Genomic DNA, 288,358 nt, shown 5'->3' with positions numbered 1-288,358 from the left:
ATAGCAGCTTCGAAGTACGGCATGTGACTGCCCCAGCTCCGGTCTGGGGGTGGTGAGGGGCTGAGACGGCGTAAGTGCAGACAGTGAGAAGTCTGGAGTGTCCTTAATCCTTAAACAGTTGGTGCCCGAAAGGTTTCAAAGCAGTGGATTGGCAGAATCAGCAGTCTCCTTTCTCTCTGAAAGAGTCTGCAGGTTGGAAGCGACACCCAGGGAGATGGTATGCGGGGAAGATGCACAATCCAGCCACCCAGATCAGTGGACACGGCCACCAGGCGGCCCCCTGGACTCCCGCTAGCACCTGTCATTCAAAAAGGCAACCCTCTGAGCAGAGGGAACAGGGGCAGGAAGCAGTGGGCTGACCAGTTAAGAGGCCTTTTCCGCAATTGGTGGGACTGCTGCTCAGAGCCTGAGGAAGGTAGAGGGCAAGGAAACAGGACCACGAATCCCCTGGCACCTCCTCCTGCATCCGCGGCACCAGGACCCCTGCCGTGCAGGGACTCAGACCCCCTGAGTGGTGCTGCTTGCTCTAACTCCATTCCTTCTGCAGGTTCCAAACAGAAAGTCATTTCTTCAGGAAACAGCAATGGAGACTCCTTCCCTTTCTAAAGATGAACGGCGCTCTCTAGGACTCTTCAATTTCTTATTCCCTAGCAGTTTGAAGACTGCTCCTCCAGGACTTACTCAAGGACATCCTTAGTTACACTACTTTTAATTCTGTACTTTAAAAACCAAAAAAGCAGTAAAATTTTCCAGACACTCATCTCAAAAAAAAAAAAAAAAGAACATTAAGAGAGGTATGACCACCACGCCATGACACAAAGCCTTGATTTAATATTTGTAATTATGGTATTGCAGCTTGGGTCCAACAAATAGATTTGGATATCCGTTTGGGATATAAAATCATTTAACACGATCTGACAACCCGATGCCTCGGCAATTAATTAACTTTGTTACATACAACCCGCCAATCGATAGCACAGAAGTAAAGCTGACTGCCGATGGCACCACGCCCCGGAGGCCGCTCACGGGCCATCGCGCTGGGGCGGCTGCAACAGCGGGTCGCCTGCGCTACCGTCTCGCCGCAGCCCCGGGAGGGCCACGTGCGGGGCGGGGGGACACCCAGCCGGAGTCGTCCGGCCCTGCTTGTAATCCACTCCTCCTACCCAGTTTCCCCACCGCCAGCCCCCTCTGTGTCTCGGCTGGGTAAGACGTCCACTTCCTGCAGCAGCTCTCCGCACTTTCCTGTAGCTCAGCTCGGAGGGGCGTCAAACGCCTGCTACCCGCAGGCCCTGGGGCCAAGGCTTTCTCTTGGCCCCACACCCCCTAATTTAAAATTACCCTGAGTGGTGGCCTTGCAGAGCAAGGGCGGAATGCAGAAGGGCTGCAGCAGGAAGGGAAAGGAGGGTATAGTTTGCAGACGACGGAGATAAAGGAGGGAGCAGGGCAGCACTTCGCTTCCGGTTACAAAGGAAGTGAGGCTTCTTGTAATAACCTGCAGTGGAAAAGGGCAGAAAAAGGGATGCGTGCTTATGTATGTATAGCTGAATCACCGTGCTGTACACCAGACACTAACGCCCTGTAGATCGACTACGCTTCAATAAAAAAAAATAAACAAACGAGCAAATAAATAGAAGAAATGAAGCTGATACGCCCAAAGAACAGTCCCTCCCTGTGGAAAGTCCACCATCCCATTTGTGGAGACTCCAGAGGACGTCTCGATTTACAAAGTAGTCAGAAATTGAGCTTACACTCGGCGTCAAAGTCGGAAATTTCAGGGGCAATTCGAAGTAGAAAAAGCAAGTCATAGTTTCTGTCCAGACTCAAAATGGTCAAAGACAGGCTTTCAAAACCGCCACTGTGGCTTCTGAACTTAGGCTGATGTATTTAACAACACTTTTGCCATTAAAATCATCATGTGGAACAAAGTGAGGGTCTCAGGTCCACTAGGGCCTGAGAAGCAGGCTTTTTCCTGGCTCCTGAGGTCTCTTCTGAGTTCATCTCACTGCTTTCCGTTCCCCACTGGATGAGAAATCCCTTCAAGGCAGGGACAAAATCCTACTCATGGTTACAACCTGACCTCCCTCCAACCACTCCCCATCTCCAGCGCTATAACCCACCAGCTGCCCCAGTACACACAACACGGGTCTTTTAGAAAAGTCTTAATAACTGCATGTTGTTTGAATTGTCTCAAACACTAAAAATTGCAGTCACACGTTTATTTTGTGAGGTGTGGCAGGCTGAGCAGAAGGAAAGAAAGTGCAGTTTTGTATATACCACAAGATAAGATCTTGTGATGGCTCACAGCGAAAAAGAATGTGACAATGAATATATGTATGTTCATGTACAGCTGAAAAGTTGTGCTCTACACTGGAATTTGACACATTGTAAACTGACTATATACCTCAATAAAAAAAGTCAAAAAAATTAAGTACAAAAAAAAAAAAAAGGAAGCGCAGTTTTGTATGAATCAATTATTCTAAACCATTATTAGCTGTCCAGCTGGGTCCATGAACTACTGGGCCTACTATGTGGCTGCAACCGTTTTGTGATGCCTTTCAAATGCCCACGACTAACCAGACCAAAGGACAACTTCATGAAAGAGTTGATTTTAAATGCCAACAGCTGAGTAATAACGATCAAACTAGAAAATGGTTTGGCTGAAGGATGACCTTTGTGAAGATTCTGAATCTTAAAGAGACTCAACAATCTAATACCCTCCGTAAATACCTGACTTTGCTTTCCTTTGTATCCGTATTTCACACCACATACCCTTCCACCTGTTAGCCCAATGACAGGCACATCGTCCTCAAACATGGAATGAAGAGACAGAAGTTTCAGAATAAGCAGACAAGAGTCAGAAGAGAATTTGAAGGAAGCAGCAGAAAAAAGCCATGCAGATGAAAGGGGCTGGGTTAGAGCTGGGAGTTGTGCACTGAGCTCCTCCAAAAGAGGGCAAAACAAGTGGAGAATTTCCCTGTACAACCCCTAGTTAAGGTTTGGACGTGGAGGTGCGTAAGGAGCACACACCAGCCTCCAGCCTCAGGAAGATGGGGGAAGGAAAATGTTCAACTTGCAGGGCGGCAGCGAACACTACTTCTTTTGTATTTGTTTGCGTTTTTGCCCACGAATTTTGTGGGAAGAAGCCTTTCCCCTTCTCATTGCCATATAAGGTGCAGTGTGGCTCACCTCACCCTGCCCCCAAGAGTGAGCACTGGCCAATCAGAACATGCCATACACTAGCCAATCAGGATACACCACTTCCTAGCCAATCAGAACACATCATCTCCTGGGCCCAGCCCTGCCCTGGGGAGGTATCTCCAGATGCTTCTGGAGTTACGTGGCAGAAGCATTCTCTACCTGCTGAGGCCAATTTGGGATGCTGTGAACTCACGCAGCTTAGAACCTTGTAGGGGAAGTGTGCCTTGAAAACCAAGGTAACCACGAGGAAAGAAGAGCTGAGAGAAAGGCCGACCTGATCAGTTTACTCTAGAGAGCCAGGTGTGCCTTGCTTAGCACAGCTGTGCCCCTCACTGCCTCATCATGGATGGCAGGAAGTTCTTTTTGCAGCTTGCCATCGTTTGAATTAGGATTCTTTTGCTTAGGTGAAACTGGCCTACCAATGTAAGGACATTCAGACCGTGGGTGTCCATAATGAAAAGAACATTTGTAAGACAAGTTAAGTCCATGAGTGCAAGACAAAGTCGAAAGAGAGACTAGCTAAGCCACTGCTGGGCGCCCATAAAAAATTCTCAAAAGATGCTTACAGAACCAAGCAAATCTTAGGAGAATGGGTAGAAAGCCATGAGATTTCCAAATAGAGAAAGGAAGCCTGTTCTGGGTTCTAAGAAAGAGAGAAAGAAATCCCTTAGAAATCAACCGCAGTCGATTAAAAGTGTCTCCTCAGGGACAGCACTCTTGGGTATAATAGGGAGGAATGTCAAAGGTGCTCTTCTGAGGAGATGGCGGGTTTCTCAAGGGCTTGGCCTGGGTCCTGTTCATCCGAGGACCCTCACCTCCACCATGTAGCACACAGTTATTATCTGCGTCAGCAGGCCCTTCCTTTCCTTTATCTGAGATAACCTCAGCCATTTTCCAAATTCCTGTGTGTCCCTGAGCTGATTCTCCGCAGCCCTTTCCTAATAGAGGAATCATAACTCTTGCCCGGACCCTAGAGTCCAGATAAGAACCCAATCCCCTCCTTCATGACAGCAAGTGCATTACCAATGCCACCAGATACTTCCAGTTTGAATTTCCAGGGAAACGGAATAACTTCAAAGAAAAGACACTCACTAGTCCTCTCTTGCCCAACCCATTCTCAGTGTATACATACACTTCTTTGCTTTAAACAGCAGGGAAGTTCTGTCAGTTCAAATCAAAATGCTAACACTGGATGACTCTGGTTGAAATGATGGTCAGTCCTTTGTGTAATACACTAACACCACGCATACATTCAGAAGGGTTTTTTACTGCTTTGTTTCTACTAAAGAAGCTGAGGTAAAACATATTCTTGCCCTAGACTGCATGCAAAAAGGTTTCACCTTTAATATTCCAATAAGATTATTTTCACTCCATACCCTAAATCCCACCCCCAGCCCCATAAAGTGATCCCTGAACTTGAATTGTTACATGGTCTAATAGGCAAAAATGTACGACATTTCTGTTTCTGGTGCTAATAACTCGGCAACAATACTCTCTCTGGGAATAATTCTGAGTTGGCATTTGGATACTTACTTTTAGATATCACACCTGATTTCTTAAAGAATGAACTCTGAAAGAAAGATATTCATTCTTAAAGAAATATTTTTAGTTGTTGAGAGAACTGTAAACCACCAGTAAAGCATGGCAGATTAAACACATGTATTAACATGGCTTCCTCCTGAAATCCCACTGATAGGACAGTAAGTACAGATCAGAAATATACAGCAATTCACAGGTACGAGGAGAGGAGAAGAGATGGCGGCAGTGAAACTATGGAAGCTGGAAAGCTGCCAGACCTGGCCAGCAGGCCAGCAGAACTGAACCTGGACCAGAGACACCGGATACTCATCACTGGCTCTGAAGTGGAGTTGAGGGTGTGGCTGAAGTCCAGAGAACTGCCCTAAGTCAGCCCCAGGAGCTGGGACACCCTGTCCGCCTTCACGTCCCAGAAGACTGGAAGACAACCTCGTGCAGCAGGTGCAGCAGCAGCCGTGTCCTGGCATGGGTACCATGCCAGAGGCACAGTGCTGGGGGAAACCTGCACACTGAACCCTGAGAACCCCCTTGCCCTCCCATCACTGGCCTCTGGGCTCAGCCCTCTACAGGATGCGGGAGGATGTCTCCCTCCAGAAACTAGATGCTGAAGAGAAGAGACCCTCAGCTGTGACCAGTAGGAAGACCCAGAGAAGCTGTTCATTATAACCGCCTTGGAGCACCCTTAGGTTATAAAGCCTTGTGACACTCATGAATTTCAGTCAGCTTCTCAGTGACTCACTCCAATATCAGATCACCACTTAACGGGAAAATCTAACACAAGAGACGAAAAAATAGATATCAGAAGAAGCACCCATGGAATCATGAAATCAAAACAGGAGACCTGTTTCTATTACAGCATCACTCACATCTGCTAGGTAGCTGGTTTAAACAATGGTAAAATCAGCATAATTTTTATAAATGCTGCTTAATGACATTGAGAGTAATCAACCTCTTAAGGAGCCAAATGTGAGGAAAAGGAGAACTTATTAAGAGACACTCTTTGCTCCCCCTTCCTCTGACATGCACGTCAGTGCTGAAGCAGCGCAGGAGAGGAACCAGGCAGAGGGTCGCAGCCCAGGGCCCGCAGTGTCACAGAGAAGGGCAAACATGGATGAGAGCTCAGTTATCCCAACAGGCAGGATTTTAGTGCGGAAGATCCTGGAGAAAGTAGGAGACTTGGAGCAAATCTCTCCAACAGTCCTCTAGACTGGGAAGCTAGGCAGAAAGCAGCAACCAAAAGACTTAAAAGCAAACTGGAGTGTCGGCTGCCTTATATGGTGGGAAAACAAAAATCAGAGTCCAAGGAGAGCCAGGGCCATGCCCCAGGAGCCAGAGCAAAGAGGAAGTCAGTCAGATCCCACCAGGACCACAGCATCCTCAACTCACCTCGGCCAACCGGACCAGAGTGAGCTATACCCCTCTGCCTGCCAGCCAGAAGGAAACCACATCTTTTCTGGGGGAAGATAACATCACCCAGAGATCCTTACATTCTTTATACCCAATATCTTGTACTCAGTAAAAACGATTAAAAATCAAGAAAAAGTAAACAAGGGAAACAGACACACAGTTATTAGATATGGATTTTAAAGTAACTGTGATTAATGTGTTCAATGAACTAGAAGGCAAGTTTGGCCAGAGAACAGAAATTTATTTTAAAAAAATCAAATAAAAATTCTCATGCTGAAAAATACAATAGCTGAAATAAAGAATTAAGTAGAAAAGTTTAAGAGCAGAAGAGACCCAGTAGAAGAGTACATTAGTAAAAGATAAGGCAGATTTAAATAAAACACCCTTACTAAATACAGAAAAATTAAAAGGTGGAAAGTACAGATAAGAGGAAAATTTGCAGCGGGCACTAAAAGGTCAAGGGTGCACATTTAATTTCTAAAATAACCACTAGAAAGATAATGAAAGCTTGTAAAAATTAACGAGCTAATTGAGAGAAGGAACGTAGTAAAGGAGAAGCTTATTATCAAGGTAACTAATATTGCTAAACCCCCAAAGCCTTAGGAATTGAAATGCAAGCAGAAAGCACCTATGAAGCAGAGGTGACAGTGTGGCTGAAATCGGGAGGTTTCCAAATTTCAAACAATTATAATAGGAAAACTAACTAAAAAGAGATGGAACAAATAGAACACAAACAATAGTGTGGTAAATTTAAACCCCAAACCCAAATATATCAATAACTACATTTAATGTAAATGAACCAAACCAGTAATGACAATAAATATAAAAGTACTAAATTCTCTAGTTAAATGGAAAAGATTGGTAGGATGTACTTCTCTGAACAAATATACTATGCTTACATACTTAAAAATGGGAAATTTAACTTCTCTGTGTACAGCTCCTTCCCTTGGCAGTTTTTCCTCCACTGGAAACGATCACCTCTGTTTGATTACAGGACATCTCTGCCCACCTTGCTAACACCATTCCATTGCTTTTTAAAGAATTTGAATCGATAGAGCATGAGATCTGGAGTCAGAAGACCTGGGGGACGTCACACAACTTCTCCAAATGTAAGATTCCTCACCACGAAAGGGGAGACGCCGTCTCTGACCTGTGGCCTTACAGGCAATGAAGTGGGGAATTCTTGACTGACCATGAAGCACTATGCAAACACTAATTGTCATTATTTCACCCTGACAAAATATAAATAGAGCAATGAACAGCAAAAGATATGGGTTTCATCCAGGGTGCCATGTCCTTAGTAAAGATCATTTTGATCTATTTTACACATGGAAATTAAAAGTGGTTATGGTCCTAGATTGCAAAGCGGGTGAATACAGGTGTTTGAATGCAAGCAATGAAATGAACCAAGTAATGCAGCCTCAGTCATTTGAGACCCAGAATCACCTCCCCCTCCACAGGGACCCCCTCTCCGGCCCCGCTGCAGGCTCCACTCCGTGACTGTGTTCACCTCCTTTATCTCCCCGTCAGGCAGGCTGGGCGCCAAGAGGCAGCGCTGCACAGCAGCCAGAGGTGAGCCTTCAGAACTAGACAAATCCGGTCTGAACTGCTCCTCGGCGCCGTGTGACCTCAGGGAAGTATCTATTTATAAAAGTGAGGATTTTAAAACTTATCTCACAGAATTTTTGTAAAAATTATTCTAAGTGAGGGCCTAGGATAAGCTTTGCACAATGCCTGGCAAACAGTAGCCACTTTCTAGTTTATCATCATCATCTTAAGTATAATTATTTCATGACAGACCCAGATTTTCAGGAAGTGAAATACGGCAGTTCAGACAAGGGAGTTTTACTGAATTGGAAGAGTCCTAACAAACCTTTGAGGCCGTGGTCATCAAAAGGGTCCAAATGTAGCTTGTGGAGTTACAGGCCCACCCCCACCCCACACAGGGGGCGCCTGATGCAGCTGGTCAGTCAGTGACCTCCTCCTCCCCAGCAGCGATTAGAATCCTGGGATTTGCTATGTGCACTCCGGGGAAAAGAGTGGCTTCCTCTTCTTTTTGGAACAAGTTTGGGACTCCAACTGGCCCACAGTTATCTTTCCCATCACACACACAGATCATGTCTGAGGATGGAACAAACACAGAGAGAAACAGCCAAGGCAGGAAAAGAGAGAGACAGAGGCCCAATGACGTTGTTTGAGCCCCCAAAACAAGTTACCCCTAAAACTGATGGCGTTTACCCCCTACCCCCAGATAGTTTTATAAGCAAACATGTCACCTTTTCCACTTAAGCTATTTCAGCTTCTGTCACCTTGAACCAAAAGACTCCAATGAATGTACTCCTTGGAGCAAACGCTTTCCAGAATTTCCATTGCCTCTCAGAAGAGCTGTATTCCTCCCATCTATACAGTTGTCCCCAATAACATTAGGACCAAAATGTTTGGAAGACAATCAACACAAAGACATGGAGAGAGTCGGACAGAGTCTCCCATTGTTGGTCTGCAGGGGTTTTTTTTCCCTTCAAGTCAGGATCCCCTTTATGGTGCCGTAACTTTGTATCTCCTTCTAGAGAGATGTTTTTATTGTGCATAACAGACAACACTGCAGACGCACATAAATATTGAACAGCAATGGCAAATTTTAAAAGTTCAAATGGATTGTTATTTTAAAAATCACTCAATGCTAGCAAAAGGAGTATCACGTTTTCAGTACATTTTCAAATTCATTTCTGAAAATGTGTAACAAATGCATTCAGAGGCAGAAAGGGCTCTTTCCGGCTCCCTGAAGTTTTATACTCAGAAAAAAGAAATTGCTAGTGGATCCCACAACCATTCTATTACAGAAGAATTAGGACGCCCAGAAAGCAGGTCAAAAAACTGAATTAGACTTTGATTCAATTAAGTTATAGCTCACAGGAGACTGGTGCCTGAGATAAATAACTGTTCTGGATTTATCAATTTAGCCATCTTTGCAACTATCTGTGTCCACTGTGAAAAATCTCCTTTATTTGTTCCTAGAAACGTAACATCTGCCAGTGGTAAAAATAAATGAGCCACACCGAAGCTCATGAAATAGAAAATAAAATGCGACCCCTGCACATTTTATCCTCAGTCCCTGCATATGACCACTGGATTCATGTCAACTTCCTGAAGCCCCATTACTTTAATTCAGTCGCACCGATGCTGGTCAGATACAACGGAAAAATTCTGTTTAAAAGTTACCTCTGACTTAACATAGAGGAGATCTAAAAACCAGAGCAAAACTCAGTGACTGCATCAACACAATGTATAAAACAGCTAAGAACCCTGTGTCAAAAGGAATGACTATAGGGTGGTGCCACAATGAGGCAGCTCTGGAGTGTCCCTGAGGATAGTATGCTGTGACGAGTAAACCTGTGTCCTGTGTAGAAGTAGCAGGTGGATTACCGTCGCGTCAATCCCTAGGGAAAAACCCGCAGTGCCAGCGTGGTGTCTGTAATAAAGTCTCTGGGAGTGTCGGGGAGAGGGGTGATCCCGTGCCTAAGAACTGAGAGGAAAGTAAGAAAAGCAGAGTTTAGGGGATTGTCCCGTACCAGAAAGGTGAACCCAAACTGTGCCTTGAACGACAGCAGCAGAACGCAAAGCAAGTTAGGGGAACACACAAGCCTCGCGGCAATTAAATCGTCCACTGAGTTCGAAAACCCTTGCAACGTGGTGGCAGGAAGACAATCTGCAGAAAACGTCTCCTGGAGGAAGAGCTTCCAGCTCATTGGAACGTCACTCCCGTGTGCTTGAATGAGTCCCAGAAAAACAAAAGTCTGTGCATCATTGCGGATACAAGGAGGAACTACGCACCAAAGACACTCCTGGCTCGAGACCCTGCAATTTAGCCGCACCTCCCTTCACGCAGCCTTGTAAAAACGGAGTGGATGCCACCAGACGGGGGGCTCCATGCTCTATCTAGGACAGATGCACAAGTCTGGACAAGAAATGCCGCCCTGATTCCCCTTCCCCAGCCCCTAGCAGGGTGATACTAACGCAAGCGTCTGTTTCCATAACACAGTGTCTATGAATCCAGGCAAAGTAGCACGCAGACATCAGTGTGTCACCAAACTTCAATGCAACACATTTGTCAAACCTGTCTCAACACCATAAATACCAAGACAGCTTCATCTTCAACCTCGTTGATGAACTGGGCTCCCAAATGAAAAGGCCTCAGTTGATCATATTATCATATTATCACTGAGAAAGAGACTTAAGGGTTTACTATAGATACATGGTCTACACATCATTTATTGCCAAAAGAACTTTAATTTCTTTCCTTCACACATCAGAGACGTTGTCTGGTGAGTGAGTTCCAGAAAACAGAGGTGAAATATGATCTAGCACTCCCATTCCTGGGCATATACCCAGAGTGAACTCTAATTCGAAAAGATACATGCACCCCAATGTACTACGTTAGCAAGGAAGTTTGCGATGCATAATTAGGTACCTATATCTCCCTTACTATCAGATTAGGATGATCCCATTCTGTATTTGTACATCTTTATTAATACATATATATATATGTATTATATACATATACATACATACATATATATGTATATATATACTGTAAAGATGAATTTGTCTCTGTATTGACTGTTGCTTATTATTTTAAGCATCAGCTGTCTCTTCTAGAATCCGTATCGGAGCCCAAGCTACCAAAAACTAAAGAAGGGGCCTCTGTCTGACATGAGCCGGATCCCAGGAGGCCTGTGCGGCTCAGAACACACCCTGGCCTGGTGTAGGGCTTGCACTCTGGCCTCTCGGGCCACGGGCACTCCCAGGACAAAAGCACTGATTTGGAGTCAAAATAACTTGGGTTAAACTTTTATCTGGGACTTGTGTTAGTTGTTTGAGTTTACCATTTTCCTTAGGGTTCCCTTTTGGTTTGTCCATTCTGAGGGTCTGGACAAACGGATACTGACAGGTGTCCACCACTGTGATGTCACACAGAGCAGCCCCACTGCCCTGACTCCCTGTGCTCCGTCCACTCACTCCTTCCCCAGCAACCCCTGGAAACCACTCACCGTGCACTGCGCCCACGGTTCTGCCTCTTCCAGAACGTGCTGTAGCTGGAATCACACAGTGTGCGACCTTTCCAGACTGGCCTCTTTCACCTGGTCATTTGCCATCACGGTTGCTCCGTGTCTTTCTATGGGTTGAATTGTGTTAGCACTGACTTGCCTCATCCTCTTGTGTGTGAAACAGGGCTACATGGTGATGATAATACTCATCTCTGCCCTGCAGTCTTCTTAGAAGAACTAAATGAGTTTAAGTACGCAGCGCACTTAGACTAACGGCTGGACACAGAAGGGACCGGGTCAGTGGTGGCGGCCACAAGCGGGAAGAGCCTGGGTTAGACTCCCAACTCCACCACTTAGGAACTGAGCGAGTCACTTAATCTCTTTAAGCCTTAGTTTCTCCAGCTGTATGATGCGGATAAGAACACTCACCTCGTGAGTCTGTTTTGCATATTAAGTGAACCAGTGACTGCAAACCGCTGAGTACAGTCCCTGGTACACCGGCAACTTCTTCAGCACCGGGAGGCTTGGATTTGATTTTCTTCTCATGGTTTTTGGCTCCATAATGCTGGTTTCTCCTCTAATTCAGATATACCGGGTGCTTTTCTTCACCCCACCCACGGCGATGGGAGATACAGAACAGAAGGCAGAGCTGTAAGGCTGTCAACCAGAGCACGGAGGGGGCGTCAGCTTCAGTCAGTGGTCCGGGACACAGAGCCCGGCGCCCAGCACAGCCGAAGCTGGAGGCGGCCCGGAAGAGGAGGTGAGGGCTGAAGCAGGCGCCGGGCGGCAAGGACCCAGCACGGGAGGAGAGCAGCCCTCTGACAGGCTTAGTGGGCCAGACAGCCCTCTGTCCCCGGAGCGCTCCTACACGAGGTGAGGCCCTCTTACAGCCAGGCGTCTGCTGCCTTAGCAGCCGGCCCTAAAATCCAACCGTGCTTCATAACCAGAAACTCTAAGCTCAAAGCAACCGACCTACAGGCAACCTTTTAGACCCTACCCATCTTAAACTGAAGACTACGCCAATACAAAATCCAGCCCGCTGAGCTAAGAAGCCAAAGGTCACTGCTTTCCGGAGTCACAAAGAAATTAAAAGTCAACGTTTCTGGAGGCATTTTCCATTTGTACAGTAGACAGGTGAAATGATTTTAGACAACTTTGCTATAAGGGCCACCAAAGAAGAACTATGTTCTTCAATATGACATAGTTCTCAGGGTTAAAGAAAATGCAAAGAGCTGAAGAATAATCTCCGATGATTTCTAAGAACACAGCCTGTGTTTCTTAGTTTCCATCAGGACGCTACCCGCTCTCTAATATATACTATCTATTTATATTAAATAATCAGGATGGAATTTCATATTACAAATTAATTTTTAATTCACAGATATTAAACCCCTACTAGTATAATGAGTTTCACTTCTAAACAGTCAGGAAATCAAAATTTTCGTTTGGACTGAGCATGTTAACCACGGCTAGGACGTTTTCTTTTCCTTGACTTCCTTATCCTTGATTTGAAAGGCCCCCCCAGACTACACGTGCAGAGAGAGGCAAATGTGACCCTCTTTCTGCATTTTCTGTAAAATAAAATTGAAACAGAATGCTATTTATGATCCCAGGGTCAAGTGCAGACTCTGGTTCCCTCCCTCAGAGGAAGCTGCCGATTAGCTCCGTGAAACTGTCAATGGGACAACTGTCAAACTTCCTAACTTAACATGTGCGTACTATTTCCTGCGCCATCACTAGCTTCTGAGTGAGAAATGCTCACAAATAGATTATTAGTAGCTGGTGTCACAAGAGAGAAACCTTAGTTACTGGGGTAACCAGTAAGGGGTCCAGGATCAACCTGCCTTATGATGTAGACAAAAACTAATAGTTCACTAAACAGCCGGATATTTTACTTTTAAAATGTCTAATTGTTCAAAAATAAAAGCAGCATTATCGTCTTTTACTAGGGGAGGAATGTCCAAACACACAGAGCAGATATTGTTTCAAATTACAACCAGAAAAGAACTAGAAAAAGCAAAAAAAAAAAAAAAAGTAGGACAAAGAAAGAGAGTCATCTTGAAACCGATTTGTGTGTGTGCCTTAGCTTGAGCTGCTATAACAAAACTGCCTCGGACAGGGCGACTTAAACCACAAACACTTGTTTCTCAGAGTTCTGGAGACTCAAAGTCCAAGATCAAGGCACCAGCAGATTTGGTGTCTGGTCCAAGGACCCACTTCCTGGCTGATGGATATCATCCTTTCACTATGTCCTCATGCTGGGGGAGAGGGGAGGGGGCTCTCTGGGGTTTCTTCTTAAAAGGGCGCTAATCCCTTCCCTGATACCTCCACCCTCATGACCTCATCACTTCCCCAAGACCCCGCCTCTTAATACCTTCACTTTGGGGATTAGGTTCCAACACACAAATCTGGGGGGAAACATAACATTCAGTCCACTGCTGTATGAATTTCAAAATACTATCATTTAGGCATATTTTCTCTACAGATGATCTTTTACTGCTTTTGCAATTAATAGACACTGCCTGTCTAGGCAAATTGCTGCAGGATCAGAATATGAAAATATTAAGGAGAAAAACAGGGCACTCCAAGTGCAAAATAATATATTTTTTAATATTGTGGGGCGAACTAGCCCAACAAGGTCTTCCATCATCTTGACAACAATTAAAATATTCTAATGATGAGTTATCATCACCATTCCCCATTTCGCTCCCGTTTCCCTCCATCTCTACCCCCAGGACTATCATAATTGATTTTTCAGACTCGCCGTTCTGTTTTCTGATTGTTGTAGGCTGTGGGGACTGGAGCATGGAAAACACAGGGAAAGCCCACTCAGGAAGTAGGTCCCCAAATGAGAGATGTTGTCAGTGGCAGAATGCCAAGTCAGGAAGGCTGGACTTTCTGATTCTGGTCACGCCTGGGCCTCACACTCTACCTAGCACAGAACGCCAGCCAGACATACTGTTTCCACATGTCAGCGCCAAGCTTGTCTGGTGTTAGTATTTAATGGTGAGCAGGTTTTATTTTTTCCCTTTCTTAGCTTCTGTTTCTCCTATGCATTCCCCAAGAACGCGATTTCTTATACAGTCAGAAAATTAAATGATTATGAAAGGCATCGGGATACGCCCACCCATATCTTAACAGCCATTTGTTTGCTCCTGCCTTGTGCAAACATGAGCACTTCCAGAAGCTAGGCTCCGCTGAGGTCGAAACGGAGCCACCTCCAGGGGGCTGTGAGGGTAGGAGGGGTGAGGAGCGGGTGTGGGGGAGGGGTACGCAAGTAAAAGGAAAGGAAAGCGCTAAGAGTCAGGTCTGATCCTCCCCCACGCCCCCAACCCTGCGGCGGCCTTCCCCCTGTTGTAAGCGCGAAGCTTGCATCTGCATCCGGGGCAGCCTGAGAGGCACCAGGCGAGGCCAGACTGTCCTCTCTGCTGCAGAGCTGGAGGCTCCCTTTTATAGGAGAAGATGCACAACCTGGAGAGACAAGAGGCTGCGACACCGCAGGACGCGCGCTGCGATACGCAAACGGTGTCAGGGTTCCTCTAGGGCAAGATCTTCATCAAATCCGACCTCCTGGGCTACAGTCTTGCAATCTCCACCTTGGTCACTAAAGCTTTTCGGGTGCCTGCCTCTTTCTTTCCTGAGAATTTACATTGCAAAAGCCCACTCTGCAGACAAAAAGGATTCCAGGGCCAGGGGGAGGGTACAGCTCAATCCCCAGCACCTCCTCTAAACAGAAACCAAACTACCTCTCCCACCCCCCAGAAAAAGGATTCCAGGACCCTTCTCTCAGATTCTCCTCTTCAACAAAGGAGGGGCGGGGGGGTCCATGTGCCCCCACTCCCCCAGCCAGCTTCCAGTTTCATGCAGCCCATCTGGAAAGGGGCTCCACTTGCCCACTGTCACAGAAGTGGGATCCCCTTTCTCCTCCTTCCCCAGACATTTATATTCCCAGTGTAACATACACTGTGTGGATCAGGGAGACGTTCTGGTCAGAAAGCAGCCTCACTTGGCTCTGCCCTCAAAGTCAGATGGCACATAGCCAAGGAGGAAGGGCTCACTCTTTCAAGCATGCATTATCTGGACTGACATGATCATTAATTTTATGTGGTTTGGCTGGGTCACAATGCTCAGATAGTTTGCCAAACAGTATTCTGGGTGTTTCTGTGAAGGTGCTTTTGAATGAGATTACCATTTAAACGGGTGGACTTTGAGTAAATCAGAAGGCATGCCATCATGTAGGTGGGCCTCATCTAATCAGTTGAAGGCCTGAACAGAACAAAAGACCAAGCCTCCCCTGAGTAAGAGAGAATTCTCCAGCAGACAGAGTTTAGACTTGGACTGGGACACAGGCTCTTTCTGGGTCTCCAGCTGCCAGCCCACCCTGCAGATTTGCACGTGTCAGTCAATTCCTTACGATAACCCTCCTTCTCTCTCTCTCTCTCTATAGAGAGAGATACTTATAGATATGCATTGTATGTGTGTGTGTGTATACACACATCCTACCAGTTCCGCATCTCTGGAGAACACTAATACACCCTCCCATACACACTTTCTAGATTCCTTTGCTTTGTGTTCTTGACAACCCCTGAGGACCCCAAACTTAGACTCTTACTTAACCAACATCTTTGCACAGACTGCCTCGTGGATATCTTGTCTCCTGACCTGCGTCAGTCCTTGATCTGCTTTTGTTCTGAAAACTGCCCAAACCTCGGCCATGCCATGTTTTCTGTTCAGATACATTGTCTTGCATGAAACAGGATGCCACCCTAAGAGATGCTGAAATAAAGACTAAGTTCCTAAGAGCCACCTTCTCAGCTGTTGTGTATAATCTCCCTGTTGTGTTCAGACTTTCTATCTACCATCAAATGATATTCTCAAGCCTGTATTTGGCTCCAAATAAGTGGCTAGCTCACTCATCAGAGATTCTGACTGCCCTTTTCATAGTGCCCACGTTGGACAATGCAGAGAAGCAGTGTGTACTGGAAAGGACAGTTTGACAGTCCTTCTGAGGGTGAAGACAGGGGAGAAGGACCTCTGTAATAATGACTATAGATTCTTTGCTGCAGAATTTCAATGCCTCAAGGATTTCCCAATGCTGACTTTTGTTTTGTTTTGTTTGTCTTCACAACAGAGAAAGAATTTTCTGTTTGCTTGTTTTGTTCTGTTTTGTCTTTTGCACTTTGGTAGCTATAGTAACAAGTGGATACATGTTCATTGGTGTGAGCAGTTTAATTGTCCTAAAAATCACGTATTGATTATAACAGTGATGAAACACAGTGTGAATAACTAGAAAAATTTAATCACAAAAGGGATCATTTTTTTTTCCAGGGCTTAACACTTAGAGGGAAAATGCAGAGTTTAAGTGAAGTATTTTATTTTAAAAAATATTTATGATTTTTGTTTATTTAGTTAGCAAATACATATTGAGTATCTTCTGAAGGTAATAAAATAAAAATAAAAGTGCTTTTCCTAGGTCCGAATGTACATCATACATTAAACCCCATCTTAAATAATACAATTAGAAAATCTTCATCATCATCTTAATTAACATGGGGTTACTTAGGCCAAAAATGGTGGGGGGGGCGCAGATAGGAAGAGGACTTATTGAAAGGATCCTTGATTAACATTTTAATCCTGCAGGATCCTTGATTAACATTTTAATCCTGCAGAATCCTTGCTTTTCAAGAAATCAAGTACCTATAGGAATTGTAATATCTTATTCAAGATCAATCAATATCTTGCCCTTAATGGGTAATTTCATCAGAGACTTGGATAATACTAATTTAATACTCCTTGGCTGAATTAAACCTAAAAGAAACACTCTCCAGAATTCCAATACTTATTATGAATTTGAAACTGCAATGGTGCATGCCACGCAAAGACTGTTCCTCAAACTTTACAGTCAATAGATCCTAAAGAGCCCATAGGATTCAGCTAATCAACTGCAGACTCAATGTGATCGCTCAGGGGTAACAGGAAGGATAATAAAAATTCATTCCCTGATATAATCATCTTCCCTGTGGTGCCTGCAGGTCCTAAAGGGCAGGTCTGCACATAATTAAACACCAAGGAGTCCAGGGACCCTGCCTCACCTCTGTGTCTGCTCCAACTTAGCACTGCCCGACTGAGCTTGCATCTCAGAGACAACCAGCTACTCCACTGGCGTTCTTCTCTCTACAGCACAGTGAACAGAGATGAACACAGAAAACCACGGAGAACACAGTCTGAATTACATAGGAAGATTCGGAGTCGGAGGGTGTGGCTGGGTCCCAGGATAATAACCTTTAGTGAGCACTGAGCTGACCTGGCCACAGCTCTCCCACTGGCTGGAACTCTCTCACAGAGCCCCTCCCCTTGTCACTGAGCCAGGGCCTGTTTTCCAGATTGTCCGTCAGCACATCTTAATTACTGCTCACCTCTCCCACCCTTGACACACCTCATCAGGCTTTCCCACGGGGCATCCTTCCTCAAATCTCCATGTCAACACTCTTTGTTTTGTGTTTGGTGGACAGGCCAGTCTCTCCCATTCCAAGGCCCATTCCCATGCTGCAGAGACTCCAAATTGTCTATAAGGAAAAGTGGGCACCCAGAAGCAGGCAAAAAAAAAAAAATGATACATCTACAGAATGCTTTAGATATGAGTTCTAGAGCAATAGTATTAAACTGGGCTCCTATGGAGCCCTAGGGTTAAATTCAGGTGCCTTAGGGCACTGAAACATGTATCTTGATCTCTGCTCACACACTGTATTGGTCAGAGTTCATCAAAGAGACAGAACCAACAGAATATGTATATTTATATACACAGAAAGACATTTGTTATAAGGAATTGGCTCATGTGATTAAGGAGGCTAGCAAATCCAAAGTCTGCAGGGTTGATATGTCTAGAGAACCAGAAGGGCAGGTGGAGCCTGAGGACTGCTGCTGGAGGACTCCCTCTTGCTCAGGGAGGCTAGTCGTTTGTCCTAGTTGGACTTTCAACTGATTGGATGAGGCCCACCCACACACTGGACGGCAATCTACTTAATTAAACTTCACTAATTTAAATGTTAATCTCATCCAAGAACAAATGAACTATCACACATCCTAACACTGCTGACCTAAAAGTAAAAGATGAGACAATAAAGATATTTTAAAAAACACCTGACACTCTCTTCTTACCCTTGAGGTAGGGAACTATATTAAATAAGATACACACACACACAAGTGCTATGTAAAGAAAAAACTGAAAAACTATGTTATATTACTGTACATTAAAATTAAGAATCTCTGTTCTTCAAAAGACACCATTCAGAGAGTGAAAAGCCAAGAACCTGGGTAGGAGAGTATATTTGCAATAAATATATTTAATAAAATATCTGCATCCAGAAGATATTTTTAGATGTCTGTGAATTGATAAGGAAAGGGAAGACAATCCAACAGGAAAAAAATGGACAAATTGCTTGAACATGCATGATATGAAAGTGGTTATCTAACTGGCAAGTCAATAGCACAGTGTGATCCCACGAGCCTGCCACCAAAATGGTTAAAACGAAAAAGGCTGATAGTTCCAAGTCTGGAGAGCATGTGGAGAAAAGGGAGCCCTTCCACTACGGTGGGAATATAAACTGATAAGACTCATTTTAGGAAACTCTTTGATTTGTACAAGGAAAGTAGTACATTTGCATACCCTGTGACTTAGTAATTCAACATCTCTACATAAATCCAACAGCCAGCCAGGCGCATTCGTATCAAAAGATTTGTATAAGAATGTTGATAGCAACACTTTTCATATGAACCAAGAAACTGGAAATAACCCAAAGGCCCAAGAGCAAATACATTGTGGTATATTTCAATGAGAATAAAATGATTCTACAATCACCAGCTACACGTGGGTGAATCGCACAAACATAAATCTGAGCAAAAGAAGCCAAACCAAAGGAGAAAGGACTGTATGATTCTGCTTATAAAACGTTCAAAAGCGGGGAAACCATATCTGGGGTATTGGAAGTCAGGATCAAGGCTACCCATGGGGAGGGTGGCTGTTGACAGCAAGGATTCTGGGATTCTGGAAGTGTCCTTCTTTCTCATCCAGCTGCAGTTTCCATGAGTATATATTCGCTTTCTGAAAACACATGGAGCTGGACATTTACGGTGTGTGCACTTTTCAAACACATGCCATACTTAAATTTTTCACAAAATTATCAATATAAAGCTTATAGAAGAATACGGGGCAATCAACCACACGTCACTAAAGGAGAAAAAACAACAGAAAATCTACATGCAAGATAGATTGCTACCACTGCTTCCTTCAAACCCACCAGGTCTGTCACTCTGTCAGGGAGCAGCAAAACTGCACTCATCTGCATACAAGCAGACAAGGCTGGGGAGGCATCACGGGTTGACTCTGCTGATCACGGAGACAGGCGAGCGGAAGTACTTCTCAGTACCTCTCTTTCACTCTCCCTTACTTATTTTAATAAGGCAACAGAACAGCATTAATAATTTAGGAACACATTTTCCTGGGGATAAAGTCCTTAGTGGACTTAATTTTTAAATGACACTCACAAATCACCTAATCATTTTATCCCAGACGGAAATATCTGTGCTCCCACTGGCTTCAGTGGGTCTAGTTCATCCCATATTTGAAAGATCAGGTGAAGCAGCGAAGGCTCAGAGGGATGTTAAGGAGATACTCACAGCCCTAAAGGAAAACACTGCGGGGAGGGTACAGCCCAGGGGTAGAGCACGCGCCTCGCATGCACAAGGTCCTGGGTTCAATCCCCGGCACCTCCATTTAAAAAATAATAATAAATGAATGAATAAATAAATAAACATAATTGCCTCTTTCCCCTTAAAGAAATTTTTAAAAAGAAAGAAAGAAAACACTATTGAGGACCTTAGCCCTTCGGAAAATGAGACATTAATGGAGATGTGAAAGACCATTCAAATTCAGAGAACTGTCATGTATTTTTTCATATTTCAACAGTAATTGACTTAATTGTATCTCTGTGATAATCTACACAAACCTAAAATTTACAACCATAATCACATGCAAGTGCACAGCTCTGTGGCATTAATTATTCACACTGTTGTGCAGCCATCACTAGCATCCTTCTAGAACTGTTTCATCTTCACAAACTGAAACTAGGTCTCCTTTACATAATCCCTCCCCATTTCCCTCCCTCTCCCAGCCCCTGGCCACCACCACCCAGCTTTCTGTCTCTGTGACTGGGACGACTCCAGGTACCTCATATAAGAGGAATCACACAGTATTTGTCCTTCTGTGTCTGAATTATTTCGCTGAGCATAATGCCCTCAAGGTTCATCCTTGTTGTACAGTGGGTCAGAATTTCCTTTTTCGTGGCTATATAATATTCCATTGAATGAATTGACCACATTTTGTTTATCCACTCATCCATGGATGGGCATTTGGACTGTTTCCTCCTTTTGGCCCACATGACATATTTTTAATTTGAGGTTATTTGTGATCAAATTAAAATGGCCACAAATTCTTGGACACTCCTACCTTGGAAAAGTGGGGGTCGATGTCCTCTCCCTGGGAATCTAGGTGGGCTGTCTTGATATAACAGAAGTAAAAGGGCTGGCTCTGCTAGAAAAGTAAAAGCAAGTCTCAAATAATGCCTTTTTAATTATATCCTCTAGTATTACAGATGTAGGACAGCGCTGTTTTAAAGCTCTGTGACTGTCAAGTATCTTGTACCTGCCTTATGAAATTAGTAGGGGCTGAGCAGTTTTTTTTTAATTTTTTGAGAGTGGAAGTAATTTATTTATTTTATTTGATGGAGTTGCTGGGGATTGAACCCAGGACCTCACACATGCCACGCACGTGCTCTACCGCTTGAGCTATACACCTACCCCCCAGCAGAGCTGTTTCTAATGATGTTATTTCAGAATGTTTTCTTTCCAGATGATGACTGAAAAGCTAATAAAAAAAAAAATAGTGCCAGGTACCACAACAGTAGCAGAACTTTGCTGTCTTCTAGGGTTTTGTTTTTTATCGCTTTTTTTTTTTTTTAAACTGGAGTGTGCTTAAAGTCTCTATAACTGTGCTCAGATGACTGCAGAGCCTGGAAAAGCGGCTGCTGCTACTGGTGCATAACATACTGCCACTGGTCTTTTTACATAAATAAAGTAAATAAATTCTACATATACATATATAGAATTTGAATTTCTGGAAACTAGCTGTGCTGTCAACTTTGGAAAAAGTATCGCAGGTGTACCGTGTTGGGTTGGCACTGTACAGAAATTAACAGTCATATTGGTCTAGAAATGTTAAACAGAATGTTTTCCATTTGTACAGGGGGTACTGCATTGTATTAAATATGTAAGCTTTTATCTACATGAGTTTGATTACAGAAAGTAATAGAGTATTCTTTAAGTAAAAAGAAGAAAGAAAGAAGGAAAAAAGGAAGGAAGGGAGGGAGGAAGGAAACACAGAAAGAAAAAGAAAGCAAGGAAGGAAGGAAGGAAGGAGCTGGTATACATGCCCAGCCTTAAAAAAACTGATGAGTCCCTTTCCTGCTCTCTCTGGGACCGCCACGTTGCAGAGACCACACGTAGGTGTCCTGTTCACAGTGGGAGCTGGGCCCTGCCCAAGCCATCCCAGATCAGGCACCAAATATGGGAGGAAAACCAGCCTGGACCCCCCAGACCAGCCCATCTGCCAGATGTAAAAGAAACCCCAGTCAACACCACAGGCAACACAAGACCCCAAGCTGGGCCGTGCTCGAATTCCTGGCCCATAAAATCCTTAAATATAATGAAACACATTTATATATATTAAACTAAGTCACTAGGTTTGGGGATAGCTTGCTATACAGTAACAGACAAACAGAACAATCTTGACTCCGAAACACCAGAAACCGTGCAGCCTTGCAGAGGAACCCCGATGAAAGGAAGGACATCAAAGCCTTCAACACCCAAAGGAATCAGCGCAGGGCAAGGCCACCCCAGGGCCAGACTGTGAACTGCCTGGCCACTCCCAGACAAGGCAGAAGGACCATCCAGATCACAAGAAGCGTTCTGGAATTTGGACCCTATGTTCCTGAATTCACTCACTCACTGAATAAAGCATCAGTAAGAAAGGCACCACGCTCAGCCCTGGGCCGTGCAGGGGAGTCCATCACATACCTGCTCTCCGTTAACATCCAGTTCTGACCAACACCACATACCTCAGCTATTTTTTCAGCCAGTTCACTCTCCTCCAACCGCTGGCTCCTTGTTCCAGAATCGCAGGCATGCTCCCAGATACGGTATCTCCCAGAGCCCAGGACACCATGAGCCATCCTGATACACTCGAGTGTGGCCCTGAAATCATATATCACTCCCAGGTGAGAACCACCGACCCTACTGAGAAAACAAAGAAAGAAAAAAGAGAGAGACAGAGAATCAGGTGCTACTTAAAAACAGCATTTTCCAGTATTTTCTAATGACTTTGGTCAGGTTCATTTTGATTGCACAGACTGCTGGAAGTTACCCTGCGTTTTAGAATTCAGGAGAGAGACAGAAACGCGCTGTTACTTCCCAGTCGAAGAGAACATGCCAATTCAAAGGGGAAACCGAGCAGAATACAGATACTTCTTGGAACAAAACAAACCCAGCCTTTGTACAAGAAGACACACCAAATCAATTGTTTCTAGCAGGGTTTCGACGCCTCCCCCACGCTTCGCGTGATCAGTTTGCCGCGTTTAGATTTGTTCTATTTCAGAAGGAAGGCCAGTGAAGGCTTCCCAGGTGAGCCAGCTTCCCTGACGGTGCACAACCTGGCTCTGAAGTCCTGAGCCCGCACCTCCTGGCTTCTTCTGGGGGCCGTCCTCCAGCAGGAGGTTACTTCAGTGAAGAGTCTCAGCCCTCCCTGTTCCCAGGCCATCGGACGGACTCTAGCACAGGTGAGGAACCCCATCTCCACCAGGGCAAGTGTCTACACGTGGCCTTGCTGACATCGGCCAGGAACCCGCCAGTCCTGAAGTGCCCCACTCCTTCCCCGTGGGTTTGTTCAGCCCTGATACAGGAGTTTCTCTCTCACCCATCTGATTTACACACAATGAGCTTGGAGAGGAGCCGTGTCATGAACTTGGCTTCATCTTAGGACATTCCACACGTCAATGATGACTGTGTCTATTTACAATACTCGGAGTGCGCCTAGGGACCTCTCCTCCCAAGGACCCCAAATTCAAAAAGTGCGACTGGCGCTCCCCCAAGCCTGGCAGGACTCACACAATCATCACAGCAGACCCTTTCTCTTCCCCGTCATCATTGACCTATGCAACGCTTGCTCATTCACACCTGACCCCTGCTATTCCACCTCCCACCAGATCAGGTCTTCTGAGACATGGACACAAATGCAAATCAAACATAATCGCCCTGGCCTCTGAGTACAGGTTTGCCTGCCACCTTTGGAATCCTGTCTAGAACCAAATTGGTTCCTCCAGCTCCACTGGTACCCTTTCCCGTCAGCCCTGCCACCAGGATCCCAGTATCCTTCCCAACACAATCTTATCAAGTTATGACTGGTAGATCTATCCAAAAACAGGCTTGTGGTTAATATGTATATGAAAGCAGAGGAAAATGGAAATGCAGATGGCCAACGGGCACCTGAAAAGACGCTCAACACCGCTAATCATCAGGGAAATGCAAATCAGAACCAAATGAGACATCGCCTCACACCTGTCAGAATGGCCATCAACAAAAAGTCTGCAAATAACAAATGCTGGCGAGGAGGTGGAGCAAAGGGAGCCCTCGTTCACTGGTGGTGGGAATGTAACTTGGAAGTCCAGTCATTGTGGAAAACAGTATGGAGGTTTCTCAAAAAATTAAGAATAGATCTACCATATGACCCAGCAATTCCACTCCTGGGTATATACCCAAAAAACAAAAAAATACTAATTGGAAAAGACACGTGTACCCCAATGTCCACAGCAGCACTATTTACTATTATCAAGATATAGAAGCAACCTAAGTGTCCATTAACAGATGAATGGATAAAGAAAATGGGGTATATATATATATATATACACAAGCGGATACTACTCAGTCATAAAAAAGAATGACATTTTGCCATTTGCAGCACCATGGATGGAGTTGGAGGGCATTGTGCTAAGTGAAAGAAGACAAATACTGTAATGATATCACTTATATGTGGAATCTAAAAACTACAACAAACTAGTGAATACAACAATAAAGAAGCAGACTCACAGATATAGAGAACAAACTAGTGGTCACCCAGGGGAAGAGGGAAATGGGGAGAGACAAGATAAGAGCAGGGGATTAAGAGGCACAATCTACCACGTAGAAAACAAGCTACAAGGATATATTGTAGAGCATGGGAAGTACAGCCAATATTTATAGTAACTATAAATGGAGCATAAACTTTACAAATTGTGAATCACTCTATTGTACACCTATAACTTATGTAATATTGTACCTGCAATAAAAAATAAATAAAGCAGAGGAAAACTATCACTGACAATCCTTGGCTTGATTCTTACATGATGATGGTAACAAAGATTTTTTTCTTAACTGTTTAGTAAGAGTTTCCAGCCAGGTGCCTAAACTTGAAGGTCTAAAGGTAAGAAATGACAGGTGATGGATGAGTTAAGAGGCTGATTCGGAGTCAGGGGTGCCTGAGTATAAATCCTGGCCCCACGAATCACTGGGTATGGAATCTGGGTGGGATCATCTCCTCACACCTCATCCTTCCCAAGTGAAAAGGAGCAGTCATTCGTTCCTCTTGGAAAATGCTCATCAGGATCACATAGGGAGTCTGGTAAAGCAGATACAGAGATGGAACCACAAAATCTAAGTTCCTTGTTAGGGTTCTGATCATTATCATTGTCAGCCAGGTTTTTCTTAGAGTAGTCCTATTTTATTAACCCCGACAATCTGCAGTGTAAACAGAAGGACCAATGAGTGACTAGGAGTTTCATAGAGGAATGTTAGGTATTATTTGAGCAAATGCTATTTCTCCTGTCCCAGTAAGACGTCCCCTTTGAGATGCAGCAAAATGAAAGCTGTTGACGTGATAAGAACCAAGGTTTTTTTCACCCCAGCCCTCCAGGCTCCCATCTGAGGGAAACCAAGAAGAAAGCAAAGACCATACTGAGTCAGAAATTGAGGTGGTTCTGATCTGGCAGAGAAAAACTGGACTCTGTATTAGGTGGACACAGAGAGCGGCGTCCCGGGTCCTAGAAGATCATCATAAAATTCTCTGTAATAAAGAAAACAGTCTGTAGGCGGAATGACAGACTCTACAAAGAAAGTCCGCAGTAAATGTTTGGTCACTTACGGACAGCCCACCTTCAGAAATCACTCCCAGATGACAGCGGAGAGCAGGGAAGAAGTGTGGGGCAAGAAGCTGAAATTCAAATATTTTCCTGTTTGCCTGTGTATTAACCTCAGTCTGAAGGGCGGGTTTTACCATCATCACTGAACCTCCGCGGTTTCCAGCCAGCGTACGGCCCCGGCGAGGTACCCATTCGGTGACAGGGAGATCTTGTCTCCTGTCCCGTTTGTGAATGGTTTTTTATTTTCATATAAAGTGCCCACTCCCACCCCACCCCACATTTCACAGAAATGTAAGAACATGTACAGCTCCTCCGATGGACTTCTGCTGCACTCAGACCCGGAGAAGTGTTGGCTGACAAGTCCCCTCGTAAGAGGAGGCGGGAGAGACGGGAGGAGGCCGGACGGGGCGGCGGGAACCGAGGGGAGGGACTTACACACGAGGTCGCCACGGGCTCCCAGGGCGGGGAACCTCCACGCCCACCAGCCCGAAGCGGCAGGCTTCCTGTCCAGGTCTTCGGGGTGCAGTAGCGCACCCCGTCCGGAGGGTGGCGTCCAGCACCCCTCACCCCTCGGGGCTGGGCCTCGGGGCGGCGGGCAGGCCTGCGCTTCCGGGGGCGGAAGGGGCGGGGCCGGGGCCGGGGCTGGACACCCGGATCTCGCGGGAGACTCGCTCGGCAGCCACGCCCTCCCGGTGACCGCTGCCACCGAGGGACGCGGGCGTCTGCGCTCTGCAAGCCGTGGAGGGCCTGCGATTCCCTCCTCCAGTGGGAGGGCAGTGAGGCTAAAGAGTGCTGGCCTGTAGCCCTCCTTTTCCACCCTTCTGGAAGGGGGGGCTCTCACAGGTCCTCCATAGCCCCCAGGAAAGGGGGTCGAATAAGAGGTCCCGAGTGTGGAAGAACAGAAAGCACAGGGGAAATAAACTGATTTTAGGGGAAGCCTTTTACGTCCACTGACAACCTCCGTCCCTTTTTCTTTTCAAGAGGGCGTGTTGGGCATCTTCAGTGTTCAGCTGCAAACAGGGCTCCAGAAAACCACGCTGAATGCAGCATGCTCCCGCCCCCGCCCCCGCCCCCGCCCCCCGGGGGGGGGGTCTCTGGTTCTCAGCCCTCGCAGCCCTGTCACCATTCAGCTGCACAAACCTATTTCCAAGGAAAGAGTTGGCTTTTGTGAGTCTACCTGAAAAGATCCCAAAGAGAAACAGCCTCCTTGAAAGCACTGAGCGCACGGGGAAGAGTAGGCTTAATTGGCGTCGCGGTATCACTGTTGCAGTTTTTCACCCCTAAGTGTTCATAAAGATTTTGGTCCTGGTGACAGATATTCTTTAACAAAATACCTCATAATGAATACCTGGGAATGGTTCCTGTCTCTTTTCCCGAGAAAGTATTTACCTTGATTCATGAGCATATTAACACAAAGATTTTCTCGTCACCGTCCTGAACAGCGTGACTTGCCTCCAACAAGAATTCCGGTTTTATCACTTCAAGCCTTTGGGGAGAAAATGTACCCTTTTCTTTAGCTTCTCAGGTGCTAATCAGCTACTAATTACCCTGAACCTTATTGACCTTCTCCCCTGGGTTTCGCCATCAGAGCACAGTGGCACGCACTGAAGGGAATGGATTCCTGCACCATTCACTCCCGTAAATACACGCGCTTTTATTTGAAGCTTTCAAAAACCTCAGAAAGAAGCACCGAGGAGACATACAAGCTGACAAAGGCAAGAATTGGGACAGGAAAATTACAGTCGATGGAAATGGAGGAAAATAGACCAATCTGTGCGCAAAGGAAGCTACCAGGAAGGAAACAAGAACGCTAAGGAAGACGAGACCTCCAAGCACCTCCAAGTCCGCGTTAGACTCAGGGTGCGGGCCAGGACCTTGACCCCTGACCCCTGGGCAGCCCTCCCTGCTGGGTCCCAGTGGGTCCACCCACAGAGAACAATCTGGGCAGTGAGGGGTACAACCCTCCAGCGGGGCCCACGCTCTCTGGCTTCCTACCCTGTGAGCCACATCAGTCCATTTTTAGCAACAAAAACTGCTTCTGTCTGCACCAAAGGAAGGGGCAATGATGAAAAGTGGCTTCCTGTGGGCTCCTTTCCCCTGAATCCCCTTCGGTTTCCTACTTCCCAGCTAAGGAAGGTGAGGGATTAGAACGAGTTCATTGAATGCTTAGTCTTCAGTAGCTGGAGGGAGTTAAACTATAGCTTAAAGCTGATAAAGTAATTAAAGCATAAACATATATGTACCCAGACAGAACTAGGAATAATTTAATAAATATAAATTAAGTGGTTGGAGAGTGAAATTGTGGAGAAAAAGCAAACAAGCTAATTGTATCATTGTTCTCTGAAGGGAACTAATACGTGTTATTTAAGGAAAGAGAGTTCTGAGGTAATTACATGATGGTATAAAAGTAATCTTTGAATAAAAATACCAACATTGCTAATTATCAAAATAATTAGGTAAAGAAACATGTCAAACAGGTCATGTAGTTAATAGGTAGTAATATGTTTTTAATAGACTATTTTAAGAGCAGTTTAGAGTTCACAGCAAATTGGAGCAGGAGGTACAGAGAGTTCCCATGTAACCCCTGCCTCCACATATGCACAGCCTCCCCCACCATCAACACCAGAGTGATACATTTGTTACTGTCAAAGAAGGTGGTCCCCAGGGGCTTGGGGAGGGAAGAATGTTTAATGGATACAGAATTTCAACTGGGGAAGACAGAAAGCTCTGGAGATGGCTGGTGGTGATGGTCCCCACCATCACAACCCCCACAATGTGAATGTTCTTAATGCTGCTGTACTGCACATGTAAACGTGGTTAAAAGGGCAATTTTATCATATGTCTATTTTACCAAGATTTGGAAGAAAAAAAGATCTCAGCATTTACATCATGAATGACTGTGTTTTTGGCTCAAGATCATTTTGGAGCGTCAGGGAAGGACTGGTTTCAGTCATTCAATGACTATTGTTCAAACGCCTACTCCTGCACCCCATACTATGATGGGTACTTGACAGTCAATTTTGAGGACAAGTCAGTAAAAAAGCAATTAGAAACGAAGTAAGCGCTATGGAAGGGTAAGCAGAACTCGCACGCTGAAGATGACAAGAGAACCTGCCCGCCATCCACAGGCAACTGGACAGACAGTGAAACTGGCCAGCAGCCCAGACCTTCCGGAGAGTATGGAACAGTGAGGGGTCCCAACCAAATGATTCTTCCTAGCTTCCGTGTGTAGATGAGACATTTGCTTAAAATCTGGGTCTTTCATATGATATATGAGCTCGGTGCTTGCTGCAAAGGAAATATGCAAAATCTTTACTCCCTGAAGCTACAGGTAAGGAATCTCATTAATGATAATGTTAGTTGACTTATTGCAAAATGCATGTTAGTGACCTGGAAAGGGCATTTCCCTCACAGTGGCGTCTTCTCTTTGTAAAGGCGATGAGGCCCTTCTTTTGTGAGTGCTCCTGTGCGGCTGGGCTGGGGGTTCAGCATGGAGCCTGTTTTCCTTGATATGACCCTTTCTTTTCACAGAGGACAAAACAAAGTTGAAAATGAGTATAGTGTTCTTGTCTCCTTCTTTGACTTAATATTAACATCAGAAATATCACGCATGGTCCAGGAAGAGGAACTTTTTTGTAGATTTCCATTCTGATACCTCCATCACCTCTGGCACATTGTAGAAAGCTTTGCAATATGTTCATCACTGCATGAGCACCAAGAGCTGAGTTCTTGCTATAACAGTATTCATAAATTTCGCCATTCAGAGAGGTCTCTGGAAGTTCCTTCTCAAGTGTCAGGAATCCCCTACACTTTGGGCAACCTTTTTAGCGAATAGGGGCTGTCTTATTATTTAAACCATTTCCCTTGGATATGTCACATCTCCCTTTCTTGGTACTACCTTTCCAGAGCACGTAAGTGTTAGACAGTCAAGTGTTAAGCACCACTTTGTATTTCTACTTCCCCAAGTGCCAGCGCTAATAAACCACAGTGTCACTACGTGCTTTTGTTAGTCTGAGGTACCGAGGAGAAGCCGTGGGGGGGAATGAGTACACTGTACAGTGCTTCATAAAAATCTCCGGAAGTCTGACCCAAAATAATCATGTTTCCAAATAGCAAAAATAACCCAACTATCAACAATCAAGAGATACTAAAAATAATCTGCAAAGAGGATTTTAATTATATTACAATATATTTAATTATACTTAAAGAGCTTTTCCCCCCTAAATTGAATAGCATATATGTTTGGCATTAAAAAACAATAATAAATTCCTCCTCTCAAAATTATTTAAAATCACAGCCATAAAGTCATTAACATCTCAGTGTATGTCCTTTCACTATTTTAAATATGTTTGTGAATGTGTGATTTTATATACGTATATATACACGTATATATCTTGAGGTATATGACCATGTTTTTGCCAATTGCTTTTTTACTCGGCAATATAGTATTAATATTGTTCCATGTCAAGAAACAGTACCCTTCAAAATAATTTTAATAAATGCATAATATTCTCTTCCATATATTTAGAAAAATGGTTCCACAATTTACTTGACTAATCCTGTTGCTAGAAATTTAGATTACTGAAGCACTTCCCTTTTATAAACAAGGCGACGTTAAAAGTACTCACACGTATATCTTTATACAGCGTTATAATGACTTCCTTAGGGTAAATTCATAGAAGTGGAATTACTGAAACGCCTCTCTTTTGCAACGTTTTATTTAGAACAATGACGAAACTAGAGAAAAGTTGTGAGAACAACACAAAAATTCCTATGCCCTTCTCCAGATTCACCAATTGTTAACATCTATGTTTACTTGTCCCCCTCTCTCTGTCTCCCTTGACCTTTCACACATAATATAATTCTTTACTATCTTTTCCTCGGGAACAAAGATATCCCCCATTACCACGATAAACGACAGCGCTCAGGAAACCTCACGTCAACACTGCACTGTTATCTCAGTTGCCCTCCATGTTCAAATTTCCTAGTTTCTGAATAAAGCTGCTATGAACATCTGTGCACAGGTTTTCTTGTGAGGTTTTGACTCCTTTGGGTAAATACGTAGGAGTGTGCATCCTGGGTCCAATGGGAAGAGCATGTTTGGTTTTGTCAGGCCTATTTTTGAGCCTAAGGATGCCCTGAAGAAGTTACTGGGACACTAAGGGATCCACAAATTTAACACGTTTGGGAACCTCTGACCTAGACTGTGACTTAGGCAAGAACCAGATCCTTCTAGAAGCTGCAGGTCCTCTTGGGAACACCCAGCATTCTCCCTCACAATTCCATATTCATAACCAAGGAGAAGAAAGCAGGGTCCTTGTGCCTGGGATGATAATTAGGAACCTCTGGGGGGAACCTGGGAAATAGAAATAACCCGAAGAAAATAAATGATTAGAATAGAAGGGAAAGCGAATCAAACCACGAAGCCAGAGGAGCCATTGTTTCTCTGCTGTTGTGTTTCCTCTTTTCATTTCCATGGACGCCCTGCCTTCTCCACATCGTGCATCACAATCACTTCTCTTCTCCGGCTTGTTTGTTGATTTGCTTAGGCTGTTACAGTGGAATTTGGTTTTACTGAATTCTCAGCATGAAAACAATCCTCTCTGAAAGCAAAATTGTGTGTTAAACTGTCTCTTCCTTCAAGACAAGTGATGCGGGCAGCTTCCGTGAGCGAGCCGGACCCCTTTCCGGTAGGTGGGCCGCTGGAAGCAAGTGATGGAAGGGACGCCCTCACTCCCTGCGGAGCTGTTTCCACAGCAACAGAGCAGAGGAGTGAGGGCAAAGGGGGGCAGAGCCGGAGGAGAACCCACCCCTCATGGACTTACTCAGGATTCCTGTCTCCCTTACCCCTGGAGACCCGGGTCCCTGAGCCACCCGGGGTGTCAGAGAGTCCTGGGAACCCCATGTCCTGCCAGTTTCTTGGGGCACGTCCCACCTGCCACGTCCAATCACCACGCAGCCCAGAGCAGAGCGGAAGTTGGCTCTGCCGAGGGTACCCATTGCTCCTGTCCATCTGATGAAAGCTAGTCTTCTTCCAAGAGCAAGTACAGACGCTGCTTGACCCCCTTAAGCCAAATAAATGGCCCCTTCTCCCCCGCCCCTGCCAGCACTCACCCTGCCCGCCTTCAGGCGGTGCTGGTTGCAGGGAGCTGCAGCCGTCTGCTTACATTTCTGTCTCCTCTCTAACCACTGACCTTCTTGATGACCAGCCTCAGTCTCTTCTCTTTGTCTCACGATTGCCTGGAACAGCTATGGGCACATAAGAGGCGCTCAGTGAGTACCTTCTGATTGAACAAATGAATAACTGAATGCCATCAGCAGCTCTTCAGAACCCCATGCTGTAGAGGGAAGCTTAAGCGGCGGCCGGCTCTCCTTCCACAAGGACGCAGAGCTGTTGACAGCGCTCACTGCAGAGCTGCAGCACCCCCTCACACACGTGCATCCCCTGAGTCTTTGTCACAACGCTGGACGGAGGAAGTACTACTATGGCCATTTTGACATAACTTCCAAAATGAAGTTTAGAAGCCTGAGACCTGCCCAAGGTCACACAGTTACTCCTTGGCAGGTGTGGAACTCCAGCCCAGCCTTAGCGAAGATGGGGCCACAGCTCTTCTTTAATGATAACATTTGCTTCCTGAAACCCTCCTCCTACCGCGTGTGAGTGGCAGAAAGCAGTGATTCAATTAGGGCTCCTCGGTTACAAGCAACAGAAACTGAGAGGGCATTTATTGTAAGCATATTGGGGCTTCATAAAATCCAAGAGCAGCTGAAGAAGTTTTGGGCATTCCACCAAGGAAAGCAGGCTGCAGGAAACCCAGCCAGCATCTCACAGCAAAACCCGAAAAGAACACCCAGCATTGGATGAGACCAGCGCGGGATTCCTTCATCCTCGAGCCACTCTTTCAAGAGTCAAAGTCCTGGGAGACGGTCCAGCTGGCCAACCGACTGCTCCTCTCCAGCTGTCCACGCTGGGGACAGGAAGGACCTGGTCACTTTCAGCTCCGGGAATGGGAAACGGGCACCCAGACTTACCAGCTCCCATGACTGCACAAAATGCAAGATGGTCATTACCCAAAGGGAATTTGAGTGTGGTTGAGAAGGGGGGAAAATGCTAGGAGACAGCAAAGGAACAAATAAATACAGTACTCAAGGTTAATATTAATTAATATTGGGGCATTTTATATAGAAGAGAAAGAGCAATTTGTTTGTGTTATTTTCTCCCTCAATGGAACTATGATAGTCATAATTACCACCATGATCCTGTCTGTGAAAGTCAAATAACATTGCTTGCAGCTCACACAGAGAATGTCACGATGTGGAAGACTTCAGACTGCTGTGCCCTGGAAGCTGAATGAAATACATTTCTTTCTTTGTAAAGTGTGTGTTCTTCACTGTACGGTATGGTCAGTGGAGAGCTTATTTCTCTAAAACACTTTCCTCATTTGATAATATCTTTTTATATAAGTAAAACTTCCTGCATTTTATTTGCTTGACTTTCACAAGTTTGCTTTCTGAACATCCAGACACTTTGGAGATTAAGTTTGTTCCCTTTTTTTCCCCCAGAAATCATCAGGCAAACTTAGCTTTGCAATACCCAGAATTGACTGAAGTCCCAGATTCCACCCTCCTTGAGATCATGATTATGTCTCCATGTCTCATGTACCTGTAACCTGGTTGTGACCTTCAATACTTTCTACTTTGGGATTTTTTTCTTTGCTTGAAGCATCATTGCAGAGTTTGTTTTGTTGAATGCTGTTTGTCGAGACTGGCTACAGCAAATGAGTTGACCTGAGTCTTGCTCAAGTTTCTATTGATCAGTGAAATTTTGGGGAGGTGGGGACGAGTCAATAATTAGCAATTTCTTTTTCTTTACAACATATTGAAAAAAGAAAGGCATGTGATCAGTTATTTACTATTGCAGTTGGCACACAGCAGTTTAAAGTGTGACCCACGGTCACTGTCATGAGGCGCCCACACTGGCTTCAGCACCAGGTCAGTTTGCCGGCTGGCCCTGGGACTTAGCCAAATTCCTTACCCTTCGCTGTTAAGTTGCAGGAACCAGCAATGACTGTGGCAAGTGACTTTAGGAGAAAGACAGTTGTCCTCTGCAGTCTGACCCATCCCCGCCCACAACCCTGCCGTCCTCTATGGGAAACAGGAAATAGGAAATGGGAAATGGGAAATAGGCTGGAAGCAGCAGGGTTTTCATTTTAAAAGTTGCTGCAGCTGCTTCAACGTCCGTCAAACATGCGTCAAGCACCTATTACATACAGGAATCTGGTCACACCGCAAGAGACTGCAACTTTCGTGGGTTAGGACCACTCAGTTATTGGCAATTTCATAGGCTGCAGCCTGTGTAAAGCTGTCCAGGGGACAGAGCACAGGGCAAAGCAGTCGTGGTGGGTGCCCTTGTAGCAGGGACAGCAGGCTTTGGACGTTGTTACAAGGCACACGGAGCAACTAAGTCGGGCAATGCCACAGAGAGCAGGTGGCGGGGAACCTCCCAATGACTGAGCAGAGGCAGGGGGCTGGGGGACCAGCCGAGGTGTGCAAGGACTGGGGAAAGGCCTGGGGGGCCGGCCGAGGTGTGCAAGGACTGGGAAAGGGGCTGGGGGTCCGGCCGAGGTGTGCAAGGACTGGGAAAGGGGCTGGGGGGCTGGCCAAGGTGTGCAAGGACTGGGAAAGGGGCTGGGGGGCCAGCCGAGGTGTGCAAGGACGGGGAAAGATGGTGACATGTCCAGCATCGCCTAAGGTTAATTGTGAGGCAATAGCTCTCCAGTAAAACTCCAAATGAAGCCTGATAGAATTCTGAACATGACATAATGCCATTTATCTCCAGAAACAAGAAAAATGCAATGGTAAAGACCCAAAGAACTGTCAGTAACTTTGCACAGCACTGGAATGTCGTACGGAATCCATTCAGAGTTTACGAAGTGAAGATCTCCATCCATCTGATCCAGGAATTTGACCATTGATAGATTAGATTGCTGTGATTATTCAGGTGTGATGAACAGAACAGGAGGAAGCCAAAATCAATCTTTCTAACAAGATTCACTATGCTGCTTCCAAGCTTTTGTTTTTCGTCGAATAGATGTTTGGGATTATTTTTTCTCCCAGATGAATTAATTCACCATTTTCTGGTTTAAACCATTTCCTCTCCTGCTTAGCTTTCTGATCTCTGAAATTCTGTTTTTCATTCTTGTTTGCTGTTACCAAGCATGAGCCCTGTAACACAAATTCATACACGCTTCTCCCAAAATCCAGCTTCCTTTGGGAAGGCCACATAGCAACGTGATTAAAAATAAAAACTGAGACCAACAACAACATAGCTGGCTTTGGAATCCGTATCCCTAGTTCTGATTCTTGCTACTCCATAGTATGACTTTGTGCAAAACCCTTGATCTCGCTGAGCCATAATTTTTTCATGTACAGATAATTTTTTTCAACCTTAATAATAGTTTTCGTGAGCAGCAATTGTGACAGTGTGAATATTCACGTCACAGAGAGCTTGCATGTACTGGACTTAATAAACAGCGATCATCATTTCCTAAAGTATTATCTGCCACTCTTCGTGATTTTCCTGGATTATTATTCAATAATTTTTCTTTATTTATTTAATAATTTAAATATAATTTATTATTTGGTGATAATGACCTCTATCGAGCATAGACTCTTGGGCTAGACACTCCTCTGGAAAGTTGATACATATCCTGTCGTTATTTTAAACCCCTTCAAGGTTGATCTTGTTTTCACCAGTTTCACGAACGAAGCGGCACAGAGCAGCTCTGAAAGCAGTTTTCAAAGCCGGACAGACGTGGGCTCCCTGCCAGGTTCTAGGCTGCACGAGTAATGAGGCCTCGGGGAGACCGCCTAGTCTCTCTGGCTCTCAGGCTCCTCGTTTGGAAAGTGGGTCCTGGGACCTGCGTGTGACCCTGCGTGTAAATTAAAAGGACAACCCCTAGTGCATAACAAGCACCAGCAAATCTTAGCCAGCTTAAAAACCTTTTTCACAAGGAAACCGAGGAGATTGAGTCTCCGAGAGGAACTTGCCCGAGGTTCGCAGGGCTGGTAAATGCCGACGGCGGGCTCCAAGGGCGGGTCCGAGACGGAGGTCTGGGCTCTTTCCAGCGTGTCACGAGCTGAGCTCCTCGGACCCCTGTCGTTCTGAGCACTGAAAAGCCTCCGTCTTGCCTGTACTGTTGCATACAAGTTGGCTTATAGATGGTGGTCTCTCAGCTCCCACACTCACTCAATCTCTCAGCTGCCTGTTTTTCTCCAAAGGGTGGTGTCAGCCGAGGGGGCCTGGAGGTGAGCTGTCCAGCTGGAGAAATGTGCAAGGAGCCGACGTGGAGCGAAGCAGCGCTTCCCTCCGGCCCGACAGAACGACGCGCGCCCGCGCGGCGCTCCTGCCCCGCTTGTGCGTACTCCGCCCGCGCAGGCGCATCGTTCACGTCTTCGTTCACGCGGCTTACACAACTGGCGCATGCGTACAGTTACTCCTTACCTCGTACACAGGCGAGTTGTTGTGACCTTTGACCCGGGCCCCACGGCCTATTCGCTTAAGGCTGCTGACGAAGTCATGTATCTTAACCAGGCCTTTGCCGGGAGAAGCTGGAAGAGACAACGAAGCCCGGCACCTTCATAGCAGTGACAGGATCCTGCCCTGTGAGCAGTCAGAGCGGCCTGTTTATTACCTTCCAAATAGGGCTCTCTGCCCACTGTTGTTTCTACACATTAAGTGAAATGAAGGCAGTTCTGTGTTGGATACGTTCCTATTACCATCAGTTATCTATTTCGGATAGGTGTATCTGTGGGGCAGGTGATGTGATGAACTGCGAGGTCCTCTCAGATGTGAACTTAAGGTTAAAAGCCATTTTCCCTAATAAAATTAGCGCCTCGGGCTTGTAATAAACAAGCCCAGTTGTGCGTGGAAGGAATCACCTGTCCTAAGGAATCACCTGTCGTCACTGGAAGTCAGCTGGAAGGTGTTGCTTAGCTCACTGCAGCTCAAAGAACAGTGCAGTCTGAGCGGATGAAGACGTAGGATAACTGAGGTAGCAGTCACCATGCTAAAATTTTCACATACCCTGTGTCATTAAATTTTCACAACAATCTGGGAGCACTCTACTTCACAAGTGGGAAAATCGGAGAATTCTACGCGATTTGCCCAAGAGCTCCGAGCTGAAATTTCAATCGAAATCTGACTTAAAATTCAATAGAAATGTCAGATTCAAATGTCTCCAAAACTGCCCACCAGAGGAAAGCACGGTCTCTTTTCTCCATACTTTGGGTACAAACCGATTCTGGTTCCCTTAGAAGGTAATTCTCTCTAGCAAAACTGGAGTTTCCAAGCTGTCATTGCCTGGCAGTCACCAGTCAGCAGGACCGTCAGTTGTTCAGACTGCCTGAGCAGCAAGCAAACGTCTGCTTTAACAAAGATGCCCCACCTGCTTTTCCAGAGGGGAGGACGCCCATCCCCTCAGCACTTCGCTTTCATGCTTAATTCGTAAACGGTCGTTCTGATTTCTCTACCACCTTTGTGCCAGCTTGGTCACCAGGATTCGTTCTCCAGACTCTGTGACTTCCCCCCAAAATGGAGTTTCCATTTGACAGCTTCTCTGGCAGCTTTCTGCTCTGCTCTACAGCCAATTTCAGTGCTGGCAACAGAGCAACCCCCACCCCATCCCAATTTGTCCAGGCACATCTCCAGATGTGTCTACTGACTTAGTGTAAAGTCAGACCCCTAATGCTTAAGCAAAAGTTACGTTTTCAGCAGCTCCATAAAGAATTCAACTAATAATTATCAAGTGCCTATGTGTGCAGACGCCAAACTCAATACAAAGGACTCTTTAGACCCTAATTCAAAGATGAATTTGAGTGAATCTCTGCCCTTACGGAAACCGCGGTCTAGCACATGACAGCTTCTCATCATGAGATCACACAGCATCTGGCCCAGGGAGGCCAGCGGTGCTGAGGGACAGGACAGAGGGGCATCCAGTTGAGTGGCTCTAATATCATCTAAGGCTGCACAGGGGGCGAACACAAACCCCCCTCAGCAGCGGGGGACACTGCTCTGCCGCTGCCCGAGGGGGGAGAAGGCCAGGCTCCCCACGTGGTCTCTGTTGACGCCCCAAGGTGGGAGAAACCCCTCGTTTCTGCTAGGTGTGACTGGGAGGTCCAGCTCCTTCTCTGGGTCTGTGCTGATACCACCCTGGCGCCATGACATCCTCAAGTTCCAGGGCCCCACCCAGCCTGACTTCTCTCCACCTTTCAGAGTCTTCTTATGATATCCAGGGTTTCCAGCTGACTCAGCAGGAAGAGTAGAGGAAGGTTCTGCCACTCCACTTCCCAGACACCATGGGTCAGTCCAGAAGCCAGCCAGCCCTCTGGGGACTGTCTTTACTCAAAGTTGTTGACACAGGGGATACTTTGCAATGTTCCTTCTTTACCTGTGGACCTCTGATATAAGAGCTGGAAAAGAAGCTAATAGCCAGTGGCTGGGCCAAGGCTCAGTCAAGCTAAGCTAGAGATTTTACAAATATTTTACAACATTTACAGTTTTACAAATTTTACATCAGCCCTGTTCTGAAACACCGAAAAACTTTCTGCTTTGTACAATTCTTCCACCAGTGTCTGATTCCCTGGGAAGCCAAGTGACTCTGGGTGACAAAGAAACTAACATTTGTTGAGTGTCTTCCATGGGCCAAACTTTTTCTATATGCATTCTGTAATTCTCAATGAAGATTAAAAAAAAAAATCCTTCCACACTGACCGCATCACTCCCACTCAGAAAAGCTGAGGGACTTGACTGAGACCAACACAATCCCACTAACCGTAAACAACAGAGAAGAATGTGACCCAGAGCAGCTGCAGGCCCATTCACCGTCCCCGCTGTGAACAAAAGCATCACACGTCTGCCCTTCCCCGTGAGGCATGAAGTAAAAAGAAGCTCCTGAGAAGTAGAGTAATCCAGGAATATCATCAAGGCCACTGAGAGGAGCTCAACACTTCACGCATCTCCTAATGTATGTGTTTATGGAAATGGCGATAAACAAGCCTGATTTACATGTATCTTCAATATGAGTTTCCCTTGACTTTGCATAATGAATTTTAACCTTCAGCTTTGGGGACATGAAATGTAGATATAAAAGTCAAAGCAGTGGAATAAACGTGCCTTAAGGAAAGGGGAAAACCAAAAATAGCATCCTTGCCAGGAAGATGTGAAGAAGAAAGAGCAAGAGTTCTTTGGATCCCAGCAAGGTGATAATGAGAAAGCAAGTCAAGGTTATGGGAATGACAAAGCAATAGGAGGTCAAACTAGATGATTTCCAAGGTTTCTTCCCAATCAGCAACCTGAGACTCTGTGATATCAAAAGGGAAACCAGTGAGTCAGGGGCCCTTTGCAGTGAGGCTTCAGTGAGCCCTCAGCTCTCATACCTCCTTCCAAGCTCAAGAAGCCAAGCTGAATCTCTGAATCCTTCACTCAGAAAAACAAGCTATGTTAACTCTGCCCGAGGAGCCCAGTCTTCTAGAACTCAAGGCCACTGCTAGACACCTCATGAAAGAGAAATTCAATTGAGGTGTCTGCTCTCTCCAAAAGGAGAGAAAACATTAGCCCAGTTAAATTCAGAATGAGCCAGATTTATTGAGCATCTGTAAGAGCCAGATTCTTACAGATGTTCTGATCAGAACTCTGAATGATGAGTACTCCCTGTGTTTTTTAAATCCTCTATATTGAGGTATAATTTATAGCCAATAAAATGCACCTGTTTTAAGAGCCCAGTTTGGTGTGTTTTAATAAACATAACCACAAACACAGCAAGATAGAAAATATGAGCATCAGCCCATAAAGTTGCCCCCATCCCAGCCCCGGGTGACCGCTGATATGCTTTCTGTCACTGTAACTTATCTGTGCACTTCTAGACTGCCATATACAAACAAAACCATATAGTATGTACACATTAATACCCAGTGTCTTTCACTCAGCCTAGTGTTTTCAAGGTTCACCTTTCTTGTTACATTTATCAGTAGTTCGTGTCTTTTTATTGCTGAGTATATTCCACTGTATACATTGTGCGGATATGCTATAGTTTAGTTATACGTTCACCTGTTGGTGAATCTTTGAGTTGTTTCCAGTTCGAGACTCTAATGAGTTAACATACGATAAATAATCATGAACAAGTAAGCGGTTTGGTGTATCACGTGGGAACTCAAGGGAAAGGTCCAGCACAGAGACGTAACTTTGAGGGTGTCAGCTACTATTTGAGGCCATGGGCGTGGATGAAGCCACCTAAGATGAGAGGGTTGTGGAGAACCTATCTTCTTCTCATGTGAAGATTTGGAGAAGAAAAACAAGATTTTTGTAAGAGACAACTCTGGGTATGTTACGGCATAGAGTAAATTATGGCAGTAGACTAAACGATGGCTGCCAACAGCCGTTCCTCCTGGTGTCCACGTGCTAAAAAGTCTATCAGGGACTTGCTAGCAGGCATTGGCGTATGCCACATGCCCGAAACAATGAAACATGAATTATATATTATCTCCTAACTCAACGGATACTATCATCCCCCTTGACGTGTAAGGCAATGAAGCACAAGAGAAGATAAACAATACACCCCACGTGGTTGGTGTCACTTTGGAGTCTGAAGGTGGGGAGCTTTAACCACTGCACTGTACTACGGCCAGTAGAGGGAGTTTGTAGTTGCTACCTGTATTCCCCCTAACCGAAAATGTCATTAATCACAGGATACACCACTGTTTATATTCCACTGAGAAAGAAAAGTTCCTATTAAAGTTTGTTACACTCACTACTTGGAATTTTTATATACAGTTCTTGAAAGAACTCATTCAGACTTAATTAGATCCAGATTTGTTTCATAGATTAATTTTATAATACAAAAAGGGAAAGTATAAGCAAGATACACCATTAGGATTTTTCTAGAATGTTTTCATGGTTGAGTCCAACTCTTCTGAAACACCGCTCGTCTCAGAGATGCACGTTTTTTTACCCCAAATTGCCCTTCGTACCATCTGAGGTGTCCATGATGCAGCACTTTTTTAAAGGAATCCGCAACCCAACCGAAAGCTGTTGCTTCTCAGCTTTTAAGCCTACTTTGCGGTTATGGAGTACCGCTCTACCTTTGATCCTGCCTCAGGAATGTTCATAAATGCAACTGCGTCACCCCCTTTCCCACTTTCTCCCCCGGAAGTTACAAACGCAGCCCTTGGCTTCCAGATTTTTCCAGCCGCGCTTGTTGCCTGTTCCGCCCCAGGCTCACCGATAGCCGCAGCAGCACTGCCCCCTGGCGCTCAGAGGTGGTAGCGCAACACCAGCTGTGGACTACATCCCAGTTTCAGGAATGCAAAACAAACCGTGTCTGCATCGCAGAATTGATGAAATCCAGTGTTCGTGGCAGAAGGAAGGGGGAAATTAGGAAGCCTAGCTCTGCCACAGAGCAATGTGAAGGACGAACAGGGTTAAAAACACACAGCGTTGATGTCTCTTTTGCTTTCCCTGACTTCCTGTATCCCCGAAGCAGCCAGCCTTCTTTTGTAAAAGCTGGGCTGAAAGACTACATAGTTTTATTGTTACTTTGATTATCTGCATTTTCCAGTTTTCCTAAATTGAACCTAGATTGTTTGCGTAATATATTAAAAGCAATATTATGTGATTCAATGTTTTCTTGCATGGTTAATTTTACTAGATCTTATACATGTCCTAACATACACACACATATATTTCCATATATATACCATGCATATTTCCACATATAACACATATATTACCATATATGTAACACATATATTACCATATATATGGCAGATTTTTCCGTATGTATTATATACACAGCACATGTGCGTATATATAACACAAGAGCATCTGTGTACAGAATGATGGAGGTTGAAATACGTGCTTATGACACACTTTTCCACAACGATCAGGTTAATTGTAACATGCACAGTGTCGCCAAGCAAAAGAAAGGCAGGTACATGGTTCACAGGTAAAAGGCGCTGGGTGCACGCCTGTTTCCTGATGAAGTCCTGTTTTACGTGCTTTTCTGTTCTGAAATTTTTCAAAGTGGAGCAGCGCCACCTCGTGGTCCAAATCAGAGCTGCTGGCAACGCGCGCAGTCCTGCTTATGTTTCGCTAAGACAGCTACAGTCAAATCTGTGTTCTTGTTGGTCATCCAAGCCTTATAAATTATAACCAGAATATCCAAAACCCAAATGTCTTCAGAAGTAGTGGCTGCAAGTGTCCAGTATTTCCTGTAAGAGTTGACTTTTCAAACCTTTTTACAAGTTACTGGATTATGTTAGCAAAATCAGACATTTTTGCATAAGGTAAACATGTTGTAATGTTGAAAGGATGTTACACCCCATGCCTGTACTCATTCTAATTTACCACACCCACAAAAGAAGAGGGCTTGACCTTAAAATTTGCCTTCTACACCCCTCTCAAGAGAGTCCCCACCGGTCTCTCCATCACTGAGTTAGTGATAGACACCTCTTGTCCTTGTCTTGGCTGACCCTTCGACACCTGGCATTGGTGACTGCTCCCGCTTTATGAATTCACAACCAGTCCCGTGTCCTGCCCGCCTTGGCACTGACACTCCAGTTACTCCCTGACCGCTGCCCCACTGCCTGCGGCAGCTCCTCCTCACTCATAAACATCAGAGCACTTCAGAGCTTTGCTTTAGAATATACTTGATCTTACCTTTCTTTTGACCATCTGTCATTCATTTAATGTGTGCTTATTAAACCTCTATGATGCACAGGCACTTCCTGGACCGGAGGATCAGGTGGTGAGCAAGAGAGGCAGCAGTAAGGTGATGATGCCATGATGAAGTGTCATGACAACTGAAAAGTGTGTTAAAGGAGCAGTGGGGGAGGGGCAGGAGATGCAGCCAAGAAAGTGGACCCAGCCTTGGACGGAGAGGGGGCGGGCTGCTGCTGTAGGGGCATTTCCTGAGGAGGTAACATTGAAGTTGACATCTGACGGTGAGTGGGAGTTTTCTAGCGGCACAGAGAGAACTGCTCTGGCAAGGGGAAAAGCAGATGAGAAGGTGGTGAGCAGGTAAGAGTCCGGCATCTCTGAGAAGCTCAGGAAAGGACAGGAAAGTTGGAGGCAAGAAAACAGGTGAAGGGAAAATCAGGCAGCGCCCTGCCCGGCTACAGGAAGGATTCTGCCGGCTCCCTGAGGATATCAAAGTCCCTGAAGGACTTGAAGCAGGGCAGACAGGATCTTATTTGTGGTTTTGCAAAACCACGCTGGCTGCAGCAGTAAGAATAGACTGGTGATGGCAGTGGGGAAACCACCACCATCCTTTTTGGTCTGGCCTCCTTCCATAGCCTTCAAGACACTTTCTTCACATGCATCATTCCTCTCCTCCAATGCAGCTGCCAGTATCACCTTTTTATCCCCCTCAATATTTTTATTGTCTTCTTTTAAAACACAACAGTAATACACGAATATGCGCTCACTGTAAAAATGATTTTAAGCACATGGGGACAAAGTAAGCATCCGCCTTGACTCAGCGGCAAAGCCACTCCTCTTCCCAGAAAGGAGCGTCAGTTCAGACCCTTCTCTGTGTATTTCCATACGAAGGTGCAAAAAGGAACAGACCATCACTAGGGTGTTTGGACCACCTATTCCCACACTGTGATGTTGTGAGTAAACACCCATCCCTACCAGGGATGGTTGTAGCTGCACTGGTGGACTCTTACTGGAACCATCACAGTAATTTTTTGTTTGGGGTTCCAGAGCATTTAAAGAACCTCCTGCTTCACAGATCCTGCGGATGTTGTGAAAGGAGCCGGGACTGATTAGGTAACCTGCTGTATTTGTTCATCCAGGCTGCCGCAGTGAAACACCACAGAGCAGGGGGCTTAACTGCAGGAAGGTGTTGTCTCAGCTCTTGGGGCTGCAGGTCCAGGCTGAAGTGCCAGCTGAGTCAGTTTCTGGTGAGGCTGTCTTCACACTGTGTCCTCACATGGCCTTTCCTCTGTGCAGGTGCAGAGAGAGACCTCTGATGTCTTCCTGTAAGGACACCAGTCCTATCGGATGACAGCCCCTCTCTCATGACCTCGTTGACTCGTAATTACCTCCTTAACAGCAAAAACAGTCACTTTGGGGGTTAAGACGTCAACATAAGACTTTCGAGGGGTCACAATTCAGTCCGTAACACCTGTCCATGACAGTCTTCTTTTAGTCCAGGACCTCGGAGCACATCTCTCTCCTTCTTCCGTACCCCAAGACTAGGACGTGAAATGTACAACTGCTGCCAGCCTTCAACACACCTTAACACAAAAAAACTGACTCGGGGAGACTGCGCTGGCAGCCATTTGGGTATTAAAAACCGGACTCAGTTCTTCACTAAGCATAGTCCTTAAGCCCCACATCAAACACTGCGCTGAGTCCAGCGGGTCCTAGACCTGTATGTCTCTGCGCACTCGAGCTGTGTGGCTCTGCAGGCTGAAAGGTTCCACCATAACAAGTGGTTCTGGGACCCCCCCCCACCTCAGGGTCTGACTCCACGCTGGAGGACCCCTGACTTTCCCTTCCAGAGAGTATTCAACACCACTGACAGAGGCACCAATCATTCTAATAAATCACTTTGATCAGTGCATTTTCTGTCTGCAATCTAAAGCCCTACCCCAAGGAGGCACAGAGTGCGAAAAGCAGAGTTCCAGGTGCTCCCACGGAGCTGGCCATGCATCTGATATGCCTACAAACTGGTCAGCTTGAATTTTCAAAGTCTGTTTTCATGCTTCCCTTGTTACTTTTATAAACAACTTTTGAAACTGTCTATTAAAACCGCTTTTTTTTTGCTGCCCTTATTCTCCAATCCGAATTTTTTAAAGGGTTAATGTGGAAGTATGAACTCTAAGTAATTTCTCTTCTAGAAGACATAAATGAAAATGCTACCAGATGACACTGAAATTAAAAGAAAAGAGTGAAAAATATATATTGATACAAAACGTAAGCGATCCTGTTCAGTGTCTCTGCCCCAAAAGAGAACATGAAGACAGTCATTGGTCCCCTCGGCGTTTCCAGCAGCGCTTCGGGGAAGAGCGCTAACGTGTTTTGTAAAAGCACTTTTATATAACTTTTTAACCCAGATTTTATGCGAAAAGTCACCTAAAATTTGAAATGGGAACATAGATACCACTTTCCTCTGCAATTTAAAAGTAGTCTTTTCATTTTCTCTCAATTTTTTGGCTTCAAATTTTTCCATTTTCCGCCCACTTTTTTATTTGGTCGTTTTCGGCTCCTCGGGGCGGTGGCAATTGAACACCGCTCTCTGAGGAGCCGTATTTATCCCCCTCCTACGTCCCCTCTTTACTACGGAGCTGCGAAGAAGAGAAGAGGCCAAGTGGTAGCGGCTGGAGACAGAGAAGAATGTCACGGTGTAATCGCGGCATTTCTACTTCCGTGGAGTATCATCCAGCTTTCTTTGTGTTGTCCAGGTGACCCTTTCTTTTCCAGCAATCAAAACTTGGAGAACATACGCATTTAAAAACATTTTTAAAAGATTAGATGGCAAATTGCCACGTGCTCCAGCGAGTCCACCCTGGGTGCGCAGCCAAAAGTGAACGGGAGGTGGGGTCCCCAAGGGATGCTGGCTCATAGCAGCGACAGCCCAGAGGGAGGTGCTCCAGAGGGGGCACCCCAGGGGTCCCCATGCATGACGGACAAACGCAATGTGGTATTTGCAGACAATGGAGTATGACTCAGCCATAAAAAGGAAGGACAATCTAACAGAGGCTATGAGGCCGAACCCTGAGGACATCATGCTGAGTGAAACAAGCCAGCCCCCAAAAGAGAGGTACTGTGCAACCCTGCTTGTCTGAGGTCCCTCGAGGAGTCAAATTCAGAGACAGGAAGTAGCATAGAGGCCAGGAGGATGAGAAGGAAGGAGCGTTAGTGTTCAATGGGTGCAGAGTTTCAGTGTTGCAGGATGAAAACTGAACATACTTAACGCTACATTTTGCACACAAAGTGTGTTGAAGCACAGCATTGTGAATATATTTAACACCAATAACGTGTATACCTGTGACAGTGTGATTTATAAGAAGAAATATAGATTTGGTCTTTGTCCTCATTCCTAGCTTAAAACTCCTAAAACCTCAGGACTTCCTGTGATAGGAGTGACAAAGTTGTCTTTTGTTGTGTTAATGAGATGATGTTTGGCTCTAGGATGGGAGTTACCAGTGAATCAAACAGGTGATTAGAAGTTGGAATTTTCAGTCCCACACCCTCAACTCAGGGTGAAGCAAGAGAAAAAAAAAATATATATATATATATATACACCTGAATCACTATGCTGTATGCCTGAAACTAACACAACTCTGTAAATCAACTGTACTTCAATTAAAAAAAAAAAAAACCCAAACCCCCACAATACTAAGCAACCATTAGTGAAGGAGAAAGTTGTAATACTACATGGACATTTTTGTAAGAGTGTTTTGTGCACATGTTGGAATTTCTTTCACAGAATATATGTCTCGAACTGGATTTGCTGGTTTCTAGTTTAATTGCAAAGGTCAAGACATACAAAAATAATTGGAAACAATCTATATGGCCATAAATGGGAGCTAGGCTAAATCACCCATAGCTGATACAGAAGGGAACACTATACAGCCGCAAAAACCAGCAACATGAACCTCGAAACAGTGTTTTACTATGGAGGGACACCAGGCAGTCATGCACTGCTATGTGTCCATCAAATGATACCCACAGCACCTGTGGGGTCAGGGGAGGGCACAGCGCCAGGACAGTGAAACGGGATCGGGCCAACCCCAGCCGCCGCCACACTTCCTCCAACGGCATCCCGCTCCTGAACACCATCAACGCCTGCCGGGGTCGTGGAAATAGCCTCTACCTCGTCTTCCCAATTCTGCCCTCATGGTCCCCCGTTCTCCACACAGCATCAGGAACGATCTACTGCCCTGAGTTTAATCTGGGCACTGGGGTTGACACCTTCCGCTGGACTCCCACTGCCCTAAGAATGAAGTCCGAACTCCTCATCCTGCCCTCCCAGGGGCCCAGTGGCCTGATCCTGCCCAGATCTTCACCCCGACCTGCACCCCTCTCCCCACTGGCCTTCCTGGGGCTCTGCACCCCCCACCCTCCCACCTCCGGCTCTGCGGCTGCTTGGAGCCTTTGCACACCTGCTGCTCTTCCTGGAGGACTTCTTCTCCAGCAGTTGTGGCATGAGGAATGAGGGGTGAGCCTGTGGGTAACAGCGAGGGAGGGAAGGAAAGAGAGAAGGAGGGAGGGAAGGAGACAGGGAGGGAGACAGAGGGAAGGAGAAAGGACCGGAACAGTGAGGAGATGAGAGAGAGAGAAAGAGTGAGTGAGTGAACACAAGCATTTTTATTCCAAAACAAATTAAACTCTGTCTTAGGAGGCAAGAGTAAGTGCTGTTAGTTTGGGCATCAGAAAAATGTATATTTCTGCACCTAAACAGGCTTAATGTATAAAAATACTTAACAGCCAGGACAACAAAGGCAGCAACCAGTGAGAATGGGCAGCTGGGGTAGGTCCGGAGCAGATTGGAAGCCCCACCCTGACCCTGCCTCCGGGCCTGGTGTTAACCCTGCAGTTGCTGGATCATTGGAAAAGAAGGTGGAAAAGGATAGAGATATTGCAGAGAAAAGGGACAATAAATCCCAGGGTGGTTCAAGACTGAAGATATTTTTCAAACGATCCAGAAGTGTCCAGTATTTCAGGAACCAGCGTTGCTGTACTGACGTGGTTTGGCTTGGTCATGCCCCCTGCATAGACAATTTTTAACAAATTTGGGGTCATGCTATATATAATTCAGTACTCCCCCTTTATTTTAAGTTTAACAGTATATTGTGAGCATTTTCTCATGAAGGGCACTTGTTGACAAAAAAAATCAGCCTTTGCACCCTGAAAAGTGAATTCAAACTCGGAGGCAGAGTTTGGGGAGCAAAGAAAAGAGCAGCTTTATTGCTTTGCTGGGCAAAGGGGGTCCCAGCAGGCCAGTGCCTTAGAGCCTGTGAGCCCATCTTGGGGTTGGGGTCCTGGGGTTTTATAGAAACACTGGATGGAACAGAAAAGGTGATAACAATCAGGGCGCTTTACAGGCTGCTACAGTGCTCTTAACCTCAGTAAATCTTCAGAAGGAACTCAGGAGGGGCTGTCCTGTCTTCTGAGATTACAGCCTGTTACCTCCTTCCTGGAGCAGAGCCTCGGGGTTCCAGTTGTTCTCAGTAGAGAGTGAATCAGCAAACAGTTTCGCGTCAGGGAAGTCAGTTTGTTAGTTTGCGTTATGCTCCTTCACACTTTTGTTACAGAGTCCAAACTCCACTCTGCTCACCACACAACAGGCCAATACATCTTGTTGGGTCAAGGAACACGACTTTATTCGGAAAGCCGGCAGACTGCGAAGATGGCAGACTAATGTGCTAGAGAACCATCTTCCCCAAGTCAGAATTCAGGCTCCTTTTATGCTAAAATGGGGAGGGGGTGTGGTTGGTTGTTGCAAACTTAATGTCAGAATCCTTGGTTCTTGCAGCTGTCACCGTGGGTCAGGTCCTGGCGTCCCTGTAAACCTCCAGCGAGACAAGTGTGATTCTCTGCCCTGCAACGTCTTCTCTCTGTGAATGGGAAGGTGTCCTGCCCTTGCAGGTCAGGGCCCTGAGAGTGGGCTCTCCCGCGTGTTTCAGGCTCTAGGTGACATCCTGTTACAAAAGGTGCAGAACCAGCAGGACTCAGCCCAGGAGACGGAGCCCAGGGCTGGAGCCACAGGAACGGATCCAGCACGGAGTCAGGTGTGCCCTTCCCTGTCACACTTTCTGTGTCCATCTCTTTGCTTCCAGAAAGGATTTGAGGCAATTTACTTTTGAAGAGTGTTGAGGGGCCATTGCTTCAGGCCACAGGCAATTCTTTCGAACAACCTGCTTCCTAATGGTGTATCTACTCCCTTTTCTAAGCCTGTTTGGTCACTGGATCTGGTAAACATCTGTTAGTAAATGAAGGAAGGGGTACATACTAAAGGCAGTCAAAACACCAAAGGGTGGGGAGAGACATTAATTTACATTTTAAAATTACAATTGCTAGGGGCAAATGAGAACAGCAATACTAGGGGGGAAAGCCAGCACTTCGCAGAGCAGCCATTCCCTGGAGACAGGGCTCACCACATTTCATCTGTTCTCCCCACCGAAGTGCAGTATCGTGCAGTTTCCTGATTGAGTTTTAAGTAGATTCTGAAGAAATAAAGCTAATGGGTCATGTATTTCTTGGCACTGAAGCGAAGTGGCTGGTCTAGGTAAAAACACCCCTCGGAAGAATCCCTTATCTTAATGGAACTCACATTGGAGTTCATTGGGATAAGAACATTACTTCTTCAGACAGCTATAAACGTTCCTTTTTTACTGCTGTGAAATATGACTAAGGTACGAAACTAATTCTTTATGGTTCTTGCAAATCATTTCAGTTCTTCAGTTTTTCAAGCTCTTTTTCCGCCTTTTCTCCCCTTTTCAGTCATTCACTTATTTCAATTGTGTATTCATGGTTTTTACAATTTGTTCCTATTTCTGAGGGCAGGCATGTTGGTTATTCTGTGTCATCAAGTAATATTCGCATTTTAAAACACATCAAACCTTCATTTTTAAAAATTTTAAATTTGAGGAAAGGATATTGTGCTATGATTATTTAAGAAAAATGTCAAATTCCCTTCTAACACGAAGAATCAGAGATTTATTTTTTCACCAGGAAGTCATAAAGTTTTCTATTAGATTTAATGTGTGCTAGTCAAGTCTCTCTCCACTATCTTTTTTTTTTTTTTGGTTTTATGGAAACACCACAAAGGAAAATGTAACTGTGAGTGATCTGTGCTTCACCTTTGAAATTCATGAACTCCTAGGAAACACAGCTCCACTTCTGCCCTAAATGTTTATGCGATGCTGTTGAGGATGGAAGATTCCAGAGGGAACCTCAGACTCTGGGGCAGCAAGGTTTCCCTCTGAAGCCCTGGGCCTTTGATCTGACTCATCTGCCGGGACTTCTCAGAGGCGGCACGTCCTGATTCCCGTCTGACAGTTGTCGGATTGTCGGCAGGAAGCTCTGAAAGCCCGCCGCCTGCTGAGCTGGGTGAGCATCTAAGGAACGTCAGTATTTGTGGCTTCTCTCTGTCCTGAGTGTGTATAAAAGGGCTTTCGAGTGTGCGTCCCTTTTACTGCAGGAGAGTATTGGCAGAGGGGTGTGACTTTCATCTTTTCTCCTTTTGCAGAGAGCACAAATGAAGACGCACAGATAACTTATTTTAGATTTCACTAGATCCTTTCTTTAGATTAGATTCTCTTATTAAAACCCCTGAATAGAAATGCAATGACAAAAAATAAAACTAGCGTACATTATTGCAAAGGTCGCATTTCTTTGAACTCATTAGTTTTATTAACCTTGTCCCTACTAATGAGATGTACAGTTCTTAGCTTAGGTGACAGATTCTCCTCCTGGCGTGAAGAGCTAGTCGATTAAATGAGAAGAGGTTCATGACCATATATTTAAAGCCTTCTGCACTTCCTGGTACACAGACGGTGCTAAGTAAATACCTCAGGAAGACATTTAGGATGCAACAGCTAAACCAGCTGGACCTGAGTTCAGAGACCCGAGTTCTGGGACTGATGCTAATTTAAGTGGGTTCATGACTTTGAGCTGTTAGCCTTTTTCCTCTAATCTGTAGCACAAATATGTTGGACTAGATGATAACATCATTCAAATGTAATATTTTCTTGTATCAGGATGGATCTTTTCAATATGCTGTTTCTTGGTTAAGGCTTTTTCCTTCTTTCTTTCTTTTTTAACAAGGCTTTTGTCACAGCTCTGAAGCTGCCCTTCAGACAGCACTAAACCAAAATGTCTTCACACCTGAGACTCCTCTGGGCAGAGTAAATATCTCTCCAGTTTATATGAGGATAGGGTTTTTTTTCCCTTAATATATTTAAAATCAGCATCTTTTTCGACATGAGGATTCTATACTAAAATCACCATACCCTTACCAGAAATTATTTTAAGTTGTATAGCAGGAGCTGCTATATTTAATATTAATTGGTTACCCTGATCCCTTGCTTGCTGTTTTTGGACCCCCTGAGTCACAGGTACCCTGTGCTTGGGCAGGAACAGCCGGGCTGGTTGGAACCTCGCTGCGCATGGCGAGGCCACGACCTACCAGCCGTCAGCATCCTTTCTACCCAGGGTGGTTGAGACCATCAGGACTAATCACTGTCCCATCCGCTCCGCACTTTCTTTCTTTCTTTCTGGAACAAAAAAATATTCCAGACCCATGTGGCAATTTTCTTGCCTCGGCCATGGAATTAGCTATTTCTTCAAGGAACTTCTATTTTGTTAGTGGAAAATGGTATTTAGAAACCAAGCTCTGGGCCTTAGGTCTGCTATTTGTTATATATATTTGAAACATCACAGGCAGTCTCAGCGGACAGAGCTAGAAGACGCGTGCACGCTCGCACAAACCCATATGCACACCCACATCTGCACCTACACCTGGACTATATCGTCTACTTCTATTGCTTTATTTCAATTTATCTATGAAAAACCGTAAACCAATTCCAGTCCAACACCACGGTTCACTCCAGCCTCCTCTTCTCTCCACATTTATTACTCCCTTCTCCAACACTGAGAAGCCTGCTTCTCAGGATCCACAGTACGTGTATTTATTTGCACAATTCTAAAATACACATAAAATACAGCTTCAAAAATACTAACCTTTACCCTCATGAAAGACAAAATAATTAACTGGAGCTTGATATTTACTTAGAGTTATTTTTACCACTGTGTCCAAATTACTTAAATTTTTTTCCCTCTCAGGGTCATTATGTTACTTATTTGACGTACAGTTAAGTATTTTGAGCTCCCCGCCCCCCACCCTTACTGACTTTCTGATTGCTGTTTTGAGTATATGGTACATTATTAACACGGTTCTAACAACCAGACTATAAAAAGGTATGTTCCCAGAAATGTCCTTTCCACCCTGTTCCTGTTGCTCCTCTGCACCCCACTCCCACCACGTCCTGCATGTAGCAAATTGCATAGACCTTTGGTTTATCCTGCCTGTCTGATTCTTTTCTGCACGTACTCACAGATCCTATTTTATTTTTCGCCTTTGTTTCTTACGCAAACGGTCATAACAAAGTGCCACAGACGGAGTGACTCAAACAACAGAAATTTATCATCTCACAGCTCTTGAGGCTGGAAGTCCAAGGTCTTGGTGTGGGAACGGCCCTGCTCCCTTTGAAGGCACCAGGGAGGCGCTGAGCCAGGCCTCTCTTCCAGCTGGTGGTACTTCTTTGCTTGTGAAAGCACCTCTCTGGTCTTCACACGGTGTTCTCCCTTTGTGTGTCTCTGTCTGAATTTCCCCTTTTTCTAAGGACATGTTGGATGAGGGACCAGCTGCAACATTTTGCAGTTGTAAGCAGGGCTACAATGAAAACACTTGTGGTTGTGTATTCGCATATCACTCGGAGAGGATCTTCAGGTTAAACTCCTAGAAGTGGGATTAGTGAGTCAGAATGTAAGTGCACGTATATTTGTGTTGGGTATTACCGAATTTCTCTTCCAAAGGTTGTACAATTTTTATTTCCATCAGCAACGTAGAACACTGACTATTTACCTACAGTATTGCCAACAGAACACATTGTCCAGCTTTTTCATTTTCGGCAATTTGACAGGAAAATGATACCCCGCTAGTTTTAGATTGCATGTCTCTATGTGTGAGAATGAAAATCTTTTCAAAAATTTAAGGATGGTTTTTGCATCTTTTCTTTTGAATATTTTGTTCCTGTCTTTTGTCTTTTTTTTTTCTGTATGACTCCTAGAGTTGGTATAAAGATTATTTTAAAGTGAAAGCATTTGAGCTAATGAAGATGTAGAAATAAATTTTATCTGAACTTCACTTACCTGATGAAAGCAGAACCTCCAGAAAACACAGCTGCCATTAGCTCCCCTCCTAGTGGAATTCAGGTGCCAGGGAGACAGTCGGCCTATCCTCATGACCATCAACAAGTTCAATAGAACCTTCTATAGCTTCCCTTTGAAGCCCTAAACCTCACTCCAACCCCCAAGCTTTGTGAAGTTTTATACATAAACATTTAATGTCTGGCTGTTCAGTGAGTTACTCATCACTGCGTATTCCCACACATACATAGCTTGTCTCTTCTCCTGGTAATCTATCTGTTGTTAATTTGCAGGCCCCCAATCACCAGACCCAAGTTGGAGAAAGACAAGTTTTCCTCCAAACACAAACAACATGATTGCATGTAGAACATCATACAGCATGTACAAAAAAGCTATTAGAACTATTAAGTAAGTTTAGCAAGGCTGCAGGACATAAGACAAATTACAAACAGTATATTTCCGTATATTAACAATAAACAATCAGAAATTGAAATTGTAAAAAATCACTTACAATATTATCAAAAATAAAAATACTTAGGTTGAAATTTGACAAAAATTGTAAAAGACCCAGTCTCTGAAAAGTACAGAACACTGTTGAGGGAAATTAAAGAAGTTAATGAATCAGAAGATTCAATATTGTTAAGATGTCAATTTTCCCTCAAATTGATCTGAGATTCAACACAATCCCAGTCAAAATCCTAGCAAGCTTTTCTTTTAATAGAAAATGACAAACTGATTTTAAAATTCATATGGAAATGCAAAGGATCTAGAAACAACTTTGAAAAAGAATTAAGTTGTAGGAGTAACACTGCCTGATTTCATAACTTATTAATAAGCTACAGTATTCAAAACAGTATGGTACTGGTGAAACAATAGACAAATAGCTCAAAGAAACAGAGTAAGAAGTCCAAAAATAAACCACATATAGTTGTGCATCTTTGATTAAAGTGCAAAGGCAATGAATGCTATAGAGAAAAAAAAGTTTTTGAACAAATGGTGCTAGAACATTTGGATATCTATATGCAAAAAAAGAATGTCAGTGTCTGTCTCATAAAACCTATAAAAATCAACTCAAAATAGATCCTGAACCTAAATAAAAAAACCTAAAACTGTAACATTTCTAGAAGAAATCATACGAGAAAATATTTGTGACCTTGAAGCTGAAGAATCTATCAACTACTGAACATTCTGTATCTCCTTGACCAGAGGTGATTGACTTGATCTACTTGATCACACCATCATTTAATTCAATGTCAGTTAGAACAGTAGCTTTATCTTCAGTGAGGAGCTGAGTTCACACTCCCAAGTAGACTGTGTCACCATTTCCTCGGAGTACAGTTTATTAGGCCAACAACATGTGATAATGATAGAGTTATTGATCAGAGATTTGAGTCCGGGAAGTGGGGTTTGGCAGGTGCATATCCTCAAGGTGATTCTTTAGAACCACAGTGGGCTCATCAGATACTGTTAACAGCTGATATAACAACTGGGGATGGAGGAATGAAAGAAAGGCAAGTAGTGGATATTCTTATAAACACACCCTGCCACTGGATACAGTAAAAAAAAACTTGTATAGTTTCCAGTTCCAACCAACACCATCAGTTACTAGCTGTTTGTTGCCTTGGGTTAGTCAGGTAACCTCTCTGGAATCTGATTACTTACAATATGAATTGTATCATATTGCGTACTTTCTACCTAACAGGGCCGGGGTAAGCAGCAAATGATACAACGTTTAAAATAAAAGAAAACTTTCTTAATTGTGAAGGAACTGGGGGAGAGGGGTAGAGGAGGAGTCCCCTGTTAGTTTCCAGGTTACAATAATAAATACCTTTAAAATCGTAGAATTTTAGTGAGAATCCAGGAGGAAAATATATACAAGTGCTGTATAATAACAGGCATCTCATAGGTAGGATTAACTTTGATACCACATCTAAACTTTTATAATAATCACTTACATGGCAAGTGCTCCATAAACATTAGCTTTTATCTCTACTATTATTAAGGCTTTTTTTTAAATTAAAGTTAAGTTTGGAGACTTTTAGTAACTCATCGATAGCTCATGGCTAGTTAGTGGGTATTACTAGTCTCCAAACTCTGAATCCAGTCTGATTCCAAAATGCAGCCTGTACTTTTATCCATTAGGTTATAAGAGAGTTCCCTTAAGATCAGGTTTTTCATGAAGCTTGGGGACGGAATGCATCCTACATGGTAGAACGCGAAGGTGGATGAAAATCACTGAAAATGCAACTTTTTACACACTCATTGGTTCACTCTTTAATACAGACAGCACGGGCCCTGTAGCTGAGTCGGTGTGCCGGGGAGATTAAACAAGCAGTTTATCAGCAGACGGGCACGACACTCCCGCCCAGGTGTCACGGCGGGAAAGCCTGGAGCGCGGGCCTCCTCCCGCAGCACGCCCTCCCGAGGCACGGCCTCGCAGCACGCATGCGCAGCACGGGGCGGGGCGGGGCTCCGCGGGCGCGGGGTTTGAAAGCCGGGGAGTCTGCGCGGCGCCGGGCTCGTCCGCTCTGCGGGATTTCCGGGCGGCAGCGCTCGAGTGGGCAGCCGGGAAGGCCCACCCACTCCGCGGGAACCGGAGGTGCGGGGTCCCTGGACCTTGCAGGGTAGACAGGGGGAGAGCCCGAGTCTGAAGGTGGAAAACCTATGTGCACTTCCCGCGGGGGAGGGTCTTAGGGGGTTTCGCCCCTGCCATTGGCTGCTTACATAACGTGTAAGCGCCGACTTCCGCCGGGTTGGAGGGGAGCGGCGCGCGCCCGCCCTGCGCATGCGCGCTGCCGCCGCTCCATCAGGCTCGCGCGCAGCTTTGTGGCTGTGAGCGTCCCGCCGCCAGTCATGGCGGCCGCCGGCGCCCCGGGCGCCCCGGTCCTGAAAGGTGAGCGGGTAGGGCTGCGGCGGCGGCGGCGGGCGGGCTGAGGGACGGCACCGGGTCGCGGCGCGCGCGGGGACTGGGCTCGCAGGGCCCTCCCGGAAGTCCGGCCGGCCACCGAGGGGGGGTGGGCCGCGGGGCTGTCCTGGAGTCCAGCTCGGTGACCGCCCCCGACCTCAGTGCCGGGACGGCCCTGTGGGGTGGGGAACGGCTTTGTGGGGCGGGGGGCTGCCCCGAGTCCAGCGCCGGGACCGCCTGGGTGGGCTGGGGGCTGTCCGCGAGCCCGGTGCCGGGCCGGCCCCACCTGGGCTCGGTGAGGGGAACGGTACAGGCACGCGAACGGGTGGAAGAAATGGGCGGGTGTGACTAAACGCTTTTTTTGGTTCTGGCGTCTGCGGCTCGGTAGGTTTGAGGGTGGGGGGCAATAGTGAAATTAGGAAAAGAAGCCGTAGCTCCTCTCCAAGGTCTGGGTCAGTGTTGTTATCATAACCGCTCAGTGCGTCCACGCACACCTGGAAGTTCTTTTAAAGCGTGAGATCCGCAAACTATGCTCCCTGCCCCCAGATCCTGCATGCTGCCTGTTTTTGTAGGGCCTGCAAGGAAAAATGTTCTTTGCTTTTTTAATGGTGGGCCTGGGGGAGGACAGAAGGGACAGATGAAAATAATACCAAATTTAAACGTCATTGTCCATAAAGTTGGAACACCTGTGCTTGCTCCTTAGTGTATTGTCTTTGGCTGCTTTTTTGCTATAATGAGGCTGAGTGGTTGTATGGCCCTGGAAGCCCAAAATAATTACTAACTCGTCCTTTTCAGAAAACAGACTCTTGCGCTAGAAGATTTAGGGTTGATTTAGGAATTTGGGAAGAGCATCCAGTGTTGAGAATGAAACTGTGACATAAGTATGAGTAAAGCTGTTCTTCTCTTGACATTTTAAGAACCGTAATAGTACCAATGCTGCTTTGAATAGGGTTTAACAGAAGAAATTTTAAATGTACTTTTTAATGTACATGGAGCGAGATAAATCTGTTGAAATCTTTGGATGAGGGTTGCTGAAATACCAGATGTATTTCATGCTAGTGTCTTGTTAATTTTCAGGTGTTGTGGCGTATGTCGAGGTGTGGTCGGCCAATGGAACAGAAAATTATTCAAAGACGTTTACAAATCAGCTTGTGGATATGGGGGCAAAGGTAAGAAATTCATGTTGCCATTGCTGCGTATGACGGTCCTTGGAAATGTAGTGAGGTATATTTGCATTTTCTTATTTTGGGAGTTATTACTAAGACCATGAAGGGCAAAGAAGACGGTAATTGGAGGGGTGAAACAAAAGAACTGTGGTATGAGGAATTTAGAACAGCAGCATTTACAGAGCAGGAGGGCTCTGGGCAATGCGAGAGAAGGAAAGCTCTGGGAAGAAAATGCAGGTCCTGCGGTTGGCTGCTGGGAGGCATGGTAATACTGTTGATCAAAGTGCAGAATACAAGAAAAGGAACAGTTTTTTTTTTATGGGAACATTTGTGAATTTGAGCACATTGGAAATACCTGGTAGACATTTGGACATACAGGTCTGGAACTTGAGATCGTCAAGGTTAGGAATGTTCCAGGAGTGAAGATAAGGGTCCGGTGTGGTGACGACCCAGGTGGTTAGAATGAAAGTGCTGAAGGTGCAGCCTATTTAATAGTTCACGGGCCGGTGATGGGAGCCGTGTCCCCAGGGACAAAGATGGAGAAGGATGCCAGGAGAACCTGGAAGGCAGAGGAGGGATGGACAGACGAGAAAGAGAGCATTTTAAACACTGTCGAGTCTTCAGAAGAGTAAAGATTGGGAAGTATACTCTTAAGTGTGAAAACTGCAAGGTCAGTGTTGAGTGTATCACAGTTTCCAGTGAACTGGGTGAAGGGGATGGAAATTTGTCTTGGAGTCACTGAGCCCCGTGGGATGGAGATGGTGGAAGCAGACTGCTCTCAGAGGGAGTTCAGCTGTGAACAAGGTGTTTGTGTGTGTGTGTGTGTGTGTGCTGGGATGTGGGGAGGATGGCTGACAGGCTGGGGAAGGAAGACAGTAACAAGAGTAAGATGTCGTCAAAGGCAGGGCAGGGATTAGGGCGAGCGAGGCGAGGGCGTAAAGTAAAGGAGGGAGGCATGCAGAACCCTCAGGCAGAGAGTGGGTGCTCCTGAGCACTGGGGGCTCACTCTCGTCCCTACTCTCACGGGGAGTCCGAGGCTCAGAGTAGGCTAGGGTGGAGGTCAGTCATAATGTAGGGGCAGGGCTTGCTTTTGAACCTAAGAAGTCACGCTTTCCCTGATGCACTAGAAGGTAGAAACCCTTGAGAGTTTGATGACACCAACCACTTACTTGGGCTGCACATGTCTTTGTGGCTGAGAAAAAAAAACCATGGAACATAGGAGCTGGCAAAATGGCTTTTGAGAGTAATATTAAGTTCATAGATCTCTTGAATCATTTTGTTTTTCATCTTTTATTTAGAAAATATTGTACAGTGAACATGGATGCAACAATTAACATGCTTACTGTGTCTCCATGCCTCTAAACAGTGTACTTATATGTGTAATTTTTTCTGAACTATTTGCAAGTAAGTTGCAGATGTCATAATTTGTCCCTAAATATATTTAGTATCTTTAAAACCAAGGGCATTTTCCTGTATGACAGAGGACGGTTGAACACATCTGAGGACACTGTCAGTGATTTCCTAAGTTCTCTGCAGTGGTTGACTCAGTTTATACTTTTGCTGTGTATGAAAACACCACTGTGCTTGGTTTTTTCTGTCTTTACCTTCAGCCATTCTGGTGCGGTTCTGGTGGTATATCATCCTGGTTTGAATTTGCATTTTCCTGCATGTCTTCAAATATTTATGTTAAAGACCTTCCTTGTTCAAGTCTACAGCTCATGTTTCCATTGGGTTTTTCTTTTTCTTCTTTATTTGTAAGAATTCTCTAGTTTTCAGTTAACTCTTTGTTGGCCATGTGAATTGCAATATTTTCTGTCACTCTGTGACTTGCCTTTTCACCTTCTTAATGATATCTTTTGATGGTAACTGTAATGTAGTTTATTCCTTTGTAGTGAGGTTTTTTGTATGTATCTTATTCAAAAAAAAAAATCTGTTCCTACACCAAGGTTACAAAGATTTTCTCTGTTATTTTCCAGAAGTGTTACTTTGCTTTTCACATTTATATTTATAGTACTTATGAAACTGTGCAAATAGTAATAGTTTGCATTTTGTTTTCTGCATTGTGTCTGCAGGTTTCAAAAACGTTCAACAAACAAGTAACTCACGTGGTGTTCAAAGACGGCTACCGGAGCACCTGGGACAAAGCTCGGAGGAGGGGCCTGAAGCTCGTCTCAGTGCTCTGGGTGGAGAAGTAAGTTGTTCTCTTGTTTTTCCTAGTTGTCTAGTATTGATAGAGTGTGGAGATGTTTTGCACGTTTCATAGAACCAGATGAAGTTTGATTTCCACCTTTTCTCTGCCTCTTACCAGGGCAGGTCATTTAACATGAGCCTCAGATTCCAAAAGATGGGTGTGGTGTAATCCGTACCCTGCCTGGGGGCTCTGAGACTGTTCTGAGCCTGGTGCATTCAGGAAAGCAGACGGAAGCAGGCTGTGTTAGGCACTAGGGTGGCCATAACAAAATACATAGACTGGGGACTTAAATGACAAATTTAATTCTCATAGTTCTGGGGGCTGGAAGTCCAAGGTGAAGGTGCCGGCAGGGTTGGTTTCTTCTGAGGCCCCTCTCCTGGACTTGCAGTTGGCCATCTTATTTCTGTGTCTTCACCTGGTCTCTCTGAGTGGCTCTGTGTCCTAATCTCTTCTTATAAGGGCACCAGTCTTATTGGATTAAGGCCCAGCCTAGTGGCCTCATTTAACCTTAACTAGCTCTTTAAAGGCTCTATTTCCAAACACAGTCACATCCTGTGTACTAGGAGTTAGGACTGCGTGTGAATTTGTGGGGACACAATTGAGCCACTGTTGTGGAACAGCAGTGGTCAGGAGGAGGCTTAGGAGGAGGTCGAGGTCAGAGTGGTGGGAGGTCAGATGGTGGGGTGTGATGCAGAGGTATGTGCGAATAGGACTAGGGGCAAGGGCAGTATAGATGGGGAGGGGTGTCATCAGTGCAGAGGGGTGTGGACGTGATCCCGAGTCCTGTAGGTAGTTGGGGGGAGGGGTGTCATCAGTGCAGAGGGGTGTGGACGTGATCCCGAGTCCTGTAGGTAATTGGGGGGAGGGGTGTCATCAGTGCAGAGGGGTGTGGACGTGATCCCGAGTCCTGTAGGTAGTTGGGGGGAGGGGTGTCATCAGTGTAGAGGGGTGTAGACGTGATCCCGAGTCCTGTAGGTAGTTGGGGGGAGGGGTGTCATCAGTGCAGAGGGGTGTGGACGTGATCCCGAGTCACTGCGGACAGTTGCAGGGGGGAAGGTTGTGATCTCTCTATCAGTGAGTGTGGACAAGGGAAGAGTGAAGGTCCAGGATTGAGCACTTCAGAGTTGGAGCTTGATTGAGAAGGAAGAACAGTGAGGAGGGGGTTCTAGAATTCAGATGAAGGTTTTCAAGGAGGGGATAATGATCAACTCTGGCAAACAGGTTGATAAAGACAGGTATAAGAGATTACCACTGCAGCTAGCGACGTGGGGTCTCGGGGTCTTGACAAGTAGTTTTGGCGGATTAGGGAGTAGAAGTTTAGGGGATTTGAAACGGGGTGTGCAGACGGGTCTGGTGGGGGCACAGAGCCGGGGCCGGACCTGGAGGGGGATGGAAGAGAAGAGGCTGAGGTGGGAGAACTGACAGCATCTCTGTGTGCCGAGGGAGCCCACCCGGCCGAGAGCGGAGTTCTGGTGACGCAGAAGCAAGAGGGCACGTTTGCTCGTGGACGTGGCTGACGGGGCTGTGGGGATGGACTCCAGCAGATAAGTTCACGGGTCATACAGGATGTGTAGGTTATCCTGTGTGTCCTGTGGGTTACGTAGGATCAAGGACAGTCATTCCATGAGGACAGGAGGGAGTGCAGAGTGTGCAGGGACAGTTGCTGCTAAGTGAGCAGATGTGTCATCAGGCCTTGTGGAAATGCTGTTCTCGTTTCTACTGTCTCATCATCTGGGAGTGAGAGTGGGAGAAAGGTTTTAGGAGAACACGTGAAGTAGTTGTCTAGGATCGTGGGAAAGGGGTGGGTCAGGGACTGTCCTGGAGGGAATGCCCTACTGGGCAGGACTAATAGCTCACCTGCGGGCGGTGGTTGTAGGTTGACCGTGAGGCCAGAGGATCAGGCTGGTGGTTCATCCAGCAGCCTGCAAGCCAGAAGGGTTTACCCAGGCACCCACGTACTGTCGGGTTTGGAGGGATGATGAGCCGTGGTGGTGATGGACCACGGACTCCAAGCTCTCTGGGGGCAGAGGGCAGAGCTCACGGCGGGAGTTGGGGGGTGGGGAGGTAGTTTGGTTAACAGACCGTGGATCTCAGTTGGGTTCAGAATTTTGGGGTTGTATATGGGATTGTATTTGGGAAGTTAGGAGGATGTGGCTGGAGCACTCGTGCTGTAGCCTGCGTCAGTGCTTTACTCCTTTGAATGGCTGGATAGTAGTCCGTTGTAAAGATAGATCACGTTTTATCTTCATCAGTTGGTGGACATTTGGGTTTTTTGCACTATTTGGCTATTATGAGTAATGCTGCTATGAACATTTGTGTCCAAGCTTTTGTGTGAATATGTATTTTCAATCCTCTTGGGTATATATACACCTAGGAGTGATATAGCTGAGTCACATGGAAACTGTTTATTTAGCTTTTTGAGGAACTACCAAACTATTCTTCATACTGGATGCTCCATTTTACATTCCCACCAGTAACGTGTGCAGGTTATTGCCCTTCTTTGTGTTTATCCCGTTATCATGAATGTGAAGTGGTGTCTCACGATGGTTTTGATTTGTGTTCCCCAGTGATGTTGAACAGCTTTCCATGGTTTTATTGGCTTTCTTTTGTACCTTTGGAGAAATGTTTATTCAGATACTTTTGTCCATTTTTTAAAACCTGGGTTATTTTATTGAGTTTTAAGAGTTCTTGTTGGTACCCTTTGAATCACAAAGTTTTTAATTTTTTTAAGTTCACTGTATCATTTTTTTCTTCTGTTGCTGTTTGTATGTGTTTTTTTTTTTTCCTAGGGGGAAAAGAGCACCTGATACTTGATAGAGACTGAGTCTCTAATTACGTAGGTGTTGCCATCTTAACAATATTTAATCTTGCAGTCGATGGCCATTGGATGTGTTTTCATTTGGGGGAATTGTCTGATTTCTTTCAGTGATGTGTTGTAGTTTTCAGGGTGCAAATCTTGCCTCTCCTAGGTTAAATTTATTCTAAAAACTTTTTTGATGCTATAGTAAATGGAATTGCTTTAATTACATTCTTAGATTGTTCAGGTGTTAAAATATTGAAATACAATCGATTTTTTATATGTTGACCTTGTAAACGGCAAGTCTTCTGAATTTGTTTGTTAGCTTTAAGTGTTTTGGGGATTTCCTTGGGATTTTCAGTATACAGTGTTGTGCAACACTTCATGGAGGTGGTTTTTTGTAATCTGTACATAGAGATAGTTTAACTTCTCCGGGTTCAGTCTGGATGCTTTTTTCTTTCTTTTTCTTTTCTACTTGCCCTGACTACAACTCTGGCACAATGTTGAGTATAAGTGGTGAGAGTAGACTTCTTTGTCTTGCTCCCAATTTTAGGCAAAAAGTTTTCACTGTTTTACTGTATTTCGCTATTAAGTGTGATGTTAGCTTTGGGTTATATAGATGCCCTTTTTCAAGTTGAGGAAGTTTCTTTCTATTCCAGTTTTTGTTTGTTTTGGGTTTATCATTAAAGGATATTGGATTTTGTTGAATGCTTTTTCTGCAGCTGTTAAGCGATTTATGTGGTTTTTGTCTTTTATTAATGTGCTGTATTCGATTGATTTAATATGGTGAACCAGCCTTACATTCCTGGAGTAAATTCCACTTGGTCATGTTGTACACTTTTCTTAATTGCTGGATCAATTTGTTAGTACTTACATCTTTTATTTTTATTTTTGCATCTGTATTCATAAGGAATATCGGTCAATAGTTTTCTGGTGATGACTTTTTCTGGTTTTGGTCTCAGGCAGTATTGACATCATAGAATGAGTTGGGACGTGTTCTTCTGTCTTTTGAAGTTTGTAAGGTTTGGTGTTAATTCTTCAAGCATTTGTGGAACTCACCAGTGAAGCCGTCTGGGCCTGAGCTTGCTTTTTTGAAAAAGTTCTTGTTCACTAATTCCATCTCTTGTTTTAGGTTTATTCAGATTTTCTGTTTCTTCTTGAGTCTGTTGAGTAGTTTATCTTCCTAGGATTTGTCCACTTGAATCTAGGCTGTTTAATTTGTTGGCATGCACTTATTTGTAGTATTCTGTTAAAACCCTTCTCCTTTTATTGTGGTAAGATCAGTAATTTCTGGTTTTAGTAATCGCTTCTCTTTTTGTCTTGATCAGTCTAGCTAAAGGCTTGTCAATCAGATGAATACAGATTTCCATAGGTTTCTCTATCTGAAAATGTCCTATTTCATCATCATTTGTGAATAATATTTTCAATGGATATGCAATTCCAGGCTGACTATTTTTTTTAATGTTTAAAGGCATTTTCCCAGTCTTCTGTCCTCTGGTGTCTCATGAGAAGCTCTTAGTCAAATAGTTTCTGCATTGTAAGTAACGTGTCCTTTTTCTCTGGCTTCTTTTCAGTTTTTCTCCTTATCTTTGATTTTCAGAAGTTTAACATAAGTGGCTAGGTATGGTGCTTTTTAATTTATTCTGTGTGGATTTTGCTGAGTTTCTTAACATGTAAGGTTATATATATTTTTCTAAAAACATGGTTAGTTAGGGCCGTTATTTCTGCGGATGCCTTTTCTGCCTGTTTTGCTGGTACCATAATCAGCTACACATCGGGCATTGGCTAAGTTTCTGTAGACGGCCAGATAGTAAACCTTTTAGGCTTCGTGGGCCACGTGGTCTTTACTCAACTACTCACTGTCCTGGTGTGGAAGGAGCCCTGGAGAATGAGCAAACAAATGAGTGTGGCCGTGTTGCAGCAAAACCTTATTACAAAACCTCGTCAAGGGCTGGGTGGCCTGCAGGCCATAGTTTGCCAGTCATCCTGTGTAATACAGCTTTTGAAATTTTCACCCTTGTCCCTAATGCCCTGGTTTTTGTTCACTATTTATCAGTCACTTTTTTAGTCTCCAGGTTGATTTTCCTTCAAGTTCATTGGCTCTTTTCTCCATCAACTCCATTCTGTCATTAAGTCCATTTATTAAATGTATTTCATTCAGGTGTTTTTCAGTTCTGACATTTCCACTTGGCTCTTTCTTATGTTTGCAAGTTTTGTTTTTCAGCTGAGATTTCCTGTCTTTACTTTTCCTGTCTTTCACTACAAGCATATTTCCCATTTCTTGGCAGAGGATAATTATAGTCGTTCCTTGTCTGATCATTTTAGCGTCTCGAGGTTGGCATCTGTTGATTGATTTTTTTCTTGAGAATGTGTCACATTTTCCTGGCTCTTCCGTATGACAACTTTGGGTTATATCTTGGATGTCATAGGTGTATGTGAAGTCTAGGTTCTTTTCTGTTGCTCCAAAGGGTATTGATGGTTTTAGCAAGCAGCTGGTTTGTCTAGCTTTAAACTGCAGACTGTTGTTTTAAGATCTGTGCTGGGCGTTTGCTTGGATATGTTCACTTCTTCAAGCTTAGCTGCAGGCTGATTTGTTTGCCCCGTGGACAGGTAGGTCGGGGGCAGCCAGGAACTTGGACTTTTATGCTCAGAACCTGAGATTCCTCTTCTCTGGTGTTTTGTTTCCTGGATCCTTGCGTCATTCCTGGTGGCCTTAGTTTTCTGACTCTTTATCCCAGTTCCTTTGGCCAGAAAGACAGCAGCAACCCGTCACTACCACTCCCATGGAGGTTGTGATGTTTTTCCTCAGGGTGAAGCCCCAGAAACCCTCCCTTCTCCCTCCCCTCCGAATGTGCCCAGTCCATTACAATGGCCCGGCCCATTGCTTGTATGTCAGGTGAACTCTCCTGAGTCCCTGTCTCTGCCCCAACCCCGCGTCCAGACAGCGCTCACCTTGTCTGTCTCCCTTTCCCTGCATGTCTTGTACATCAGCAGACAGCACTTTATCGCCCATGAACTCACAGTGGTTTACACAGTGTTAAAGGTTTGGAGGGAATCAAGACTATTTCATAACCCATGAAAATTACATAAACCCCCAAATCTCAGCGTTCGTTAATAACACAGCGGGCATGTTGATCCCACTGTGAACGGCTGCCTTTGCTCTCCCCTGCAGAACGGAGTAGCATGGCCGAGACTGATGGCCGGCAAAGCCCAGGATACTCGCTGTCTTACAGAAACGGTTTGCTGACCCCTGTTCAGAGCTCTGATGATTCATCTGTTTGATTGACTCTGGCCTGTTCCAGCCTCAGCTGCACCACTTTCCGCCTTGGTAGCTTCATGATGCTCTGTCCTCAGGCAGACCTTTAGTTCTCAGCTCTGCTGCCTCGAACTCCGCCTCCTCCCCCACGGCTTCACTCTGGTTGAACTCAGCTCTTGATACGGGTCCCATTTCAGGGGCATTTTCCCGAAAGTGCTTCTGTCCCCCAAGCTGTAGCAGAGCCCTCTTTGTGACTCCCTGTCTCAGCCCCTTATGTCCTTTTTGTTCTGGTAAAACTTTGTTCATTTGTCTGTCTGTCTACCTGCCTGCCTACCTCATCATGCATTTTGTCTTTCCATTTTAATGTAAACCCTATGAGTACAACCTCCGTGTTTGTCATCTTCCACAGTTGTGTTCCCAGTGAGCACCTAGCACATGGCAGGTGCTCAGGAGGTATTTGTCCCAACAACTGATGAAGAGAGGAGATACCAGAGCTGTAAAATGTTGTACAGGCACATTTGGGGTGGGGTACAGAAAAACCGACCTTTACTGAAAGCTTGAAGCTGATGGAGAAGTTTGGGCAAAAGTGTAAGCTGACAGCTGGCATTCCTGTGCTGAAGTGAGGTCCAGCTGGTCCTGACCTAGGACCTCTCACCAGCAGTCTTTCTCCTACTGTCCTGCTCATTTGCTGGGCTGTGCCCTAATTTCCTTCCTCTTCATCCCTTTTCTCCATTTCTGCCCCCACTTGAGCCAAGAGGCTCATAGACTTTCCAAAATAATTGTAACTTTACCCAAAAGCAGTCTCTTAAGTTCCCTTGAATGTGAACTTAATCACATTTTTAATATAAATTCTTTTCTTTTTTTCTTACTGTTTGTTGTTAACACAGATTTTTAATTATTATGTACAATCAATTATTGATTTTTAGATTTCCTTTTGCTGCCTTGAAAACTTGCTTTTGAATTAAATGTATTTATATTTAACTACGTGCTTGCTTTTAAAGTGAAAAATCCCCACTTAATCCACCTCATGCCTTACCTTCCAGGACTCCCCGCAGCTGGGGGAGGTCTGCCAGTTAGAGTTCAGAGTACATAGTTTCAGCGTTTTGTTTTTTTTTTAACTGAGTGTATAAATCATGCAAACGTATGCATTTATACATTCATATTTATATATACATCCATATTTACATATACATCCACGTAAATAGTCTTTTTTTCATGGAAAGCACATATGACTTTCTAGTTAACAGTGTATTAGAGGACATTTTTCCACATTTTTGCATAGAGATATATCTCATTTTTTAAAACATGTGTGTGGTCTTTTGTAATAAATACCCAGTGATTTATGTAACCTGTCTCCTAGTGAGTATCAGGTTTTCCCCGTCTCCTTTTTCTTTCCATTCAGAAATAGTCCAGTATTGACCCTTGGTATACATTACCTTCTTGCAGAGATCTAAGTCTTTCCATAGGTTTAAGTTCAGAACATGGACTCTTGGGTGCAGACGTGGACTCTACGTGTTTAAACTTAGGATAGATGTTATCGGGACACGTTCTGCAAAGAGTGTGCCGAATTCCATTCTTCTAGCAGTGTGAGTTATCAGACCTTTCAATCTTTCCTACTTTGTAGGTGAAGGGATAAAGTTGATTTCATCTGCGTTTCCTTGATTTTTAATGAACTTGAACTTCCTTTGACAGAACTTAGAGGTAACAGCCAAACTGACCTTCACTTTGTACGCCATGTGTCCATTCTTTCGTTAATAGGCCATCGCTGCTAGTTCCCTCTGAGTGTGAACTTCATGAAATACGCGAGCTCACTAGGTGTCACTAGATTCCCATTCTGTTGGGTTATTTCTGGGTATGTTCTTTCTAAGAGCAGACAGCTGTCTAACTAATTGATAAAATTCTGACATTTCCTTTGGACACACATTTCCATACTGAAGGAAGAAGAAATAAAGGTGGGAGGAATGAAGGTCAGCTGGGCTGTCCGGTCTGAGTTCTGTTGAAGGTTGACGACTGAGGAACACTTTGTACACAGTCACAGGTAACGAGCACAGTTGCGGGTGGTGATGTCCTTGCCTGTTTGAGTGCGTCCCTCACCCCTGCATTTAGTGTTTCCTACCAGCAGGCTCGTTTCCTCGCACAGCCACGATGATCTCACGGGCTGTTCCAGTCACGCACTAGACGGCCCCCTACGCCCCCAGAAGCCCCCTGCGTCTGGTTGGTGTCTCCTGTCTTTCTCCCCGTGCAGCCGCTCCTCAGCCTGTCGTTGGCCTTCGTGCCTCTGATGCTGTCGGAGGTCACGGGTGGTGCTGCGAGGTGCCCTCAGTGGGGACGGTCTTCCTGGTGAGATGACCTGAGGGAAGACCCGGGAGGGCTGGTAGGTAGGCTCCTTTCGGTGCACAGTGATGCCTCCCAGGCCCTCCTCCGGGTGAGTATGCCCCCCTGGCCGTTAATTAGTGTGGCCTTCGAAGGAGGGCCTTTCAGACTGCGTGAGTAACTGTCCCTCATCAGTGTGTGTGTGAGTGTGTGTGCATGTGTGCACACGCGTCTTGCTCCTTTACCCAGTGGGTTACAATCCATTACTGTCATTGCTTCTTTTAAGGTTTGAATTGTCCCCCATTGGCTGCTGGTGGGCCATTCAAGTTGACTCCTGTGCCATTTTCTCCTTTTTCCAACATTCCCGGAACACTTCTTTTCTCTTCCGGAAGAATTTAATCCAGGCTCAGCTTGTACTTTCTCTTTCCCAGTCCAGGATTCAGCCTTTTCTCCAAGGAGCCCTGGTTCCTTTCAGTGGAAGGTAGTGTTTGAACCCAGAATCTGGGTTGTGGTCATGCTCACTGCTGCCCCCACCCATCTTAGTGACCTGTGTGTGTCCCTGCCATGCTTTTATTTCTGTAGCCATCCGTGTGCGGTGACTCATACACGGATACCTGTCCTTCCAGCCCAGACGCCTTTCCTACCAGCTTATGCGCGTCGTAAACAGGCACCGAGGTTGTCAGGTGGTTTTACTGTTTCAAGCATGTTGGGGAAGGGTCACCTCAATGTCAGACACTGGCCTTGCTGTCCGGGGTCCCCTCTGCCCGGCATTTGACAGTAAGTGGGTACGGGGAGGCAGAGTAGTCCTCGCCTCTCTCTACCATGTATCTCGGCTTCAACACTAGCCAGAATCCTCTGCGTTGAAAGCCTTATTTCACTCTGCACAGAAATACTTGACACTGGTGAGGACACGGAGCAATTAAAAAAAAAAAAAAAGAAAAGAGATACTTGTGATGGACCAAGGTGTGTGTACCGGGGTTTCATAAATCCAGTCGGGCATCAGATCAGTGACAGAGATCGTCCCCATTTGTACTGTCCCAGAGGCAGGTGCCCTGCTACAGTTCAGGATGGAGCTGGTCAGCCTTTTCACCCAGAGGCCGTGGGGTAGGCTCGTGGTGGAGGAGCCGCTGGGGGCCAGCGTGGCCGGACAGAGCGCACGGGGGTGGGGGGAGCAGGGCCTGGGGACCCGTGACCTCGGGTCAGTCTTTAGAAGAAAACCAGTGAACGGTGGGGGTCGGGGTGTGTATTACCCTAAACTCTCCCCGTCTGGTTACTGTTTGGAAGGTTTTCCTGTCTCCCTGTCACAACCATCCTGTGGTTTGAAGATAAGTGAATAGAGGTGAGCATGCTAACGTGCTTCTGATGTGTGCAGGAGAACCAGAGGGACTCGGCAGCAGCCGCCGGGTCTCTCCCCGGCGTCCCGGGCACCCCTCTGTTACTTGCTGTTTACTTCCCTCCAGTGCCCCTCCCTCACATTCAGTCAGTAAATTTCTTTCCTTACAGCCTTGTTCAAATGCTCCCTCTTCTCTGAGCACTTCCCAGGGAGCAGCACGGTGATGTGTGCTGGAAGGTTCGGCTCCGGGGCCATGGCGGAGGGTGTGTGCTCAACCCCTGGCTGCACCTCCTCCCCACTCCCCTCTGCTCCCTGTGCTGTCACCTGAGCTTCGGGTCCTCCCTCGGCCCCTGGGAGGGGCGGGTGCAGGACTTGAACTCTTCTACCCAGTGGTGTCCTTCACAAGATGTCATCCGTTTTTCTCTCCCCTGAGTGCCCAGCCCTTCTGTACAGGGATTAAGACACTTGTTGAACAACTCCTGACTGGGCTGGGAACCAGGGATCCAGGTCTGGTCAGGGCTCATCCCCTGAGTGGGTGGGCTGCGCTGAGATTCCGGGCTCCCAGGGGTGAGCCCTTCGGCAGGATCCAGGCCGGGCTTCCCGAGGTGCTGCCCTGCTTCCCCGGCTCTGGGGGCAGTCGTCGGAAAATGAGGTAGAAAGTTGGTTCTGTTTTTAGGGCCGTCTCTTGAAACACTTCTCTTCTGCACCACTAGGTGGGGGGATGACGTTACCATTTTATATTTCTGAAGGAAAACAGACACCCAGCTGGTGAGCCTCTTCTGTTTATTCAGTAGACTTTGACTGAGTGCCTGGTGATAAACGTGGTTTTGATGTAGTGGCTTCAGTGTTTCCCCAGCGCGCCAGCACACGCGATGCCACGGAAGGACCGGCGTCAGCCCAGGCTCGAGGCCTGTGTGCCCCTGCAGCGTGAGTCCTTGGGGCAGGCGCCCCTTTCGCCCCGGGTCAAGCTCTGCCAGAGACTGACTAGTAGAGGAGACTGACAGTTCTGTAAACTTGGGCAGATGATCTTCTGTGAGCCTCAGTTTCCTCAGATGTGAAATGGGAGGAAACCAGTAGCACTTACCCACCAGGGTTGGAGGGAGGCTTCCGAGAGCTGGCTGAGCCTCGCGGTGGTGATGACTGTGGTTTAAGCGTCTTGTATGTGATGGCGGGGTTAGGCGGGTCTTCTCCCCCGGTCCAGCAACCTCTTTTCCGCTATCTTGTTGCTTCTAATAGTGGGAAATAGGGGATGTTTCACTTGAGAGAAGCTGGTAAGCACTGCTCCAGGTGAAAATTGGTAATCAAAGGATCATGAAAGAGAGAGAAGCCTCTCTCCTGGTCCTTCCCATCCTTGCTGCCTGCTTCTCGTCCCTTACAGTAGATCCATTATTCTGCCCACTCCTTAACTGTGGGCTTCCTACAGGCTTCAGTCATTAGTTTGTTTTTTAAAGTTCAACTTTATAAAAATATTATTTACATAAAATGAAATAGTCCTATTTTAAGTGTATAGTTTATTGAACTTTGACAAACATACTTACCCTTGTTACTGCCACCACCATCAAAATAAAGAACATTTTCATCACCTAATAGTTTCCCGCATCCCTTGTAAGTCAGCTTCCCTGCCCTCCCCCCTCACCAGGTTTGTCACAATCAATCAGTTTGCTTTGCCTGTTGTAGCATCCTGTGTAAATGGAGTCATCCGGTGTGTATTGTGTTGTGCCTGCTTTTGTTCAACGTGATGTTTTTGAGATTTATCCTTGTGGATGTATATGTATCAGTAATTTCGTTTCTTTAACAGCTGAGTAGTATTCTGTTGCACACATGTACCAGTTTGTTCATCCATTCACCTGTTAATAGTTGTTTGGGTAGTTTTCAGTTTTTGGTTGTTGGGACTCAGGTTCTGTGATCAGTCATGTTTGTGACCTTGTGTGTCTTCACTTCTCCTGGATCGATACCCAGACTGTTGTCTGGGTTGTGTCATTTTCCATTCCTGCCAGCAGGGCATCAGTCTTCACTTGCCCCACATCTTTACCGCCACTTGGAATTTCTCAATCTTGACTTGTAGCCATTCCAGTGGATATGTAGTGGTACTGATGGTTTTGTTTTTGCTTTGGTGATGGATATAACCCCCTCATTTAAAGTGTGCAATTCAGTGGGTTTTGATGTATTTGCAGAGTTGTGCAAGCACCAGCACAATCAGTTGAAGCATTGTCACCACCTCAGAATGAAACCTTTACATCCCTGGTCCCCACGCCCCCAGCGCAGGGCAGCCACTGGTCTCCTCCCTATCCCTGTGGGTTTGCCTGTTCTGGACATCTTGTGTAACAGAACCACACCGTATGTGGGCTTTGGGCCTGGCTTCTTTCTCATAACGTAGTGTTTTCCCGATCCCTCCACGTTGTAGCATGTGTCAGAATCTCCTCGTTTCTCATGGAGTATTCCATCATATGGGTATGTCACATGTATCCATATCATACACAATCTGCAAATATTTTTCCCATTCTGCAGGTTTTTACATCTCCTTTACCATTTCCTTTGAAGCAAAAAGGTTTTAATTTTGATGAAGTCTAGTATATTTTTGTTTGTTTCTTTGTGCTTTGATGTCATTTAAAAAATTACTGCCAAAACCAGGATCACAAATATTTACTTCTATCTTTTTTCCTAAGAATTTTATAGTTTTAACTCTTACATATAGATCTTTGATGCATTTTGAGTTACCTTTAGCGTGCGGTACGAGGTAGGGGTCTAATTTCATTCTTTTTTGTGTAGGTTGTCCTACATTTGTCCCGGCACCATTTGCTGAAAAGACTTGTTCTTTCCCCAGTGACTTATGTTGGCCTCTTGTCAAAAATCAATTAACCATAAGTCTGAGGGTCTCATCTGGTTTCAGTTTGTATTCCCCCGACGACTGCTGCTGAACATAGGCTAACGAGCTTGGTGACTGTTCGTGTATTGTCTTTGGTTTGAATCTTGTGCTTTATCTTTTTCTTTCTTTATCATGTCTTTCAAAGCATTTCAAGTCTTTTGTTGAAGTCCAGTTTTTCATTTTCTTTTGTGCTTTGTCTTCAATATTCTAAGTGTCTTTGCCTGCTTGACAATCATGAATTTTTAGTGCATTTTCTTTTAGGATCTTTATAGTTTTAGCTTTTGTGTGTAGTTCTATGATCTGTTGTGAGCTATATGTGTATATTTTTTGGTGTGTGCTTACATGTATGCTGTAAGATAAGGAGGTCAGAAGTGTTCATCTTCCTACAGTTTACTCATTGTTCAGAAAATCTTTTCGAGTGCTTACTCTGTCAGGCATTGGGGTTACAGCTCTGACTCAGCAGGCGTGTTCCCTGCTTTCATGGGACACACTTTTAATGAGGAAAATGAGTTTTGTAAGTGCAGGAAAACTTGCGTGAGGTCCTTAAAGGTCCAGGAGGGCCACTGGAGTCGGTTACCGTGCTTGGACCAGCTGCCTGGGGAGGCCTCTTGGAGGCGGTGAGCTTTGAGCTGAGGTGAGAGACACGAAGGAGGACGGAGGAGGAGGAGGATGGGTGCCCGGGGGAGGGAGGGTCACTGCGGGGGGGCGGGGCATGTGCCCCAGGAGGCCCCCAGGCGGGGGGACGACAGTGCTGGCATCTGGTGAGGAGAGGACGCTTTGGGACAGACGTGCTCCCTCAGGCCTGGCCTCAGGAGTGGAGCTTCACTACATCCATCCTCATCCCAGGACATCCCCGGCGTGTGCAGGATGGGGGCGCTGGGCGAGTCCCTGGGTTTAAATACGTCCAGATCTGAGCTTGTTGTCATTTCCAGCTGCTCCTAAACTTGATTTTCTGTCTTGGTTTGTGGGGCCCTGTTGTGCAAGCCAGAACCGAGGGAGGCTTGGTTTCCCTTCCCTGTCCTGTTATGAAGAGAGCCCCCCCCCAGCAACACACACACCCACACACACACACCCCAGCAACGCAACACACACACACAGCAAAGAGGAAAATCAACTAGTCTTACAAGGTTTATAGTGAACACACTTGTCCCTTGTTAACCCCATTCCTATTCCCCGGAGGCAACGCCTCTGCTCGTGCGGCTCCTTCTGGAACTCTGACTTCCCTCCGGACTGCTGATTACTGGGGCTTCTCTGCTGCCTTGATGGTTCTCAGCGTTGTCTAGTGACTTCCTGAAGTGGAAGCGAGGGCTTGGTTTCCACCCAGCTGCCTTCGGGGGACCCCACCCCATGTGCGTGCGTTTGCTGTGTGCACACCCTCCCCCAGGACTCTTACCCTCTCATTATTCCAGTGCATGTGATCAATTAAATCAGTAGTTTCGTTGATGCCATTATGACTGTGGATGTGGTTTTTAGCTGTATCTGAAAACGCACCACAAATACATTTCCTTTCCTGTGAAGGTTGGTCCTGCCTGAGCTGGGCCTGGCGTCTCTGGTCCAGAGACATTGTCTGAGAGCAGAGCCCAGGGCCTCTGCTTTGCTGGAGGGGCGAGTGGGGCGTAGTCAGGAGCGAGGCTGCCGCTGCTCACACCCATCCTCGCCTCCCTCCCAAGCCCCTCTGGCTGTGAGGGGAGGACTCCCACCCTTCCTGTTCTCTCTCCCCTGCCCTCCCCCCCATCCCCAGACTGCAGGGCTGGGGCTTCTGTTTGTTTCAGGTCCCCAGACACCTCTTACCTACTCTTTATTTCTGTTGTTTTGTTTTCCTTTACTGTCATTTGATTGGGGCTTTAGGGAGAGAGAGAAAAACGTAAGTGCTCAGCTGGCCAGATTTAAACAGGGGTCAGGCACACTCTGTTCTTATCCTGAGTGTTGCCCAGTCCAGGATCCCTGGCCCAGCCTCCCAGGCTTTGCTGAAATCTTGGGCATCTCCTACCCCAGTAGCCCTGGTCTCAGTGTCCCTGTCCTGGAGCTTGTCCCTCAGTGACCTGTCCAGGGCCCCTCACACTCCTTATGCCATAGAGCCTTTGCGACACCAGCCTGGCCTGTGTGTCACTGTCTCCTGACTCCTTTTCGTTCATTTCATAACATGAGGGTGCGTGTTGTCCCCGAGTCACAGCCCAGTTCACTTCGCTCGCTGCCTTTTGTCTCTGCTCTTCTAGACAGAAGACCTGAGTCCCCCAGACCTGTTCCCTCATGCTGGCTCCATCGGGTGGTGGCCCTCCTGACCCTGTCCTGTCACCTTGCTGTGTGGCCTTTGCTCTGCCTTCTTGTCCTTTGCTTGTCCCATTGATTGTGCTGCATTCTTTACATTTTTACAGTTTTGGAAATTTTGTTCACATCTGGCTTAACAGAAGACAGTTGCATTCTCACATCTGCTTCTGCGTTTGATGTGCAGGGTGACTTATGTTGTGCCTCTGACTCTGCCGTGTGCTCATGAGGAGTGGGAGGCAGGGATGTGTTCTTACCAAGTAACAGTAGTTCTGAGCTCGCGTCGGGGTCTTCTGTCTGCATGCTGAGATTCACAGCCACGTGTCACTGTTCAACATTTAGCATGCAAATGCTGGTTGGAAATACACTTAAATTACAGTGCAATAAAAAAAAGAACGAGGAAGAATATATCCCTACTGATGTAGAAAGCTCTCTAAGAATGAAAAGGAAATTCTAGGAACGTGTGTGTACGGAATTGTGCGGTAAAGTATGTCTCACTTTAAGAATGGAGATTGCACACCAGCGGGACAACAGCCTGCACCAAGAGGGCTGTGGCACGTGTTTATACCTTTATGAGTGCCACACACTGAGCATCTTGACGTGTTACAAGTCTGAAATTATTGCATAAAATTTGTACTTACTGTATCTGCTGCTCACTTCCCTTACTCTCATAGAGAAGATCTGGAAAGCTGAATTTGTATTGCCTTTTGTGTTTGGTAATAACGGGCCTGTTAACGTGGCCTGCGTGGGCTGTCTTAAGTTGCTGACTGATGCGCGTGCACGTCAAGGCTGTGTGGCGGCAGTGGGGACACGCTCACGACTCTGCTGTAATTCCCCAGATGCAGGACAGCTGGCGCGCACGTGGACGAGGCGCTGTACCCCGCGGCCAGCACTAACGAGCACTTCCCGAGCCTAATTAAGAGAAAAGTAAGTACTCCACTTCAGTGTGGGCCATGGCCATCAGGAATTTATTCTCTTTTTTATTCCTAGAAAATCAAACTTTAGAAAAACATTCAGGAGTTGTCTTAAACATTGCAATTGATGATACTGGTCTTTTCACACTTCTTTTTTAACATGTTATAGAGATTATTTTATCCCACAAATGCTTTAATGTGATTTGTAAGAAATGGAAGAGACTGTTTGGCCAGTGGAAAGCTCAGAGTTGCCAAGAGACCAGCGTCCATTTAGGTGCTCTGGTAACTCCTGCAGAATTCAGGGTGTTACATCTCTAGTAAAATACATTTCATCTGAGGGGCTGGAAAATCTCAAAGTCTGAAGCTGAAACAGCCGAGTATATAAAGTTATTTATTATAGAAAATCTGTGCATTTACAAAGATACTGCTTTCGTTTGAGGTCTGATTCACCTTTGAACTATAACCCTTTAAGGTTTTTATTATTTAAAAGTTTAATTGATTTCTGAATTTGTGGATAAATGAGTCTACTGGCGAATCAGTCACTTTGTTGTCACATGAGAATCCCTGTTGGAGCAAGGATCTGCAGACTCTCCAAACTGCGTCAGGCAGAGCAGGACTGTACATTTCCTGTAGGTTACAGGAGACGTTCCTGTGGCCTCCAGATTCCCTGAAAATAGTAAATCCTGTATCTCCACTACATTTCATCTCAGAGAAGCCGGAACTCGCCAGTGTAGCGATGGGAACCTCACCTCAGTCTCCGTGTTGGTCTCACCGGATGGTCGTGAAAGAGAACGTTTCAAGATTCTGTCATAGATAAGCAGTAGCCGTGTCTACTGTTTTAAGAAGTTTTTATTTTAAACGCATCAACAGTAAGAGCACATTCTCATTGTAATACATTGCGTAAGCACAGATCAGGCAGATTCTTTTAATTTCCCTTCTCTCGGAGTAAGCACTTTGACTTGGGTCCTTGCGGGTCGGATGGCCTTCAGTACGTGTGTGTTGCACAGATGCACGCACAGGCGTTTTATATGAATGGGGCTCCTACGTCACGTATACTGTTTGGTAGGCTGCTTTTTCTTCACTTAACCGTGTTTTCACGTTTTATGTCAGTGTGTACGTGGCTGCACTTTCTCCTCCTGCTCCGTGTTACACAGTGTAGCTGTGTCTTAGGTTCATGCAGCCTTAGGTCATTGACAGTTTCTACTAAGTATGTTGTTTAGGTGACGTATTTGAGTTTATCTCTGCAAGTGGGCTATCCGGAAATGGACTCCACGGCCCCTCCCGTAGTGTACAGGAGCACCTGTTTTTGACACTCTGCCCAAGGCTGGATTTTATTCATCTTTGAAATTATTCCAGTTCTGAAACATCAATAATGTCTGCTCATACCCTTTACCACTTGAGTTGTGTTTATCCGTAAAAGCATTCCCTTTCCTTCTCTTTTCCAAGTGCAGTTGCAAGTTAAACTTGACTCAAGAACCTTCATGGGAACTAAGAATGCTGGGATCCTGAAAATGCCTCAGAAAACCTAACCACTTAACATGTAGCCGTGATTCAGTCTTAAAATTCTGTCCGTATTTTTGTAGTTGCAGACAATTGATATTTCCAATTTGCATACAGTGGAAGACATGCCTCTTTAAGAAGGTTTTATTGTTGCTGTTACAAAAGGTATCAGGAATGTGTGTGAGAGGCCTCTTTTCCTGTCTTACAGAGTTGCGGTACAGTGTTAATTTTTATGTCCTTTCTGTACAGCGCAAGTGTATGCAGCCCAAAGATTTTATTCCTAAAACACCAGAGAATGATAAAAGACTGCAAAAGAAATTTGAGAAAATGGCGAGAGCGCTCCAGCAGCAGAAAACAACTCTGGGTAAGCTGCGCGGTGCAGGCTGGTCCTTGGCACTTGTGTTTGTGCTGGGCTGACTTGCCTGGTGGCCGGTGCGTCCCGGGGGACGGAGCTCGGGGACCGCAGTCGTTTTAACAGGGCAGGTAGGACAGGTGCGAGCCGCCTGCACGACACTTCCCTGCAGCCGTGGTGGGGCCACACGTTGAACCTGCCCATCACAGAGTCTGAGCCATTCATCAGACTGAGAGAACTTAGTGTTTTCACGAATGATTCCAGGAGAAATGTGAGCTTTGACTGGTTATCCCTAATGAAGTAAATCCCTACTTATTTCTGCTTTGTTTTATATATGATTTGTATTTTTACCCAATACTTGGTCTTTTTGTTTTGTTACCCAAAATAGGCAAATGTTAGATGACACATTCTTTTAATGATTTGGAAAAATACTTTCAAACATCATCAAACTTGAAAGTACTTTAATGTGTTTTTAGTATTGCTCTTTTTTGGTCTTTTTCACTATTCTCTAAGTTTAGTGTTTCAGACCAATCCTGACCCGTCACTGATACAGGTGGGCAGTTTTGGTAGCTATACTGCACGGCATAGAAACAGAAAGAAGTAATTCCTCCAGTTTTTCCCTCTGTTTTAGTCTGTATTGCTGTGACAAAGTCTCTGCTCTGTGTTTTGGAATTACTCACACAGAATTAGCAGGCTTTGCTTTAAGTTTTAAGTCTGTCAGTGGTGACGCAGCACGGCTGACTGGGACGTACAGCCTGGGAGCGCTGCCGGACGGTTCCCAGAGCTGCCTGCTCCTTTGTTTTCTGCTTCACCCCTCCCTTGCCCGATGGATCAGGTCTCTTTCTCTCTCTGCCACGCTGGTCCCTCCCTACCAAAGCTGCACTGACCTTGTGGTGCTGCTTCAGACAGAAACACAGATTCTCCTTGGCATCTGTCTTCCCTGACACCCCTCACCCACCAGGACCCCCAGACCCTGCTCTTAAGTGCTCTCCTGACTCCTCCTCTGCTCCTCTTCAGAGCCCACGCCAGCCTCACGGGAGCGTCATGGCAGCTTCTTGACTGGCCTTCCAGCCACTTCTCCCCACCTCCACCTCCCGTGCTTCAGTCTGAAGGCTATAACTCTCAGCTCCCTGGACACCCCACCCAGGTTTAAAATGCCTCAGTGTCATCCTAAGGAAACATAGTCAGAGTAGAATCCACACTCAGGAACCAGATTGCATCCTGGCCTTACCTTCTCTTAACTCTGTGTCTCAGTTCGTCATCTTTGACGGGGCTCCTGTCACCTGGCGCCTCGGGTCAGAGGCCGTGGGAGGAGGTGGTGCAGGGATTGTGCTCCTCGGGACGAAGCAGGCGGGGCCACAGGTCGTGGTCGAGGATCACGGCCGTGGTGGCGGGTGAAGTGGTGCTGGTAGTAGGTGATGGCGTCGAAAGGGAAGAGGAAAGCTGTGGAGTGGGGGGGCAGGGTGTCCTTGAAAGAAATCATGTCGTTGAAGGAGGAAGGCATTTTTTTGAGCTTAAAACTGGATTTTTGTATATTTTCAGATAACGATGTGCCTGTTCTCTTATTTAAATCTAACGGCTCCTTGATGTACAGTCCCAGCATTAAAATCTGCAGCGGCCGCTGCAGTGCAATGCAGGAGAGGCTGCAGGAGATGAAGGAGAAACGGGAAAACCTTTCCCCGACCTGTGAGTGCCTGCGTGTCATACGGTGACGGTTGTGAAGTAGGTGGTTAAATGGTGGTGGAAGGAGGTTTTTCTCTGTCACATAGATGTTTTAGTTAGTTTCCTGATTCTACCAGTTTTTTTACCTGTTTCTGTTTTCTTCCATAAAATCTTGTACTTTATTAAGATTTTTACTTTGCAGTGTTAATTCTGCTACTTAACTGCCTCCAGCACAGTTTGAAATCAACAACTGAAAGTTTTCTCTGTGCTCACCTTCCTTACATCTTGGTTTGTTTTCATTTTATAATCGCTGCTTAAGCATTCTCAAAAAAGTATCCTTTTAAGTCTCCTTAAAAAAAATCTTGAATATGAGACCAAAATGTCTGTTTTATTTCTGGTCTGTTGCATGTGTAGCCTTTGAAGAGAACACCTGTGACCCTAGTTGTTAAACATTGACGTCCTGGATGTTTCCCTGAAACCTGTAAAGTTTCTCCACCTCGACAGCATGGATGTTCTGGGCGGGGTAGCTTTGTTGGTGGGGCGTCCGGCGCACGGCAGAATGTCAGGCAGCGTCCCCAGCCTATGCCTGCTAGCTGGCAGCAGCCCGGCTCACACTCCACCCCACCGCCCACACGTGGCACCGAGCTGTCTGTGGACGTTACTCGCGTCTGCAGGAGCCCAGGCTCCGCTGGTGGAGGCCCTGCTTTGTTACGGACGCGGCTGCCGTGCTCATCCGCGAGGAGAGTCTCAGTTATCGCGCAGTGAGACTAACTGAGGTGTTGGCCTGGCCAGCTTCTGGGAAGGGCTGGGCTGGCTGACTGTCCAAGATCCCTTCCAGCTTTTACTGTCCTAGGATTTCCTGCCTTTTTTATGATACGGTTTGTATAAATTATTCTTTAATGGTTCTCATCATCTGTAATAGATACAAGTAACACAGTTTTGTGCTTGTTTTTAAGTCTAGAGGGCACAGCACAAGGAATAAGTGTGTGTGTGCACGTGTGTGACACATGTGGGAGTGGGTCAGTGGGCTTACAACAGGCCTCATCTATTACAAGGTGTCAGAGTTGTACCTGATGAAGAGTTTCGATTATGTTTGCAGCATCCCAGATGATTGAAAGTTCTCATGATGACACCATGAACTCTCTGTGTGAAGCGCCTTTGAACATTTCACACAATACTTTGTGTTCAGGTAAAATTATCTTCTTTTCTGCAGTTTATTTAAGCTTTGAGAATATTGTTACTCTCTTATTTGGAATTTCTTCTGACGAGAACAGTTAGTTAAAAACCAGAATTGATGAATTTCACCCTGAAATTGTGTTGTACTGAAATTAAGGCATGAGAAATTACATGAGTTAAGCATCCTTTTGGTTCCTCTGGTTTTCCTCCTAGGCGTTTGCTTTCCTGGCACAGAGTCATTTGCTCATTAAAAGAAAAAAAAAATGTTGTGCTCGTACGTGAAGCAGTCTGCACACAGTTTAACCTGTGTGGTCCTGAGAACAGGAGTAGAGGAAAAGTTGTTCTACACAGTGTGTGATGAGCGCATGGACCCAGTCATCGAATGGGGCCAGGAAGTCTGTGCAGATCGTCAGCAGCTATAGGAGACAGAAGATTTCTAATTGGAAGCAGTGTTGGAAAGAGTCGATAAAACTAGTCACTCCTTGTGCGTAGTGTTGTAAAAGCGGGAGCCTTCCCTTCGCTCTGAGCGGTGGTTTTTTGTGGGTGTAGCTGCTTTGGTTGAATCCCATTTCGTGTCGTTTGCTCACCCGCCCCTGTCGGGGCCACGTAAATTTCAGTGACTGTTACAGAGTGTCCCCTGAGAGTCACAGCAGTGACGAACCACAGAGCAGAGCCCCGGTATTGGGAGTTTAAACAAAGCTTCCTGTTTGTGCGTGGCTTATTCTTCAGTCTCTTTGGTGTGTGTTGAAATTATTTGCTGATTTATCTTGAATGATCCCCATGTCATGATTTCATTTTCGGTGCGTCAGTTTCCTTCCATGAGTCCGCTGTTGCCGTGTGGCGGGCACTGCTCTGCGTGTCTGTATCTCATTTAATTTCCCCGTGAGCCCTGTGATGTAGGCGCTGGTGTCCGGGTTCTGCTGATGAGGAAGCCAGGTCAGAGAGAGGTCGGATGGCTCATACAGAGTAACACACATTGTGAGCGGCTGAGCCAGGGTTCGAACCTTGGCAGTCCCACTTCAGAATGTACACTCCAGTGCCGTGTCACGCTGCTTGTCAGCCTTTTGAAAAGAGAGCTAAGCGTATTCAGCTGCTAAAGGTAACTAAAAGTGCCCCATGATTCCAGCTGTTGACTTAGGGACACGTGGCACTGTCCATCTGCTGGCCTTTCCCCGTTCCGCAGGCTACCTCCGCTCTTTAAAAGCAGAGCATTAGTGGTGTCAGCGAGAGAGTTAAGGTGCTTCTGTTGCTCCCAGGGTGGCGTTACTGTAAAGTGGAGGTCCTCCCTCTGTTCAGCAAATGCTAAGCCCCTGCCAGGGGAGCCAGCGCAGAGCAAGCGGCTCCAGGTTCCAGAAAGTAGTGTCCATGCTGGGGCTCCTAGTCGAGAGAGGGACACAGACAGGCGCAGGACCATGGGGCAATGGGATGCGCGCTCTTAGAGATCTGGGTGGAGTCCTGAGTGACAGGAGGATGTGTGCCTAGACCTGGTGAGGTTGGTGCGAGGATTTGCCTAGATGGTGACATCCCGGTGGGTTTTGAAGGAAGGGTGGTGTTTATCTAGATGAGAGCATGGAGCAGGGACAAGGCCAGGGCGTGTAAACACGCAGACAGTTTGCAGGGGAGAGGTGGCAGCTCTGCGTTACCCTCGAGTTGCGTGGAATCAGAACTCAGGTCTGCCAGGTGGAATGTGAGCCTCATGTGAGGGCTTCACTCGGCAGTGGGGGAGCCTGGTAGCTGTGTCCAATGTGGATGCTTTGTGATAGACGCATGCTTGGTGTCAACCCGAAAGCGGTAGTTCTTCTCCCTTCGGGAGTTTTTGGCCTCCTCGAGGATTTAATGACAAGGTGTGGGTGTGCGTCCTGGGGAAAGGTGCAGAGGCATGTGAGCATCCAGAACGTGTCCTCCCTCTCCACCCCGACCCTCCCCACCCTGTCCTGTCTGATACCCACATGGGAGCCCTGGTTACTGGGTTAGAAATGCTGTCTGGGAGGTGTCATGACGTGTTGTGGAGGAGAACCAGGGTGTAGGGGATGCCCTTCTGAACCAGTAGCTACGCTGAAGTATCGCTTCATTGATCGACTGAAAGTACTTTAATAATAATTTAAATAATTTTTAAGAGTTTCTTTACTAATATTTTCCAGAGGACTCCTGTGCTGGTGGTCTGCACTCGTCTTTCGATGATCTTTGTGGAAGCTCTCGACCTGGGAATCAGGAGGGGAAATTGGACAGATTCGTGGATGAAATTAAAAGTGACACGTGTGTTTTGTCACCCATGTTGAAAACCAGTAGTGCTCGTCATTCAGCATCTCCCTGCTCCCTCAGTCAGTTAACTCCTTGGAAACCTGCTGGCGACCTTTGCAGAGGAGGGACGCGCCAGCAGGAAGAGCCTGTGGGAGAGGTGACCACGGCACTTTTGGGGGGACCGTCTGCGGGGGGGTGTGATGAGAAGAGGGGCTCGTCTTCTGCGTTACCAGCAACAGGAGGGCCCCCCGTGGGACGGTCACGACCCAAGAGTTCCTCAGCAAAGAGAAAAAGGATGTCGGAGAACCTACAGCCCCCTCCTGAGGAGACACTGAAGACAAAGCGGCGGCGCAGGGAGCCGGCCGCACCCAGGTTGCAGCCATGTGCATCGGAAAGTGGCCTGCAGTTTGTGACCAGATCTGTGGTCCAGACTCTGGACTTCGGGGAGTCCCCGTACGATGATTACTTTTCTCCTGATAACCTTCAGGAGAGGAATTCAGAGAATCTTCCTCCTGGGCTCCTGGCGGCCTCCAGCCGGGCTCAGCTCCACTGCAGAAGAAACCTTTCTAAGAGAGAGAGAACCAGCATCTTGGAAATGTCCGACTTTTCCTGCATCGGCAGAAACCCCAGGTCAGTCGACAGTGCCCATTTAACAGCAAAAACCGACCCCAGCCTTCAGAAGCCCGCCAGTGACAGAGCAGAGATGACTTTGCGGTGCTTGGTGTCTCGGGGAAACCCTGCTGCTGGAGAGACCCCAGGGTGCCGGTCACAGGCCATGGCTCAGAGCGAAGGGGACGGACACCTGGGTGGGCAAGACTTTCCCACCGTCCATGGGCTTGCTCCTCAGAAGGAGCACCCAGGGCCAGGACAGCAAGGCGATTCACTTCCTTTGAAAGGCAGCAGTGAGGAAGTGCAAGGATCGATTGATGCAGAAAGCGTGCAGAGGGAAGATACTCCTCAGACACTGATGTCCTCTGAAGGTGGAGCACAAAGTGATTGTCAGCTGAGCTCTGTGGGTGACTGTAATGCGGAGACGTCTGCGGAGAGAAGGGAGAACTTGCCCAGAGGACAGAGTGAAAGTATGTGAATCCCCTTTACACGTCTCTCTGTCCTAAGACTACGTAGCAGTGCCTCCATCTTCCAAGTCTGTCCCAGCTTTCTCACTATTAAAATCCGCCCCCCATTTTAACTGAAGGATGTGTGTGTGGTATTTACAGTGATACTTTACCTCCTATGGGAATTGATGGCCTACTGCCCCGTGGAATTTCTAGGTTCCTTGGTCAAAGCTGCTGTTGTGAATACATTTCGCTGAGCCTTTTCCTTATAGGTGAAAAGAAAAAGTGGTGCCTGAAACAAGTGATGGACTAGAGTGAGTGCTTTTCCTTGTGTCAGTATTGCCTCTCACTGTGACTCACTATGCAAAGACCATGCTGGCGGAGAATTCTTAAAAACCACAGCTCGTGATGGTAAGACTGTTTATTTTAGAAGGGAAATTAAGGCAGTGTAAGCCATTCATTCCGTCAAGAAAGGAAAAAAGTGAATGTGGAAGTAAATTATCAATATTTATTTTTAGAGCAGCTTTGGGCAGTTGGGCAGTGTTAACTAAAAAGAATTATTAATATTTTGCTTAAGTAGTTAGTTCATGGTAACTGGCCTTATTTGACTTCTATTTATTTTGCTTTAAGCATATTACTTAAATAGGTTTATTCCTATCTGTAATTTTATTATAACCATAGTAACAAACTATGTAATTATTGTAATTATAGCAAAAGCAGCAACAATAGAAAACTTTTTGCACTTTCTGATTATAAGCACAAACAGGTTTCAGCCATCATAAGTGAAGAAATCTTGAACTTTGTTTACTTTCAATAAGGCCAAGTTTATTCTTCATCGTTTTTCTACTCGTATTGTTTTAACCACCCTTTTCATGATGGAGAAGTTACAGAGGTTGAAATAACCACAGATGTGTATCTTTTCCTTGGATATAAACTCCCCAAAATCATCTCACAAAAATAATTTAATTTGTATAGTACTAGCCTACTTTTTATATCTGAGCTTTCTGAAATACATAAAATTTTATTTATCATACATTTATAAAGTATGTAAAAACATAAAACTCGACAAAATATTATGGTCTAGGATTAGTGTGTGTTCTCAAAATATTTATTTTAAATATATTCTAAAGTTAATATAAAGCAGTAGATGTACAGAATTGTTTTGATAGCCAAGAATATCCTGTTCTTACAGCTTTTATTCTTAGTTTTCATCTTGTGTATTTCAGAGCTTTTGAATAATGTTTAATGACATACGAACAGAAATTAAGGTTAAAAAAAAAAAAGCTGGTTTCAGACGGTGCAGTGCACCTGCAGTCCCAGCATTGTGAAGAGTATGATTGTTCTCAGAATCAGGTGGACAGCCTGTCCCGGCACGTACCTCCGTGTCCAGGGCCCCGGGAGGTCTGTACACGAGGTGTGGGCCGTCGCACGATGGGGGCAGGCAGGCTCCCGGTGTCGCTTAGTCTGACTCAGAGGTGGAAACACATTCTCTGGGCCCTCATGTGAGGACATCTAGAATCGCCTTATTTTATGTCATTCTCAGGGACAGAAAATCATTGAATTTAAGACAGGGAAAGATTCACCTATTGTCTAGCCTAAACCTAACCCTTTGTTTCGTAAAATCAAGACCCACAGCTGTCTTAGGTTGTCCACAGCCCGCCCACCTGCATCGCACCTCTCTGGGAGTCTGTTGCAGGTGAAAGCGTGTGGCTTTTAGACATTCCGTAGAGGCTGAAGCTGTGGAGCAGGAAAACCCGCTCTGCACATCCAGTTGTACCTCTCTGAATCTTTGACGTTACAATAAAGGTCTTCTTCCAGTGTCTGTTTTCCATTCAGTTTTCCTCATTGCCCCTGAAGTATCTAAGGCAGATAGTGTGCAGTGAAGTCCGTGAGAGCAGGTCACAAAGAGATTCGGAAATAAACATTAACAGGACAGGAATGGAGAGAGAAGCCTTTGATTTAAAAACAAAAATCTTTGAAGTCATATTAACCAATAATTTTTGCTTTCTAAACTTGCATTCACTAATTTCATAAAAAGTACACAAATATATGCTCAATGTAAGAGAAAGTGCGAAAAAGGGTAAAATTGTCCTGTCCCTCTTTCCTCCCTTAGCTCCTTTCATTAGTCCATTAAACAGTTGTTTCTCTGCACCTGTTGAGTCTCATGCTCTGGCTAGCTCCCAGGGAGATGGCAGAGGAGGCAGCACACCCCTCACAGAAGTGATGTCCTAGCAAGGGGGACAGACAACTAACGAATGTCAGCATCACATCAGGTCGTGGGCAATGTGAAATAGATCACCGGTTAGGTCAGGGAAGGCTTCTTTGAGCAGGTGACGTTGGCTCACCATCCTGGGCATGGGAGAATAGATAGCCTTGTGACTAGGGAATCATGTTTTAGCCTGAGGAAACAGCAAGTGCAAATGTCCTGTGGTAGAAAATGCTCCCAGGGTCTGCACTGAGGCCATCACAGCTCTGGGCCAAGGGAGGTTGGGAGGAAGTGTGGTCAGAGAGGAAGCTGTGCCCCCAGTGAGCCTGGGAGTGGTTTTGCTTTGTTGTTAAGTGTGATGAGAAGCCACTGTGGGGTTGTAAACAGGGAGCAGCCAGTTCTGATTCATGTTTTAGATGTAACACTGGATGCTTGATGGGGAACAGGCTGTGGTCAGTGTCTGCTAGAGACAATAACTGCCAACAGTTCAGTGAGTTTCCTTCCAGACATTGTGTGTGTGGGGGCGAACGTGCACAGATACACAAGGGCAAGGAGATGTTTTGGGGGATTTTATTGCATACATAGGATTATATTACTCTTTTGCTTTGCGATTTGCTTTTTTGAAAAATGTGTCAGATACTTCCATGTTGTTATCAACAGAGCAACAGATCTACTTCAGTTTTTAATATGTTTCAGGAGATAATGAAATTCTTCTGTAATCAATCAGAAACTAAACATTTTGGACTTTGTAGGCCAGGAGGCAACATTAAGCTATAGAGGTACTTATATAATGAGAAATAGACATTTTTACAAAATTTTTTAAGGACTGAACTCAAAGTTGAGTACAATTTTTTTATAATACAAGTCTAATGAGAATAGAAATTTACTTTGTGGGGAGGAATAACTTGATAGGGTTCAAAGGGGGTGATCTCATTATCAAAATTGATGGCCAGTGTTTATTCAGGCTGATGTAAGATTTTACGTATTCCACCCTTGAAAATTGCCGGTTCCCACAGGCAGGCGCTGCCAAGTACTGATACCAGTCCCTGAGCTGATGGTTTTCATCCAGGACGTGGAGACATCTGTGTAATTCTGTTCGATTTTTCCCTCACCTGTGCGTTTTAGCACGTCCTGACGTCGCAGATGAAGCACTTAGGAAATGAGTGGAAGCGCCTCAGCCGTGCCATCAAGCGCGTTTTGAGTAGATTCCCTTTGATCTGTAGTCAAGGTCTACGGACTGTTGCTGGGACTGTAGCTTGAGTGTAGGAAGTACATCCACGTCAAATCTGTGTGAGGTTGGCGCTCTCCTCACCTGTTTTAGTCTCCGCACCGCAGGACAGCACATGTAGGAAGCCCCTCGGTGTCACTTACTTGTGGGAATGGCTTTCCACCCCACGTGGTGCGTAGACCTCAGCGCGTCAGACCACTGCCTGAAGCTGGTTGTAGCTGCCAGGCAGATAAAGTGGATTCTCTGCCCTATATTCGCACACAGCTTGGCCCTGACTTATTTCTCAGTAACAGGTGGCTGCAGTGCTTCCACTGGTGCCCCACGGCCATCGACAAGAACAGGAGATCCTTCCCACACCCATGCGCTCAGCCGCGTCCGTCAGTCTCACAGAGACGTTGTTTGCTGTGGCCGCTGGGATTACACGTCAGCACAGACACGCGCCTTGTCTGAGCGGCTTGGCCGTGTCCCACTGTCACGGCCTTCTTCGTAAGGACTGGTCCTAGCAGAGGCGGGGAAGGCCAGCTCCGGCGGGAAGCGGGTCTCCGGACTCCCAGGTGTTGATGATGCAATGTGGGCACTCAGGTGGAGGCTGTCCACGGACCGGACGCGTACGCTGAAGGGGCAGGTCTTGTCCTGGGACTGTCTGTACCTTACCCGACAGGTTTACTGGAGGCAGACGGTGCTTTCTGGTAACTGGCCAGCATCAGGCCACCAGGTAGCCTTCAGCCCTGCAGTTTCTCACAGGCCATTTAGGAACCAAGTCTTGGGAACGACCCCCAGGTGCCAGCCACGGCACCTGCCCTATTCATCATGCCTTATTCATACGTGGGGGGTGGGGGTCCTGTAACTTTGTAGCCAATCTGGGAGTTCAGCTGAGACACATTTCTGGCGTCCTTACTCTGACGAGCGAGCTGAGGATGCCACCAGTTACAGCTTGTTTCATTCATCCATTTTGCCAGTTAACAAAGCATCTGCATTGGGTGGAAGAGTTTGTGGGAGCCGTCTCTGGAGTGCGTGGTGTTTTTGATGCAGAACGAGCACTTGTACTCTGCGTCGTGCAGTCTGCTGAAACACCGTAAGCCGCAGTACAGCCTTCAGGAAATGCGCTGTCCTGTCTCTGTGCATTCATCCCTGTGGTGGAGCTGGCACAGGGGGTCTGCTGACTTCGGTTGGTTGGTTGGTTGGTATTCACTGCCTGCAGCTCTGAGTTGGGAAGGATTAAGAAACTTCATCCAGGATTTGAAGGCAAAAGCGACATGAACAGTATTGTCTGCTAAGGGAAATGGTTAACATGGTTCAGTCTGGAATTTGTTTGGATGACAACTTTAATTGATGGAGAATTACAGGCAAACGTGCTGTAGTATAGTAATTGTACAGTACAGTATATTTCTTCATTCATAACCTCAAGGCACAATTGCATTTCTAATACCCGATTTGTTTTGCAGCCTTTTGAAAGTTTGATAATTATTGATGGGTTTGATTCATCTTATAGAAATCATCAGGAGATACATCATTTTTAATTGAATTAGTTGAAAATATTTCGTATGTTTTATAGAAGAACAAAAGCCATTCATTTATAGGCACTTATGTATTCTTATTCAATGTAGAATATTTTGCATATTCTGAGTATTTCTTCCTGCAAGAGTAAATGATTTACGACTGTACCAAATGAGGAGGTATACATGTACATGTATTCCTTAAATATTTTGAGTTGAAGATTGTAGCACTTTTTAACAATTCAAGTAATATGCAGTTGTATTCAGAAGAGCGTTTCTCTCAACCCTCTTCACCAGAACCTGCCAGTCCACTCACAGGAGGTAAGCGGTCAGAACAGCTGGACGTGGGTACTCGGCCTTAACAGGAAGGCTGGCTGGGAGGAAGGTGTTAGAACCTGTTGATTATTTGATTGCTTGGTTTGTTCATTTGTATCTTCATTCATGTATTCATTGCTCATATACACCTACGATGATTACTCTGCATCTGCTACGTCCAACACGTGACCACAGGGGGCAGTAAGGATGGAAGGCTCTGTCCCTTTCCCTTAAGGAGCTTAGATAAGCAGGGAAGATGTAGTCACGTTAATCCATATACAAAATCAGGGAATTCAAAAGATGGACAGATTACTCCCAATGGGAAAGGTTATGTGGTATTAAAACTAATTTACATATTTAAAAGCCATATTTTAATTATCTCTACCATGATGATGAAGGAGAAGATGCCACATCATCTTTTGGAGGTCGTGATTAGACTTTATTTTTTGCTTTCTTCGTGGTTAACAAAGTGAACTTGATATTTTGTCGGATGAACATACGTATATGTATGTGTTCTCTCCTTAGCTGAGTTTTGCTTGTATAGAACCTGTGAGCTTGCACGTACCCCAAACCCCACAAGTGTACATGGAAAGGATTTTTCCTAGGTCTTTTAAGGCTCTTTCCACAGTCTTAAAATTCTGCCTTCTACATTGTTTTTAAATAATTCATTATTCAGATTTTAGGTGCTCAGAAGAAATTTCCCATTGGGCCAGTGCTAAAATGTTGAAGTGTATGATTTTATCGTTAAAATTGCAAATTCTTAAGTCAGTCCTCAAAAGCCCTTTTTGTCTTTGATGTGGTTGATCTTGCAGAGTGTCTTGTGTTAGCAAATGTTAATTGCTTAATTATACTGCTAGTAGTAGTATTAGTCTTAATTCTGTATCTCAGAGATAGAAAGTAGGATGTGCTGGAGAGTAGGTGTCGGAAATCAGAGTTCATTTCGGATGCCTCTGCCCTGGCACAACTTTGACATGGACCAAGTTTCTCTTAAGAAACTCAATGGTTTTCTCAACCGTATGTTCCTAATGCTGCATTAGCCTGGTTCTGTCTCCAGAGAGATCTTCCCTCAGTGTCAAAAGTGGCTCTCAATCCTGCTTGTCTCTGTTGGGTGAGGGAAGGTGGTGATTTAAACTAATTCACTCAGAGGGGCGTGAGTTCACTTTCTCATCTTGATGTGTTGGCATCTGATGATACTGACAACCCAAACACAGTTCTAGTTGGTGAAGTTTCAGGCAGTATCACTTATTGATAAAAATCGTGGAGCTGTGAAGGTCCTTTCTCTCTGAATTTGATCTTTTTTTTTTTTTTTAAATAGAGACAATGAATCACTTGTATAATGAAGACTGAAAACGAGGGGAGAGAGGAGTCCAAGATTTATGACTCTGGTCCTGGGTGGTTGGGAACACTCCCCACCCTGGGCCATGTTGGAGGGTGGGCTGTGGCGCGTCAGCTGAGGTTTCTCGGAGGCACTCACGATGGGTGCCCATTGGTGTTTGGATTTACCACGCTCTGCCTCGGGTGGGACGTCTTGGCAAGAGACAGCACACTAAGACCCATCCATAACGGCTGACTTTACGGGCTGTGATGAAATCACCTCTGAGGTGATGACAGCCCACTTAAGGAGCAAACTGAGCAAGAGTCCTCGAGAGGTGGGAGAGCCAGGAAGTGGGGGTCGGCGTTTGCGTGCTGAGCTGTGGCAGGGCATCAGGTCCCCCTGCTCTCAGAACTGCTGTGCGCTTTCAGCTGCTTTTGGTTTACCGATGACACCCTTAAAGAAAACACAGTAGTCAGTGATGGTAGGTTTTTGTGAAATGCTGTTTTAACGTAACCACATAAGTCACTTGCGTATATCATTTTGTGACTGCATGGCTGTGAAAACATGTTATTAGCAACATTAGTCTGTCTTAAATTTTAAATGGCTATGACGCATTTTCTAGATCTTTGTGTCTACAAAATGATTTACAGCCTATTTCACTGGTCTCAGCTAGAACTGAGGCAAATAGTTGTTGTAGATCCTTTTCAACAGAGATGGTAGCAGGCTGCAGGCACATTCATGGTTCAGTAACAGGAGCAGTTGGATCCCAAATTGTATCGTTTGTCTATTTTTCTGTGCTCTTGCTTTAAGTAAATACTTGTGTTTTAAAATGAATGAATAGTACATACAATTAACTAGTAACTTTTAATGATGTGAGCACTTTCAAGAGGTGATGTGAGTGTGGTGGAAAGTAATGCATAGATAGGCAGGCAGGCAGGCAGGTAATCTTACCTCGGGAATGAGTAAAAGTGGGAGACTTAGCATAGCTAGATCTTAGCCGGACTGTCGTGTGCACAGTGCCCTTTTACACGGCCTACTGACCCGTCCATTCCAAGTGAGATCTCTCTATCTAGCTGAAGCCACCACCGGGGTTGGGCAGTTACCTGGGACTGAAATAGGACTGGGAGAGACGTGAAACACAAGGCAAAAAATAGAGGATGTCTGGGGAGGTGGCGGGCTCAGCACGTGGCTCGTTTGAGCCTCCAGAGGATCGGATCCCGTGTTAGGTTCAGAACCTGACAGTAAACATCTTGGGGGCCCAGGTTGGAAACAACAGCTTTGAGTTTAACAGAATATTAACCATTGTTGTTCTGCATTTTGTTTTCAGTTAGCAGGAACTCTGTTTTTTATTTTTTTTATATTCATTTACTTGGGTTTTTTTTTTTTGAGTTTTTGAAAAAATTTTAAAGAACTTCATTGTGGTATAATTTCTGTACAGTAAACTACACATATTTCAGATTGGGACCCTGTTTTTGAAAGAGGAGTTAAAAGTTTTGAATCAGGCCCTCCTAACTTAATTATATCTGTTTTATCAGATCATCCTATTTTATTGGAAATATCTGCAAAACAGTCATTCCCGTGTTGCGTGATTTTTAATTTCTGGTATCACTTAAATTATTTTTGCCTTGTATTACATTCGTTTCTCTGTGTGTGCATTGTCTGCTGGGTTTGTGTGTCTTTGCATCTCCGGTGGGCAGACCCTGGCTATTAGATACTTGCTGGTAAGTGCGTCAGCGGCTGAGGGGGGCAGTGTGAAGGCTGGGTTGTGTGGGACGGCTGTGGCCAGGATATGAGTGTCCCCTAGGCTGCCATATGCCCTTTGTGTTAGGGTATGTATTGTCCTACTGAGACCACGTAAGTGGCGCCTGCTGTTCTTAGTCCTTCAGAACACCAGCTAAGTCACGTAGTAGGCAGACTGGGGAGGGAAGAACGAGGAGCACCAGATAAAGTTGTGGCTGTAGGCGAATCAGGTCAGAGTAGACGCTTCACACTGCACTGGTGGTTACTTAGGATTCCCACACCTTTTGGCATCTAATGAAGCCACATTTCCCTTGATGAATGTCTTCTTTTTGGTTTGTGTGTCTTCGTGACAAGACGTGGGTCTCAGGCGGGAGTCTGCGGGGAGTAAAAGCACCAGCTGTTGATTGTGGGTTGTGACCTGGAGCTTGATCCTGAGGGCTGCTTTCTGCAGTCACTCTGACCCCAAGGCCGACATTGCTTATTTCCTCTAACGTAGAACTGCCTTCCCTGAGTAGCTGGCTTTTGATCATTATGCAAAATCCCCAGAATTGTTGGAGTGTGAACAGTGCAGAAGGTACAGGCATCTGTTTCCTTGCGTCATCAGCTGGACAGATGGGCTGCTGTAGAGCTGGAACATTGTCACCCGACGTTGTTTCTGACCCTTGAGTTACGTGATTGCTTGGGATATTGTAGTGGAATAAACCAAGCGTTCTAAATAGACCTCAAAGAAGGGGAAAAAAATGCAGTGCGTATTTTATAAGACCATACTTTCTTATTACCAGAATGCGTAAATAACTTAAATATTTTTTATTTGGCTCAAGTCGCATTGGTATTCAGTCCATGTAAAGTTCTAACTAATCTTCAGTCCTCTTGGGTTTCAGGTGTTAAAAGTGGACCAACAAGGCACGATGTCTTGAATGGCTCGTGGGAAGGCCTGACAGACCTCATCAGACCTCACGAGGAATCGAAGGAAAGAGAGACAGGCCAAAAGGTTGGTGTGTGAAAATGCTGTTTAAACTCGCCAGGGCTGCTGCTCCATGATGTTCTGCTCTGGGTTCATGAAACACAAACTCATCTGTCCATTTGAGTTTAAAACTTAATTACGGTGGATGTTGGGAAACTCTGGCAATAACAGCAGGCGTGCCAGTCACATTCGGGACGGAGTTACTGCTGGCGGGACCAGGCTTCCCCTGCCACTTTGCCAGGGCGCTGCTCGTGTGTAACGGTGCTGCCAGCTTCCCTCAAGGAGAGCACGTCGGGCATGCCAGCGAGGTCGTTGCTTCATAATCCGGGCGAACGTTCACTGGGCAGGAGGTGAAGAGCCCGAGCGCCGTCCCTGGCGAGCTGGCCGAGGCCTGGCCCTCGGCCTTCGGGGCGGGCGGTTCCCGTGCTGGGGCTGCAGGGCCAGCTCTTCCTCTCCGTGCGCTCCCCTGGGGAACCCAGGGAGGGCTGGACGCTGGGTGACCTTTCAACATCCGCTCTCCTGCTGAAAGTTCGAGTTAGCCATTGATAGTCATGTGCCTGGTTTTCACGAGGCTGAGAAGGTATAAAACCACGGAGTCCGAGCTCCAGGCTGCAGTGCTAAGCCAGTAACAGACGGGGCGGGGTGGAGAGCCTGCCCCGGGGCACCCGGCTCCGGCCGCCAGGTCCAGCAGCCGCGTCTCACGCCGGGGAAGAGGAACGGGACACCTTCCTTATCCTGGCAGTGGTTGAAAGAAGTTAAAATTACCACGCAGATTCCATGAACGTCTGCTGTAACTTGGTAGAAACTCAGATTTCTTTACCAACGCTTTCTGGTTTGTCTCAAAGAAACGGAGCCAAAAATGGAAAGGAACCACCTTCCGGGCAGGGCCACAGGTTTGCGGGGGAGGAGATTTGTGGGGTCCCCTGACATGTGAGTGGCTGAGCGACACCAGGCTCCCTGTGTCTTGATTGTAGTGACCGTCCCAAGGCTGGTACATGGCCTCCCCGGGACTGAGCCTCTGCAGAGAGCTGGTGCCCTGGGGCTGCATTTATGCCGTTTCCCTGTGTGCCAGCCTCCGTCCTGATTGCAGCATGGCCACCTGCCTTTTTCCTTTGGGAAAAATAAAGCAAAATCCTTATTGGTCTTCATTCCATGGGCATTCACTCAGTGTGTGGTACTGCTTCTGGACAAGAAAACCCAGCTTTTCCTAAGTGGCTCTGTTTGTAAATCGCACTTTGGAGCCGTCTCTGCTGAGCAGGGTTGTCCCTGAGAGGACACAATGGGTCAGAGCCCAGAAACGTGTGCAGCTGGCTTTCCTGAGCTCGGAGGCTGAGAGAGAAATGAAAGGCCAGACACTTCAAACTATACAGTACACTTACTGACAGTGACAGATCAAATGCTTAAATCACTACAGATTTCTTTGTGTGTGGGGGGGGGTAATTAGGTATATTTATTTCATTTATTTTTTAATGGTGATACTGGGGAATGAACCCTCATGCATGCTAAACACGCGCTCCACCCCTGAGCTCTTCCCTCCTCCCCTCTACAAGTTTTTTAAACAGAGTAGCAAACAAGTGATGAATAATAGCTTATATATATTCCCATAATTGCTTGTTCTCACATTTTTACTAGGATGTGAGCCCTTCAGGACATAAGGTTTAATCGTTCTGTGCTCACTGCAGTGCAGTACGACGCACAAAACCGTTTAGTAAATATTTGCTGAATGAGTAAGAGCTGCACGAATTTCCCTTCTGCTTTTTGAGTGAACATCTTGTTCCGTTTCTGGTGCTTTTAACCATCCCACAATAATGCCATAATCATCATCATATACCTCATTTCCTTTTGAATATTCTTGTGAACTTGTGGTCTCAAATCAGTGACTAAGATGGGAGGTTCTGCATTGCAGTGCATCATTTCTACAAGCGTTGACTCCCCTACGCGCTGGTTCTGTCCCGTTGGACAAGTTACTCAGTGCTTCTGTGCCTCTGCTTCCTTGTGTATAAAACAGGCACAGTCACAGTGCCAGTCTCAGAGGGTTTGTGCTAATTAAGGGAGTTGAAACATGCAAGGACTTGAAGATGACAGATGTCTGATACATAGAGACACTCGGTAAATGTTAGCTGTGTTTCCCAGCACAAGTGTGGGTGAAAATGACACCCACATACGAACTGTCCTCTGTTTTGCAGCTGTTCTCAAAGTAGACTGGGTGGATCTCTCTGCCTGCCCGCTTCCCTAGCCTCTAGAGATGTGTCTTTAGTCAAAATGGCCCTCCAAGTTCTGGACTGGTCCAAACTTTGTGTCTTACTGGACCTACTGACCACAGTCATGCTGGGGCCAGAACAGCGCCCAGGGCATGGGAGGGAGGGAGAGCTGGGGTGTATTTGAAAAACTCCGCACATGGTTCTGACACGATGGTCATCCTTCCAGGTGAGAACCTGTCACAGGGGTAGATGGAGCCTCACCTCTTTAGGTCTTTAGCACGAAATCACCCCCTGGCACCCGCCCAGGAGCACAGGTCTCCCGGTGAGTGGTCCCTGCTCTGGGGATTTGCTTCCCTTTTCTCTAAGGTCAGTAGAACCACCTGGAAATAACCAGGATTTCTCAGCAGACCTGTGTGAGGGGTACATAACGGGCTCCGTGTCACCGCTGACAGCAGCCATTCCTCAAGCACTGGGACCTCTTTTTAGAATGAGTTTTCTGTTTGGCCGCCACACGGAGGTGCAGAGGGCTCTGATCGTGCCTTTAGTGTGGAGGTGGTAGATTTGGAATTACAGCCCGTTCGCGTCTGGTGGGGAGAAGGCAGAGGAGCCAGCAGCCACAAAAGAGGAAACCCCGGGCTGCGGGGACGATGTGGGCGCTTGCCCGCCACCTGCGGGGAGGGGGACGGGGGTGGTGGGGGCTAGAAGCCTTTCTGAATAAAGAAGTCGGGTACTGGAGCCACTTTTCATTTAAAACATGATTTTCCTCAGTATCGTTTCTCCTCTAAAAGGTCCCTGAATGAGTCTCGCTACTCTGCTGGAAACTCTCGGGTTTTATGAACGTGCTTTTACAACTTGCGGTAATTCTGGGGCTTGGGCAGTTTGCCATTAGATAGTGTGCCTGGCTGGAAGCGTGCAGTCTTGTGGGTTGTTTTTAAGTTTAGCTTTCAAATTGAAATAGCAGTGACTCATCCAAACGACAGGTGATATTTATTTTGTTTCTTGACATCTCTGCATGAGTGTGTTGTTGTCAGTCACTCGGAGGAATTGCCACACTTCCTGGAGGATGACACCCCCGTAAACGTCCCCGTAAGTCACTCCCCATTGTTCAGACCCTCCACACGCAGTAAGGTAGAGCCTGTCACCCAGGAGGCCTCTGGGTGCGGACGGTTTGAGGGATGGGCTGCAGACTCCACAGGGGCCTTTGACTTGTAATCAGGTATTTGAAGGGTCTGTAATTGCTTTGATGAACCATTTCTGGCCACGCGCACCCGAAGCTGGCAGTGGGGGGCGTGTGCTGGTTGTGCCAGGTGTCCAGTCCGCCAGCAGATGTGACTTGGTGAAGCCATCAGAAAACCCGCTTCCTCTCGGTGGAGCGACAGCTTTGGCTCGGTCAGCGTGTTGTTTTTCTCCTGTTGGGTATGAGCAAAAAATATTTAGATAGAAAACATGAAAAAAGAATCTTCAAAGAGCTCCATTTTTTTTTTACTGTGTTTTCTGTGTTCAGTGACTGACATTGTGTGCACTATAAAATGTGTGCTTCAGAAACTGCCAAGTGTGTCTTGTTCTGGAGGTGGTGGGCCTGAGGGCCTGTCAGGACGGTGCCACGTCCTTTCTCGTGAGCCTCGGTGGTCGTGTTGGGCCACGTAAAGGTAGAGGCCAGGGTAGTCCTTCCCGCCCCCACCCCCGGGAGGGGCCAGAGACAGAGGAAACTCCAAGAAGCCCTTCGACCATCTGCTGCAGGGCATTTGTGCCCAGGGCGGATTCGAGACGCATGTTCCAAATGCAGGTAGTCACGGCTGCTGGTTTCTAAGGTCCAGCTTGCTAAGTATGGCATCTGGGGGATGTTAGCCAAATGACAGTAAACCATGGTAACCTGGCTTACAAATATCCAGTTCATCTCTTTAAGATAAGCAAAAACCCAAACAAACAAGTAACTTGCTGAAGTAGCGAACCTGAATCTTTTAAAAACCCAACAAAACAGGTCCTTTGGGAGGGGAAGACACACAGCCCCATGACCCCCCAACCCATGTAAATGCTCATTCTTCGCTGAGCGGCCACTGCCCAGGGAGGCGCTCGTGCCCGAGTGTCGATTGCACCCCTCAGCCCTGCCCCACCCGCCATCCTGCACCCACTCTGTTCTCAGACCTCTGCTCCAAGCTAGTCGCGGTCACTCTGTTTCTCTTAGCAGTCATTAGTCTGGGAACATGACTCACTTCTGCCCAATGAGATGCGGAGGGAAGTCTTACTGGGAGGTTTCTGGAAAAAGTGTTCCCTCACTTGAGACGGCCCTGGGAAGAAAAGCCGCCCTGCCCCTCAGAGCTTTGTTACGGCTGGACGTGTCCCCGGGAACTAACCGTGCAGCCTGGGGACCAGGCCAAAGAGCGAACCCAAGAGAGGAAGCGGGAAGGGGCCTGCCAATCTCACGGCTTCTTTCCACTGACATCAGAGAGATGTTTGGACAAGGGACACGTTGCAGCGTTTGTTATGTTCCTAAGATCTGACAGGATGTCCACATTCAGAGATGCGTAGCAGTGAGCATCCGTCCAAAGGCTGGACTCCACTTAAACGTGGGTGGTTTTCCCAAGCAGGTTTTTCACATCTTCTCTGGAGGAGCAGTGATGTCCTCTCCAATCACAAGATATTTATTACTTCTCTTTAAGTCTATTCAGCTCGCTCTCCTCGGTTTCAGAGTTATTGCTTTCCAAATAATACTTAGGGATATGAATTATTGGCTATTAGTAGTTTCAAAAAAAGAAATAAAAATAGCATTATTCAGACGGAAAGGAGTTAAATGCGAGAGTGACAGATAAAACCACAACTCAAAATCAATGAGGCATTATTATAGACTGTTAGAAAATAAAATAGGAGGCATTTCAAATAGGTTTTGGCATATGCTTTTGTGGCTTTTGGATACGAGTTGAGATTTCGTTAATATGTCAGTGGTGAGTCAGTGTAACACACAATGGCTGTGAAGCCGGGGCAGCCCGGTCCCGGGCGCTTCTTACTCTGGTCTTCGTTATCAGTGAATTTCAGTTCCAAAAACTTTTTTTTCTGTTGAAGTTATGCTGTGCTATTTTGCTGCAGAAGTGTCTTCTGCTTTTTACTTCTAAATAAATCCACTAGTTGTTACCTAATTCTGTTCATTTAGAAAAAGGCACTGAGGTCTTCCTCAACATTGATCAGATGGCAGCTTTTTTCTTTGTTTCTGGGATTTTTCACTGTCCTCAGGTGAAGTCTTAATACAAAGGCAGGACAAGGGATGGGAGACTGGGAATCAGGCATGTGGAGGAGGCTGCAGGTGTGCTGTGAGCCCCGAGGGCCAAGGCTGGAGGGGACAGTGTGTGTCTTTGTCCTGTCACCTCAGGGGTTAGGATTTCAGTAGGAGTCTGTAAGGGATGAGGGACACAGACGTTCCATCCATAAGTGTGTTCCTTGCATTAGGGCATGATTGCCTTTCGCCCCCCCACCCCCGTTTAGGGCCAGGAGATGGGTGTACGTGTAGACCCGATGGGTGTTTCAATAAAGCATCTCAGTAAGTGAGGTGATACATGTATTTTTGTTTAAGCAAATTGGGTATTAATGAATAACTCAGATGTACATTTTCTCTTTGGTTTTTTTTTTTTTACTATAAACATTTATCTTTATCCAATATGTGAGTATTCAAAACATACTGATGCTTTACTGGTCACACTTACTGCATTATTTGAGGACATTTAGAAAAGTATTCTTTTTTTTTTTTTTTAAACAACCGGAATATTAAGTCTCTAACCCTAATGGAAAACAAATTTCACATAAGGAAAAAAGGTAGAAGGAAGGGCAGTTAAGCTACAAAAAGATTCATGTAAGAAAGTTAAAGATTTTTGCACCAACTTTTTGCAGTGAACCCAGCTTTTGATCATAGAATTTATCATCCAGTTAAAAAGGGCATCAGCAAAACGAAGCACAGTCTTGTGAGCTGCTTGTTTTTAAAAAAACGGGGGTCTCTCGGATCCACAGATTGTCTTTCTAAAGACACCTAAGTGATGTGGCTGCCAGGGGTCTGGGTACTAGAACATCCTCAGGGTGTGATTTGAAGACAGTTCCCAGACTTTATCTTTTGTCATATTTGATTTGCTCATTTTTATTTTCCCAGCAGCCCAAGTTCACACACACACACGATTCTGGCGCTGCCTGTGGGCCAGGTGAGCCTGCATTAGTGGTGAACAAGATCAGTAATACTGGCGAGTGTGTGCGTCACCTCCTCACTTCTTTTCTCAGGAGAAGCATTTCCACTGTTTACTTACGAAATGGTACCTAAACCCGAAACATTTCAAAGAATGTTTTATTTTTAAAGTGTTTCTCTTTTATCACTAATAAAACAGGTACCTTTGTTTAATTTGCCCTCCCTTTGATCTAATTAAAACAAAATCAACTAGACTATTTCCCAAATACTCATATTCACAATGTATTGATATAAAATGTGAACTCCTGATCTTACTCTGTTCACATCTACGTACACAGTTAAGCATTTCAGGGCTTCAGTCGTAGAACGCCCATTACAGAAAGAAGGAAAACAGCCCTTTTATGTTTTGAACATTGTTGTTCATTAAAAAAAGAAAACATAGCACTCTGTTCCTTAAAAAGAAAACACTTGTCCAAATACAGCTATACGACACCGAAAGGTAATCAGAGCAACGCTCTGAGAGGTCATCACGTGAAGGAATCCACTGACCCTGGAGGGACAACTTACGGATGTGAAATGCTGTGCTTGATTGAGGGAAAAGCACTTTCTGGAAGTTCTAAAGTGGTGAGTGAGGGGTGACAGCCAGATATGGAAGGAAACCAGAAGAACTGGAAATTTGCTAAGGATCGGCAGTTTGGGCAAGGTAACAGGATCTGGGCCAACAGGCAGGTGGAGATGGAAACTGGTCTTCCTGTAGAGGTGAAGGAAGTCAGGGAAATCTCTAAAGGACGAAGCAGAATTTTCGCATCTGTCAGTTCCACGCAGTGCGCAAAGAGGCACAGAATATAACTCAGGGAACAGGGCTAGAATCTGAAGTCCTGGAATGGTGTGCTGTAAACAGTGCATAGTTTCCCACAGAAACAGATTTTTTTTTTCCTGTAGTCCCTCCCCCAATAATCAAAGAAAGATTACTTATGATCACAAAGTCAGGCTGGCCTTCTTAGATGTGTTTACATAGGTGCAGCAAGAAAGGTAATTACCACCTGGGCCTTGGGTTTGATTTGTGGACGTTTTCATAAGGAATCTTAGACTGCACTTTTAAAAGCCTCTTGGGGTGAGGAAGCCAAGCCAAGAGCTTGCTGTCACATTTCACCTGTAGCGCTTATGAATGTGGATGAGTTCCTTTCTTCTGAGTCCCCCACCATATCCTGTAGTTCTAGGGCTTGCTGAAAAGGGACCTCCCTTCTCAGCTGTACGTCTGCGAGCCCTGTGAGCCAGGTATCAGCCGCGCAGTAAATGAGCTGCAAGGATATACTGTACTGCACAGGGACTGTAGCCAACGTATTATAATACCTTTAAATGGAATAGAATCTGTAAAAAGTTTGAATCACTGTTATAACTTGAAATGAATACAATATTATAAATCAACTCTACCTCAATTTAAAAAAACACAAGGGAATCACATTTTTTTAAAGAATACTTTTTTTTAAAGCACTGTTTAAAATGCAGGGAATTCAGTTTTGTTAGTATCTGGGAATTTTAGGAATATTGAGCTTATAGGTAATTATTTCTAAGTCAAGAGCTTCTTTAAGAAATTTTATAGTAACAACTGGTAACACCATCTCAGGATGAGAGAGAATGGCCTTTCTGTCTTATAGGAATACACAGAGACACAGACATACACACACACACGCACGCACGCACGCACGCACACACACACACACACCATCCCACACCATCCCACACACACCCACCCCCACACCCACCCAGAGCTTGTAATTTCAATTTTAAATTTCACTCACGGCTCAAAATTTCTCATGGCATAAACACAGAAATACAAAACCCAGTCCAGATATCTACTCCCTGGTGGCGTGAAATTCTTAATAGTTTTGAGCTGAAAGTAGAAAAATAAACAGAGAACTAAGAAGGCAGATTCTCTGTCATCTTTCAGGCAACCAAGTCAAGATCTGTGTGAACTATGAACCAGAGATCACAAGTGGTCAGACCATGAAACCAAGAAAGTTGGCACCAGAAACCAAGGGAATACTTGGAAAGAATAAAAATCAAATTTTTACCGTGGTGTCAACTGACAAGAGTCTGGAGTTCGGGACGGGAGCTGGACTCAGTGCTGGGACCCTGTACCACCGCTCAGGAAAGGCTCACGGGGACTCCTTCAGCCCTGGTTACCTGGGTGGGGAATCAGGGCCAGCCCCATCCAGTCACTGCTCCAGAACCACGTGACAGAATGCACGAGACAAGTAAGAGGCCTTTCTGCTCAGACGGTTGTAGGAGGGGCCCATCCATCAACGAGGAACGTCTCAGAGGAAAGGAGGGGTCTGGGGCTTTGGGGAGGCAGGTAGACAAGGGGCCGCCAGCAAGTTGGAAGCACGCAGAGGGTGGAGGTGGTCTCTTCTGAGTCACCGAGGAGGAGCGTGGTGGGGCCTCTCTTGGGGGCAGGAGAAGGCAGCCCTTTCAGTTGTGTTTTTCTAAGAACAGAAGAGAGTGGGGCGGTTTCCTGACCGCTGTTCTAGGTTCTGGGGCTCAGGGCTCAGGTAAAGTTCAGGCTTGTGGTGGAGAGTCAGCGTTCCATAGAATGGGAATGTGCCTTGCAGGACAGGAAGATCCAGGTCTCAGTCCTCAAGGACCCCTTCACTTTTCAACACTGAATACGTTTGGTTCTAATAAATGTTGGCTTGTCCCTTTTGGTCTTTTCCAGTAATATTAAACAAGATTTACTGGCTGTTATTAGATTTGTGCTCTGTGACTGTCACCTCACCTAAAAATTCTGTGGTGCGGATGGAGGAGGGTCCGGTGACCGTTACTAGCAGGGAGTGAAGGGGCCGAACTTGCTCCCCGTTTTTATTACCTGCAGTGAAACGTGACATCCAGCCAGGGGTACGTAGATAAATGACTCAATTAAAAATGGCTTGCATTCTCACGGAATTACATACCGTGAGGGTCATAATTTACAAAACTGCTAGGATTAATATTTGCTTTCAACAGAATTATTAATCGTATAGCACCCTGGGAGTAATTCATTGTCTTTTTTCTTAGATGAGACACATGAGGTCAGGAAAGGCCAAGTGGCCTGTCAAATACAAAATCACGAACACGTGAGCTGCACAAAGATGTCCCGAATTTCAGTCTTATTCTGGGTAGTCTTATGCTAGCATCTGATTCTATTCATTGTGCTTCTTTTTGTGAAATTGACAGTTATAAAATATTCTCCAGGAGTGATAGCATTCTAAGCGGAGGAAAGGTACGTTGAATTTTGTGTACAGAAATTTTACTCCACTCCATAGAGCACGTGGAGGTACTGTGAGGGATAGCTCCTCGGGCTTTGGTTTGAGTTTCCCAGCTGACTGACTAGTGGTGTGGAGCGTCTTTTCAGCTGCTGCAGGCCACTTCTGATGCTGTGTGAGGGGAACTGGTTTCTCGGCTTCCTTTTCTGATTGTTCATTACTAATGTATAGGAGTACAGCTGATTTTGTGCCTGCAACTTTGCTGAATTCTTTTGTTAGTTCTAACGGTTTTTATGGATTCTTTAGGGTTTTCTGCGTGTAAGGCCTTCTCATCTGTGAATAGATAGTTTCTATGGTGTCTTCTGTTTCTCATTTTCTTGCCTGATTGCCTGCCTAGAACAGCAGCTTAGTTTTGGACACGTCACATTTAAGATCCTTATCAGACCTCTGGATGAGGATGCCAGGCAGGCAGTAGGATTTTTGCGTCTGGGCATCGGGGAGCAGGTGGTGCGCTAGGATGTGGAACTGGGGGTGGTCACGTGTTGCTGGTGCACGCAGCCAGTGTGAGGGTCGCCTGGGGGTAAGTGGAGAGGAGGAAGAAAAACAACCCGAGGGTGAGTCACGGAGAAGCCTAGCATCGCAGAAGTCAAGAGGCTTTCCTCTTCCTGCTCCCTCCTCCCTTCAGTCTAGAAATGGGCACTTCCCACGGAGAAAGTCCTACAGGCTTCTTTGAGATGGTTCCACAGAAGTAGACGCCTTGGAACGGCCTCCTCTTGGGTTCTACCTGGGGCCGCACCACTAGGCCTGTGTCGTGTTCATCCGAGGACGACACGGAAACCCGGGATTAGCTGCAGTCAGGATCTCACTCGATGATGAGAGGCTGGTCTCCAGACTCTGCCCAGGAGCTGTGCTGAGGACGTTCCAGTCGGATCTGAGACAGGGGAGACCCAGCGGAGGACGCTCTGGGGGGAAACCAGAGGGCAGGGTGGCCGCGCCCGGCCACGAGCGCACCTGCGCTTCCCACCATTCTTCCTTTGAGTCTTTTTGATTTGTGTGGCCTCTTCCTCCACCTCCCCTCAGCACACCCGAGGGGCACACCCTTCAGTCCTGCCACTGTGTCCCCTGGGGTCCCTCGGGCGCCTTTGGTTCCTCCTCCTCATTCACTCAGGACACCAGGACGTGTGTGATGGTGAGTTTGTGGTTACACTGAGCAGCTGGTCACATTTGAATACATCACACGAGCTGAAGAGTGTGTGAGTGATGTGTGTTCACATTCGCTTTGGCTTAACATGCACCAAATTATTATTAAACAGTAGTCGTTTCCGGCTGGTGGAGCTCCAGGGGGGTTTGTGTGTCTAACTGTAGATTTCTAAAGCATTTAATTTTTTGCCATCAGTGTGTATTCCTTATACAAGTAAAAAGTATTTTAAAGTTTTTATTTTAAAAAAAATTTAGAATTCCAATTAATAGGAGATGCCAACACATAAGTAAGCAGTCCCATTACCTGTGCTCTGTATGCAAGGGCTTAAGGAATTTGCTTGACTCAGATAACAGAAGCTTAAGCATGACTGTGTACCTGTGTCTGAGACAGAATACGGTTGCCCAGAAGCCTTAGGAAAAATGGTTTTTAAGCCTGCGAAACAAAAAATGCCTTTCTCACCCTCTCCTTCCTTGAAAGGGTCTGCTCTCTAACTGCTAGATGGACTTCCGGAGGGAAGCGTTTCTGTTTTCCTCCTCTACTTCCTGTCCTGGATTATTTTGGATTGGTTTGGGGACAATATCTGGGTTTCTATCTCCTGGGCTGTTTTTTTTTCTAGGAATATAAAGGGGTTTTTTTTCCCTCTGATATATACTTAAATGTTTATTTTTAAGTGATGTAATTTTTCAGAAAAACGTATTAAAGTTTATTTCTGTGGGAAAAATATTTTTTACATTTTTGACTGTTTTTTTGTTCCTTCTCTTTTGAAATCTCTAGCCAACAAGAACATTAGTCATGACGAGCATGCCATCTGAGTAAGTACGCGTTGTTTTGAAAACTTTCTACTCAATGTAAAATTTTAGACTTTTCGTTCGCACACTGTGCGGCCGGGCTCTCTGGGCAGCTCCTCGAGCTGTGGTGTGTCGCTGTTTCTGTGTGTAATTAACATTGGAGTTAGAGGATCACTGGAAATAACAGAGGTGGTTGAGGAGTTTAGCACTGAAGACCTTCTGAGTGGTTCAGAGGCATGACGAGGCATTATGGTATTTGCTGTTCCTCTTGCCTGGTTCACACCTAATGGCTCTGCGTGTCCACCACCCCCACCTGTAAGTGGAGCATCACTGGCTGCAGCATTTCCCTTAAAGGTCTTAAAGAAACATTTTTGGTGATATTAAAGCAGCTCTCTGCACGTTGCAGGAGAGTTCATAGCTTGCTGACGGGCTCTTGACGTCTTCCTTAGACATTTTGCACAATATGGCACATCCAACACAAATATGGTGCCATATTCTTTGCAACAGATTTTTGAATTCTTGTTTAAAGGGGAAAAGTTTTTTTTATACATCAATCCTAAGTTTAAGGGTTTCAAGAAGTTCATTAAAACACAGGGACATTTCAGTGAAAAATAGGCTGCGAAAAGAGTGCACGCTCCCAACACTTTCTGTAGCAAAGTCCCTCTCCCGTCGTGGCTTGGCATTAAAGGGACTGATAATTCAAACACCCAACATTTCCTAGTGAGAAGGGAGACACTCAGTTTTTATAACTGTCTTGTGAAATATATTGGACATCCTGAATAGTCTAATACAGAAACGAATATTGAATACAAGTATTTTTTAAAGTCTATGTTTTAAAATTAAATTTAAAAAAGAACTTAATAGCTAGTTATCTGCTCAATCAAAGGTTTGAGAATTGGACTATTTAGTCCATATTTTCTTTGTTAGTCTTTCTTGCCCCATGTGTACTTCTTGTCTGAAATTGGGAGCGAGACCTCAGTGTTCTGAGACTGCATTCAGTGAGCCTTGTCTTGAAAAGATGCTTGTTACTGATCAGCACATCCAGAAATAGCTGGCTGCTGCCAAACATGGGATGAGAGTCACAGACATGCGGGAAGAGAGCATCTGGGTTAGAGGGTTTCACTTCTTTTTGCCTTATGTTCCCCCAAATTTAATATTTTCCAACAAGCACAGCCCCCCTGGTTGAAGTGGTGATGGGGCCCAATCTTGACTCATCCATCTTCCATGCCCTGGGGATCCCTGAGAACGTCACACAGGATAGAGGTCAAGCCTTCATTGTGCAACTGAAGAAATGGGTCCTGTGATGGACAAACCAGGATCATTGGTGATAAAAATAAGAAATGCCATGAAGTGGACAGGGGTTTGTGAGAGACAGTCTGCGTCAGCATGGGCAAGAACCAGCTCCTTGCCTTTGTAGTACAGTTTTTGGAGAGGACAGTTTATTTCCTGACTGTGTACATTGTAGTGCAGCTCAGGGAGCCTGCCTGTTGTTTGTGTTTACCGGGAATCTCCTAAACTTGCCAGGAGAGAGGAAGGGAAGAGAGAACAGAAGGCATAGAGAGGTGATCGTAAAAGGAAGAGAGGAAAAATGAAGGAAGTTAGGAATAACACTTAAAAAGAAAAAAAAAGGTACTTGAGGCACTGAGGGAATGACAGACCAGAAGCAAAACGATGATGACAATGATGAGGTTTGTGTAATTAAGGCCCCTCTGAGATTCCAGATTTGCCTTGAGATTCCATTTGACAATTTAATCAATAGGGCTTTTTTACCCTCTTAGAAAAATTATGTGGTTGACTCTCGATAAATATTACGTTTCAAAATAAGTGAGAAGCTTTGTTTTCAAAATAGTGAGAGGCTTGGTCCTGACCACGCACACACTGGCTCACGGAGGACTCAGAAGTAAATAATTGCCGTGGTGGGAAGAGCTGGGTGGTGTCAGGAGATCGGGTGTGGGATGCTGGCGGCCCCCTCAACCCCAGGCACTTGGGGGAGCGACTTACAGCCTTGGGGCCATGGTTTTCTCAGCCGTTAGAATAGACCGTTGGAGTCAAGATCTGAAATGTTCTGTTTCCGTGAATTTCAGGTCATGGGTTGCAAAGAAATTGACAGGAGCACCAAAGCCAAAAATCAATGTAGAGTTTTTTTGTAGTTTTTTTTTTTTTTTTTTAAACTGAGTGTGATGACCTTGATGTTGATGGACAGGAAACACGTCCTCCGTGCTGACTTTTCTTCCTGTTTGATAGGAAGCAGAATGTCGTCGTCCAGGTGGTGAATAAACTGAAGGGCTTCTCCTTGGCCCGGGAGGTGTGTGGCAGCACCACGCACGTGCTGGTGGGGAAGCCGCGCCGCACCCTGAACGTGCTGCTGGGCATCGCGCGAGGCTGCTGGGTCCTCTCGTTCGAGTGGGTAAGCAGCCGTGCCGGCAGAATACGCGGGGTTTCGGGGCCTGAAACGGGGCATCCACACAGGGTTGGCCGGCTGGTGGTGGCTCGGGGTCCCTCCTCGGGCTCCCGTCCTTCAGCCACGGCCGGTCCCCGGAGGACGGGTGGGTGCCTTCCGTGCAAAGAGCTCGCAGCCGCAGGCAGAAAGAAGCTTGGCGCAGACTTGGACTGGAAAGGCAGAACGCGTGTTCTCACAGTCAAATGCACTCTCTTCTGCGTTTGACCAAGAAACAATGTGACCTATGCTGGCGGTGGTTTAAAAAGCCAAAAGAATTCAGTGATTGTTTTTACAGATGGATTTACTTAGGGTGAAACATGCTCATTTAATCCTATTTGGATAGGCTTTATCTTACGCATGTCTATCTAGCATCACTTGCCCTTATTTCTGTGAATTGACTGTAGTTTTTTTAGTCATTGTTTTCATTATTCTTGAAATTGCAATTGTTACTTTTTCTGTTTTCACCTGGATCCCCAACCTGTGGTCTCTTCCGTTGCCGTCTGATACGGGTTGCATTGTCTGTTACGTGTGTTGCTGTTTTGATTCTGCTAAGTGTCCACCCTCCCTCCTTCTCCCCCTAAGCTGAATTATAATATGCAAACAAACTACAGGTGTACTTTTAAGAATGACAGTGGTCTTTTTCTCAGGTCGTGATTTAACTCTGCATCGCCCAGTACAACAGGTTTGAGACGTGAGTGCTTAGAGTCGTGAAGTGGAAAAGCTTGAAATTCTCCCCAAAAGCACTATTTGCACAGGCGGCAATTGGGGGTTTCCTCCCCTAATTATGTGTTAGCACTGATCCACATTTACTTGTATGAGGGTCATGAATAACTCCAGGTTCCATGAGTGAACAGCCTGTTTGCTTTCTTCCCGGCTCACAGTGTCTCTGTCTCTTTATCAGCCACCTCTTCCTTCCACCGTGTTTCAGAGGAAGAGATGTTCTCTGTCTGCCATGAGGACGTGCAGCTGTACTTGATTCTGTACCCAACCTGTCCTTCTGGAACTTAGAGCCGGCAGAGAGGACGGACGTGAGGACTGGCGTTTACTGCTGCCCTGTTTCTGCTCAGCATCCTGCCAAGGGTCTCCCACCAATCACACAGAAACAGAACCCAATGCAAATTTAACTTCTGGTAACTGTGTGTGGGGTGAACCGCTCTCCAGGATTAAGCACTGTCTGTGAGTGAGGCAGGAAGTAAAACATGGTACTTAACACACTTTGGTTGCTCAGAGGGGACTCCCCACCTGGACCTCCCTGCCCAAAGGGGAGGAATCTGGAACCCGGTCACAGAAGTGAATGGATTAAGTGTAAGTGCAATAAGGCAAGAAAACAAAATGAAAGGCATTCAGGTTAGAGGGGAAGAAGTGCGGCTGCCTCCGTTCCTGGACAGCGTGATCGTCTGTGTAGACAATTGCCAGAAATCTACCAAAAAGCTCTCAGAAGTAATAAGTGAGTTCAGCAAATCGTTGGGATCCAAGGCTACAGTAATACAAGGTCAACGTTGAAATGCTGAAGTATAAATCTAACATAACAGTGTGTGCAGGATCCGTGCACTGAAAACGACAAAACACCGATTTAAAACAACAGAGACATGCTATGTGCATGGATTGGAAGACAAATGGAGTTACAGTGCCACTCCTCCCCAAAATGATGTACAGACTTAAAGCATCCCCCCTCAAAATCACAGACCACAGAGACAAGCTGATGCTGAGGTGTCTGTGTGGAGGAGAAGGAGCAGCGTAGCCGAGACAGCTCTGCGAGAGAGCGGAGCTGGGGGCGTGTGCCTCTGCCGCTGACTTCCAGGCGGAGGGGCTGCTTTCCCTGGTCGGGACGTGACAGACCCGGGGCCGGGAAGGGCTGACAGCGGTGGGGTGATACCTCCTGGGAAGGGACCCTGCCCCCCTGCACAGCTTCACCCAGGCTGATCGGCAGGAGGGAGCACCTTCGGATTAGACAGCCTGGCTGACCAGGGAAGGCAGGGCCCTGCCTCCTCCAAAACTCCGCCTCCCCCTCAGCCGATGTCCTTCCCACCCTCCTTTCTTGCCCTCCGTTCCTTCCTGTGGGCCTCCCCAGGCGAAGTCCTAAAGCAAGTTCCTCTTCAGGGAGGAGGTCACCCTGGGACTCCCATCTGAGCATGCCTTCCCCTGCTCTGAGCGTTCCCTGTATTTCCTCAGTCTAGCCCAGAATCTAGATTCAGAAATACTCACCTGAGTGTGGGACCCTTGACCCCTGTGTCAGCTTCTCCACCTGTGAGATGGGCAGTCACCCCGCAGAGCCTGCCCGAGGAAGGGAGAGCCAGTGTGCAGACTCAGAGCCGGGCGCTCCCCCACTGCGGGTGGGAACACAGCACCCCATCCCTGACCGTGACCCTGGGGGCTGCAGGGGATGGACAGTGCACCAGGCTGGTGGGAGCTCAATCCCAGTGTGCTGCAGAGGGGCTCCGGGCTCTCCTGCCCCCCACAGCAGGACGCGGCCTCTGTGGGTTCCAGCCGCCCCACTCGCTTTCTTTGCACGCCTCACTTTCCAGGGTGGAGTGTGCGGCCCAGGTTAGGCCTGTGCAGGCAGGAAAGTCTCCCCTGCAGCAGCCAGGGGAGAGGGGTCGTGGGATGTGCCCCGCTCTGGGGCACCAGGCAGTGTAACCTCCCCTGCAGCTCCTGACCCGGCCTCACTCGGGCTCGGTCTATGGCGGGGTTCAGCCTTGGCCCAGGCTCCCTGCCTGACGTGACCCAGTTCAGGGGCTGCAGGAAGCTGTTTGCTCTGTTTGGGGACAGGAGGTGTGTAGGGAGCTGGGTGCTATTCTCCAGTTACAAGAAACGGGGAGATTTAGGGGCAAGCAGGTCACTGAGCCCAGCCTTCTGCAGCCTGCGCTAGGAGTGTGTGGGACCATGGCCAAGGTGTGGGCAGACCGAGTCCACTCTGGGCTGCAGACATGGCTCTGTCCCTGGACATTGCTTCTGTCCTTTCTCCCCTCCTTGCTTCACTGGCCACAGGGTCCCCCTCCAGCCCTGGGTGTGTGGGCCGCCATCCTCACCCATCATGGGGCAGAAATGAGGGGGTGCAGCTGGGCTCATGGAGGCAGGAAGAGGACAGTGGAGGACCAGGCCGAGGATCCCAGGGCCCATGGAGGGCAGGGGCACCCTGGGGGCGGGGCGACAGCCAGCCACCATCAGGGACCAGTGTCCAGCCACCCACTTCTTTCTCTGTTTCCCTCAAATGTGGGTCACATCCAGGTGTCATCCCCCTGTTCCTACCCTGTGATTTTCATATGAGCGGCCTCACGGAGCAGGGGCTGGTTGTGAAAGGACAGACAGGACAATTCATGAAGGAAGCCACATGGACAAAGTGTGCTTCCTCAGTAATTCATGAAAGGCAAACCATTCCTCCCGTGGCACACAGTAACGGGAAAAATGAGACGCAGTTACTGCAAAGAAGGACTAAGACGACGCCCCACATGCTGCAGGAGGGGTTCAAAGTGGTCCAGCCTCCCTGATGGCAGTCTCGTGATGTGCATCCAACATCCTAAAATGTCCATGGCCTTGGATGTGGTAATCCTGCATAGGAAGTAATTGGAGATTCAGTTATTCGGTGTTCATCCCAGCATTGCAGTAAGGAAAAGTGGAAAGCAACCGATTGGGAATTCGTTTCTTTTCTGCTGTGTTGAACACTGGCAATGGAGGATTGCTGAAGTGAGTTACTGTACCCCCACCCAGACAGCAGAGCATCACACAACCCTTAGAAGTCACACAGAGCATTTGACTAGAAAGAAAAATGCTCTTTGAACGTTAAAAAAGATTATAAAAGTAGTGTGTATCATGTGATACCATTTTATTTTGTAAAAATATAGCTAAATATTTCTGTACATAAAATAGATTAAAAAAAAAAGACTGAGGACATCCTCCAAAATGTTAATAGTAGTTTTATCTGTGGATGGTGGAACAGAGTAATTGTAATTCTCCTCTTTGGCTTTTCTGCAATTTCCAACTTTCCTACAATGATTGTATGTGGCTTTTGTATAATAAATAGAACTTAAAAGTAAAAAAAATAGTTGGAAGTATAACACTACCTGATTTCAGGGTGTCCTCGGACACTTCCGTAATCAAGATGATGGGGTCTCAGCAAAAGGACAGGCGTGATGGGGCAGATGCAGAGTCTAGAAATAGATCCAGACACACGTGGCCACTGGTTTTGACTGAGGTGCGAAGGCCATTCACTGGAGAAAGGACAGTCTTCGACAATGGTGCTGGAGCAACTGGACATTTGTACACACAGAAAAAAATGACCCAATGGCATCACGTTGTGCACAGAACTTACCTCAAACTGGATCACAGACTAAAATGGAAAATGGTAAAACTCTTACTAGTAAACGTAGGATAAAAGTCTTCATGACCTTGGTTTACACGAAGAGTTCTTAGATAACACCAAAAACATATATAAGAGAAAAAATTGTTACACTTCATCAAAATTAAAATGTTTTACTCTGTGAAGAACATTTTGAAGAGACCAGGAGAAAACGCTTGCAAATCTTATCTGATAAAGCATGTATATCCAGAGTATACAAAGAACTCTCCACTCAAAAAGAAGGAAATGAACTTCCCAAACAAAAATTGTCCAGAAAACCTTTCTGAACGCTTTTCAAAAGTGTGCAGATGTCAAGAAAGCACCTAAAAAGTAGTCAACACTGTTAGTCATAGAGAAGGACAGTTCAAAACCACACCGGGAGCTCCCGGTCTAGTAGAACGGCCAGAGTCTAAGATACAGCACGTAAAAACGCGTCCTCTACAAGGGAGGCTGCAGAGAACCTGGACCCCACGCCGCAGGGGGCGGAGGAGGGGTCAGCCACCCCGGAAAACAGTTTGGCGGCTTCACCTGGAGTTACATGTCCACTTACCGTCCCACCCAGCGACCCGCTCCCAGGTATTTACCGAGAGAAATGAAAGCTTCCGCTCACCCCCAAATCTGCGAGTGTTTGCAGCAGCTTTGCTTCTGGCCACCCAACCTGGAAGCAGCAGTGATGTCCCCCAGCTGGTCCGCCGGAATGCCGCTCGGTAACGGAAGCACCTTGGACGCATCTCTGTTGCATTCTGTCATGTGATGAGGACCGCGAGACCCCATTTCCGTGTTACCCTGGGAAAGGGGAAGAGGGGAGGGGTCCGCAACAACCCGCAGAACAAGGGCGGGAGGGGGTCTGTCTGCAGACCCGGCCCGGGGAACTCCTGGTGTGGGGACTGACCTGTGCTCTGTGAGTGGTGGTGGTTGTAGAATCTCCACGTCTGCTGAGACAGCACACTGCATGCACACTTGCGTGTCCGCACACAGGAGTTTACCGATGGGAAAAATGTTTAAGGTCTATCTAGTGTGGCTTTCTGAGTAAGATGTTTGCGGGCCGGGCGGAACTGACACTTCATCGCCTTGGTTTCCTGCTGCGGGCTGAACAGATTTATGTTTCTCCTGTGTCTTCAACTTCTGTCTCTATTCTGCTGGTTTCCCACCGACATTTAAGCTGAGACATCTCTTGTATCATAAAAAAAATTCAACTAGAAAAATAACGTTCCCTGGATTTCTCCTTGCCATCTGTTCTTCCTTTCCTCTCCTTCACGGCAAAACTTGACACATTCCTGTCTGTCTGTCTCCTCTTCCTGGCTTCCGTCCACTTTTCAGTCCATCTTGCTCCTACCTGCTCCAGGACAGCAAAACTATTCTTGGCAAGGTCACCAGTGTCCACTGCACACTTCAGTCAGCTGTGCAGTGCGCCGCACTCAGAGTTTGTAAACGCCAGTACAGCTGAACAAATTACTAGAAAGCCGGCAGCTTAGGGCTGCCACCCAAACTGAGAGAAGGGACATTATCGACACTGGGGGGAGGGTACAGCTCCGTGGGAGAGCACACTCTTAGCGTGCAAGATGTCCTGGGCTCAATCCCCATTAGAAAGTAAATAAGTCTGATTACCTCCTCCCCTCACCAAGAAAAAAACCCTCAACATTCTAGAAGCCCCTTGGGTAATCCCTCCCCATTCCTTTAAAAGGAATCACTGTCTTGATTTTCATGGTAATCAACCTCTTGCTTTTTCCATACTGAGTTGGCATTTTAAAAATACAACTCGGTTTAGCCTGTTCTTTTTTTTTTTGCACTCCTTATTAGCACTCATACAGAGTTGTGTTGGGATGAGCAGAATTGTCAGCAAGGGCGCTCGCTGGTCGCTGACTGCGGGCTGTCCGCCAGTGAGCCAGCCTCCTTGGGGCAGGGTGGTCCTCTTCTCCCGAGGTGTGGGGCTCCAGGTGTGGGGCTGTGGGCGTTCCCGGACAGTCCCTATGAACTTGGTACTGCGGACCGAGACTGGGGGGCGCCGGACTGCTACACGGGGCCAGAAGCCCTTGGTGGGATCCGTGTGTTTGAGGATGACAAGAAGGCTGGGTGGGAGTCTGTGCAGAGAAGATGCCAGGGGAGAGCGAGATCGGGGCGGAAACTGTGCTGGAGTCCCTGTTCCTCATGTCAGGATGAGACACCCTGGGACACGTGAGCCCTGACTAGTGTTTCTCAAGGGATGTGGCTGCTGTGGGGGAGCGCCCTGCGGGGAGCAGGGTGGCGTCGGGGCTGGCCTGCTGCTGGGCTTGGTATCCCAGCAAGAGGGGCTGCAGCTCTCATTTGGCGGCAGGAGGGGACGAGCCAGCCAGACGCACTCTGCTCAGACGATGTCATGAAGGAGGAGGCCAAGGCCTCCACGGATGGATGGACGGGCTGCGGGTTCTGAGAGGAGGGAGTCCATCCTGGGGCCGTTGACTTGGACGTAACAGTTGGTGAGAAGACAGTTTAGCAAAGATCCCTGCAGTGATTTAAGAGGGGTACTTGTGGGGGCTCTCTTTCCTCCTGCACGCCAAGGCAGGCGTTGTGAAGCCGTGCGAGGTGCCCGTGCAGGGACAGCTGCCCGCCAGTGCCCGGAGATGCCCAAACCACGGATCCGGCCTGGGCGGCTCTGCCAGTGTCACACGCGGCCTCTGGTCCCTCCAGCTCCCACCAGCCGAGCACTGAGTGAGGGTAGCACCTATGGGACCTTGTCAGATGGTCAACCACTCGGCCAGCGGCAATTTTCTCAAATGAGTGTGAGGCAGCACCTCCGTGAATAATTTCTTCTGCCTCAGGGCCCGTGGTACTAAATTAGCTTCCTCTGGCCACTCTAACAAATGACTACAAATTTAGAAGCTGAAACAACCCACGAATTTACCTTCTTGCAGTTTCAGAGGCCAGTATCCACAGTGGGTTTCCCCGGGCTCACATCCAGGTGTCGGGGCTGCCTTCCTTCCCGAGGAGAGAATTGTTTCCTGCCCTTCCCAGCTTCTGGAGGCCGCCCGCGTTCCTGGGCTCGCTGCCCCCTCCAACTGTTATGTCGCTCTGACCTCTGCTTCCATCCTCATGTCTCTGACTTCACTGACTAGGAGGGACCCTGTGGCTGATCGGGGGCCTCCTGGATAACCAGGGTCTCTCCCTATCGCTAGGTCCTTAACTGCATCGCACCCGTAAAGTCACTGCTACTGTGGAAGCTACCATATTCACAGATTCTGGGGCCTTGCCTGTGCACGGCTTTGTGGGGCCCCTGCTCTGCTGCTCCCACGAGTACAAATGCATTAACTCCATTAGGGCCACGTAACGTAGTTTATTGTGTCCCAGGTTGATGACTTTTCATTGGTTTGCATTCTGTAAGGGTAGGCTTTCAAAAAGTTTAGAAAGACACGGAGGGAGGAAGGCCACGTGAGGGGGCAGAGCTTGCAGCGGTGTGTCTGCAAGCCAAGGAGCACCGAGGACATCCAGCAGCCACTCGAAGCCGAAGCAGGATCTGGACCAGGCTCTCCCTCGGAGCCCCAGGAGGAGTCCTGCCCGCGCCTCAGCCTCATTGTACGGCTTCTCGTCTTCAGAACAGGTTTGGTCATCGTAAATGCGGAGGAAGATGGGTCAGAAATGGAGAACACCAAAAAAAATTACAGAGGAGATGCCTCCGGAAAGAATAGAGTGGTTTTCCCTGGGCCTCCAACCGCCCCGAGCCTTTCATGCTCCTCCCTGGTGCAGTCTGGCGTGGTGCTTGGTGGGCACACTGGCCTGGAGCAAGGCCGGCCCGCTGGGGCGGTGGGGGGGCAGCTATGTGGACCCCCAAGACAGGGGCAAAGGCAGAACTGGCCGAGCTGTCGTGGTGCTGAAGCCGGGAGCCTTCCTTGGGGTTCTGACACTAGCAAGACATTGCGGGAGGGTGTTCAGTTACTGTTCAACACATTTCATGTCCCGCGTGGTGGTTTTCAGTAGTGATAAAGCAACCGCCTCAAATCTAACAGTTTTTGCTGCAAGATGTGACTTCTGACAGGTCCATCTATTTTGTCTGTAGTGTCTCATACATCCCACAACTTCCAGGAAGACGGGAATCAAGGGGCGGCTGCCCAGCTAGAGAGCAGAGTGGAAACGCGGAGCTCGGACCCGCACGTTTCAGTCCACTCGTGCTTGTTCTGGGTAGGAGCTCCCGTGTGTTTCCCTTATGTCAGCATCATCATTGCCAGCGTCCAAGTCAGCAGTGCACCTACCCTAAAATTGTCTTGAAATAGAGGAAGATGCACCAGACAAGACCCAGGCCTCTGCTGTGACTCAGCAGGATGATAACGTGAAACAAAAAGATCTGTGCAGGATAAATGGTCTGAGCTACCTGGCTGCCCCCATATGTGGGGGTTTAAAGCGAACCCCCATCCCCCAGAAAATGGGAATCGACTGTGCTGAGTCGCCTGGGTGCGGGGGTGTTCGGCCGGGCAGCCTTAGGTCAGATGCTCCATCTCACTGAGCTGCAGTTCCTCCTCCAGGAAGCAGATCCAGTGATGGGGTGTCCTCCGGAGGATGTGTGAGAGCTAAGAGTTAAACCTGTGCGGTGCTCGTGGCAGGCGGGCCAAAAGTGAGAACTTAACGCACGTTAGCCTTGCAACGGAAATAACTTCTTAATCCCCCGCAAGAGCTATAAAATCAACTACTACATCCTGTCCCCATAGTTTTACATACAGAAAGAATGCCTGAACCCCCAAATTGAAAAAAGACACTTGCTCTGGACCACTTGGCCGTGGACGCGTCCCGTCCAAGGCTAGGTCTGGGGAATGTCCCAGAAGCTCGTAAATGCCACTGGCACTCGCTGGGGAAGAGGCTCCGTGGAGTCTGAACGGCCGGGGCCCCTTCGTGCGGAAGGAGAGCGTGAGAGGGGGCGGGACGGGCATGTCTGGGTGGGCCACAGGAGGGGTGTCTGCATCTGCCCTTAACGGACCTGAGAAGATGCCCCTCCTTTGGAGGATTTCAGTGTATTTGAAACACCGCTTCTCTTAAAGCCGCCATACTGCTGATTTTCGTATAATTTAAATTTCTCCAAAACCATCAGACTGTTATCACTGCAAGTGATCGCTCTCAGATTTTGAGTAAGAGTTTTGGAATTTGTGTCTCACTATGAAACAGCTTATCCGTGATGCCCAGACACCGCACTCACGCCAACTCCCAGGAAATCGAAAAGCACCGGGTAGACTGTGGCTTAAAGAAAAATGCCTGTTCACGTAACTGTGATGACACACACGTTTCCCCTCGAGGGGGTGTCATGTTCATAGATGTGAACAGATGATTGCCCTAAGGAAAAAAAGTGCAAAAACGAACTGAATCCCTTTCCCTGTCCACCTGCGTCTTAGATGAAGATAACTGCTTCTTCCTGAATGGCCGCCTCTGATTTTCTGAAGAAATTCAGTCGAGCAAAGGTGATAACCTTTTGAGGGAGCAGAGTTGCCCCTGTCTTCTGTGAAGCCACTCCGGGCCGTTCCTAAAGCTTAAGACGCAGGTTAACACCCACCCGCAAGTTGCGCACGACACCGCAGCTCCACAGGCTGCGTTTTCTCTTGAAGGCTCGCAGTGTCTTTGTGTAGCAGGCATGACTCTCTCCCTGTGGTCCGCCCCCTTCTTCCTTGTCCCCAGTGCAATTTGGGGGATTCTTAAAATATTCCTTTTGGCGAACACTGTACACTCGCCTCCAAGAAAAACATCGCTGAGAATGTTTTTATTTCAGGGTTTGTGTGGTATTCTCTGGAAATTTTTTGTAAAGGAGAGTTCCAGCAGCTCCTCAAAATTAGATGGTTGTATGCAGCCCGGTTAGTCACATCAAAAAAATTATGGTGATCGTATAACAAAATTCAGTCTGAATTTTTTAATCTTTTTTTTTAAACGGTGTCGGCAATCCCTCCTTATTTACAGCATTTCCTACTTCCCTTGTTAACTGTGCTGTTTTCAGCAAAGGGAACAGCTTATGTTTTTCCTGCTTCGTGACTGAACTGCCTGTCAGAAACACAGAAGCCGAGGACTGTGTCCTGTTCACGGGAGACAGGAAGTAGCACAACAGAAAAACAGATCGATTTGACCGAAGGGTCCGTTTAGACTGAAGTCTTGTAATACTTTGTTCACGTGTGGTGCCCCTGGAGTTCTTGTTCCGCCTTGTCACACGCTTTGCGCGGAGTTTCCCACACGCTTCCTGACTTACCTCCGCCGCCGACATACCACCTCCGTCCAGGGGCAGAGGTGACCCTACCACCTCTCCTCCCTTCCGCCCCCCTCCCCCAAAGATGTGCAGAGGAGTGAGGAGCGGCTCAGCCTGCATTCAGGTGAAACAACATTGGTTCTGACTGCTTTTGAATAAGGCTTGATACAGGGTTTTAAAGCTAAATCCGTTCTAAATGCAAATACAGGACATAGAAGCTAACTCAGTTCTTTGGCCAAATTACAAGGCGGTTAACTCTCAGAAGAACGGAAAAGCATCTTATAATCAAGTGTTTCATAAATCAAAGTGGTATCGCAGTGGGTCCCTTTCCTTGGAGCAGCGCGGGTCAGCTTTGGCTTTCTCACGCTGGACTCGGAGAGACACCAGTTTGATAAGGTGTATGTTATTGGCGAGAGCACAGAATCGAACGTCAGAATTAGAGTGGAACGTGGTCCGTGCCCCTCGTCTCACTTAGAGGACTGCTCAGTCACTCTCCTGGAGTCACAAGCCGAGGAGGCGCCAGCCTGGGATCCGGGATTCTCGCTGGGACTCCGGCCTTTCCGAGACTATGGAACTGTTGAGAACATTCTCCCCCTCTCTCTCTCTCTTTTTTGAACCTGAAGTTGGCGCATTAACTCTGAATAATTTTTAGACAGAATGTACTTCATCTCCCACACTTGTCACCAGGGTTTTAAGTTCTCTAGCAAACAGTCTTTGGCTGCAGCTGCGTGCTGGGCGCCGATAACACCAAGCTGACTGAGGTCTCCAGCTTGGGGATTGGGCCCTTCACTGGCTCGATTCCAAAGTCCTTTCTACTCTGCCGCGGATTACCCCTGGTAAAGTCTTCTACTTTAAAAAGCAGTTTCACATCTGACTGTCTCAAGGACCTGGAGAGATGGAGAATATTATTCTGTTTGGTGATGGAGACACCCGGGAAAAATAGCTCCTCAGACTTGGATGTGAATCTTTGAAACAGCCTCGGTAAAGGGGTTCCCCTCCGGCATCTGCAGGTGCGCCTGGTGGGAGACTCGTGAGGAGAACGGCAGCTTCGGCCCTGGGCCACGTGCAGCCCGCAGAACATCTCTCTGGCCCGCCTGCCCGAGCCCCTTCCCGCAGCCTCTCCTGCGGCCTCAGTTTGGACCGGCCCCGCCCCTGCCATCTGGCCGCTCATCCTGGCCACGCCCCAGGTGCGCTTTCTCCACCCCAGGGCCGCCGCGCCTGCCCGGCTCGGCAGTCTCGTGACTGAGGACAGATAGGGAAAGTGATTCACCCGGAAGATCCAGGGCTTGGGTGTCGCCCTTCGTGACAGCATTTGCAGAGATTCGTGAGCAGGACTGACTGCCCCCTCACAGTGACTGGTAGAGTTGGAGGAAGGCAAGTTGTGTCCAGGGTGGGGGCTGTGGAGTCACCTGGAACGCAGCGGTTGACTGCTGTCAGTGAGGCCCACCGTCATTCTGGAATTCGTAACTTGACAGTGATGACTGGTTCTTCTGCTGTGTGACGGTGCTGAGCAGAATCTCTTCGGCACACCTGACGTGGAAGAGCCAGGGCACGGGTCTTGAAGCTGAGACGCAGGAGAGAAAGCCCAGAGGCTCTTTGAATCCGAAGGAGGAGCCTGTCCAGACCAGAGCGTGGCTCAGACAGTCACAGTCAGGACCCTGGGAGTGTTTTAACCCGAGGGGGGCTGGCGTTTCTCTCTGGTTCTGTGTAAAGAATGGATTGCAGGGAGGAAGGAGCAGAGGCAGACCTGAAGGACGCAGTTACAGTCATCTGGGTGAGAAGTGATACTGGCCGTGACTGGAACCGCGGGAGGTCGGGAGAGAGAAGAGGGCAGGTCGGTGTGCTTTATAGGAAGACGCTAATGGGGTTTGGTAACGTGATATGTGGAAGCGGAGAAGTCAAGGCGCCTCCCGTCTAAATTCTGTGCTGGAGCACCTGGAAATGATTGAGAATCCTGGAGGGTAACAGTGGTGCCATTCACCAAGATACGGGATCCTGGGGGAGAAAAACGTTGGCAGGGTTTGGGGAACAATACACAACTCGGATTTATACCTACTGGGTTTGAAATTTCTCAAACATTCACATTCACCTAGAGATATCACATTAAATTACAAAATAAATATCAAATTGCATTTTCTATAATTCAGTATTTATTTGTTTATTCAAGGCAAAGGTTTGGACTGTAAATACCCATTTGGGAGCCATTAATGCACAGGTGGTATTTAAAGCCTTGGTCCCTGGGGAGTGAGTTTAGGCCCAAGCCCTGGGCTGTGCAGGCCATTAGAAGTTGGGGAGAGGAAACAGAAGCAGGCAGGCGAAACCAAGTAGAGCCAGGTAGTGACAGAGGTAGACCAGCCGGAGAGTGGACGCTCAGCCGAAGAGGCGCAGTCCCAGGAGGAGACTTGGAGGTGAACAGGTTGAGGACAGAGAGATGACATTTGGGTTTGACCAGGTGGATGTGGTCAGAGACCTGAAAACATGAAGTTGAATGATGAGGGGGTGGAAGAGGTTATAGTGAGGAAGCAGAGACTGAGTGTGTCGAGCTGTCTCTACTCTGGGTGTCTGGCCAGCGGCAACGTGAAATACAGCTCAGCGGGGCCAACTGAGAGACAGCGTTCCTGGGGCTTGACAGTTTGGTTTTGCTCTGATGGGTTCGGGGTGGTCTGGTGAAGCACCTGAATCTGTTGGCTTGGCAGAAAAAAACTAGGTGAAAGTTATGGACGTTAAAGCAGAAGTTCCTCTATTTGGCAAACAGTGTAAATACAGAAACCACAGGTGCGCAAATGAAGTGACTCCGCTTGGTTCCGTGCATCTGGCTGCCCGCCCTTTTCTAAATACGGCCCTTGGGGGGTCTCACTGTTTCTGTTTTGTTTTGTTTAACTTGGGCAACTGAGGTGAGCTGCCAGCTCTCTACTTTCTTAAACCTCAAATGATCTCTTCCTGGCTTTATGATTGAGAATTCCAAGACCTCGATAGTCCAGGTGGAATTGATTCACAAATTCCAAGCTCATTTTTAGAAAAAAAAGACCAGCTGTTCCTAAAGGTACATCTTTATTATTTCCACTTTGCAACTTTCTGTTGAGTTTCCTAAACTTTTGCTTCTGTTTCTGACATCCCAATGAAGCAGTTCTTGTTTAAACAGTAGCACAGAGTATCTTGGTTTCAGGTTATCATCAGAAGACGCAACCTTGATTTCATTCTCTGGAAATTTTCAAAAACTGTGTCCAGCTGTCCACCATTTAGACATCAGTTGGTGACCTTGGGGACATTGTCTGTTCTTTTCTGTTTCTAAGCTCCATTCCTGAGTTAGAATAGACTGCCAAGCAGCATCATACTTGAACTCTATTCAGGTCTGCACAGGCACCCTCTGTGATGGGGCTTTAGTGGGAATATTAGATTTTGAAGAGAGCTGATGTAAGAAATACTGGATTTAAAAAAAAACCTGTCGTACATTTTTCAAAATTATAATTGACAACACTTTGCTACACGCTGTATTTCTCCTAAAATTCATTGCTCTGGGAGGTTCTCTGCAGGAAACCTTTCAGGCTCTTTAGCAGATAATAAGAAATACGTGGCTAAAAGTGATTTTGTCAGCTGAAGTTTCAGCTTGCCTTGGATACACCATAGATCTATTTCTTAGTTCTTTTGAACTGATCCTTGTTCTGCTGAAAGAACAAATATCCTGTGCTTGAATATTAAAGTTCTCCATAACGTCATAATTTAGCAAACAGTGATGGTTCCCAGGGAGTTCACAGGCTTAGAACGTTAGCCTTGACACATAAATGCAGCTGGTTGTGTGGTCTCTGGTTGTGGCTCTCGTGAAGCTGAGCAGACCAAGTGCTTTTGTCCTGAGCACAGTCCTCCCTGGCTCCCTCAGCGGGCCACCCGCTTCCTGCCGTGTCAGACAGCATCGGGGAGGGCCCCTCAGTGAGCAGAGAAGCACTCCACCGAACTTTGTTTCCTGGAACTCTTTTTGATTTGAGTTTGCTGGACAGCAGCAAAACAAGAAAGACTGGAACACAAGCCTTAGTGTCATGCACAGGCCCCTTTTTTTCCCTTTGGGCATTTTTAGTATTCCATGGACACTTTATGAAGTAGAACATTTATTTCAACTGCTAAATTGTAAACAGCATTTTTCGTAGTAACACTCATGTCAAGATGGCCGTACCCTCTTGGCACGAGGGACGAGGGCAGAGCAAAGACTGTGAGACGTGAAAACAGCACCTTTCTAGGTGATGCTGGGTGTTCGGCGACTGCAGGTTCCTTGAGGGCAGAGGCTGAGCCTGCCTGTACCTAGGGGGCCCGGGGCTCCAGATGGAACGTGGGCCACAGCACTGACTGGTGGGATGGATGAGTGATCAGATGGATGACTAATAATTGTTATTTCTTTTAAAAATCTTGGAATGTCTTCTTGCCTCTGATGGGCTGAGAGGGTCCTATGAAACTATTGTCCAGCGTTAGACGTGGCAAAAGTGCCCACGTAGTTCATGCGCTTCCTGTTAAAATTCATGAAAATAAGATGACCTGATGCTCATCTAAGAAAAAAAAAAACTTTATAACTCAGATTCATGGAAAGAACAGAAAACAGTGGTTACTCTTAGTAGCCATAATATTTGGTTTATTATCTGTGGGGATAATAATAAGTTCTGCTTTGTTTTCGTATGGCGAAGTGCTGTTTCTGCTATTTATTGTAGTTACATTGGAATGTGTTATATTTATTTCTTTGTTTTCATTTTGATAAGAAAAGCAGAGCTTGTGTTATTTATAATGATGTTTGGACTTCACATTTAAGTCCGCTGATGAAATGCTGGGTCACCCTGATCTCTGTTTAGCAATATGTAAAAAGTGGCTCATCGTGAGCAGTTAAGCTCTAAAATCCAAGAACAATCCATTTTCATTTTTGCAGGCTAGAAAAGATTGGGTGAAATATAAGCAGAATAAATCTAGCTTGAATGTTTGCAAACACTACAGCTGAATGTTCTGTAGGGATATTCAAACATACATCAACATGTAGCTTCTTTCTCTTCTTGCCATCTGGTATTTAGTCTCTGTCCGTTAATATCTCTTAAAAAGGGAAAAGAATTCTTAACTACTTATTTTTAGTACTTTATTGCTTATTTTCTCTGTCTTGGTTAAATAGGTTGTGTTAAGTTTTTGGTTTCCTGCCCCCAACCCGCCAGACTTTTTTTTGAGACAGCTGGAGCAGTGCTTTTTAAACCTTAATAACATGAATCACTGGGGGATCTTAGTAAAATGCAGATTGTGACTCGGGGCGTCTGGATCCCAAGCTCCTTCCTCTGCTCTCAGCTCCCAGGTGATGTGTGGGCCGCCGGTCCCGGGACCATGTGGGGGGAGCCAGCGCCCAGCTGGCACGTTTCAGGGCCGAGGTGGCCATGCTTCCAGACGATGTTAGTCACGCAGAACTGTCAGTGATGTGGTGCTGTCCCGCCACGGGACTTAACATACTCTCTCAGCTCGTCAGTGCACCAGCCCTCGTGGAAATTGAGACTTGAATAGCTTTAATTAATTGCTCACAGTCACAGTGCTTGAAAATGGTGGATTTTGACTTTGAATTCAGCTTTTCCTCGATTGAGAGCCCATCTGCTTTCTGGCATCTACTTCCAGAGATAGCCTAGAGAAGATCTTTATCTTTTGCCCCCTTAAATTTGGATATATTCTTTCTGTGACTGCAACACCCCCTTGTGTGTTTTTAAAGGACCAATGGATAAGAGAGTGACTTTTGATGCAAACTTTGCCACTTACCAACTGGGTGACGCTAGGGCAGTAAGAGTCCAGTGAGCACTCAGTAAATATGAAGCACTGTTATCATTCAGCAAGCATTTGGGGCACCTCTCACTGGTCTTCATTCAGTTCATAACTTCTGTGCACCTTGAAAACGTGATGCCAGGTGAAAGAAGTCAAAAGGTCCCATCCTGCAGGATTCCTTTCATCCACTGCATCTGGAACGGGAAAGTCCGCAGAGAGCCGACCGCGGTGCCCAGCGGCGGGCGCAGAGGAGGGGTCGTCACTGCTTAGTGGGCTCTGGGTGTATTCCTGGGCTGATTCAGAAGTTTCGAAACTAGAAAGAGGAGGTGGTTGCACAACATTGCGGACAAGCTGAATGCCGCCGAGCTGCACCCTTTAAAATGCTTAATTGTGTATTATGTGCGTTTCACCTCAATTTTAAAAAAACCACATGTGGAAAATTGCCTCACTGAGGCAGACTACTGAATAGGTTTGTATTTTTTAAATGATGGAGTTGAGATGTGTTGGAAATACTTATTTTGGAACAAATATTGTTGCCTTTAGACTTTGGCAGCTCAAGTTGGGCTTTCTGGAAGACTAGACCTCCTCTGTTTTCTGGCTCCAAAGTGTTTGGGACATAAGCACACTATTATATTGTTATTAAAAATTATGATATTGGTAGCCCCCATTTTTTCCTCCTGAAGCTTAACCTAGAAATAACTTTATCACCACGATTATTTCATTAACTACACACAGATGGGTTCATAAAATATAATGATGTATAATATTCTTTTGTGACAAAAAGATAACTAACTAGCCTCTTGTCACAAAGCTATAGAGATGGATGTTGGTTTAACTCCGTCGCCTGGGGTCTGCAGCAAATTTTCTTAAGGTTTTGTTGCTTGAGAAAACCAATTACTCTCCTAACTGCGGTAAAGAATCTATAAATTCCGATGAGAAAAATATTTATAATTTTATTTTTATAATTTTGCTAGCTTAAAATAGCAAAAAAAATTAATAATTACCATTTTTGTTACTCTTGGATAGAAAAGAAGAAATCTGGAAATGCTGAGTCTGTGTTTCCACACCTCCACAGGGTCTTACGACCAAGTTTCTTTTTACCACAACTGGTCCAGGGAAGGAGGGTGAGACGGGGAGTAATGAAGTCAAGCCCAGTCTCTTTTCAGTGATTACAGTAGAGAAGACTGGATCCTTTTGAACTGTTTGAAATTAGTGAGATTCCCATGGGTTAAATCTGTGGTCCGAGTTTCTAACCATAAGATTTGAATTTTAATTACTCAGCTGATGTTTTATACAACATGAAGTCTTTTGTATGCAAAGAATATTGTTGACTTTTCCCACAAAGAACCCCCCCCCCGACTTTTTTCCCGTTTAGCTGCTATGATCTCGCATGTATCCTTGGTACCAGACTGCAGCTGAATTTAGTAGTTATATACGGTAGGTGGTATGCTCTGGAGACAGGTCCCAAAACAGTGGTTAGTCTGGCTATTTAAAACTTGGAATAATCAATATTACAATGACTGAGAGACATGGTGAATGTTAATTAGTGTTTTCAACACGATCAGTGATACTCTCAAGTGTGTTAAACCAGCCTCCTATTGCAGTGTAATTATCAACATATTAACACGAGAAGCGAATCATTATCACCTGGGCTCATTCAGTTTTTCAAATGCAACCTAATAACCGTCTCACGGGTTGCCTCCTCTCATCGCTTACATGGGAATAACTTGTTTTCCTGCTCTTTGACTTTTTTGGGGAAGTCAAAAATTAAGGATACTAAAAACTAGTGCTTTTGCTTATTAAATACTCTGTGGATGATCACAATTTTTTAAGACTGCTGAAGAAAATTTCTTAGGCAATTAAGAAAATATTAAGAAACTAAGGTGAATGTTAAGGAAAATTAATTTGATTCATTCTGGTTCAGAAAGTGGCATTTATTGATCCTGAGCTATAGTTCTTTTGATCCCTCAGAATTTTCTAATTATTGTTTGAAGAATAATGTTGAAGAATCTTATAATAAAAGCTCGTGCGAACTAGCTAGTATCAGTACTGAATAACGACAGACACTTTTTTTACTTAAAGAAATCTTGTGCTTTACACAGATACATTAGTTTATATGCAGAACAGGTTGGGTCTATGCTATTATAATAAACCAAATTTATCTGCCTCACAAAGTTGTCCAAGCAGCTTTAACACTCTCACTGCTCCTCTTCTACATTGTATCGGAAGTTCTAGCCAGTGCAATCAGGCAGGAAAAAAAATACACATATAGACTGGGAAAGGAAGAAATTAAACTGTTCACATAAGATAATGATTGTCTACATAGAAAACATCAACAGGTCTACAGAAAAGCTCCTTCAACCAGTAGTAAGTTGAGTCCAGCAAGTTTAAGCATACAAGGTTAATATACAAAATTTAGTTGTATTTCTGTGTACTGGCAACAAACACCTGGCATTCTAATTTTTTTTTAATGTTGTTTATATTAGCAGCCCCAGAAGTTGAAATGTTTAACTTTAAATCTGACAGAATATTTGCAGGATGCTGAGAAGTACAAAATTCTGAAGAAAATTTTAAAAGACCTAAATGAAAGGAGAGAGATACTATGCTCATGAAGTGGGACACTCCTAATTTTTAGGCTATCGGTTCTCCGCATTTTGATCTATAGAGTCAGCTAAGTTCCAGCGAGAGGCCCAGCCAGATGTTTTCGGAGATAACTGACAGGCCAGTCCTAGTTGCAGAGCCCTTTTGGAAGAGAAGAGGGAAGCTGGAGATCACACAATAGAGGAATCTAGGTGATGGGTAAATGGGAACTCTCTGTACTGTTTTGGCAATCCTTTTGTAAGCATAAAATTACCCCAAATAAAATGTTTTCAGAATCAAGTATAATTTATGAGGCCTCTAGTAGAAAACGGCAGTCCCTACCATGTTGTTCCCCGGACTGGAGTCTCACTCCTAAAAATACCCGTCTGATATTTTATTTATGTATTTCTAAATAAAATGCTTCTGCCATTGTTGTTGGGTTTTTCCCTTTTAGACATTGTCTGTAGGCTTCCTTCTATGGAAGATTAAAATATGACTATAGCTTTCACGACTCCATACACGCCCCCTCCTCATTTACCCAGTAAGATTCTGATTTTTGTTTAGCATATTGTATATGCATATAAACACGTGCACACTTACACCTACACACGCTTGGGGGTCCGAGTGGATGCTGCTTGAGTAGAGCCGCGTAAAGTACTACAATTCTATTTCATTTCCAGCAATTCTTGTTTGTTTTTCCTGAGCGAATCATTGACAGTTATTTTCATGGCTTAGTTTTCTGTGTATCCATCACTAACTCACTGCAGGAAATTCTAAAGGCATTGTAATTCCTCTCCAAAGCTTCACACTGTATAATCTTCCAATCCCATTTATTTTTCTTGGAGACGCCCCACAAACCCCTGTGCTATGATGCTCCCATGAGGCTGGCTCTCCCTGGGTCTACAGAGCAGCTGTTTTCCTGGGACTTCCCATCACTCGGATCCCAGGAGTCCCCTTTTTGTTTGTTTTGGTCTCTGTTTTCATTCTTTTATCAAATGGGTATAAAGTCATGTTTAATAATGACTGAAAAGCTGATTGAAATCCTGTTTGCCTGAGTGATGCACATAGATAATCTGACATGATGGAGGTGCTTGATTGAGGGAAGTCTGAGCGTCAGTATCAGCATGTCATTTTCCCCCTGGACTGATCCGCGCCCACCAAATAGAAGGGGCCGTGTCCTGCCATGGGGTCCTGTGCTTGGGTCCTGGGGGAAGGGTGGTGCTGGAGAGGTTTTACCCAGTACATCTCCCACTGCTCCCAGAGGAGCCCGTCTGGTTGCACTTTGGTCTTGTTGCAGGGGAGGGTGGGCAGGAGGGTGGGGTAGGAGCTTTCTCTACACCCTGTTCTGCATTTTCAGAGGTTACTAGTAGCACCTGTTTGTCTGCTATGCTGGTAATCTGTGCAGGGAACTGGACACTTCCTACTGACTCCCTCTTTAGACACTTATGTTTAAGCTTTCCTTGCCCTTCTGAGTCAGTTACCATTTCTCCGTCTGCTTTGCAGCTTTCAGAATATCATCATATTTTATCTGCCCTGGCCTCTCTCCCCATTCCTCTTAGTTCTGTCATTTCAGCTGTGTATTGGGAGATGGTGAGGACACACAGTGCTCATTTTGCTGTGTTCACCCCTAGTTGGCCTCATTCTCTTCCTTGTGTGTGATGCTGCCCTTGACTTGCATCTGATCCCAGCACCATTTTCTGGCTTGGGTTCACTGCAGCTACACCCCTCACCTTGTTCAAGGAGAATGGTTAGGTGGGTAAAGTGAGAGAGAAACATTTGGGTTTTGCCCAGTCTGGAATTAGTTGTGTAGTCAGTCCTACATTAGGGAAAGTGGTCTCACTAGTTATCAGTCTCGTAATAAGGCAAGAAAATGGGCCCTATTTAAATTCATCGACAGGGTTCAAGCTTTATGAGTGACAGTTTTAAAATGTCAGAAGTATCATATTCGCACTGGTACTGAGATGACTCAGCCCTCATTTACGGGCTGTACACAAGGGATTTGATCCTCTGTGTTCATGCAGCCCCGTTCCTTGCTTTATATAGCTTCTCAGTTATTTTCTTCCTTGTCGTATATATTATGAGAAATAGGTCGGGTTAACTGTTTATTTTTAAATTCACTTACTGCTTTAACTGCCGTCTTGCAGAGTAGATTTTCCCTATTTTGAACACTCTACTAAGGTAAAGATAAGTTTGGCTGATGAAAAAATTTACACTCTTTCTGACTCGATTTTGTTATAATCAAAGGAGTGTTTTCTGCTATCTCTGTACAGTGTTCATTCCTGGGATGCCTACGTAAATTAAATTTATTAACCCATTTACCAAAATGCTACTGTAGATGCCTTGCGGCTTTATTTTCGTGACATTTTGAAAGGGACAAATGCAGGGAACATACGTTTTCTCTGAGAGATTGTTTGACTTCAGTTGACATTTTAATGCGGATTGCATTTGACCTCAGATGCCGCAGGCACTTTTCAGCCTGGTTCCCTGGGCTCTCTCACGGCTACGCTGTGTTTCTCGCTGTTGCTGTTCTTTGGCATGCCTCGTGTCTGAAATGAACCTGATGTGGAAACGTCCCGCGTTTTATTTCCTGGGCTAACCATATGAGTTCGTAGGGAACTAGTGTGCCTCTGTAATTGATAATGTGCGTTGACTGATAAGAGTAAGGCAAACACTGTGTGACTTAAATGGGCTATTTTAACCACCCGTAAAGAGCCATAGACAAACATTTCAGTGTAAAGTTACCAGTTACCAATTTTCTAATACCTTCTTTCATTGAACTTAAGATAAATCGTTTTTTTCTTTTCTTTTTTGCAATGTCGGTTGGGCAGTAAAAGTTAGGCAGAGACGAAAGCAGACTTTGATGACAAAATGCTCATGTACACACAGATCTAACTGAAGGTTGAACAGGGTCCCTGAGAACCCAGCCCTCTGCTTTCTGTCTCTGTCTGATGGAGACAGATTTCTCGTGTTGTACTGCATTCTCATTATATCATCTTGGGCCCAGCACCCATGGAGCTGTTGCTCCTGTCTTTCCTGGCTTGTCTCCTGATTCTCCTCCCCAACAGCTCTGCTACGCACGGATGCCCTGAGCACACAGGGACAAAAACAGGGTTATTGTCATTTCGTTGCTACCATCTGGAGCCGGCCAGCCCTGTCCTCTTACCACTTCTTCCGGAGCTCCCTCCACTGCAGCCCAGAGAAGAACCTCCTTTAACCTGTCTGGGCTCATGGTATTCTCCCTGAGCTGGAGCACCCTCTCCCCTTCCGGCTGCCTCCCTCTTTGCCCGCTGAACTTCTACTCAGTTTATAGCCCCCGTGGACCCTTTCTTGGTCCTCCTAGCCTGAGTTAGTTTGCTTTCTCCCGTGGACTCGCACAGCACCACTCTGGAGAAGCCAGCATCTGTGGTTTGCCATCATGTCCCTTCTAGGTTCAGGCGTGGGCTTCCAGGACCCAGCTTGGGATCTTACTCATGGTGGGCTCTCAGTAAGTTGTTCACAGGTGAACGGAGAGTGAGCAGAAAGAAATAGTTGTTGAGTAAGTAACTGCAGGTGTTGAAAGTAAGATCCAGGCCACTGCTGAGAATGATCAGATTCTCTATTCTGTTCTTGTCTTTATTCTACTATCATGCTCACTTTTTCTTAGAAACAAAAAATTGCTGTCTCATGTTGGATAAGTACTAGGTTTAATATATTAAAAAGGAAACATTTCAGACTTAAATCTCATAGATGGTTCTTAACTTTACAAACTACCAAAAAAAGAAGACCTAGACCTCATTCCTAGTAATTCAGCAAAAGCCCCTTAAGGTTTATGTAGCAACCCTAGAAAAAAAGAGTACATTCACTGAATGTAGGAAAGGAAATTGCGGATGAAAAGGTAAGTGTGAGTTACATAATTCAGTTTGATTATTTTAGTTGTAAATTCTGGGAAGTAGAAGCATACAGATTTTTAGGGAGTTTGATCATATGGTAGAGATGACTGCAGAATCTCAAGTATGGTTGAATTAAAAATGAAAACATTATTTTGATGATCTAAAAATGTGCAGGTTCTTATAATAATGATGATGATGAAAGCTTGTTTGTGAGACATTTTACTCTTCCAAAATGTAGTATTTATGCAGTCCGAAGAGTCTGATGGCATTCTGGTGTTCAGTGCACACCTGCTTCAGATCAATGGTGTAGTCAACTGCTGGGTTTTCCTTTCTTTCATTTTGGTTTTGCTGTGTCTTCAAACTGGTTTATTGTCCACTAAGAGCCTAATAAATCTGTAAAACATTTTCTGCTTCTTATGTCACTTATAGGTACTGTGGTCTTTGGAATTTGGCCATTGGATTTCCGAGGAACCGTTCGAACTGTCTAACTGCTTCCCTGCAGCTCCTGTAAGTCAAATGTTATTTTATGATGGTAAATACAGTCTGATATTCTCAGGAAGTTATTATTAGCATAGATACTGGCTTAAGTTTTTTATTAAATCAAGAGCAATTATGACCATAACTAAAAAGACATATTTGCAGCTCAACACATTTTGTCTATGTATTTGTAAGAACAAATGTGAGAATGTGAGTCAAAAAGTTGTGAGGACTGTAGTCTCAAAAAACTTAACCATTAAAGTCCTCAGGATTGAGAAAAATGGAAATGAAAAAAGACTGGATTCTGGAGAAGGTAGTATTATATCTTGCTTACTGCTTCAAAAGTAACGCGGTGACTGTTAACAGAGATAGAACTGATGGGTATAAAAATTGTGGCCTGCTAGCATTGTGACGTGGCCTTTCTATTTTGATGTTCTGTCTCTAAAACTCAACTTAAGTTTACTGACTTTCAGGTATTTCGAATTCTTAATGGGAAATTTCCAGGTTCTAATTTTTTAAAGATTAAGAAGTAGGTAATTTAGTTGGAAGCAGGATTCTGCAGAGGTTGGCTTTCATTTTCAAATGTTAACTGGTTTGTGACTTTTTATTCTTTCAAAAGATTAACACCTGATAGATAAATGGTGATTTTCAGTCTGTGACTGGTCTCTAGATTTTTTAATTGTTTGAGGATGCCACATGACTATCATGTAACTGGAAATTGAACTCTGCCCTCCAGTCACTGTGTTTGTTTAGTTGTTGGGTTGTTTTTGTATTCATTTTTGAGATGACTGTTTTGATTTGCTCTCAACTTTATAAATGTTATCTCAAGGAGAGAAAAAAATTCTTCTCAGCAAGACTCGAAATACTGGGTAAGGAACCGAAGTGTAAAGTAAAAACAAAAATTCTCCCATTCTCTGTCATGAGAGAGTACGTATAACTCTGACTGACATCCTGAGGTTTGCCTTTGAAATACACTTTATCTCCCTACGTGGGCAAGTGTTACAAAGATGTTGTTGCCGGTTTTTCCTGTATTGTCATTTCCCCATCTCAGTATCTGTCCTGTAGTCATTGAGATATCTTGGAAACTTACTGTTTCTTTTGACGTGGTGATATTTCCTTATTATCTGATGCTTTTTAATTTGATACACAGCTATGTGTACGTTCAGCATCCGTTAGGTGGGTAAGGCCTTCCTACCTGGGGTAAGACGAGCTGTCCTAAGACGGGGGTGCTTTGCTCATTGATGTGTGTGTACAGCGTGCCGCGTGGCGGGGAAGCAGAGGGCCTGCCTCCGGGGCCCGTGATTGACTCAAAACAGGTAGCATCAGCCAAGTGTTCCAAAACTAAGGGGCAGGGGTTGGTATGGGAGTAGAATAAATTAGATAAGAAAAATGGAGTAAAGAAACAAAAATGGTGGTAGAACATTATAAGGTGAAGACAGATACGTGGTAAATGCTGGCTGCAAATTTGTCTCTTAGCTTCCTGGCAGTTGACTCGAAAGCGAATATATAAGAAATTGTTTCCAAATTATGAAGCACTGCACAAATGTTCATTAGTATTACTTGTACTATGAAAACTTCAAACAGATTAGAAACTCGAGCAGTTTCAGGTTTTGCAGTCCTGAGCTGAAATCCGTGCTCTCAAAATTTTCTGTGAACGTTTGAATATGCTGTAAATACCAGGTTTGGTGTTTGTACTCCAGGACACCTTTTTTTTTTTTTAAGATTGATGATGATTTAAGTTAATCTTACTAATGCAAATTATTTTTTTCCTTAAATAAATTCAGGGCTGAATCTCACTGGACAAGTATAGCTTTGTTAATAAGTGTTTTAAGTGGAAGAGTTTTCTCAACCACAATCTGTTGTAGACTACTTCCCTAAAATACATCGTGGTAGAAGAGAAAAAACACTCCTGTATTAGAATAGCGGGTAAAAGATAGGAACGCCTCTTTGTCGTGAAATTAAATGTATAATTTTTTTTCCTTAAGAAAATCAAAACTTTCCTTGTCACGAGTCATAATCTGTTATTTCAGAATCAAATGACAATGCTGTAAATATGATCATAAAAGTTAAATGTAGTCATCTCACCTAATAAGTTATATTTAATTACTAAAAATACCTTCATATTTAACAACAAGGCAGAAAAAATAGTACAATCTTCATATATACTAAAAGGACACATTTCTGTTAATAATGTCAGAGATCCTGAAAGTTTTCACCATAGAAACTTGAAATATATATTTGAGCATTAACTTAAAACTAAGCTGACAACACATATGTAAATATGCTGTTTTCAAAATGAAAATTTAAAGCACATAAGAGGAGGACTAAAAATGCATTAACTATGTTTTTCCTTCTCCAAATATTAAACTGCTAATAACCACTTCTGACAAAAATCCCTGAATATATATCTTTATGGCTTAGAGAATTTTTTCCTTCCTTTTAATTACGATAGCGATGCTGAATTTGGGACGTATGGATATTTACACAGTCAGTAAACAGTGCTCAGAAGAATGCAGTTCCAAGATTATCTCTACTACATGGCATAAGTGTTCTGTTTTCCAGTTATTTACTGATGAACTCGCACATGACATTCTTGGTTGTGACAACAGAGTCTGTAAATTGTCAGTCTCATTCTCCAGCTTAAATTTGTCTCCCCGTGGGCTTTCTACCAGGGCACCATAGCAGGCTGTTGCTTGTTCTGGGTTGTGCTTTGGTTCGCAAAGTGGTGCAGGTTTAAGTGACAAAGTTTCCGGGGCTCTAATTTGGAGCACATGGGTCCCCTCGGCCCTGGGAGCGTGCTGTCTGTCTGAGGAGGACGACGAGGCAGGAGGCAGCTGTGTCTTCTAGAGCTGTGGGAGTTAGTCTTTGAAAACAGGACAGCAGCCCGTCCCCAGGTGCGTGCAGGCATTTAGAAGTCTGCTGGTCGGATCATCATGGCCGTGGCCTTGAGCGAGTAGCCCGACCCTTTCCAGTAGTACCACTTAATGCCGTTGAACTTATTTGTGTTCTGCCTCTGCGGGTAGTACATTCCGTTCAGGTTGGAGGGACCACACGCATCAAACCACCAGCCTGTGAAAGTAAAACACAGAAGGAATTAGGACCCAGGTAAGCCCAGCCATCTTACCGTGGAGTTACAAGTACTGGCTAATCCGCCGGCCGCATTCCGAGCATTTTAGGAAGACACAGGTGGTCGTTCACGGGTGTAGAGTGCTGCGCGGCAGCCGAGGGCTGTGGGCCTCCACCTCTGTGCTGGCTGAACCGTGGTCCCCTGAGGGCACGTGTGCTTCCGGGCTTTCTCACTCCTCCTGTGCCGTCTGCTAGGGCCCATCATCCACAGATGTGAACAGGAGGCCCACGGTGTGAGTGGAAGTATGGAAAAGCCAAAACCCCAAGAGCTGCTGGGTAGCTGTCACAGGGCAGGGGTCACCTTCCTGTTCCAGCAACACGGGATCAGACTGATTCAGGCTCCCCTCCTCCAACAAAGACATCGTTTTTGTTTAAAACGTAACCCTGAATTTTAAGTACTCAGTGGAGCTAGATACAAAGGAAATCTTTAAGTCCCAGACACAAAAAGGGAACCTAAAGCTCGAGCGGTGTGCCCACTAAGGGGAAGTGGGGGCCCTGCATGGCACCAGGTGGGGGTGTCCAGGACTAGGCTTGGGGTCTTAACTCCCTTCCCCGGAGGCCCTGGGTTTGTTAGGGGAAGGAATTGCCTTGATCTACGTGCATTAATCTGAATAAATCTTTAAAACTTTGTGTTGGAAGGACACATACAGTATGACGCCATTTATGTAAAAATTTAAAATCAGAGAAGAATAGCTAATAACTACGGGGAAAGAGTCTCTCCATACCTAGGAAAGAAAGAATGTGAATGTTACCTCAGGGACAGGCATTGCTAGGACATGTGTTATTTCTTTTAAAAGCATCTGATGCAATTACTATATTACAACATTTACACACTGGGTTGTGATCACCAGTTATTTCATCCAGGTGCCTTGGTGCTTTCCTGGTGGTAACAGCTCCGTGACTCAAGTAGGTTTGGATCAGTGTTGATTTGATAAGACGTTTGGGTGTGTGATTCACAGTCCTTCAAAATATCCACGGACAGATTTACAGGTCTGTCCATTCTGGAGCCTGTTTTCTGACTCAACTACGGAATTTACGGTCCATGCAGAGCTCCAGCTGATCATTAAGCTGGCCTGTCCGTGGTCCAGACCACGGGCTGGAATCTGACCTCCACAGTGGGGACCACTGCACTCTCTCTCGGGCTGCATTTCTTCTCCGCAGTCTCTTTCCACTTCCACTCTCAGTCCTAAATCTTGATTTGCGTAAATAAAGATGTTTCCTTGGTTATTAATGCACTGATACTCTCCCGAGCCGCTCTTGACGTTCGGGTGGCCTGGAAACTGCCGTCCTCTGAGTGGACAGCCCGCTGGTGTGGGAACGGCCTGCTCCCCCTACTCTGCCCCCTCCCCATGGTTTTAAAAGGATTTCTAAAGCCTTTAAAAAGAATCATTATGGTAGAATGAGGGAGACAAGCAGCTTTTACACAATCAGTATCCTCTGGTTGAAATAATGACTGAAGTAAGCAAGGCTAATGGGAAGACCTGTGTTACCAACGTGTGTTTATACATAGAATAGCTGATCTCAGGAGCCTGGTTCTCTTGGCATTATTTTGGAGACTTGAAAATTACTGGATGTCAAATTATCTCTTAAGTTAATCTTTCCTTTTATCCGTAAATGATTCTTTTCTTTTTCTTGTATGGGTATATACTTTTATTTGTTTCGGGAGTAGAATGGTAGGCTCATATGGTAGTACATTTATAACTTGTAAACGATTCTTAACTGCAGTGCAAACGCGCGGTAAGCTTCAATCTCTGCTTGTTTACGCGGTACGTTATATTCATAAGACAAACTGACCACGGCTCTTCCCTCTGGTTTTCTGGGGTGAGTAATGAATGAATTTTTGGTGACACAACTCATGGTCCCTACAAATTAAGCCCTGCCAGTTTCCTGTTTGTCTCTACATTGCGTCTGCACTGTTGGCAGAATTTTTGTTGCTGATTTAAATCTTTCAGTGTTTTTAAAAACTAACTTGACAGCATTTGCCAGACTTTTTTCTTGTCTCAGGCACAATGAATGGGTTCTGGTTATTTCACTTTTGAACTTTTAGGAATTAGAGCAATAAATTTTCTAACAGTTGGTTCCTGGCACTGAACACTCACCTAGCCGTTGTGACAGTGACATCACATTTGCTTAGGGATATGCTGTCCTTTTTTTTTTTTTTAAGAAGTGTGACATGAAAGGCAAAAGGCAGAAAGAGCCTCAAAATAAAGAACTTAATTTAAACTGGACAATCATTGATTTTTAAATTGATGCATAGAAAAGGGGGTTGGTTAATTTGTTTCTTTGCATTGTAAGTATTTGCTATACATTAATGAAACCCTTTAAAAAAACCTGAAAATTCCTTGTTTGAATAATAAATTATTAATTGGAAACATTTCTACAGGAATAACTCTGTATCACTGTTTTGGTTGCTATTTTGTTTTTTTAACCTTTTTAATAAAGCAAAATGGAATTAAAGCATCGCTCCAAGATCTGATACTCAGCACAGACCCAAGGGAGCTTGCTGAATATCACATGGCCCCTCTCCCTGCCAGGGATGGGTCCTGAAGAGACACAGTTGGCCTGCTGACAATTCTAGCTCAATGTCATGTTTGTGCGTAAAACTCCAGTCTGAAAAAGCGAAAAACGAATCTCCCTGTACTGAGCAAATGAGTCTTACTTATGAAATTTGGACGTTGTCACCAATCACAGGTTGAAGTCCAAACAGCCAGCCTTTCACGCTCTGAGGTCCTCCCTTGCCAACACAAATAGGAAGAGAGAAAAGTCAGCTCACCTCCTGTGAGCATCTGTGAACACTTGCAGATACATTTGTCGTTGTCCGCGTCCTTCGTGCTAAAGTCGTTTCCTGGTTGGCTTATGCTGCTTATTTTGCCGGCTGTCCCCGTGAGTCCTTTAAGGTGAATCCTGTGAGCAAGCAAAGGGGGAAAAAAAAAAGGAAGCAAAACATTATTGGCTTGGGCAGTTGATTTACCAGAGTGGAAAGTTTTTTTTCACAGTGAAGAATTTCATTCTGCAGAGATGCCTTCTGTGCTGGTTACTGCGCTAATGCACACTCCGCTCCGACAGAATGTTTTTGCGCTGGTATAAACAGGAACCAACTTATCATCAAATCCTTAGGCAAAGAGGAATGTTTTCATGAAACCTTCAACGCATATCACTTACACAAGCGTCGGCAGGAACTTTGGGGCCCTATAATTTATTTTCCTGCTGCTTTCAGATAAACAGGAGAGGGGAAAATACATGGCAAGAGGGGTCCTCTTTCCAAGTCCCCAGGCATCATTCATGTAGAAACGAGAACCTGAGGTGACTGGTGGGGTACGGAGGGCAGCAGACAAGGAATGCCCGCTGGATTTGGCGTAGAAATCTAGTGAACTACATGGAAAACAAATCCTCACGGCTGCCCTGCCTCCTTTCTGAACAGGATTGTAACAAACCTGCCAGACTCTGGAAAAGAATGAGTGTCACATGAAGTTAGGCCAGACTCTGAGTAATATAATAGTGGCCATACTCTGAGGAGCCTGCCGAAATCTGGCTTGCACCGGTGACGCACGTGCCGAGGAGGAGGGAGGGGGAAGGGGCAGGTCCCTGAGCCCCGTGCCAGGGAAGCCCCCTGCAGACAGAGCAGGGTGCTGGGGGGCCATGTGCAGTGTGGGAGCCCGGGGCGTGGAGCCTCCCCTCCTGGCGATAGCAGCGTCGGGGGGAGAAGTGTGCTGTAAGCCCCACACACACTGCTCCTCTTGGTAACACCTGCTCGGGTTTGCTAACTACTATCGTGGAAGGAGTGTAACTTCCTAGAATTCGTGTTGGAACAGAGGGTGGGGACTGAGGGAGGGCTCACCAGGGGACTAGCTCTAACCAGGCTGTGCCCAGCGAGTGCTCTGAACGCCCAGACCGACCCCAGCAGGCAGGTGTTACCCGTTTTTACTTTTAAAATCACTGAGGGTCAGAGGTAGAAACTCGCCCCAAGTCACAACTTGTACGTGGTGGAGCTGGGGTTTGCACCGGAGGTGGCTGACCCCCATGTTCTGGTCCCACCCTGGTGCACACCGTAACAGGGAAGCTGGGCTACTGAGGAGGTAGCTGTGGAAGGTGAGAGGGCAGCACATCAAATGAGTTCCATAAAGCGTTGGTCCTGAGTAACTTTTGTGTTAATGACTCGTTTCAGATTGTGATGTTGTATCTCTGGAAACCACATCATAAAGCATTGACGGAGTTTCTGAATTGCAAGGTTATGCTCATTTTCAGAAGTGACCCTTGGTCCCGGCACAGCCTCAGTATACCTGCTGCGAAGCGTTTGTGAAAGTTCTGTTCTTCATTTGGATTTTGAAACACTTGAATTTCCATCCAGGCCCTTCTCATTAACCATAGATTGAACTGAGATAAACCACTCCCCTTTTAACTCTCCTGTCTCCTCGGGACAATCTCAGTTCTAGTGGAACTCATTAAATTTCCCCAAAGCAAAATAAGGGAGAATACTATTTTTTTTATGAGTCTCTACTAGAAAGGTTGTATCTTTTAAGATACTTCTGTCTGTATGGCCCATTGGTTTAAAGTTGCCTTCTTTTAAAGTTTAATTATGAAGAACGGTCACGTTCTTGAAATAGCTTTATATTGGCATCTGTTGCTTCTGTATCACAGCAGAGTAAAGGGAGAGGTAGTGGCCGCATTTAATAATTAAACCTCAGTGTTTGTATAGAACTGCCAGAATGTTTGTGAAAAGTGACCAATTCTTAATGTTTCATATACAAATAGTTTTCAGTTTTAGTAAAAAGAATCATATTCTACTGATGTATTTATCCATTCTTATAACATGTATCTTTCAGTTTTCCAGCATTTGGGGAAAATTTTTTTTAGAAAAAAGCAACTTAGTCACTACATACAATTGGCATTATGAAACCTCTGTAGCTGTTTTAAGTTTTAGTCACATTGCAGTTTTCTTATCACATTGACATGTTTTATTAGGATAATAATTTTTTTAGTGTAATATCTGTCCTATACTGCCAAGTAAATTAAACTGAGCTTTAAACAAATGTGTTCTTTTAAAAATAGCATATCTAAAAGTTGACTGCATTTCTAAGGGAAATATCTGTTGAGAACCGTCACATTTTAAAATATTTTTATAATGTCAGCATACGAGGGTAATGACCCATTTTGTAAAATCTTCTTATATAAACAGTCTAATCCCTAATTTTTGTGTTTCTTTTCTCTTTTTTCTTTTTTTTTTTTCCTTTTTTAAAAATTCCTCTCTTGTAGATTCCTAACTGTTGCCAGTTGAAAAAATATTTAGCTTGGAGGTAAAACAGTGACCAACCACTCATGTCTGAAAATTCAGTGAAGTTTTGATCTCTTTGGAGTCAATCTGGGGCTGCAGTGAGGCCCAAACACCTGTCTGTTCATTCATCTCAGTCAGTATCTCCCGGAGAGCCCTGCTCTTTCCGAGCTGATGGGCTGTGTTTCCCTGCCTTCTTAGAAGTTGTGTCAGTGTTTGCCACACATTATCTGTTTTCAAAATGTGCTTCTGAATTTTGGCCCACTGTTCATAAAGCAGGACCCTGGACACCAGACAGTTCTCAGGTAGCGGTTCAGCAAGCTGGCTTTCAGCCCATTTCCCGTTCTGTCCATCACGAGCCACTCCTAGGAAACCAGCTCAAGGACTTTGAAATCATGGTTTTTTCCCCAAACGACTCAGCTCTTGGATTTGCTCCTGAGCAGAGGGTCTGAGCTGGGCATTAGTGAGATTTAGATGAGACTGTAGGCCATTGACGCCTATCTCCTGTGATGTTCCTATTGAACTTCACCGTTAATGTCTGACCTTGGAGAGGGTGTTTCAGAACGCGTGCTGCATGACCACCAGGATCACTGATCGCTCTCTAGACTCCTCCGGGGCCATGCCGGCGACTGAACCGTTGTGTTGTGCCTTCTCAGACCAATTCCTGCGTTGCCATCTGGCACTGCAGCTCCCTTCTCTGCCCCGCCGTTAACATGCTTTTCTGAGCATCTCTCCGTGTAACAGTGCAGATGTATGAGCCTTTACTGTGCTTGCACAGTGGATTGTCAGGACCCCTCTGCTGCCCTCTGTCTCTGTTCTCACAGCGTTTTAGAGCCAGAGGTACATTCCCAGGCAGAGTTGCCCATGCTTTTCTTGGAACATTCAAGATTAGCCCCACCAGATGGGTGGGAGGAGGCAGCTACTGATGGAGTGCTGCGAATGGGCGAGTCTTTCTACAGCAGCGAGCAGGACCAGACTGCCCAGCCAGCCCACCTAATCCCGCCACTTCTGAACTTGGCACCTCGTTGTGACTTTGGGGTGGAACGTAACAACTGAGCGTGTTTCAACTGCCAAAAGACAGATTTAACTTTTCAAACCCTTCTGGAAGCAAAGAGTATAGTCATACATATGCATCTGTTGTGGTGTTGGTGAGATATTTTATCACAGAGACAGAACATTCGCCTGTTCTACAAGTAGTTGTTGAATACCCCTCATCCACCTGGCACCCTCATCCTCTGCGCTTTGAGGATGCACAGCAAACACAGCAGAGTGCTGTCCTCAGGTGAGGGGGACAGACAGATTAGGAGTTTGGGATTAACACGTACAGACTACTGTATGTAAAGCAGGTAAACAACAAGGTCCTACTGTATAGCATTCAGTATCTTGTAATAACCTATCATGGAAAAGAATCTGAAAGAGACTATATATGTATGTACAACTGAGTCACTGTGCTGCATACCTGAAACTAACACAACACTATAAATCGACTATACCTCCATAAAAGTAAATTAACAAATATATTACCAATGCATAAAAGGAGCCTCCTGGTAAATGAAAATTAGGATAATTTAGGCTTAATATTTACCTCTTCAGCTTTCTTATTCTGCTCTTATTCTAAAAACAAAACTTCATGAATGCAGTAAAAACCAAACAAACAAAAACGCCAAAATACTGTCCTCAGGAAGCTTCCTTTATATTGTTAACATCAAACTGAGAATGTTAAAAGTAAAGAAACTTCCCTAAAGGCAGCAAAGAACCCCGAGGAGCAGAATGTTCTCCCCTTTAAGGCAGCTGTGAGCGGTCTAGATTCCGGTTACCACAGTGGGGTTTCACTTGCCGGAATAATCACCCAGCAAACCCTTTAGCGTTTCTCGGTGCCGCGTAAGTGACCTACCTGTAGTTGAGGTCTTCACCTGAGAGAGAGAAGTGCTCGTACAGCGAGTAGGCCTCGTTCCCTTCCCAGTCTTTCAGGTGTATTTTGAGCACGTAGCGCTTCTGATTAGTCACTTGTGAAACAAACTCGTTTCCCAGCCAGTGCTCGCCTGAAGGGTTCCCAAACCCCTGTAATCCAAGTGGTAGAATTCACTGACTTCATTTATTTTTTTCCCTTCACATACTTGAAATCAGCAGTCCATCAGTTTAGCACAGGGTAACCTTCAAATATTCAGCTGAAACTCCTTCCTGTACTCTGAAAATTTGGAGTCTTCCATGTAAGAAATATATTTTTTTAAGAGGCCAGCTTTAAGAAACAAAGCTCTTACTGGATGAAAATTAGTATTGGAATAGTTAGAACGGCTTGGGGAACCACCTACAGAAGCATAAGCATAAACAGCTTAGTCTGTGGCTGTGTGAGTCCCCATGAGACAGTTTACCAAAAAAAAATGCTAATCCTGCCGTTAAAAGTAACCCTGTCATTCGAGTGCATTTTTTTTCATGTTTTTTTGTACTTGATCTCTGAAATTAATTTGGGAGGAAGGGGTGAGTAGGTTTACTTATTTTATTTCATTTATTTATTTTTAGTGGAGGCACTGGGGATTGAACCCAGGACTTCGTGCATGCTAAGCACCCACTCTACCACCGAGCTATACTTCCCCACAGCACACCTTTTGTTTGATATATAGTTCATCGTATATTGACAGCACCATTCTTTAACAGGGAGACTGAAACACCAGTTAAAAAGAATCTTTCAGTTAAAAAAAAAAAAAGGTCAGAAGTCATTGGTTAGTTTTGGATTTGTGGCAAAGATTCTGCACATTCTCAAAGTTAGTTTTCACAAAGCAAATTATTTTCAGATGGTTTACAGAATATCCGTACGTACCACTTTGTATTCTCTCCAAGTCCTCTGAAAATCGACACTGCCATCTTCACGTCGCTGAATAACCGTCCACCCACCTCCGCCAGTCTCCATGTCACAGTAAGCCTGCGACGGGAATGCGTAATTACTGCCTGGGAACCGTCCCTCACTTGGGTCTTAAATAACAGAAGTGGGATGAACGGAGATACCTATAATAAGACCAGGCTGATGGGGTTCTCTGGGGTAAATCTCTGTGGTCTTCCAAGAAACAGGGGATTTTAAAGAAATTGAAAACCATGAATTTAAAATGATGATGAAAAATAAACAGTAACCTGACACGACATGTTGATGAGCATGTGACCTGGTCATCATGTGTTCCAGGCTAAAGCCCCACCCCAGTGGCTGACCCAGAGATCGCTGTTCCTGAGAGAGTCATGGTAGATGGGACATGTTGGCCGACTGGCCCCAATCTCTCGTCTCCAGCCTGCAGAAATCCATGCACTCGTGTTCACAGCCCTGGAGACCTTTACGATGGTCATCAGTCCCGATCAGCTCTCCAGGGAGTTGTGTAAAGGGAGACTCTTGAAGGGTCTCCAAGACTCCTGCTATGCTGTGGGACTCTTAGCGTCCCCTGTGGGATCCAAGTCGGGTTTCCTGGTTTGTCCCTCAGAACCAGGGGCAGGGGCCCCAGGTACCTACTGTGGTGTGTGTGACCCGAGTGGGTCCCCACAGCTCTGCCCACACGTCCTGACTTCATGCATCTTTGCACTTTGCTTACTGCCCACTGTATTTCTCTTCCCAGCTCTTTTGATTTCTGCTTTAAACTGGCTTGGTGGGTTTAAACTCTTCAGGACAAAAAATTCTTTCTTGGGCTAAGAGCATGCGTGCCCAATTTCAGCGCAGCTGGAGTTTTATTATTATGAAATTAAAAACCCCTGAAAGCAAGATTATACAACTAGTTTTAAATAATGAGATTATAGTGGAACGAAGACGTTTTCCAGAAAGTTAAGATAAATTTTACCTACAGCCTACAAGGTATAAATGCGAAAGTTAAGGTTCAAAACCAACCAGAAGTATTCTTCCTTTGTCATTTTCCATGGTCTTTTAGGGAGAATAATGGAGATCATTTGGGCAGAGTAAGTTTAGATGTGAACCAGTCTGCATTTGTGAGCTAAGTCCTAGAAGCGGGGGCAAAAAGAGAACCCATGGGGCCGAGCCCTGCCCTTTCACATTCGGCGCTTGCCTGCGGTTTCGTCCCCGGGGGACAGAGAGCTGGGGTTAGAGCCCAGCGCCTGTGCCCCTGTAGACCTCTCGCTAGTCCAGGCTCTCGGGAAGGCCATTTGGCCTGTATCGATTTCCCGAAGATCCTCGTGTGTGGACACATATGTTCCACTAAAGAAAGTTACATTGATTAAGAATAGAATGATTCCCTTGTTTCACATCAGTCAGACACGGGGACCCCACAGATCTGCTGAGTGGATCTCCTGTGCTGATGGCATGCATTATCATTGCTCCATCGCCGAGCAGCCCTCTGGGCCGAGCACTGCTCTGTGCTCTGCATGCTACCTGTGATCTCACAGCAGCTCTGCCGTGATACTGTAATCCTACGTTGTTAGAAGGAGAAAAGGTGGGGTAAAGGTAGGTTAATTTGATCAGAGTCATTCAGCAATTAAGTGGCATTTAGGACTTGAATAAGGTTTCTCTAATTCCTAATTCTGTGATGTGTCTGCTGCTACAGAGAAACTTGACTCTTGTTAACAGGCCGAAAGTCCCTGCACGCAGCTCCAAGTTGAAATCAGTTCATAAGTAATACTGCCTCTTACTTGTGTCTGGTCCACAAGACGGTCAGTACTGCTCCCTTCAGGCAGTGTGTGTGTATGTGTGTGTGTGTGTCTGTCTGTCTTAAAAGCTCCATTTGGTAAACTGAATAAGCCCACTGGCCTGAGGAGTTGGGCACACCCGTTAACGCCCGTCCCCTGAACGGCATGCTGGGCGGTTCCCCGCGAGCCTGCCTTCATTCCAGGAACACTTGCTTCTTCCCTGTCAGAATCGCCCCGATGCAGTCACTGATACTTAAATCAGAGAAGGAGTTCATCCTGGTAGGGGCATCAGTCAAGACTAGGGGCTGGTGCGGGGATGGTCTGAGCCCCACCTTTCTCTAGCCCATTAGGGACAAGGATAGGATCATGAGAACACTGTCTTAGTATTATTCTGTCCAGATGAGGAAGAAAGAGCCGAGCAGTTATAGGACTGAAATATTACGGTTAGCTGGGTCGTGACGCTTCCAGAGGAAGACAGTGTTCAAGTAGTTATCCACGTAGCCCAAAGGGACTGATGAAAAATGATGCAGTCGATCGTAGCAAGGTCCAAAAGGCAGATAATGCCCAAGACCTCACCGCGCCAATCACAGCAAACCCGAGGGCGGCAAATGCCCTGGACGCGCGTGCTCTGGCGGTGCCGGGACCTGAGATCTGGCTCCACAGCTCAGTGCCTTTCAGCAAATAACGCTTGATTTACATGTCAGGCCTAAAAGCTCTGAGGCCACAGTGAGAGGCTAAACTGCACACAGATAAACGTTAGGAGTCAGGTATTCTGTGAAATTCAGGGAAGGAGACTGTTTTGTCTCTAACTAGCAAAAACGTAACCTCAAATGCTTCCAGTAAGTGCCATCTTGAAGTGTCTATCATGTGCAGAAACCTAACGAGTTCTTCGAAAATAAAGTTGACATCTTTAGGCCTCTTTTGGAAAAGATCTGCCCAAAGATCTGCTGAGCATTCTTTTCTTGAATCAGATGAAACAGGGCAGGCGAGGGTGACTTCATCTCTCACCCACGCGGGGGAGCTCGCCTGGCAGTCTCTGGGGGCAGCCGACATATGACAACTGCCATGCACCGAGGGGACGGTAAGTCCTGAATCCTTCTCACCTGGAAACCTCTCTCCACAACTGGCACATCATGTCACGTGACAGGTGAGGAAGCCAAGGCCCCACACACTTGAGCTGACTTGCTGAGAAGCGCACATTGGCAGAGTCAGGATTTAAACCCAAGCCTGTCTGACTCTCTCCCCTTAGATCAGTCAGACTGTGAATTACGGAGTCTGAAGTCTGGAAGGGACTCCAGAGGTAACTTCATCTGGACCGGATATTTTGGAGATGAAAAAATCGAGTTTTCAAAGATTGTCGTTCCCCGCTGTGTAAATGAGTTACTTTTCCTGCGTATGTGTAACGCCGCCAGCCAAGGCATTCTAAGGTGCTGGGGACATTAACTGAGTTTCAAGGTTGATTTAGAGCAGCATAAATGAATTAGAAAGACTTCTTTGGAAAGTATTATTTTGAATAGCACCGTGTTTGTCTGTTAAATTCATAATCAAGTATGTGTTGTTTCAAATTTCATGTCTTTAAATCCTTAATGTTTGTATCTTAAAAGTGTTGTCTTTATTACCACATTAAATACTGAGGGTAGTCCTGAGTTCAAAGAGATAACGCTTTCAGGACCCTCTGAAATGTCCATTTTAATAGACCATTGTGTGCCTTTTCTGTTAAGTGTTTCTGTTTGTTCAGTGGGTGGCTGTTTTTACAGTTAGATGTGAACGTATTTATGGACACTGAACATACCAGTCATCCAATATTAAACACTTCACGCTCATTCTCATATAACGTTCTTTTACCTTATCAAACCTCTAAAAGAAGCCACACTGAGATATTCCCCTGGGAAATGACTTTTCTTTCTCATCTAAAACTGAATGTCTCCCAAAGCAACTTCGGGAGCCATGCTCCCCGAGAAGTCCGGGGTAACCAAGAACAACCGAGTTAGGCTGTACACTGGCTCCTCCCGATGCTGAGTTCTGGTTGCTGGTTCACTTAATGCTTAGTGATTGTGCTTACATCTTGAAGTAACAAATCTCTGATGATGTGATGTGAGTCTTCCAGCCCATCAGACGGGGTCAGAACAGCCCACCCCAGCGGGTCTATGGGCCGGAACTGTCTCCATAACCACACGTTCTTGGTCTTGGGTGCTGTGACAGCCTTGGCACTGATGGTGCAAAAGCAGTAGGGAGTGACATTACCAGCCCCCTAGAGTGAACCAAGGAAACGGCACCAGCTGTGCTGGGGTCACTGTGTGCTTCAGTCATAGGCTTGCAACTGGGGCGAAAAAGCCAATTTCACTTCAGGATGTCTCTGACAGCGCAGTAAAAATTATTCATTTTATTAAACCTCTACTGCTAAGTGCATGTCTTTCACATTCTGTCTGATGAAGTGGGAGATGTGTGTCAATCACGTCTGCACTTCAGAGTGCCATGGTCATCTCAGAGAAACGTGTGTGTGATCGGTTTAGTTGCCAGCTGAATGAGCCTTTTTTGTGGGAGGGTGGATGGATGGAATCCCATTGTTACTTGAAATAACGATTGAAAGATAAACTCTGCTTATTTGAACTCTGGTATCTGGAAGATATTTTCTTTAAGATGAATGAAGTGAGTCTGACACTTCAAGGCAGACAACTGACAGGATGCACGATCAAGCCAAATGCAAGGGGAATACAAGCAGATTACCTTCTGCACAGGACAGAGACGTGATAAGACAGATCTGTCTACATCATTACTTTGCATCGTCAGTGTCCTGTGCACAGTGGTTGGACTCGGAGCCCTCGGCTGGTCCTCTGTGTGGGGTCAGTGTGCCTGGCTCTGCTTGAGTGAAGCTGGAAGCCGCGGGGGCGTGTGAACGAGCGGCTCCTCCGCTGAGCCAGGGAGGTGGCTGGGAGCCTTACCTTTTTCTCTTCGGTGGAGTTCGGGAACCTGAGTGCGTAGACGCCGCTGGTTGTCAGTCCCGCTTTGAACGCATCCGCGCAGTCTCGGAAGACGATTTGTTCTTCCTTAGCAACCAGGGAGTTCTTAGCTGCTTTTTAAAAATAGGAAAGCTTTTAAAGGGAGTTCATGAAAAGAAAGGTTTATTATTTCAAGATGCGCTATTTGGTAAGTTTTATTACATTTGAATTCTTACAGTAAGTAAAAGAGATGCAGAAAAAGTTACTCTTTCAGCCTATTTCATAATAATTCTCAAAGACTGTTTGCCAATTATCCATGGTTCCTTTTTTCTCTCATCAACTTTATGTAATGCAGGTACTTCACAATCAGGCAAAATAAAATATTACTTCTAAAAAACATCTTCCACCTTGAGTAGACTCAGATAAAGCTCTTATGGAAGAATGAAAGAGAACTTACTAGAAACAGTGTTCGCTCAACAAAGACTGCACCTGCGGCCCGCTAGCCACTACCCTACGGAGGCCATGGTGTGTAGTTTCCTTTCGTTTTGTGTATCTGAGGCCAAGTCTTTATACATTTTTGTAGACTGTTGGGTGAAGACGTTTGGCATTCTTTGGAGTTTTAGCGACTGTCTCCTAATAGCTCGTGTTGAAGAGGAACCTGACATTCATTTATGTGTCTTTGAAACTCTTCCTTTAAGTCTAAAAAGTCTAGGACTGAAATTCTTTCCAGTTCTGCTCTCAGCATTTAGATTTCCCAATCCCTTTTTTGCCACATTAAAAAAAAAAATGTATTCTTGCAGGTATTAATTTCTATTTCATTCTAGAGGCCCACAGAGGCCTAGGTCTCTGGTGGGGTGTGGGAGGCACACGGGGCGGGGCCTCCGCTGCTGCTCTGCCCCCACCCCCACCCCCACACTCGTATTTTCTGCCCGGCTCTGAGCCACGTGATTTTCTCTGCTCCTCGGAGCTCACCCTTCACACTGTCTTGGTTCCACCAGGCGCCAGATGATTGTCTTTGCCTTTTCTATGAATGTGAAAAAAAGTATATATGATTTTTCTAAATTACAGGAGTGAAACTCTAGCTGGAAGGCACATGCTGCAACCTGGCACCTGGCGTGACACCTGCCACTTGGCATCAAGATTGTGCCGCTGTTTTTGTTTGTTTGCTTCCTTGTTTAAGTAGAACCCTTGTTTACGTGTCTCTGTTATTAACGCCGGGATGACTGGGACTCAAGGGAAACGCGAGAGCGTATTTCTTACGGAAGGGAAGGATGTCGCTACGTCATTCCTGTGTAAAGTGCATCTGTGTCTAGAGAATACGGTGAAAAGGGCATGATGAGACAGACCATCGTAAGGACAAGAGCCGGTGTTTAAGAATAAAAGCACCACGCAGGTTGCGTGTCCCGTCTGTAATTAATGACTGAGGAGGCATCCCTTCTTCCCCCAGATGCCTGAGAGAAGCTGACAGGTGAAGCAGGAATAAGGAAGGCGAGATGCAGTTGAGGATGTGGTGAGAGAAACTGGCGTTTCTTGGGTGCCCGTTTAATGTCAGTTACTGCGAATAGTATCTCATTTAATCTTCGCAACAACCCTGTGGGCCCAGTATTGTTTTTCCCACTTGAAAAATAAAATGGTCCACTGTGGCTTAGTAACTTGCCCAGCCCCATACATTTAGTTAATGATGGAACTAACTCAGGGTAGGCTCTTTGAGCCCATGAGTCAAAAATGTGTTTGGGGTATTTTGCCTCATAATAGTATAATATAAACTTCCCTCCCCGCTTCCTCCTTTTTAATTGGTTCCATATTGAGACCCTGGAAAAATTTCATATGAACTATGGAAGAGAAATAGTGCCTTTTCTGAAGGGTGAGAATCTTCTTAGCATTATGAAAGTGTCGTCGACTAGCAGCAATTAAAACTGAAGAGAAAATTACCTATAAACTCTACTTACAGTTTGATGTCGATATCATGGTCAATAAATTATGAACTGTCTCCATCAGATCGTGCTGCTGCTTTTGGAGGACTGAATTATTCACCGTGGCAGTCACCAGTTGTTTCTCTAGTTCTTCAATGATGGAATTTTGCTTGGACACCAACACCTGGAGCTCATCTTTCTCTTCTTTTATCGACTGAAGTTGAACTATGTGCTTATCTTCCATATCCAGTACTTTCTTTTCCAGGAAACTTGTAAAGGGAAATGATGGTTGGTTAGCAGACAGTTTTCTAAGTCCCCTCAAAGGCACGTGCTTTGTAAACATCACTTGCGAAATCCTTATACAGTTGTTTATATTTTTAAAATTTCTAGTTGACCACGGCACCATAAGGCATCCTTTATGATGTTAAAAGAGTTACAAAGTAACACATTGTTGCCACCGCCCTGCAGAAGCTCTGGAGCTTGCTGAGAAGACTAGACAGGTGACACAGGTGTTACTTAGACATGAGGGGAAAATACCCCGGTGACAATGTAAGCTTCATGATTAGAAGCTGCCACATGCAGGGCGTTTGAAGACCATGGTTTCCCTGCAGGGGACTGTGGACAATGAGGCGGTGCCTCTGGTGTTGGGGACGCCTGTGGGTCCGTGGGGAGAGCCCGGGGCTGAGCACCTGGCCTCTACACATGACCACCTGTGTCTCCTTGCTGGATCTCAGTGTATCTCTATCCTAATGAAAGTCCGCCTTTCATTAGAAGTAAATCTCTATCTAAAATGAAGGCATGAGATTAGATGACTATCTCTGAGACCCCTTCTAGTCATAATCTGTGTGTCTGTTACTCCTTTTTTGGGGCAGTAGCATTTTCTGAGCCTGGAAACATTACTCAGCCAAGGGGCTGTCTACCCACTGTAGGTCTTAACCTAGAAGCATTAACAATCAGTACTAGCAATTATTATTAGAAATTAGAAATTATTAGAAAATTATTAGTTGCAGCTTTTAAATTTATCCCAGCCCAGCAGCCACTGTCAACCAGCCATTGTGTATGACAGTAAGTATCCTGCCAAAGTCTCAAGTCGAGAAATGAGTGCAATGCAGTCACTTGCTTTCGACTTTCGTCAACTCTACCATATCCATTTTTCAACTATTATTTCTTGTTATTTTTCTTGTCAACCTACTTATTTTTTTAACTTGTATATCATTCTCATTAATTTGAAAACCAAGATGATTTACCATAAGCAAAAGATAACCTAAAAGTAAATGCATAACATTTTTGTTTTCTACCTAGAATCATCTCTAGTACCATCAGTGTACAGGCAGTACTCTTTGGAGACACTCCTACAATGCTTGACAAGTAAAGGGAAATATACAGGGATTTTTAAGCCACTAGTCTATGCCACCCTCAAAGTAATGTTGCTGAAACTTGTTATCCTACCAATCTTCTGTTGTCTCTAATATTCTCTGGAGAGACATAGAAGATGTAATGATCCCACGGCTGAGACTGTGAATGAGGGTGCAAACACTCTTGGGGCAGATATTTAAAAAGAAAAAAACACATTAATTTCTTTCTCCCAAACCTGTACCAGTGTAACCTAGAGGGCAGCCACATCCTGACTGAAAAGATTTAATCTTAAAATGAAGTGTAAGCAGGGACTGAAGAGTGCAGCCCAGCCTCCGGTCATCCCAGACCAGGCTGGCTGTGCGCAGCGCCGCGTAATGAGCCAGCCACACTAGCGTGGTGAGGAGTCTCAGAGATCAGGTTCCACGGCAGCGTTTTGAAAAATACACGTTGGGACCCACTACTGGCTTGTGGAATCAACTTAGTGAGTTGAAATCAGTATTTCTTAGTGGAAGGACATTAAACAAATGGGATAAAACAGATGAGAATACAGTGTAAATTCACAGCAAGAGCTTGGCCAGTGTAGCCAGTGCCGTGGTCAGGAGTGAGGGCGGGTGGAGGGAGGAAGTGGGGGTGCCTGCATTGCCTGGCGTGTTGTGTTAGCAGCTTATTTGATTTACTGATACAGGATGCTGTGTTTGATCATCACCTGAGAAGCTGGACTTGGGTGTGGCTTAACTTTATGTTGACATAATTCACGGTCCATTGAGAAGTGTGGGGAAATACTCCTTTTGGCAGAAATATCAAGGATGAATCATGTTTCTTTCATAAGTTTTTATTGCCTCTCTTCAGAAGGGGACAGTGTCAGTGACAGTACTTAGCAACAACAATAACCACTATAACAGTAATCACAATTTCATTGAACTGGTACAAGCAGCCCCTAACTTAATCAAAAGAAGAATAACATGAAAAAATGCATAGTAATTTTCATCTTCAGCTGGTGAATCTAAAAGTGTTATAGTGGTGACTGAAACTGTTTCAGGAAGAAAGCAGTTTCACTTTGGGGGGATTATTGAAGATAATTTAAAATATGGTTTGTCAAATGTGCAATGCACTCACGTATTTTTGTTCTTGCAAATGACAAAGGCTAGTCACAATTAAGACACCTGAAAACAAAGCCTGCCAAACTCGTTGAAAGTTGTAAACTCATCAACACAGTTTTCTTATTTATTTACAGTTGTTGATGAAAAAACATTATTATTACCATATTATTTCATGTTTGTGACAAAAGAGAACGTGATTTCTACAGCTGCTGAGCAGATTTTTCTTCCTATAGGTACAGGTTTGTTACATATGGTTTTTATAAGTCAGCTGATAAAAGTCACACCTTTCAGTACCCCTACTAGGGCGAGTCATTCGGAAACAGCTCTTATGTGACCCCAGTCTGAGTCAGGTGCCTGCATGCAGTCCAGTTGTGGAGCTGTGCTGCTGCAAGTCATGTAGGACTTTAGTTCGTTAGATATGTTTGACATGGTGGTTTTACGGAGAAAATATTGTGAAGTTTAAATATAATTTCATACAAACTGGATTTGAATTATTGGAAAAGCACATTATTGGTCAAATGCAAATTAACCTAGGAAAAATCGTGGAGGATTAAAAAAAAAACATGTGAGGGCTCAGGAAACAGGGCAGGTTTCCATGTGGCTGGAGTTACTATTTTAAACATTGTAAAGCTTTAACATAGAAAAGAATCTCACCAAATCATGGGTGATCAAAAAATATAGTAAAAGTTGTCAACTGGTTTTCACAGGAATTCAAGCTGACTTTGTGTAAGAAAGTTTGCACATTGTGGTAAATGAAAATATTAAGCAGTGTGTCTGAACTTGGGAAGAAGATGCACACTTTTCTAGGCAAAAGGCAATACGATTTGACAAATATTTACAAAGGTGGTGTCTGGGTCACATAATCGACGTGTGTAAATGGTAGTGTTAGCATTGCAGCATACTAAATTAGAAACTTACAGCTCAAGTGGTAGAGTGCATGCTCAGCACGCATGAGGTCCTGAGTTCAATCCCCACTACCTCCTCTAAGAATCAATAAATACTAAATAAACCTAATTACGTCCCCCCACCAAAAAAATAAGTAAACTTTATTTAAAAAAAGAAAAGAAACTTGAGGCAGGAACCATGTTCAGTACCAGAGCATCCCAGCATAGCTGCAGCCTGCTGTAGACAACACTGAATAAGGCCATTTTAACAAACGAAATTAGAGAGATGGTTATATCTCAATGATTGGTTTCAGACTTTTAATTTATTCCTTTTCAGAAGAGAATAATTGAAACAGTAAAGAAAAATATTTGGATTAAAAATGTACTTGTTTTTCAAACCCCTCAATCAATGAGTTGAACTTGTTACCCAAAGAACAAAAAGAATTATTTCAGCTTAGTTCTTGATTAACAAGAAAGAATGATTATAAGACAGTAAACTTATTGTCATTTTTTGTTAAGAATGAAGAATCATTTGTAAGGGGAGGGTATAACTCAGTGGTGGAGTGCATGCCTAGCATGCACGAGGTGCTGGGTTCAAATCCCCAGTAACTCCATTGAAATAAATAAATAAATAAATAAACCTAATTGCCACCCCCCAAAGGAATTGTTTAATTGTGACATGGAGTGTATTCCCTGACCATCCCCAAGTCACATATGCATGTCTTGAACAGGAACAAGGAAATAAGCACACCTACCATGCGAATACGATTATCCTCATATATGCCCCCCCCCGAATAAACCTATGAAAACAGTCCCACTGATCATAATCTTTGATTTTCTGTTGCTTTTCTTAGGATTTTTAAAAATCTTACTTAATATGCTCACATTCAGTATTAACTTTGTTTTTACTTTATCATATGCTGTAAGAGTAAACATTGCATTATGAAACGTGCAGTGGTTTACAATAAAGTGCAGTCTTCCTGCCGTAGACCGCTTGGCGTTGGAGTAAACTGAGGCCTCAGAGGCACTGGCACTCAGTGGGGTTCAGACCGAGATGCCTTGGGCAGCGTGGCTGTTACTCCGCAACCCCGGCAGTCATTTTCCAGAGATTCATCCATAATATTGAGGTGGGGTTTGGAGGATTAGTGTAAGAGACTCTTTAAGGGATGGGGTGGGGGCAGCGCAGAGGTGGAACAAGATGAGAAGGTGATGCCGCTTCGGTGTCTTTCTCCCAGCCCTCCCTCCCCTTTCCCCCTCGAGGTTTCTTGTGCATTAAGAAACACAGCATTTTGAAAGCCACGCTTATGATTAACAGTCACATGAAATAGGCTTTCGTATCTAGAAACTGTATGCTTCTGGATTATATATTTTTGTACTTTTATTACCTGTTCTTATCTTGCAGTTTATTTATTTCACTGGTCTGATCCAAAATCTGTTTTTCCAACTTGTTTGTAGACAGGGAATGTTCCAGAAGCTGGAGTTCAAGTCTTGTGGTCTGATTTAATACCTGAATGTAACAAAACAAAATTCCTCTGTATTAATTATTGTTTAAATTAGATATTAAGTTCCTAAATTATAGGAAAACATAACTGAAACGTTATTTATTCACCCAAGTGGCTTATTTTGGCTTATTTTTCACTTTCAGAACAGGCTTGTGTCAGAACAGGATTACATCAGAGTGTGTTAAACACTTTTTCACCGTGTCTTTGTTTCGGAAGGTGTATGATAGTTCTGGACAGTGGTGTTTGTGTCAAATAATATGATGCTTGTTCTGCCGCATTTTGTCATTTCTTTTCCACAGTGAGATAAGTGGGAGTATAAAACGGTCACATTTAATGTCAGAAATTGTTGATAAGCGAAATGAGGCTTTTCCTCTGCTCAAAACAAAATGCTGTTCTCACATTTGTTTGTCAGTCAACAAAGTGTTTAGAAGTCACATTGCCATCTGTAAAAACGTGGCTTGTTTTCAGCCTGGCATTTCCTGGTTTGTATTCACTTGTTTAGTCTTCTTTTTCCTCTTTTCCTTTTCTCTTTTTCCTATTTTGAAGCTCCTGACAGCCCCTCAGGAAACGGTCACATGGATGTGAGGTGGGAGCTGGGTTTTGCTCTGTGGCCACTTCTGACACATTGTGTGGCTGTTCCCATTGTGTCTAAACAGCGTAAAGAATGGACTCTCTCGCGTTTGGCCGCCTTCTAGCAGGAAGAGCCCATTACTCACATCCTCTGGGTCGCGGCTACTCAGGATGTGACGCCACGTGTAAGCGTGAGGCAGAGTTGTTGCCCAGGAATGAGGGTCCTTGAAGGAAGCATTGTTTGCCGGGTCTGGGTCATTCCTGCAAGCCGGCCCCGCCCCTGTGCAGGGCAGGGCAGCGCTGGATGCCCTCAGACCGTGAATGCCCTCCTGGGAATGAGCAGGGCCACTGGCCAACCTGAGGCCGGGCTTTTAATAGTAAGACCTGGAATGCAGGTTTGCTGCAGCTTCTTTGGGCCCGAACATTCTATGTTGGTTACAGATAAAAGGAACTGGAAACTCGACCTTTTCTTTAAGGACTGTAAAAAGTACAACACGGGAGAGATGGGGGATGGTGTGTGGGTCCCGACTGGCCCAGGACCCACTGCAGTGTTTTTCCTTCACGTTTCTGAAGGCCTCCAGCTGCAGGTGACTGTCTGAATTATCCAGCTCACGTGGTCGTCTGTTGTCTGTAAGATCTCAGGCCTCCGACTATCCCTCATGGTCCAGTTGAAGAGTTTGTCACTCGGACAGGCCAGAAGAACCTTCTGTTGGAAATTTTCCCATTTGGATTTAAGCCTATTTCACGCAGTACTTGCTCAGCAGGTGCGATGAGTTGGTACAGAGTTCCGTCCGTTGGTGTCCTTGCTTAGACTCAAGCGTCTTAATGTGCTGGGGTGAGCCCTACAGGGTCTGGTCTTGCCAGCCACCTTCCTGTTTTCCTGTTTTCCTGGATCGTGTGATATCTGGTTTTGCAGTAGTTTTTTTTTTCCTTAATCATGTGACCCCACAAAATCTCATTAAATGCTAACAAGTCTGACATACAGGATGGCAGAGATTCACACCATTGCTCTGTATCTTATCCATTTTTGCTGCTCTTATCTGAAGCAGAAGCAATGTGATACTACTTTTTTTTTTGGAAGAGCTTGATTGCTCAGTTTTACTATCAAAAGGTGGGAATGTCACCTAGACATCACTAATTTATTTTAATAATTGATAGTGGATATATTGATACATTTACTTTTAGATTTTTGTGTCTTTTCAACTTTCTGGATTTTACTGCCTCTTGGGATTACAATTTTCAGTAACTTGTGATCCACTGTGTGAAATATTTATTTTTCCTAAGCTGTTCTGCTGTTGTGGAAAGGTGCAGTAAGCAAATAACTTCTTATTTTACCCTCAGATCACAATCTTCCCTCCTGCCTCCCTCCCCTGCTGTTTCTCTGCCTCACCCGGCGGTTCGCGGGGAGGTGATGGGAGAAACGCTGGGCCCTTACCCACGCGGGCTTGTCTCAGCCAGAAGGCTCGGGCCTTCTCCCACCTCCCTTCCCTTCCTGGCTGACACTTGGCATTGCTCGGTCCTTTAGCTTGAGTAGCGCAGTGGAATCGTGTGTCATGGGAGCCGTTTACGATTAAATCTACTTTTGGGGGGAGCATTATGTATAACTCAGAGCAGCATGACGTATAACTTCATAAGCCTATAAAAAAAGCCAGGGTTAGGAACCAGAAAGCTGATTCACCGATGACGAGGCTTGAACTTGGAGCATCTCCGTAAATCGCTCCAAGGGCACTCTTTCCCCACCTGGGCTCCTCTTACCGGGTTGTGTGTCATTCAGCGTAGCTCTGGGTGAATTTTGTTTAAATGGTTTACTGTTATTCTTCTAATGTTTTCATATTTCATTTTCTTCTTTCCTACTACTATTCATCGATAGCTTATAGAATCTTAAAGCTAAAAGGGAACTTGGCAGTCAGTCCAGCCAACTCCCCATTTGATGGTTAAAACCCCAGAGGCCCAGGGAAGCCGAGTGCTTTGCTTCGATTCATTCATCCAGTTAGTCCTGATTTTAGATTTCTCTCTGGGTGCAGATTCTTAACTTCTTGTCAGTACATCCTTTTTTCCCCTCCTCTACTCAAGCTTGCTTTGCTTTCCCATCGTCTCACCAGTAGCCGTGCAGCACGATGCTGTGCTGCTGTGCGTCTGGCTGTCACGACCCACCTGAGCTTCAACATCGGTTAACTTCCGGGTTTGCTCTGCTGTTTGGTTTAGTAGGTTGGTTCCTATTTCTATCATCACGGCAGTCTGGTTCTGCACCGCGTTCTGCTGTATCTCTACCATCTCTTTCTTCATGTTGTCCTGGATGTAGTTCTCAAGCTAGAAAAGAACAGGCATCAGAAAGACATTCATTAGTCGAATGATCAGAAACCTCATTCCTAATTCGTTTTCCTGTCTTTTAAAACATCTGTTGAAAGACTCATGCCTTGCTCTGATTTTGGAATCTTGCTGGATTTTTTTTTTTTAATCACAAGCAGTAAAATACAGTGTGACTTGACGTTAACTCAGAGTCTGGCAGCTCAGTAACATCACGTGTGGAAGATAACTGTTTAGATTCCTGGAAGTCCGCACCGTGGCTGGCAAGGGGCCGCAGCTCAGAGGTGGGCAGATGGCCGTGCAGTCCAGCAGGCAGGACCGCAGGGACTCTGCTGAGTGGCTCAGCATTTCACGTGCCAGGCAGGACTGCTGCTTCTCCCACCAGTCACTGCGGACCGCGGGCATGCCAGCTCGTCTTAATTCACCTAAGCACAAGAGCATCACGAAGCTCACTTCACTGCCTAGATCTTTGGCAGTAAAATTATATAATTACACACAAATGCAGGCCAGCCAGGTGTGGGAAAGAGCACGTGGGCTTCAGCCAGGCACACTGCTCCGTTTTCCTTGGACTCTGAGTAAGTTGCTCAACTCTGGGAGCCACAGTCCTCATATGTAAGGCGTGTTTCTGTTTGGTCAGGAGTGCTTAAGGATTAATTAAGCTTCGCGTTTAAAGTCATTGTGCATGCACAACTTTGGGTATTTAAAATTTAATTTCCTTTCTTTGTTTTTCTTAATGGCCCCGCAGTGGGAGCACAAGCCCCTTCATTGGTCTGAATTGTAAGGTCATGAGGGCAGAAACCCTGTTTTTATTTCTTTTTCACATAGTTAGGACTCAGAGTTTTTTTATTAAGTTTAATAATTGAGATTATAAAACTGCTTTTTTTAAAAGAAAAACCTGCCTATAGTGCCTTTCTTTAAAACTTGTCCTTCTCTGCGAAGAAACCATTCATAGAGCCAGTCGTCAAACTTAATTTCTCCTGAAATGTTAACCGTTGAGTGATTCTGTGCTTCTGCCTGTAAGAGTAAGGAAGTAGGATGGGAAGGGCAGGGCTTCTCCCTGGGAGTCCCAGGGCTTCCTTGTTGGAGCAGTTTGCACACCGCGTCGTGAGTGGTGGTGTGAGGCCTTACGGTTAGTGTGAGAGCGGAGTTCTTGCTGCAGTGATGGACTCCGCCCCTTGGGCTGGTGTCTTCCTCCAGGCTGGTTACCTTGACGGTTCATGGTCGCTTATGGCCTCCCTTGTTTGGGGCAGATCAAATGTAGCATGAAACCTGACAATTACTAGACCTCTGATCATTTGTAGAGTCTTATAGTTGAAGCCTTTGGTTCTCAATGTGAGTCAAAATAGATTAGATCACTGGTTAAAAAAAAAAATCAGGTGCTATTATTTGGCATTCCAGCAACCACCCCTAATGCAGACCGCATGAAACCTGAGATGTGATACCCTTGTTAACCTTTGTTAACTAGCTTGCTCTTTATTCCTTAATTCATTCTTTCCTTTCCCCCAGCTTTTACAAATTGTAGCTTTTCTAATTTAAATACATGATTTAAGAGCACTCACAGATAGAAGTTTGTAATTTCCCCTCCCTCCCGCTCCCCCCCTTTGCTCCCCCCACCCCGCCCCCTCACTCTGTCTCACTCTCACTCTCACTCTCTCATTACCATGGGAGTAATGGAATTTTTGAGGTTAAAGTTAAAGCTGTGTAAGTCATCCAGAAGAGTTGTCTGAGTTACTCTTAACACCCAGCAAAGATAATATTTAGAAAGAATTTTTCTGGGAAGTTTGGAACAATTAAAGATAGACTCAAGCTGGAGTTTGGTTTAAGTCCATACTCTGAAGTAATAATCTACAAACTGGTATAAATAAGCCTTAATCTTCTTATTGATTTAAGTACTTAAGAGCTAAATAAAAACATTTCTGTCTTTTGTTGCCCTGAATCACTTCTCTAGAGGAGAAGATGAATCCTTAACCATCCCCCACCCTGATTCCAGAACTGCTGAGTCAGTGTGGTTACCTCCGTGGAGAGCCATGAGAGGACTGTTTGTAATCTGACATTTTAAAGTCAAGTTCCAATTTAAAATTAGACCCAGGAACTTTAAAAGGCATAAAAGACCTGATTTTTAAAAATAAAATTTCTTAACTTTACGGCCATATCTTTCTCTAAGCTTGAGAACGACAGAATACAAAATGCTTTTTAAGTCTCACTATTTTTCAGCTTTTCAGGATGACCAAGCATGTGTGTAAGGTGTATGTGGTTAATCTTACACTGAAGCAAATTATAGATCTCTGTATACATGCGATGTGTGCATCTAGATATTATATATCTAGTAGACACATGTGTAGTTTCTATATACAATGTAACTAAATAAAGTAAAATTCTGTGTGATCTGACCCAACGGCTGACTGATTGAAGTCTCTAGGAGAGAAGTGAAACAGAAACAGGAATATCAAGTATCAGAATTTTGTGTTGATTCTCAGCAAGATTTGTCCTTTCAGACTGGAAGGAGCGAGACGGAATTAAGGTTTTAAGAGATGTGGGTGGTAGGGTAGTCGAATGCCCTTTCAGAACAGAGAAGGATGTGCGTAGCCCCCGAAACAGTCACAGCGGTAACAGCCACAGTGACGATAGCTGATGCTTGTGGCTTCCGCGCCTCAGCCACCGTGGTCCTCTCCCTCTGGGGACCCCACGTGCCTAGCATCACGAGGGTGCGCGCACTTCTGGGCTGGGGGCCCTAGGCACACTGGCGTTTACCCAGAGGCCACGCCCACTTCCTGCCTTTCAACAGCCAAAAGTGGTCCATCCCAAAGTTGCTGTGAGTGTGCGATTTCCAAGGTCCTCGGTTCCTTAAAAAAACAGACCACCTAAAAAACAGATAGACCACCTACTACACAGTTGAGGGAGGGGAGGGGACCAGACCTGAAGATAAGCAGTGCCAATCTCATCTCCTGGGAGCATCATGACAAAGAGTCCTTTTCTCTCCCAGGACTAGTAGTAATTTTTAAGAAAAAGACTCTGGACATTCATTACATAGTATAAAAATGAACATTTTCCAAGTGAGGATTTCCCGTTTAATGCAGCCTTTCCCTAAATCACTGCATGTGAAGGAACATAAGACCAAACCTGGAAATGAAGATGGTTCGGCTGCTCCACACGGGAAGAGGTGCCCTAGAATCTCCGTCTCTTGACCTTGACTAATTAGTTCTTTCCCAGTTTATTGCCCAGAAGGCCTTTCTGTTCACTGTCTTGTGTCTTTATGGTCTGTGACTGAAACCCAGGAATACAGAAATCTGCCCAGTGAAATTTCATTCCAGTGTGAGGAAGTCTTAGTAGAAGAAGAAACACGCGGCAAATAAGATCTTTCCTCCTGTCGGCAGTGCCCTGCTCCTGAATGCTTCCCTCCTGGCTGTTTGCACTTAGCAGCTCTTATCTAAACTATTCCAGGACACTTGAACCTCCCGAGGGAGGGGCGTGGTTCTTTCCCGTTTCACAAGGGTGGCTTCACGTACTCATGCTTCGCGTTGCCTCCAGGTCTGAAGATGATTAGGTAGTGATTCTGAATTGTGGGTCCAAGTGCCTGGGAAAGGCTCCCCTGACAAGTCTGAAAGGACCATGTGGATGTTCGTTTTGTCCTTGTCTTAATTGACGGTCCGAGCCCTCTTCTAAGTGTGGGTCCTTGAGCTGTTTCTCTTTCCTTGGGATTCAAATGAATCATCCAAACTTAAAGTAACATTTTAAGGCCATCGTTGTGATTATAGTTACATAGATCCTTGCTTGGTATTATTTTGATTTGCTTAAAAAAAGAATTACACCCTAAACACCATCTTTAAAAGTTATCAACACAGCAGAACTCAAGTAACAGAAGAAAATATTTTAACACAACACAGACATATATATGTGTGTGTATATATATATTTTATGTAAAATATATCCTGAAGTTTTCCTTGCTCCCCCAGCATTTGAAACGAAGTTTCTTATTGCTCCCCCAGCATCTGGAAAAATCACATTTGACAGGAAAAATAAGTCAATTTGCGAAGCAACTATGGCAGATTGATTACACGCTGAAATGTTTCCCTGGCTATCTTCCTTCTCAGCAAGATTATCATCATTATTTTTTGTACCAAAAAGAAAGTAATCTTGAAATTGGCTGGGGGAAGGGAAACATAGATAGCGCCGGACAACCATCTCTGACTTGGAGATTCTGATGCTGGTCCCTTACCAACCATACAGATCCTGGCTCAAAGATCACTTCTCCTTAAACAGAGCTCCATGTCCCGAATGCCCCAGTTTCCATAGGAAATTAACAGACAACTAATGTTTCACTGGAAATGTACTTTCTAACATTTCAGTCTAGAAACGAAATATTATAACTGTTCTCTCTTCCACCCACACATCCCAAAAAGGATGTGTTTTCCTACCTCCGTCATCCCTCCAACTTGATCCCTTCTTCCCACCCAAGCCTCCCCCCAGCCCACTTCCCATCTTCTAGATTGTCACGGAGCCCCCATCTGCTCCACCTCCATCCCACCTGAGTGGCAGCCCTCAGAGCAAGCTTGACGAGCCTGCACCGTGGCCGTGAGATGAAGGGCAGGTTGTCTGGTGGGCCCTGGGCTCCCTCCCTGACCTGTGCTCTGTCATCCCCTTTCCTCACTTCCTGGACACCGCTGCCTCCCAGGTGTCCCCAGCCACCGAGGCTGCTTCACCCCTCGGGCCTCTGTCTGCCTCTGCTTTGCCTTCCCCTCCTGCAGCCAGGCCCTACACCACTGTGTGGTCGCCTCAGATAGGCTGCCTTGTGTGTGACAGACAATTCAATGTCAAGATATTTTGTTTTTGTCTATTGATTTTTAAATCTAAAATACTACAGGGTTATGTTCTCATTTGCTTGGGATATGGAAATTCCACTCTCCAGCCATACGCCCTAGAAACAATGAGCAAAACATTTGCTCCTGAAATTAGTTGGAAAGCTTGAATGCAAGGTTATTAAATCGAGGGATATTGTGTCTGGAAGGGCTTGTGACCTAATGCTCCTGGTTCCCTGTCATGAGGAAACTGAAACATCTTCAGGGTCTTCAGGAAAGTGGTAAAACGTCTTTCCTCCCCCTCCTCGTAATGTTTTGTTTGGTTTTGGTTTTTAATCCAGAGATTTTACTGCCCAAGCAGTTGTGTCTCCAGCAGTATCTCAGGGGAGATGCAGAGGTTACAGAGGGAAAGGTGTGCAGGGCCGGGGGGTGAGGGCACCACCCGTGCGCTGGAGGTGATGTTCAGATGCCCCGTGAGCTGGGGAGTCCCTCCGTTTCCTCTCTGTGCTGAGGCCTTGCCTGAATTCGCACATCCGGAAAAGCCCACATCAGAGCCATTTGCCTTCCACCAACTCCATAATTTGGGCCTTTTCTGTCCTCGTCCGAGTCTGGGGGACAGGCCGTCAGGGTAAGCGTGGCCCTGCCAGTACAGCTGTTGTGGTGGTTAATAAGCAAATCCACTTCCATCCACCGTGACTGCGTGGACCTCCACCCCCCGGCAACCCGCACGTGGGATCTTTCAAGTACTTCCTATAACTCATTTTTTCTGGCCTGCTTTTCACTTTTTTCTTTTAACCGTGTATGAGCGACATTCTGTTATCTGATACCGGGTCTCGATAACCCGGCTCCTGTTTTCAGTAGTATAAACAGACGAGCCCAGTGCTGACTAGTAACCTGAAGACGCGACTGGGGACAGTTGGTGCCAGACTGAAGTTAATACCTGTCCCCCCCACCTCCGGTGACAAACGAAATTTTAAGTTATCTGAGTATACCAGTACATCTGGGCTCCATCAGGTTGTATGTCTGCTTTTATCTGTGAATAAAACTGCATATTCCTTTTCATTATTTAATGGGGTTTTAAAAATCACATGCATTCACTCTCTCTTTGCCTCTTTGTATGTTATACCCTCATGATCACTCCAGAATCTAGCAGAAAGTGTATTTTTCCCCTCAAAATGTTCCAGTCATTGCCTACTGATAAAAAGGCTGTTTTTTTAAGTCAATAGCAGCCCTTTTAAATATATGCAAGCTTCATGACGCTGGTACAGCAACATAACTTAGGGCATTTCACATGGGAAAAGTGGTTCATGTTTTACACACGTGCAGCTTTTAAGAGGGCTCTTAAGGTACATATAAACTCAGCCAAATATTTGCTAGAGTTCGGACTTGCAGCACCTTACAGATACTTGTACGTCAAGGAGCAGATAAAATGCAGCATATACTGTAAGATTATGAACATGTTTATATACAGCAAGAATAATTACAGCAATTTAGAGTTGCAAAGTGCTTATATAGATACATATTTAGATCTCACTTGATTCTCATTCTGCCTTAGCTTGGGTTTCCCCCAGAGCAGAGCCCGATACAGAGGCCTGCGTGCAGGAAGTTTACTTAGGAAGTGGTCCAGGGAGCAGCCGCGGAGGACGGAGGGGGAAGCAGGGAGGAGGAGGCCAGTTCAGACACGCGGACTCCATTGACCACCACTCTGGCAACCGGTGAAAAAGTCCCACAGAACCTTCTGAGGAGCCCTCGGAAACGTGTTTCAGAACTGTCCACCTGGGCAAGAAAGAGGGCACTGCCGTCCCTGGCTGGGCCAGGGTGGCCCCCGGCATCAGCTCCCCCCGCTGCTGGGCTGTGCTTGCAGGAGCCCCGCAGGGTTCCCCGGGCAGGAAGCGGGGGTTTGGGGTACTGACCACGGCAGGGCCCGAAAAGCAAGGTCAGAGCAGTCAGGTCTCACCCACAGCCCCCCGGCCCTGCCGCTGCTGCGGCAGAGGGTTGAGGCCAAGATGGTGTGGCTCCAGGACCCAGGTCGCCTGACATGCTTGGGTCACAGCCCTGACACCTGCAGCCTGCTGACGTTGCCAGGGGAGAGCTGTTGTAAAGGCAGCCCTTCTGTCACGGATGGAGAAAGGGTGAGGCTGCAGGCAGAGGCCACGATCCCCATGTGCAGAAGACGGAACGTGAACTTGGCAGGCTGTCGCAGCCGCGGCAGTTGAGGAGAACTTTTCTTTCACCTCAGCCAATGCTCGGCTGCACCGAGACTCCTGCACTGGGCTGGTTCCTGGGAGAGTTTGTTCGCAGCCTAGGAGAGGCAGGTGATGCTTCCTGCAGAGGTAGAGAGGGAACACCAGACTATTCTTTCCCTGATAAAAGCAACTGACTTGTCAGCCATTGCAGTGGGAGCAGACATTCAGCTCTGGGAAGGAGATTTGATGCATTTAGTCTATAAAATACTGGGGATTACTTTTTAAAAACTAATGTGTTCTTGCCTGTCTGAAATTAAGGTGTGCTGAGAAATAAGTGAGTAAATATTTCAGTGTCTTTCTGTGGCAGGCAGAATCTTTGAAACATTGTGTATTCATAAACACATGCATGTGTATAAACATACATATGTGGTCGAGTGTGGAGATGAATACAGACAGATACGTCCATCCATTGTCACCTCTCCCTGGGGTGACAGACCTTCAAAAACTGGGAAGAAGGGGAGACTTGAGAAATCAGTAACACTGCTGAACTCTCATATGAATGAGGTTCCGGCCCCTGGACCCCAGCACCAGCTGACAGCAGAGTAACGTTAAAACCCCAGTGACCCACTGCTGGAAAACCAAGGTCAGAGCGCTCACACGTCTCACCCATAGCTTGTTTATGTCTTTTATCCCGAAGCTTATTTATGCCTTTTATGCATCTCATTTCTTCTGTCTCTTTCTGCCTTATGTGGATTTACCAAAATCCCAGGTAGATTTCTAGGGACAAGACTGTGTTATCTTTGAAGCAGGCTTTTTTTTTTTTCCTTTTAACATGAAATACATGTACACTGTCACAGTGACTCCACTGTAGGGCTGCGAAAGGGAAAAGACTAATTTAAATGGTTTTTGTCTTGAAGATACTTTCAAGACAAACTAGTTCTTTATAAGGAAGGCAGGAAGCTGGTGTTGCTTCTTTAAAAGAAAGAGAAGCGGGGTGGGAATGCAGATGGGATGCCTGAGAAATCGCAGAATGAAGGGGCCGTGCAGCCCCGCTGAGCGGAGCGCCGCCCATCAGAGCAGACCTCCCGCCAGGCCCTTCTGCTAGCCAGCTGGGAGGGGGAGAGCTCCCGCGGAGAGGACCTCGGGGATAACAACGGAAGATGCCCAAAGGACACGGGATTAACTGCGGGAGAACTTAATGACGAAGTATTCCATCCCTTGTATACGATCATATACTGACCCACCCCCAGCAAACGCGCGTTTTACGGTGTTTTCTCAGTACGGCCAATAGCTCTCTGTGAACTGCTCACGTTCTCTTGTCTGAACACCGTGCTAGGTACTTGCCGGTGGATTTGAATAACTGGGTACAGTATATACTTGCGAACTCTCTCCACGGAGGCGATTGACATTCCCACGGTGCTTTGGGGGTGGGGGCGAGCTAAGGGAGCTTCCTTCACGCCATGCTCTGGCCGGCCGAACTGCGAGGATGCTAGGAAACCTTTCGGCAAGTTTGTTCTTTTCATTTTGCTTTTCATGTTCATAAAGCTGTAGCTGCAGCTTTTTAATTTTGTGATTTTGTGACAGCTAGAGTTCATGCTTTTCTGAACCACAAAGGACAGAAAGTCTACCTTTTCTACTGTATTAGACAATCTCTAATTTGACCTCTGGTTCAGTCCTCACAAGGGTTTAAAGCTGTAATTTTTTTTATTTTCATATTAGTTTATGTAAGTCAGTGGCCTGTGTGCTCATATGTAGCAAAGCATCCTAAAAGTGATCGATCCTTTTTTTTAAATTCACATGAGAAATATAAATTTTTTCTTTAATAGGCTGTGTTTTGCAGGTTAATTTTTAAAGCTGTAATGCATTTTTAAGCATTTTAACAACTTAATCTAAACCTGATCATTAGTAATTTTTTTTCTAATCAGAAACAATGCAACAAAAACAGAACAATATTCCGTACCTACATTATGTGGCAAATAGAATAGTATGGCTTTTTTTTTAACTAATTATAATTCTTTTCTTTATCTCTTGGTCTGAAATTTGATAAGAATTGTATCAAGCATATACCAAAGCACCTCCTGTTCACCGCTGAAATGTCTTGCTAGCCCAGCTGGGACCGCGGTTCAGTCTGGAAGGCCAGGGGAGAGCCTTGTGCATGTCCCTTCTGCCTGTGGCTCGCAGTCCCGAGGAACTGTGGTGACTGCAGTTTGACTCCCTGGGAAGAAAGCCTCCCCCGGGAACCACAGATGGTGGTTCTGACTTTGGACAAATCAGTGAGCATCTGGTTATGTCTTCCAAGGCCTCCAGACCCGAAATAAGAGCGTGTCTGACTACAAAGTATATGTTGTATCAGACTTCTCTCTACAGAATACCAGCCCTAGGGATGATGCTGTTCCCGACTCATTTTTCGAGGGAGTTTATTTCGATCTTTTACTGCAGGGGCATGCCATTCACACGCAAGGGGTGTCGCTTTCTCTCCAGAGGTGGAGTAAGAACAGATCTGCAAACCAGGGCTGTAAAGTAAAGATGTCACTGCCCCAGGTGGAGTTTAAATGCACAGTATTATGTTTCTGTATGATTAGTTACTTATTCTAAAGTAATTTTTGAATAAAATTTCACTCAAAGAAGGCATCCATTTAAACAAAGACACCAATGTGGCATCCAGAGTTACGCGTTGCCATGAGATGAACCTTTCTTACAGACTCACTTGCTCTGTAAAATCGGTTGGGCTGCCCAAATCATGAGGATTTGAAATAGGTTTTGTGGCCAAGTATGTGACACCAAATTGAAACTGCTGAGCAGCATCCCTTGGTGAGCATTTTGCAGTGGTTTCTGTCTCACAATAGAATTATTATTTCAACGTGTGAACGTTGCTCCTTGGGGACTGGCTTGCTGTGCTAGTGCGCTGCAACTCAATTTTTTAAAATAACACAACAGATGGCTAGTCAAATTAAATGCTGTCCCAGGCATCCCGTGGAGGGAAAGAAACCCACGCAGAAGAGCACTGACTGTACAACCCCATTCATCTCAAGTTCAGGGCTAGACCAAGCCTGCTGGTGGCAACAACAGCCAGAATAGTGATTTCTGGTTGGGAGGCGTTTAGCAGGAGCAAGAGAGGTTATTAATGGAGAAGGAACATGAGGGGACGCTCTGGGTGCTTGAAATGTTTTCTGTCTTGACCCCAGCACTACTAACACGAGTAAATTCATATTTTAAAAGTTCACGGAGCTGTCAACTTAAAGGTTAATATACTTTATACCCTTCCTGTGTTTGAGACCGCAACAAAAATATTTTTAATGGAAAAGATACTAAAAATGAAATATTCGACCAATTTTGCTGCAACACTACGACCCTAGTTGCTACAGCTGATTTTATTTACTCCTTTCTGTAGCTTTCATCCCGTGGTACCTAGGTACCACCTAAAGAAATGAACTTCCAAAAAGCAGTTTTGAAGTGACTGTCGGTGGAGAGTTGTAGATTAAACCGTTCCAGCTGCCCAAAGAGGGTTAAAAATACTCAGTTAGGTAAATTAGTAATTTAACATTCCTAAACTTGATTCTTTCCGGATCAAGCATAAAAGGCATTTGCTCTTGGAAGACCAAGAAAGAATTCGTCCAGTTCCCATTAGTCTAAAAATAAGTAATAAATAAATAAGTAAATAAATGCCTGAGTCATGGACTGCATCTTCAGTGGCGAGTGTAGCAAGAAAATGATTCACTCTTTGCAGAGTTGTGCTGCCCATAGCCCACTGGAAGGAATACAGAATTACTCTGAGAAAAGTGAAATAAACGAACTAGCCACCGCACTTAACGATGTTTTGAGTTACTCCAGTTCGAGTAGCTCTTGCTTTTTGAGCGGCAATATAGAAACATGAATAAGGTAGCTTTGTTTGTGTTGGATTAAGGTGGGAAGGAAGTCACATTTGTGATTTGGGAAGCCGTCGTGAAGTCTTCATTACAGCGCAGGTTGTGGGACTCAGACACACCTGGGTGTGAATCGCAGCTCAGCAACATGCTAGCTCCCAGATCAACTTTTTAAACCTCAGATTTCTCACTGGTAAAAGCAGTATATAAGTGCCTGTCGTGCCACGCTAGTCTGAAAATTAAATGGAACCAACGAGCAGAGTTCCCAGACTGTGAGCCAAGCCAGCCTGGGTCCCTGCAGCAAACTCCTGGGAGCACTGGAGCTAGCTTAACTCTTCGGGGGAAAGCCAACAATGCCTAACATCTGTCAGCCACTGGAAGAAACAGTAGCTCAGAAAAGCTTGGTTTCAACACTGTTAGCTCGTGCCGCTGAGCAAGGCTAGGTTTTGGGTGGTTGCCGTTGTAAAAAGCAAGTACTACACAGAATCAGCCTGGAACATGAAATGGGATGGTGGTGCCGGAGCTGATTCCTGAGTGTGAGAAGTGACCAATGCCTAACTAGCAAACATTCCACAACTCGTAAGTAACGGGTTACTTTAGTTTTCCATCATTTAGGAGGGTGCACGCCCAGTGCACCCTCTGCGCAGCTTCCCTTCCCCCCACCCAGATATTGTCTGTATTTGCTATTTCTGTGATTGGATAATGCTTATTGGAAAAACAGTAAGTCAAAAAGAACTAGTAAACATACAAAATCTTCATTAAGACGTACACGTGAATATTTCCTAACTTTGGCCATAAAGAAATACAACCGCGCTTCTTGCGAGCTCATTGTTTGGCGCAGTATCTCCTTTCAGGCCAACAACTTTCCTAAGCATCATGTACTTGGGAGAAACGTTCTTAGAGCAACGTGCCCACATTCTGCGGGAGAGCGTGGCGGCCTCGGGCTGCTGTGTTTCTGGCGGTGTAGTGGAAGTACAGACTCTGCGCCAGTTTTACAAAAGTAACACGGTCCCTTTCTGCATGTAATTTATAGTTTGCATGCTTGCCATCCTCACTTGTTCAAAGCTGAACTAGTTTTATAACATACAGAAAAGCCAAATTTACTTGAACACCAAAGCAATTTGGGAAATAAATTTTCAGGGTGATTCTCCAAATGCTTGTGGTAAAAGTGCAGGGACATGAATCATTTTCCCATAATTAGTTTCAGTTCTGGAGTCTGCCCCTCACCCCGCTGCCTTGCACGCATGTCTACTCCATGGAAGCTCGTGGAAAATTCCTCTCCCCTTTCACTCCGCTGCCGCGAGTTATAAAAAGCATGCCATTCAGAACTGACTTCTTCTTTTGCATGCTTCAATTTTTACTCACAACTTGAAGGGGAAAAAAAATAATTTCAAGAGATAGTTCTCTGTCAACGGGGTGAGGGGCCATAGCATCACTCTGGGCCACCACAGAACGGCTGGCTCACTTTGCTTCATCATTAGGGGTCAAATATTTATGTCATCAAGTGCTTTTTGAGGGGTGTGTCTGACAGCGCAGCATGCCTCCTTGTCTTCAGAGCCCCATGACACCATTCACACAAGTCACTTAGATCCACATCAGACTAATTCAGTGGGAACAGCAAGCTCACATGCAAGTGGGGGTGAGGGGTGAGGGGCAGACAGGAAGTGGGGGTGAGGGGTGAAGGTGTAAAGGGAGTGGGAAGGAGGGGTGAGGGGAAAACAGGAGGTGGAAATGAGGGGTGAAAGCACACACAGGAAGTGAGGGTGAGGAGTGAAGGGGCAAATAGGAAATAGGAATAAGAAGTGAAGGCACACAGGAAGTCGGCAGTGAGGGGAAGCAGGAAGTAGGAATGAGGGGTGAGGGGAAGCAGGAAGTGGGAATGAGGGGTGAGAGGAAACAGGAAGTGGGAATGAGGTGAGGAAACAGGAAGTGGGGATGAGGGATGAGGGGAAACAGGAAGTGGAGGTGAAGGGAAAGAGGAAGTGGAAATGAGGGATGAGGACACACACAAAGCAGAGAGCTGTGGCAGAGGTTTTCCTGTTGTTAAGAGTTAATTTGTTTATTTCAATCAAAATAAGAGTTATCTTGCCCCCATTTTTTAAACCAAAAACCACTGTGGTCACTGCTGCGACTTGGTCTTGACTCCTGCAAGCCAGGTTAATTCCATCAGTGCTAGTGAATTCTCGACAGTTCCCTCCATTGTGGAAATCTGGTTGTGAGTTGACGTGGTCCACATTCCAGCTTACACTTTATGGCTCGGCGTCTTTGCTGAGTCCCCTCAGCGGGAGGACCTACGCTGGAGTTTTGGCTGCTCTCTGGGAATCAAATTATGAGTGGTTGGTTCTGCTGGAATCTTGGCGCTCTTCTGCAGTGACTTTAGGGGCACTTTGGCTTAAAGAGGCCAGAGTTAGAACTTCAGTGAAGGTTTTCCCAGAATGCCCGTCCCGCATCCCAGCACTTTGACGTGGTGTGTGTAGACCTCTTTTAAATGTTCCTGAACCCCTAAACCTCCTGGCGCATGGATGGCTCTTGGGGGAGAAGTCCACACTAGCCTGGGAAGTTTCCTGAAAACGGCAGTGGTGAACTCAGAACTGGGATGTGACCCTCATCTTAACCCTTCTCCCCTGTGGCCACTAGCTCCACCCCAGCCGGCCTCAGGGAAGCAGCTCTCGGTCGTTCATGGCCCAGTTGCTGGGGCCTGGGTGGTCCCTATAGCTCCTTCCAAAGCAGGAACAGCCTGCCCCCGTCAAGGGAGGAGCTGATATGACCCCTGGTGCAGAAAGTACACCTAATGGGTTTTCATAATGATGACCATAAGACTCATATGCTGAAGCGTAAACCATTTAGAAAGGTTTGAAAAAGAAAAAATCCTGGTGCTCCCAGAAGCAAGCTCTAATCAGGGAAATTGTGTGTGTGAAGCATCTCTCTCTGATGCTGGAAAACAAAGTGTCAGGGGAGAGGGCGTGCTGGGTGAGCACTGGTCAGGCCGATGTTTTAGCCCCATCTTTCTTTTCCGCTCACTGTTTACACAGCCTGTTCTTTCCTTAGTTGTCTGCTGTACTTACTATCTCCTGGATAACCTTCTGTTGTAACCTTAGTGCGACTGTATTATGTTCGACCAGTACTTAAACATATTCCTCAAAGTTCTCTCTCGGCACCTCAGGAATCAACACCAAAACCACTCTGCAATATGTTTTCTGAAGAGCGAGTTCCGTTAGAAGGTAGGTTGGTCTTGGAAGTCATTCAAGGGAGCTTTAAGTCAGGCCAATTCCAAAGATAGATTCCAAAGATAACAGTACAAGGAGAGCAACACGTGGGTTTGTCCAATTAAGAAATGTTGACTTCCACAAAAGATCCCAGGTTTCCAGCTACAGTGGTACAAGGGCTGTCACACAATGAAACACTACATGGTAATGGAAAAGGGCAAACTTTAATACACACAACAACATGGGAAAATCACAGAGATAATTAAAAACGCCAAAAAAGAGTACATACTGTATTCCAATTAGGTGAAGTACCAAACTTAGCAAAATTAACCTACAGTGGCAGAGGGCAGTCTTGAGAGGAGGGGCTATGGAGTGGGCGGGGCAGGAGGGCGCCCTCTGGTGGTCATTATACAGGTATCTGCATGAAGGTTACACGCTTCAGATTTGTTCATTTTATTCTGTTATACCTCAAAAAAATGGTGCATTCCATTAAACAGAGACGGCACGGAGTCTGAGTCATGTCTAAACCAGCGTCTGAATAAATGAAAAGGCAGTGGCTGACCTCGGGGGGCAGAGGTCTGTGTGTGAATGGAGTAAGTTCCTGCTCTTCACAGCTTCTCAGTTTGCCACCCCTTATTCCTCCAGGGCTGTCTTGGGAAGAGTTACACTCCAGTTTTACTTATTCATGAGTCCCTCCCTATGTCTGAAAACATGGCCAAGGAGGCGCCATTGTGTGCAGAGCCACTGGCTGCCGTGTTGCTGTTGGATGTGCATCTTGTGATGCCAAAGGACGGCAGCTGCTGTTTACGTTTTTGCAACATCACCATCACACGGAGGCTTAATCATCTGGGTTTCACTGCTCTGGGTCCAGTCCTGAGTGAGAAAACAGAGCTGGGAGGAGGTGCAACAGTGCCATTAACTGCAGGGCTTGGAACGAGGTCATACCTGGGTTTAAATCCCTGCTGTGCAGCTGAGTATCTCTGGAACCTAGCAAGTCACTTAGCATGTCCACACTTCTCAGCATCCCCTGGGTAAAAGGAAACAGTATCTACCTCAGTTGGTCTTTTCCCTGTATTTCCCACACTTGCTCTTCTTCCTACTGGAGGGTGTGCTTTGGATGAGACTGTTGCGTGTAGTGTCAGAACGGCAGGTGTTAGGGACCACTGTGAGTCTGTTAGCTCTCCTGATCCACACGAAGAGATGTATGGATCTTTATTTAAATCTTTTGAACTATCTGTGTTATTGTAAAAAGCTCTGAAGTAAACTTGATCGTCGTCTTGTCAACTGTGTGGCGTCGGATACCACTCTGAGCCTGAGTTTCTTCAGTAAAGGGAGAACAGTCTCTTCCTTTAACGGGCTGCCATGAAACTCATTGAGCCGGTGTCACAGGTCACGTGCACCTGCTAAATGGCAGCCGCTGTGCTGACGACCGGCAGCACCCTGCCTCCGTTATTGCACGGTAACAACTACACAAGGGCGGAAAGAGCGTTTCTCTGCTTTGACCTTTGTGACTGCCGTCATATGAACGTTATTATTATTGTTTTTTTGCAAGAACTCTGTAGACATTTAAACAAACCAGCGAAGGATGCTGCATCACAGTAACGAGCTGAGAGCCCCCTTGTTTGGGAAGAAGTGAGGGAGTGGTGCTAGGTCATCTCCGTGGCTGCTAGAGTTGACCCGTATTCCCTGCTTCGGATTTTGAGTCACTTGAAACTGAAGTGGGTAGAGAAAGTGTCCCAATTAAGTAGAGAGAATTGTTTATTCATCAGATATTTTCATCCTTTTCCCCCCTCATCCAGCGACCATTTATTTTTAACGGTAGTGGTGTTTGGGGGGGGAGATGGGGAAGGGAAGAGCAGCACACTGTCGGTTCTGTCCGTTGCAGCTGGAAAACCTTCCTGGCACAAGGCAGGCCAGTCACGTAACAATAAATAAATGATACATATTAAACATGGTCCAATTAGAGGAAACGCATATAGGTTTATTGTGCTTGTCCAAAGCCAGAAGGGAACCATATTTGAAAACATGGAAATTAATTGTACATCACAGAATGAACAATCGTTTTTTGAGGGGATGGTGGTCTGATTTATGTTGATTCTTTAAACTGTAACATAATTATCCCAACCATCACTGCTTTTAAGAGCATTTCCCTATTGCAGTTAAGTTAAAACCAATTCAGGTTAGGAATTCCTGCTATTAATGCTTTGTTAAGACTGGATAAGTTTATTGTATTTTATTAGGAAACTTAAGAATCTATGTCTTAGTAGCTAAAAATAATAAGGAATTTCATACACATAAACCAAATGTTAAACACAGATAATTGGCTTGTGGTCAGAATTTGATTATTTTATGTTATTCAGCAAAATACCTTCTCTCTAGCAGCATTTTTGTACCAGGATTTCCCATTAAGAAGATCGTTTTGCTTGGAGAAGTTTTAAGCTACATCTGTATGTAATAATTTTTCAAGATTCCAAAGACTAGATAGTACTTAGTAAAACTCAAAGGAATACTTCAATTATCTTCAGACTTATGTTTATGATTATCCAGCATATAACCAGGAGTTGATAATATCTTGTTGATCCACAAATCGAATGGCAGAGAAAATGCTTTCAGGAGCCCCGAGGAAACAATACCTCTTAGGAGTTTTGAATCTTTCTACCAAGATGTGCGGGTTGACCAGTTAACCCCAGAATGCCTGCTCTTCAATATTCATTCAGTTCCTGCTGTCTTCTGTAAGAACAGAACATACAAAAGAGTAGCAATGCTCATGGCTTACTGAAAGCTGAAGCGATAAAAAGTAAGTTTAACCTTAAGGTCTGACTGTGCCAGTGGGCTCGCGGCACTACCTGCACGTGCGACGGGGCACAGGTAGGTGTGACGGGGTATGACGGGGCACAGGTAGGGCGGTTTAGGAGAAGATGCCAGGAGGGCTGTGGGGCAAGGTGTTTCTGCAGAGGTGCTCCGCCATCTGATGTAAATCAGGACATTCTACAGGTGTGTTTACAACTGTCCTTTTCCATGTAACTGCCCTTCACTGACACAGTGAAGCTGTGCCTTGAGGTATAAAGTCAGACCGTTTAACCTGAGAAGATTGTGTGGAATGTAAGCTTTACTGTGAGATTTATACAGATCTTGGTAAGATGTTTCTAGTGTGGTTATTAAGATTAACTGCAATGACAGTCCCTGTCATGCTGTAGCATCTTACAGTTTCCAGCACACTTTTGCATTCATCATCTTATTTGAAACCCACACTCATCCCCTGAGGGCCCCGCTGTCGGGAAGAAGACCTTAAGTTTCTGAAGAGACACAGTGGAGGTTTTAGCCAGTTAATGTAGCTGAATAATCAAGGTAAGAGGTCACTAAACAAATGTACAGCTAGTCATGCCTTTAAAAAGTCATTTACTAAGTGAAAGAAGGCAATTTGAAGAGGCTACATACTATGCGATTTCAACCGCATCACATTCTGGAAAAGACAGGACTGTGCAGACAGTGGAAAGATGGGCGGTTGCCAGGGGCTGGGGGGGTGGAGATGAACAGGCGGAACCCAGAGGAGTTTAAGGGCCATGAAGCTTCTCTGAATGACATCATAGTGGAGGATATGTGTCCTTATACATTCATCCAAACCCAGAGAACGTCCAACACCAAGAGCGAACCCTAATTGTAAACTATGGAGTCTGGGTGACGATGAGAGTCTGTGGAGGTCCATTGATTGTAACAAATGTACCACCTGGTGGGGGGCATGGATAGTGAGGGAGACTGTGCGTGGGGGGCAGTAGGGAGCATGTGGGGCATCTCTGTACCTTCTGCTTAGTTTTGCTGTGAACCTAAAACTGCTCTTAAAAAAAAATTAGGTCTTTTTTTTTCCCGAAGTTCATTCACTACATTTAAGGAGGAACAAATGAAATAAACATCTTGTGTTCTGTAGCTTCAGATCCCACCAGTCTCCCTAGTCAGCCCCCACCGGCTACGCAGTTGTCTGCAGTTTAACGCGACGCTAAAGCCCGGAAGACGGCCAGCACGCCCAGAGGCAGGCTTGCTAACGTCAGCAGCGTTGACTTCGTGTGTAAACACAGTTTATTTTATATTTAGATTTCTTTACATCTGACCAGTTGTGTCACGCTATCTCTTCTTTCGGTTATAGAACGCCCTTGTCCCGAACTCGGGAGAAAGGAACGCAGCATTCCCTTCGCTGTAGTTTGGCTCCGTTCCTGGGGCTGGCTTGGGCCAGAAACGAAACCTCTGGAATTGTCTCAATTTTTTTCACTCTTCCTTTTTTTCCCTTCAGGGAGGTGGTCTTGAGGGCCCCAGAGGCTCAAAAGAGGGAAATGGGCAGCGCCCGGGGCCTTCTCCCCACGTCAACTTCATGACACGTTTTTTCCCCTTTACTCTCAAACCCAACCACCAACGTATGCTTTTGGTGGCCAGAGTGGAAATCTCCAGTGTGACGTGTGCCCTGCCCATCACTGAATGCCCATCAGTGACATACACAGGCTAGCCCACAGTTCAGTCTAACCTTCATCCCCAGAATGTGCTGGAAAGTCATAAGGAAGGTGCTGATGGATGTCCTGGAATACTGCTGAGGACTTAAGACTGGGGGGTGCAGGTGGTGAGTTTTGTCACCAGGCTGATCACCAGATCACGTCACCCTGGTGGACGAGCCCCGCCAACGTCGAGAAGACTGTTACTGTGGGAGCAAGTGTTAATATGGTCCAGACAGAATGTAACAAAGCTGAGAAATGGAGAGGCTGAATGCTCGTTTCCTTTTAAGACTATTAAAGTTCTCTACCTAAAAGAACAGTAACTGTTGTAAATATTCAGCGCATATATAAACAATGGGAAGCCCTGAGAAAGTGTCAACACGATAAAATAGCGTATTTCCCAAGATCTCTGTGTCTGAATCTCTTTCCTTAAAAACCATCATCGTCCATGAAAAGAAGGAAAATCGCACACTAAAAAGATGACAGGTTATATTCTTCATGTGCGTACTTAGTTTGCTTGGTGGTTAATTTTGTGAGTATTAGACACTGGATGTGAGTGCTTGGTAGTGTGAAGTTGTCAGGATAATGGAAAGATTCCGGAAGCAATTCCCAGACGGGTGCTCAAAGGAAGGACGGAGCCTGATTTGGGAGGAAAGTAATTACCGGTCCAGGCGGGTCCAACGGAGATTTTAATTAGGTTCTAGTTGAATTGCAAAGATAATGGTTTTAGCTGATAGAAGGGGTGATGTTGGTAAAAGGATTAGGCCCACTTCTCAGGAGATTTCTAATAGATTTCACATCCTTAGTCAATGGTGCATGCCAAGATCAGGACGAGAAAGGTGATTTCGTGGGGAAATAGCTAATTAAAATACTAATTTAAGGATAGCTCACACACCTGACGCTCAGTTCAGGTGGTGGAGAAGAATTCATCTCTTTACTTTCAAACCATACATAAAGCAGTTATTTTAATCCCGAGTAATGTGGAAGCTTTTATTCTAAAACATTCCCCGTGGAATTTTCTTTTCACAGTTTCCTTTTTACATCAGATTGTTGAGCTTGACCTTATTGTCTCGTTGTAAACGTCAGTAGCAAGTGAAGGTGTTTTGAGTCGCATCTGCCTGTAGAATGCAAACTGGGAGAGCGCCTGGGCGTGTCTTAAGATCAAAGAGAGGGCAGGGCAGGTCACGCATCACTTTCCTGGGACTGAATTTTATTTGCCTCGACTTTCGAGTGGTACTGTGAAATTCAGCCTCAGTCGACTTCCAGGAAAGGGTTGTTACTATATAGTATGGTTCATAAGAATCTCCATACTTTTCTACTGGTTATCACATAGTTTGTTTTTACTCTTCTGAACTACAGGGTGGAATCTCATGTAATTCCTTTACACACAAGATATTCCCAATTGCCTTTAATTTTTTTGGCTTAGCGGCTTTGGCTCCATCCCCACAGAGGAGGGGTTGTGTATATTACCTGATAACCAGGTGGTCCACACGCAGCCGTCGTAGACCAGGACTGCTGGCGTGCCCTGGGGTCCGGGGTCCAAGGCGCCCCGGGACGCCTGTGCTGGTCTCGAGACAGATCTCAGCTGGTGGGAGCTGCCTTGTTCCTGACTTGGGATGTCAACCAGGTTCCTTAGCCTCTCAGACCCACTTCTTTTTCATTTTTAATAAAAAAGGCATGAGTTACCAGGCAGGTGCAGATGTATACAACAGGACAGTATATACCGCACGTTTTAAAAATAGTCTTGCCTGTGTAGGCTGAGTAAGGATGGTTACTTCAGAATGCTAGAATTACATGCAGCATTTTTATGCATGTTTTGCATATGCTTTATTTCCTACAACAACTGTGTATTACTTGGTAGTCAGAAAAAATGACTGTTCAGGAGTAGTTTTGATTGATTTTCCTTTTATTATTATTTACTTTAGTTGATACTTTAAAAAATTTTTTGGTTACTTTTTTTTTATTTTATTTTTTTGCAGGGGGGATAGTTAGGTTTGTTTATTTATTTATTTTTAGAGGAGGTGCTGGGGATTGACCCCAGGGCACCTTGTGCATGCTAAGCGTGTGCTCTACCACTTGAGCTATGCCCTCCCCCTGATTTTTCCTTGTATAAAAGGATTCGGTGGAGTGAGCGCCCTGTCTGGCAGTGCTCCCTTCACCCCTGCTCCCCAGCACTCCTTGCCTCTCCCACCTGGATTTCCTTCTCCTTCGCCCCCCCTTCTGGTAGCACTCACCACCTCCTGACCCCTGTTGCGACAAGAATGTGGTGGTGGAACTCAGCATGTCCCCTCCAGGGCAGACCCCTCGCCCTCGTCTTCGCCTCACTGCTTCACCCAAGCACCTAGAGTCCTGCCTGGACACACGCAGGCCTTCAATAAATGTTTGCTGGACAAATACGTGAGCTTTCACGAGGCCTGCCCTGATCCGAGAATGCCCCAAAGCGGGCGGGAGGGCAGAGTGGTGTGCACTCATTTATGTCAGTGAGCTCAGAGAGAACACCATCTTCATATTCACTCACACTTCTCCCAACAATTTCCTGCAGTCTTTTCAGCCCCATGAAAACTTCTGCTTTGTGTCAGAGGAGGGGAGGTGTGCCTTCCCATGTTTGTTTCTCCTCTGCAGGGGATCCATGCAAGACCTGTAACCTGCAGGGCGCTTGCTGGTGCCCTGACCGCGTTCATAATAATGAAAAATGAGTGGGATTCATCTACCATGTCTGTGTTACAGAGACCTTCTGGGGACAAAATGGGGTGTAAGGTGTGGAAAGTGCTTTAAAGTCACTCAGTGCTGCCTAATTTCTGTCCCCAGTTATTATGTTACTGCTATTACTTCAGTGATGAAAAGCACCACTGGAAAGTGGAGTGGCTCTCTTTATATCAGAAGAGTTCTAGAATAATTTAGGAGAAAAATCTTATCATCAGACTCCTTCAAGTTAAAGGAGGATGCAGTGAAAAGAGAAAAATACATATGTATATATGTGTGTATATATGTATATATATATGTGTATATACACACACACACACACACACAGTGGACCCTTGAACAACATGGGCTTCAACTGTGTGTATCCACATACACTCAGATTTTTTTCAGATAATACTATAGTACTACACAATCCACAGTATTTAGTGTATATATATATGAGTCACTTGTTTTTTTATAAAAATATAAATTATATTTTATAGGAAGATGTATATAAGTTATGTAATACTTTTTATATACACTTATAAGTATGTGCACTTACAATTATTATAATAAGTATATACACGTATACAGTCATTGTGAGGGAGGGACTAGTTTGCTGAGTTGTCATTATCAGTAGCTAATATAGATATTCTGCTAACTGTGAGCACCTGATCTGGAAACAGTCTGTCCATGTTCATGGTGCACTGCCTGCGCCCTCTTGGTCTCAACCCCAGAAACCCGAAGCCGTCCAGGCCCTGCTATCATTTGGTGCCCAGAATATGAAACAGTATAAACCACTTTTTTTCTGTCAAAATCGTCTTACATTTACTGCCCCTTTTCCCTAGGCAGAGAAATTCCATCACTGGTAGTTCTCTCTCTCTGTCTCTCCTTTTCCCTCTGATACATACACACACCCCTTTAATCCATATTCTCCTTTACCTCAGTCTTCCAAATTTTGCTCTTTCCCAATAAATAAAATCATTCTTTGAACCTCTTTCTATGTCACTTGTAAACCAAAAAAAAAGAAGAAAATCTGGTCACTGTCTAATGCCCCTGTACATGTTTTGAGAAGGAAATTCGTTTGTTTTGGTATTAGATTTGTCACAGTATAGATCTAGGACACATCTCAAGTATTCATCTGGAAGAAAGGGACTGGAGCTTAAGGAGGAGCAGGACTTACTTCCTATTTTCTACTGTTTCGAGGGCTTGACTTTTAGATTTTACATTGTCCATATATTACTCTCGCCATATTTTTGCTTTATGTTTAAGTTATCCGTATGGTGGTAGGGTTGATTGGAACTGTTTTTTTGAATTACAAATATACAAAATTTCAATCATTTTATGGATTAAAATAAGCACTGTGGTCCAGCTTGAGCCTCTGATCACCATTTATAAGGTCAGTATCCTTTTCAAGTTCTGTATAGTACAGGAACTGGCTTACAGATAAACTTCTGGATAACAACCCATTTGTAAACTGTAAACAACCATTTCGGTTAAAATCAACCAATTTTCAGAATACAGTATGGAGACTATATGGATTATGCAGCGTCCAAACAGGAAGTCAGATATCATGAAAGTTGCATACTGAAGTCCATTTCCTAGTTCGAGACCCTGCAGGCAAATAGTCATCTCTCCACAGTGTGACACCTGCAGAGTTAATCCAGGACATCAGACAGCCCCGCTTGATGAGCAGAGGCTACCTGACCATGGGAAACAAATACGTGTGTGTGTATATACATGTACACATAGTCAACATTTACATTTTATGTAATACATACAGTAAGCACATAGTGCACATAATATATAGTAAACATCATGTTATACTTGCATTTTCCAAACTTACATGTGTTGTACTTCCCCACCACAGCGAAACTTTAATCATCCCTTCCTTCCTTACTATAATGGTATTACTATATAATGAACTAATAATAGTAACAATTTTCTTGCAATCTTAAATGGAAGGGTTAGTCAGCCTATCTGAATGCACAGAATTCGCTTCTACCACTGGACGCAGGCATGGTTCGTGATGCAGACACACAGACGCAGTGCAGGAATGGATAGGGGTGGTTTTCCCTTTTCTTTAATGAACCAAGCTCTGGTGTGTTTGTTTGGATGTTTGGTAGGTTGGTTGGATATACAACTAAGGAGTGTTTTGCAGCCACACATTAAAAACACACACACACACACACAGTCAGTCCCTGGGAGGGGTCTGAGTTCACTATCAGTTTTCCCCATTGACAGCAGTTTTGCTTTTCAGAGCAAAACTGGCTTGTTCCCTGTGTGTCGGCTAATGAACATTAGTTCTCATACCTTATTCAAAGGGTTTAATGTCATTAGTTTTAAAGAAAAGGATCTCAGTTGCAGTTCCCAGCCTGTTCTCCTATCATTAAAAAAAAAAAAGTAAGATTATGAGGAAATGTTTACATTGGTTTAATAGGCATTAGCTTTATTTTTCAAAACATTTTCTGCTTTAAAGCACAGTAGACGTTGCAGCTGTTTGTAGCTTTAAAGTGGTCATCAGAGTGAAACACTTGTTTATTTCCTTTCCCTGTTTTTTCTATCGGGAAAAAAAAAATACATTCGGTGTCCTAGCAAGACACAGTCCATGTTGCTAAGTTTTGTCAGTTTTTACTAAGTGTGTTTACTGTCACTGGGGCAGAGGTTTAGAATGGCTGCAGGATTGGTAAGGGAATGTGACAGGGTGTCTTTCTAGGTCGCCGTGGTGTATGTGGGGTCCTAACTGTCACGATTCGGCTAAACCTTCTCTAACCACGGAGCAGAAAGTGCGCCTTCCTTGTATTGTTCCGTTCGTGTTCCTCTGCGCCCGTTCAGAAGTCTGACACTTCCCCTGCCTGGCAGATTAAAGGGGCAGCGTGTGGCATCGTTTGACCACGTGCAAAACAGCTTTCTTAGCCCAGGCTCCTGGCGGGATGCTAGCCACTCAGAGTGGAGGTGCCAGGCATCTGCCCTGAAGGTAACCAGAAATTTGGTCTCATTTTCCTTCTTGACAAGTTTTCTTAAAACCTGAAAAGTTTTTTTTTTCCACTTTCATTTTTCAGTGTTGATCAGGGAAAGAAAGGAAATATGGCATCAATAAAAAAAAAATCATAAAAACAGCCCTAAAGAATAGGAACTATGCAAAACAATGAAAAACACAGAATGGTGCCTTTTCTTTCTGTGACAGTCTATCGATAGTGTTAGATTGTGGTGTCCTTCCTTTAATCCTGTGGCTTATCTATCACTCCATTATGTATTTTTTTCTCCCTTATGAGAAAAGCAATGTTTATTATCACAGGTGACAAAGCACAGAAATAAAAAACAAGCAGAGAGGTTACATTCAATCACTTTAAGCGCATTTCATGTCTCCTTTTTGCTTTCATTCCCGAACCAAAAGGCAGTAAACCTACTGAGCACAAACTGACTTTCTCAGGGGGACATTACCCAGGTGGGCCAGGACAGGTGCTGAAGCAGTAAAAAGATAAACATTAAGTCATTCTTGGTGATTCTTAGCTAGATAGCTAAAGAAAGAATTTAGAAACACCATTGTGCTCCTGTTCAAATATTTACTAATTGAACCTGGAAAGGAAAAAATGTTGATCAGCTCATGTAGAATTCCTTGTCCTTTTCCTTCTTTAAACAGGATCTCAATGATCCAAGAGAAAGGGGTTGTTTATCTAAGAAAGAAACATGAGCTTCGCGTATGGCGTCTCAGGTACACCTAATGTGGGCTTCCTTCAGCAAATACAATTTAGCAGTCTTGCATTTGGCAAAACATGTTTCTTGACTGTTTGTTTAAGAGATGACTTACCAGTCGGGCAGATTAGAATGTTTACTACATGTGACATATCTTTCATCTCTCACCGTGGCTGTTAGCCCTGGCGCTAACCTGAGCATGATGACTTAGGAAGAAGCGGGAAGTCAGGGTGAGCAGATATTTGGGTTATAGCTTGTCTTCCTGGATTCCTTGTATTATTTAAGTTGAATATTATTACTTGCACATCAGGGTCCTTCAGAGAAAATTATTGGAGAATTTACCCAGAAGGGGTAGTGCTTATAAAGACACGACTAATGAGTTTTGTATTACAGGGCGCGTCTTTTTGATACGTTTTTGTTGTTTTCTGTTCTTTGATTTGAAGCGACCCCTCTTGTTACAATGAAAGCAGTGCCGAGGGCTTTCATTCATCTCGGCTCAGGACCAAAGTAATAACTTGGCCGTTTCCTCTCCGAAGGTAGGAGAGCTAATGAGAAACACAGATTAGGAGCCGAGATCTATTCTGAGATTAAGATAAAGCGTCCTAACAGAAGGTTTACGGCGAAATGAAAGACTAGGGCAAAGTTTTGAATGGGGGGAACCTGCTTGTTAAAGTTCCCATGTGGTGTTAAACAATCACAGTCTCTCCTGGGTAAGCGTCCTGACATGATGTCACTGTAGCAGTTAATGCTTTATCTGCAATGTGTGCAATGTGTTTAGACCTCTTTTCGAAGATATATAGTCCACATCAAGGAAAAATCCCAGGGTGATTTTAGGTTTTGTGTAAATAGCTTCACATGTGAAAATGATCGCTTGCGAAAGAAAAACTGAGCTCTTAGTATCCTATTTGGGTTAAACTCTGTAAACACTCTCAAACAGTGGGATCACGTAGATCACAGCAAAACTGCACCAAAATGCCCTGCACACGCGCCCCGCGGGGCTACCTTCCAGCCCGTCCCCGCACTGACGGGGTGCGGGGGAGCACCGGCTGCGGCGCTGCCTCCCCTCCTAAAACCCACGCCTGCTCACAACGGCAGACCCCCTGGAAAAGCCACCCCCGGGGGTGGGTTCTGAGAAATGTAAGGCTTGCTTTCTTTAATTTCCTCTCATTTACCGAGAGTCCCACTCTATTTTAGTAAATAAATTCAGGAAATTGGTAAAGCACTTGACTCCATCCGCTGTGTATCAGTAATCACCGTGATTGTCACGTTTTTCCTGGCTCCGGCGGCAGTCGCTTACCGCTTCCCTCCCGCGCCTGCGACCGGCTGACAACATCCCTGGCGATGGGTGTCGCTGAGTTTAAGCTACTTACACAAACAAAACAGCCCACACGGCGGCGTGCAGAGAAGTGCCCTTCCTCTGCTCGCACGACTCCTAACCTCAGAGGCTTTTCTCTGGTGACCCTGGCGTCCTCGCCCTTGGTGCCCACGGCTGCTTTCCGCGGCGGCGCGCAGCGAAGGGAGTCATTCAAAGGCGCCGGCGCCGTCTGGCTCCCGCTCCCCCCGCCGCCCCTCCCCCGCCGTTCTGCGGGCTAACTGCGCGGAGCGGGGGTGGCCGCGTCCCTACCTTCATCAGCCACTGGGTGTTGTTCTCCATGATGCTCTCCAGCACCTGCAGCCGCTGCACCGAGTCGTCGTAGTCCAGCGGCGCGTCCCTCTGCACCGCGTTGGACACGTAGGGGCTGGAGGCAGAGCGGCAGTTGTCCGTCTCCGGCAGCAGGAACGTGTAGCTGCAGGAGCCGTGCTGAACCTGATACTGCCTCTTCCCGATGCCGTCCGGGCTCTTCCGAAAGCTGTTATAGGCTGCGGCTGCGGCGAGGTCACAGCTCAGAGTAAAGACGAGCAGCTGCCACATTCTCCCGCTCGCTCGGTCTAAGCCACCAGCCTAGCAGACTGCAGGGCGCATGAGACTCGGCGCTAAGCTGCGCTCTTGCGCGCGGGGCTCCCCTGCCGCGGCTCAAGGTCCATCAATGAAAGCCTCCTTCGCTCCTTGTCTGGCGGCAGCCTCGGCTTCCGACGCCGTCTCCTCTCCGTTCCCGCAGTCAACTGTCAGGCTGCAGCGGGAGGGACGGCCCTGCTCACGGGTGAGGGCTGCATTCGCCTTGCTGATCAGCTGGGCTGCTTCGTGCTCTTCCCCCAGATCCTGCGGTGTCAGGATCCGAATCAATCACTTTCCTTTCCTTATATGATAAGTTGATAAGAGCAGTCAGACATGTGTAGCCGGCTGCTCCGCCCTCCCGGCTTGTCCGTTATCTTCCTGTAGGGGGTCACTAGCCAGGCAACAGGAAAAATCCCAGCGTGATGTGTGCTGTCCAACCAGGGCTATAAGCTGCAGAAACCCTGTGGGAAAAGCCGATCAGTCACAGGACCCCTGGGTATTTCGGAGACACCACCCTAATTGAGTATTTCCTAGAGAGAGCTGGTCGGTCTCTTGTGTCTGAAACTGATTTCACAGTGCTAAGCTGGTAAACGATCTAGGGCAACAACTTTAAAGTACAAAGAAAGTTCCTGTTTTTTCCTTTAGGAATAAAAATGCTACAAATATGTCAGGACTTTGGTTTATTTCTGTTGTTACAAACACAGAGGAAGAAGTCTTGCTCTTGTAAACTCTTTGCCTTTTACAGGGAAGATAGTTTTGTTGGTGTTAGTTGCTTTTTGAACCATTAGCTAAGTGTGCAAAATTGTCATCTTAAAACCAGTCGGATAGGAACATCTCGCTTTATTAAACTGTGTTAAGAAAATCAGTTTTTGAGCCCTGGCATTTAATCTTTGAAGCAAAATATCCACTTTGATATTCAAAGTAAACTTAAAGTATACTGGGCTGATTAATGGCCTGTTAAGTTACAGTAGAAACCAGAATTTAAGTAAGAGGAGGCTGAGAGAGACGTATGCAAACTTCTCCTTTATTAGGTCAGGATTTGCTCAGATCTCATCATTTTGCAACCTATTATCCAGGATCAGTTAAAACAGTCCTATTCATTGTTGGACTCAGGCTTTTAAATTAAACTCTAAAGTCCTCATCTGTAAGATTCAAGGGTTGCATTAACTCCCAAGAGTGTTCTATTTCAAGTCTGTCGCCCGGTAAGTCCGCCAGGTTCCTTCCTTCAGTAGCTGAAACGTAACACTTCAGAGATGACAGTATGCTGAGTCACCAGTCAGTGTGGGTCCGGGGACTTGGAGTGTCCGCCGTGGTCTGTGCCTTCCTTGGTGCAGAGAGCTTTCCCCAGACAGCGGTGGCCTGTCCAGCACTGACCTGATAGATGTCATCTGCCCGTAAAGCCAGTGTCGGTCTGATCATGCAAGGTCAGATTTCAGGGGATTTTATGATTTTAATTCTTGGGTGGATGTGAGATGTGTATAGTGAATTCTGTTTCAAGAGATCTTACTAAACCTTTAAAAATGCCCCTCCATTGCATGGGCTGACTCCCAGGTTACCTCCAAAGCCCAGGTTTTTAACCCAAGGTCCACGGACAGAATTTGTGGGGTCCCTGAACTTTGACAGGAAAAAGCGACTTTATTTTTCACCAAAGTCTAACAGAAATCTAGCCTTTCTTTTAGCTATGAATTGGTCACAGGCAATGGTGGTCAATATCTGTGGCTTTTCTTTGTGACCGTGTCTCAAGCTGTTACTTGCACTCAGCACTTCATTGTTATTTGATCCATCCCAAGATCCTGTTAGTTAATCTCTGAATAAAACAGCCCATGTCATTTTCTGAGAAGGGGTTTGTAGACTTGCCCGGACTGTCAGTGGGGTCGATGGCTCAGGAAAGCCAAAACTGGTGTTTGGGAAGACTCCACTGCGATTCTGATGTGTGGTTTCCACTGAAGGAACAAGTTAAGGAAAATATACCCATTCGGACCACTAACTGTGGAGGGAGGCATATAGGTTTGAAGACAGGACCTGTGTTAGAACGCTGATCCACTGAGATCCTGAGCAGATCTAAAACTTCTCCAAGCCTCAGTTTCCCACTTGTGAAATAAGATGGTTCTTTCCCTATAATGCCTTTAGGGTTAAAACGAAATGAAACAGTGCACATTATTTAGGAAGTTTACTTTCCTTTCTTTTCCAGCACTTTTTCATTAAATGGAAATCAGCTCTTTCACCATCAAATATGATCACTGTGTTGTTCTCTGGTTGATTCTGAAATAGAAACCTGGGGTGCGCATATTTTTCTCCCAAGTGTCTTCCCGTTGAAAACACACAGTGTACGGTATTAATATTGCATGTGTGATTTTAAAAATCATCCATCTGCCTTCCAGACAAATGTGGTAGTTTGAGAAGAAGTCACAGGAGGAGCATGGAGCTCAAGTACCTTGTCTGCTGGGTGCTGGGGAGCAAAACGGTGTGTCAGACATAAAGAAGCAAACGGAGTGAGGGAGGAGACCTGCAAACTACTGGGGTGTGGTAGGAGCTGGTGAGAGCACAGAGGAGGAGGGCAGCGCTGCTCCCGGGTGCCAGCCCCACAGGCAGGTGGCGTGGGTGCTCCTGGTCCGTCTGCAAGGTCGGAACGTGCAGTGAGCAGCTCTTTGGAAACTATTACTGCAGAGTTGGGGGGGGGGGGCTCTAGTTAGACCAGGGGTCAGCAAACATTCTCTGCAAAGGGTAAGACAGTAAATATTTCAGGTTTGTGGGCCATATGGGCCATCACAACTGCTAAACTCTGCCGTCGTAGCATAAACGCAGCCGTAGGCGATCCCCAAACGATGGAGGGTGGCTGTGTTCCAACAAAGCTTTCTTCCTGGACACTGGAATTTGAATTGATTGTAATTTTCATGTCATGAAATATTCTCCGGATGCTTTCAACCTTTTTAAAATGTGAAAGCAGTTCTTAGCTCACTGGCTGTTCCAGATGGACCATGCAGAAGTCACGGCGGGTGTGATGTAGTCGGGTGTGATGTAGTCGGCGAGGCCACTCTCAACGCGCAGCCAGCGTACACAGCGAACTCTTCGCGTGCCTCCGAGCACCACACGGCTTCTCCAGGAGCTGAGAAGCATGAGATGTGCCGGGGGGAAAAGGGACTTAGGAAAGGGGCAGGAACATCTGACCAAAAAGAAAGTGCCACTTTGAAACTGGCTTTAAACGACAAGATGAGGAAGACATGCCCAGGTGTCGACTGAACCATCCCACCTGTGCAGGGCCCGCAGCGGGCAGTGCCCCCGCAGGGCAGACGTCCTCTGCTGTCAGAGCTGCATGCTGGACCGAAGTGATGGGTCACTGAGGAGGTACAGAGATGGGCGAGTCCGCTGGCCCACGTCGGGGGACCAGCGGGAGACCCCGAGGGGCAGATCGGGTCGGGGCAGCCCTCCAGGCACAGACACGCCTGCGGCGGTGGTTTGTTTAGCGAGCCGTGCGCTGGCCGACCTGAGAGCCCGAGGCTCGGCGCAGCCTTGACTGTGGTTCTTAGACTCTTCCTTTTCAAAGGGGGTCCTGGGTCTTGGTCAGTGATGTGCTGACAGGACAGCTAACGGCAGATGAAGCTATAAAACAAGGAATATTATTACAGCTTCCCTAAAAGCTGCTTTCCTGCCCAGCCAGTTTTTTTTTTCTACTTCTGCTGAACAGCTGTGCATGGTGCGATTTATTTTCTTAACCGTGTTTGTTTTCTCTCCGTCCGGTATATCATCAGCTGGGCTGTCGGGGGTCCCACTCACTCACGGCCGAGCTGTGTCCAGTTCTCCCCTGTAAATCCTCTTCTGAGGGCACCAAAGAGCACGTGGACCTACTCCCTGAAAGGAGGAGGTTGGCGTTAGAAACCGGGGCCCCTCTGCTTTGGTTTGCCCTGTTGAACAAAAGCCCTGCCTGTGGGGAAGGCCTGAGGGTCTTCCCTGGGCGGGGCTCCGTCGCCCCTGGAGAAGCGCAGGTCCCTGCGGATGTGCGTCTGCTTCTGTCTGGACGATGGACTCTGCGTGGCCCCAGGTCACCCGGAGCAACCCGTGAGGCCCTGTCTCATTTGACTCTGTGTGAATGATGTCTCTGGAAGCCAGAAACCAAAAAATGATGCCAGCTTTCCATCAGTGCCAAGCAGGGGAGCCCCCAAGCCGTAGATGGTCCAACAGGATTTCGAGGAGGCCTGTGTGACCACTACTCTTGTCCAGGGAGCCGGTCTTACCCTCAGTTTCTGACGGCGTAGTTATATTGCTGGACCAAGGAAGGGATGGCAGTGGGCCAGCTGGCCCGGGGACAGGGGTACTGCCTTCTGAACAGTGAGCGTACATGGACAACGTCCATTTGAAAACCCGTAGCTAATTGGAAAATAGATAGAAACCACGCGGACAGACTTGGAGGCACATTGGTCCCCTGCGTTTATTGACGTTTTGTGCCGGCGTCTTTCTCCATCACATCTGGGCAGATCCTCCGGGGTCAGTCTCGCACCCCCAGGTCACCGTCACGCAGCGCAGTGACCTTCATCATTGGCTGCAGGCCTCAGAGACGGTGCTGGGGGCCAGCTCGTGGGGCCAGCGTGGCCTTAACTTTTGGAAAGTGCTGTGTTGGTGTAGGAGGAACTCTCACTGCTGAAACACAGTGAAGCTGGGGTCGGTTTGGGGCCACTTCAGGCAGTCGGGGGCACTCAGGACGCGGGGCACCTGGCAGGCCGGAGCCAGAAGGGGTTTTGGAGACGTCTTGTCCATCTCCCTCCCTGTCTCCAGCCTTTTTAAATTGGCTAAATTAAATCAGTCAACATGTTTACAACTTGGTGTTCAGTGCACAGAGGAACCTGTTAGGAAGTTCACTGGCCATAAGACTGTTCCTAGAGAAGAAGTTATTCTTACTGCTTTTTTATTTTTCCAAATTATATGCAACAGTGAATGAGAGCTAAAGAAGCCAGAAGGGGCCAGAAAAGAAAGAAGGAAGGAAAAGAAGGAGGGGAGGGAGGAAGAGAGAAAGGGAAAAGGAAAAAAAAAAGAATTTCAGCTTCCGAAAGTAGGCTTCCTGGGTGGTCATTCACAGAAGGGCTCTATTTTCACTCCGTCTCGATATTTGTTGAATGCAAAGAACCGCAAGTGGGGTCCGGAGCCATCCTGCAGAAGCTCTGATGTGGCCGCTCCCCAGCGCTGCTGCGCACGTCGAACCCGTGGTGGACCCGAGACGTGGAGTTTGCAAAAGATAATTCCCAGCCGTGGGATTTGAAAATGGTATCAAAGGGAACGCCCCTTAAAGTTGCCCTAAAGACAGAGGAGGAGGAGGAAACATAAATGTAAACACGCAGACGTGTAGCTGCGGGAGGTCGATCTTGCCCCTGAGGCAGGCGAGGAAACCAAGGCTCGGTGAGGCGAGAGGACTCGGATTCTGCCTGCCCCATGCGTTTCTGTGTCTCTTTTTCATTAATGGTAATGGATTTAAGGAGAATGTAAAGCAGTGGGTTTTTTACCCCGATTTTAACACGGCAAAACTCAACCGCCTGGAGACAGTGTAGCATCTCCATTTCACACTGGCTGTCACCACCGTGCCACACAGACACGCATCCCAGTAACAGACCCCGTCTCACTACTGAAGACTTTTTGTGGCCTCTGGTCCCCTGGAGCCGGAGCAGCCAGTCACATATGGGGCCACCACGTGCCCGCTGCAGTATCCTAGACCGATGGCATCTGTAAGTGGGGACGTCTGCTCAGAAGTGCGCACATCAGTGCAGACTTAAAACCTACTCGTACTCACTAGCCGAGCGTGGAATGTCCGGAGATCCCGCCTCAAGTCTGGCTGTATCAGTTCCACTTTATACATCCATTGCTGCTACCTTTCCAGTTTTCTGGCATTAATAATTTTTTCCATCTTTCTTTGCCTCTTTAATTTCATCCAATGTAGATGGCTGGGAGAGCGCGGTGTACCTTGGAGAACGTACACGGCCTCTGAAGTGAAGCACGCTGCCTCGCTTGGCACAGTTTCCTGTCCTAGCTGCAGTTACGTGTGTGTATAGCATTCGCCGTAGAATAGCCGGCCCGTTCTATTCAGAGAAGAATTACACGCCCTCCGCTAGGAGTGGGGCACTGGCTCTGTAGAATTCACCTTTGTAGACGGTGAGGAGGTGTGTATCTTGCTGAAATAAGTATCTGCCCGCCAGAGGAGGAGAAAAGGCCTTTGCCAAATGTGTTTTCAGGCAATTTCCTTTCCTGGGAAACAGCCCTTTCCTCTGCGTTCCCCCGTGTTTTCGTTCTCGGAGCAGCTGGAGCAAGGGCCGGGCACCGCGGGGCAGAGGCCTGGCGGCCTCACCTGGGGCCCGGCCGGCCTCCTCGCAGCTGCCTGCCTCCCGCTGGCCGGGGCCCGCCAGTCACTAGGGGGCCAGCGCTGGTGGGAGTCACAGTCCCTATCAAGACATTCTTTATTTTTCATTCTTATTTAGGTTATTGGTTGTCATTCTTATGCACGTGAGTTCAGTTAAAAAGCTACCAAGTACACATTCGCTCTAACTTATCTGAGTGTTTACTGTAACTCTATGTCTGAAAGACATTTAGCAAGGACAGATTTCTTTTTTTTTTTTAAGGAAACTTAAAAGATCCCTGAATCTCGTGTAGTTTGTGCTGCTGTGAAGCTGTACTGTATGTGGTATGTAACCTTAAGGACTTTGAAAAGAAAAGGCTTTTTATTTACTAGAAGCTTGGGAAATATCCAAGTAACTATTTTTTTTTTAGATTTCATCGTGAATTCCTTGAATTTTTAGGACTATTTTAGTTTACAGAATTCTCCTGTTACATGAAGTTATTGCAAATGTTTGATTTTTAAATATTTTCATCCTCTAATATTAATGGAATATTTTATCTTTCCATCAGAAAAAATGCCTAAAAGGTCAAGATACAAGTCATAACTTTAAAGAGGCAGTGGATGAAATTCTAAAACAATAGATGAGTGCATTAGCCTGATAATATTTTTGCCAGTAATTCTGTGTCCTGTTTTCTGCCCGTACGTAGAAAAAAAAATGCTAAACATTCTCTTTCAGTGGGTTGATGTCAGTGATTAGTGTTTTGCCCATGACCAGTGAAAAGTCAATAAAATCTTTCCTTTGACTAACACAGTGTGTTAGTCATTAGAGATTCTGAGGTGGGCTGATGAGTTATAATTTTACATTAAATGTTACTAAATTCATTTCAGCAAGGTGGTAGAGATTTCAAATTCTGCTGTTTGTGAGAAATGAGTCTAGTCTCTTTGTCATAACCATTCTACTACAGGACTCTGTAAACTCCTCTCAGGGTGGATTTTCTCTTCAAAGTGGCTCAATGCCATCTAGATTAATCTTTGTTTAACCTAAATTTATAAAAAAAATTTTATCTTAATTACTGAGAAACCTTTTAAAAGAAGAGATAAAAATGTCATGTGTGTTATTTCCATTAAGATATATTATCTCTCCTGGTTATAGGTTAACATAAATAAAATTGCTTCTGTCAAAGAAGTAAAAAATATAAAAGCATATGACCCCCTTTGGGTACTCCTGTCCATCTCACCGACTTGATAGAAAAAAATCTTCCTGTGGGAAATCAGGCTTGATTATGGGGTTATATGTACTAAAAGTCATTTCTGAAGAATTATATATAGTTTTTGAAGAACTGTAAGTATAATAAATAGCTATGCATAAAAGGAAGTGATGTTCGCATTTGAGAGTATAAAAATACTCCGTGCGGTTCCTGTTCCTTCAGGAATCTAAGTATGGGGTCTGCCTGTGATTTACGTCTTTTCTAATAATCTCATATGTATATACTGTGCTTTTTCTCTTAACCCCTGTCCCAAGCAGTTTCTTTGGCACTCCATTAATAATAAACTGTACTTCCCAGAATGTTGCATTTTAAGGAAAGGGTCTAAATTCAAAGAAAGACTGATACAAAAGAGAAAAATGAAAGGAAGTAAGTCATACAGAGCCTGTGAAGACAGGACATTTATAGCAATATTAAGATACCTAGTTCCTGGCATCTGTTTCCCTCAAGAAAAAAAAAAAATTCAACAATAGTTTTTGAAAGCCTTAAAACTATAACAGTAGAATATTTACAGGAAAAAATATTTACCTCTCCCTCCAAATTCTATGCATATTTTAGTGATCTTTTTAATTTATAGGTCAAAAAGTCTTGCTTGACTGCAATAAAAATTAAAACAAAACAAAAAACTGCTAGAAATGGTACCTAGAAGAGAGACACAAGACATCAGATCTGCTGTTAATACTCACTGGCTCCCTCTGCTGGACTCAAAACAGACAGCAGGCAATGCTGGCCGTGCTTTTATTAAAGCCATTAATAGACATGATACGCAGTTTAGGACATAAATCAGTAGCAGTTAGCACACAACCTGGAAGGCTTTAATCCTAGTTTTAGCAAAAGAACACAACACCTACTTCCACGTGCGTGCGTGCGTGTGCACACACACAAACACAGTCACAGTGAAAAGATACGCGTAGCCTTCGTTCAGCACACAGAGCCAGAAGCTATTTCCACATCATCTGGTGATCAGGGTGCTCCCGGACCAGGTAATCGCACCACTGCAGCAGTAAAAGAAGAGAGGTCTGTGCTGTCTGTCTCCAAGAAGGATGAGTTTAGAGACCTGATTCTGCTCGTAACGAATGCGCCACAGTCCAGTGAGGGAGACCCACGTTCCAGCACGCAGGGACAGCGCTGTGACGCCTCCCGGGTGGCCCTGGGGTGCCACTTCCTACGGGAGGCCTCCCTCGTGTCTGCAGAAAGAACGGAGGACACCACCCCGCGGAGGCCCCTCACCTGTCCACACCGAGTGCTGGCGCCGCTGGGAGGCCCCTCCCCTCCAAGCCGCGGGTCCCGCCCTGGCGCCCGCTCCGGGCAGGTTGCAGGGTTCTCCCCTCCGCCCTTGCTCCCCTGCCGTGGTGAGGGTGGCCCGGATGCTGGGCGGTGGCTGCGCGTCTCTGGGCTAAGTCAGCCCTCCGAGTGGTTCCCCGAGGCCGTCTGGAGTGCTCCGGCTGCGCCGCCTTGTTGTTTGCAGGCTTCTTTTCCTTTTTTCTCATTTTATTTTTTTTGAGAAATAGTTTCATTACTTTCCTCCTCCAAATGCCATCTTTTTTTTTTAATGGGAGGGGTAGGGAGAGGTAAACAGGTTTATTTATTTATTTTTAACAGAAAGACTGGGCATGGAACCCAGGACCTCATGTACACTAAGCACACGCTCTACCCCTGAGCTGTAGCCTGCCCTCCTCCCCATCCCCAGGGCTGCTTTTCTTTACACTGAGGTCCTCTAAATCTGATCACCTCATTTGCTTTGGGGCCTGTTGCCTTTGAATGAAGCCTCTAAAAATATAGGTCAACAACTAGAAATCGGATTAAATTATCAAATGCACAGCCCCTGATACAGAGTAAATTGTCCCCAGATGAGCGCATTCACAAATTCTGAACTTGCAGAGCGTGGCTGAGTGTCTTGCAAACATGCTAGAACTTACCTCTGAAAGAACGCATTGCCCTTCGGGGTAATTTTTGAGACCTTGTACGCCTGCCCAGCTGCCCCTGTTCAGAACATTTCTAGAACTTCTTTTGGACAGCTGCTGTGAGCCAAAAGGCTTGCCCTTGACTGCCTCCCGTGACAATCCATTTTCACTTTTTAAGGACAGAATGATTTTTAATATGCCTCCCAAATCTCCATGTTGTATTAGGTTTATTAGGTGACTAAACACAGTAATATTATAATCCTACTGGTTTTCAGTGTTGTTTCCTTTTATCCAATTAGACAAATATGAAAGACCATGTTGGTTGTAAAAGAAATGCAAATCAAGGAATTCTCAATAATCTTATAATCTAGAAAGAGCTGAAGATGACTCATTAATTTCCTTAACAAGATCTAAGCAGTCCAGAGCCCAGTTGATCCAGGATCTCTTGTCTTCCAGCTGCCACCAAAGTAGCTTTAAAAAAAACATCAAACCAGTCCAAGATGGGGTGTCATGGAGACCAAGGTCTCCTTTGCATGAAAACCCTCCCACGAGATAGCAAAGTATCTCCTGCATTTCTGAATTGGAAACGGGGGTTTTCCTGCCCTGTCTGGGAGAGCGTCACTCCCCCTCCGGGTGCATCAGAAGTGGTCTCCCCTCTCACCAGCAGCTAAAAATACCGCCCTGACATTGCTTCCCAGATGCTGGGCTGTCCTGGTGAGCATCTGGGCCGCGATCTTTGAGGAGAATGTGAGTGTGAGCCACTGGGAAGGCTCATGGGGGAGGGAAGTGGGAATTCTTTCCCAAGCTGGTATTTCTAAGAAAACATTCGCCAGAACCTGCAGCTGTTCACTATCCAATATCAGCTCTAGACAACATTTTAGTTGGCAAAAGAAAAGTGACAAAACAATAAAGCTCGACGCCTAAAACTTTGGGAAACCCCTTTCCATAATGTGCTTGTTTAGGGCATAAAATATTCCTGTTTTCAGAACATAAGAGCTATTATCCGACTTTTCTAAGCCTGGGGTTTTTGTTTTGGTTTTTGGGATTTTTTTTTAGGAAACATATTCAATGTTTTAATGATTAAAAGAGGAAAGTACTTCTTGATCATGTTATGAACATCTAAAACTCACCATGTAATGGGGTTTTCACCTTTGTTTTCCAGAATAGACTATTTCATTACTACCAAAATGCCAGCATGGTTGAGAGAAAATACAATAGAATTCAGTGCAGTTCAGCCAGCCATTGAAACTGCGTGCAAGACGTACGCTTTGGACATCTGTAACCTGGGGCGTTGCCTGACAATTTCAAAAGCTCCGTCATCCACAGAGAGGAGAGTTCAGGGTAAACAGACCCGTCTGAAAGATTCTTGGTGACAAACTTGGGCTCATTTCAGGGCCCGAGCAGATGTGTGGCTTCTCAGGGAAAGCAGAGCGGATTAACCAAAAAGACAGATGACGCCTTGTAAGGTTCAGATTCTGATTGTAGCTCGTTTGAGATGGGTTAGGGGCTGGGAGGAGAGTTTGCTTGCTTCTCTGGCCCACAGACTTGATTATTCCTGGAGCTACTTCACAGGCCCGAACCATGGGTTTTCTGCGTAAGTGGCTCAGAAATCCTAGCTGTGAGCCAGCCCTCCCAGAGCCAGCATGGGAGTTGGGTCACAGGTCTGGGGTGTTTCACACCGAGACGGAATTCCACGGCTCTAGTGGACCGCGGATGCCCCAGATCCCTGGGAGCTGCCTCCAAGGGCAGGAGAACCCTCTTCGTTTCCTTCAGTGCCTGTTCCATCTCAGCCTTTCCTACCCGCAGCCCCTCCCCTCCGCCTCTGTTACAGGAGGATTCAGTGGCCCTGACCGAGCCCGGGCACGGTGTCTGGGGCATGCGTGAGAGCCCTTCCTCGGTCCGCTCTCCATCTGACTAACATCAAGGAAAGATGGCTTTAGTGAATGAGACATCTTAGGCCCATCCCCTTGAGAAGTGACTGCGGTCAGCCTGCCCGTGGGTCTCACTTTAACCCTCTGTCCTCACGTTGGCAGCACTGAGCCGTCAAGTCACACCTGCCAGTAAGTGAAATGTTCCTCCTGAGTTTCTTGATGAAAAGCACTGTGCGTGTAATTAACAGGTAGATTTTGGACGTTTTGTTCAGACTTTCGTTGCTGTTACACGCATGAAATTAGCCCCTTAATTCAGTACTTAATGTATGCACAAAGTGGTTTGCACAGGATCCTGTCCGAGGAAATAAGATAATGAGACGGTTTTAAGAAATAAGCAGAGGGCACCCAGCCACTCTCACATGTGCCCAGAGCAGATGTGACAGCGGTCCCAGCAGGGCTCTTAGCTGTAAGTGAGGGAAACTGCTGCTTTCTAATTTATCAAAGAGTGGAATTTTTTGAAAACTTACTGGGTAGTTCTAAAAATAACAACAGTAAGGAGGCTGTGCAGCTGAAGCCACAGTCACTTCCCACACAGACTGGCCTGGGGGGTTGCTTCCCCACCGGGCAAGCAGGAGCCACAGGTTTGCAGCCAGCACGACAGGACCTGCACTGCCAGCACTGGGCCCCCCCAAGAGCATCGCCCCTTCCCTGCAGCTTTGGGTCTCCAGCAGCAGATCCCAGCCCCGAGGTGGGCGGGTCTGATTGGCTCAGGCTGGGTGCTCTCCTGGATCCAAGCAGCCAAGTGAGCTGGGAGAGCGCAAATCTGGCCTTTTACACTCCCTAGGGGGAAGGCGTCGTCCCAGCAAACAGGGCTGCTCAGATGCCAGCCAACCACGGAAGAGGGCCCCCCTCACCCTGCTGAAGGTGCGGGACGTCCACCGGGACCTCACCGCATCACTGCGCTGTGGCTCACACACTAACTGCGTTAAGTCAGGTGCTACGACTTTCCCACTCTCTAGATTCCTCCTTTATCACATTAAAGTTGAGGAAGCTCAGAGCTGGAGAGGGACTCCGGAGCCCTCATCTACAGAAAGAAAACAAAGATGCAGGAAGGCAGAGTGACTTCCCCAGAGGTCACGATGCTGCTCCGTGTATGGCGTGAACATTCCGCTGATTCCTGTTCCTGTAGACAGCTGTGTGCTTGTAACACTTCTGTACGTTGAATGTAAATATTCACGCACAGTCAGCAACTGCATCACTTTTAAAACAGAGGCAGGTATGTACTTGCTGTCCTGAAATCGAGTGGCCCTGCGCTGTTCCTAACTGCGGGACCAAGAAGAGCATGAGCTTAGGGTAAAGGCAGCCCGTCCCCAGCCTCCCCTCGGCTTCGGCTGTGATCGTTAGCGTGTGACAGGCGTCAGGAGCACGCGTGAAAACGGAACAGCGTCTCCTGACAGTTCTCACTGCACATTCTCACAAGGACGTTAGGAAGGCGTGTGAAGAAGACACCCTCACTGTGTGTGGCTCAGTGTTTGATGCCTGATTTTCCACGGTGCCCCGTGCTTCTGTGAGCAGGATCCAAGGAGAAAGGGTTGAGGCAAATAACAGCTGACAGTGTCCTGTGAAAGATTCCTTAGACCACACACACACACACGCTGACCACCGTCGATGTACCTGCGGGGCGCTGGCTCCGGTGCGGTGCACAGAACAGACGACATCTCTGCTGGCATGGGCGTGGTGCTACATAGTGCAGCAGGGGATAAACGGATGAAGATACACATTCGTGCACATGTAACATCAAGAATGGTGAATCCTCGCAGTGAAACGAAGCTGGTGACGGGCTTGGAAGGGACGAAGGTAGGAGCTGATCTGTGTCGTGTGAGCACAGGGTCTCAGCAAGGACACTTGCTGCTGGACAGGAGTGAGGCATGGGGGAGGGGTTCTCAAAAGAGGACCTCTAAGGAGGACCAGGGAGCAGGAGGCAGCCGGGGAAGCCAGGAACGATGGGAAGGGAAGGGGTCAGGCCCCCGGGACGCCTGGCCGCCCCCCCCCCTCACCTAGAAGGTGTCACAGTCGTCTGGGCGGGCTGCCCTGGGGGCGGGGCCGCAGCCGGCCTGGCCCCACCGCGGCGGTGCGGGCAGCCCCCGTCAGAGCCGTGCTGCTGGGTGGTTGCTGGGGTTGCGGGCTTGCTCGTCCTCGGCATCGCTGTCTTCGGCCCTTGTGCGTACCGTCCGCTGGCCTAGGCTTGGAGCTGTGAGCACTTGGGGTGGGTGGACTTCGTTTTGGTGGCTGTCTGGAGGCTCGTTGGATGAACTTGTCTGTACTTTGAAGTCCTCACCAGTCCGACGGCTGCACTGGGTTTTCTGCCAGACTTGCCAGACCCGTAGCGCTGTCTCCGGTGGCCCTCAGACCCTTCCAGCCTTCCTGCCCTGGGCACTCCTCGGAGACGCTTGCCAGTTCCCAGGCTCCTCTGTAACTGAAACCCTCAGATCCGTATGTTGAATTTGCCCTTAAAATTACAAATTGGATGCAGAATTAATACACACGTTGAAAATAATACAACAGATCTGGAACCTCACGGAGGAAGGATCTTCCACGTTCTTCTGAGATGTGAATTCCTCCTCTCCCTAAATGCTTGTATTCCTCTCGCCATCCAGGGTTCAGTGAACCATGAAAAGTTAGAAGTTAGTGCGAACAAAGTCACCCACAAAAATATTTCAGCTGATGTAACAGGAGACACAGCAGATGGAGATTGTTGTTAAAGAACTCTTACCAGAGTAATTCTTTTTTATTTTAATCTCTGCTTAGTGCTTTTCGCCTGCGTGTACTGATACACCCAAATCGACCATAAACTTATTACAAGGACACAGTTCCTTCCAGCGCTAACCCTTTCAGACCATTACAACTGGGGGAGGAAATGTTTTTGAAGGTTATCTTATAAGGCCTTTCTCAGTGTTGGCTACAGCTTCACTTAATCTTTTCCAAAATTTGGAATACTCAAAGCAGTGTGTAGCGACTTTGCCGTTAAACGGTCCTGTCCTGTCCTGCCTGAATTTTCCAGACACAGTCACGTTCTGACAAGATGTGGCTGTTTCCGGGCAGTGCGCGGGCAAACGTGCTTCTGCTGAACAAGCTGGGTCAAGCCGTGTCCCCTGTCACCCTGTGCCCGCGCTGGGTGAGCACAGCAGAACGGGGCGTCTCAGGAGGGCCTGAGAGTCCGAAAGCCCAAATAACCATAGAAAGCTTCCCGCTGAGTCTCATTGGCAGGTTTGATTAACCGGGCCACACGAGTCAGTAGATGGCCCCTCCCCCCCACCCCAGTTCCAGCATTCTTGGCAGCACAAAGGAGTGATATTTTAGAAATATAAACTGCCCTCCAGCAATTCACTTTTGAGGGTTGGGAGTGAAACTATTTCTCCGGCATTTTCGAAGTAGGACACAGTGTCTCTGTGCCTGAATTTTCCTGCGGCAAATAAGTGACTCATGGGCATCGCAAAGAAGGGTCTTCCGCCGGGGAGGAGGTGCGGGGGGACCCCGGACAGACAGCAGAGAGACGCGATGCGCGGGCCGCGTGGAGGGAGGGCTGCGCCACGTGGCCTGCCGTCGTCCCGCATCTCCTGTTTAAAGGGGGCCCTTCGGGTGGACGCTCCGGGGAAGTCGATCTGACCGTGGTCCCCACAGCTGTCGGGGGGCCCATCCGCAGACCCCGGCTCCTCTGCCGCGGGTGTGGCTGGGGCCTCTGTCTGCCCACGTTTCCACCTCCGCACTGCTTTCTGCACCCGTGATCCGGGTGTCCTCATCCTCAAGTTCTGGAAACCTTCCCCCGACCCTGGGGTTGCCTTTCTCAGTGTAGCAAAACAAGGGTGCCCCGGAAATGTCTTTTGTTCTTTTACTGAGATGTACTTGTGACAGTAGGTGTCGCCGCCTCCCCCGTCATGCTGCAGGGACTCCCGTGCGCTGCTCCTGGCCCTCCTCATGTGATGTCCACAGAGAGGGATGACATGTCACTGCTGCTTTCTCCTCTCTGTAAAATGAAGGTGGCTGGACGCCTTGGTCTCTATTTTATTCTTCATGAGCAATTATGGGAGATAGGGTGTGCAAGGCAAATTTAAAAAACAAAACAGACCTTTAGTTTCCAAGGAAAGTTACTGAGCGTCTGCTGTACATCGGTCATGGGGTTTAGAAAGACATGCACAATTTATTTTGTGTTCTGGGAGAAAACACAGAGTAAAAGTAAACAGGAGGAAAAGTTCAAGGTATAGACAAGAAACCGTGAGCTCCCCAGGATGGAGCTAGGGGCAGAGACAAATCTGGAAAAGGAAGATGATGGCTGTTCGCATCTGTAGGCAGTGGTGGCCACGGAAGACCCGTGAGTGAGCTGGAGTGAGGTCATCCGGCAGCACCGTTCCGGACGGGCTGAGGGATGAGAGATCTGGAAACTTGCCTCCGAATCCCACCAGTGTTTGCCTGCCGGACACACAGCTGTCTTGTCCCACATCCTCCTGTAACGTGGGCATCCTGGCTTGAGATCCCATCTGATGGAAGTACTCCCCAAGTGAGAGCCCTGGGAGTGGGGCGTTCTCAGCGCACAGCCCGGGGACCAGTGATGCCCTCACTGCACGGCCAGGACTTCTCATCAGCCCGGAGCCCGCACACCTGTTCAGGCCCCACTGCTTTGGATTGTCGGTGGTGTCTCGATTTGGTGTGAGCAGACTTGAACGTCTCTGCTGGTGGTCTCAGCTGTAGAGACCAGAACTCTATACGATGCCTCATTCTTTTAGAAAATATAATTTGAAAGGAAAAATGACTCACCGAAGTCTGGCAGATAGAGAGCCCTCTGAGCTGACTTCTGACTCGGCCACATTGGGTTCCAGCTGGATGTGCTCTGACTTTGCTATCACAAGATCTGCTTCTGGTTTAGATTTTGTCTTGTTTGTTTCAGCTCGAGACTTTTTTTTCCTCCCGGCTTTATTGGGGTATAACTTCCATACCGTACGATTCATCACTTCCAGTGTCTTGCTGGACGACTTCTGGCAGCTGTGCACAGTTCTGTGATCCCCACCCCGCCAAGATGCAGGACGTTGTTTGTTTCTCATTTGGTGATTGGCGGACTTTTGAGTCATTTCCAAGTTTTGATTATTAAGAATCTGATTACAGTTTTTGGCATACAGTTGTGTATGGTTACGTATCACTTGGTAATTTTTCAGGAGAATTGCGGTCTTGGGGCCGGGGCGGTTTATCGTGGTCTTAAAAAGTCTTCAATAATAAGGTTGCAGGCCGGGGCTTCTTTGTGAGGACGCACGCTTACTGACGGGGGCGCTTTGGTAAACGAGGAAGGAAGCAAGTACCCGCGGCGGCCCTGTCCCGAGAGCCAGGCGCAGCTGAGCCAGGGGGCCGGGGATGAGCCGTCCCCAGACACGTGTGATGGGGCTGCTTTGTCACCTAAACTGGTGATGTGATTGTGCTGAGTCTGAGCACGTGTCCTCTGACCGCGGTGTTTCAGGCCCACTTGACGAAGGCCTCCCCGGGACAGAGGTGCACAGAGTTCAGGCTCCCTTCCAAGGCATCTCTGAACCATGCTGTCTAAAGCTCTCCAAAGTCTGGCCATTTGGGGGAAACAGATGTGAAAGAAGTTTCATTTTGCCAAGGGCGGGCATGAAGGGATGGAGGGCGAGGCGTCGTCTGTGGCAGGGAGGGGGTGCTGAGCCCGCTCGGGCTGGTCCTGGAGCGGCCTGACCACCCGGCGTGGCACGTGGGCCCTCACCTCCAGCTCGTCCACGCGGGGGGTGGGGGTGGTTCAGCCTTGCACTTGTTCTAAACCTAACCCTAACCCTGGAGGAGGTTTGGGCCAACCATGAAGCTGTCAGCCTGCAAAGGGCATCGACCTTTATTGGAGCAAGAACTGAAATTCACTTCAAATTTTTTTTTAAAAAGGAAAGCTCTGAAAAGCAAACTGTGCTCATGAGAACGTCCCTGGGGAAACAAGCCGTGTTTGATCAGCACCTCCTTCCCACAAGGAGTAAGGGGAAAGCCCCTCCCCGGGGGATGCTAGAATGACCAGAGAGGGTCCTGTCTGTGAGCTGGGACGCATCCTTTTGGACCAGCACCAGACTGCTTAGGCGAACAGAAGCACCCTGAGCACGGCTGCTCTCCCCGCCCCCAAGGGGGCGCTGAGCGGCGACATCAGTCCACTCCACGGTCGTGGTTACTGGCCTTCCCGGGACACGCGTAGGTCCGGTCAGGCCTTGGGCTCATCGTCACTGTATCTGCCCGTCTCCTCCCCGCGGTCTTCCGTCCGGAGTCCTCACTGCACCACCTGTTGGTGCCATCCTGGACGGGCTGGAACCCCAGTTCCAGTGGAAGAGACTTCATGTAAGTTTGTCATCAGCTGATACTTACAGGACATGAGGAAAAATGATGGAAAGGGTGAAAAACGGGCAGAAGTTACAAAATTGGAACGATGAAACAGTGATCACTGAAAATATACTTTTGCTTTTACAAACGGATTTTTCTTAATCAATATGTGAAATTTGGAGTATAAAAATCATCAAACCACCGAGATAAATTTACAAGAATTTTCCCCAGACACCTATCTTCCAGCCACAGTCTCGGGAAGGCAGGTTTGTCCTCTAGTGATCAGCATTCGAGAAATGTAGTGACGCAGAAATAGTCATTTTACGGAATTCAAACTTTAATGATGTTTTTTCGTTTATTAAGGATTTTTTTTTCCTTCTTGAATAACTGACACCTCAATTTATGGGAACCTTTTTCGGTATAAATTGAGGCTGGGATGGTGACTGAGGAACGTTTATTTATACGCTATGCTTCCTCTCTTTCCTCATATTTTATTACCAAGGATATTGACATGAAAACAGGATCTCAGTGTCCAGTGAGCTCATCTACTGGTTTCCCACCAGAAATTCCAGGCTGTGTGACATCAGCGTGGGTTACTCTGGATGTCATTTGAAGAGCAGGCATCTGGAAATGATGAAATCCTGAACAACAAGGTTTTGTTTTCAGGAAGACATGCTGGTGGGGGAGGGGGGCACAGGAAGCTTGGGTGAGACCCTGCTAGGTGCCGTGCACTTTGCCCCGTGGTCCGGCTGCGACGCTGTGCTGAGGTGTGCGTTAAGAACATGAAACACTTACTTACCCTGTTTTCCTCAGTGACTTTTTTTTTCAAACGTTGCTGTGGCATTTGTTGTAATATAATAAATTACGTGTAGTCTTCATTCAGGCTTTATCAATTATTAAATCAACGTACAGCATTTGAATGCTTTCACATCTTACTTGTCATAAAACCAAGATGTGAAGACGCAGCAGTGTGTACGCAATTCTACATACCTGTGCTCATTAAAATGAAAATAATTCAAGAGACGTTTCCATTCATAAATAACTGTTTTTACTTTAAAGCACCTCAAAGGCATGCCTAGAAAAGACACCTGTGGTCCCCAAGAATTATCTTGTTCTGTTGCATTTCACGTGCTACCCTCATTTAAAAACTTCCTGCATTAGAAATTTCTTTAGAATAGCAAAACATTGGGTGGCGAAGAACCAACATTCAGTACCAGGAGAATGGCCGTATGTTATGCAGAGTTTGACAAACTATTTTTACAGAGGGTTTTCAATAGTGTGAGAGTGTATTACAACAGGAGGTGAAAAAACTCAAGGTTCCAACTGTGTCACTGCTATACGTAGAAGTAAGAACGCAATGTAAAGCAAGAATGACTGTCGAGGGCAGGGTGGAAGGAACAACATCATCTTAAACGCGCACCAGCCCGCAGTCGCTGCAGGCCCGAAGGTGGAAAGCAGAACTCGGTTTGTGTTTTGTGAAACGTTTGACAGGGCAGCTCAGCTGAACACAAAGCGGTGAGCAGGAGGAGTGAGACCCCCCGGTGGGCAGTGGAAGAGGCTGGCTCTTTCTCCGACGCCAGTCCTCTTGGCCCTGAGCCACTGGAGAGTCTGTTGGTTTCTGGGTTCAGGTTGACAAGGGGCTTAATCTGGAATGTGGCTCTAAAACCAGTTGTTCTCGTGTGGCGTGTTGGATGCCAGTCTGTGCCGAGACGTGTCACAAGCAATAATTTATCACAGAAACGTGACAAAGTGGGCTAAAACAGCATAAGGAAAGGATTTGATGTCAGAACTGCGATGCTGGCGGTCGTAGTCTCTTAAAGGCACTGAGAGATTCCAAAGTTCACTCGCATGTGTTAACCGACTCCACTCTGACAGCAGTTCTGTGAGGCCGGTATTAGGGTGCTCTCGGCTTCGTAGAGGACGAAACCGAGGCTGCGTGCGGTCACTGGGGCCCTCCTAGGGGCAGAGGAGGCTGGCTTCAGACCCGCGGCCACCTTGCTCAGTGCGATGACCGGTTACAAAAGCATCCGCACTGTCTGCGCGCCTGCGTTCGCGAGCGCTCTGTGTCGTGGCTACATCGTAGCTGAGCTCCGGGGCTGTTGTCCACCGGGGTCTTGATCTCCCCTGGCGTTTGCTGATTATCAAATGTTGAGTGATAGACCTCAGGGACAGCGGTTCCTCACTCCTGGCCCATGGCGTCAGTATATGCGTCCATAATGGGAATTTCCCCGTTGAAATCACCCCCTGTGTGGGATGCATGGTTAGGCTGGCACGAGTTTTTCTCTCCTGTCCTCTAGTTTCTAAAAACACGTCAAAGTCCTTAAACACGACAGTATTTCAAGAGCCCTTTGGAAATATCTTGGTGGCCTCCCTGCCAGCGTGCTTTGTCAGCTGGGTAACAAGCTATAAACACTATATCCCAGGACATACAGCCCTGAGAGAAGCAAATAATTCTAGTACCTCCTGCTTCAGCATCGCTGGCGAAGACTGAGGATTGAATTTTACGGAAATAACACCCAGAGACTCATAGCTTCTGCTTTGGGTTTGAACAGACGGCATTCGAGTTCTATTAGGGGCAGCTTAGTCTAAAACCCACAAAATTCCTCATTTTGATCCGCGTGGCACACTCTTTGTTTATTTAAATGCAAAAGGGAGAGAGGCAAGGGATTTTATATGTATCTAGGTAGTGGGTAGATTGTGTTCATTGTAAAGTTTTTTCAACAACCCTGACGTTTTAAAATTTTCTATAATGAAATGCTGGAGGGGGGACCTGTGGGACAGAAGTGGGGAAAGTTCTGTGAGGCTAACTGAGAACAGAAAACTGTGTGAACCTCTCCCAGAGTCTCATTGCCAGTAACTATCCCTTGTTATACATACGTTTAATGAAGTATTTCGAGCACATGGAAATAAAAGAGGACGATAAATATACCTGCCACTTAGCTTGATCACACCTTAATAGTATCGTTGCTTCCATTTTTCATTTCCTTTTCGTAAATAATATTGCAAATTTTTCAAAATCTTACAAACTCTCTCCCCCGCCCCCTCCAATTCCATCCCATTCTCCGCTCTCCCCCACTAAAGGTAACAGCGATCCGCAATTTGCCTCTTATCTCATAATTTTTCTGTGACTTTTCGAACAAGGTGGGTCCCTGCGTGGTGAGGGTGCTGTTTGGAGTCCAGTGTTGCCAGGTAGAAATGCGGATGTCAGCAGGTCCTAGAAAATGAGTAAGGTTCTTCAGAGCCTCCGTTGCTCCATCTGTTAAATGGGTATCGTAACCCCACCTCACAGGGCTGGTGTGAGGATTAAAGGAGGCACCTGAAGGCGTGCGGCCAGTTCCTAGAGGAGAAGGAGCACCTGGTAAGTGGTAGGAGGTCAAAGCCTGGGGTCTTTAAAGTCGTTTCAAAAGGACACGGTGCAGGACTGTGACTCCTGACACTTACAAAGCCCGAGGAGCCTTCTCAGCTTCAGAGTCCTCGAGCTACCCTGTCCTCTGCAGGAAAGGACACTGAGTCCAGGAGAGGAAGGGGCTTAGTCTTGCTAGACCTGGGCTGGTGGCCCTACAGGACAGAAGTGACCCCTGTCCAGGGCTCTAACGCCCAGCACCGAGCTGCCCGCTCCCAGCAGCCATGGAGAGGACGTCTGCTGAGAAGCCCCCGCCCGTCTCTGCTGCTGGTTTTCGGTGGGCCCCGTCCCGGGGTGTAAAGATTTGCTGTCATCTCATTTGGTTTTAATTCAAATATGTAACGGTTTCCCTTCAGCTGTCAGTTTCTCTCTTTCCTCTTGAAGGCCCCGTCGCTCTAATGTCCAGGCTGTACTTACTTATTTTTAAAGCGATCCAGGCCGTTGTTCTTCCCTATGTGTTTTTAAAGCTTTATTCTCACATTGCTGCCTCCAGCCTGCGGTTCAGATGTGCTTTTTCACTGAGGATTTCTGTCTTTGCTCGGATTTTGAAGGTCCCAGGCGCCTTTATGAACCCAGGTTGGGGGATGCTGTCAGTATGTCCTTAGAGCCTGCGTTCACTCAGAATTGCTGCTCAGGGCTTCCCGAGCAGAGGAGATCACCTTGCCCCGTGAAGGTGTTTCTCTGCTGAGATTGGAGTCATTTGATAAAAACAGAACTCTGTTGGTTGTTTTCTTCTTGTGGGAAAGTGGCTTCTGGTGGGGAGGGTCCCTGCCGGCTCTGCAGTTAGCGCACAGACAAACAGACAAGCTCTGGGGGGAACACAGTGGTGGGCCACATCCCGCTGCACCCTCGCGCCACCCGCAAACAAGGGCCACTGATCACGTCCAGTTCACTTTGAAACAGTGGTCAGAAGTGAGGTGTTTCTTCTTTCTTTTTTTTTTCCTTTTTTACAAAAAAAAATGCATATTCTTGTGTCCTTCAAGGCACAGTCTTTCACATGCTGCCAGCATATGTTCACAGAGGGCCCCTTCTGCTACATTCTGAAGAGAGTAAGCCGAGTGACACATTCTTCATCTAACTGGAAAAGAGGCTGGAAAGTATTTTGATAGTTTTATTGGGCTCAGCTCTCAGCTCTGCCTCGACCTGGATCTGTGCCCTCTTCCACGTCCTTCATCACCTTGGGTTGGGTTCACTCCCCTGGAGGTGGAGGAAGGGAGGCAGTGAGCCCCACCAGCTGTCGCCCGGCCAGCTTCGGGGCACCCTCGGGGTGGCCCTCACGGGTGTGCACAGGAGCTGAAGGACTCTGTCTCCGCAGGGGGGCACTTCCACACACGGCCAGTCGGTGCCGTGGTTCAGACGGACCAGGGAGCCCGGGCGTCAGAAGAGGAGCCACCCGGGACTGAGGATGGGCAGGGGAGCCAGTGTGTGGAGCTGGTGTGGGAGGGGCGGGTGCGCGGGGGAGCTGCGCGTGGATGGGGCACCCGGACGGGCTCCCAGGAGATGGGGTTGGGACACTTGATGTGTATTCCCAGCAGCCAGCATGGAATCTGGAACCCAGGAGATGCCAACAAGCTAGAACTGAAATGACCCAACCAGATCCAGGCCAGTAAGTCCCTTCCGCACAGGAATTCCCAGTCTTCCAAAAGGATGGTTCTGCAGTGGAAGACGATCAGCGTCAGCCGGAAAGTGGCCGAGGCCCAAGTGAGGCCACAGAAGGAGGGAAAGATGAGTGACCGTAGGTCTTAAGTGTTCCCACTACTCACAGAAAGGTCACTGAGTGAGGTGATGGGGGTGTCAGTCCACTTCCTGGTGACTGTCATCTCCGTGTGTACGTCTCTCAGAACATCACAATGTCCGAGCTAAGTGTATACAATTTTTATTTCTCAACTCGCCCTCAGTAAAGCAGAGAATGAATGTGTGGATGACATGGTAGGATTTGGGGACCTACTGGTCTCAGAGGTCAATTGAATCGGCAGAGATCCTAAAATAATCCTCTCGACCCGCCAGGGGGCAGGAAGGGAGTGATGGTTCCAGTGGCCGGAGCACCAGGCGGGGTCGGGCCGGCCGCACTCAGCCCTCCCGGCCCTTGCCCGCATCCCTGGAGGGCGTGCGATGACCGCCCCTGCTGTGAGAATTACGCTCACAAGTCCTGTCCGGGCGGCGAACTGGGAGCCTGGGAAGTCTCCGTGAAGTTATCCTTCCCCTCCTCACCGTGCATACGGAGAACGTACTGAGGAAAGGAAGCAGGCGGGACACAGGGTCTCGTCCGCTGTCCTCCTGTGCCTGGCGGTGCTGCACATCTGGAAGGGCCTCCTTCGTGGCCGGTCTGCAGGGTGACTCGAGAGCAAGGGCTGGTCCCCTTGCTCACCAGGGACAAACCTGACGTGTCAGAGGGACTTTGTGTGCGGGTGCCCCTCAGCACTGAGACCCGAAAGATACACACCCGCGAACAGCCCTGGCCCAGCGTCCCCCCGCCCAGCCAGGGCTGTCCGGGAGCCGCAGACGGGAGCCCAGCGCTGGGGGCGCCTGGAAGGGCGGGAGTGAAGAGGGGGGCTCCTTTCTCTTCCTGACTGTCTGCTTCTGACAGCGTGTCCTTCAGGACAGCGAACCCACTTCCCTCAGCCTCTCCGCTGCTGTGCTGCTTCCGAACTCGCCACGTTCCTGCACACGACCTGCTTCCCTTAGGGGACCCACGTCACCACGGCCTCGGTGGCTGCTCACCCTGCGCTCATCTGTCCCTTTAGCAGAGCGTGAGCTTCTCAGGGCCACGTTCTGTGCTTTCGGTCTCTGCGCCGGCCGCACCATGCGTAGACGCGCAGCAGTGCCCGCCGGCCGGCGCAGGCCGGGTGAGCCGCCGCGTTTCCCCGCGATGCCGCCCGTTAGCTCAGCGCGTCTGCCGGCGTGTGCGGCCGCTGCCCCTCGCTGTGCTGCCGCTCCTCCAATTGGAAGGTCTGGGACAGCCGTGCATTGGGCGGGTTTGTTGGCACCGTTTTTCCAACAGCATCTACTCACTTCATGTCTCTTTGCCATATTTTGATTAATTCTCCCAATATTTCAAACTTTTTATGATATTTCAAACTTACGGTATTTTTTATGGTGATCAGTGACCTTTGATGATGACTTGCTGAAGGCTCAGATGACAGCATTTTTTAGCAGTAAAGTGTTTTTTAATTAAGGTACATACGTTGGCGGGGGGTTTGGGACATAATGCGATTGCACATTTACTCAACTATAGTGTAGTGTGAACATAACTTTTATGTGCACTGGGAAACCTGAATATTCGTATGACTCTTTGCGGTGGTCTGGAACCGAACCTGCAGTCTCCAAGGTGTGCCCGTATTTGCCTCTAAGTCGCCCATAGCAGGAATGTCCCCAGGACACAGAACTTGCAGGGGCAGGAAGGGGGGACCTGAAGGCGGTGGATCGATGTGCCTCCTTGGAGACTCTGCACTCTGAGAGATGGCGGGTCCCGCGCTGGACTGGGGGTCAGGGTTGGAGAGTCTGTTCTCTCTGGGACGGGGTGCAGGAGCCAGCCTTTGGGAATCCACCATCGTGAAGAATCTAGCAGAGCAGAGGCCCCGAAACCTGAGACAGCTCAGCCCCCAGCCCCAAACAGCAGAGAGAGGAAAGGAGGCCGGGCTCCGCGCCTTGAGAAGTTCGGGGGTCAGCGGTGAGCAGGGTCGACCCCGCTTCTCCTGCGCACTCTGGCCGGGTGGGGTCCAACAGAGAAAGCGGACCACGGAGGGTACCGCCCTGGAGAAAGACTGCCTACAAAGGTCAGCGCACTCACTGCCTTTGAGCAGAGGGAAGCTTTTTGGAAAGGCGTTTGGTGCTGGCTGCCCTCCAGGAGCCTGTGTCTGCAGCTCTGCTCAGCTGAAGCATCCGCGTCTGCACCGCGTGTAAGCTGTCGGTCTGCAGGTGGAGTCGGAGGGACACCTGTGCCTTGTGCATGTTGCTGCTGCGACCATCCCCTAGGGAAGGAGCGCGGAGGCAGGTGCAGAGTGAGCCGGTGGGCTGACAGGGACCTTCAGGGTTGCGGCTGGAAAAGCCTCGAACTTTCCAGAGCTGCTTGTTTCTTACTACAGCTTCCCCTCGGGTGCATTTCAGATTCTGACTTTCCCAAATCCGGTTCTTTTAAATTAAAAGAGAAGGAGCTTTGGCTCTCGTTTGCATAAAATATGCTCACACTTGCATACATGCTCGTGCACACGCACGCACACACATACACACACGCACACACACACACACCCCCTACCAACTGGGAGGAGCAACAGAGAAGACCCTGATGACTTGCGATTCAACCGTGTGATTTAAAAAGTGTTCACCTATTTAGATGCCACTTCTCAGAGTAAATATGTGGCTTTTAAAAGTCTTGATAAACGTGAACATTTAAAGACTCCAGGGAAGTGAGGCTGTTCCTTTCAACTCGGGCTCCCGTGGCTATAAATAGGAAGGCCTCGTCTAATCTCAGAATCTTGAAAAGAAACCTTCATGTTGTTACGTGATCACCTAAAGGAATGCCTTCCTCTTCGGCCCGGAAGGATATTTTTAAGAGAATGCTAAGCCTGTGACAGGAATTATTGATACCTTTGGAATTTCATTCTCCAGTGAGTCAGGCCCACTTTAGGTCATTACCTGGGAATCAGCCTGGGACTGCTTGACGCCAGGCCCCCAACTGTTTAAAGTGGAGCGTAACTTCACGAGGGAATGAAAAGCCGAGGATGTTCTTTTGTGCATTATTCTTATCGTGATGAATGATGCCTGTTTTCCTCTCCACTTTAATTAGAATGTTTCTACATTTGCCAAAGAAAATGTTGGAATGGAGACAAAACCCTGAAATTATAGGAACAGGGCTTGATGTAATAGCTTATTTGTAAAGGAAACACAACTTGTTTGGTATTTTATTGAAACAGGAAGTTCAAAACCTCGGCACACACAAGCACAACAAATTCTCAGGTGCTAGCTGAGTCATCTGTTGTGGAAATAGTCTCCTGGTAGTTTTCCCCTGGACTGACTTTTTATCTTCATTTTGGTATTTTTTTAAGGCAACGGGAGTGGATGGGTGCGGGAAATTACAGAGAGATTCAATTAGAGATTGTGTGCATTTTAAAAAATATCTGCTATTAAGATTAAATAAACAACTTGGGGGGGTCCTCTCCTTATATGTGTCTATATGTGCACTTTTTGTAGTTACCTATGTGCAAAATAAGGAAAAGCAAAGTGAAACAGTGATTAAGCTCAATGCCCTTACTCTTTCAAAACCAGCTGTCGGTCAGGGGTCTGGATTTGAGGTGAATGAAGATGAAGAACACGGAGGATTCACGTTCTGATCACTGTTGTTTAGTAAACTTAACAGCAGGAGCTAGATAACAGTTTGATTCCTAGTATTGAAAGCTTACAGGAGTGACTTGAGCTGAGTTTGTGCCGACACAGACATCTTTAGGTTTAATTTCCCATCTTTTTTCTGAAAGACGAGGCCAGGAGGGGGCTTTAAAACATGCAAAAGCTGCAGGCACCCTGGCAAGAGCTCAGCATGGAGAAGGCCCGCTGGTGCACTAAGGCCGGTGCTGCTTGCAGGGGAGCTCAGCCAGGAGCCTGGGGCAGGGTCCCCGGAGAGAGCCCGGGAATCGGGGTCCCTGCCGGTGCTCCCCAGTCCTGGGCCCTGCCCTCTGCTAAATTAGGACCGTTACAAATGCACTATCCATTCAAGGACGCATCAGAGAGATGCAGAGATACGGTGGGGCAGGTGCCAACCAAGTGGTATTCCTCCCAGAAGCAGCTGCCCACCCCCCGTCTCTCTCTTTTTAAACGAAGACCTCTTTTTAGAGCAGTTTTAGGATTAGAGCAAAATTGAGAGGAAGGTACAGAGACTTCACGTATCCTCCCTGCCTCTCTGTCAGCATCCGCACCAGACGGCACCCATGCTGCAAGTGACGAACCTGCACTGGCACGTCATCGTCACCCAGAGCCCACCGGTTGCATCAGGGTTCGCCCCTGGTTGTACGTCCTTTGGGTTTGGACACATGCACAGTGATATGTGTCCACCATTAGGGTGTCATGCAGAGCAGTCTCCCTGCCCCCAATCCCCTCCGTGCTCCACCTGGTCCTTCCCCACCAGCGCCTGGAAACCAGCGGCCTTTCTGCTGTCTCCAGAGCGCTGCATTTTCCAGACCGTCACAGGGTTGGAATCATCTCAGATAGGCTTCTTCCACATAGGAGTGTGCATTTAAGTTTCTTCCATGTGTTTTCAGGGTTTGATAGCTCCTTTATTCTTAGTGCTGAACGATATTGCAGTGTCTGAGTGTGCCCCGGTTTATCCGTTCACCACTGAAGGATATGAGTTACTTCCAAGCTGTGGCGGTTATCAGCACAGCTGCTAAACTCACTCGTGCGTGGGTTTTTGCGTGGACGTTGATTGCTGGGCTGTACGGTAACGGCCTGTTTAGTTTTGTAAGAGAGCAGCGAACTGTCTTTCAAAGTGGTTGCTCTGTTTTCTCTTCCCGCCAGCAGGGAATGAGGGCGCCCGTTGCCCCGGTGTCTTGTCAGCACTAGGTGCTGTCCGCGTCTGGGTCTCGGTCGTTCTAACGGTGTGCAGTGGTCTCTGCCTGCTGCTTTCGTCTGCATCTTTCTGACGACAGATCACGTGGAACAGGCCTCATCTGCAGATCATCTTTGGTGGGGTGTCTGTTAAGGTCTTTGACCTATTTTCCCATCCAGGCAGTGCCTCCTTTTGAAGTTGACAAGCCTGCCACTGTAGGTACGTTGGTGGTGCCCCGCATGGTGCAAACTAGAGCGCGCGGGCCTGCTCCCCGGGCTCGGGTGGCACCGCCCGCCGGCCGCTGCGTCGCCAGGTCTCCCCCGGCTCACTCGGCGCGCCCCCCACCAGAGCCGGGCCGCCAACACGCCTCCCCGGGAGGAAGGGCTGGGCCTGCCACGCTGCACTTCCAGGTTCCAGACTCACCGGAGACTGTGAATGTGGCCAGGCAGAGCGAGTTGAGGGCTCTGTGCTGAAAGATGTCTTTTCATTAGGTTTTTTTCATTGACTAAATAACACTGAACAAAACAATATCCCTATGACGTGAAAGAAGCGAGCCTGTGTGAGTCTATAAATGCAGGGGTTTTTTTTTCTTTGTAACATTGGGTCAGTGAGAGGCACACAAGGCCACTCGAGAAGTGCCACGAGGCAGCAGGGGAGGCGGGGGCCGCCCGCCCTCAGCCCAGACGGCTCTGGTTGCTGTCACAGCTCCAGATACCCCCACTGAAAGGGGGCTGTGTCACTGAGTCTCACACTGACCGACCGCTGGACGCACACATCGCCCGGAAAAAGGTGCAGCACGGGGCCTGCTGACACAGCTTGATGAGCGAGCCTCCAGGTGAGGAACAAGCAGGGCGTGTCGGTCCCTGCGGGCTCAGCGGGCCCACGCAGAGGCGGGCAGCCGGCCGGGAAGCGGCGAGAAGGAAGGAACGTGGGCTCGAGCCCCCCGGGGACGCAGTTAAGTTCCCCTTCATTCCGAGCTTCCTGTCGCCAGCCTTGCAGCCACACGGTCCCAAAGCCCTGGAGTCACCTTCAGCCCTCACCATTGCGGGCTGCGTGCACGTCAGCTGGGATCCCAGAGGTTTCTTCCCTCCACGTCCACTGTCACTTTCAGTTCTCCTTAGAAAACACAGTTCTCACCACGATACAGTCTGCTACGTTTCATGAGCCAGCCTTTGAAATTTCTGGTGCCTTCCCTCTGCCTGCAAGATCGAGTTCAGTCTCTGTAACACAGCATTCAAAATCTTTCCCAAACTCATGCTCAGTGCACCTTCCCACCGGCTCTGTCGCCTCCCAGCCCCTAAATGCCAGCTGGCTCCACAGGGCTGCCTCCTGTGCCTGAAACCAAGCTGTCCACGGTGGTCTCTCCTGTGCCACGCCTCACCACCATCACGCTGCCTCCCCGTCTCTCTCTCTCTCTCTCTCTCACACACACACACACACACACACACACACACACACATCCTTTTCCTAATTATCCTGGGGACAAACTTTTCTGGGAACATTCCTCAGACCTTCCAGGAAAAATTAATTTCACCCTCTGTTATGGTTTTACAGTATTGTTTTCATATCACCGGTCTAAATACTGTGGTATAAAAAGATAATTCATATAACTTAGCTTAATTACTTGTTTAGATATGTCTCTCTTGCTAGATAATGAGCTTCTTGAAGGCAAGGTCCACATTTTTGTGTTCTTTTTTTTTTAATCCTTGGATCATACCTTGAAGACACCAGTAATTTCTTGGGTTCAGATGGATCTGATTGGAAGGAGGTGACAAGGAGTAGATGCCATGTAGACAGAGGTCTGGAAGGCTGCTTTCCTTGAGCAGAAAGGTTCAGGAAGGGTGCTTGCTGGAAACGATGTAAGGTCGTAAGGGGCAACATGGTAGCGGCCCTAAGACCAAACCAAGGTCATGACCAAGGTCGCTATACTTCGGTCCGCAGCGTTTGGAGCCAGAGAGGGACATGGTCTCTGAGTTTTGTGAGGGTTTCTGGGCGGGGAAGTGTAATCTGAGGACCCTGACGGGAGGGGGCCTGACCGCCACCTGCCTCGCGAAGCCCTGACCTGGAGGGTGGCCCTGCAAAGGGGGCAGAGCCAGACCTGCAGCGCTGGGGCAGGTGGCGGAGGGGAGCCGGAGGATGGAGGGGGCGGGGGGCCGCGGTCGCCCCTCCCCGGGAGCGCCAGTGGGAAGGCTTCCCTGCCGTCCACTTCCTTTCCTGGACGCAGGAGACTCCTGGTCAGCCTTTGTGTGGGCCGCTGGGGTTTGTCGCTCTCCTGTTGTTTACAGCCTCCAGGTATTTGTAGACAGATCTTATCTCCTTCCCTCTTAGTCACCTCTTGGCCCAAGTCTGCGTAGTTTACTCTTTAAACTGTGCCTGGGTCTGACCTCTCGCTACCCTCTGAAGGATTCTTTTGTGCTTTCTGGTTTTACTCAGTTTGGATTATTTTAAGAGATACAGTAAACTAAGCATGGCCTGACAAGTACGGTCTTGAAGTAGACACACATCTGTGATTGTGCAGTGAGTGTGTGGTAAACCCATGGCACCAGCTCCTGACCGCTGCTCTCGGTGGCCCTGTGACGCCAAGCATTAGTCTGCAGCCTGTGTTCTCCCACTTGCCCTAGGAATGAATCCATCCTACATGTGAAAAAAATTTTAATATTCAAGAATAAATTTTTTTAAAAGGATGAAAAACCAGAAAGTGGTAAATAGCACCGCCTGGACCTCCTTCAGGTCACGTCCACACCTGGGAGCTCTCGCGGTTTCTAGGAATGCGCTCCTCTTCCTGAGCCTGTCAATATGTGTAATAACCAAGGGGGGCCAGCTCCACTTTGTCTTCAGTTCTCTTATCCTTTCTCCTTCGTTTTCCCCTCCTCTTCCCCACCCCATGTCCGGGTCTCTAGTGAGCGTCCCAGACCTTACGCTTTGCCAAAAAATACTGGTTGAAAACGCTTCTAGAAAAAAAGTAGGAGAAAATCTTTGTGATCTTTGGGGTGGGCAAAAATTTCTTAGGACACAAACCCAAGCACAAGCACTGACCACAAGAGGAAGATGGAGAAACAGGACTTACTGGAGAAAAGTTATGTTCTCTGAAAGACACAATTAAGAAAATGAAGAGGTAAGCCCCAGACAGGGAGGGAACATTCATACTCCATATATTTTGAAAAGGAATTTGTATTCAGAATATATCAAGAATTCTTCAACGTTATCAAGTTCCTTAAAAGTGGGCAAGATGTAAGAACCTCACGGGAGAAGTTATGTCGATGGTGAAGAAGTACGTGAAAAAGTGCTGAACAACACTGGTCATCTGGGAAATGCAAATTAAAACCACAGCAAGCTATGGCTACACTCACCCACTGCGGCCAAATTAATGCCGAAACTAAAATGCCAAGTTATGGCAAAGACCCACAGCAGGCAGAACGCACACTTTGCCATCAGGAGTGTGAAATGGCACGGACACCGTAAGGAGGTATTCGGCAGCGTCCTCCTACAGTTTAACGTATACTCACCGACGGCCCAGGAGTTCCACGTCTTAGGTGCTTACCCAGGAGAGAGGAAAGATCTGTCCACGGAAAGGACTTGCAACTGTTCAAAGCAGCCTTATTCATAATATCTGATAGCTGGAAAAACCCAGATGTCCGTCAGCAGGTGAGCGGATGAAAATCCTGGTGTGTTCACCCAGTAGCACAACAATGAGCACAGCCGTCAGGAGGAACGAGCTTGGACCCACAGCAACCTGGCCGGACCTCCGGCACATCGTGCTGAGCCCCGAAGGAGAGGAAAATCCCTAATGAGCCCCCAGGACTGCTTGTTTGGGTGGGTTATGATGTGATGGAACATCCCAGTGAGTGTCTGAATTCCCCAGCATATTTTTGTAGCATGGACAAAATGTCTTAGGATTATAAACTTAAGTGCAGAAGAAGCTTTCGAAATTGGCCGGAGGGCGGGGTGGGGATGGGAATCAAGTTGCTCAGTACAAAAGAGTAGCAGCGAGGTCACGTTAATGAGAAGGAACCGTCACATCAACACTGTCCACACGAAAAGAGCATAAGGAGATTATCCAGCACAAAGTGTTAATTGGTTTTTTTTAAAAAAGAAAGAAATCCCTCCACTGTACAGGTAAAAACTTAGGTTGCACCAGCAACACCCCTCCTGTTACTCCACGGAGAAGCAGCCCTCCCTCCCGTGCTCACATCTCCCCTGTGAGGTCGCAGGGGTGGGTGAGGTCCCGTGATCCGGAGCCCACAGCCAGCTGCAAGCAGGGGACCAGAAGGAACCCGGGGCTCCCAGCGCCCAGCCCCCGTGCTCCCCAGGCCCCTAAAGTCTAGAACAGTCACTTGGGACTTTTTTATCCCCTTTTCCAAATGTCAACATCCTTAGGGAAATCTTTCCTTCCTGGGAGTTTGTCAGTTACCCTTCTCTCCTCCCTCCCTGTGCCCCTCCTCCCTCGGGACTTCACATGAATGGAAAAAGAACGTGTTTTGCGCGTTCAAAATAATGTTTTGAAACTTAGAGAGGGAGTCCCTGGCCTTTCACTGTGATTTGTTCCCAGAAACCACACAACAAGGCAGAGCATCAGGAAGATGTTATGGCTGGGGTCGCAGTTCTGACCAAAGGCTCAGCAGCAAATAAATCACAGATGTGAACAGTGGGTAACGCAGATGAAGCGCTGCAAAGCGCCAGTGTCTTCTGAGACAAACCTCTTGGGCTCTGGGCAGCAGGGCCACGAGCGCCAGTCCACCCTCCAAGCTGAGTCTTGGAATGGACGGAGTCAATGGCCACTGGCCTGTGCCTTCATTTGTAGAATGTAGAGAAATCAGGTTTCATTGTTAAGCATTGGGAATTAAAGAAATTACTTTTGTAATTTTTAAAAAAAATGTTAATTTGCTTAAAAAAAGAAATACAGATCGCAGGTTTTGTTAAGTAGGGGAAAAAATGTGTAAGCAAGTTTTTACACATTTGATAAGTTCAGCAGCGCCTGTGGGCAGCCCAGTGTTGCTGAATCCAGAAGCACTACAAGGTTCTGGAAAGTGCCTTTCTCCCTCATCCTTTGAAGAACATGCCTGATTATAAGTATAAGGAAACATAAATTCTTAAAACCTTGAAACGATGAAGTTGTTTTATTTACCTGTATGTAGGATATAATATCTAAAACATCTAGCAACTGTCAAAGAAGAGGGAGGGAAAAAAAACTTGAGAAATCAGAACTACACCTAAAAATAAAATTCACAGTAGGTCATGTTATAAATCTCAATCCAAACAACAGCTCTGAATAAAAGCTTCGTTAGAACACCTGGCCTGTGCTGGGTGTCGTGGTCATTGCCCATGAAAATGGGATTGTGCGTTGAGTCCGACGGCCAGTGCTTGTCACCCCGAGGAGGGGACAGAAGGAAGTGCCTCTTCCTCCCTCCATACTGGGCAGCAGTGTGGGACGGGGCTACCTCGGAGGCAGGAAGGTGCACATGAGAAATTGTGGAGACCAACATAAAACCCAAAAAAGGTTTGGCAGCCATGGGAAACCAGGAGGCCCGTGTCATAAAGCTGGGTCCTGTCCAGGATGTGCTTGGCAGTAGAGCAACCAGCGCACCCGTGAGAAGCTGGCGGAGATGGGGAGGCTGGGCTTCGGGCGGGCTTTGGGCAAGGAAGGCCAACCGGGGGGTTACTGCTCGGGCAGCCCCTGGATGCGGGGCTGGCTGGAGGTGCTGAGAGCGCCCTCCTCCCCAGCAAGACAAGCTGGAGCCCCAGCAGGACGGACGGGCGGACAGATGGACAGACAGAGGGGCAGGGGTGGGGCAGCAGCTCGGAGCCAAGCCCGACCCGGACCAACTGGCCCTGGACCGTCCCTGCTGCTGGCAAAGAGCCTGATCTCCCGGGCCCTGCGGGCGAAGGAGCGAGAAGGGAGGGCAGGCTGAGCCCGGCACACAGCTCTGAAAAGAAGGCTCATCTTTGAGTGGGTGCTGATTGGTTTGGGGATTGAAATTGATTAGCTGACCTGACTGACTTCATGATTTTTTCCCCCTCATCTTTCAAGCTGTTTTAAAGCCAGGGACCATACTTCCGTCTTCCCTGGGTGATGGATCCCAGCAGGGCAGCCGTCCCCACTGGGGAAGCACTCACTTGGGAAGCACATACCGCAGCTGCCTTCTCAGACCGCGGCCACTGGAGCTGCCCATGGGCCTGTCCTGGGTGAAACTGCGTGCTCTTCGGCGCCTCTTGGGTTATAACACAGTGGTTTTCACTCGTTAGAATCACCTGGGGGATTTTTTATTTTTAATTCCTGCTACCCGGGCCAGACCCCTTTAATTAAATCAGAATGTCTGGATGGGGACCCAGGCACTGGTATTTTTAAAACTCCCCAGGTGGTCACAGGATGCCATCCAGTTTAAAGACCAGGGTTATAATCCTCTCAGCCCAGCAGCCCACCAGGGTCACCCGGGAGCTTTCAAACTTCCCAAGGCCAAGGCCTCCGCCCCCCAGGTGTTCCGGCCTAATTGCTTTGAGGTGTTTTAGAAGCTTCCCAGGTGATGTTAACACGGAGCTGGAATAAGACTGCCCCGAGAATCAGGACCTCCGGACCCCTACCCGGCGGTCAGTTTTTCAGCCCTTTCCAAAATTTTGCTGAGAACCTCCGACTTTAAATGACACTACGGACTTGCTCTAGTGTTTTTATACAAGTTTGCAAATTTCTTGCCAACTACCTGACAGTTTTTAAAGGATCAAATAAAAAAGTCCTATAAAGCCAAGAAGTTATTTCCATGTGTGTTTTATCAGGATTTTTGAAAAATGAATGCTAGAAGCAATGAAAAGCAATTCGGAACCAAATATGGCTGAAAGCTGACGTCGGTCCCACCGCAGCATGTGGAAAAGGCTCGGAGCAGCCGGCCTCAGATACGAGAGAAAAAGACCTCACCGTGTTCGAGCTCTGACCTATTTCTTGCAGTTGTTGAAAACTATGAGGCATGAAATCCAGATTTATGACTTTTTAAAAAGTTATTTGTGGATTCCCTAGATGATTATGTTCCCATCACTTATGTAACTTTTAAAACTCAAATGACGCTTTGAAAAAATCCAAGTTTGGCACACACTGAGCCCCGATGTCGGTCGTCCTAATTCAGCAGAAGTAAAGGGGAAACGAATTCCGCCTCTGCGTGAACTGCAGTCTGTCGTGGGGAGCACACGGAAAGGCTGGTTGGTGTGCAACTTCGGGGGAAGCTAGACCCCGGGGTGTCTCTCCTCGTGCACTTTGTTTCGCTGTCGGCATGAAAGAAGGATTTGGGGGAAATGTCCTAGGAAAGTGAGCCCATCACACCGGCCGAGGCTTTTAGTTCATCCTCTCAGATGTTACTCACCAGGAGTGTCATGATTGAGGACGCCACCCGTGCTGTGCTGGGGCCAGCTGCGCCCCCCCGAGAGGGTCGTCTTACACACCTCCTCTCTCCCCTTAACTCTTTTTTTTTTTTTTGGTGAAGTACAGTCAGTTACAACGTGTCCATTTCTGGTGTGCAGCACCGTGTCCCAGTCGTGCATATACATACACATATTCGTCTTCATAGTCTTCTCCATTAAAGGTTATTACAAGATTTTGAGGATTGTGCCCTGTGCTGTACATGAGAAATCTGTTTTTGACCTACTTTTATATATAGTGGCTCCCCTTACCTCTTTTTTTGCAGGGCGGGCTAAATTCTCTGGAATTTCTCTTGATGTTTATTTCTGAAACACTTTAAAACAGCGTAGTGTTAAAAAGCAGTGCTGATTACACGTCGGTTACATCTCAAAAAAGCTGGCGAGAGGTGAAAAGAAAAGTCTTGGAAGACCAGAGCTGATGGAAACCGCTCTCGGTGCCTGGCAACACGTGTTTCTGCCTGAGGCGTCTTCTCTGAGACCCCTACAGATTCCTGAGTCACTCGCACCACCTTTACTGGTCTTTCGAGCCCCTCTGCTGTGTGTTGCTCTGGTCTCCTGCCATCAGACTGTCACAGCTGCCTGCCCCCACTTCTCCCAAATGGATGCAGATGCGGGGTGACCCCCCCCTGGGCCGCCTCACCCCAGTGCAGGAGCTGCACCCGTCCCCAGAGTCAGACCGGGGACATCTCAGACACGTGTGTGACCGTTGTCTGTCCGCTGCCCAGACCCCGTTGTCCTCCATTGCCCACCACACCTCCCTCGCCCTGCCTGGTCCAGCCCTCACGTTTTGCGGGTCCATCGGTTACAAGGAATTCTCTCGAATTCCACGGCACTGGTTAGGCTCGTGGGTGTCGCCAAGCAGAGCAGCGTGAAAAGATCTCGGGACCACGTGGCCACGGGACGGGGGGCCTGGACTCCACGTGCAGTCTTCATAAATCCCAGTCCCACATTAGCACGGAAATTGAGCTCGGAGCTGGGCGAGGGAGATCTCATGAATTCAGATGCATCCCAAAGAGAACGGTGGTTCTAGCGTAGAGGGCTGTGATGTCCTCAGGTGATTACTGTCACAAGAGCTGACGAATGTAGAACTGTGGTTCTGCTTCGGGATTCCAGGGCTGCTGGTCCCCCCGGGTGCTGGGGTGGGGTGTTTTAAGGCAAGACGTGGTTTGGTGAAGGCTTCCCAGGAGACCCGAGACGGAGCCAAAACTCAGGTGGTGGGTAGGAGCTAACCTGACAGGGAAGGGACTGGCTCATCGTCCAGGCAGAGGGAGCTGCGTGTCTAAAGGCCCCGTGGCCGGGAGGAGGCGGATGTGGTGGGACAGAGTGGGAGGGGGAGCAGGGTGTAGATTCAGCTGCAGGTGGAAGGAGGGGCCGGTCCTTGGAGCGTCTTGTAAACCATCTAGAAATTTGGGGTTTTGCTCCAAGTAACAGGAATCTGTCGGAGGGTTTTCAAAGTCAGTGCTGTATGCCCCCAGGGTTGTAGTTGAGTTATGGATGGAAGGCCTCACACTGACGATGCAGAGCTCGGAACAGCCGTTGTCTCGGGGAGGAAGGGCGAGTTCCCTGTGGGAGGCACGGGACGGGGGCCTCCCAAGGCCTGAGGACTGTCGACACCTCCACGGGGGCGGTTGCACAGGCGGGTGCGTGTGTACAAACTTGGGCCGTGAACCCAAGACCGGTGTACTTTATCATTTAACTGCATGCAGGTAACACCTGAATCTAAAACAAAAAAAGGAAAATGGGAAAGTGGTGAGGACTCAAGGGCGCACGCCCAACCCAGTCTGCGAGCTGCGTCAGGCACCCGGGCGGGAAGTTACTGAGGCTTGGCCGGGGTGCTGAGGGGGCCCTGAGGATGCTGGGGCCGACTCAGAATGGTGTTCAGGAGGCAGACCCTCAGGACTCAGTCATGAATTGGATACAGAAGGTGAGGGCACGAGAAGTCGGGGACGATTCCTGGCTCCCTTGGCTGAGATTCCAAAAGCAGTATTATGTCATTATTAAGAACATAGCTTGTCTGAGTTAGAATCCAAGGGCCTTTCACTTCCTAATTACGTGACCTCGTGCAAGGTCACCCTCTCTGCCTTGTTTTCATCTGTGAACTGGAAACAGTGACGGCATCCCTTACGTAAGGTTATTTTAAGGACTCGAGAGGCTAACTCACATCAAGTGCTCAGACAGGCCCGCGCACGGTAGGCTCCGAGCAACGATGGCACAGGGTTTGGGAGGGACGCGCAGGAGCGAGTTAGGTTTCACACGCAGCGCTGAGTGTGCGGTGCTTGTCAGTCATCCGAACGCAGAGGCCGGCGGGTGGCTGGCCCTCTGGTCCCAGAGCTGAGAGAGGCAGGCGGTGGTGTGTGGTCCTGGAGCTCAGGCAAGGTCTGCACTGAGGACAGAAGTGAGTCGTGTTGGTCGTCTGTTCCCGGTAGTGCTCTCACCGCCTGGGGAGTGAGCCCAGCCCACGTGGCGAAGAGGAGAGGGCTGTGAGCCGTCCTCAGGACCTGATGGCCCGGTGAGGAGGATGAGGCCGGACAGAGGCAGGGTCAGAGGGCGAAACCAGGGGTGACAAGTCCCAGGGCCTCGATGTTCAAAGCCGGGAGGGGAGGTCATCACCGGTGTCAGAAGCCGCTCAGACTCAGCCGAAATGACGGCATCCTCTGCCAGACACTGTTCGGGGCGCCTTAACCGCAGGGCCGCGGGCTCCCATCCTGTCCCCACGGCTCAGGAAGGACTGGCCTGCGGGGCGCCTCCTGGTCCCACCTCCCTTGTCCTCCTGCCTAACCGCCCAGCCCAGCCAGGCAGTCACTGGCCAGATACCTGGGAATCTGGACCCTGTTCCTTTGTTGGTTTTACTCAAATGTGGCCTCGGGGACCCACCCTCTCTAGGCCTTGGTCTGCTTGCCAGTAAAATGCAAAAGTTGGATAATCCTTCTTGGGCTAAAGTGCCCCATTCTAAACATGAGCAGCTTTTTAAAATGTACGTTTAGATGTTACTGTAACTGTGCTTCTGAAACTGAGCTGTGACCCTGACCTTCCTCGTGTTTGTTATGTTTACTTGTTGAGAAGTAATTTAAAGCACGTTAACAGTGAGACAAGCAGGTCTGTTACAGGGCAGAATAGCTGTGTCGGGCGCGACAGGAAGCCTGCTGTGACACGGCTGCTCGCGCTGGGCTCCCGCTCCCCGGGAGGCTGCCGGGCGAGAGGGCTGGGGAACCCGAGCCTCCTCCGTGAAGTTAAACCAGGAAACTGCTCCTTGTGATTTGGTGTCTTTATTCATGATCTGGGGGACTGTTTCTTAACCCTTTCAGGCCGTGCTCTCGATTGCTGTTGTGAATACTCCTCTGTCACCTAGCCTCAATCTTGCTTCTGCTCCGGCCCTTCCGGAGTTTAGGGACAAGGTTCACGGTGTGCGACTGGCGGGTCTTGACAGCCTTACGAGTTAGCGTTTGGTCAAAGCAGTGTCCTCGTCAAAGCAGTGTCCTCTCCGCGAGGACAGAATTGCCCGTAGGAGGAAACGCTTGCTTCTGCTTTCTTCCTTTCCAGCTCCCTGGTTTAAGGCCTTCTTCTTCCCTCACAACTTAAAAAACCTAACATCATCTGCTTAGAAAGCACAGCCCGCTAAGCCTCTTCCCATTTGCTGTCACTCAGCTTCTGCATCGCCCTTGGGGCTGGCAGGCCAGGCGTGGGCAAACCCAGGGCTGCTTAAGGGATCCCTTAGTCCCCTTCCCCAAGTGTAAGAACGTGAGACACTGGTTTTTCTTACTCTTTGGAAAAGTGCTTCCCGAACAGTGTTTCAGATCACCGTGCCCAAAGCTGGAGCTCCAGAGCATCACACTCGAGCACGGAAGGCATCCTGGGCCTGGCTCTCCAGCTGTGAGCTGCCCTCCGGGGCCGGCCTCACACGGCCTGATGCTGCTTCTCCAGACCCGAGCCTGCACCCCCGCAGCCACCCCAGCTATCCCAGGGAATCACTGCCCCCGCCGCCGACCCCCTGGCTGGAGAGTGGTTCTGCAGCCTCCCTTTCCTCATCCTCCCCACACTGGAAGATGAGTGGTTCCTGTGTCATCTGCTAAGATCTGCCTTCTCCACTCCTGCGACCGGCCCGCCCAGACCCTCAGCCCTTCCTTGCGTGTCCGGAACCTGCCCTTTCCAGTGCGTCGTCTCAACTTCCCCTCCGGTGTCCTGGGTCCTGCCCTCCACCCCTCACCCCACAGCCCCGTCCGTCCTCTGCTGGCCCACTCTCTGTCTGGGACCCTCTCTCCCCTGCTTGCCGGCCGTTCCCCCTGCACCTTCCCCGGTCCCTGGACGGAAGATGCTCTCTTTCATCTTGCTGCTTCTCCGTTTCCTCCTCCCTCGGGCTGGCTGACGGCCCTGCTGCCTGTGGGACTTTGTCCAGGGCTCCCGCCCATCCTGAGCTCTGCCCCTCTTTTGGGGTCCTTCTGTCTTTCACTGCTGCCCTGGTTCCTCCAGGGGAGTAAGTTTGGCTCCTCTAACTAGAGTAGAAGCTTCCCTGACATCAGACTGTCATCTTTTCAGCCTTCCAAGCACAGGTACCAGTGGGGACAAAATGATGCTTTACTGGAGAGGAAAGTCGATGAGCCATGGTCAGAAGCCTCTGGGCAATGTCACCTGTGGTCGGAGAGCAGTTTCACCATCTGCGCCTTCGGAGCGGAGCGCAGGCTCCAAGGGGAGGCATGGGAAGCTTGGGCTTCTGGATACAAAAATTTCAACAAGAAGTAGTTTTAAAAATTAAGATTTTGTTTTCCCTGACAGTAACAGGACAAAAGGCAGACAGTTCCCGGTTTGGTCGGGTCAGTGACTGAGTGCGTTACCCAGAAAGTAGTATGAAAACCTAGTGTGGGGACAGTTCGTCCTTTGTCAGATTTTGTCAGAGAGGAGGACTGAGGACTGTATTCTTTGCGGCCTTCCCCTCGTCACCCCCCCAGGTCAGCCCCCCTTGTCCACTGTCCTCGGGGTGCTGGGCCTATCCCCCAGCCACCCCCTCCTCTGAGAAGCACCCTACATCTCTTTTCCCATAAACCTGCCCCTAAAATCCTTAATTTCTCAGAGCCACTGACCTCAGATGTTCAGCTCTGTCCTCAGGGAAATACGCAGGTTAGAACACTCCACATGGACAGGTAACAAGAGGGTGTCTGCACTCAGTCTTTACTAGTCTGTAGTTAGTGAATGCACAGTGTGTTTAGAACAGCCGTGCTCCCCGCCGTCCCTCAGGCCAGCCAGACAACCAGGACTTTATCAGACCAGAAAGGAAGGCAGCTTAACGCCCCCATTTCTGAAACATGTCCCGTGTCTCCACACTCGCATCCCACGTCCAGCAGGACGTGTCCCCCCCACCGACGTGTCGGGGAGGAGCCGGGGCTTCTGCCCTGTGCTGCCTGGTCCTGGCTTTGCCGGTGGACGCTCTGGGGCTGGCGTTCGGGCATCGCAGGGCCGGGAGCCCCGAGCCCCGGGACGGAGGACCCTGGCCCAGCGCTGCGGACACTCGTGCCTGGGAGGCTCCCGCCTGCACGTCCGCACTGGTCCCGTGGACCCGGCAGGACCCAAAGCATCAGATGACACTCTCCTCACTCGTCGATCTGTTGATTACTTTCAATAATTTGGTTTAGAATTTGTAATAATTCAAAGGCCCAAACATTTTTTCCTGGCTGTAAATTTGTTCGCCTAGAATCTCACCACAGTCTGCTTCAGAAAGTGTCATCTGCTCGTTATTTTCATTCTCACTAAATGTCCTCACTCTCTCCCGGGAGCCTGGGAGCTCAGCATTCACGGAGGGCGTGCACCCTCACCTTCAGCCTGTTCTTTATCCGGAGACGGCTTCCTGAGCAAGGAGGCAGTCCAGCGCCGCCATAACCCTCCCTGTCTCTGCCCCACAGCTCTGCCGCCGGGAGCGCCTCTTGTCTGCCGGGCTGTACCAGGGAACCCTGTTTGCCGATCAGCCGACCATGTTCATCGCCCCGGCCAGCAACCCGCCCAGAGCCAAGCTGTGGGAGTTGGTGCTGCTGTGCGGAGGTCGGGTCACTCGGGCCCCTCGCCAGGCCAGCATCTTCATCGGACCCTCCCGGGCAAAGAAGAAGGCCACCATCCAATACCTGTCGGAAACGTGGATCTTAGGTGGGAATCTGCACCCAGTGCGTGGGGTCCGGGGTGGCGGGCAGGCGCCCTCTGGTCACCCCTGCAGAGCCACTGAACTGTGGTCCCGGGGACCCGGACAGGTTTCCCAGGGGAGCATCACGCCCACACCCCTTCCTTGCAGCCTGGGGCCTTTGGTCCACGTCTCAGTGTCCGTGCATCTGCCTGACATTTTATTATCCGTCCCAAGTCCTCCTAGACAGTCCTGCTTTTTACTGTCAGCCGGAGCGCAGTGCACAAGGCAAAGGAAATCCTATTAGACTTTTGCCACTTCACATGCCAGGTTGTGGGAGAGACCTAGTCTCCCCAAGGCCACGCCAGCTGGGGGGCCCGGCCCTGGCCTGTCCACCCTCCGCTCCTCAGTTCTCCCGAGTGCCTGCCTGGCTGTGTTTCCAGGGTCTCGGCCAGTGCCCGGCTGCCAGGAACCCCCCCCCATCGCGCTCACTTGGTGGGGGGCCTTCCTCCCAACACTCATGTGTCCACATGCTCAGTTCTCCTTTAGTGCCAAAGGAGCTACAGCTTTTATTTCAAAAAGCAAGTGTGGTGCAAACGTGATGTGTGTCCAGCATCAGTTCAGCTGACCTGTGCCAGAGGCCTCCCTCAATTCTGGAGGGAGGAGGTGGTACAAGATGAACCCTGACTTCTGGGAGGCTGGAGGCGGACTGGGTGACATGTGGGCTCCGTCTGTTAGGCCGGCTCTGGGGGCGCCGGGAGGAGCAGGTGCAGGGGAGGCAGAAATGGGCAGTCAGAGCCAAACATGGCGGGGTGAGCTGGGGCTCCACTGTGGGTTAAACTTGACTTCTTCCTCCACTGTGTTGTTTTTTCTCGTGTGTGTGTGTGTGTGTGTGTGTAGAGAGAGAGAGAGCTATAGTCAGTTACAGTGTGTCAGTTTCTGGTGTACAGCATAATGTTTCAGTCATACATGAACATACATATATTTGTTTTCAGATTCTTTTTCACTATAGGTCACTACAAGATATTGAATAGAGTTCCCTGTGCTGGACAGTAGGAACTTGTTGTTTATTTTGTACATAGTAGCTAGTATCTGCAAATCCCAAACTCCCAATTTATCCCTTCCCACCCCCTTCCCCCCCAGTAACCATAAGTTTGTTTTCTATGTCTGTGAGTCTGTTTCTGTTCTGTAAATAAGTTCGTTTATCTTTTTTTTTTTAGATTCCACATATGAGTGTTTTCTGATATTTTTCTTCCTCTTTCTGGCTTACTTCACTTAGAATGATGTTCTCCAGGGTCATCCATGTTGCTGCAAGTGGCATTATTTTATTATTTTCTATGGCTGAGTAGTATTCCATTGTATAAATACACCACACTTCTTTATCCGGTCATCTGTTGATGGACATTTAGGCTGTTTCCATGTCTTGGCTATTGTAAATAATGCTGCTGTGAACATTGGGGTGCAGGTGTCTTTTTAAATTAAGATTCCCTCTGGATATAAGCCCAGGAGTGGGACTGTTGTGTCACATGGTAAGTCTCTTGCTAGTCTTTTGAGGAATCTCCATACTGTTTTCCACAGTGGCTGCACCAACCTGCATTCCCACCAGCAGTGTAGGAGGGTTCCCCTTTCTCCACAGCCTCTCCAGTATTTGTCATTTGTGGACTTTTGAATGACAGCCATTCTGACTGGTGTGAGGTGATACCTCATCGTCGTTTTGATTTGCATTTCTCCAATAATTAGCTATACTGAGCATTTTTTCATGTGTCAGTTGGCCACTTGTATGTCTTCACTGGGTTTTGACGAACGTATCAGTTGGCCCAGAGCTGCTGTAACAAGTACCGACTACAGACCAGGCGCCTAGACACCAGTTTATTCTCTGCCAGTCCTGGAGGCTGGACGTCTGAGACCAGAGCACCAGGAGGGCTGGTGCCTGCTGAGGCCGCTGGCCTGCTTGCAGGGGCTGTCTTCTCCCTGCGTGTTCATGTGGCCTTTCCTCCGTGTCCTCGTCCTCTCTTATAAGGACACTAGTCATCAGATTCGGGCCACCCGCGTGAACTCATTTTAATTTAATTACCTCTTTAAAGGCCCTATTTCCAAACTCAGTCCCATTCTGAGGTCCTGCAGGGGTTGGGGCTTCAACCAGTGGACTTTGGGGGACACAGTTCGACCCATAACAATGAATTACCCCATTTTCAGCACCTTTGGCCAAGATCCTTACCCAGCTTCCTAAGTGTCCTCTCCACCTGCGTTTCTTTCTCAGTCTTCCTCCTGTTTGCCTCCCCTCATCACTAAATTCCAAACTTCTGGCTTTTCTCACCCCTTCTCAACATTATCCTTTGACAGATTAGCAGATACTGTGTTTGTCCAGGTGAATTTGTGTATAACCACAGATACTTTATGTTATGGGCTTCTTTTAAATGACTGCTGGTCATCCTTTGATACATTTTTAAACTATGACGATCAAAAATAGATTTTTACTTTCTGGTGCAGAGTAATTTATCTTTTGCCTAGAATCTAATTTCCAAAAAAACTCTATGATTTTAGCTACAGTCCAAAAGCCAAGAGAGGCCGTTTACTCTTTTCCAAATGCCAAGAATATAACCTTCAAAACGTTCTATGTTCTGAAACAGAAGTTCTTGGGGTTATTTGTTTGTTTGTTTTGTTGTTTTAGAAAAGTGTATGTATCAAAATGACACCAAGGGGAGACCAGAATTGTGCTTTTTAAAAAAAGGTCTCATTCAGCTAACGGAACTGCACGTGATTGATATCTTCCCAGAGCCTGCAGATCGGCTTCCGTGCAGAGGGCTGAAGCCTGGTCTGCACACTTACTATTTGCAGCTTGGGGAAGCCGCAGACTCCCTCCTGGCCCTCGGCGTTTCTGTGCACAGATCACACACAAGTCAGCTGCCTGCCTGGCTCCTCCGGGTGTTCTGTCACTCGGCCCCCCAGCTGGTGGGCTTTTAGGAGGCAAATGTCCACCTGCTTGAAGACCTAGAGTGTAATCTCCAAAGGCCCTTCAGAATTCTTTGAGTTTCAGTGCTGGACCTGTGGACCCAGGTTTCTTCTCTCTTCTCTCCCCTAACTCATGTCCTGGTTCTGATTTTGTCATTGGTCACACATCTGAGTGTGCCCTTGACAGCATCCGGGTGCTGTGTGCTCCGGAATCCTTGGCTCTCGACGTGGTAAAGTCCTCACCCACTGAGGAGTCCCACTGCCCCGTGTGCCCCGGGTCCTTCCCAGCCTGGTCCCGTGGCTGTTAGGACGTGCAGTTTTCAAGCATTTATTAGTTTATATTCTTCAAAGACCCCGCTTTGTGCTGATGGTGGAGATAACATCTTCACGTCTCTAAACACGTGTGCAGACCTACAGAAATGACAGCCTAGGGCATCACAGTGTCTGCCACTAGTGTACTTGCTCACCAGACGTGAGTCACCCGGTTCTCTCTGGCCCTAATTGTCACCTCTGCCCTGCTGCCTTCACGTGGTGCTCAGAGGAGGGAACACTTCCCTCTGCCGCGGGCAGTGTCCAGGATCCTTGGGCGAGGAACCCATTGAGGTGTAGAAAAATCATTCCTGACCCTTTGGCAAAGCGACATTTTCTCTTCTGAAAACTTTTCCCCTTCCTGTTAGCTTTCAGTGTAAACACATCCAGAGAATATTTTATTCTCAAAATGATGTAAACTTAAAATTAGGAATAAAACCACTTTTAAGTTAAAATTAAAACCATGTTAAAGCCCCAGCTTAAAAGGAAAAAAATATTTTGTGATAATGATGAAAAGCAGTACTCAGAGTTTATCAACTAAAGATGTCCCACTGAAGTATCAGCTGCTGCGTGAGGAAGAGTCCCTGGGACTTAAACATCTTGGAGGTAGCTTGGTGCTTCCAGGTTTGTGACTTACCTTTCAAAACAAAGATTTCTGGGGATTTTTTTTAATACCTTCACACTTTCTCCTATACTTTATCTGGTCTTTGTTTTTGCAGACATAATAGTCACGGGGGATGGACAAGCAGATTTTTTTTTTTTTTTTGGCCACAAGGCACTTCCCCAGGGCAGAGGGAAAGGTGGGCACTCCCCCCAGGACCTCTGGCATCCTGGCACTCTGATCCACCAGATAAGCCTTTTCTCCCTCTGCTGCATCTTAAAAACAATGACCCAATGGTTCTGAATTTAAAAAAACCTGTTAAATGACTATTCTAGTTGGAAGCAGTCCTTCTAACCTGCAGCTCTTTCTCCGGGGTTCCTCTGCCCGCCTGGCCGGTGCTGCGGGCACACAGCGGTGTGGGCTCCCGAGTCTCCACCCCAGGCGCCACGTGTGAGGTCCGAGCCACGTCTCCCTCACTTGCTCCGAGCAGAATCTCACACATGCCGGCTGCCTTACAACGAGGCCGCTGGAAGGGTCGGGCTGTGTTCCCCACGCATTCCCCAGGGCCTGTTTTCCCTGAAACGGCAGCGTACTTAGGCCAAGATTCTTGATGAATCATTCACCCAGAAGGAGGAATGGGGATTTTTGAGAGAGAGCACACTTGTGTGAGCTTGAATATGTAGGAAAAAATAAACAGGAAAACAGACTCAAATTCCCAGCACTAGGAAGCAAAATGTTACCTTTACCTGATACTGGGAATCCGTATTCTATTTCAAAGCATCTTCCAGTCATTTTATTCCCCCTCCCCCGAGCGCGGCGCTCACACAGAGTACAGTTCCCATCGCACCCAGCAAGGAACCAAGGCCCCGGGGTCCAGGGAACCGCCGGGCGGGGTGGGCGCGCCGGGCCCAGGCACGTCCCTCACGGGTCAGCTGCTTGGGCTGTGACCGTTTTGCACTCTGTTTGTCCCGGTCGGTGTTATCGCTGAGGGTTGCTTCGGCCTTTCTCATAAGACTTATTTCTAGTCTCAGGCGCCCTTTTATTGTCTGGGCTACGTTCAAGTGATAAAATATACATTTTATGCTATTGTGGGAACATAATGTAATATTCTCAACCACTTTGCCAAAACAAAAGTCTAGCCTCGGCATGATTTCCTTGTAACTTACAGAAAAGCATCTGAAGTGAATGTGTCCCCATGTCAGTGTTTTCAGGAAAAAGGTCACTGATAGCCGGTGGGCCGGTCGGTGCCTGCTGGTTCCCGCTCAGGGCTGACCGGAGAGGCACCAGAGAAACACACGCCCCGTGCCGGGGGGCCGCAGACCCTGGGGTCTCATGATCACGTAGATAATGTCAGGGTTCCTCCAGATCATCCTGGTCCCCATCTCCAGGGCACAGAGAAGGAACCGGTGCCAGAGAGGGGAGGGGAGGAGAGCGGAGGGAGGCCTGCCTGGCTTCGCCCAGAGCCCGGCAGCATTCAGAAAGCACCCGCAGAATCGAGGAAGCAATTTGGGGCCATAAGAAGAGTTACTTTTGTCTGAGCTGTTCTCCGCACGGATGGAATCTCCCAGGACAGAAATGCCTGAGAACAAAACTGATTCATGGATTTTTATCCTTTCAACATCTCATGTATTTTTTAAAAAACATCTTAATGGGGTTATTTTGAATTAACTGCTAGCTGCACTTAAGAATATTTAGTGGTTATTAATGGTAATAAATTATATAAATAAACCTAAATTATAAAATAAATAAATAAAAATTAAGTGTTTTAGCATTTGCCTTGCAAAGATAGGGAAAGAGTGTGCGCAGGAAGTGGGTTTCCAAGTGCTCTCCTGAACTGTACTCATCAGTCAGCTAGTGGTCCTGGCTGGTCATTGAAATTTCCTAACTCAGCTCACTTGCCCCCCCACCCCCGTTACATTTACACCAACTGAACGCCAGTCACTGGGTATGAACGTTACCAGTGAAGTAAATGTTAAAAAGTATGTTAAAGGCAAGCGGACCAACTGGGAAATAGAAGATGCACCTTCCTAGCCAAGGCACAGTCCTCAGCCTCGCTTGGAAACAGAGAAACAAGACCAAAATCAGTAGACCCTAGGCAGGAGGCAGCTGCGTATTCCACCCAGAACGGGAACAGCTGTACGTGGGGCAGCATCTCTTGTCCCTCACCGGGGATGCAGTCGTCAGTGTGGGGCTCAGACGGCCACTCACACGGCAGTGCTGAGCGTTTGGGTGAACAGGACTGTCCTGGGCACATGCGCCGAGCCCCGGGAGCGCCCCCGGCACAGGGGCGTGCTGCTCTGCGGGGGCCTGGGTCGCAATGGCTGAGGGGAAAGGGGGGGGCAAGTGAGCTGGACAGAAAAACCTCAGAGCTCGGCCTCCCGACGGCCGTCGCCTGCAGCCCCAGGTACCCACGCCTCAGGCTGTGACGTAGGGAGAGCTCCGTGTGTCTTCAGAGCCTGTGGGGCTTCAGGGGTTTTTGCTGTTGTCAGATGTTAGGCGGTTAGCGCTCAAATCCATAGAACCTAAACGACAGAGCTCGTGTTACAGACTGAACTGTGTCCCCACAGAGTCATGTATTGACACCCTAATCCCCAGAATGTGACTGCATTTGGAGATGGGGCCTTTGAAGAGGTGACAAAAGCTAAAGGAGGTCATAAGTGTGGGCCCTGATGTGTCGGGATGGACGTCCTGATGAGAGGAGGAAGAGACACCAGGGCTGCACGCACAGAGCGCAGGTCAGGTGAGGACGGAGAAGGCGGCCATCCACGAGCCCAGGAGAGGCGCCCTGGGAGAAACCAGCCCCGCTGACACTTTGGTCTTGGACTTCTGGCCTCCAGCCTGTGGGACTGTGGCTTAAGCCACACGACGTGTGGTGTTTTGTCAGCCCCAGCAGACTAGTGCTGCCCCAAATCAATTCTGAGATCGTTGACGAAATCCACTCCTTTTGTAGGTGGGGAACTGGGGGGTCTGAATCCCGTGGCCAGAGCCACGTGGGGCACTAAGGACCCGAGTGCCTAGATGTCTCAACCCAGAGTCTACCTCTGTAAACAGCGCTCATGCCGCCCTGGTCGGGGCATCACCTCCTCACGTGTGCACCCACTGCCAGTGCTGGTTCCCAGGCTGTGCCTGACGGCGCCCCATACCCCCACGAGCTGGACCGAGAAGGACGTGTCCCACCTCAGAGCACAGGCCCAAGAAGCTTTCCCCAATTTGCAGGAAGGGGAAAAGTCGTTGGATTAAATGACCTCATTTTTAAAATCAATTTTTCTTAAACTTTGGTGCTTGAAGATGAATGAATGTGTAGCAGTAACAACACAAAAGAATGCAGGAGACGAGAAATAATAAAGATAGTATCAAATATTAGCAAAATTGAAGTAAAGAAAAAATGGTTTTTGAGAGGAAAAAAGCTCTTTTTCAGGAGGGTTACTTACTAATAGTCAAAATCCTAGCAATATTGAAAAAGACAGGAATAGACAAGAGTCCCGCGGACAGTCCTGAGCACGGAACGGGGCTACAACCGCAGACACAGACAGGACGCCTGAAAGTCGTGAGTGCGTGGTGAGTGATTTTATACCAATAAATGTGAACGTGGGTAAGATGGATCATCTCGAGGAAAATGTTACCAAAATCAATTCAAGAGACAGAAAATCTGAACAATTTCAACCATTTTAAGAAATGAATTGTCATCTAAGGTTTGCCTCTCACTCCTCGTCGTGAAAGTCACCGGTACGTCATGAAAGTGACACCGGCAGGGCGGCAGACGAGGAGGCTCCCAGCTCTCGTCTCCCCGCAGGAACATAGGAAAGTCAAGCAGAGGCCGCGGTCTGAACCAGCTCTACAGGCGCTCCGGAGCACAGCCGGGGTGCACAGCAGCCGGCAGACGCCCCGTCAGGCAAAGCCATGCGCACGGCTGTAGGAGAGTTCTGGAGCCGCTTACTCCCCCTGACAGCCTTGGTTTCCCAGTTCCCTTCCTGAACGCAGACCTTATTCTGATCTGCCTGGGAGACACCTTGAGGGGCTTGGACACACGCAGGAAGCAAGGTGCGCGCCACCCTGAAAAGCTACCGGGCAGGCAATGAAGATAAAAACAGGTAAAACTGACTACAGCAACATTTAAAGCTTTTGCGCATCAAAGGACACAGTCAACCAAGTGGAAAGGCAACCTATGGAATGGAAGTATTTGCAAATAGCAGTAAATGTCCAAAAAATAAAAAGAACTTCTACAACTCAACAACAAAAAATAAAAGGGCAAAGGACTTAGCTAGACATTTCTCCAAAGACAACATACAAGTGGCCAGGCCGCACATGAAGAGATGCTCATCACTGGCCACTCAGGAGATGCATGTCCAAACCGCAGTGGTGCCACCTTAAACCCATCACGACGGCTGCCATCAAAACAAACAAAAAAGCAGCAGGTGCTGGCAAGGATGTGGAGAAACTGGAACACTGAGCACTGCTGGCAGAAATGTAAAACGGTGCAGCCCCTGTGGACAACAGTACAGTAGCTCCTCAAAAACTGAAAAATAGAACTACGTATGATCTAGCAAGTCCATTTCTAGACATACATTCAAAAGATTTGAAAGCAGGTACTCAAACAAGGATTTGCACACCCACGTTCACAGCAGTGTTGTTCACAACAGCCAAAAGGTAGCAGCAACCAGGTGTCCGTCGACAGATGAATGGTTGACAGATGTGATGCACATGCCAGGGAACGTTATCAGCCCTAAGACGGAAGGACATTCTGAAACCTGCAGCAACGTGCGTGAACCTTGAAAGCATCGCGTTGAGTGAAATACGCCCGTCGCAAAAGGACAGATACTATATGATTCCACTTTTTTGAGTTACCTAGAATAGGAAATTCATGGAGACAGATTATAATAGAGGCTACCAGGGTCTGGGGGAGGGGGAATGAGAATGGAGGGTTACTGTTTAATGGATACAGAGATTATGTTTGGGGCTGGGAGAAAGTTCTGGAAATGCACAGTGGTCATGGTTGCACAGCCTCGTGAATGTACTTAATGCCACTGAATTGTGCACTTAAAATGGTTCAAATGATAAATCTTAGGTTGTGTCTGTTTTACCACAAAAAAAAGGTTTTTAAGACACCTTCCCTAGATGGTTTTAACAGTAGATTTTACCGAACTTTGCAAATAACTGCAGAGAAAAACAGAGGGAAGCCATTCACCTCATCTTACAGGACTAGCCCAGACTCATTTGTGCGTAGGGATATAAAAATCCAAAATGAAATATTTGCAAATTAAATTTATCAGTGTGTTCAGAAACATCAGATAGGGTTTCACCGAAGAATGTGGAAATAAGTATCATTACATATTTTTCCTAATCCATTGATGTTTCTCAGTAGATGTTAAGGCATTAGAGAAAACCCAGTACCCAGTCTTAATAAAAAAAAAAAGTTCACACCCTAGGAGTAAGAGAGCCTGAAACGATGAAGGGGTCTAAAGCATGTGTTTTATCTAACAATAAAGTCTTGGTTTACGATTTCTGTCAGGCACACGGTGCACACGGTGCTGGAGGCCGGATCCGCGCGGCCGCCGTGAGGGGCTGCGGTTGGTTCAGAAGAGGAGCTGCCCTGCGAAAGGGGGGAAGCCTTGCTCGTGTGGCTGCAAGAAGGACCGGCCGCCGCGGGCTCGCCCCCGGGAGGGGCTTCGAGATCCTGCGGAGGCCGCCCCGAGAGTCTCCCTCGCCTTGCTGGCCAAGAGGAGGCTCCCAGCAGGGCTCGGGGAACCCTGCCTCGGCCCGGAGTCCCGTCAGCAGCCGGCCACGGGCAGTGGAGTCCCAGCTCGGTAAAGGGGCTTGCTCGTCACGCTGGTTCAAGAAAGGAGTGCCGGCAGCAGGCTGGCTCCGCGCAGCCGCACAGAGGCGCGGGCGGGCGGCGCGGGCGGGCCCCGCTCAGCAGCCGTGCTGAAAACAGACGCGTAGACCTGGGGTTTGTTCCCTTCGCTGTAAGTGCCGTGGGGGCTGCACGTGTGCTGCCGGGGCTGGCGTCGCTCACAGCTGTCCTGCGGTCACGCTTCACGGGCTGTTTGACGATCGCGCATCTGACGTGACACTGGAGTGTGGGGGCGTGGCTGTCTTCAGACGCCAAATGAATTCACACAGAAGTCATTCTGCGCGTGCGTGTTTACAGCCGGGAACTCGCCGCGGAGGGGCTCCCCGGGCACGGCGGTCCTGCTCGCAGCCACGTGCAGCGCCCAGGCGCTCTCCTGGTCCGGGCGTGAATTCCCCCGGCAGCACCGTCACAGAGGTGTGAGCGGCCGGCCGCAGGCTTTGTCGTGGCTTCTGTTTTATCTGAATTTAGAACTGGATACTTCTCCAGGTGGGTGGCTGGGTGGACGGATAGACGGACAGATGGACGAACAAATGTACAGTGACACCTGAGTTCTTGGTCAAAGAATTCAGACAACAGAGAAATACATAAAGCCCTAAAACCTCACTACCCTTACTTTAACTGCAGCAAAGATGGAACTGTGTCTTTCAGGGTTTTTTTTAACACACACATAGAAAGAAATGTATATAAACATATGCATTGAGGGTTTGTTTTCTATGAATGGTGGCTCACATATTGCTCATGAGTTTTTATCTGTGTCTAGGAGATCCTTCCATTTTGACATATAAACAATTACCTTCATTCTTTTTAACCATTGGATCTGCCGTGATTAATTTACCTACTCCTTATAATTAGACATGTGGGGTTATGTCCACGGCGGGTGCTGTTATGAACCACGTGTATGTATGTGTGTGTGTGTATTCATGTGTGTTCTAGTTGGAATAACTAAACTCAATTTTAAGAGGCTGTCTCGGGCTGTAATGAGTTTCACCCAGTCCCAGGCAGGAGTATTTCTGTGAAACAGATTCGCAGACGGGGAGTGACTGAACTAGGGTATGTGTGGCCAAGTCCTGATCACACGGCTGCACCAGCCGACACTCTAACACCTGGATGCTCCCATTCGCCGCTCCCTCACCAGCACCGTGTTCTCAGCGTTCAGTGATCTGATGGATGAAAACAAGGAGGCCTCGTTACGTACGTGTGTGCCCCTATGACGTCGTTCCTGACGAGCACGAGTGCCGAGGGGGCTAGTTCACTGGCTGCCTGTTCGTGGCCATGTCTGCTTTTAAATCGGGCTGTTTCTCTTTTCCACTGTTTTACAGCAATTCCTGCACCATGTGGACTCTAACCTTTTGTGATAAATATAAAATCCTCTCAATCTGCGTCTTTAACTTTATTTATGGTGTTTTGTGTGGTTATTAAAAATAATAATTTTTAATTATTATCCTTCATGGAATCAAGTGCCTGAGTTCCTCCACGGCTTCTAAATTTAGGTTTCAACCTAGCTTTAAAAACTAGTCTCCTGTCTCTCAAACTTAGTTTTTTCATTGCCCATCTGTGATGTACTTCTTGTGGGATATGATGGATTCTGCTATCACTTTAATGTCACCTACTCCACTGTTTCTTCAATGCCCTACTGGGTCACCTTGTAAACCCCGAATCCGCACGGGTGGGTTTCTAGAGCCTGTTGCTTGCACCTCACGACGGCGTTCCGCATTCCAGTGCTCATTGTTCCGACTTAAACTCCTTCGTATGTAACCTGTTCATCCCTCGAGTTGAGAGCAGTGACCCGAGCTCTCGGAAGTGTGCTTCCGGGCTCTGTCTCCGTGCACAACACTCAGCCAGATGGACGGGGTGACAGGGCTGGAACGTGCGGTGACACGGCTGAAACGGATTCGTGTTATCTGTGCTCCGCCTGGTACCGGAGGGTACTCGTGGCTGAGATGAGAGCCCCGCTCCCGGGTCGGGCACGGGCGGACCCCACCCTAACGGGACGTTCTGCCAGGAAGGCCAGGCCCCGTGTGGGCCCCGCCTGCAGGATGTGTGGCTGGAGCATCTGACATGTGGCTGGTGTGACTGAGGAATGGAATTCTTTATTTCACTTGTTATTTTATGTCATGTTAAGAAGCCACATACGCCGTATGGACACGTGGACCTGGGACAGTGCGGCTCTGAATGGTTTAAGATTTTAAATGTGATTTCGCGTGTGCATGAAAAGGTTACCGTCTCACTGTGAGCCGGCCACGACCAACGCTTCTCTCTCTCTCTCTTTCTCTCTCTCTGCAGACTCAGTCACTCAGCACAAGGTCTGCGCCGTGGACAGCTACCTGCTGCAGTGACGCGGACGTCACTCAGCCCGCGGCTGCTGCCAGCTGGGGGGACAGGTGCCTTTCCTACTGGCACGTGTCCGCCTCGCACGTGTGGTGCTTTTCATATGAGGAAGCTTCTCTGCGTGACTTTCTGATGCCCGAGTGTCTCAGGGAAGCGCTGACCAGCCCTGTTGGGCCCTTTCTAGTCATGCCAGTCTGTGTGTCTTAGTGACGATGTAATGAAGAGGTCACGACCCTTGTCGTTGAAGCTCCGTACTGTTAAATAAAGGGTGGGAATTAAATTGTTTTATTACTGAGAACAAAGAAGCCCTATGTTTCTGGTTAGGCTGTGAGATCGTCATTGACCCACCAGCCGCTAGTGTGCAGAACGGCAGCCAGCCATCTCTTTCTGTGCCTGCGACCCACCGAGGACAGCCGTGAGGAGCCGCAGTTACGATCGTACCTGCCCTGGAAGTAGCCCTGCTGCTCTGCGCTCAGTTTCTGGCGAGAGCGCGTCACCGCGCGGAGGGCAGGGCTTCCGTCGGCCGCCAGGATGTCGCCGTCCCCCGGAGGAAATGACGTTCCGGCCAAATCATACACACGCTGACCGGTCACCTTCTAAGGGACAGAAATGCTCAGTCCCAGCGAGGCTGCGGGTCCCACTGCGACTTCCTCGCGGTGCTGTCCCCCTCCTGTTAGCCACCTCAGCTGCTGTTTCTGCGCAAAGAAACGTCGGGTCCCTCCGCAAGCGCAAGGGATCAACTTCCAGAACCAGCGCTCGAGAAAGGAGGCAACTGCACGAGGGAAGGACGCAGGGCTTCCTCTCGGTGTCGGTGTCGGTGTGACGCGTGCCCCGCGCGGACGCCGAGGGGACCCACGCCCAGGCGCCGCTGAGCCTCCGCACCCCTCCCACCGCGGGAAGCCTGTCGCGCCGCACCCGCGGCGTCCGGGGCTTGGCTGCGCCGAAGCTCGGGTACCTTGGCAGAGCCCCCATCACACCAAAACTCCTGCGGCGGCCGGCGGCACTGTGCTGACCTGCGCTGGGGACAAGCCATGAAGAACTCCCGTCCCCGCCACGCTGGCTGCGGAGGACAGGCCCTCCCCCGCCGAGGGGCCGCCCGGGCCTGCGTCCTCAGAGCCGAGTCCCGACTCCCGGCGTCGGCCTGCCGGAGGCCGGGCAGGCTTCTCTTTCTAAAAGCTAGTATCTTATCAGGATGCTGCTGCGAGTCGGGCTCTAAGCATTTTCCACATGGTGTGTCATTTAACCCTCCCAACAATTCTCACAGTTAGTTAGTACAGGTTTACAATCTCTCACCCAAAACACACAGGCCTGAAGAGTTCCTCGGGACACTGATCTTTTTTTTTTTTTTTTTTTTGAGTTTTGAAAGGTATCTGGCCCTCACCACTTCTGTTCAACACTGTGTTGGAGATTCTAAGGCCAGAAAAGGAATTAAAGGCATACAGTCTGGAAATGAAGAAGTTAAACTATTCTCAGATGACATGATACTATGTGTAGAAAATTATAAGGAATCAAAGAAGAAGTAGAATAAGCACATTTAGCAAGATTACAGGAAACAAAATCTATATACGAAGCTAACCAAATGTATTTCTGTACACTCTCAGTAAACAGTTCAAATATGGAGTTAAGCATGCAGTTCCATTTGCAATATCATCTAAAGATAAACTGAACAAATACATTTAACGTAAGACGTGTAAGAGCTGTATACTGAAACCTACAAAGCCCTGCTGAGAAAAGTTAAGAATCGAAATGGAGAAATACGCCCAGGCCATCGATTAGAAGACTCGGTGTTGATGAGATGGCTGTTTTCCTCCAAATGATCTATAGATTCAATGTAGTCATCAACATACCAGATGGCTTTTTATACAATTTGAAACACTGATGCTGAAATCTATATGAAAATGCAAAGAACTCCTAGTAGAAAACATAATTTTTTAGTAAAAGAATAAAGTTGGGGGATTTATACCACCTGGTTTCAGAACTTACTGGTGTAGAGGTGGAATGTAGATCAAGCACACGCATCGTTCTGTGAAAGAGGCCTCTTAGCTTACATTATAGCTGTGGCTTGAGGGGCAGGCTTCTAGCTAAACACACATGTCCAGGGACCTGCCATGATTCTCTCCAGAGACCGGAGAGGCCAGCGGGCACCATGTTGGTTCCCTCCCTCCGCCTCACTTCATGTTCTGAGATCTCCTGGAACAGAGCTTGCATGTTCGCCCAGTGGCCACTGCCTGTGGCTACTGCCCAGTGAGCACATCCCTTGATAGCCCAGCTCTGGTGGCTGGTGGGGCTTTGCATTCACAGGATCAATACAACAGCAGCAAAGAGCCAGGTCTTAACTGATCATTACCCCAGGGCTCAGTGCAAAGGCAGCAGACAGAGATGCCCATATCCCAGTCTGCCCTTTGAAAGAGGGGTGTATACATACTCTAAAGCTGCTTCCTAAGGGTCTGACTTCCAATCACCAAGATCTTGGTGCTGACTGAGATCTTCCCCTTTGGGAAACCAACAGGTCTTGACATACCCTCAACTCCTGGGAGCCACTAAAAATAAAATAGGCTTCTTGAGCAATCACAAAGGTTTGAGTTACAACCACGAGCTGGCAGGGTTGAATGAGAAGGTTCATCACACGAGGACGCTCCCTCAAGAACAGGGCAGGAGGAGGCTGAAAATGTCTCCGAACTAGGGAAGGAGGGAGACATCCAGACCCAGGAAGCCCAGCGAGCTCTATGTACGACGAACCTAAAGAGACCCGCACCAAGACACAATTTAATTAAATAGTGAAAAGTTAAAGACGATAAATCTCAAAAGCAGCTAAGAGAAAAACAAGGTGTTACATACAAGGCAGTCCCCATAAGAACTGTCAGCAGAAACAGCAGACCAGAAGGAAGAGGCACGCTCGTCAAAACTCTGCAAGAAAACAGTGCCAGCCAAATATGCTCTATCCAGCAAAGGCACTCTTCAGAAATGGAGAGAGAGAGTTTTCCAGACAAGCAAAAGCTAACAGAGTTCATCACCACTAGACCAGCCTTTCAAGAAAAGTTAAAGGGACTTCTTTAAGCTGAAATGGGAGGGTGCTCATTAGTGACAGCAAAATGTATGAAAATATAAATCTCACTGCTAAAGGTGAATATGTAGTAAAACTCAGAAAATCTAATGTTGTAAAATTAAGGTTAATCACTTATAAAGCTAATATGAAGATTAAAAGATAAAAGTGGTAAAAAAAAATACTATAACTACAATGATTTGTCAAGGGATACAGAATATAAAAAGGTGCAAATTGTGATATCAAAAACATAAAAACACAAAAAGTGGTGGGGAAGAGTAAAAATGTAGAGCCTTATAATGCATTCAAACTAAAATTGTAATCAGCTTAATATATATTGTTATAAACATAAGTTGTTTTATGTAAGCCTCATGGTAACCAAAAAGACAGAGTAGATTCACACATACATACCTAGCTCAGGAATCTAAGCATACCCCTTCAGAAAATCATCATGTCACAGAGGAACAGAGCAAGAGAAGAAGAAAGGAACAAAGGAATTGCAAAAGAGCCAGGTGGCAATTAACGGGATGGCAATAAGTACATGCCTATCTACAATTACTCTGAGTGTAAACAGATTCAATTCTTCAGTCAAAAGATGTAGCAGAGCTGAATGAATAAAAAACCAACACCCATCTTTATACTGCCTACAAGAAACTCATTTTAGCTGTAAGGACAAACACACACACTGAAAGTGAAGGAATGGCAAGTGATATTCCATGCAAATGGACACCAAAGAAACCTGGGGTAGCTATGCTTGTAGCAGACAAAACAGACTGTATGCCAAAGACTGTAAGAAGAGTCTTTATCATATAATGGTATAGCAGTCAATCCATCAAGAGGATATAACATTGCAAATATGTATGCACCTAACAAAGAAGCATCTAAATATACAGGGCAAATTTTAACAGATCTAAAGGGAGAAACAGACAACATTACAGTAAGAGTGGTGAACTTTAATACCCCACTTTTAACAATGGATAGATCATGCAGACAGAGAATCATGAAGAAAACGTTGGCCTTCAGCAACATATTACACCAGATGGACTTAACACGTACGTATAGAACAATCCATCCAAAAGCAAGAGAGAGACATTCTTCTGAAGCATACACGGAAAATTCTCCAGGGTGGGGATCATATATTATGGCACAAAATGAGTCTCAAGGCTAAAATCACATCAAACGTCTTTTCCAGCCACTATGGCAAGAAACTAGAAACCAATTACAAGAAGAAAACTGGAAAATTCACAAATTTGTAGAGATTAAACAACATGCTAGTGAACAACCAATAGGTTTAACAAGAAATCAAAGAAATTTTTTTAATTGAGACAAATGAAAAAAGAAAAAGTACCAAACCTTGTGGTGTGCAGCACTAACAAAACTCATGGTTTGCAGTTCATAGTGATAAATGCCTACACTACAAAACAGGGCAGATCTCAAATAAACAACCAACATTTTTACCACAGGGAACTACAAAAATAGGGGCAAACAGCCCAAGATTAGAAGGAAGAAAATAATACTTACAGAGCAGAAGTAAATGACATAGAGATGTAAGAGACAACAGAAAAGATCAATGAAACTGAGAGATGATTTTTGAACAGATAAGCAAAATAGCCAAACTTTTAGCTAAACTAAGAAAAAAGAAGACTCAAATGAAAGCCAAAGTGAAGACATCACAACTGACATCGCAAAACACAACGGATCATAAGAGGCTACTCTGAACAATTATATGCGAACAAATTAGACAACCTAAAAGAAACGGAGAAATCCCTAGAAACATACAACCTATCAAGACTGAGTTAGAAAGAACCAGATACCAATCTCATTATTGGTAACGACATTGAATCAATAACTTAAAACCTCCCAACAAAGGTTCAGAACCAGAAGGCTTCATTGGTGGATGCTATCAAAGATTTAAAGATTTAATAACAATTCTTCTCAAACGTGTACCCAGAGATGCTCACTGCAGTCTTTATACTGCAGAGAAGCTGGGAACAATCAAACATTGAACAATGTGGAAGTTATTGAGTAAGTTATGTAGAAGCCTAATGAAATGTCGGGTAGCTGTTGTAATTATGGAGACTGATACAGTACGGGAACTGTTTATGATATGAAGTAAAAAAACAGGAAATTCATTTAGACTACAATCAGAAGGCAGCAAAATCACACACGTATAGTGAAAACACAGGAAGGTAACAGACGTGATTTGAGTCTGGTAGCAGGACCGTGATTAATTTCTTTGATATTTGTTTGTATGTTTGTTCAGTAATGTTACCAACCATTTTGAAAAGAAAAATTCAGGCACCTACCTACTCAAAACCAATTGTCCTCGAAGCTTCCCGCACACAGCGGTCTGCATGCTGGGTTTTGGCTATCTCCTGTTTCCGCATGTGCACGTTAACCCAAGTTTCCTTGGTTGCATTAAACATCCAAGGCCTGAATTTCCTCCTCTCTAAAATGAGGGTACAAACACCTGCTCGGAACTCCTCTAGGGGGTCAAGTCTCTCAGATCGGAAAGCTCTTTGCAAACCAAAATCCAAGACCCCATCAACCTCTTATCTCCCCTGCCCTCCCTCCAACGTGGTCTGTCTTCCTCTCCTTCGTGTCTCTTTGTTCCTTCATTTTGCCTTTCTATGTTCAGCTCATTCTGTGTACCTTCTCTTCCGCTTCGCTTCCCCTTTCCTTTTTGGAGGTCAGAATGGGTCTCACAGGCTTCCCATCAAGGTGTGGCCAGGGTTGCAGCCCCCTCTGGGGGCTCCAGGTGCTCAACCATCACCTGAGGGATTAGAAACTTCATCAGGTATCAAGAGTGGAGGTTCTGATTAAACTGGCTTCGCAGGGTTCCTGCTAAACTGGATTTACAAGGTGACCAATGGCCTCGGAGCCGGTTCAGGAGACTAGCGTAAGTTTGCCCAAGCAAGGAGTCCTTGTCAGTAGTCATGGTGACTCCTGTCTGGATACCTGAGAGCCCAGGATGAAGGTCAGGTGAGATGAGGCCCCTCTGAAACAGTCCGGGCGCAGGCGCAGCTCAGTTCGCACTGTTCAGGGAGTCACATCTTCCCCCAAACACACGTCAGAGCACCAGCTGATAGGAATTCCCAGCACGGATTAGGACACGCTCGGCCAAAAGGCCTCACTCCAAACAACTGAAACGCTAAAGAAATAGAGAAGGTTTTGCTTACAACTATTACGTGCTTGGCAAATTATTTAACCTTCTTGACCAAACTGTAAGAAGGAAATGTATCTATTTTAAAGTGACCTGTGGTTATAATTAAAGTTCTATGTTTCCCTTCCCTCAATTTTTTCTTCATCTTTTACTTTATTTAAAACTATAAAGTCTATCTTCTGTGCCAGGAAAGTGGTATCTACTTTTATCCTCCTAATATTTGTACTGTTAACTGAGACACTAATTAAAATTATTGAACTGAAACTAAATAAGCACATACAAAGATTCTTCAGGCTAAACTCGTATTTTGGTTGGTGCGCATTCCCAGTATAGGCGTTAATGTTTTCCCAAAGCCTTGGGACCTGCCAAGTCCTAAGCTCCACCTAGAACTTGAAGATACTGGCCCCTGGTCACTCCTTTATTAATCTGGCTTTGATTTTTTAGATGCTTGGATTCACAGCTTATCTGTGGGAACAAATGGTTTGCTCTCTTTAATATTTCACAGAGAAGATTTACTCAAAGAGTTTAATATCCCCTCCCGCCAGCCAACAGATGAAATCCAGCCAAACCTCCAGAGAGAGCAGTTGTCAGGAGGAACCCGTCCTGGGGATCGTCCAGCCGTCCATCCATCCGTCTGTCAGCATGAGCGCAGGAATGGGGCGCATTAGCGGCCGTTCCATCAGCCCGAGGCGGCCACAGGGGTGCAGAGAGGGCGGGAGAGGAAGTGACTGCCAGACCCAAAGCTTGGCACGAAGGGCCAGCCGTCAGCCAGATAGTGTACTCAGCCAGCGACGTGAAACCGAATCACCGGGTTTTGCGGGGACTGGTCAGAGAAGGAGAAAGACTCTTTGTCCTGAGTGAGCGGGGCTGCCGATGGCGGAGGGCGGGAGAGGGAAGGGCTGTGACTCACGATGCCACGAGGTTTGTTCCAGAAACAGAACCGGGGACGTTCTGTGGGGCTGGGGCCAAGGGCACAGCAGGCGGCAGAAGGCTCAAGACAGACCCCACTGCAGAGGGTGGTGAAAGACTGTCACCTCGTCCTCAGGGCCGCGGAGCCCAGGAAGGATCGTGGAGGCAGCCCTCCGGGCGGCTGGAGACTGAGGAATTCGGTGGTTTTGAACTCTGACTTCTTGCTTTTCTCGAGCAATTCCCCCCCCCCACCCCCCCTTTTATGATTTATTGGATTCAGGGGCCACCTTGTAATGTCCTTTGAGGCCAAATTAGATTTAACACATAACATATCCATGCTCTGGGGCTTAAGAGCTCACTTCCTGCTCATAAAATGATCCCTGTGACCTGTACCTTTGATGGGCCCGCGTGAAGCTGGCCTGTCCCCGGAGGCCCAGGGCTCACGGCCTCAGGATGCAGAATCTTTTCCATATTCATGTTCAAGGCAAGACTGCTGCTGCTTGCAGGCCGGTGCACCTGCTCTTCCCTGCCTTGGGTTCACAGTGTTGCTGCGCTTACTCAAAGGACACTTACTTCCTAGCACAGACCCGAGGTCGAGTCACACCCAACACAGACAGCCCGGGCTCGCAAGGCATTTCCTGAGCACGCAGCCTCGCTCGGGTATGGCTACGTCGTACCTGGCTCTGGGGACCAGGAGCGACAGAGCGGCCGCCCTCAGAGCTACCAGCTGTGGCGGGAGGGAGCCTGACTGGAAAGCGGGGTGCTGAGCTCACGGAAGGCGGGGCAAGGAGAGAACGCCGAGCCGGGGCGACTGGTCCCCTCGGGAAAGGGATGGCTGTGGGGGGTGCTTCCAGGAGAAACTGACCCCCGGCGAGGTGGCGGAGGAAGCCCGGGCAGTCACCGACAGGGCACGCAGCGAGGAGGGGGCCGCCGAGATGCCGGAAGCCCGCCGGGTTCCAGGAGCTTCGGAGCTTTGAGTTGCAGGGGACGATGCAGGAGAGGCGAGGTGGGATGCGCGCAGGCCAGGTGGGCGCCTCCGCCGTTGTGCGAGGCGCCTGCAACTTTCCAGGCAGGACGTGCTGAGGCGTTGGATTAAATGCTCACGGAGATGAAAAAGAGGAGGCGGACTTGAGGGCTACGTAGGAAACGGAGTGAACCCAGCTTGCTGATTGAGTCGGAAGTGTAAGGAGCCGGAGCTGAGAGGGGCTGCGTGCCCGGGGCAGGCGTGCGGCGTCAGGACGCTCAGGAAGGCCCACGTGGTGGCGGGGATCACACCCGCAAGCTAAAGGGAAAACTGTCGGAGGGCTTCAGCCAGGAAAGGAGCGGGCCGTCCAGCGGACAAAGAGGCCAAGTTCTGCTGCTGAAGACGTTTATCGGAAAGATGGGGGGGGGGTGCGAAAGGCAAAACTCTGTTTCAGAGCTCTGTTTTAGGCTTGTGAGATATTCTAGAAAGTAGTTGTCAGGTTTCTACACATAGGCCTTTGTGTTATTCAGAAAAAGTAAACAAGTGACTTCCATTTTCTGCAAGATAATGAACGTTGTGATGGTCGTCTGAAAAGGCAGAATGAAACACAGAAATTTCCTTTGGAATGATGGATAAACCCGCTAACTCTAGGGCTGGAAGTAAAGGAGAGCGGGGGGTCGACGTTGAAACTGGAAAGACCTTACTGACCTAGCAACGTGTGTGTGGGGGTGGGTGGGTGTGTAAGGGCAAGGGAGAACTGGGATGGAGGCTCAGTTATGCTCCTGGAAAAGGGCTAAGGAGGGAAAGATGACTTCTCTGCAAAGGCAAACAACGAGATCTGTCTTTTTCAGCAACATCCTTAGGCACCTGGAAGAAGCAACACGTATCTTCCAGGAAGAGTGTCCCTTAACCTGGGCTTCTGATAATGCTCACAGAGAAAGGACCAAATCTGAATGCACACACACTTCCAAATGAACCCTCATGACCATCTGTAGGGAAAAGCAAATAGGACCAGACCAACCGAGATCTCAGATACTGACTCTTCATGCATTGATTATACAATTAGAATGTTCAACAGTTTGAAAGAAATAAAAGGAGTTAGAAGCAAGAGAAAGGAGCAAGAAGTGCCACAAAATAAAAGCGAGAGTTGAAAAAGAACCAAATAGAACTTGGAGAAGTTTTCTTTTTTGATTAAGTGTTTAGATCTTTCTCAATCCCCACATAAAAGTAGGTGTTGTGGATAGCAAAACCAAACCAAGGCATACTCATGAACTCCAATACACAAGTATATGGAGACAAATCACCCTCAGCCACAAGATCTACTTGGTACCTATGTCTATACAGGGAGGAAAAGGAGGAGAGTATGGGGTAGAGGCTGACGACCTGAGAACAGAAAAATCCCTCACCAGCTAAGTCGTGACTAGAAAGCACAGCGGGGCCAGTTTGAGAACAGCACCTGGGTTTTGCCCACTTCGGCAGCATGTGAGCACGTGGGGGCCACAGGAAGGACAGAAGGGCCCTGGCTGGCACGGTCTACACCCTACGGACTCTCAAACCCGACCCGCCTGAGTGCCTTTCTAGATGAGGGTTCTACAGTGAGGAGAAATTGCTGGGAGTGGAATCAAAATTGATCAAGACAGGCACAACAGAGACCAAAGAAAGAGAGGGTCAAGGTCAGGGATCCACAGATTTCTTCTGAAAGGACCAGATGTAAATATTCAAAAACAAAGCAAGCCAACTTACTTTTGAAGTCTACCGAAAAAACAACGGAAAAGCATGAAGTCAGAAAAGCCACCCTAAATCATGCTTCATCCGAAAAGCTCAGGCAAACTTATTTTCACAAATAAGCAACAGAAAATTATCAAGGTCAAGTCCCATGCCAAGTTATTATAGGAAACAGAAGGAGTAGAAAAGTCCTGCACAGACAATAAAAAGAAGAACAAAATCATGGCCAGAAAACAGATCAAAAACTAAAATGACTTTAAGAAAATTATGTGAGACATAAAATAACACATAAATGAGGACTAGAAAAACTCACCAATGAGGCAACAGAATTCAGGAAATAATTAGGAATAAAAGAAAAATCAATTTCAGAAGCAAAGACCTAAATAGAAAGGACATAATGACAAACAAAACAGGTAATTCTTGAGAGAAGATGAAAATAAGAAAAGTTAAAAAAAAAGAAATATGTTTTTAAAATGTCAGAGAAAGAGACAAATATTAAAGACAAGCAAAAGAGATTTGACACAGGAACTCGTGAAAAATAAACCAAATCAGAGGGGGGAAAATCTGAATACTAAAAACTACAGTTCAAGAAACTTTTCTGAATTAAAAAAAAATAGTTGAAGCCAAAAGTACACCCTATACCTGAGAACATTGACCCCAAATGGTAAAAGTACTAAAGTTTAAAGAAAAAGGAAAAAAATTTGTTGGACCTCCAAAAAAAAAAGCATGTGACTGTTAAGAAAAAAATTTAGATGATCAAGCTTTTTGACAGTACTGCTTTAAGAAAAGAATATGAAGTAACACATTTAAGATACTCAAGGAAGAAACGTGTAAGGATTTTGTATCTAGCAAAACTGACTTTTCAGTATCGAAGGCACCAACTGTTATCAACATGCCAGAACTCAGAAAATAATTATTCATGAGCTTCTCCTGAGGAGTCTACTAGAAATCAAGCTTCAGATTATCAAAATGACTAAAGAAGGACTGACTTACATACCGGGGGTGAGGTGTGTACATAATACACACATGAATATATACGCATCACACACACACACACACACACACACTTGCCTATGGCTGAGAGGGAGATGGTGTGTAATGGCTGCATTCTGTGACAATGTGGATCTAGTGCAACCACTTCAAAAATGATGGAGGGAGAACGGGCAAAATGTCATGCTTTCAGGAATCATACTGGTGGTAGTATTCATATTATTATTCTGAGTCTACTGTGTATGTAGTATGGCATAAAACCAAGACGTTTTGACAGGATGTTCTATGATCTCTTGTATCTTTTGTGAATTAGGTTCTCAAGTATGAAAGAAAGAAGATGCAGATGTAACTGAGAAGAGGTTAAGCTCCACAGACTCTAATCTAAGTGGAATTCATGGGGTATCTTACTTTTAATCTGTGTATATATTTCTTAGCTCTGTTCCCTAAATATCCCTTAGTGACAAAATTGTGGTCTTGTAATACCATTTCTCACTGAAAGAAATCAAGTCCTCTTGGAGAAATGGCTGATTTCATGTCTGCAAAAGAAAAGTCTGAGATGAGCGTGGGACCTCTTGTCATTCCAAACAGCATGGAAGCCGTCCAGGACTGTTACGGTGATGTCAAAAAGACCTAGAAGCCAACTGGAAGAGGCTCCCACTGGACAGACTGAGACTCTCTGAGCTCTGGTAATAATAACTGCAATGGATTAAGACCCCTCAAAGATGTTTAAATCCTTGAGTTTTACATGCTATTAAAAATTACAGGAATTTGGGGGAGGGTATAGCTCATGCTTAGCATGCAAGAGGTCCTGGGTTCAATCCCCAGTACCTCCATCAAATAAATAAATAAAACCTAATTACCTCCAACCAACTTCCAGGAAAAAAAAACTAAACTAACAAAAAAATATTTTAAAAATTACAGGAATGAAAAGGAACCAGTTCATTACCCTGAAAACTGATAAGAAGCAATTAGACATATATTTTGCCTCTCCTTTATAAACTGAACCACTTGGTAAAGAGTTATGAGGGAAAGTATATCTTTATAAAAGTTTTTCAACTAATAAATGAGAAAGAAATGATAGACTTACAGCAAAGGAAACCGTAAGTAAAACAAAACGCCAACCTACAGAATGGGACAAAATTTTTGCAAATGAAACCAACAGAGGCTTGATCTCCAGAATATATAAGCAGCTCATATGACTTAATAAGAAAAAAAACAAACAACCCAATCCAAAAATGGGCAGAAGACCTAAACAAGCAATTCTCCAAGGAAGAAATACAAATGATCAATAGGCACATGAAAAAAATGCTCAGTATCACTAATTATCAGAGAAATGCAAATCAAAACTACCATGAGGTATCACCTGACACCAGTCAAAATGGCCATCATTCAAAAGTCCACAAATGACAAATGCTGGAGAGGCTGTGTAGAAAGGGGAACCCTCCTACACTGCTGGTGGGAATGCAGTTTGGTGCAGCCACTGTGGAAAACAGTATGGAGATCCCTCAAAAGACTAGGAATAGACTTACCATATGACCCAGGAATCCCTCTCCTGGGCATATATCCAGAAGGGACCCTACTTCGGGATGACACCTGCACCCCAATGTTCATAGCAGCACTATTTACAATAGCCAAGACATGGAAACAGCCTAAATGTCCATCAACAGATGACCAAATAAAGAAGATGTGGTATATTTATACAATGGAATACTATTCAGCCATAAAAATGACAACATAACGCCATTTACAGCAACATGGATGTTCCTGGAGAATGTCATTCTAAGTGAAGTAAGCCAGAAAGAGAAAGAAAAATACCATATGAGATCGCTCATATGTGGAATCTAAAAAAAAAAAAAACAACATAAATACAAAACAGAAACAAGACTCAAACATAGAATACAAACTTGTGGTTGCCAAGGGGGCGGGGGGTGGGAAGGGACAGACTGGAAGTTCAAAATTTGTAGATACTGACAGGCATATGCAGAATAGATAAACAAGATTATACTGTCTAGCACAGGGAAATATATACAAGATCTTGTGGTAGCTCACAGTGAAAAAAAATGAGACAATCAATATATGTATGTTCATGTATAACTGAATAATTGTGCTCTACATGAATTTGACACAACATTGTAAATTGACTACAACTCAATAAAAAAAAATGTTAAAAAAAATGAGAGTGTTTACCACCAAAAACCTCAGTAAAGGAGTATCTTCAGAAAAAAATGAGACAATCCCAGAAAGAAAGTCTAAAATGAAAGATCAAGCAAGTAAACAAACTGGTAAACTTAAATACACATGAAGTTAATAATAACAGTAATATAATCTGAGAGGCCAGCAACAGAGATATATAGGGGGTTGGGGTAGAGCTCCGTGGTAGAGCGTGCGCTAAGCGTGCATGAGGTCCTGGGTTCAATTCCCAGCACCTCCACACAAAAAGGAAGGAAGGAAGGAAGGAAGGAAGGAAGGAAGGAAGGAAGGAAGGAAGGAAGGAAACAAACATTGAAAATACGGTATCCCTGTAGTATGGAAGCTAGAAGCAGTGGTCAATGGAGTGACCTAAAATCCTCGTATTATTCAAGAGGGTGGTGAAACAGCCCTTAACTTTAGACAGTTAAGTGTACATACATACACACACACACACACACACACACACACACACACATTTCAAAGGCAGCCACGAAAAGAACAGAACTATGCAAGCATCTTCTAAATCTGTGAAGAGAAATAAATGGAATGCTAAAGCAGCTGAACAGCTGAAGCTGAAAACTGCACTGAGCAGAGTTTAGAATCACTAAACCGACAAGCCTCTTGAGATTTTCCCTGGGCGCCTGGGGTAGTATTAGACCATTTAGAAAAGGCAAGTGGCTGCTGCTTTGATAGGCGAGCTTGAAAAGGAAGTGAAAGGAATGATTCCTTACGCTTTCCTACTTGGAGCTATAATTTATGAACCTTTGATCCACTCCCTCGTTATTAAAATATTTTAGGTTAATTTAAAAATTGGCACCCGGTGTACAATCTCCTGCAGGGAAAATGGGCGTTATTTGGATGGTTACATCCTCCCCTCACTGCGGTCTCCTCAGAACAGCAGTCACACCTCTGTCCCCGCAATACCAACTGCCCCTCCTGCCAGAGCAATGCCGGTGTGGGGACCACGTGGTGGCCACTGACCACGGTGCCCGTGTGTCAGGAACAGGTGCTGGCGGGGCCCAGCTCTGGTCTTCACTTCGGATACTTCAGAGAGTCTGCGCAGATTTAACAGCGAGAAAAGATGCTTTGTGCCTAGGGGTCAACAGCGACGATGCCAGGAAAGCATCTCTTCTTCCGCCGGCAGCACGGCCCTCCCTTCTGCCCTCCCTGCCAGCTGTTCCAGGGGCAACGTTTCCTCACGGTTTTTCTCCTTGTCCATCAAACTGATTCCTTTGTATTTTTTAAAAATTTCAACCAAATTGTCTGTTGTCTTCTTCCAGTTTTACATTGTAATTTGGGCAATTTGTTTTTCACTCCTGAACCATTGGGTTTTACCACAAGGTTCTTATTTCATCAATTCTGGAGAAAAACCACGAAACAGGGTTATAAATCTCCGCTTCTTACTGCCCAGTGGGATACCATCATTTTTGACAGACAGCACCTCCAGGCGCCTTCCAGAAGTAAACATGACTCAGAAGAAATCACTTCTGTTTGACGACACACCAATAGCCCCCAAATCACAGTGTGTTGTGAGTTTGTGGGTCAGGTGTTCGGGACTCTGAACACACGGTCTCAGCTGCAGCTTGCTTCCCGGTCTGACCATCACATAGCTGTCACGCACAGCGTGACCGGGGCATCATGTATCTGAAGTAGAAAATGATGGTGTACAGTGTTCGTTTTTCTTAAACATCTTATAATACATCATTCGCAGGACCCTGGACAGCCAACCTGGTCTTAAGCTCTGTTTCTTTCCTTTTTTTTTTTGGTCAGGCAATTTGGATTTTGTTCTCAGCTGACCACTGGTCCAAGGGGCGGGTATGGGAATTGTAGGACCTACTCCGAAGGGGCGAACATGCTCTCAGTGGAGGGAAGGGGAGATCTGCGGTCTCCACCCAAGGAAGGGGCACTTATCTCCGGAGCGCTCCCCATCCTTTAAAAGGAATGGGAAAGGCAGAGGAAAAGGGCCAGGGGGGCCCCAGTGGCCTGCTGGGCGGCCAGCCAGTGGGCAGACAAAGACAGCCCTGGGGGGCCGCGCCCTCCCTTCCTGGAGCAGGAAAGAGGAATGTCAGTTCCCACAGGACAACTCATAGAACCTCCAAGGATCTGAAGACTGGGAGCCACCAAACATTTCACCCAGCCCAGCCCCTCCTGCCTCCCTGGGCAGGATTCACAGTCCTGTCACAGTGTTCAGTTTTAGCTGAGACACTTCACGTCAGTGGGACTCCTGCTTGGGGCACCCCTGGGATGGCAGCTTGAGGGGGTTCAGACTTGGGGGGATAAAGAAAGAGTCAGGCCCCGTGGCTGTGGGAAGAGGAGAGGGCAGAGGAAATGCCTGGGGGAGGAACGAGAACTCTGCATCCCTGGGAGGCGGGAAGCGTTCCAGAGGCGGGGGCAGCGGGCAGGCCGCGGGCGGCGAGGCTGCGGTCAGCAGGGGCGAGGTGCGGGCCTCAGGTCCCAGGTCAGCTCTCCGGCTTCCACGATGGATGCCATCAGGGCACTTTCAGACTGCAGTGTGGCTACCCCGGCGTCTCTTTCTGCCCTCTCCACATCCTCCCCGGAGGTAAAATGAATTGTGCCTGGCTGAGGGTTCCCAGGAACGTGCAGCTGTGATGGGGAAGGTTGCCAGCAAAAGCACGCCGACTTCCACAGAAGCAAAGACTGCAGGACCACCTCAGCCAGGAGCCCCCACCTCCCCCCACCATACTCACAGCTGGGCATCTGAGGCTGACAGAAGGTTCCGTGAGGGGCCCCAGGGACTTGGGCCTGGGAAGGGAAGTCAGGGGCTGCTGGTCCAGAGCCCCTGCAAGTCCCAGGTCCGGGCAACTGTGGCACACAGGGAGCCACCACCCAGCTTGGCTCTGAGACCCTCAACCCACTCATCTGTCCCAACTACTGAGCTGGCTCCTCAGAAAAGAGCTTCAGGACTCCCAGGGGTGGCGCCAGGTGGGTGGGGGAGCCAGAGAAGGAAAGAGTCCCCTGCTTCCAGAGCGGCCCCAAAAGGCAGCCAGACATTAGTCCTAGAATCGTGGAGCTGGGAGGGGATCTCAGGCCTGAATGTCCCAGTTTGTGAGTTTGTGCTGTTCTCGGCACGTCTGCGCGCGCAGTCAGGGCGCTGGAGAGCGTCTGTTCCACTGTCGTCGTCCCACTTGCCAGGGCTCATGAAGTCTGCGATGGTGAGAGGGTCCGCTTCAGCTCAGGGAAGCCCTTGTTGCCTTCTCTTTTCCAGGCCTAAACTGAGGGAAGGTCGCAGTGTGAGCGACTGTCTGAGATGCAGGGAAATCCTCCCTGCCTGGAGTGCCGGACAGCACCGGATGGACAGAAAGGGGGGAAGGGGGCCTGAAGACCCAAGAAAGGACTCTGTTCTCCTTTATCCTCACCTTCTCCCCCTCCGTGGGACTGAGCTTCGGATCAAGAACATTAGAACAATGGGGGGAGGGGCAAAAGGAGATTGTTGGCCTTCAGAACGTACCGAGCCCAGTGGCGCCGCCCGCAGAGAGGCGCCTGCTCGCAGCTGCAGCTCGGCCGGCCGGTGTCCCCAGTCAGCCCTCGAGGCCCTGTGTGAGCCGCCTCCTCCCACCGCCCCGGGCAGCCCTGCGGGCTCTCTGCGCTCTAAAGTCACCACCCTGCTCAGGTCAGCCTGGGACGCCCAGATTTCTGTTCCCAAATCAGAACTTGCAGTCCTTGACCCTCTTCATCTGTGATCTGAGTAAAGTAACTCACAGCACGGTTGAAAAGTCAGCTGCTTTTTAAGAGACAGAACACCGATGAAAGGGACTCGTGTGACAGAAGGAATGGCTGCTCTGGAGGGAGAAGTAACCTGCTGAGTTCACCCACTTCTCAAGGGCAGAAGCGGAATTCAAATTCCACCCGTCTGATTCCAAAACCCACCATCTTTCCAAATAAATCTTCCCAAGACCGACTGTGTGCGAGAACTCTCTCCTTCGGGATGAAAAGGGTCTTCGCGTACCCACTACTTCAGGTTCAAGGTGCTCTGCCTCTTGTTCCCCCTCCTTGCCATGAAAAGACTGCGTGGGACCTGCACTCCAGCCACACTGGGCTCCCGTGCACCCCCGGGAAGTCTCTGTAACAGAGGGATTACTGGGGGGGGGTGTTGGCACAAGAAGAGTACAGTCACTGATGTGCCAGCCCCAAGCGGCTGCTGTAGCCAGGCTGGTGTTCCCGGCCCTCCCGGGAGGAGCCGCTTGAGACGGCTTACCAACTGAACCATAGGCACTAGCCACACTGCCGAAGGAAGAGGGAAGACGGGGGAATTTAAACCAATTCAGTCCATTTAGTTGTTACCATGTGAAAGTTCTCAAACCAAAACGCTAATTTTGAGATGATTTTAGAATTAAACTAATAATATAATGCTACCTCTGCCAAACAAGATAAATTATCCCTTAAGGATTAAAAAAAAACGAGTTATGGATCATGGCTGCATACTTCTCATGAAATGGATGAGATTCTCAAACTCATGCATATAGGTGGGAAAAAAATCGCAGCCGAGAGAAGTTGAAAACATGTAAAGAATTAAAGATCCCATCTAAATTGGATTACGTTAATACAGGAAAACGAAACCATAGAGATCTGCTGAAGGACACGGAGTTGAGAAACTCACGTACGTTCGTAATTGTAACTCTACAGCCTGCTAAGAAATACATCCTGTTATTTACTGCTTTCAAATTTAATAAACCTTCAGCTAACAATGATATTCAGAGACAGGAATGTCATAGTTCTCTGAATTCCCTGGTTAAAATGGTTAACCCGAAACTCTTTTTGAGGTCAGTCCTTCCTTTTGAAAATCTTTCCATTTTTTTCTGTTTTCCTGTCCTCGTAAGTACAATGCTCTCACCAGAGAGTCTTTAATCCAGAACCTCAGAATTATCGTAATATGCTGCGTTTGTGGAAAGTCTAAGAGACTGGGCTGAGTCTGTGACCACCCTGGAAAACAGCCTGCTGCTTTTTTGATAAGTGTCTGGTAGGAATTCACCGAGTTGTGAGTAAATGCTTCCAAGTTAAAAAAAAAAAAAAAGTAGGAAGTCAAGCCAAGGAATTTACTTGAAGTTTCACTGAGTCCTGTCTCCACGAATAAAGGTCTCCTTCAATTTTGCAGTTGGAGCAAACACACACTAAGCACCTATCTGACGTGGAGGTTTCAAAAAATGCGTGCATTTGAGACGTTCAGAAACCAGGCTAAATAAACAGCTATAATTAAATCTACCTCACAGAGTCGGATTTAAAGTACAGTGAGGATAGGGATTAAATTGGCTGAGGGATGCAAAAGGAAGGAGGGAGAGTGATGGGGATGGTGGCACCTGAAGTCGCCTTGGAAGACGTGAATGAGATTTCTGGACAGGGAGGATGGTGCAGGGACCACTCTGAAAGAAGGACGCAGCACTGATAAAGGCAGAGAGACGAACGTACACAGCACTTACCAGAAGCAGTAATTCACCATCTACACAGACTAGAGCGCACGGTTCCTGCTAACACAGTTCGTAATTTTATAAGCACTGGAAAGCCGCCAGGAGTTTTAAAGCAGGAAAACAACCGTGTGATCAAATTCATATTTGAGGGAGGTCATCCTGATAGGAGCCTCCTGGATGGCTTGGGTGGGACAAGACTGGAGGCAAAAAGACCTGAGAGGTTATCACAGGAGACTTGAAAGGTTCTCAGCGGCTGGGCTGGGGCGGTGACATCGGGAAGAGACAGAAGGGAGGGGCTCGTGAGTCTCTCTGAAGGAGGATGGGTAGGACCTGTTGATGTCCTGACTTGGACTGCAGGGGTTCTAGGTGAGTAGGGGATGGTTACTTCCACAAGACAGGGAGGGTAGAAGGAGTCAGAGGCTCAGAAGAAAAGAATACGAATTGAAGAGACACTAGGTAAACCTGAGGAGCTTGCAGGATTTCCAGATGTAAGTCTCTAAGGCCCTGTTGGATGGATCCTTACACGACTGAATTCCCACAAGAGCATCTTGCTCCATGCAAAGTTTAGTGACCGGACAACACTCAGCAGCAGAGATGCTCAGCGTTAAACATGGAGTCTGCAAAGAGACACTGAAAGACTGCAAACCCCCTGCACCAAGACTAGCTGAGAAGCCTGAAGGTGTGTGCTTCGCTGTGTTTGTAACTCGGTTCTCAGTGTCCCGCCACCTCAGGGCTCTGCTGAGCCTCGAAGTTCGCAGAACCCCGTGAGACCGCTACCATCGCTGTCTCCAGCTGACCTCCCAGAGGAGGCGCCAACTGGCTGATTCCTCAACAAGGCATCCTTTCAGAGTCTATGAAAAACACGGTGGGTAAGCTGCCTTACTCTGTTTAGTGAGTGTCCCCTTTCCCTCTCTCTGTTCTCGCGCGCTGGCCACGTGTGGCTCCCCAGGCAATTCCAGGCCCCCAGCTGCACGGCCTCCAACCGTGCTCCTTTGTACGAGACCCGCCTGAACACAGGAGGGCTCCGCGAACCAGGCAGGCCTTCCCGCTGAAAGGCCAGCCCGACCCCACAGCAGGCCTCTGCCGGCGCTGCCAATGACCGCGTGGTTGTGCCTGGCTGCTCAAAAAAGAAAAAGAAAAAAAAAGCTTTCTTATCTGAGCACGCAAAAGAGTTTTGTCACAAATATTTAAGCACCACATATAATCAAATTTCCCATATACAGTGAGGGTGGTTGTCCGACCACTTTGATCTGAGGACGGTAAGCAACATGATTCCTTCAAAGATTCTGCCAAAGCAGCCACCAGGGTAGAACACATGAAAAATCAATCCAGCATGAAACAAGATTTGTTGGGAGATTAAACATGAATGAGGCCAAGGACAGCCGATGGAGAGCTTAATCATCTGTCTTCCTGTCTTATTCCTAACGTAGTAAATTTTAGCTCCGGCTGTGGATTGGAGTCACCTGAGATTATTTTTTTCCACCAAAAAATACTGTGCCTGGGCCTCAGTCCCAGAGCGTCAGAAGGCCCACCATGGGCACTTTCAAGTGATTCATTTTTGTGGTGTCTTTTTTTTCATAACCCATGCAAACTGATCTATGATGAAACTGAAGAGGACCACAAATGTGCATTCACTGAGCCAACCCGTGAGCACTCAGGTGGATGCTCGGCGTATCGGGGTCGGAGGAAGTGGGGAATGAGGCCTGTGCGGCTTGGTGTGTGCAGGTTTCTGAGCGGCAACTCACACCCTCAAGACTTTCCCGGCTGTTTCTGAAGCTGCAGGTGAGATCCGGCCTTGGTTCCCACGGCTTAAACACAGGCTGGCCCACCCTCCCACTCCCCATTGAAAAAATATTACCAAACTTACGCAAAGACAGCAGTCGTGCTGCAACGAGACGGGTGGGAGGTACCACCCCCAACCCCGGGCTAAGGGACTAGGGAGGGGTTGTAGTCGGTTAGCGGAGGGGGTGGCCGTGCCCAGAGAGACTGACAGTCATCAGGAGGGGTCTGCTTGGTCCCCAGGGCTCTGTCTGTCTGATGACCTGGGGAACTTGGCTGGCAAACCCTGGTAGCTGGGAACTGTGACTCCCAGGCCACCACCAGGGAGCACGGCTGGAATCCAGGAAGGACGGGAAGTGGTTCTCGGACCTCAGCTCCCAGGACCCCAGATCCTGCCCCAAGCCTGCCTCCACCGCACTCCGCTTGGGGTTCCTGCCCGTTGGCAGTCTGGACTCTGCCCCACTGTTACCAAGAACCATGCCGTGAGCAGCCCTGCAGAAGGGCATCCTGCCCGTCCTGACAGGATGAGGCAACGTCAGCTGGCGTGAGTGGCCAAGGTTCAAGCACAAGGCACAGAGAGGTAGAGTCGCGTTCCACCCACGTAGTCATGGTGCAACTCCATCCAGTAAGCGCCTGCTCTGTGACACCCCGGGGCCAAGTGCTCTGTGCCCTCCTCTCCTCCAAGTGTGGAAACAGTACTCAGGCTCAGCGCACAGGAAGGTCAGGCCCACGCAGGGGCTGCTGTCTCAGGCCTCCTCAGGCCCTTCGGGGCCCCACAGCTTCAAGGCGAGACCGTCCCTTGGCTCCCTGACGCGCTTGGACCCCTGACAACACGTGGGTGTGGGCTTGGGCTTGCGGATGCCCCGCAGGCCTGGTGGAAGGTGGTCAGCAGGGTCGTCTGCTGGTCCTGGGCGTTCAGTCCAGTCAAGAAGGGAGGGAACGAAGCTGTTGGAACCGGAGGGACCTTAGAGATTATCTGGCCCAATCTTCCATTGCAAGCCAGAGAATTAAGTGATCGTGCAGACTCCCTTGGAATTTGACAGCAGAAACAGGGTGGGGACCCCAGGCCCTGACATGTCACCAGTTGCCCCCGGTGGACGCAGCATATATGGTTTCCAAGGACATCAGCCAAGCCCCCAACAGAAGACAACGAGGTTGTGAGGCTGAGTTCCAGGGGTGCGCACAGACGAACGCAGCGGCCGCAGGAAGCCAGCACTCCAGTGGGGCTTCGACAGGAACGGACAGCAGGGACGATGGCACCAGAGGTGGCCCAAGGCAGCGTGTGGTCAAGTGACAGACAACCTCAGCAACGAGTGCTTTGAGAACTGAAAAGGTGGCATCACGGGCATAGGTGGGTGAGAAAGGAGTTACTGGGTAAGTTCATCCTCCAGAATTAAAGGCATGAACGTGGCAGGGCCACAGGGAGGTGCAGACCATGCTCTCAGGCGATGTGAAGGTGTGTTACCCAGGCTACAGAATGGAATTTAATGTTAAAACTGGGGCCCAGATGTGAAGTGCTTCAGCGCACTGTGCTTTTGGAGCCTGATTCTTCTGTCTGCACTGATTGACACGGGAGCACGCTGGGTTCTGCGCATTCTGCTCATAGGTCTGCATTACTGAGGATTAACAGCTTCTAGTCAGGTGGGACTGTGTGTGAGGCGTGTGCAAGGAAAGCTGAGGCTGCTTTCCCACGCCTGCAATCATTCATTCTTTTTTTCTAAGCTTTTAAAACAATTTTATTTTTTTTTTATGGAGGCACTGAGGATTGAACCCAGGACCTCGTGCATGCTAAGCACACACTCTACCACTGAGCTATACTCCCCCAGCTATTCCCCGAAACCCTCTTCATTCTTAATCATCGCTAGGATTTTTGTACACAGCCAAAGGTCACATGATGATGGAGGCCAAGTTTTCCCTTCATTCTTAAGCTCCCTCTTCAGTCTAACACCTCAGCAAGCCCAGGGGAGTCCACTTCAAAGGTTCGCGGTCACTCCCTTCCCTCCAGGCTCCCAGCCACTGCCCGGGGCCAGGCTCGCAGGAGCGCTGAACATTCCACTGCAGCCAGCTCCTAACTGGTCTTTTTCCTCCAGAAAAACAGATTAGGAAAACAACAACCAAGTTCCTAGGGGTCGATAGAAAATGCAGCTCACACTGCGTGTGTGCAAATCCTGTGTCCCACATTAAAGGCCAGAGGAGAGCTTGCTGTTCTGGTCTGCTGGCATTTCCAGACTTCGGTATTCCTCAGAGGAGTGTTTGCAATCTGCCATTTGAAGCCTGGTAGCCTTGCCTGGACCTCTTTTTACTCAGATTAATCAACCAGTGTTGGAAATTCACTTGTCAGCCCATCCGCAAATTTTCATAAGCCCACTCTCTCCTGCTTCCTTTTCACTAAATAAACCCACTTACTACAGACAGAGTCCAATTTTCAGTAGGCTAGAAAACATAAGGAAACCAAGCAAAAGTCACTGAATCAGGAAAAACATTACTCTTTTAGATTTAAACAGTTTTTTGCCCCCTTAGTCAAGATGTATTTATTGTCATTTCCAGAATTGCTCTTATAAGTATCTGGTTATCATAACCACAGAAAGACAGCTTATGAGTTTCAACTGCTGGATAAAAGCATGCAGCATTTTCAAGATTTCTGGTTTCACCCTTTTAACCCAAAGAATAACTATAAATAGACGGTAGAGTCTGGGATTTCCACAGCTAAGTGCTGCTATAAATAGTTTTAAACATTTTCCCACTTCATGCTTTCTAAAAGAACATTCTCCACTTCCTTTCTTGGATAACCTCTGGGAATAACGCGAAATCACATTCAGAACTTTATGGGGGGAGTTTAACAAAACTCTTAATGAACATATTAGCAACTCGAAACATTCCTCAGATGGTGACAATGAAATGATTTTACAAATAAACTACATAGTCCTCAGAAATGTATTTTTAAATTAAGCTTTTAACGTCTATTGCCTTTTGTTACTGGGAGTTTTGTTTTAAAACCAAACTGAGCTGACACCTGGCCCCCTCACTTACAGTTGCAATTTACCTGGAGTGAAATTTATTCTAATTTTCTTGAGAACTTAGCTAGACTGGGAACTGTGATGGCTACAAAAGGAAAAAATTTCTTTCAACTTTCTTTACATATTAACATCCAGAAAAAGAGCTATGAGTTCACTTCAGCTGTTCAGGTACCTAGACTACGTGTCGTCTTGTTTCAAGAGTATTTGTTAAGAAACCCTGTAGAACACGCACAGAGACCCCAAAGTCTTTGAAAACTCGGTGCCATTAATTGCTTTCCCATGGTGCTTGCCTGGGGCAGTCGGCACGGAACAGCACAGCACTGCAGCGTCTCTCCAAAGGGGGTGCCTGCGTTCTAGCAACCTCTGCTGGCGGTTATTTTTCACTGCGGAGAAAGCGGAACTGGCCAGTCTTCTAAACAGCAGGGGAATCAACCAGGGAAGAACGGCGGTGGAAACAGGTCATGTCAGTAAAACTTACGTTCTTGCTTTACATTTTGGTTAAACAATAAAGGGAGGGTGCAGTGAAAGGCTGTAAGATTTTTCTACATTACAGGCAAATAAAAAGAGGCAGTTTTTAGCAGTTTCCGACTTACAGAAAATGTTGAGCAGAAAGTACGGAGAGTTCCCATATGTTCCCTCACATACTGGCCCTTTTTCCCTATTTTTAACATCTGACATTAGTGTTGAACGTTTTTTAGAACTGATGAGCCAATACGAGCATTACTGTTAACTAACGTCCATGGTTTACATCAGGGCTCACTTTCCGTGTTGCACATTATGGGTTTTGACAAATGTATAATGACATGTATCCATCATTAGAGTAGCACACAGAATGATAGTTTTACTGTCCTAAAAATTCCCTGTGGTCTACATATTTATCCCTTCCTTCCTCTAACCCTGGGCAACCCCTGGTTTTTCTTTTTTCTTTTTTTTTTACTGTCTCCATAGTTTTGCCTTTTTCAGAACATCATAGAGTTGTAATCATATAGTCTGTAGCCTTTTCAGATTGGTTACTTTCCCTTTGTAACATGCATTTAAGGTTCTTCAGTGTCTTTTCGTGGCTTGATCACTCATTTCTTTTTCTAACTGAATAATATTCCATTGTCCGGATTTACACCGTACGTTTATCCACTCACCTCCTGAAGGACATCTTCATTCCCAGTTTGGGCAGTCATGAATAAAGCTGCTATAAACACCCATGTGCAGGTTTTTGTGTGGACATAAGTTTTCAACTCCTTTGGGTAAATACCCAGGAGCACCGTTGCTACATCATATGGTGAAAGTATGTTCAGTTTTGTAAGAAACCGCCCAACTGTCTTCCAAAGGATGATCTTACATCCCCACCAGAAGTGAATGAGGGCTCCTGTTGTTCCACACCTCACCAGCATCTCACACTGTCAGTGTTCTGATTTTGGCCATTCTAATAGGGGTGTAGTGGTGTCTCATTTTAACTGGCATTTCCCTGCGGACACGCGACGTGGCACATCTTTCCACGTGCTTATTTCCCGTGTGTGTATCTTCTTCGGTGAGGTGTCTATTACAGTCTTTTGTCCATTTTTTAAACCAGGTTTTTTGTTTTCTTAGTGTTGAGTTTTAAGAGTTTTTTGGTGTATTTTGGATAACAGCGCTTTATCAGATGTGTATTTTGCAAATACTTTCTCCCCGTCTGTGGCTGGTCTTCTGATTCTCTTGGTATCTATTGTCCTTTACAGGGTGAAAGTCTTTAATGAAGTCCAGCTGATCATTCCTTTCATGGGCTGCGTCTTTGGGGCTGTATCTAAAAAGGATCGATTCACCCAAGATCACGGAGGTTTTGTCGTACGTTGTCTTCTAGTCATTTTATTGCGTTACATTTCACATTTAGCTCTGTCATCCGTTTTGAGTTAAATTTTGTGAAGGGTATTATTTCTGGGGCTGGGTTCATTTCACTGCAAGTGGATGTCCAGTAGTTCCAGCATCACTCTTCCCAGCTTTGAGATATAATGGACAAACCACATTGTGTAAGTTTAAGTTGTACAACATAGAGATTTTATTTATGTGTGTATTCAGCACCATTTGTTGAACAGACCATCTTTTCTCCATTGTATTTTCTTTGCTCCTTTGTCAAAGATCCGTTGACTCTGTTTATGGGGGTCTATTTCTGGGCTCTGTGTCATGTTCTGTCAATCATGTCCTAATCTATTTGTCTGTTTTCTTGCTGATACTGCACTGTCTTGATCACTGTGGCTCTACAGTAAGTCTTGAAGTTGCGTATCCTCAGTCCTCCAACATTTTTTCCCTTTCAATGTTGTGCTGGTTACTCTGGGTCTTTTGCATCTCCATATAAGCTTTGGAATCACTTGATCAATATCTGCGAAATATATTGCTAGGATTCTCACTGGGATTGCACTGAATCTGTAGGTCAAGTTGGGAAGAACTGACATCTTGACAACTTGAGTCTACCTACAGAACACGGAACATGAACATGGACTATCTCTTCAATTGTTTGGTTCTTTTTTGTTCAGAGTTCTGTACTTTTCCTTCTATGTATCGTGTACATATTTCACCAGATACATAGCTAAGTATTTCATGTTGGGGGAGAGCTGGTATAAATAGTGTCGTGTTTTTAATTTCAAATTCCACTTATTTATTGTTAGTATATAGAATAGCAGTAGTTGACTTTCGTATATTGACCTTGTGTCCTTCAGCCTTGCTATAATTCCTTACTAGTTCCAGGAGGTTTTTGTTGTCGTCTTTTTATGAACTTTGCATCAGAATTATGCTTTGCAAAATATGCTGGGAACGGATCATCTGTTATGGAGAAACTGGTAAAATTCACCATTGAATTAGGGCATTTAGGCTTGGCGTTTTGTAAATGGGAAGTTTTTTTAAGCTATAACTCGAGTTTCTTTAATACAAATGGAACTATTCAGTTTCTACTTTTTCTTGAGCAAGATTTGGTAGCTTGTGTCCTTCCAGTGATTGGTCCATTTAATCTAAATGGTTGAATTTATGAGAACAGAATTCTTGGTAGTGTTCCCTTGTTCTTTTAGTATTTATGGGACCAGTACCGGTACCCCTTCTTTCATTCCTAACACTGGTAACTTGTATATTCTCTCATGTTTTTCTTGGTTAGCCTAGTTAGTAATTTATTGGTTTTATTGATCTTGTAAAAGAGCCAGTTTGGGTTTAATTTTCTCTATTATCTATTTTGAATTTCATTTATTTCTGCTCTTTTTGTTATCTTCTTCCTGCTTTGGATTTAATTTAGTCCTCTTTTTCTAATTTCTTTTATATTCCACAAATATGATGTATTGCATTTTCATTTTATTCAGTTCAAACTTTATAAACTGCCCTAGGAAATGCTGCTCCATTGGCTATTTAGAAGTACACTGCTTAATTTACACATATTTGGGGATTTTTTTCAGTTACTGATTTCTAATTTAATTCCATTACATTCAGAAAACAACTGGAATGATTTCTATTTATGCTTTAAAATTTTTAAGGTATGTTTTATGGCCCAGAATATAGTCTACCTTGGTGAATGCTTTCTATGCACTTAAAAAGAATATGTATTCTACTGTTTTTGGTGAAGTGTTCTATAAATATCAATGTTTATCAAATTGGTAATGTTTTCAGGCCTTATACAGCCTTGCTGATTTTTGGTCTATTTGTTCTATCAGTTACTGAGAGAGGAGGTCTTGAGGTCTCTAAGTATAATTGCAGATTTAGCTCTTTAAAAATTCTCTCATATTTTAAAAGGTATTGTTTAATGTGGTAAAAAAATACATATAAAATTTACCACTTTAACCACTTGTAGGTATACAATTTAGTGGCATTAAATACACTCACACTGTTATCCAACCACCACCACTACCCATTTCCAGAACTCTTCCATCATCCCAAACAGAAAGCCTTGAGCCATTAAACACTAACTCCCCATTCATTCCTCCTTCCCCAGATCCCCTGGTAACCTCTAATCTGCTTTCTGTCTCTAGGAAATTGCTTGCTCTGGGTACTTCATATTAATAGAGTCATAGTATCTGTCATTTTGTGTCTGGCTTATTTCACTTAGCATTACGTTTTTGAGATTCATCTATGTTGTATCATACATCACAATTCCATTGCTTTTTAAGAATGAATTGTTATCGTGTATGTATATGCTACATTTAAAAAAATATCTATTGCTGGCCATTTGGGTTCCTCCCCCTTTTGGCTATTGTGAATAATGCTGCTGTAAACATTGGTGTACAAGGACTTGTTTGAGTCCCTAATTTCAGTTCTTTTGAATATATACCTAGAAGTGGAATTGCTGGACCACAGGGTAGTTCTGTTCAACTTTGAGGAACGGAACATTTTTCCCTGCAGTGGCTGCACATTTTATACTCCCATTGGCAATACACAGGGTTCTGACTTCTCCCATCCTCAACGAATACCTGTTCTTTTTGTTGTTGGTCTTTTTAAAAATAGCCATCCTATTGGGTGTGAGCTGGTATCTCACTGTGGTTTTGATTTGCATTCCCCTAATGACTGGTGATGTTGAGCACACTTTCATGTGCTTTTTAGCAATTTGTGTATCTTCTCTGAAGACTTGTCTATTTAATTCTTTTGCCCGTGTATGAATTGTGCTGATTTTGTTGTTGAGTTGTGGGGGTGTATGTGTTCTAAATATTAATCTTTTATCAGACACATGATTTGCAAATGTTTTCTCCCATTCTGTGACTGTCTTTTCACTTTCTTGACAGTGTCCTTTGATACACAAAAGCTTTAAATTTTGATGAATTCCAATTTATGTATTTTAATGTATTTTTTTATATTGCCAGTGCTTTTGGTGTCATATCCAAGAAATCACTGTTAAATCTAATGTCATAAAGATCTTCTGTATGTTTTAAGAGTTTTATAGTTTTAGCACCTACATTTAGGTCTCCGACCAATTTTGACTTAGTTTTTGTATCTTGTGTAAGGGGAGGGTTCAACTTCATATTCCTGCTCGTGGATATCCAGGTCTCCTGGCATCATTAATAATATAATTATCCTTTCCCTGTGGAATGGTCTTGATACTTTTGTCAAATGTCAACTGACCATACGTGCAAAAGTTAATTTCTGGGCTCTCTGGTCTATTACATTGGTCTATATGTCTGTCCTTATGACAATACCCATCTTATTTTAGCTCTGAAATCAGGAATTGTGAGTCCTCCAACTTTGTTCTTTTTTAAGATTTTGGCTGTTCAGAGATTCCATATGAATTTTAGGATGGGGTGTTCTATTTATGTATTTTTTTAAATACCATTGGATTTTGAGATGGGTTTTATTAAATCTGTAGGTCATGTCAGCAATATTAAATCTTCCCATCTATGAACATGGGCTATCTCTCCATTTAGTTATGTCTTTATTTCTTTCAACAATGTTTGTGGTTTTCAGTGTACAAGTCTTGTTTCTTTGGTTAAGTTTATTCCTAAGTATTTTATTCTTTTTTGATTGTATCATAAATGAATTTTTTTTTCTTAATTTCCTTTTTGGGTTGCCTAGGGTATAAAAATACAACCAATTTGTATGTGCTACTTTTTGATCCTGCAGCTTTGCTGAATTGTGTGTTAGCGCTAACAGATTTTCTTGTTAGTTTTGAACCTTTAGTGTAATTCTACCAGAATTTGATCCATGTATTTTGATACTCTGTAGTAAGGGCATTCACAATTAAGGTCGTTATGTCTTCTTAATCAATCGACCCCTTTATGATTATGTATTTTGTTGTTATTTGCTGTAATTTTCCTTTCTTTGAAATCCGTTTTTTTCTTATTAAAATGACCACTTCAGCTCTCTGTGGATTAGTGTCTGGGTATTACATTTCCCATAAATTTACTTCTAAGCACGTCACTATAGTTAAACTGGGTCTCCTGTAATAATGAAATCTTGCTTTTATCCAGCATGAAAACCTCTGTCACTTTCTGGGTGTGTTTGGCCGTTTACATGAATGTTACTGATGTGGCTGAATTTAGGCTCGTCGTTTCACTTGCTTTCCTTTCCTTTCCTTTACCTTTCCTGACTTTTTTGAATGTATCATTTGAAAATTTATTACTATTCCATTTAAATTTATCTTTTTTAAAAGAGCTATCTTTTATTCCATTTTTTTTTCTTTTACTGGTAGCTCTAAGCATTACAACATACATACTTTATAGTCTAGCTATAGGTAATTTCTCGTTATAAGCAAGACATAGGAGCCTTACAACCACATCAGTCCCTTTAACTGCATCCCTTTTGTGTCACTGTCACGAGTATTACATCTACGTACATTGGTAACATCTGGTTTCAGATGAGAAATCTTTGCTCATTCACCATTTTTGTCTATATATAATGTATTGTTTTCACCTACTGCTTTCCATTTTTCTTCTTCCTCTCTATCCCTATGTCTCTTCTGTCCTTTTAGTCTTTCTTTTCCCTCTCCCCCCTCCCTTATCTGCCCAATGCCATTCTCCTTCCTTTTGCAGTTTGACTATAATGTGTCTTGGCACAGTTTTCCTTCAAGTTTTTCCTGATTGAGGTTCAGAGGTTTATGTTCTCCCCTCAAATTTGGTAATTGTTAAGCATGCCTTTTTTTTTTTTTTTCTGCACCGATCTTTTTCTTCTCCTTCTGGGACTCCAACGATACAAATGTTAGAACTTTTGATATTGTCCCACAGGGCCCTGAGGCTCTGTTAATTTTGTTTCAAACCTTTATTCATTTTATGCTGCCAACTGGATACTTTCAATGGATTGCTTTCTAGTGTGTCTTTTCCTGGTGTTTCCTTTCTGCTATTGAACCCAACCAGTAAATCTTTTTAAAGTTTGTAGTATACTGTGTTTTTCAGTCCTGAAGTATTCCACTTTGTTTTTAAAAACAGTTTCCATTTCTCTGTTAACTTATTTCTACCTTTAGTTTATTTCAAGCATGGTTGTAACAGCCGCTTAAAGACTTCACCCACTGATTCCAACATCTGAGTCATCTCACTGCTGGCATTTGGTTGTCTTTTCCCTTGAGAAATGGTCATAGTTTCCTGGTTTGTTTTGTATTAAGTAATTCTGCATTATTTCTTGGACATATTAAGTACTGAGTTATGAAACTCTGGGTCCTGTTTAGGTCCTCTGAGAATTCTGTGCTGTCTGTTTTTGTAGGCAATCGGCCTGGTGGGGTTGAGGCTGCCAGCTCCTTTCTGCCTTCTGTGGGCAGCATTTCCCATCTCGGTTCGGTTTTCCAAGGCTTTCTGCTCCTCTTTGGGCCTGTTCTGTGTATTCGCAGCTTGGGATGAGCACGGGGCTTGTGCAAATCCCTACAGATTAAGGGCGTGACCTTCTTCAATGCCTCTCTGGGATTTCCCTGACATTCTCTGACTCTCTGGGGTCTCCTGTCCCAGTTCCTCTGGCCTTAAAGATAGTTTCCTCTTGGGGTTTTGGGCGCCTGTGTCACCACGACAGCTGTGGTGCCTCTGCAAGGTGAGTTAGCTTTACAGCTGGACCGAGAGAGAAAGAGTTTAGAAGAAAACACTTGCCCCATCCCCTGCACTCTTCAGCCCCCAGGCCCCCTTTCTTGGTTCTCTGGCCGGAAGCACAGGGTTTCTCTTGGCAGTCTTGCTGTCCGTACACACTGTGTGGTTCTGCAGCGCAGATCTCCAGGCTGCACTCAGGTGAAAGTCAGGAGACGAACGAAAAAAGTCCTGAGCACTCCCTGGTACTGGTCATTTTTCAAGTTTTTATTTCCCTCTCAATCTACCTGAGGCTGTTTAGTTTTCAGTCTTCAGGCAGCTGCTGTTTGTATTCTTTTTGGAGATGCTCACTACAGTCAGTGGGGGAGCTTAGCACTATCTAATGTTTGTTGAATGAAAAAAAAAAATAAGCCTCCTCTATCTCCTTTACTGGACTATTAGCTCCATGAAGGCACGGACTGTGTCTGGCTCCTCCAATGTGATGTTACTGATGCCTGGTGCAGTGTGGCACATGGTGAGAGCAAACTGATTTTTGAATTAAACAATATTGTGCAAAGAAGAATAAATAAGAAAATATTGAAGTGATTAATGAAGAAGAATTTAACCTAGAATATGTATTGGGAGTCTCAATGTGAGATAATGATGTAAGAATGATGTCTCTCTTGCCTAAGACATGAGATTAATGACAAAACTCTGTAGACCCACCAGGGTTTTAAAGGCTGTAAGTAGATTTTGCTGTTGTAATATTAAATAATAAATAAAGTTCTTGGCAGAGAAGAAATATCTGAAAGTAATATACTGTTCAGTAAACAGAAGAAATTGGCTTGGATTTCCAAAAGAGAAAAAACAATCATTTAAAAATCTAGGCTCTAATTTTTGATAAGAAAAACAGTAATATAGAGTGTGGTGAGTGGTATAGAAAATGAAGGAAGAGAGGAAGTTGATTACCCACCCTGGACAATACATAATGAAAGATTTGAAAGCCAGAGACAATGGGAGCTGTCCTTTCTAACTGTCCTATGAGGTAGCATGCCCGGCCAAATCAATCTATCAGAGAGACATTCGGATGCCGGATAATAGAATGGTCACAGGTCAAGGCAAGTGACACACATCAAGGGTCATCAGCACAGAAGGAACCACATTATACAGGGTGGCTGTTGACACCCCTTGGCAGACGACAGGGGAGTTAACACGGGGATTCTCTAGCAGAGGGGAAGAGTGATTGATGTTGAGTCACAAGCATCTGTAGGTCATTCAAACCATCTGTCCCCAATGGCAGTGTTTTCTTTACAGAAATGACAGGAATGGGGGGAAGGAACGTTTCCAAAATGTGTATCTCTCAACAGAAAAAGAATAATGTGTTTAAATGACATAAATTATTAGAAGAGTCCCGATTAGAAAAACAGTATGGCGGAATCTTAATCTTGTTTATTTCAGAAATTTTGAAGCTATTTATAAGGAAAGACTTTTGAAAAATAATTTAATTTTCAATATTTGTTTCAAAGCATGAACACTGAATGTAACAATGTTGTCCCCGTTTCTAGCCAAGGTAACTATTATTGGGTTATATACATAAAAAGTAAATCATGAGTAGAGGGGGTGAGGAGAGAAAAGCAACAGCAGTGACAACAGTGACAAACTGTGAAGATGCCCAGTAACTCACAAGGAAAGCTAGGGAAAACCTCCCATACTCTAGTGAACTCTGACCAGCGGGAAGGGCCTTACATGTGTGTTCTTTTGGTTTGCAAATTACTAACTTATAATCAGGTCTTTAAGTGTGATTTTTTGATCTACTGGATGTGCTGAAGTTAAGCCAGAGAGAGAGAAATCTGACTGCTCGCTCTCAAGTCCATTTTTATCTGCCAAGATCAACAGAAGCCTAGGAAACCAAATTTAAACCTGCATGCAGAGTAGTATTGATGGAGCATCCACATAAGCACATAAGCCAAATGCCAACGACACGTCAGTGGGAGGAACAGGGAGCAGAGGCTGTGCCGTGTAGCTGGTCCCAGCATCGCCACACACTAGCCATGTGCCCGGGGCAGATGTAGGATGTCTCGGGCTCAGTCTCCCCACGTTTAAGACACTAGACTATCTCAACCTTCCAGCAGTCCTTCCCGGCTCCTCCTACTGTAATGCTGGGAGAAGTGGGCTGAGGGCTCCTGTCACACGCGAGGAGAGTCCAAATGGGTAACCAGCCCTGCAACCCAACTACTGTTAGAAGGTGAGCTGGAGATCAATTATCCTAAAACAGGAGTTGTCATTTCTGGTAGCTACCTCCCAACTTGTAACTGGTGTTTAGGTAATGATCACGTAGAGCAAGGCAACTGAATCTGTTATCCAAGTATAAGAACTAGCTTATTCTAGATAGTATAATAAAGTGACTTTGTTCAAAGCAAAACATTCAAAAATAATTATTAGACTCCATAACTGAAAGCTAATAGAGAAAGAGATCAGATCTTGGATTACCAGAGGCAGGGGATGGCGGGACAGGGAATTGGAGGAAGGCAGTAAAAAGTATAAACTTTCAGCTAAAAGAGAAGTAAGTGCTGGAGATGTCATGCCCAACGTGATCAGTGTAATTGACACTGGTAGGTGTTACATACGGACGTTGTTAAGAGAGTAAATCCTAAGAGTTCGGATCACAAGGACAAAATATTTTTCCTATTTAATTTTGTATCCATAAGAGATGACGGGTGATCACTAAACTTACTGTGGTAACCGTTTCATGATGTACGTCAGTCAAATCACTGTTGTACACCTTAAACTTACACAATGCTGCGTGTCAGTTGCAACAGAACAAAACTGGAAGGAAAAAAAAATTAGTATAGCAATTTTAAAAGAGCAGTGACAAATGATTACTTACACAGTGATACTTGTTGGACCAATCAAATTCTTAAAATCATACGTTTTAGTAAAAAATATTAAGTGGACTTTTTTGAAGGATAAGGATCACTGTCTAAGACAGTTGAAGAGACAACTGTTTAAGAAGTAAAAGTTAATTCTCCTATTTTTTTCCAAAGTACTTCTGTTTTATTGGGCAAAATTTAATTAAGCCATTCAAACCATATCTGACAGACTTGCACATATATACTCCCAAAATGTTGGGGGAAGATACAAAGATATAAGGATAGAAAGATACAAAGCCATAGTGTGCCTTCCATCCCAATATAATTGAGCAATAGTAAGTAGAATGACCATATATTTACAGAGGAAAAATTGGCCAAAGAAAAATAGCCTTAAAATATAGGCATACTCACTGACATAGTCACAACCAGTACCCAGCTTGTGTGTGTGTGCATGTGTGTGTTCAATCTTAGTTATAAGCCTTGGAAGAGGGAGATTCAGAGGAAGGAGGGATAAAAGGAAGAACACAAAATGTATTAATATTTATAAAGTAGAGGAAGAAAACGAAAGGAATTGCAAAACAACCAGAAAACAATTAAAATGCTGATGAGTAACTGCCCATCAATAATTACTTTAAATGTAAACGGAGTAAATTTCTAATTGACAGAGTAGTTGAATGGTTAAAAAACAGGACCCATCTATATGCTGCCATCAGGAGATTCACTTCAGCTTTAAGCATACACACACACACACACACACACACACACACACACAAAGTGAATAGATGGGGAAAGATATTCTGTGCAAATGGAAACCAAAAGAACTGGGTAGCTTTACAGATATCACACAAGACAGACATTAAATCAGAGACAATAATATCAGACAAAGAAAGGCAATACATAATGATAAAAGGATCAAGCCAACAAGAGGATGTAACATTCATAAATATTTAGGTAGTCAACAAAGGAGCACATAAATATATAAAGCAAATATTAACAGAAAGGAAAGAAACAGCAATATAATAATAGTCAGGGACTCTAGTATCTCACATTGATTAACAGATACATTTTCCAGACAGAAAATCAGTAAGGAAACACTGGACTTAAATGACACATTAGACCAGATACTTAAACAAATATATGCAGAATATTTTATCCAAAATCTACAGAATATACATTCTTTCAAGTATTCGTGGAAACTTTTCTAGAATAGATCACATGTTAGATGACAAAACAAGTCTTAATAAATTTAAGAAGAGTGAAATCATATCAAACATTTTCCCAACCACAATAGTATAAAACTAGAAGTTAATTACAACAGGAAAACTGGAAAACTCACAAATATGTGGAGATCATACAACATGCTATAAGCAACCAGCAGTCAATGAAGAAACAAAGGAGAAATTAAAACACACCCAGAGACACATGAAAATGGAAATAAATCACATTAAAACTAACAGGATGCAGCAAAAAGCAGTTTTAAGAGGAAGTTCACAGCAATAAATACGCCTACAAATAAGAAATCTCAGATAAATAACCTAACTTTACAACTCAAGGAACTAGAAGGATAACAACAAAAGAAACCAAAATTAGAAGGAAGGAAATGAAGGTAAGAACAGAAATAAAGGGAAAAGAGACTTTAAAGACAATGGAAAAGATGAACCAAGAGCTTATTCTTTGAAAGATTAACAAACAAGATGTTAACAAGACTTGCCAAGAAAAAAATCAGACATGAAAGAGGAAAGATTACAAATGATACCATGGGAAGGTAAGGACTCACAAGAGCACTATGAACAGTGATTACGATTTCAATCACTGTAGATTAATGACTCGAGTGTAAAACTTGAAACCATAAAACTCCTAGAAGAAAATATAGGAGATAAGGTTCTTGACATCAGTCTTGTTGATAATTTTTAAAAACTGACATCAAAAGCAAAGGCAACAGGAGCAAAAATAAATAAGAGGGGCTGTATCAAACTAAAAAGCATCTTCACAGCAAAGGAAACCATAAAAAGAATAGGCACTCTGCAGAATGGGAGAAAGTATTTTCATGGCATAGATCTAATAATGCATCTTAAAGACTAATCTTAGATATTAATCTTAAGAACTCATATAACTCAATAGCAAAAACCTCTATTATTACCTAATTCTTAATGTATTTTTAAAAACGGGCAAAGGATCTAAATAGACATTTTTCTTAAACATGTGCAGATAGTCAACAAGTAAATGAAAAGATTCTAAACGTCATAATCATCAGGGAAATACGTATCAAAACTGCAATCAGCAATCACCTCACACCTGTTGGAATGGCTGCCATCAAAAAGACTGGAGGTAACAAGTTGTGGGGAAAAGGGAACCCTGATGCACTGTTGGTGGGAATGTAAATTGGTGCGGCTACCATGGAAAACAGCATGAAAGATACCCCCCAAAATTAAGAATTGAGCTACCACATGATTCAGCCATCAACTTCTGGGCATTTACCTGAAGAAAATAACGCTAACTGGAAAAGATATGCAGACCCCATATTCATTACAGCATTAGTTACAGTAGCCAAGACACGGAAACAACCCGAATGTCCGTTAGATGGATGAATAAAGGAAACATAGCGACTGTAGTTAATAAAACTGTATTGCACATTTGAAAGTTGGAAAGAGTGGATATTAAAAGTTTTCATCACAAGAAAAAAATTTTGTAAGTTTATGGTGACAGATGTTAACTAGACTTATTGTGGCGGTCGTTTTGCAAGACACACAAATATCAAATCATATTGCACACCTGAAATTAATATAATGTTATATGTCAATTATACCTGAATAAAAAATAAAAGAGTAACCCCAGATTCCTGTGTGGTGTCTTCAGAATGACTCTGGCACCTATGAATCTAGTGCCTTTTAAAAGTACCCCATATTTTATTCCTCACTATTTCCTTTTTCAGGTAATAGTTTAATTGTGGATGGGTGACTTTTTTTGTTATTGTTAAAGATTTATTTCCCTTGAAAAATACATTTTTCATTCTAATTACATTAATAGCTTATACATTTATGCTTCCAGCCCACACAAGTCTGAAAAAAAAAAGCATCTCTCAACATTCTTTACTTGTACATAAAACCCTACTTTAAACATTTGTTATGAAGTCAAAGCAGTAAGTGGAATGACAACCTCTGTGACTGATTTTAAGCAAGATAATTGTGAGTGCTCGAACCCTTTGTTAATCTATAATTTAAACCAGGAACTTTGCTGATGTCCATTTTACACCTGAGTTTCATCCTCCCCCACTGGGGTAAATGTTTGCTTTATGTTGTGCTTTTCTGGTGATTTTATGATATGTGGCAGAAAATCAATTTCCACCAGTTTACGTTGGGGCAAAAGTATTTACATTGAGGGGGACGGTGGGGACAGTGGGGAGGGGTTCTTCAGTCATGTGTTATTTTGAACCAAGTCCAAATGCAAAAGGTTTTAAAATAAATGTCAGATGCCTATCCAAGCAGTAACTAATGTATAAATCATTGACAAATAGGATAATGAAAGAAAAACCTAACCTGAGCATCCACTGTACAAGAATATACCATGCCGTAGCATTATGTATCTTAACTTGTCAGTGAGTTCAAAACACAGAAAACATCTTCCTTCCAGAGAGTGTTTGGGGATACACTGTCACTCAGATGGCCAATCACCCGAGCCCTGCCCAGACAGGGGAATTGGAGAACGTCATTGTAGCATCCTGATGTGACTTTAACCTGTGGCTGTTAGGCACATCTATTTTAAGGCACTGTCATTACATATTAAGTGGTAACTGAAAGTTAAAATTACACATGTTCATCTTTCTGTTATTTAGAGTTTATGTGTGTGTGTGTATTATTTTTGGTTGGAATTATGAGTCATTTATCCATGGTGTAAGGCCCAATTTGTTTCTAAAGTTTCTTTCTTGCTTTTTTTAAAAAATAGCTTTGTGTTTTATTTATTATTTAATTATTTTATTTTGGTGGGGGGAGGTAACTAGGTTTATTTATTTTTAGAGGAGGTACTGGGGATTGAACCCAGAACCTCATGCACGCTAAGCAAGCACTCTACCACTTGAGCTATCCCCTCTCCCTGTTTCTAAAATCAAGAATTCAAAATAGGAAATTTGTCTTCTAAAAATGTTATGATTATGGACACCATCAAGAGAAATATTTGCATTATGGGCAAATATTTGCACATGCACATATTACACCTCGCGCCTCCGGCTGTATGAGTGCACGCTGACAGCCCAGGTGCCTGGAGCTGCCTGACACACCTGCACTGGCCCCAGGCCTTGCTTCTGGACCTGGCCCTCACCACTGTGTGGGTGCCAGCAGCCAGCCGCCACCACTACACAGCCACCTGCAACCAGCCTCCCCGGCTGAGCGTGTGCACACTGCTGGCTCTGTCCACCCGGGTCCCACACCACCGGATCTGAGGGTGTCACTGAAAACTCCAACAATCTCTGCAGTTACGACAGATGCTCCGTTGCTTTTGATGTCAAGGCTCACATGCTTGTCAATGTCATAGACCCTAGTAGCCTGGGCCAATCATGCAGATCTCTCCACCACCCTCAACTCAGAGCTGCCACATGTCTTCACACTTGGCATCCTGCATCACTAGACACAGGCCACAGTATGCTAACATGCACACCCACCTGCAGAAGAAGGCTTTTCCTTACTAAACTCAGCCTATCAAGGCTGGAAGACATGACTGCTTCTTCAGACGTGCAGACACCCATGGAAGGCTGCAGGGCTCACAGGAGTCAGGGAAACACTACAACAAGGAAGCAAAATAAACTACCTATGACTGACACCAAAGAAACGGAGACCCACAAATTGCATGATAAAGAATCCAAAATAATTGATCTAACAAAGTTCAGAGAGGTACAAGAGAACACAGATAAATAGTTTATCTACATTAAAAAAAATAAAAATACAAAATAAGTTTAAAAAAATAAAACAAAAAACAACTACACAAATTTTGGAGCTGAAGAACAAAATGAACTAAAAATGCAGTGAAGAGTTTAAACATCAGTCTAATTGAGCAAAAGAGAGAATCGTGAACTTGAAGACACATCATTTTAAATTATTCTCTCAAAGGAGAAAAAAGAAAAATTAAAGGAAAGAAAGAAGCACATGAGATGACAGACACTGTCAAGAGAAATGCTTGCATTATGAGAACTCCCAGAAAGAGAAGAGAGAGAAAAGGGCAGAAAGCTTACTTAAAGAAAAAGACTGGGATAAAGTGGGAGTTTGGGATTTGCAGAAACTAACTGCTATATATAAAATGGATAAACAGCAAGGTCCTACTGTTACTATTATTTTTTAGTGGAGGTACTGGGGATTGAACCTGGGACCTCGTGCATGCGGTGCATGCTAAGCATGTGCTCTACCACTGAGCTACACCCCACCCTCCAGTAAGGTCCTACTGTAAACCACAGGGAACATCATATATTCAACATCTTGTAATAACCTATGATGAAAAGTAACATGAAAAGGAATATATATGTACAAGTATATGTACAACTGAATCACTATGCTGTACACCAGAAATTAATGCAAGATTGTAAACCAATTGTAAGTCAATTTAAAAAATTAAGAAGAAAAAAAACAAAGACTGAAAATTTCCCAAATCTGGGGAAAGACATGCACATTCAGGGCCATGAAGCTGAAGGGTTCCAGGTAAGTTTCAGCCTAAAGATTTCACTGAGATGCATTATAATAAAACTGCCAAAAATAAAAGCAGAGAATCTTGAAAGCAGCAAAAGAAAAGAAGCTTGTAACAGTCAAGGGAATCTCACTAAGTCTTTAGGCTGATTATTCAGTGGACAACTTGTAGGACAGGAAAGAGCAGGATGATCTATATTCAAAGAGCTGAAGGAAAAAATGCCAAATGAGAACACTTCAGCTGGCAAAACTATCCTTCAGAATTGAGAGAGAGAGAAAAATTCCCAAACAGAAGCTGAAAGAGTTCATCACAATGAGATCTCACAACAAATGTTAAAGGGAGCTCTTCAAACCAAAAAAACAGGGTGCTAACGAGTAATGTGAAAGCATGCAGAAGCATAAAACTCACTGGGAAAGGTAAATAAATGGTCAAATTCATAGGACACTAATGTTGTGACGGTGGTGTGTAAATCACGTGTAAAACTAGTATAAAGGTTAAAAGAAATATTTGCAGAAAAAGCATTTGATAAAATTCAACAGTTTCATGATAAAAACTCGCAGCAAATTAGGTACAAAAGAAATGCACCTCGTCATTATAAAAGCCGAAATAACAAGCCTGCAGCTGGTCATACTCAACAGTGAAAATCTGAACGTTTTTCCTCTCTAATTTCAGGAACAAGACAAGGGTGCCCACTCTCATCACTTTTATTCAACATAGCGCTGCAGGCCCTAGTTAGAGCAACCAGGCAAGACAAAGAAAAGGCGTCCAGACGGGAAAGGAAAAAGTAAAATTTTCTGTTTGCAGATGATACGATCTTACACACAGAAAACCTTAAAGGCTATCAGTATACCATTAAAACTGACAAACGGGTTTAGAAAAGTGGCAGGAAACAGAACCAACACACAAAAAGTTGCATTCCTATGCACTAACAAGTCACTATACAAAAAAGACATTTTAAAAATCTTACTTACAATAGCACTAATCATACCTGGGAATAAATTCAACCAAGGAGATGAAAGATCTATACACTGAAAACTACTATTTTCTTTCCTGGAGCTGCCAAGTCTACACTTTTTCTCCAACTTGCTTTAGCCAGTGGGCACCATCTTTACACTCACCCTCCACTGTGCACCAGCTGGCATATGTTTTTTCTTTTTCTTTTTTCCATTTTTCTTTCCCAGTGGATTCTGTCCTGATGCTCACCCTCTGCCTTACTCCAGCCAGTGGGTGTCACCTCTGCACTCTTGCTCTGTTGCACTCCAGAGCACCAGCTACGCCCAGAGGGGAGCTTTTACATGACTCTGGTGGCCCAGTTTTATGTCTGGTGCCTGGTTTTTGCAGCTGCCACCAAGGGGACATCTCTATTTTGCCTGGCTCTGATTTTCCAATGGGGCTTACATTCAGAGGTCCCACAAACCTATAATCAACAGAGAAAAGGTTCTTAAAAGGCTACACTTTTATGGCACGGCAAGGGTCAACAGAACCAGGAGCTCACTTTTTCTCTGAAAGAAGCTTCTTAGCGTATCATTATAGACACATCCATTACAGGAATTAAATACACATCTAACTATTACCCTTTCCAGAAACCTCAGAGGGCAGGTGCTGTCTTCACACACTCTCTCTGCTGTGCTTCTGAGCACCAGTATCTCCCAGAGGGGAGCATTTACACCCAACTGGTGCCCTGGTTTCTACATCCAATGCCCCAGTCTTTGCAGGTGTTACCCAGGGGATGCCCCAGATCTTTTGGCTCTGGTGGCCTCAGGGCCTTGTGATCCTGGGTCCCATGGGGACTGCAACAGTCTGAGAGATAGCTCTTGGCAGGCTACCACCACCAGGGCACTGCATAAAAACAAGACTGAAACAGATCCTCAGTCTCTTTAAAAGAGGCCTATTTGCTCATCTTGGAGCTTCTGAACAGGGGGCAGGCTTCCAGTCTGGGACACATCTAGGGGCCAGCAGATGTGCTGTCAGGGAATGGAGACCGGTGCACACCACCTCTGCACCCCTCTCACTATAGCCCCTCAGTATCCTCCAGACCAGAGGACACTTCTACTTCACCTGGCACTGGTAGCCAGGGTCATGGTCCCATAGTACTGTATATGTTTGCTTGTTTTAAAAGCTGCTAAAAACAGAGAGTCTGGCTTATAATCAGCCTGAATCTAGGTGCTGACTGAAAGCCTCTACTTTGGAACACTGACAGGTCTTGACACAACCTCAAATAAAAATGAAATAGAGTGAACCATTAAAAATAAAATAGCATGTTGCACACTCAAAACGTTTCACAGACAAGCAAGAACAAGTTGAGTGCTGAACAATAAGGTTTATCATCTACATGAGGCCACTCCGGCAAAACTGGGAGAGAGGGCTGTTTGATCTAATGCACAGAAACCAAAACAGAGTCAAGAAAAATGAAGAAACACAGGGTGTGTTCCAAGCAAAAAAAAATATGATAAAATCTCACAAAGTGACTTCATGAAACAGAGGTAAGTAATTTAGCTGATGAAGAGGCCAGAGTAATGGTCAAGAAGAGATGCTCATCAAACTCGGGAGAAGAATGGATAATCACAGTGAGAACCTCAACAAAGAGAAAACATAAAGTACCAAGCAGATGTCAAAGAGCTGGAGAACACAGTAAGTGCAATAAAAAATACACTAGAGGGGTCTAGCAGCAGACTAGATGACGCAGAAGAAAAACAAAATCAGTGAACTCAACGACAGGGCAGTGGAATTTGCTCAATCAGAGCAGCAAAAAGAATGAAAAAAAGTGACGCTAGCTTAAGGGACTTTTGAGACAGCATCAAGTGGATCAACATTAGCATTTGAGGGGCCCCACAGGGGAAGAGAGAAGGGAGCAGAAAACTCACTTGAAGATATCATGACTAAAAATTTTCCTAACCTGGAAACGGAAAAGGTCATACAGATCCAGGGATCCCACAAAATTTCAGATAGGATAAACCCAAAGAGACCCACACTAAAACACATTATAATTAAAATATTGAAGTTAAAGACAAGAAGAGAATCTTAAGAGCAGCAAGAGAAAAATAACTTGTTATGTACAAGAGGACCCCTCAGAAGACTATCATCAGCTTTTACAGAAGCAACTTTACAGGCCAGGAGGAAGTGGCACAATATATTCAATTTGCTGAAAGGGAAAAACACAAACCAAGAATGCTCCACCTGAAAAAGTTATTTGGAACTGAAAGAAAGAGAGAGTTTTCCAGACAAGCAAAAGCTAAAGGAGTTCACCAACACTAGGTCTAGCCTTAGACATTAAAGAGACTTCTTTAAGATGAACGGAAAGGATGCTAATTAGTAACAGGAAAACACATAAAGTTATAAATCTTACTGGTAAAGGTATATAGCAAGTGTATAGCAAACTTCAGAATAATCTAATGTAGTGAAGGTGGTAGATTAAGGATTTACAAAGCTACTATGCAGGTAAAAAGACAAATGTAGTAAGAACAATTATAACTACAATAATTTGTTATTGGATAAACAGGATAAAAAGATTAAATTGGGGCATAAAAAACACAAAACATAGGGGGAGTGAGAAATAATGTAGAGCATTACAAAGCATTGAAACTTAAGTTATTATCAACTTAAAATAGAAATTGTTCTATGTAAGCCTCATGGTAACCACAAACTGAAAACTCATGTAGATAAACAAAAGATAAAGGAATTTAAGCATACCACTAAAGAAAGTGATCAAATCACAAACAGAGCAAGAGAAGAAGAAACAAACAGAGAGAAACTACAAAACAGCCAGAAAACAATTAAAATGGTAATCAGTATATAACTATGAATAATTACTTTAAATGTAAATGGATTAAATTATCCTGTCGAAAGACAGAGTGGCTGAATGGATTAAAAATAATAAACAAGGCCCTCTATATGCTGGCTACAAGATACTCACTTCAGATGTAAGCACATACACAAAACGAAAGGGATGGGAAAAAGTATTCCATTTAAATGGAAACCAAAGGAAAGCTGGAGTAGTTATACGCATATCAGACAAAATAAACTTTCCAACAAAGACTGTTTAATAAGAGACAAAGAAGGGCATTGCAAAATAATACAAAGGTCAATCCAACAAGAGGATATAACTGCAAATATTTATGTACCCAACATAGGAGCATCTAAATATATATAAAGCAAATATTAACAGGCTAGAAGGGAGAAACAGCAACACAGCAATAATAGGGGATTTTAATGCCCTACCTTTATCGGTAGATAGATTATTCATACAGAAAATTAATAAGGAAATATTGGCCTTAAATGACATGATAGGCCAGACAGACTTAACAGCTATATACAAAACAAGCAGTAGAATATACATTCTTCTCAAGTGAATGGAACATTCTCCAGGATACATCATCATATGCTTGCTCACAAACCAGTCTTAATAAATCTAAGAAGACTGATATATCAAGCATCTTTTCCAGCCATAATAGTATAAAACTAGAAATCAATTACAAAAAGAAATAGGAAAATTTACTTATATGTGATTATACAATAAGCTACTGAAGAAACAATGGATCAAAGAAAAAAATTGAGAGAAAAATAAAAAAACACCTTGAGACAAATGAAAATATAAATACAGCATTCCAAAGCACTTACAATGCAGCAAAACCAGGTCTAAGATAGAAGTTCACAGCAAAAATACCCACATCAAGAGACAATTTCAAATAAACTAACTTTAAACCTCAGGAACAACTTTAAAAAGAAGGTTAAACAAAGTTCAAAGTTAGAAGGAAGGAAATAAAGATCAAAGAGAAAATGAATAAAACAGTGTTTAAAAAGGCAATAAAAAAGAAATGAAACTAATAGCTAATTCCTTGAAAAGAGACATGAAATTGACAAACATTTAGCTAGAGTCACCAAGAAAAAGCAGACTCAAATGGAAAGAATCAGACATGAAAGAGATGTTACTACTGATAACACAGAAATGCAAAAAATTATGAGAGACTACTATAAAAAATTATACTTTATACTATAATTTTATATACTATAAAAAATTATATTCACCAAAAAATTTGATATCTAGAAGAAATGGAAAAAAAATTCAACAATCAATTAGAAAGAAATTAAAAACATGAACAGGAAGATTACTAGTAAGGAGATTAAATCAGTAACAAAATCTCCCAGCAAAATCTGGCCTTCACTGGTGAATTCTACCAAACTTTAAAAGAAGGATTAATATGTCCTCTTAAACTCTTCCCAAAAAATAGAAGAGGAGGGAACACTTCTAAACTCATTTTCAAAGCCAGCATCACTCTGATACCAAAACCAGATAAGGATGACACTAGCAAATTACATAGCAAATTACAAATCTCTGATAAACATGGTTGGTAAAAATCCTCAACAAAATATCACCAAACTGAATTCAACAATACATTAAAGGAATCATACACCACAATCAGTGTGATTTATGCTCAGGGTGCAAGGATGGTTCAATATCCGCAAAGTCAATGTAATACCCAACTTTATGAACAAAAGGAAGGATAAAAACCCATGATCAAAATGATTTATAAAATCAATGTAAAACTGATACAGTCACTATGGAAAACAGTATGGAGTTCCTTAAATTACAATTTGAAACCATAAAACTCCCATAGAAAAAACATAGGCAAATCTTCTAACATGGGAGTCAGCAATGATTTTTTTTTGCATAGGACACCTAAAGCACAGCCACAAAATAAAAAATTAACAAGTGGAATTACATCAACCTATAAAGCTTCTTCTACACAGCAAAAGAAGTGATTAACAAAATGAAAAGGTTTCCTACCAAATGTGATAATATATTTGCAAACATCTGATAGTGGGTTACTATCCAAAATACGTAAGAAACTCATACGACGCAACAGCAAAACAAATAATTCAATTAAAAATGGGCAAAGGATCCAAATAGACATCTTCCCAAGGAAAATGTTCTAATGGCCAGAAAGTACATGAAAATGTGTCCAACACCACTAAGTACCAGGGAAATTCAAATCAAAACCAGGACGAGGTTTCACCCCAGACTTGTTGAATGACTGTCTTCAAAAAGATAACAAATGCTAGTCAGGATGTGGAGAAAAGGGGACACCTGGGCTCTGTTTTGGAGAATGTAATTTGGTACAGTTGCTGTGGAAGAGACTATGGAGTTTCCTTAAAAACATTAAACAGACAGATTCTGGTTCAAGATGGTCACATAGGAGGCTCCTGAACTCATCTCCTCCCATGGGCACACTGAATCTATAGCGACAAATGAAAAAAATTTTTCCTCTGAAAGAAATCCAGAAACTAGCTGAGCAAGTCCTACACATTGAGCAAATGAGAAGAAGCCCACGTTGAACGGGTAGGAGAGAGGCTGACACGATCTCAGCATAAGCCCCACTCCTGGCACAGTGACCCGCGTTCAGCGACTCACAGCTCCCAGCTTCTCCCTGAAAAGTGGAGGGTTTGAACTCAAAACCTAGCACTCAACTTTTAAACTGCAACCTGGGTAGGCCCCCAAACACATAGCTCTGAAGGCCAATAGGGCTTGCGTCCACAGCGTAGAGGAAACACATGGGCCCACAGGACTCACAACAGCTATCCCCCCAAGACTCAGCATAGAAGCAACAGACCGACATGCCCAGCTCACAGTCCTTCCATGATACAGGCCTATTTGTGTGTCTTAAAAACTGCAGTCTGATGGTCAGGCTTCTAATCTAACACACATGTAGGGGCTGACTGGGATCTCTGCAGACCAGCAAGGCTGTGGGCACCATCTTTCCACTCTCCTTCTGCCCACTCCACGTCTCCAGTATCTCCCTGAAAGGATGCCCTAGCTTCTGCAACTGCAAAAGCAGGTCATGGACTCCAGCTTCCAAACATCCTCTTTTTCTCTCAGTCAGGATTAACTTTAGCTACAATTTTCATACACACATGCACACTCAGCAGTGGTCCTAGAAGCTCCAAGATCCCAATTCTTTCCATCTTAATCCTCTGCCACATGGCCCAGAGTCACTCTTCAAGCCTTACCCACCGCTTTTTCATTCCACCACCCGGAAGAGAGAAACGGGAGAGAAGGGAAGCGCCCACTCAAGACACTTCCCGGAGGTCTCACAACACCTATGCTCACATCTCATTGACCAAAATGCAGTCAACGTGGCCACAATTGCTGTAAGGGGCAGTTAGGAAAGACAGTCATTGTGCTGCATGGCAGCCATCCCACATTAATTCCGGATTTTTTTTTTAACAAAGGGGAGAATTGATACCAGGAATCTCTGCTACTACTCTAATCCAAAAATAATATTTCCATGCCTATCAGTAGATGCCAGCAGTTGTTACTGCAGCTGCTGGTGTGTGTTTGCTCTTCCAGTGTGGGAGAAGAAAAATGGTTGTCCCCCTCATCAGTATGTAAGCCACAGTGCAGCTGCCTCAGGTGCCCAGTTATACCTGAATTTGGCAAGACCATTCAAGAGCCTTCTGCTTGGTCAGCATCCTGGGCTGTGCGCGGGAACTGTAAGCCATGCGCATTAAAGACAGCTGTTCTGATGTTACTTGTTACGTGTGTATCATTGTTATTCTCTGGTGTTAGACGTAGATCACTTGCACTTCTCTGCACGCCAGGCTCTGAAAGCTGAGCGCCTACTTCAGGATAAAGCTATGGTCTCACCATGGGGAGGTCTGCAGGGACTGACCTCATCTTGCCATCATGGTATCCACCTCTCCTCAATTTTCTTATTTTATTACTTATTTTATTCTGCTGGCATCATTGTAAATTACCATATAGTTTATTTGTAACACACAGAAATGTACATGCAACTAACAAAAATAAGCTATTACCATGTGTCAAGTTTAAATACTTCACAAAGAGACAAAATTAGAAAGGAAGAGTCGCAACCGAAACCAGCTGCCAACAGCATGAGTCATATCTGAAACTGGGATTCCAGGAGAAACAGGTGGCTGGGTGTTACTGGCCGCAGAAGGTTGGCTGCTTGCATGGCTGGAAGGCGCCTGTCGGTCAGGCCAGTGCTGCGGTGCCCAGCCAGTGACTGCTCCACTTACACTTGCCTGGCACAGGTGCAGAGCAAGCTGGGCCAGATTGTGAAAGGCCCTGGCGACTGTGAAGAGGGTGCGATTTTAATCCCAGAAAACAGGAGTCTGAAAACAGGGTTTTCAGAAGGGGAAGAGTGAGATCAGATTTTAGAAAGGTGGCGCTGGTGGCAGTGTGGGAAGTGTTCAAACTAGGTCGCAGCACAACCGTCCGGGTGAGAGGAGCTGCAACCAGTGGAGAAGGCAGGATAAGCCGAAAGACATCTCTTTAAAAAGGAACTGGGATAAAGGAAGCCCACCAGCCAACTGTGTAACAATGCAGCTTGGGGAGTGCGTGGACGAAGCCAGGGGAAGATCGAAGGGCAACTTCAAGTCTTTAGCACCAACCTGAGAGGATTCAAAGAAAAGAGCAGGGTGGTGGGTTGGTGCTTCGGCTAAGAACATGTAAAATCCTTGTAGAATTTCCAGGCTCAGATTTTTTTTTAAAGTTTGTAGCTTGGGAGAAGGAATCTGTAGATGTGGGGGCCATTAGAAAATAGTGGATTAGCCAAACCTGTGCACGGAAGTAGACTCATTCACGGATGCCTGGGGAACTGGATGGCTGGATGTGACGGGGGCACTGTCAGTAGACAAATCACAGACAACCTTAAAAATGTTGAGTGAAGGACCGAGTATCTGGCATGTTGGGGACAATGGTCTGGGCAGAGGCTACACAGAGGAGGAAGAGATGACTTCAGGAGCACATTTTCTGGTAAATATTTCAAGAAGTGAAGTAACTTATGGTAGGTCCTATAACAGAGGCATAGCCAAGGGTGTTTACTATGCTCTGGGGAAGGGGAAGGGCACAAGGTCTGGGGGTGCTTTCAGTAGAAAGAAAACTTGAGTTAGGTCCAGATGGGTGACTCAGAGAGGAAGAAAATTCCAGCAGAAATGATAGAGCTTACAAAAATGCCAAGGTACCAAAAAGCTGGCTATTTTAGACAATGAAAGGGACTTGTGTGACTGAAGCTTAGTCTAGAAGGCTGCAAGCAATGGAATATGGCAGCAGAAATGCAGGTCTGGACCGGCCTGGGAAGAGCTTCAGATCTGTCTTTAAGAGCACATACCCCAAAGAGATGTAGGGAATGTTAGCAGGACTGTTCCGAAACCAAGAATGCAAACCTACTCAGAGTGGATTAGGTAGAAGAGTTTATCATAAAGAATCAAGGAACTTTCATTAACTCAGTTGCTGGGAGTCAGCTAGAAATCACAGGAAAGACAGAGGGCAGCTGTGCCTCTCCCCCCACCCCCCATCTTTTGGGGCACATGGGCTGTGTGCCTGGTGCATTTGGGGCACATGGGCTGTGTGCCTGCTGCATTTGCCTCTCTGCAACACTTGTACCTGCACTCCCAAAGCATCAGCACATGTGTGGTTTGGGGTTTCCATGCACCAATTATGACTGCAAGTCTACCTGACTTTGATACTCTAGTGTTCAGTTCTGTCTGGCTCATAATCTGTATCTGATGGTCTGTGATTTCATTACTTTGGATCCAACACTGGAGGCTGGAGAGAGGGATTCCCTTGTACAAACCTGTTTCTATAGATCTTACTTAGTGGTGCCTCGGGGAAGCACTGCCAAGGAAGAGGGCTTAGATTAGAAAAGCACCCCATATGCTTCTACACAGTGGCAGTGGGCTAGGGGTAGCCAGTAAGTCCTAGGGAAAAAACATGACGTGTCTTCCTAGAGTGTGAATTTCCTTTAATTCATTCACTATGTATTGATTTCCTATTTGCTAGGCATTGATTCAGGCTGTAGAAATATAGTAAAAACAAAAAGTCCCTCCCCTCCAGTAGCCTACATTCTAGAGAGGGAAAAACAGATAATACATATTATGTCACAGAAATAAATATAACATAAGGCAAGGTAAGGGGGATTATATGAAGATTAGGCATGGCTGCAAATAAAAACCTAAAACAAGCTTAAACAAGTTTAAAAGGTTTTTTGGTTGTTTGGAGGGGGTTGTTTTTGCTTTCAAGAAGTCAGGAGGTAGGAAGTTCAATGCTAGTCTGATGCTCTATAGTGTCAGGAATTCAAATTCCTTTCTTACGATTGTTCTGCCATGTGTGACTGCCAACATGGTTGCTGGAGCTCCAGCCATCACGTATGATTTTACTCAGTAAAAAGGAAAGGTACACCACACACCCCATACCTCACATACCATTTCCTTATGTTTCATTGACTAGTCAAACCATCTAGGTGCAAGAAAAGCTGGGAAATGGCTTTATTTTAGGCTACCACATGCCTAGGTGAAAATTAGGGATCTAATCATTGTCAAAGGGGAGTGTGGATACTGGAGGAAACTAGCAGTGTCTGTTGCAAGGTGAGCACATGTGTCATTCAGGATGGTTAAGGGACAGGCTCTTTTAACATCTGACAGACTGGGAAAGAAGTGAGGGGACAAGCATGTCCATATACAGGGAGGAACATTCCAGATTCTGGGAAGGCCTGTCCTGCTCCACGCACAGGAAGAACAGCAAGAGGTCAGGATGGCTGCCTCTTTAAAATGACCACCAGAGTCACTCACGGATCAAGCAGAAGCAGTTCCTCACTTTAGTAAGGGATGTCATCACCTAGATGGGAGCAGAGATGGTACTTATGGGGTTGGGCAGCTGTGACAGGGGTTCTCAACTGGTGGACACGGCCAGGCAAGGGCCTCTGAGCAAGTCTGAGGCACAAGCTGCCCTTGCTCAGCCCGCCGTGGAGGATTCTACTGTTTTGGGAAGGGCTTTGCCCAGATGAACCACCTGCTGTTCTGAAAGGACGGCTGAGCTCACTGTCGTCCACATCAATGGAATTTTGAGAGATTTCCGAAGAAAACAGCAGAGTTACTGGTTTACAACCTTATCTTCCTGGGACAAAGAGTAAAGTCGCACTGGGTGGGGGTGGGGGGGCATGTCCGGATCAGTTACATGGCTGAAGCTGGAGTCGCAGGCGGAGCCGTGGTGAGCATGGTGGGGAGGGGGGCGCATGGGGAAGCCTGGGCAGGGCAAGGTCGAACAGGCAGGACTTAATTTGGATTTTACTTAGGTGGGAGTACAGCTGACCCCTGAACAACACACGTCTGACCTGCAAGAGTCCACCTATTCTTGGATTTTTTTTCCCATGGTAAATACTGCAGGACTGGAGGGACCACCTATAAGTTACACTCGAATTTTCGACCACGGGGAGCCTCAGTGCCCCAACCCCCTGAGCGGTTCAAGGGTCAACTGTCTCGAGCAGAGAACTGACAGGGCTCACCTTGGCTGCTGTGTGTTTGCTCGGCTGCCTAACAGGGCTCCAGACGGAGGGCTTAAACAGCAGAAACTGCCCCTCAGCTCTGGGGCTGGAAATCTGAAATCAAGGTGTTGGCTCCCTCCTAAGAAGGATCTGTTCCAGGCCACTTTCCTTGGCTTGGGGATGGCTGTCTCCTTCTTGTGTTTTCCTCTTTTTGCGGGTCTGTGTCCCAATTTCCCCTTCGTACAAGGATGCCAGTCCTGTTGGACTAAGGCCCACTGTAAGCACCTCATTTATCACTGCTTTTAAGACCTTAGCTCCAAATACAGCCACTTTCTGAAGTCCTGGGGGTTAGGACTTGACAAGAATTTTGAAGGGGACAGTTTGCCCACAACAGCTGCTATGCAGAAGATTCTTTCTGAATACGAAGGGGGAAGGGCTTGATGTGGGAAACAGCGACACTTGGCAGGAGGCTGCAACAGTGATGCAGGTGAGACAGGGCGAGGGCATGGCCTCTGGGTGTTGTGGTGGCGAAAGTAACCGCTTACAGAGGGACAGGATACAGGTTGGGCAAGAGCAGAGTCATGGAACTTTTAGCCACTGGTAGATTAGATCTGCTGCTACCAAGCTCCTTCCTTCCTGCCTCAGGACCTTTGCACTTGTTTCCTCAGCCTGAAATGGTCTCATCTTCCATCTGCTCATCATTCCTATTTTAACTTCAATGTCCCCTCCCTAGAGAGGCATTTCCTGACCTTATGATTTAAAGAAGCCACTCCACAGCTATCACATCACCCTATTTTAATTCACTGCTCGCCCCTTTAATTTGGTCGGTCTCTCACCACTGGTAATGGAAGTGACACTAAAATAGGGACCTTATCTGCCTCAGTCACTTATACCACCAGGTCTGAGAGAAAAGGGCCTGGCCCAAGCAAGCACTCAATAACCGAGTGAATAAATAACCTAGTGCCAAACAGCTACAGCAGGTGAAGCCCAGGGAACCCCAGTAACCTGCAGGCTTCCAGGGTGGATGACTGGGCAGATGGAGATGAGAAACCCACCTCAACCTGGCTTCAACAGATACACATTTGCTCATGGACTAGAAGGTGGAGAGACAGGGTGTGTTTCCCAGCTGGTCTGATTCGACAGCTCGAGGATTTCAAAGGCCTCTTGTCTTTCTCAGCTCTGCCTTCAGGGTGAAACACTGTCTGCATCACAGTGAAGCGGCTGTGCACTTTCAGCTTTCACCCCAATTAAGTCACCAACTGGGGAGAGGGAGGAGCTCCCTCTGCAGAGTGAGCCAGCTTCCTTTCCGGAAACCCCAGTCACCCCCATTGGAGTCTCAGGTGTCCTAAAGGGGTTCATCCTAGACCAGTTTTTGTGGCGACAGAAGTAAGGCTATTTTGATTGTCCTACACGAACGGCTCAGGAACCCTTTACCAGAGGAGGTTTGTTTTTTTTTTCAAATCCAGCTTATACCGTTGCTATTTCCTATAGTGGAAATTAAAATGACAAGAAAATACTCTATATAATTTCTTTTAAAAGACAGTAAAGCCCATTATGTTATTTTTATGAAAAAAATTTCAAAAACAAAAAACTTAGAAGAGTGCATTGTTTTAACAGAATGTAAATCTCTTTAATGTCTGACTTCATTGAATACAGCTGGATTTTCTGCATTCAATCTGTTGCCATGGTTTTGTTGGGTTTTTGGTTTTTTTGGTTGAGGCATATGGTGAAAATCCAGCCTCAATCAGACATGTGACTGGAAAGGGAAGTTTAATGGCCTTTTCAGATAATGTGAATATTCTCTCACATTACACTAAAACGCAGGAACTAGAAATTTCTTAAAGGTTGTTAGCAATGTGGAAGTTTGAGAGATCAATGAAGTTTTTGTACCCTGTTACATTAAGTCCAAGTATTGGAAACGTGTCAAGTTCATGAGAGTAAATTCAGGTTTTTCAAAATTCTTAATTTTCATTTAAAAACTTGAGCTTTGCTATCAGCAATATTGTGACAGAATTATTCTGTTCATTTTTGAGAAAATATCTGCCAGAATAGTAATAGCTTATCTGTCACTCTTTCAAGTAAAAATTATGTTCTATGAGGCAGCAGCCAGTTGAACTCACAAATCGAAGGTTTTTCCTCCAGAGAACAATTGTACGTCAACCCGGGCGCCTCAGAAGCGCGCCCTCTGCTCGCTTACCTTTGACTCAGAGAATGGTAAAGGATGTGTGCTCAAGGGTCAGGATTTCATAGAATTCATGTTTTTTTTTTATTACTTTGCTGAGGTAATTAAGTGAAACAAGTGTTTTTCACCTTCAGTCCACGGTCATGAACGCACGGCCACCACGCACTTTGGTGTCACTGCCTTGGTGCCAAGGGGCTGCCAGGCTTACCCACTGTCATCACTGCAAATTCAGTGCCAATAACCAACGTTTCTGGTCATTAAGAAACTGTTTTTGACCTTAGATCCCAAAGGATCTTGGGGAGCTTCAAGGTTCAACTTACACACCTCAGAACTAACCACTGCCTTACACGGATCATGGCCCATCCTGGGAGAGTGGGGGGATCAACTTCCCCCAAAGCACGGGAGCTGTGTTGGGCTGGGGGTGGCTCTTTGATCTGAATGGAAATCTTAGGTATGTCAGGAGGGGAAGGGGGCAGTGGATGCACAAACAACCTATAACAGAAGCCCAAGAAAATAACTAGAAAGTTAATTTATTACAACCATAACCCCTAGGCAAACAAGTTGGATTTGAGACACAAGTAAGGAGGATGTCCACATTTCATTCAGTGTTCGAACAGGGTTGTTTAAATCTTTTGGAACAAGAATGCCTACTTATTTTAGTTTTACAAATAAATAAAAACTTGAATGGTGACTGACCAGATAGAGGCAGAGTACTGGGCCACAATTCCAAGTTGTCAGTGAATAGGAGGCATTCTTGTTCCAGACCTTTCCATGCTTTCATGCCAAGATGAGTAAGTTTCCCTTCCCTTCTGTGGGTACTTCAGTCAGATAGCACCCTTCTATTACCACTAAGACAGTCAGTTTACAGTATCACTGATTAGGGTACAGCTTTAATTACATCCACACCTGAGTTCAGGTAAAATCAGCTTGGCTGTGCCAAGGCCCACAGGCACACCGAGACCTCACAGTGTTCAGGGAAAATGTTCTGTGGTTTGTCATACAGACACTAGTTTATTTAACTCTGCTGTCAGATTGCTCTGTGGGGATTCCAAGATATCTTGAGAATCAATAATTTATTTAGTAGCATGCCACGTAAAAAAAAAAACTCCACATGCAGATTATAAAATGATTACCCTGTATTTTTTCTCCTGTGTTTGTTTTTAATTTTAAGATACATTTTTGTTTACCTCCCATCTGGCTTTTATTTTGGTG

At 46.1% G+C, this 288,358-nt stretch overlaps 2 protein-coding genes across 11 annotated transcripts; one reads left to right on the top strand and one right to left on the bottom strand.

Moving 5' to 3' along the window:
- Window positions 1-54,989: 54,989 nt before the first annotated feature.
- On the top strand, window positions 54,990-240,869 carry MCPH1 (microcephalin 1). Of its 9 annotated transcripts, none has more exons than XM_072950540.1 (14): window positions 54,990-55,008; window positions 56,392-56,483; window positions 58,553-58,671; window positions 74,341-74,428; window positions 76,165-76,279; window positions 77,810-77,953; window positions 79,029-79,118; window positions 81,247-82,425; window positions 91,583-91,692; window positions 103,246-103,283; window positions 105,504-105,666; window positions 128,867-128,944; window positions 222,281-222,518; window positions 234,486-240,869. In XM_072950540.1, exons 2-14 carry the CDS (start codon window positions 56,472-56,474, stop codon window positions 234,536-234,538), a joined length of 2,427 nt encoding a protein of 808 aa, XP_072806641.1. In that variant the 5' UTR covers window positions 54,990-55,008; window positions 56,392-56,471; the 3' UTR covers window positions 234,539-240,869. The 9 variants fall into 9 exon arrangements, with proteins under 9 accessions (XP_072806641.1, XP_072806635.1, XP_072806636.1 ...); XM_072950534.1 differs by lacking the exon at window positions 54,990-55,008 and adding an exon at window positions 55,150-55,302; XM_072950542.1 differs by lacking the exon at window positions 54,990-55,008 and adding an exon at window positions 55,434-55,496.
- Window positions 130,861-181,754, bottom strand: ANGPT2 (angiopoietin 2). 2 transcript variants are annotated; one of them, XM_006197958.4, is made up of 9 exons: window positions 181,026-181,754; window positions 154,342-154,497; window positions 151,501-151,622; window positions 146,812-147,044; window positions 144,866-144,996; window positions 140,128-140,229; window positions 139,204-139,370; window positions 134,814-134,944; window positions 130,861-131,983 (listed from the first exon to the last, which is right to left on the bottom strand). In XM_006197958.4, exons 1-9 carry the CDS (start codon window positions 181,311-181,313, stop codon window positions 131,823-131,825), a joined length of 1,491 nt encoding a protein of 496 aa, XP_006198020.1. In that variant the 5' UTR covers window positions 181,314-181,754; the 3' UTR covers window positions 130,861-131,822. The 2 variants fall into 2 exon arrangements, with proteins under 2 accessions (XP_006198020.1, XP_006198022.1); XM_006197960.4 differs by having other exon boundaries at window positions 144,866-144,993.
- Window positions 240,870-288,358: the final 47,489 nt, after the last annotated feature.

Source organism: Vicugna pacos, chromosome 26 (assembly GCF_048564905.1).
Source record: "Vicugna pacos chromosome 26, VicPac4, whole genome shotgun sequence".
NCBI classification, from domain to species: Eukaryota; Metazoa; Chordata; class Mammalia; order Artiodactyla; family Camelidae; genus Vicugna; species Vicugna pacos.
This window is presented reverse-complemented; position numbering and strand designations above follow the sequence as displayed.

Excerpts from the sequence above, each read along its gene's own strand:
- MCPH1 (XM_072950534.1), top strand. The coding sequence starts at position 55,263 with ATGGCGGCCGCCGGCGCCCCGGGCGCCCCGGTCCTGAAAG. Across the intron at positions 58,672-74,340 it reads TCAGTGCTCTGGGTGGAGAA|ATGCAGGACAGCTGGCGCGC; the intron begins GTAAGTTGTTCT and ends GTAATTCCCCAG. Across the intron at positions 105,667-128,866 it reads GGGTCCTCTCGTTCGAGTGG|GTACTGTGGTCTTTGGAATT; the intron begins GTAAGCAGCCGT and ends TGTCACTTATAG.
- ANGPT2 (XM_006197958.4), bottom strand. The coding sequence starts at position 181,313 with ATGTGGCAGCTGCTCGTCTTTACTCTGAGCTGTGACCTCGCCGCAGCC. Across the intron at positions 139,371-140,127 it reads CTTGGAGAGAATACAAAGTG|GGGTTTGGGAACCCTTCAGG; the intron begins GTACGTACGGAT and ends CTTGGATTACAG. Across the intron at positions 131,984-134,813 it reads TTCACAGATGCTCACAGGAG|GCTGGTGGTTTGATGCGTGT; the intron begins GTGAGCTGACTT and ends TTACTTTCACAG.